We start from the raw sequence: 264,277 nt of genomic DNA on the forward strand, positions 1-264,277 counted from the left end.
CGCATACTCCCAGATATTTTACTGAAGTAACTGCTACCAGTGTTTGTTCCGCTATCATATAATCATACAATAAAGGATCCTTCTTTCTATGTATTCGCAATACCTAATTGTGTTTGTAGATCACGGCAGAGTATGTGGATGAGTGCTTGTAAGTTGCGAAATTATAGCCGCCTTACAACCTGTGTCACTTCACCGGCTTTCAAAATCGGTCAGTTTAAAAAGTTTTTGACAGCGAAAGTGTTCTATTATTACAGAGCAAGACACATTATAACCTTTTCTTTTTGAAATATATGCAAAATAAATTTTAAACATGAAAGGATGATAACTAGTGATCTTCACGATTCTGAGTAAATCAGGAACATTTACTTTACCCACCTGCTCAGCACCTACATGAAAACTGTTGAACAGTTTTGGAATAAATTACGACCCCTGGTTCACATCAATCCAGATCCGTCCGTAACTTAGTAATAGCGTTGAAGACAAGAAACGCATTTCTCCATCAGCCTGTCAGTATTTACCATAAAATTAAAATTTTGTGTTCGGCCTTCATTTCGGTGAGTGAACGAACGTGAGTGATTTAGTTACACGTTGAACCTTTCACGCCGTAATATGGACAGCGATTAGCGGCACAAGATGTCCCGTTCTTTTATCAATATTATGTTAGAATCAATGATTAAAAAGACAAGTTTAATTTTCCTCCGAACATGTTCGAAGTCATAAGCAGTCTTTTCATCATATTCGTGGCGCTAATATCAGTTGATATCGGACGCGTTTAAACTTGCGACTGTTAGGACGATCAAGGCCGGCGTTGGTCTGGCGCGGTCTGGCACAAGTAGCGGCGCCCCATCCGTTAGCCAGGCGTCAGTGTGAGCCAATAGCGCGAGGCGCGGCCAAACCGCTGCGGCCATTCTCCAAGGCGGGGGAGGCGGCGGTGTAGGCTGGTCTGTCTTACAGAATCAGGGCACCAGAAATTTTGAAGAGCTACGACAGGATCCGAGTGAACATAAAACGACATTAAGAGTTTTGTTTGCGACGTACGAAATTATGCGGAACAGACATCAGGTGTAAAAGTTCGTCTGGAACAGAATTCATGCTATAGTATAGGTAACGGGTCAGCGTCATTGCAACTGTTATAGTAACAAGTACCAGTTGGGTGTTTTTCTGTCTATACAGGGTGAATCACCTAACACTTGCGCCGCAAGTATTTCGGACAAAGAAGGTACAGAAAATACACAGATTTGGAGATACAGACGAAAGGGCAAGATTTCTTTACAACAGTTTCAAATTTTTACATGGAACAGTGCCTATTGAAAGTTGTGTTGTTGTGGTCTTCAGTCCTAAGACTGGTTTGATGCAGCTCCCCATGCTACTCTATCCTGTGCAAGATTCTCCATCTCCCAATAACTACTGCAACCTACATCCTTCTGAATCTGCTTAGTGTAATCATCTCTTGGTCTCCCTCTACGATTTTTACCCTCCCCGCTCCCCTCCAGTACTGAATTGGTGATCCCTTGATGCCTCAGAACATGTCCTACCAACCGATCCCTTCTTCTGGTTAAGTTGTGCCTCAAACTCCTCTTCTCCCCAATTCTATTCAATACCTCCTCATTAGGTATGTGATCTACCCATCTAATCTTCAGCATTCTTCTTTAGCACCACATTTCGAAAGCTTCTATTCTCTTCTTGTCCAAACTATTTATCGTCCACGTTTCACTTCCATACATGGCTACACTCCATACAAATACTTTAAGAAACGACTTCCTGACATTTAAATCTATACTCGATGTTAACAAATTTCTCTTCTTCAGAAACGCTTTCCTTGCCATTGCCAGTCAACAGTTTATATCCTCTCTACTTCGACCATCATCAGTTATTTTGCTCCCAAAATAGCAAAACTCCTTTACTACTTTAAGTGTCTCACTTCCTAATCTAATTCCCTCAGCATCACCCGACGCAGTTCGACTACATTCCATTATCCTTGTCTTGTTTTTGTTGATGTTCATCTTATACCCTCCTTTCAAGACACTGTCCATTCCGTTCAACTGCTCTTCCAAGTCCTTTGCTGTCTCTCACAGAATTACAATGCCATCGGCGAACCTCAAAGGTTTTGCTTCTTCTCCATGGATTTTAATACCTACTCCGAACTTTTCTGTTGTTTCCTTTACTGCCTGCTCAATGTACAGATTGAATAGCACCGGGGAGAGGCTACAACCCTGTCTCACTCCTTTCCCAACCACTGCTTCCCTTTCATAACCCTCGACTCTTATAACTGCCATCTGGTTTCTGTATAAATTGTAAATAGCCTTTCTCTCCCTGTATTTTACCCCTGCCACCTTCAGAATTTGAAACAGAGTATTCCAGTCAACATTGTCAAAAGCTTTTCTAAGTCTACAAATGCTAGAAACGTAGGTTTGCCATTCCTTAATCTTTCTTCTAAGGTAAGTCGTAGGGTCAGTATTCCCTCACGTGTTCCAACATTTCTACGTAATCCAAACTGATCTTCCCCGAGGTCGGCTTCTACCAGTTTTTCCACTCGTCTGTAAGGAATTCGCGTTATTGTTTTGCAGCTATGACTTATTAAACTGATAGTACGGTAATTTTCACATCTGTCAACATCTGCTCTCTTTGGGATTGGAATTATTATATTCTTCTTGATGTCTGAGGGAATTTTGCCTATCTAATACATCTTGCTCACCAGATTGTAGAGTATTGTCAGCACTGGCTCTCCTGAGGCTGTCCGTAGTTCTAACGGAATGTTGTCTACTCCCAGGGCCTTGTTTCGACTTAGGTCTTTCAGTGCTCTGCCTATTGAAAGTAGAACCCTAAAAATACCGTAAGTGAGAAAGTTGATGGTGTTTGTTGCAAGAAACTAGTGCAAAGTGCTTACGATTGGTGGGGGGGAGATTGTTTGGGGGAGGAGACCAAACAGCGAGGTCATCGGTCTCATCGGATTATGGAAGGATGGGGAAGGAAGTCGGCCGCGCCCTTTCAAAGGCCCCAGCCCAGCATTTGCCTGGAGTGATTTAGGGAAATCACGGAAAACGTAAAATAGGATGGCCGGACGCGTCGTCCTCCCGAATGCGAGTCCACTATGCTAACCACTGCGCGACCTCGCTCGATCAAGTGGCTTACTAGTTATCGAACTGCGAATTCTGCAAACATCGGCAGTTGTTTGTTTCATCCTATTGCTTAGACGCTAGGTGACGATGTTATGTTTGTTTACATTTTGTTGTGTGTACCCTGTGATTGCGTTGCGACGGTCTTGTCAATTATTGTGTGATAGTGGTGATGGTTGTCCCAGTTGAGATGACGTGCAACGGCGTCCGTCGATCACGACAACGCCATTCTGTAACTGTTAGCAAAACAAACTTCTCGTGCGGTTTGGTTATTTTCGAGATACTGTCTCTCAAAACTGATATCAACGTCTCGATGGAGCAGCACGTCGGAGTGTGTGCACCGCCCTTGCTTGTAACTAAAGCAGTGGTGTTCCATGTCTGCCGAACTTCTCCACTTATAAATATAGCGACACCACCACTCGATAACGCGATGACCCCCTTGATCTGCAATGATAACCAAAAGGCCTTTGGATGTTCGCGACAGACTTTTCAGTTTACGCGAACTTGCTGACTGTAGTTCTTATGCCCGGTTTGAGAATGGGTATTCAAACGTTGAAAATACAATGTCTTGAATCACCAACCCATCACCCAATCCGATGCCACATTATGATTTTGCGAGGATATTGAGTTGTTAATTATTATTCCCTCGTCAAGGCGTCACTACGTCGCGTATTCAACAACTACACGACGTAATTCCAGAGATAACGTACTCTTGAGCAATGTTCAGAATGCGTCGTATTTCGGTGTAAGCTTATTGCTGTTTACCGTTAAATTGTGACTAAATCACTTTACACTTTTATGTTATCCGAAGAATCAGTTAATTCCTCAAATACACTTTAAAAGTCCATTAAATGATGTATGCGACACGAAGAATTAAACTTGAATTAAAGTGTATTGTTCTTTGTAATTATTTGTCCCTACACTGAACACACACACAGATTTTTCATTCAGGGAATTCCGTCTGTTAGCATCAGCAATTCTGACTTTGACGATAGCTTCTGACAACACAGCGCAAGTTCTTCGTGATTGCGTTTATCTGTTGCCTACCCAAGTCTAATAATTGAGTTTATGTCGGCGATCAATCTCTTTCTGTGTCCTTTGATGTTCGTGACTATTAAGTATCACGAAGGCTAAGTCCCATCACAAATCAGCAATCACACTAGCTATTTTTGTGTCACATATATCAACTATCCAGTTATCTGTCTAAACGGTAAAGATGATTTTACTTCACTCCGACTTCTGACTAATACTTCCAACCGTAAAACTTTTAAACTTCAGATCGATTTGAAAACATTCTAGTAGCGTTTAACATGCGTACTACTATTGCAAGAGTACAAGAGAGAAGTTAACATCTCCATTGCCGAGTTACATTGTAGTCACAGCGAACGTACAGCTCGATGCGGCTACAGCTTTCTTCTAGGATAAATGTTATCTTTGGTCAGTTTATGGTCAGGGCTTTAACCTTCGTAAATAATAATTTTTTAAATTCTTTCTTTAAAGTTTGTGTTTCGTATCATATGTTATCCTTTCATTCGGTCTTTCTTTATGATAAGCTTTAGTATTTACATAGCATTCTTGTTAATCAAACTGTCAAGAGTGTAAATTTTGTTGTCAGTAGCTATCATGACTGTCAGGATGACTGATTTTTCTGTTTCTTTTTGCAACGAATCGGTATTCATTATGGATTCTATAGTTGGGGTATTACATAACGTAATAAGTCGTGCATGGAGGATGGCATTTCCAAATGCGAAAAAAACGGATGTGCTGATGGTTTATGGCGAATGTAGGAAGTACGTCTTTCTTTCGTGTACCGTGTACGCCGGAGGATATACCAATAGACGTCAACCTCTTCATCATCTTCAAACAATTACAGATGATGTGAAACGGCGTAACACTGTTGCTCGTGCTGCAGTTTCCTCTGGAATGCTAGAACGTGAGCAGAAATCGCAGCGTGGCAGACTGCAAGCTTGTACTGACGCTGGTGGCGGTCATTTTGAGCACAGACTTTGAAAGCAGATTGGCTCTTTACGTTTCAGATCACACAGAGGTACTGTATTCTACTTATGTCAGCACCTCCGTCTGTGTTTCATTTGTCCTAGGTAATGTCCCATTTAACAACACATACGCACCCATGTGAAATTCAAATTCGTTTGTGCTACAGTATGGAACAAACAACTGTCGGTGTTTACAATGTTCAAACTATAATATCTCGTAAACTACTTGCACTAGACTCTTACAAAAAACGCGGCTGACTTTTTAATTTAGTCTACTTTGATTGTGGTACTGTCAGGAGGTATTACTCCATTGAAATATTTGTAAATAAATATACGTTTGAAACTCATAACACTCTGTGCATGGGCTGCAAAGGCGAGCCCCAGTCTGCCATTTACAGTCTGTGAAATCCGCATATCAATGGCATCTTCCATTATCAAACACTTGCGGTGAAAGTCTTAGGTGATTCACCCTGTGCACCGGATACTTCCGAGATGATGTTAAAAATATTCAGGGACGGTGGAGAAGGCTAAATGGAACAATTGGAGGTAAGGAGAACTGCTCCAGAAACGACTTAGTCGAAAGCTAAGAACCTGCAAGCTTGTTGATTTCCATATTGTGAGATGATTTAGCACGGACAAAAAAAAAAAAAAAGTCCAGTAAACATGGGCTCTAAAATACATACCTTAAGGACTATGAGCAGTTGTTCAGTAGTTTGTTTCCAATATCAAGAAGGGCTGATAGCTCTTAAGATATGCAAATTAGTGTCCATCTTCACTGGACACTTTTTTCTTGTTTCGTCCAAACTGCTCCCTCCCAATATACGGAAAGAAAAAAGTTTGTAGTAGTAGAAGTCTACTGCCAGAACAATTTTCGCTTATAATTTTCTGCTCGTTCGTTTCTGGGTCAGTATCCCCTACTTCAGATTGGTACATTTACCCCTCTCCATCGTCCCTGATTGTTTGTAACCTCATCACGGAGTCACCCTGCATACATCTGTGCCGCTACTCCACAACAGCGTACGTGAAAGGCACATAGTGTTACCCTGTGGTATCTGCGAGAGGTTGAGTTATCATGAGAAGGGGTATCCGAGAATTCAGTTTTGTTTTTCGAGATGTGAACCACCGATTAGTTCATTTATACAATTCCAGACGTGAAGTGTTGAACATTTATTATTAGAGTCTGGTTCTCTCAATCCCCAGTAAGTTTTGTAAATAGTAGAAATTTCAATTCGGTTGTAATTTTCCATATTTGTATTTGAATCTCGTAAAGTGAATTGACTAATCTGATCTATAAAATTACATATTTAATTAAGGCATTTGTAATTAATGTATTATAGTTGAAACTATAGTAGGAACCACGTACCTCATCAGAACAATCTATAAATAAAACCCAGAAAATATCATTGTAGCAGGAGCACGATAATCCTTTGAAAATCTGTTCTATAAAAAGTTTTGCAGTGAACACATAGCGTGTAGTGGGGCGATCACTGTTGTAGAAATAATTCAAAAGCCAAGATCGCTTAAATGCTGTTTACTGGATAATCGGTTTCAACACACATAAGGTGCCATCATCGGATCTGTGAAGCCATATCATGACAGGTTTGAGGGAGGGCTTACATGATTTACACTCTATATATTACTATTAGTACAGTACCACATACCTGAATGTAGCTTACCATTTATAAACAATTTGGATATAACGATACATGAGGCAGGCCAGTTGATATAAAATCATTGTCACAAAAATAAAAAACTATTGCTCTTATGGTCACTCTTTTCCGTCAGATATGTAAAACCGAAGTCACAAGATAAAACTATTTGGTACACGTGTTTCGTAGTTCTTTCAGAGATGGCGAGAGAAGGATCTGTGTGAGATAACGTAGACATATACTCTGTATAATTGTCATTGTGGTGCACGTATGATGTTTTATTTTCATTAATGGAAATCAAAGTTTTATGAAAAATTTGTTTGAAGAAAGCTATTCTCGTAAATAGCAATCATATTTAATATTAGGCTCCAAGGATATGAGAAATACTTATAATGGGATTCTTAGAAGATAGTTCTGGATGATTACGAAACCAAATTGAAAAACGCTTCTTATCATAGAACAAACCAAAAAAAAGGCGAATTTGCTCTGGGCGGAGCTAGGGAAGGGAAGCAGAATTAATGCATTAAAACCTTCTACATGAGGTGCTTTATTCACATCAGTTGATAGTTCCACAATGGCAGCTCTGTCTCTAATTTCAGATTCTCACTAGTGGAACTTCGTCAGGACGTGTGCCTGTAGACATTTGCAAGTGCCAGAAATACGGCCGCGACTAGTGATAACGCGAGCGGTATTCCTGCCAGGAGAATGCTTTTGAGAGACAATTTGTATAAATGCGAAGATGATGTGGATAGCTGCATCTCAGATAAAGATGCTGAACACGTTCCTGAATGCAACTAAAATTCAAAAGATGTTGCTCATCAGGTAAACGTGAATAATTCTTTAAGCAAGTAAAGCCGGCCGGAGTGGCCGAGCGGTTCTAGGCGCTGCAGTATGGAACCGAGCGACCGATGCGGTCACAGGTTCGAATCCTGCATCGGGCATGGATATGTGTGATGTCCCTAGGTTAGTTAGGTTTAAGTAGTTATAAGTTATAGGGGACTGATGACCACAGAAGTTAAGTCCCATAGTGCTCAGAGCCTTAAGCAAGTAAATAATGTTAAAATGTGTGCCTTAGCATTGTTTACGGGGACTTACATGACAGTGTAGTACCAGAAATATTAAGGATCATGCTTAACATTTTATATGGTCTAGTAAAGCGATGATAAAATCAGTTCTGTATAGTGCTGATTTATAGATTAATTTTTAAGTTTGTTTTATTACATTGTTTCAAAAACCAATTTTATACAGTGCAGAATTTCAAGTTAAGTTTTAAGTTTGCTTTGTTACATTATTTCAAAAATTTTGAGTGCAAATGTTAGTATCATAAACAGAAACAATTCGGATGCTTTAATTCTGAGAGAGATTTCACAGTAATCTTTCGGTAACTCGCCCAGCAAGTAAACATTGTAACTCATGTTTAAGTGCTCTCAGTATCCGAGTAAACAATGTTAAGCGCCTATTGACGTAATTTTAAGAATGGAAGTTTGTACTGACTTGAAGATTTAAAAAATATGTCGTTACTCTAGAAATATTTGAAAACAAATCGCAATGGATTTCTTGTACTATCTCATTTATGACGTTTTATTGATACTTCCCTATTCCATTTCTCTAAAGAACCAACATGTCCGTGTATATATTGTTTTTAAATTATCTAATGCCAAAACCAATTGCAGTAGAAGTGCAGAGTCGTGCAGAGCACTTTTGAGACTGTGAAGCAGTGAACCGTGACTAAAACAGAACGAATGCTAGGATGATATCATTCAGAATAGTTGTAGAATTCAAGTTGAAATGGCAAGATCAAAGGCGCGGCCACTCTGATCTAGAGAAAAATGGAGAGGGATGGAGGAGGATGGGAGAGGGTGAGGGCAAAGGGTGGAATCTGGAGCCAAACAGCGAAAGTCATCACAGGAGTACGTCGAAGAACAACTTCCTGATCAAAGAGATAGCTGTGCGCAAAGACTGTGTATTGAATTGATATAAGCATACAGAGAATCTGAGATATGAAGACACTTTTTAAAAAGGAGCTGCTAAATGAACGCACCCACCAGATTGCAGATTATGCAGAAACTGGAAGATAACGATGGACTGCTTTCAGAGCAAATCCTTCTCAGCGAGTGAGAGTGCCTTTCTGTTGAGGACAATGAGGGTGGTGTAGAACATCAACTAAAACTACAGTTAAATAATTCGTTTAGTGATAATAATAACCTTAGCTGGCGAATCAGATGTATGGAAATGCTCATTGAATACTTAACAGAGAGTTTGGTTGGATGGTCTTAATAAAGGCGACTTCGATGCTAACCTTCTTGAGAGAATGATGAGCTGAGACGGCATTCAGTGAGTGTCCTTGCCACTAACTCTAGAGGTCCACCACACCCTGGACCACGAAGGTGGAACCGTAGCCACCTTCACACACTTATCACCGTCCAATGACACTACCTGTCAATTCCTGTGTTCAGTGAAACATGCCACTGAAAACTCATCACCTGCAAAGACATGAAGCTGAGCACTGCTGTCATAGACAGCAGTCCAATGTCCGTCTGCGAGCGATGATAAACTAACACTAGAAACCGAATCGGAGAAATTTTCGTTGATATAATGATCGTATTGTTGTTTCTTTGTTTTAATCATAACGATGGAAAGATTTTCTTTTGTTAAGGCGTTTTGTATTGAATAACTGGAGTTCACTTGCTGTGGTGAAACACATTTTGAGAAGTAAGTTGATTTTAAAGCACTCTGTTTACATTTCCGCAAACAAACAATTTAACCAATTTATTTACTATTAACGTTCAAGCACTGCTTCAAGTACATTTATGTTACTGTCAATAAATACAGTCATCACGGAGTTCATTCTAACCTGTCTAGAGGTGCAAGCAAGGAGATTAACAGCAGTCGCCAAGAGTGGCGTTGAATAGCTCCGTTATCTCGCTCAGTCCGAGAGGCTCTGCCCACGGAACATAACAGGCCAGTTGGCGTAGTGGTGGAATTACGTGCCTGGTGGAGGAATCAAAAATGGTTCAAATGGCTCTGAGCACTATGGGACTTAACTTCTGAGGTCAACAGTCCCGTAGAACGTAGAACTACTTAAACCTAACTAACCTAAGGACATCACACACTTCCATGCCCGAGGCAGGATGCGAACCTGTGACCGTAGCGGTCGCGCGGTTCCAGACTGTAGCGCTCGGCCATCCCGGCCGGCGTGTGGAGGAATCATTGCCGTTCTTGATAGATGTTTCATGGCACTAAACTGCGCTGGTTAAAGCAGCTGCCATCGCAGCATTTATCCATCACTGTAAACCTCAGTACATCTGTACCACCAACTGATCTGCAACCAGCCGTGCTATCAAATTCCCATACCCTTCTTCGGCATTTCGACAGAGGGGACTACCTCATGTCTGGAGCATTTTCTTGTCAGCACCCATGGCCATTACGCATATAAGTACTAGCCACGGAGCTGGTGTAGAGCATTCCGTCGGCCACCGTTGCGGAGCGGGCTTCCGCCTTGCAACCCAGAGGACCGTTGCCGCTGTACTTTAGACCGTTGGTTCAATCTGTAATGTCTGTCGTCGCAGAGGAACACCCGTCGTACAGCCCATACTCATCTCCTATGGGCCGAGGTTCGAGCTAGGAGCCTTCTGGCAACTGACCCATTTAGCGAAGACAGGCAGACGTCAGATGTCGATGCCGTTACAGATGGAGGTAGCAGCACAGTAACGCAGGGTGCCCTTCATTTCGATTCTTCCAGAACTGGCGGTGCATTTATCTCTTCAGTCTAAGATTCCAGCTGAGTGTATTTGTGAAGTAGGCTGGTGCAGTCCTGTCCATGATAACAAATGTTTCCTCAATAGTACCGATCGAAATCTACACTGCAAGCAAAACACTGATGTTACGATAAAGTTAGGCAAGCACGTTTAAGAACTAACACGAAACTTCAAGCCGCACGTGATTAGCCGAGCGCTCTAAGGCGCTGCAGTCAAGGACTGTGCGGCTGGTACCGGCAGAGCTTTGAGTCCTCCCTTGGGCATGGGTGTGTGTGTTTGTCCCTGGGATAATTTAGGTTAGGTAGTGTGTAAACTTAGGGGCTGATGGCCTTAGCAGTTAAGTCCCATAAGATTTCACACACATTTGAACATTTGATTTGAACGAATCTTCAGCTTGGTACTTTCTAACATGTATTTCTAATATGCCGAATTCAATCAAGCCGCGTACAGTAGGAGGTAGATCATGATCGTAAGTTCCCATCGCAGTAAGATAGCTTGTAAGCTGTTCAGTGACTTGTCAGGCTTAGTGCAGTTTCATTGTCTGGAACCGCAAGACCGCTACGGCAGCAGGTTCGAATCCTGCCTCAGGCACGGATGTTTGTGCTGTCCTTAGGTTAGTTAGGTTTAACTAGTTCTAAGTTCTAGGGGACTAATGACCTCAGATATTAAGTCCCATAGTGCTCAAAGCCATTTGAACCATTTTGCAGTTTCATTTTACGTACACATGCAGAGGACGCTAGTATCCTCAGAGTATGGATGTGTGTGGCCAATGAGAGGGTTTTTAGACGTCAAAGAACGAAGGAAGATTGAGCGCGTATTAAATGTTGCGTGTAATTACTGATCAGTGTTTAACAATCACCTGGGCCCTGATCATGGCAAATTTCGTACCCGAACAAGTTAGGAACTCGCTTTTGCCACTTGGAGGTTGAACGGGAAAGTCGTATGCGTCCTAACAGGATACCTATGTGTTAAGAATTACTCGTTCAATGTAGCTTAAATTGACACCCAGCCAATGGTCCCGTCAGATCCGCTGACAATAATGTCCTGTCGAAACTTCGTAGTACTTAAAACACAACGACTTGCAATATTAGAGTAAACGTTTTCGTAATCGCCCAGTAGCAGTGTTTTTCACAATGACAAACGTGATTTTCGCCACCGACTAAGGCAGGAAGCAAGTCTGGAGATTTTTGTTTGTGGCTATGACGATTTGTGGGTATGACGATTTGGAATTCGACATATCAGAATAAAGAGCTAAATTCGTCTTCCTTTAGGCTCCACCGCCTCGTTGGCTGGTTTTCGCAACATACTCAGCCTATAGGAGTACAGAAATGCCTTACAAAAGAGTGAGACCCTGCCAGCCAACAATGACATCACCTGTCACGCTGCCACCAGTATAAGATAGTTACAGGCAGGCAGAAACATCCAGTTATGATTATTTTTGGTCGTTGAACCACGACTTCTATAGAGAGGTGAACGCCCTCTGCAGTCATGCATATTTCACTGCAGTGTTGAACAATACCTAGTCAGAACCCTTTGGCTGAATTTCAAACATACCGTCCGTTTGCCATGTAACAAATGACCTTTAGTGCTGATCCGCTTAGCTACTAAGGCATGGAATCGCACTCCTACGTTCATTCAGCTTATCAGACGAGTTTCGGGAGACGTTAATTGCTTACGTTCAGTATAATTTGTCTCTGGCGGCGCTGTTTGCTTTACACGTGGGAATGAGTTGCAGGAGACTATGCTAGTTGTTTACGTTCAGTTTCACTTGTCTCTGGTGGTTGTATTTGCTTTAGACATCGGCGTAGGAATCAAATTACAACAGGGAATTATGTCTGAATAAGTCACATAATTGCTTTACACATGTGAGCAGCAACGAGGAAACTGAAAGGATTATCGTATGTCAGAGAGAGGGTTCGCATCCTAGGCTCGCTACACAGCATAGCACCCTTGAGAGAAACGGTAAAATAATGCAAAGTTAGCTCTGCGTTCGTTATCTACGTTATTTGTTTATGTTTGCGCTCATGCGAGCGTGCTGGCGTCTGTATGCGTGTTTGTGGGTAACCGGGAAGAAAAAGAGGGAGAGAAAGAGAGAGTTAATGTCTGTAATATTCTTTTCTATTAAATGACATGAACCGTTGACCCACAACGGGAAACAACCTACAGTCGTGCAGATCAGGACTACGTATTAGCCCAGTAGCGAAATTAAAAGAAGTTCTGGGCATGTTATCAGAGGCAGTCAAATAAATAAGCAAAGGGTTTCTGAACATGAACTTATCTATTTTTTTTCTCTTCGAGGCAAATCTTTTCGTAGCTACTGTGAACCAGCATCTATCGCTTCCTTTTAACTAGTGGGGCTTCTGGCCTAGTTCCTATAACTCACCCATTTCCTATCCCATCAGATTAATGTCCGAAAATACTCCATTTGATATTTCTTGATCTCGAAAAAAAGCTATTTTTGAAACTCTAGACCTATCCACTTCCAGCACTTCCCATTAACTATATCCACATTAATATACCTATTCTAACCAATCACCCACTGACAATACCTATCACCAAATCTTCCATCCAGCTGCAGGAATGTCTCAAGATTCCGTTCTCTATCCGCTCCTGTAAATTATTTACGCTAGAGACATGTCCTAGTAATCGCATTCGGTGCCCGCCCGGTTAGCCGTTCGGTCTAACGCACAGCTTTCCGGATTGGGAAGGAGCGCCTGGTCCCTGGCACGAATCGGCCCGGCAGACTTGTGTCGAGGTCCGATTAGCCGGCCAGTCTGTGGATGGCTTTTAGGCGGTTTTCCATTGGCCTATTGGCCTCGGGGAATGCGGGCTGGTTCCCTTTATTCCGCTTCAGCTACACTATGTCGGCGATTGCTGCTCAAACATGTTCACGTACGCATACACCACCATTACTCTCCCACTCAAACATAGTGGTTACACTCGTCTGATGAGAGACCGCACGATAACCCTGAAAGAATGGATCGGTGTTGGGAGGCGGAGGGGTGAAGTAGACTGCGGTAGTCGTCGCAGGGTTGGGACCACTGCGGCTGCGGCGAGAACGGAGCCTCTTTGCGGTTTCTAGGCCCCCAGTTCACATATGATACAATACAATACAATCGCATCTGGTCCATCTCCTCACATGCGCTTATGACAACGCCTCCCTAGCAATGTACCCTATCCTCCATAATACCCAAAGGTCCCTTCATCTCAGCACATTTATCTCCTGGTGTAACCAGTGAGTGCTCAAGAAAAACCTATCGATAAAACCAGGCACGATGAACTACTTGAAGTGTTGTTGTTGTTGTGGTCTTCAGTCTGGAGAATGCTTTGATGCAGCTCTCCATGCTACTATATTCTGTGCAAGCCTCTTCATCTCCAATAACTACTGCAGCCAACATCCTTCTGAATCTGATTAGTGTATTCATCTCTTGGTCTTCCTCTACGATTTTTACCTTCCAGTACTAAACTGGAGATTCTTTGATGTCTCAGAACATGTCCTACCAACCGATCCCTTCTTCTAGTCAAGTTGTGCCACAAATTCCTCTTCTACCCAATTATATTCAGTAGCTCCTGATTGGTTACATGATCTACCCTTCTAATATTCAGCATTCTTCTGTAACACCACATTTCGAAAGCTTCTATTCTCTTCTTTTCTAAACTATTTATCGTTCATATTTCACTTACATCCATGTCTACACTCCATACAAATACTTTCACAAAAGACTTCCTGAGACTTAAATCTATACTCGATGTTAACAAATTTCTGTTCTTTAGAAACGCTTTCCTTGCCACTGATAGTCTACATTTTATATCCTCTCTAGTTCGACCATCATCAGTTATTTTGGCCCCTAAATAGCAAAACTCATCTACAACTTTAAGTGTCTCATTTGGTAATCTAATTCCCTCAGCATCTCCTGATTTAATTCGACTACATTCTATTATCCTCGTTTTGATTTTGTTGATGTTCTTCTTATAGTTGTACTACTGTGGTAGGTGTGGGTTTAGCGTCTATCTTGGCTACAATAATTCGTTAACTATGCTGTTCGTAGTAGTTTACCTGCGCTCCTATTTTTCATTCATTATTAAAACTTCTCTTGCATTACCCCTATTTGATTTTGTATTTATAACTCTGTGTTCACCTGGCCGGAAGTCTAGTTCCTTCTTCCACCGAACTTCACTAATTCCCACTATATCTAACTTTAGCCTATCCATTTCCCTTTTTTAATTATCTAACCTACCTGCCCCATTAAGGGATCTGACATTCCACGCTCCGATCTGTAGAACGCCAGTTTTCTTTCTGCCTGTAACTGCTACTTGCAGTATCTGTCTCCATGACTTTTTTCTATAAACATTTATAACCCTATAATCCAAGGATTCACTAAAATACCTTGAACTAATCCGTATCCGTAAATTAACATGCAAACCACGCCCTCTCACCCTCCAAAAGAAATCCTAAGACAACTAAAATTAATAACTGGCTGAAGATAAGGATTGCATTCCTCGGCCAGCCAGCACGACTCCACATCCTTGATCCACGCCATTCTCGACAATGTCAATATAAACTGGATTTCCGCTCCACGAAGATTCTATTAATGCCTCCAAATCCTTGAACGGCACACAGACAGCCTTTCTTTTCGCATCCTTTTTCTCTCCACAACAGGAATTCTTTACCAGTCCAACACTCTCCCTTTCTTCCTCACACATACTGAACATCATACACGCTGCAAACTCCAACCCAACAATCCCATAATTACCCTCGAGTTTCCAATCCTGATAAGCTGCTGTATTTATAATAACAAACCCGCTGCGACATTTACCATCCGTTCCATACCTAATCCATTCTCTATCCACCTCCACATCAGGGTTCTCAGTTCCCGTAATGTTTTACTCTTTCCTCTTCATATCCGTGGTCTGGCGTCCATCCTAGTTACACCTGTTTAATAGAATTTCCATATTTTCTTACCACTCCCTCTCTCCCATTACGCCCATACGCCCATCAGAAATTATCATCCAGTCAGTTTCACTGCTCCCGCGTTACTCCCCATCATTGCGAGCCCTCCCCGTGTAGTGCAGTGAAAGGCTTCGTCAGTTTTAATCATATTTTTCAAACATGCTAATGTGTAATCGTAAATTTAATAATGCTTATAATTACTTTATATTTTGTAATATTTTAAAATAATTGGTATTGATAGAAATGTTTGTGAATGAGGAGAGGTAGGATGTAAAAAAGGGAAAAAGTAAGGTAGCAGTAACTTGAACAGGTAGGACACCGCACATGTCGAAACGTTCAGCATCGTAACTTTGTTACACACATGACTTTTTTGTCTGGGACATATTATCACAGAATCGAAATAAAAATAGAGCAGTTCTGACCAAGGTTTTCCGGCAGAGAGTTCCCTTATTGTGGACCAAATACTCCCTGTCTAAAGGTTCACGCTTTGAACATCTCGTGTTACGTCACATAACTGGCCTGAAGCATTCTACTTAATTCATGTGAACACAAATGTGGAAAGGACATTACATTTGGCTGACGTGGTGACGCCAAGTAAGTGTTCAAGGTGACTATTCACCTTCCAAGGCAGACGAAATGCACCCAATCTTTCAGCGACTACTGTAAATTCTGTGTGCAGCTATGAGAAAGTGTTCTAAAGATTTGCATAGATTATATCTGAGGCGGAACATGGGAACCACCAAGTGCGATGTGGGAAGCCGCCTAAAAACTGCATCCACCCTGAGCTGGCACATCTACCCCTCGTCGTTAATCCAATAGAAGGATTCGATCCGGGGCCGACGTACCTCATACCCCCCCCCCCCGATTCCCCCCCCCCCTGTTCCTATCCTACCGTCCTGGAAGCAGTCGCGTGAATTCGCGCAACTACCTGTGTAACTTGGCTGACATGGTAAAGCATCTTATTACCAAAGCAGCAAACAGTTCCATAGATTAAATATCAAAGTTATATGCAGCATCTTATTGGGAGAGTAATCGAGGCAGTTTCAACCGCGATTTCTCATTCCGAAAAACCTCTTGCGTAACTATAATTTTTTTGTTTATCCGAATTCCCCCGGGAGCGTCGTCTGCAACATACACACCACAATGCATTCCGCTCGTCCTCTCACTTAAGGTAGGCATACAGGATGATTCAGCTGTCCCTGCCCATTGGTTTTATGCAACCCGAAATGCCTTCAAATACCACATGAACGGTTCTTATATTGTCTTGCTCGCTATGCGCAAAACTATGAGTTCAACAGAAAAAATAAACAATATCTTTTTGTAGGAAATTTCATGTAGTTAAATTTTGTTCTGGTAAACATTTTAACTAGACTGTAGTTTTCTAATTATTCAAGAAATATGCACAGAAATTGCCTTCAAACACTTTTTTTTTTAATAACTCGAAAACTGTGGCCTCCTGTGAAAATGTATCCCAGTATAAAGTTTAAGTACATTTAATTTCCTAGGAAAATGTTGTGTTCATTTTCTCTGTAGGACTAATACATTGTGCGTAGCAAGCGAGAATAATGAAAATCTCACTTGTGGTTTTCGAATGCGTTGCAGGCTGCATGAAACCGATAGGTAGGGGCGGGTGAATCGCCGTTCATGCCCAGTTATAATACCTCTGATATGTTTCTCCTCATACATATTTGCTGATTTTTTCACTTTTTTAAGATAATGATATTATTACATTACATTTTGAATACAGATTCTGGTTTCAGTTGTTGGCACATTACACTGCTTATATTACAGGCAGATTTGATGTTTCATGATTTCACAATTTCTATAGTCAAGTAGAGACCGTAGTTTCTGAGGTATTCAAGAAAACTATACAAAAGTAACTATGAAATGCGTTTACCTAGAATAACTAGAAAACTGTAGCCTTTAGCAAAAACATATCCCAATACAAGATTTAACTACATTAAATTTCCTAAAAAATGGTCCTGTTCATTTTTTCAAACGCGTTTTCTTAAATAATTAGAAGAATAATAATTTGCCTGTAGCAAAAAAAAAAAAAAAAAAAAAAAAAGTCAACACAAGGTTTAACTACATAAATTTCCTAAAAAAAGCTATGTTCATTTTTTATGTAGGACTAATAGTATTTAATAGCAGTGACGCAGCAAGTGAGAGACTCAAAATATATTGCACATTGTTTTTGAGGTCGTTGCATGTTCCATAAATGCCACAAGTAGGGGCAACAGAATCACCCTGTACTTCCCATATGGCACCTCTGAAGTATGTCTCCTATTACATATTTGCAGTTTTTTTTTTACTTTTTTAAAGACATTGACATCAATATTTTATATTTAGGATATGTACTCTGCCTTCAGTTGTATGAATACAGTTTCGGCACACTACACTGGTAATATTACAGGCAGATTTGATGTTTCATGGTTTCACATTATTTATAGTAACTTACATATCAGAGAGTGGACGTTGAAATGCGGATGCATGTCTCATTTCCAGCAGAGAACCATTCGCAGTGTAAGTTAGTGAGGGGGGGCATCACAGACAGCGCCATCGTCGGCGGCTTGGAGACGCTTCGGAGCGCCGTTGTCGTGGAAACGGTTGCTAGCTATAAACGGCGCGGCCGTCCCGTGTAGCCGCAGTGGCCGCCAGCGTCCCCGCAGCTTAGCACAGCACAGCACTCGCACAGCCTGAGCTAGCGCTGCTACAGACGCGTGTGTGATGCGGTGCGGTAGGCCTCCTAGGGGCAGCAGGTGAGTAGCGCGCACCGAAAACTTGCGATGGACATGTGCAAGTACACTTGCGTGCAACGTGCTCGCCTGTGGCTCGTGAGCTGTTCGGGTGAGAAACTGACACGGAGAGCCTCGCTTGAGCATTCTATGAGCCACGTTGGTCGCGAACTCGTATACTCGTAAATGTACACGTACTTAAAAGGGGTTCATCCCTATCTCACATGTCAACCACGAACCTTTTTGTATATTAGTGCTGTTTTGACGGGTGATTTCTTGCTTGTAAGACAGAGCTATGGTTAAGGCTGACATGCACAACATTTTTGTTCTTCAGCACGAATAAATCTGCAACAGTTATCTTGACATGGGTAGTTTATTAATCCCGCACTATCTCTCGGAATTCCACTCATTTTCTTCATTTATACTTAACGAATCGATCGAGAGAATCACCCTAGCGATCCACAACTGTTCGGAGAATATTTGTTGTAATGTACTTCCACATTAAATTAATTATTATCGTGATGTTTGTGGCGTGCTCGTATAGCGTAAAGTGCAGCGCGCTAGCGTACGAGATTAATCGAGGCTTATGGAGATGTAACAAAGGACGCATGTACAACCACACCGTGATTCACGACACAACGTAGTTTTCTAGCCTAAAAAGGTAGGGTTTCATGGACGCGTTATTGACTATATCTACAGATGAAGTAATGTCATTAATGTGACATCACTGGACGCAACAGAGATTTAATCTGTGGGATGTGACTTAACCGTTTTCAGTGATTTGTGTAATTCTTCTGTTATGGTTACACGCACATGCTGTTACTGTTTAGAAACTCTAACACTTTAAAACCAATGAATCTGTCTTCACTACTTTGTCTATCTTTCCTGAAATGAATATTTGGTTTATAAGACCACGAACAATGCTGTTTTAAAAGCAACAGTTCTTTCTCTAATCAGTGAAAAATTGCACTAGAAGTATAACTAAACAGACAACGTTTTTGGCGTGTAGTTAGAGTGTCAAATAACTTGCGACGTTTCATTGATATATGCTTAGGTAGTATGAAGCAACATAAGTTCGTTACATAAGCGCATAATATTAACACCGAAACTTAAATCGTGAATGTATTTACATACTTTCTTCCACAAAGGAAGCAGTAATTAATCATAGCATTTGGATTTATAGAAGGCTGTCGTCATCTAAATTGTGTGGCTAAATACATATACGAGTATAGTCTATTGGAATTTTCGTGGTAGTTATTAAGAGAACTTTTCGCTAAAATAATTTGCAGCAACGTCCTGATTTATTTAACGTGTATGAAGCCTCAGGTAAGTGAAAATACCCTTTCTCAGTCATTACTTATTTTAGAAATGGCATTCTTTGAGTAAAATATCTTGTTTCTACACTTTATATCGAAGGTGTACATACACAGGGCGTTGAAGTACTTCAGAGGGAGAGGAACGTCGGGAACATGTCGGTAATATAAATGGGAAAAGGAGTGATAAGGAAAGTGAAAGTCAACTGGCGAAATTTCGACGCAAGTACTCTTAGGAACAACTAAAGATACATTATTTCTATCATCGTATATTTTACTACTTCGTAAATGTAAGAACAAGCATTTTGTAAGTCCACCATATACAAGAAGTGCTGTCAGTAATAACATCATTACGAAATTAAATAAAAACACTTTTAAAAGTAAAACGTTAGGAAAGATATGCCGCCAGAAATATTCCTCAGCTAACTCCACGAGACAGAATGAACTTCAGAGAGCGGATTTCTCAGTGTGATGTAGCAGTGTTTGATAAGGAGTATCAGTACACAGATGATTATAAAATGATATCTAAAAACTTCGAGGTACTGTCTAAGGTGCTGGGTTGGATTTACTGCAGACAACAAATCTCGATTGGGAACATGACAGAAGGGATTAATAGCATCAGCTTCTGTGCCCCACAGCCCAAACCCCACATTAATTGATCTGAACCCGCTAGACTTCTTTCTCTAGAGACAATTGAAGAGTGTTGGCTACAAAACTCGGCTAGAATCGGACAAGGATTTAGTTGTCAGTGTAAATGCTGCGAGTGAGAATTGTCCCTCTGAAAATGGTTCAAATGGCTCTGAGCACTATGGGACTTAACTTCTGAGGTCATCAGTCCCCTAGAACTTAGAACTATTTAAACCGAACTAACCTGAGGACATCACACACATCCATGCCCGAGGCAGGATTCGAACCTGCGACCGTAGTGGTCACACGGTTCCAGACTGTAGCGCCTAGAACCGCTGTCCCTCTGAGACTCGAATCCTTCAGTGAGAACGTCATCAGACGCTACATGGTCGTGGTGCCAATTTAGAAGCAGAGACTTTGATCTCTTTTTGTAATTGTGTTTGTTTCCTTTTGGCAGTAGCCCAGACAATCTTTAATACTTACTCTTGTCTTCCTCTATAAAACGTAGAAAAAAGTTTTTGAGCATCCTGTGCATTGTTGCATCCAGCTCTAAAGACACTGAGATATTCCAGTAACCGTAACCGTAACCCCAAGACAGAAAAAGAATGAAAAGGGCCCACCACGAAGGAATCATCAAAAGGGGACGGAAATCCGAAGAAGTGATGTACATGTACACACCAAAAAATGATCACAGTTTCAGAAAATGTTATGATTTATTCAAGACAAACAGTTTCACAAACTATGCAACTGAATAATACGTTGGTCCACCTCTGGCCCTTATGCAAGTAATAATTCGGCTTCGCACTTATTGACAGTGATGTTGGATCCAGAATGAAATTTTCACTCTGCAGCGGAGTCCCGAGTTCGAGTCTCGGTCCGGCACACAGTTTTAATCTGCCAGGAAGTTTCAGAGTTGTTGGATATCCTCATAAGGGATATCGTGCCAAATTCAGTCCAATTTGCGCCTTAGTTCGTCAAAATCCCTAGCTGGTTAGAGGGTCCTCTCTATAATGCTCCAAACGTTCTCAGTTGGGAATAGATCCGGTGACTCTGCTGGCAAGCCAGGGTCTGACTAGCACGAAGTCGAGCATTAGAAACTCTCGCCGTGTGTGGGCGGGCATTATCTTGCTGAAATGTTTCCCCAGGATGGCTTGCCATCAAGGGTAACGGAACGGGGCGTAGAATATCGTCGACGTATCGGTGTGCTGTTAAGTGTGCTGCAGACGACAGCCAAAGGCCTTCTGCTATAAAAGGAAATGGCACTCAAGAGCATCACTCTTGGTTGTCAGGCTGTATGGTGAGCGACAGTGAGGTTGGTGTCCCACCACTTTCTTGGTGTGAGGTTTTCGGGCACCAAGAAAGTGGTGGGACAGCAACCTCACTGTCGCCCACCATACAGCCCGACAACCAAGAGTGATGCTGTCTCTGGTCTTCGGGGCTCAGTTCGAAGCGGGACTCACCAGTAAGAGAATTCTACTCCACTGAGTGAGATTCAAGGCCGAAGACGTGTCTGGCGACGCTCCAGACACAGGTGGGATACCAGCGTGATTTTCGCCCGACAGCCAGGAGCGATAATGTGGGGTCAGCAGTGTCAAACGTTGTCCTGATGCTCATCGCACTGCGAAATATCGTTTTCGACCGCGAGATGTGTGGGAATCAAAGCCCCGAGGAAGGTGTGGTTTCAGTAACGGCGTTTACGCCTCCCATAAGGCCTTTCCGTGTCGATTCTGAACGTCGGTTTGTCTGCAATGTTTTTCTTGGCCACCCATAAGAAAACCGCGTCTTTTCAAGGCTGGACGTTGCGGTTCTGGCCTCCATAGCGGAGGTGTCAAAAAAAGAGGTAAGACGTGGATAACAGGGTGTGCGACGACTTTATCATAATGCGACACGTCCACGGAGACGATGGGCAGAATTGTGGTGAAATACCGTGCCACTGTAGCATCATTAACCCACCCTACGCCTCACGTGAGCTTCTGAAGTGGGCCCTTTTTTTCGCATATGTCAACACCTTGCTGTTTGAGGAATCGCCGAGCCCCAGGCTGACGTTGCAGGGTACCACGCTTTTGTACCATTCGTAGGTAGTTCGTAAGCACATTTGAGCCAAATTTCAAACTTCTACGTCGCAATGGGAAACATTTACGTGGATCTTTTGGTTGTGTTGCTCATTGTAGATCCTATGACAGATGGAATCTCCGTAATTCAGAATCCTCTCATGAGAGATGGATCACTTATAAACCTGATGTCGTAGTTGCCTGAGAACTCGTTCAGAAACTGTACCATACACAAATGGTTCAAATTGCTCTAAGCAGTATGGTACTTAGCATCTGAGGTCATCAGTCACCTAGACTTTGAACTACTTAAACCTAACTAACCTAAGGACACCTCACATCCACACCCGAGGCAGGATTCGAACCTGCGACCGTAGCAGCAGCGCGGTTCCGGACTGAAGCGCCTAGAACCGTTCGGTCACAGCGGCCGGCGTACCAAACACAGCCCTAAAACTATTATACATTGATCGTAACTTGATATTGTAATGAAACCTGACACGTTACGGCCAAATTTAAAAAACTACATCGTGTGTCAAAACATGGTCCATAAATAATGCAAAAAATACGAATTTGAAGATGCACACAAGAAATAAGGATTCTGTGCACCTCTAGGGATAGTCATTGCAGTTTGCCGGCCGCTGTGGCCGAGCGGTTCTAGGCGCTTCAGTCTGGAACCGCGCTGCTGCTACAGGTGCAGGTTCGAATCCTTCCTCGGTCATGCATGTGTGTGGTGTCCTTAGGTTAGTTAGGTTTAAGTAGTTCTACGTCTAGGGGACTGATGATCTCAGATGTTAAGTCCCATAGTCCTTAGAGCCGTTTGAATCATTTAGTCATTGCAGTTTAGTTTCTGTTGTAGGATATTCGAAAATCAGGCAGAAGTGCCTTCGTGCGGAGCTGTGCTGGCACTAGAATAACACTTCGTCACCAAAGTCGGAGTCACCTTTTATCCTTGCCGAAACTTAGGAGCCTTATGCAATATAGCCTAATAAAGAAATGGAACAAGTAGGCTGAAACTGACATCTGCCTCTTGAGTCTGTATACATTTTTACATTCGTAAATCCACTCGTCGCTGACGCTTGTGTTATAGCTGTGATGCTCTTGTACAGTCACAACGTTTTAATACGTATTTCCTTCAGTAATTTAGTGAGAAATATACTGATGAGAGCCGGCCGCGGTGGTCAAGCGGTTAATGCGCTCAGTCTGGACCCGCGCGACTGCTACGGTCGCAGGTTCGAATCCTGCATCGGGCATGGATGTGTGTGATGTCCTTAGGTTAGTTAGGTTTAAGTAGTTCTACGTTCTAGGGGACTGATGACCACAGATGTTAAGTCCCATAGTGCTCAGAGCCATACTGATGAGACAAAATACAATAATAATCACTCACCGTGAGTTTGAGCGACGCGTGGTGGTGTTGTCGACACATGACGCGTTTAGGAAAACATACGAGTGGATCAGAGACGAATAGGGACCCATTCTTGTAACGGTGCAGGGTGCAAATGAGAGGCACCACTGACAAGCAACTTTGAAAGGATTCCTATGGAGCTGAACCTGCAAACGAGTACCTTGCAAACTACAAAGTGGTCGGCTGTTAGCGAGCTACTGTCGTGAGCATCTGTGGAAAGTGGCCAAAGGACTGACATATCACGAGTAGGATGTTGGACGTCCACGCCTCATCAAGGAAGGTGGTGGTCGGAGGCTTGCCCACTCTGTAAAGTATGATAGGCAGCGACCTATTGCAAATCAGACCACAATGTACAATGCTGGGGCAAACACAAGTGTTTTGGAGCACACCGCTCAGCGCACATTGCTGAACCACAACAGACGACCCTTATGTTTTTCCACGAAACCCCAATGACATCGTCAATATCGATTGCAGTGGGTGCAGGATCATTGGGATTTGACCGTGGAGCAACGCAAACGTGGTGACAGGTAGAAAGAATCACGTTACACCACGTCGATCGTAGTGCCCGGGCACGCCGTCATCCATGTGGATGGATGCAACGGGAGACGAACGTAGGCCGGTGAGATCACTGTTATGCATGATGACTTCCCTGATGGCCATGGCATCTTCTAGAGGGATGATTTTCCGTATCTCAAGGTCCGAATCTTCTTACAGTGTTTTGAGGCGATTGATAGTGAACTCACATTGTTGTCTCGGCCACCAAATTCTCTTGATGTAATTCCGATAGAACATGTCAAGGGCGCCTGCTCCGCGCCCACAAACTATTGGTTTGAAATTTTCTAGAATTACCTGACCAGTCCGTAGATATCTGGTGTCACATACCTCCGGAAAGCAACCAAGGACTTTTCGAACCCACGTCATGCAGAATCACTATTGCATTGCGTTCCAAGAGAGAAACTAAACGCGGTTAAGTACATTTTACCTCAGTCATCTGTTGCTAACCTAACGGAGCTATGGAACTTAACATCTGAGATCATCAGTCCCATAGACGTAGAACTACTTAAACCTAACTAACCTAAGGACATCACACACATCCATACGCGAGGCAGGATTCAAACCTGCAACCGTAGCAGCAGCGCGGTTCCGGACTGCCCTAGAACCGCTGGGCCACAGCGGCCGGTCCTAACTGAGAAAATCGCATTTTCCATCTGCTTGTCAACAGAGTAAACTGTGTTCTGTGTGGGGACCGACTCGTCATTCGCCAAAATTAGCGTGATAAAAAACCTAAGAGCCCAACTCTGGTTGGCCAGTGTACAAGACCAGTCGTTGTCTATCCGACGTGCGGATTACACTTGTTCCGGCTAACCTGATGCCTTACAAACTAGCACTCTACTCGTTAAATAATAACACTTGTTCTTTCTTCTGGAGTTTCTGAACATATCAGGTGAAAAATCGAATATCCTCGGTAGACGTCACGCTAATACCGTGTAACACTGCCTTTAGACGTGGTAATCGCCACATTTCGAAGAAGAAAGTCTACAAGTTTCTTTGGGAATGCCACACCCAGCCGAGGCTATACCTTTACGCATAGATCCCGTCAAGCTATCAAAGAGTCTAGTCTTGATGATGGTTTTAATTCAGCGGTGAAGAGAGTCCACAAGCTTCTCAAGGTATTCTATAAACAGCTGAAGCTGATCATTGAAGATTAGAACACACAGAGCTACCAAACGGCGGCGACGTTGATCAGTACGTCAACCACGGTACCAAATAGTCGCGGACATTTCCTATGGGATAAATGGCGGTTGACTTGACGGGACACTGTAGGTGCGTTTGAGCGCCTCAGTATTCATCGAACAAGAAACGACTTCGTGCAGCACTACGATACGAGAGTATCCATGGCATACTTATGAAGAAGATGTGGGCTGGGAGAATGTGCACGGTGACCTCATTAAATAGTGCAATGTCATCATGGTATAAGAAATATTCCCAAAATATCACCGAAACATCTTCGGCCTGAACTTCTTCTCGCCCCCCCCCCCCCCCCCCCCCAACACACACACATTGGGCAGTAGGTGCTATCGAGGCATTGCATCATTTGAAAAAAGGCAAAACCGTTACTGGTCGCAACATAGTACTCGCTTCCTTTCCCCCATTGTTCGTTAATGAGCTTTTTGCCACAATAAAGGCATGCAGCTTCTCGTGCCGCTATGCGCAATGGCCTCTTGCAAGGTACGCTACTCCAGAAGCCCACCGAAATGATTTTCCTCCGCAGTGTTAGCTCGGAAGGAGCCTGATATGGACCTGCATTCACTGAGAACATCAACTACTTTCGGGCTTGAAACCGACTGCCATTGACAAACCGTGACACTTGTCTACGACCGTTATCGGTTAGATTATTTTTACGACCTCCTCCGTGTTGCATTTCTGTGGGTGGTGCGCCATTCCTTCTAGGCACGCTGATGTACGAACAACACAGACAACGTCCTTCAAAACGTCCAAACACGATAGCTCCTTTCTTCCATTCTGTCACTTCCATAAGCCCGGCTCATGTTACTGTGCTGATCCCACGGAACCGACACAACACTACACTGCCCTAACTTCTACATCAACATCTACATCTATACTCCGCAATCCACCATACGGTGCGTGGCGGAGTGTACCTCGTACCACAATTAGCCTCTTCTCTCCCTGTTCCACTCCCAAACAGAACTAGGGAAAAATGACCGCTTATATGCCTCTGTACGAGCCCTAATCTCTCTTATCTTTGTGGACTTCCCGCGAAATGTAAGTTGGTGGCAGTAAAATTGTACTGCAGTGAGCCTCAAATGCTGGTTCTCTAAATTTCCTCAGTAGCGATTCACGAAAAGAACGCCTCCTTTCCTCTAGAGACTCCCACCCGAGTTCCTGAAGCATTTCCGTAACACTCGCGTGATGATCAAACCTACCAGTAACAAATCTAGCAGCTCGCCTCTGAATTGCTTCTATGTCCTCCCTCAATCCGACCTGATAGGGATGCCAAACTCTCGAGCAGTACTCAAGAATAGGTCGCACCAGCGTTCTATAAGCGGTCTCCTTTACAGATGAACCACATCTTCCCAAAATTCTACCAATGAACCGAAGACGACCATTACATGCTTGTCCCACTTCATATCGCTCTGCAATGTTACGCCCAAATATTTAATCGACGTGACTGTGTCAAGCGCTACACTACTAATGGAGTATTCAAACATTATAGGATTCTTTTTCCTATTCATCTGCATTAATTTACATTTATCTATATTTAGAGTTAGCTGCCATTCTTTACACCAATCACAAATCCTGTCCAAGTCATCTTGTATCCTCGTACAGTCACTCAACGACGACGCCTTCCCGTACACCACAGCTTCATCAGCAAACAGCCGCACATTGCTATCCACACTATCCAAAAGATCATTTATGTAGATGGAAAACAACAGCGGACCTACCACACTTCCTTGGGGCACTCCAGATGATACCCTCACCTCCGATGAACACTCACCATCGAGGACAACGTACTGGGTTCTATTACATAGGAAGTAATAGCATTGCTGTGCTACACGACTGGATATTACCAGTTCTGCACCATGTACAGCGCTCCAAAGTGACCAATCTGCTCTTTTAGTGATGATTAATACCGGGTGGCGCAGGGAAACGGGAAATTTCGAAATAACGTCATTTCCATGAATAAATTCATAAAACTAGTAATTATTTAACGAACGTGAATTTATTCAGTATGCCATTATTCAGTATGTCTTTACAATCAAAATGTCCAAAAGTGTCTCTTTACTTTTTAAAGATGACATCGGAAAGATGTGCTCCCATTCGGCGTTCACACTCTAACAGCCTGTTATGAAAACTCTGGAATGCGCGGTGTAGCAAATATTGTGGAATTGCAGTGACTCCGTTTTCAATGTTCTCCTTCCGTTCATGGATTGTTGCAGGACGTGTACGATACACCTTGCCTTTAAGATATCCCCGCAGGAAGAAGTCGCACACGATAAGATCAGGGGATCTCGCAGGCCATGCAATGTCACCGTTAAGTGAAATAATGCGTCTTCCAAACAATTGACGAACTGCTGCCATCGATTGTCGAGCAGTGTGTGACGTGGCTCCGTCCTGCTGAAACCACATGTTTTCGACGTTAAGATTAAGCTCGTACAGTCTCGGCGTAAAGAATGTTTGAAGCATTTCAACATGTCGAGCGGATGTTACTGTCACTGCATTACCATTCTCACGTTCAAAAAAATAAGGGCCGATAACACCATGACATGATACAGTACACCATATTGTGACCTTGGCGCTATGTAGTGGTCGCTGGTGAAACTAACAAGGATTGTCCTGTGCCCAATGACGAAAATTCTGTCTGTTCAAGAATCCGTTCAGGTGGAAATGGGTTTCGTCTGATATCCGTAAGTTACCAAGGAAATTCGCGTCCTCGTTGATTTTAGGCAATATCTGGCTACTAAACTCCATACGTGACGCTGAGTCTTGTTTATGTAAGTGTTGCACAATCTGCAACTTATAGGGATGGAAGTCTAATTCGTGCAGTATTCTTTGTAAGCTTCGTCGCTTAATCCCTAGGGAAGATGCATGCTGTCGAACGGAGCGGCGAGGACTTCTCTCGATTGCAGCTCTAGCAGCTGCAATGTTCTCTGGGGTACGTACCGTTGGAATGCCACCTGGAGATTTCTTTTTCAAGGCAGATCCTGTTTCTTCAAAACTGCGCACCCACGTTGTAATCGCATGCGCAGATGGGACACGTCCATGACGTCCAAGCTGGTAATGCTGTCGAAATGTTCTCTGCGCGGCAGTCGCACTACCATTTTTGTAAAACGCTCTCACAGCTACTGCACGTTCCGCACCAGTCCAGTTCTCCATGGCAATGCGTTCACATCAATTGTGCAAAGTTTGGAACATCTGCCGGCGCTACAGTGTTGCCAACTGTAACGTTCAAAACTTCCCGTTCCCCTGCGCCACCCTGTATTTAGTGCAGTAATCATAGACAGATCAAAATTAGCTGTACTTGAAATCCTTTAATAATGTATTTGTTTACCGAAACAGTTTAACTACAAATTCGCACGAGTTCCGCCACAGCATGAGGAACGTTTAACACTCGGCGTGTTGACCACAACGTGTCTTTTAGTGAAATAGACGGTCGTCATTAAAAAGAACGGAATGTAAAATGTGACGCATAATGGGCCCTTATATTAGGTGGAAATACGCTCTTAGCAAAGCATATATCTTCACACGAATATACGAGTTTTTCATAGCGAACTGAGGAGCGGTAAATTTAGCAGAATTTTCGCGCACTTTCGCCGGTGGCATAATTTAGGGAGCGAAGGTCGGCGGCGCGGCAGACCCACGTGACGCCAGCAGGGCCCTGGCGGCTGCTCTACACGTGTGCGCGCGGCGCCGGCTGCCGACCGGCCGCCATTGCTGACAAACGGGATGTTTCCTCGCAGCCGGACTGCCGCACGTTCCTGACGCAAAGCGGTCCTCTTGCCTCGTACCTGCCACCGTCTGCGCCGATCTTCGTCATCCCGCCTCTCTGAACGAGTCTCGAGCAGAAACCGTGAGAGAGTCCATTCAGCAAGCTACTCCAGAACAACCAAGACTACAGGCCTGCGCGCACACTTGTGACGTCACATACTGATGGCCGGGTCTGTATCGGAACGCTCCTGTTAAGCACTCTGCAGCTATACGAACTTTTACGAGTTTTAGAGCTGAGACCGCATAGGGATTCTCGTGCTTTCCTCTTCTACATGGCGTTGTAATGAAAGTATGGAAATCCCTATCATTGCGTTAAGTAAGTGAACAAAACTGCCCTATGTTACTTCAAGATGTGAAATTATTTTGACGATTTGCCTTAAATACGCGTTTCTAGGCTTGCATACAAACTGTAATTTTAAATTTTACTTCAGGAGCTAGGTTTTCTTGCAGTAAAAAATCGGCAATACGCAACAACAAGCAGACGTTTTCGATTTTAAACAAAGCAGCTGGAACTCCTACAGAATTTAAGAATTTGTTTCCCCAGTTATTTTCGTAAATTTTTCTCTCCACTTCAAAATTTGCTGACCTCACACGAAACTGAAATCATTCGACGAAATGGAGCATATCCTGACATAATGTTTAATAAATCAAAAAACCCGAGAAAATATTCTATTTCCCTGTTCTCCAGAACTTTGGAACCTTAAACATGAAAAGATTATCAGTAAACTCTTCCGGGCTAAGTTGCCGTGGTCGATCTGTAGTACTTCTTCTCCCTGTCGTTTCGTTCTCAACTACCGAGAACATCTTCTGTGGTGAGTCGATGAAAAGATTGTTTCTCCTATATCCTTGACTGAAATTTGTGTCACAGTGTGCTGTTAATTTAATCACAATGCACTTACCTCGAAATTCTGCTTTCTGTACTGCTTAATCTGTCGAACACTGTGTGGTGTGTGTACTGTAAGACCTTCGGTACACACACTATCAAATTATTTGACTTGTCGCTCTAGCGAAATAGGCGAGTCTCAGCAATATGTCTCGTGGTCTTATCGTGGCGTGTTTATCTTCTGCCGTTAGGTCAGACGATAGAAATGCCACTTGCACGCTTATAGTAGCAGATTGACTGTGACCAACTTTAAACAGAACTTGATTAACTTTCACACACATTTATTAAAATAATAACAATCATAAACCTTACTTAACTTGATTCTGGATGTTATTTACAATTGACAATCTGAAGTTCCTTTGGTCTTGGTACGTTAATCTTATTCCCACATATCTCTGATACTTGATATAGTGTCTACGCATTTTTCTTCATGGCTATCTACAGGAATATAATAATCTTATTAGGCGCAGACTGAAACTTGACTACAGACTAATGCAGACTAATGGAGACTGGTACAGACTAGTGCAGACAAATGCAGACTAATGCAGACTGACTAATCTGAGGTCTGTACACTCGTTATAATACCTCGCGCGTTCATGTATCACTGCGCGAGTGTGATCCGTCAGGAGAAAAGGTTCTACGTTAGCAGCAATCTCATTGGCTGCGTTACATATTAATACGTGGATCGGCGGAAGCAGAATTTGGTCCGTCTCTAAGGCAGCGCCATCTCGTAATGCGGAGACGGACGAGCGCTGTGCCTGCGCTGTTGTGCTTAGCGGGGCGCGCTCTAGTGGGAAAGTTGTGTACGCGCTGACTACGCGGAACTATGTACACAAGAGTAAGTGAACAAAACTTCCCTATGTTATTTCAAGATGTAAAATTACTTTGACGATTTGCCTTAAATACGCGTTTCTTGGCTTGAATACAAACTGTAATTTTAAATTCTGTCTTTTACCTCAGGAGCTATGTTTTCTTGCAGTAATAAATCGGCAATATGCAACAACAAGCAGACGTTTTTGATTTTAAACAAAGCGGCTGGAGCTCCTACAGAATTTAAGAATTTGTTTCCCCGGTTATTTTCGTAAATTTTCCTCTCCACTTCAAAATTTGCTGACCTCACACGAAACTCGAATCATTCGACGAAATGGAGCACCCCCTGACATAACGTTTAATAAATCAAAAAACCCGAAAAAATATTATATTTCCCTGTTTCTCCAGAACTTTAGAACCTTAAACATGAAAAATTGTTTCCCTTGTATCCTTGACTGAAATTCGTGTCACAGAGTGCTGTTAATTTAATCACAATGCACTTACCTCGAAATTATGCTTTCTGTACTGCTTAATCTGTCGTACACTGAATTTAGTAAAACAATTTTCTAAGGTAGTATACTCAAATTGAAATTATTTCTGAGTAGCTGTATATGTATAACTGAACCAAATAATTCTGTAGAAAAGTATTGGAAACTCAATAATCTGGTAGGAATGATAAGGAATACTAAACATTTTCGAGCCGCACTCATTGATATAACTATTCTGTATGACAATAGTTGCAAATATGAGAGACATTTCACAGCCAGCTTCATATTAGCCTCGCAGCAATGGTCCAGAATTAAGAAACAAATTATACTGGTACATGATACATAACTGCTTTTAAAAATAATTGGAAAATGTGGTGCTATGGAAACAAATAACACGCTATAAATTTTTTGTCATTTACTTACCTTTGAATGATGCGTAGACACAAATTCCTGTCTGGGAATAGCTGCAGTCCAGCGATTTCTCAACTCCACACACTTGAAAAATCGAAACATGTGCACTATCATGCCTTTTTGGGATTTATAATTTCCCTGACAAAAAGGGAACGCAACACTTGTATCCCATACTTCGAAGAACTGTAGGCGAATACGGTATGAAATATATATCAGTTTCACGTGGCACACACTTTCAACACAACATACACGCCAACAGGACTGCCGACTAAAGATAAGATGACCAACAGTTTGTGACGTCACATGCCAATATGGCCGCTGGGCGTAGGCCTTGTATCTAGAAGGCTTTGTCTACTCCCACAACAGTACAGGCACTATTAGCTGCAAGTTCGGGTCGAGTTCTGGTCGTTTTGGAAGCCTTCCTTGACTGTTCAAGTGGGTTAACAGTGAAGTCGTAGGATTTTTCTTGTACAATATAAATAATTTTGTATTAAAGAAGACAACCCACCGAAAGCAGAAGCTATGTGTTGTCGATAGGCATACACAAAAGAAAGAAAACATGCCAGCTTTCAGACAGACACACACACATGCCCCTACATGGTGCCAGCTGAACTATCTCTGCATTTTACTCCAGATCGTCAAAGGAAAACTCCGAAAGGTCGCAACTTTTCTCTCTTTTGATTGTGCCTATCGACTACTCAATGCTTCTGCTTTTTCAGTGAGTGGTCACCTTGAATCCAAAGGTATTTACGAAAAACAGGAAAGCCATGAGTGGATGGGAGACACCGAAGGCAGGTTCAGATGCCTAATTGGAAAGTTTTCCCCTATTCTTCACACCTGCTGGCACGTGAGAGCTGTGTGCGTAAATGTACCGGGTGATCAAAAAGTCAGAATAAATTTGAAAACTTAATAAACCACTGAATAATGTAGGTAGAGAGGTAAAAATTGACACACATGCTTGGAATGACATGGGGTTTTATTAGAACAAAAAAAAGTTCACAAAATGTCTGACAGATGGCGCTGGAAACCAAAACGTCAGTGACTGCGCATGACAATCGTGTATAAAAGGAGCTGTAATGAGAGAGAGAATCAATCCTTCCAAAACCCAGGCGATCATTGTAGGCAAAACCACCCCTTCCTTCCGCCTCCTTGATTTCTATCTCACCATCTATGGCCGTCCCATTGCCCTCACTCCCACCCTTAAGTACCTTGGCGTCACCCTCGACCGTCGCCTCTCCTGGACTCCCCATCTCCAGACAATCCAAGCCAAGGCACGTTCCCGCCTCCGTCTCCTCAAGCTCCTTTCTGGCCGTACGTGGGGTCTGGACCCCTCCACCATCCTCCACACCTATAAATCCCTCATCCGCCCTATCCTTTGTTATGCCCATCCCGCATGGATCTCCGCTCCCCCTACCTTTTATAAATCCCTCCAAATCCTTGAACGCCATGCTCTCTGCCTCGCCTATCGCATCCGTCTCCCCTCCCCCACGCGGATCCTGTATGATCTCATCCCCTTCCCCCACCTCCTCCTTTTCCTTGAAAGGATACGGATCGTGTACACCTCCCGTAAACTTGATCCTCCTCACCCGCTCGTATCCCAGATCCTCTCCCGTCCCCGCCCGCTGCCGCGCCTGTATTCCCACGTCCCGCCCAGTCTCCATCTCTCCACCCTCCTTACCCTCTCCCAAGGTGGCTTTCGCCAGCTCCCTCTCCCTGATGATGTCCTCGTCCCCTCCATCTACCCCTCCTATCAACTTTGACCCAGCCCCGCCCCTCACTTCCGGTGTCCTTTCCTTTCGGCACCCTCCCTCCCCTCTCTTCTCTTCCCTTCTTTTTTCCCTTTCCCAGTCCCCTCCCTCCCCCTCTGCCCCCGGGCTTCCTCTCCCCCTTCCTCCCTCCCCCCCTCTCTCCCCTGCCTGTGGCATCTCTACTCTCCCCTCTTGCTCTCCCACTCCCCTTCCTCCTCCTCCTCTCTTGGCAGGTCCCTGGACTCGCACACGCAAAGTGAACATTCGTGCGCCGGAGATCATCGCCTTCTGTGTATCGTGTGTGTGACGTCGCTTAGTGTTTTTGGTGTCCGCCGTCCCACTACTACGTTCACTTGTGCCGTCGGATTCGTCAGTGTTCTGTGCGCCGTGCCAACGTGTTTTCAGTATTGTTATCGTCACGTGTGAACGACTCCGTGTTTTTTGTGTCTCTGTGACCTTTCTCTTTTGCCCGTCACTTTGTATCATTATCATGCTCCGTTTCCTCAACTATTGTAAACGCTATGGCTGAAGAGCGGCGTAGTGTGCCGCTGCCAGCCTACCTGATTTTGTACAGGCTTTAAAATAACAATAAAGTAAAAAAAAAAAAAGAGAGAGAATGAGATGCGCCAGCAGTCGCAGCATGTTGACGTTTCCTGAAAAGGCGATTTTAGTGAAGCTGTATTATCAGAATGGGGAATGCGCTAGTTCAGCGTTATGATGCTATCGCCATAGGAAGGGGATTCGATGGGTAAAGGTCCGTTGACAAATGCAGCTGTGGCGAGAATGATTTTGAAGTTCGAAGCCACGGGTTGTTTACACGATAGACCCCGTAGTGGCCGACCGAGCACAAGGCGTAATGCTGCTCAGACAGTTCAGGAAGAAATGGAGACTGTAGCGGGTTCGTCTATTCACGGGGAAGTCAGTGCTCGTCCAGTCGAACGTCGCACCTTCATTCCATACACTACTGTTTGGTTGGCACTGAGGCGTACCCTCCGATGCTAACCGTCTAAAATCCATCGGCATCATGAACTGTTACCTGGCGATTTAGTGAAGCGGAGGCCATTTGCGGTGTGGGCGTTTCAAAAGATGGAGGAAGATGACGATTGGTTGAGTAACGTGTTGTGGACCGACTAAGCTCATTTCACGCTCCGAGGGTCTGTCAACTCCTACAACTCCAGAATTTGGGCTACCGAAAATCCTAGAACTGTCATGGAAACTCCATGCATAACGAAAAAGTCACGGTATGGGTTGGATTTACCACATCTACCGTTATCGGGCCTTTTTTCATCGAGGAAATGTGTGATTCTGGTTTTTTAACTGCTACCGTGACGGGTGAGAGGTACGCCGATATGTTACAGAATCGCATCATCCACAGCCTGGCTGATAAACACGTGCTGGAACGTACGATGTTTATGCAGGATGGCGCTCCACCCCATTTTGCTAGATGCGTGAAAGATCTGTTGCGCGCGTCGTTTGGTGATGATCGTGTGCTGAGCCGCCACTTTCGTCATGCTTGGCCTCCCAGATCCCCAGAGCTCAGTCCGTGCGATTATTGGCTTTGGGGTTACCTGAAGTCGCAAGTGTATCGTGATCGACCGACATCGCTAGGGATGCTGAAAGACAACATCCGCCGCCAATGCCTCACCATATCTCTGGACATGCTTTACAGTGCCGTTCTCAACACTATTCCTTGAATACAGCTATTGTTGAGGAATGATGGTGGACATATTGAGCATTTCCTGTAAAGAACATTATCTTTGCTTTGTCTTACTTTGTTATGTTAATTATTGCTATTCTGATCAGGGGAAGCGCCATCTCTCGGCCATTTTTGGAACATTTGTATTTTTTGGTTCTAATAAAACCCAGTGTCATTCCAAGCATTTGTGTCAATTTGTACCTCTGTAACTACATTATTCCGTGATTTATTCAGGTTTCAAATTTGTACTGACTTTTTGATCACCCGGTAAAGTTTAGGCGATTGTAATGGGTGTCTGCGGTAGTGCAGTGTAGGAGATTAGAAGGGCAGGGAGAGTGTCTAACCGGCTGCAGGCACGTGGCCTGCTCATCTCGAATATCACCAAGGGGGCTGATGATCACTCTTGTGGGATCACACGTGGTCGGCTGGTACCTTTACGACGAGAACGCGTGCCCTCACGTGTCCACAGGGACCAACATCGAGAAACTGTTACATCCGAATGCTCCACAAGTGTGTATATTGGACGATTCGACCAGCCTATCAGGTGGAGACCCACAGTGTTGCCCTTTCAAACTCTGTCTGGTGTTCATAACTCTGTCTCACAGGAGTACTGGACATCTCCGTGTCCTTCACTGTAACCACTCCACCTCCGACGCTGTTCATGCCTACCAGTCCTGGTAACAAAACTAAACAGGAACAGCACTAGTGAACTCCGTTCTACTTACAACAGGGAACTGCAACTCTAACCGTTTGTTCAGGATGGTCCATTGATAGAGACCGGGCCAAATATCTCACGAAATAAGAATCAAACGAAAAAACTACAAAGAACGAAACTCGTCTAGCTTGAAGGAGGAAACCAGATGGCGCTATGGTTGGCCCGCTAGATGGCGCTGCCATAGGTCAAACGGATGTCACCTGCGTTTTTTTTTAATAGGAACCCCCATTTTTTATTACATATTCGCCTAGTACGTAAAGAAATATGAATTTTTTAGTTGGACCACCTTTTCCGCTTTGTGATAGATGGCGCTGTAATAGTCACAAATCTATAAGTACGTGGTATCACGTAACATTCCGCCAGTACGGACAGTATTTGCTTCGTGATACATTACGCGTGTTAAAATGGACAGTTTACCAATTGCGGAAAAGGCAGATATTTTGTTGATGTATGGCTATTGTGATCAAATTGCCCAACTGGAGTGTGCAGCGTATCCTGCTCGGTATCCTGGACGACATCATCCAAGTTGCCGGACCGTTCGCCGTATAGTTATTTAAGGAAACAGGAAGTGTTCAGCCACATGTGAAACGTCAACCACGACCTGCAACAAACGATCATGCCCAAGTAGGTGTTTTAGCTGCTGTCGTGGCTAATTCACATATCAATAGCAGACAAATTGGGCGAGAATCGTGAATCTCAAAAACGTCGATGTTGAGAATGCTACATCAACATTGATTGCACCCGTACCATATGTCTATGCACAAGGAATTGCATGGCGACGATTTTGAACGTCGTTTACAGTTCTGCCACTGGGCACAAGAAAAACTGCGGGACGATGACAGTCTTTTCGCACGCGTTCTATTAAGCGACGAAGCGTCATTCACCAACAGCGGTAACGTAAACCGGCATAATATGCACTATTGGGTCACGCGAAATACACGACGACTGCTTCAAGAGGAACATCAGCGACCTTGGCGGGTTAATGTATGGTGCGGCATTATGGGAGGAAGGATAATTGGCCCCCATTTTATCGATGGCAATCTAAATGGTGCAATGTATACTCATTTCCTACGTAATGTTCTACCGATGTTACCAATGCATGACAGAATGGCGATGTACTTCCAACATGATGGATGTCCGGCAAATAGCTCGCGTGTGGTTGAAGCGGTATTGAATACCATATTTCATGACGGGTGAACGGGTCATCGAAGCACCATCCCATGACCCACAAGTTCATCGGATCTGATGTCCTCGAATTTCTTTCTGTGGGCAAAGTTGAACGATATTTGCTATCGTGATCCACCGACAACGCCTGACAACATGCGTCAGCGCGTTGTCAATGCACGTGCAAACATTACGGATGGCGAACTACTCGCTGTTGAGAGGAATGTCGTTACTCTTATTGCCAAATGCATTGAGGTTGACGGACATCATTTTGAGCGTTTATTGCATTATTGTGGTATTTACAGGTAATTACGCTGTGACAGCATGCGTTCTCAGAAATGAAAAGTTCACGAAGGTACGTGTATCACATCGCAAAAAACCGAAATACAATGGTCAAACGTACCTACGTTCTGTATTTTAATTTAATAAACCTACCTGTTACCAACTGTCCGTCTAAAATTGTTGGCCATATGTTTGTGACTATTACAGCGCCATCTATCACAAAGCGAAAAAAGTGGTCCAACTAAAACATTCTTATTTTATACGTACTACACGAATATGTAATAAAAATGGGGGTTCCTATTTAAAAAACGCAGTTGATATCCGTTTGATCTATGACAGCGCCATCTAGCGGGCCAACCACTGCGCCATTTGGTTTCTCCCTTCAAGCTAGAGAAGTTTCGTCTTTGTAGTTTTTTCGTTTGACGCTTATTTCGTGAGATATTTGGCCCGGTCACGATCAATGGACCACCATGTATATCTACCGCTGAGGTGCCAGCCCATCATTTCTTCTGGGTGCTTTACCTTCAAAATACCACTAAATATATCGTTTTCAGGAAATTTATCAGCACTTATGGGTGCTACATGTTGTTTAATTTGACAAGACGGATAAACGTGCGAGGGAACTGATAATGCATTTTTTAAGAATAGTGTAGCAAATGCTTTGTCAATTTCCTTCGGGATGTATCAGTAAAGATACAAAGCACACTAAGTATTTGGAGCATTAATTTTTCTGACACTATTTTCGCGAAGGAATTAATTATTCTGGTTCGTAGGTGTCACCTAATAAAATATTGCTTTCGCGTGCTGATCAGATAATTCTCGGCTTCACTTATTCTTATAGTTCATGAAATAACGCTTACAATTTAAACATGGTGAATAATCCTAAGTCATTTACAGGTCGGGAAAATGTTTTGTCTGAGTGCCACATGGCGAATGATGCAGACTGCGTGAATATCCAGGCACGCTGCAATTTTGCACTTGGAGACCAAAATTCTACACTTGGGTAGCACAGAAATCGCTGGTACAGGTAGCTTCGCTGGCTTAGTGTTTGACTTCTGCGGAGTATGGCGTTGACTGCAGAATTGACATTTTGTCCTCTCTCAGTACTCTCGCGCAGTAGCTCATAATAATTTTATGAAATACCCTTTGCCATCCACTGTATAGTGGCTTGCAGAGTATATCCAGGGTGGTCGGAAAGTCTAAAAAACTTGTAATGGTGATGGAGAGTAGGTTGTGCTGAGAAATAATTGCTAAGAAAAAATTCCGTGTTAATTAGCATGTAAGTTAGCCAATTAAGCTGCTGCACGCGCGAACTCAAGCGGCCCGCCATAGAAGATGTTGTCAAACATGTTATTTGTCTGGTTTCCTAAAACCGAACTAAAGTGATGGTAAGATCGAACCCGAGCAGTCTCGTGCGCTATCATCTACGCTGTTAGACCGACTGACAGTAATTATTGTATCTGGCGGGGGCGCTTTAATTTGCGGTCGTAACGGCCTGATCGGCTAACTTCGGCGCTAACTAAATCAGAAGCGGTGCATTGTATGGAATTTTTTCTTAACAATTGTTTCTCAGCATATCCTACCCTGCGACACACAAGCTTTTCGGACTGTTTATGATTCCGTATGTGTAGGTGTAGATGTATGAACACTGAATAACTCAGGTTAATCATTCAACAGGATTTGCGCACTGCTAATAATGCAAGGTTTCTTCCCACGCTGCACTGTGTATAGCTGAAAGACGATTCTCTACTCAGGTACACCTTATTACCGTACCTACTGACGTCAGATAACAACTCATCGATACTCGATGTTTCTCACCACAACTTCGTCTTCGTTACAACTTTTCGAACTTCGTCGATCTGAATACTACGTTTTTGGTCTAGAGACAAAGCTAACCTCACCACACCCCGTTCATCGACTCTTTTCTGGAGCAATGTGTTTTACTATCGACGTGGTCATAATCGACTTCTTGTACTAGCACTAGCTTAGCACCCGCTGCTTCCCTCGCGGCGACTGAATGCTTCGCACAGACTTCATTTTCCTTTAATCGACTTTTTATGTTGTTCGCAAATTTCAACAACTTCTTAACTTTTCACGCTAATTACGGCCACAGAAGCAAGATCTTTTCCGAATGTACTTCTAACCGAAGGTTTTTGTTAGTCATGCCTTTTGTGTTCTTATGGTAATATTTTCATAGAAACTTTCATCCCCTAACACATATTTCTTTATATCTAACTGAGAAGTCGAATACCAACGTTTATAGAGTTAGCTTTAAATTTTCTTTAATGTAAGGCAATATTGTCTTAAAAATTTCCATCCCCTATTTCACTGTCTTAGCGGCTGAATTTCCTACAACAGTGAAAGACGTCTTTCTTTAATTTCTAACCGAGAAATCAAATACCAGTTTTCATAGATAGACTTTCACATAGTATTTTACCTCCTTAGTGATTGAATTTCCAAAAATGCTGAAACAGGTAGTTTTTTATTTGCGACTGAGAGACCAAATAACAGTTTTCATAGTTCTAGCTTCAAAACTGGCTTATTAGCTCATCCCATATTTCACACCGTTAGGAGTGGAATTTCGAACATTTCTTTCTTAAGCGATGCCTGAAATATAAGATCGACAACCTCTCCAAATTTCAAGTTTCTATCTTTGGCGGTTTGATTTTGGCGGTGATGACTCAGTGAATAACTCAGACCCTATTCCACGCCCTTAGGGGTTGAATTCCCAAAAGCAGTGAAACGCATATTTCATTTCTGAGAAGCCAAGTACCAATTTCAAAGGTTTAGCTCTAAAAAATGCTTTCACAACGAAATATTTTATAAAACATTTACCCCCCTACTTCTCCCCTTTTCGGGTTGAATTTCCGAGAACACTGAAATGCACATTTTTTTAAAATTTATTTCTAACGGAGTAGCCAAATACAAATTTTCGTAGATTTACTTTCAAAAATGTTTGCTTAATGAAGTATTTCCACAATAGCTTTCATCCCCTAATTCGCCCCCATAGCGACTGGACTTCCAAAGACAATGAGACATATTTCTGAGACATTATTTACGGTCATAATGCAGACATTGGTAGCCAAAATATTTCCTTGTGACGGTACTATGTTCTCTTCACTTTGAGCTCTGCATTCCCCGAAACATAAGGCTGTATCCATCAAGTACGAGCTACCACTCCGCGCTATAACCCCGCTTGTGTCACAGTACATCCGCCATAAAGCTATACCGCCAGTCACTGTACGATCACTACCCCATAAAAGAACGATCTGGTAACGTTGAGGCGATTTATATATACTACACGCGAGCCTTCCAAAGTGCAGTTTTTCCATGCTACTGTCCCTTAGGACACGAAACATTTCAGTGAATTATAAAGACACAGAGAGCCACCACGTAACGACTTCAATCAATAAACCGCCAACTTCAACAAAATACAGTTTCAATTTGCTTTCACTTTTACCCATGCATTTTTCTATATTATTGTACCACGATCAGTGTATTCCTTTACATAGTTTTACAATTGCTTCTATAGGAGCCCTACCTACCTTGGATGACACACTCACTTTTATCTGTTTGTCATCTTTATTCTTGTCCATTAAATTTGCACCTATGGTATTCAACTAAATTAAGGCGCATATTGGGAGTTTCAACTGCGCTTTTCTCTATAAATTGGCCTCAAATTAATTATCAAGTAAAGACTCGCATAATGTAACGAGTTACATAACAAATAAAAGTCTCATTTCTGTGAGTATTTGCATTAGATGCCGAGTATTAGCTTCAAGCATTCTTCTGAAAAATGCTTCTTGTTCCAGAACCCACCAGAATGAAGACTACTGAAGAGAAGAGTGCAAGCACACCTCGTGTGAGGTTAGCAGTCCTGGGGCAGACCAACGTCGGGAAGTCTGGTAAGTAGGCCGCACGGTGATTGTAATGTCTATGATAGAAACTTACTAACAGTGAGGCGTTCTGCACCCTTCTGACGACAGGAAGGTAAACTCTTACACGTTGCAGTCACCTTTTGCACCGCGGACGTGCAGGCAGAGTGTCAATAAAGTTCTGAAAGTTACTGACGGGGATGTGGAGCCATATCGGCTCCAGTGCTGGCCAGCTGCGCTAAGTTTCATGTTTGATGACCCATACCGCGAACAGCCCGATCTAGATGGTCCCACAGTTCCTCAATTGGGCTTAAATCTGGTGGGGCGGGGAAGGGGGGGGGAGGGGTGGTAGCCAGGGGAGTGCCATAAATTCATCGTGGTGCTCTTTTCGAATCACGCATGTATACTGTGAGCCGTGTGACACGTTGGATTGTTCTGCTGGTAGATGCCATCGTGGTGAGGAAAGTAAACTGCATATGGGAGAGGACGTTGTCTACAGATGGAGGATACTTGAGTTGATCCATTAAGCCTTCCAGAACGACGAAATCACCCAGGCAATGCTACGGAAAACATTGCCAGACCATAACGCTCCCTCCTCCGGCCTAGACCGTCCTCGCAATTGTTGCAGGGCCGTACACGCCAACGGCCTTCAGTCAGATGGAAGACAAAACATGATTCTCCCGAAAAGGCCACCTATCGCCACTGAATGTAAGAAATGAAAGTAAGCAAGCCATCATGTTCGTTACAGACAACGGAGATTATTTTTATAATGAAGACACTGGTATTGACGTAACTAATATGAGCTACATTATACTATTGGGAATTACGGTAGTTTTCTTGGGCACTGGGCTGGGCGTCGCCGACGAACAGTGGTCAGGACGGGTGCATGAACCAGGCGCCTGTTGCGGAGACCCATAGGCAGCAACGTTAGCTAAACGGTCGTTGAGGAGACAATGTTGGCAGCCCCCTGGTTCATCTGGGTCGTCAGCTGCTCAATAGTTGCACACCTATGAGCCCGTACACATCTCCAGAGCCGTCCTTCACCCCTTTGGATCACCACAGCTGCCTCAACGTCGGTATTGGATAGTTTTGTTTATTGGATTTCGATCCCCCCCCCCCCCCCCAGAGGGGGGGGGCAGCAACGTAATATTCTAGTCTACAGCCTACAGAAAAGTTAAAAAACATAATGAGAATAGAAACAAACTAGAAAAACTGGTGATAAAACGGTGACGTTGTAAAAACCTGAGAACATGGCGGAAAGCTGTGGAATTTAAAATATAAAAACACTGTGGTGACAATGCAAATGGAGACACACAAGAAGTAGACAGGCACAATTAAAAAACACGGCGACAGTCTGGTTTCCTGTCGCACGAGATAATAAACACAACTAGCGACAGTATGGCGGCTGTCCGCAACACTGACAAGGGACGCACAACACTGAACACTCACTTATAACAGCACTATACAGATGACACGGCGGCAGATGGGGAGGGGGGAGGACCCGGATCTATGAGAGGGAAAAGGGGGGGAGGAGAGGAAAACAAAAAAGGGGAAGCTGATGGAGGGAGGGGACATAGAAAAGGAGGGGCTGGGCGGACGCGAGAAGGAGTGGGAAAGGCAGTGGAGGGGAGAGCAGAAAGGACTCGGGGGTGAGAAGGGAGGCAGAGAGACAATAGGTGGGGAAAAACGGGAGGGAAGGGGGGAAGAGGGAGCCTGGGGAAAGGAGAGAGGAAAGGAGGGGCAGGTGAGGATCAGAGTTGATAGGAGGGATAAATGGAGGGAGAGAGGGCATCGTCTGGGAGGTGGAGTCGACGGAAGCCACTTTGGGAAAGTAGATGAAGGGTGTAGACTGTAGATATTGGACAGCGCCATTTTGCCATGAATGGTATACTTTTACCACCTCGGCACGCGAGCAGTTCACAAACTTAGCCGTTTCGGAAATGTTTCCACCCTTGGCCTGAAAGCCAATGATCATACCTTAGCAGGCCGGAGTGGCCAGTGGTTCTAGGCGCTACAGTCTGGAACCACGCAAACCGCTCCAGTCGTAGGTTCGAATCCTGCCTCGGGCATGGATGTGTGTGATGTCCTTAGGTTAGCTAGGTTTAAGTAGTTCTAAGTTCCAGGGGACTGATGACCTCAGAAGTTAAGTCCCATAGTGCTCAGAGCCATTTGCACCATTTGATCATACCTTTTGGAAGTCAGATAAATCGCTCCGTTTCTGCATTACGACAACGACTGTATTGTTTTCCGCTTCACTCTGACAGGCTTTATATACTCCCCACTTCAATCGCTGCCACCAGCCGTCTGTAGGTGGTATTGTAAGTTGACGTCCAATATAGGCGATGTTCGCATGAATGTGACTGGACAGAGTAGCAGGAGGCAAGAGACTAACTGCCTTTCTATTGTTGCTAGTGAAGTTCGCAGGTAGCAGTGTAAATTCTTGCAAATGCGATTTAGAAACATGTACATTATCAATGTAACCTGAAGTTCGTATGTCTGTATTAACGTCTTCCCTAAGTAATGTATTTCACATTATAGAAGTAAATGTATTCATGCCCCCAAGTATAACGCTGGTGCGACTGTAAGTGCGACACGCCATGGTAACATTTCGTTATTTTGGCAGCAAAAAATTAGCTACGAGAATGCTGCTGTCTTCAGCTCTCTGTGACAAACATGATGGCCTGCTTAATTTCGTTTCTTCCACTTTGTTGTCGACAGTCAAATTACATTCTGATGAAACTCCATGCATTCGCCAATAACGTTCCTAGCCTACAAAAGGGGGGTCGGACGTATCTACGGTGTCAAATCGAGAGCTTCTTGCAGGCCGTTGTTCACATGTCTCAGCACTCTACCTCGCATCCTTGTGTACTTGTGTTGACAATATGGTCGCATTCAGAAGAAACTGCGACATCCAACCAGTGGAAACTGGCCGGAAAACTATTTCCTCTTGGATAACACATCCTATGCAATTTACCAAAAAAGTGTGTATTATTCCCGCAGCTCGTGGTCGTGCGGTAGCGTTCTCGCTTCCCACGCCCGGGTTCCTGGGTTCGATTCCCGGCGGGGTCAGTGATTTTCTCTGCCTCGTGATGGGTGGGTGTTGTGTGATGTCCTTAGGTTAGTTAGGTTTAAGTAGTTCTAAGTTCTAGGGGACTGATGACCATAGATGTTAAGTCCCATAGTGCTCAGAGCCATTTGAACCATTTTTGTGTATTATTCAGCATGTTTCATTTTCAAGAGACTTCCAGAAGAACTGAAAAACTAAGTTACAAGCCTCAAATAATCAAATGTAATTTGAGTAATTTCCATGTGTCTTACTCTTCCTGTTCTTTTTATCTACGGTGTTCTGTAGCGTGTTTGGTTTAATATTTGTACATCTAAATGGCTAACTATGGTTCGCAAGGTGATTGGATCTACATATCTTCTGGAACGTGAGTTTTACGTTTCACCAAGATCTGTTTGAGAAAGACATTGTCAAACTGAGTGGTTTGATCTTAGAATTCTGTTCAACTGGGTCGTCCTCTTTCCAATATGGGTTTGATGGGGCTGGTGAGATTAGCAGTTTCTCATTATTTTTTAAAACTGGAAACTTCTCTGCGTGTCCGTGATTGCATGATAACAATATAGAATATTGAAGAAAACATCCCGCGCCCGGGTTCCCGGGTTCGATTCCCGGCAGAGTCAGGGATTTTCTCTGGCTCGTGATGACTGGGTGTTGCGTGATATCCTTAGGTTAGTTAGGTTCAAGTAGTTCTGAGTTCTAGGGGGCTGATGACCATAGATGTTAAGTCCCATAGTGCTTAGAGTCATTTGAACCATTTTTTTTTTTGTGAAGAAAACACTTTTGTTCACTTTCCTCTCCAGATTGGTTTCAGCGACAGTATCACCATCATTTGTGGTTTTTCTTTATTCTAAAACTTGCGAAATTAGCACCGTTACAAAACATTACAAAACGTTACTACATGTGGTCTGTTTGGTTCGAGATAATGTATTGTGTGAATAGTTTTATAATACCTTTTTATTTTTCAATCGCTGTATGGTTTCTATGTCTGATGCTGTTTGCTGAATATTTTCTACGTTTGCTGCCGTATTTTGGCCATACAGCATATCATCTGCGCGCGCACGTTTGTCGGCTAGCAGTAGCTCTAGTTTTTGAAAAGTTTCGCACCGCTTTGCCCTGGTTGTGTTTCCACCCATCATGAAGTTTCCCTAGTACTGTTTCTTTATCTACATCGACTTCTACGTACATATTCCGCAAGGCCCCATTAGGTGCGTTGGGGAGGGTACCTTGAACAATTATTAATAATTCTATTTCCTGATCGAACAGTCCACAGGTGTACTGCCAGTCCACTGTGTCCAACGGGCACAATATTTTGACGATCAGACAAGCAGCCATCGTCAAGTGCGTTGACGAACTGAACTCCTGAGGGGGACGGCCAAGTTATATCCCCTCATTCCACAACCCGTTCCCTCCGCTCTCTGCGTCCATAAGACACAGTGGATGGCAGTACACCTGTCGGCTGTTCGATCGGGAAATACGCTGGGAGAAACTGTTCCACTCGCAAATGGAACAACGGAATAACGATTGTCTACATGCCTCTAGTCGAGCCCTAATTTATTTTAACTCGTCTTCTCGATCGCTACGAGAAATGGACGTTGGCCTCTTTGGAATCGTTCCGGTGTCAGGCTCAAATGATTCTCTAAGTTTTCTAAACAGCGTTTGGCAAAGAACGTCGTATTCCCTCCAAGGACCCCACTTTGAATTCACAAAGTATCTGCGTAACACCCGCCTGTTGATCGAGCAAAGCTGCCTCTGAGTTGGTTCACTCTCTTCCTTTTAATCCGAACTGAGGGCGCCCAAACACTAGAGCAGTGCTCAAGAATATGTCGCCCTTGCGGCCTTCGTAGTCGAGGTCGCTAACACAGGGGTGTGCGGTGGCACTCGAGTCGGCAGGAAGCCGGTTCTAATCCCGGTGGTGAATGAAATTTTGATTGCCAGTATTTGGATGGCAAGGGGAGGAGAGGTGGTGGCTGTGAGCATACAAGCTGTGGCGGGAGTTTAGAGCGGCAGTTTCCCGCCGCAGAGCACGTGGCCGTCGGTTGTTATGGGGCCATGACGAGTGGCTAGCGCTTAGGGAAAAACCCCTCGGAGAAGCTTGGCAGGGGCGCGTATGGCCGTGTTTTCGTGCTTGGAGGAATTTATATGCCAGAGAAAAACTGATAAAAAAAGAACTAAGACTGACACAGAAGTGCGAGTTGGCACTCATAGACAGAAAAATATGTAAAGCTAAATTATCTAGACGTGCCACAAAAATATCTAATAGTTTATAAGTTACTGTTGTTTCAAAAATTGTAAATTTATGAAAATTCAAAAGCTGATATCTCGGCAATGCTTTGCCCGATTAATATGAACAAAGTGTTTACGGATGAGGCTAGTAGAGTTGCATCGAGTAAACACAGCCGATTTAGCAGGATATGTACCGTTTTTGAATGAGAGGTCGGCATATGGAATTCGATTGTGAGAAACTGTGTTTTTTGGTAGTGAATAAATTTAAAGAGACGAAACTAGCTGCAGCATTCTAAAGTTTAAAGAGGGAGGTGAGTAATTAAATATTTATTTTTATTTGTTTTTATTTTTATTTGTTTAGTATCAAAAACCCGGGAAAAGCGAAATCACGCCATAAGAACATTGTTTGTGAAGAAACGGTGGCAGATACAATAATTGGACTTTAGATTGTTAGCCGGACGATGTGGCCGAGCGGCTTTAGGCGCTTCAGTCTGGAACCGCGCGACCGCTACGGTCGCAGGTTCGAATCCTGCCTCGGGCATGGATGTGTGTGATGTCTTTACGTTAGTTAGGTTTAAGTAGTTCTAAGTTCTAGGGGACTATATATCATTTATGTATAGAGAGAACAAAGGCGAGCCTTATAAACTTCCTCAAATATTCTTGTCTCTGATGAGCACTCACCGTTCAAGACAACGCACTGGAATTTATCACTTAAGAAGGTTTCGAGCCCCTCACATACCTTGGAAGCTATTTCGCATATGCACGACCCATCTTTAACAACGTGTAGTGGGACACTGTGCCAAGTGCTTTCTGGAGACCTTAAGAAACTGGAATCCGCTTGCTGCTCTTCATACGTAGTTCGCAGGATATCGTTTGCATCTTCTCGCTTGATACACTGCCGGAATTGCAACACTCTCTGTGGCTCCAGGGTATAGTTTCTGCATACATAGAGTCTGTAGTGTTAATGATTCATTTGTCACTGTCATGGACGATCAGTCGTCTGCAGACAACTGCTGTGCTGAGTTCAAAAGTGAAAAGTGTCTGCCTAGGGAAACATCTATGGATGTATCGAGGAATGGCTGCCCATGTTGGGCATAAAGTATCGGTGGTGCGGTACAGCTTTCAACAGTGGTCTGTGGAAAATTCCCACACCTGTTGACTAGCTTCTGGGCGCCCGCGAAGCACAGACGCACTTTGTGAACAGCAGCGTCCAACCGAACACAATCCACGGACAAGATCAGAGCATTTATTCCACTTGCTGTGTCATCAGGAATCACTGGGAACCGTCTGCTTGAAGCAGGACAAGATCACATGTGTCTCAGGCCCGTTTACCACAGTATGTGACGCCATCAAAGCACAGTTACTGCGGTGTCATGAAAGAGTTGACTGCGAATTGGATTGGCACATTGTTCTGTTAAATGATAAGAATAGGTTCTGTTTGCATGCGAATGACGAACACGTTTATGAGGTAGACCTGTCGAGCTGCCTATTCCAGCATACCCGTTCTACTGCCATTTCTTCAGCAGGAAAGAAATGTGCTTTTTCAGCAGGACAACGCACGTCAACAGACGGTTGCTGTGACGCAAAGCGCTCTTCGTAGGAAGATCGCCAGATCTCTCGCCAATTGAACACGTAAGGGGCTTAAGGAAGAGGGAACTCAGTCGTTCTCCAGGCCCATCAAGAACCATGCCTCGGACAATCTACCGCAGTCACCTTTATGGTCGTTTGCATGCGAGAATAGACGTCTGCGTTACCTCCAGAGGAGGCACAATGTCTTTTGATGCGACTGTCTCCGCACCCTTTACTGTTCAAAAATGGCTCTGAGCACTATGGGACTCAACTTCTAAGGTCATTAGTCCCCTAGAACTTAGAACTAGTTAAACCTAACTAACCTAAGGACATCACAAACATCCATGCCCGAGGCAGGATTCGAACCTGCGACCGTAGCGGTCTTGCGGTTCTAGACTGCAGCGCCTTTAACCGCACGGCCACTTCGGCCGGCACCCTTTACTGTGACATGCCTGTTTCATTCGTTATCATATACTGCTACTGTCATGAACAACCAGTCACCACACTAAACAATAAAATGATCTTGTCCTTGAGGATGTTGCACCTTTTTTCCTCTACGTAACTGCCATTTTCAGAAGTAATAATAAATTACGTTCCAAATGGTAGCAGTGACATTGATATGAACGATCATTGTCAAGGACTTTGCTGCACGCCGGGAATTAGGCACGAGGCGGTTATTCGCGTGAATGGGAGACTATGCGGCGCGGCCCGCCCCAGAGCCACACTTGAGCCTCTGCCAAGCCGCCACCTGCCGCTTCCTGCCGACCGCCGTCCACAACACGGCGGACGCTTCCAGCAACGCTGGCCCGGGGGCCACCTCCTGGCACCTCGCCCAAGCCACATGTCTTCCGTAAACCTCTACAACTACGGTATACAAGCGCTCTGTGAACCTGGAGGTACTCTTCCCTAGAACACTACTCTCTCTTTGTTTGTCCAACATGTACAGGGTCGCTAGTTTTACTACGTGTTCAAAAAAATGGTTCAAAAGGCTCTAAACATTATGGGACTTAACATCTGATGTCATCAGTCCCCTAGAACTTAGAACTACCGGGTGATCAAAAAGTCAGTATAAATTTGAAAACTGAATAAATCACGGAATATTGTAGATAGAGCGGTACAAATTGAAACACATGCTTGGAATGACGTGGGGTTTTATTAGAACGAAAAAAATAGAAATGTTAAAAAATTTCCGACAGATGGCGCTTCATCTGATCAGAATAGCAATAATTAATATAACAAAGTAAGACAAAGCAAAGATGATGTTCTTTACAGAAATGCTCAATATGTCCACCATCATTCCTCAACAATAGCTGTAGTCGAGGGATAATGTTGTGATCAGCACTGTAAAGCATGTCCGGGGTCATGGTGAGGCATTGGCGTCGGATGTTGTCTTTCAGCATCTCTAGAGATGTCGGTCGATCACGATAGACTTGCGACTTCAGGTAACCCCAAGGCCAATAATCGCACGGACTGAGTTCTGGAGATCTGGGAGGCCAAGCATGACGAAAGTGGCTGTTGAGCACACGATCATCACCAAACGATGCGCGCAAGAGATCTTTCACGCGTCTAGCAGTATGGGGTGCAGCGGCATACTGCAGAAACATCGTACGTTCCAGCAGTTGTTTATCAGTTAGGCTGGGGATGATGCGATTCTGTAACATATCGGCGTGCCTCTCAACCGTCACGGTAGCAGTTACAAAACTAGAATCACGCATTTCCTCGAAGAAAAAAGGTCCGATAACGGTAGATGTGGTAAATCCAACCCATACCGTGACTTTCTCATCGTGCACTGGAGTTTCCACGACAGTTCTAGGATTTTTGGTACCCCAAATTCTGGAGTTGTGGGCGTTGACGGACCCTTAGAGCGTGAAATGAGCTTCGTCGGTCTACAACACGTTACTCAACCGACCGTCATCTTCCTCCATATTTTGAAACGCCCACACCGCAAATGCCCTCCGCTTCACTAAATCGCCAGATAACAGTTCATGATGCCGATGGATTTTGTACGGATAGCATCGGAGGGTACGCCTCCGTGCCAACAAACAGTAGTGTATGAATTGCCGGTGCGACGTGCGACTGCACGATCGCTGATTTCCCCGTCCATAGACGAATCCGCTACAGTCTCCATTTCTTCCTGAACTGTCTCAGCAGCATTACGCCTTGTGCTCGGTCGGCCACTACGGGGTCCATCGTCTAAACAACCCGTGGCTTCGAACTTCGAAATCATTCTCGCCACAGCGGCATTTGTCAACGGACCTTTACCCGTCGAATCCCCTTCCTATGGGGATAGCATCGTAACGCTGAACTAGCACATTCCCCATTCTGATAATACAGCCTCACTAAAAGCGCCTTTTCAGGAAACGTCAACATGCTGCGACTGCTGGCGCATCTGAATCTCTCTTTTTTTTTTTTTTTTTTCATTTATGGAATTTCAATTCCCCCCGAAGGGGGCGGGCTGGCAGCAGCTTAGTATGCCGCTCTTCAGCCGACAGATTTTGTGACAAAGATCAAGAGAACAAATAATAAAAAAAAAACAGGCGATAAAATCGGAGACTTAGAGAGTAACAAGGCGAAAAGAAATCGTGGAACTTAAAACAACACAGGGACTGAATCTCTCTCTCATTACACCTCCTTTTATACAAGATTGCCATGCGCAGTCACTGACGTTTTGCTGTCCAGCGCCATCTGTCGGACATTTTGTGAACCTTGTTTTTTTTTTTTTGTTCTAATAAAACCCCATGCCATTCCAAGCATGTGTATCAATTTTTACCTCTCTATCTACATTATTCCGTGGTTTATTAAGTTTTCAAAATTATACTGACTTTTCGATCACCCGGTACTTAAACCTAACTACCCTAAGGACATCACACACATTCATGCCCGAGGCAGGATTCGAACCTGCGATCGTAGCAGCAGCGGTGTTCCGGACTGAAGCGCTTAGAACCGCTCTCCCACAGCCACTACGATTATCATTCAATAACTAAACAAATAGCTGCAGTTTATTAAATCAAAACGATTTTTGTCTTTTTTCACGTAACTGATGTGCACTAAGTGCGGCTGAGCAGGAAACCTTGGATACAGGGATCTGTAGCTGACACGTCACTGGGTCTTTGCCTTAAGATTTCACTTATAACCATTTACTGAAAGTCAAATACTTGCGTACATTAGTACTTGAACAACATAGCTACAGGAGAGAACAAGTTAATTAGTCAGAAACCTTTAAGATGTAATTGTTAACTGTAGTCACAAAACTTTTTTATCCATTCAGAAATCTTTAAGATAATAACAAATAAAATAGTTAACATTTAAAGACGTGGAAATTGACCAACATTTTTGAACACAATTGACATTTACTAACATAAATTTTAAATTCAAATTATGTGGACTGGTTAAAATCTTTAACGCAACGGATAACCGCAATAAAGAATTTTAAATTAAAAAGACAAGTAAATTCGATTGAAATCATTAAAGCACAACTGACAGTTTAATTAAGGCGCTACCCAAAATGTTCAGGAATAACTTTAGTGATCTGGCCAGAGCAAGATACAGAACTTAAAGACAAGATGTTACAGTACACGTGTTCGCCCACTGCTTGAATACTGCTCACCGATGTGGGATCCGTGCCAGATAGGGTTGATAGAAGAGATAGAGAAGATCCAATGGAGAGCAGCACGCTTCGTTACAGAATCATTTAGTAATCGCGAAAGCGTTACGGAGATGATAGATTAATTCCAGTGGAAGACTCTGCAAGAGAGACGCTCAGTAGCTCGGTACGGGCTTTTGTTGAAGTTTCGTGAACATACTTACACTGAGGAATCAAGCAGTATATTGCTCCCCCCTACATATATTTCGCGAAGGGACCATGAGGATAAAATCAGAGAGATCAGAGCCCACACAGAGGCATAACGACAATGTTTCTTTCCACGAACAATACAAGACTGGAATAGAAGGGAGAAACGATAGAGGTACTCAAGGTACCCTCCGCCACACACCGATAGGTGGCTTGCGGAGTATGGATGTAAATGTAGATGTAGATGTAGATGTTACCGTAGTAATAACTAAGGAAAATGAAGCAGCGGCAGTTGCTCGTGAATGCGGCATACCAGGCCGAAGCCAAACTTCGTAACCAGCACACAAGTAAAACATGCCTGTGAACCACACCTTGCACTGGGACGCCTTACAATACACAGTAGACAATTTATCCTCCGTAACAGACAAAAAATACAGTAAGTTTACGTGCCATGAGAGATCATTCATATGCACCGAAATCTTCCTGTACCGTGCTTCACAAGAAATGCTCATAAATACCAAATATGACTTTGTTTTAGCAGACGCAAAAAATGTAGTAGTGTACAGATTAATACTGAAGAAAATAATGTACGTCAAGAATTTTCCTGTAACGTGCCTAGCAATAAATGGCTCGTAAATAGCAAAAGCATTCAATTCTAGCAAACGCAATAAGGTAACAGTGCACGGTTTAATAATGAAGCAAATCATGTACACTTGCTCTAGCGTGTCTCGCAAGAACTGGCGCGTACATATCAAAAGTGATTCAGTTTTAGGCAATATAAAACAATTATATTGGACAGTTTAATATTGTCCAAGATGCCACTGCAGGTGGGTGTAAAATGAATGTGCGCAACAGAAAATAATAAGCGCTGAAATGATGTTTTCGTCCTGTCTGACTACCCCCTGAAGCAGATCTTGGGATCTCTTAATTCTCTTATATATATATATAAATGAATGATGAAGGACGGAGTTCAAATAACGTCTCAACATAAGTATAGGCAGAAGAAATTCTCTCAGTAATGAATGCTGCGTGCTCAACGACGACTTCCAACCCGGAGGTGAAGTCCAGAATCATATAGTTTCGCAACAGTACAGTGCCTAACTGTTCTAACTATACACTCTCCTGAGAGCAAAGACAGCAAATCCGTCTGTACCAACAATGCTGATACCGAGCGACCGTCGCACACGGGTGCTCGGAACGGAACACCTCGTCTCTCCACCATGCCGGCACGGTAGCTCAGCGTGTTCGACCAGAGGGTTAGCTGCCCTCTGTAATAAAAAACTGAGTGAATGGATCAATAACGAACTTCAACGGGCGTCAGGTGAGGTCCGCCACGAACAATAGAAACGAACAATAACGAACAAAATGAGATAAAAAAAAGAAAAAAACCGCTGGCTTTCCAGCAAGGCTCGGCTCCCCACCCTCCTAACTCCGGGAACGAATCATATTCCCGAAACCACTGAAAATTCTCTTTCTTTACAGATTCTTCCGAACGCCGACCAGCCATATTTTAGTCTTTTGTCGTACAGCGTGGAAAGTTTGCGAGGAAGAACCTATACTCTTACAATGGTGCGCTTCTTAGTAAAAATCCTTGGAAACAACCCAGCCTGCGTGGTTTCCGATGTGCCGCTTCTTCGTTCCTCTCACCTGCGTCCAAGATTTACAGAGTTCCCGGTTATTCTTCTGGTCCTGCTACAATAGCGGCCGCCCGTCACCCTATTGTGCTCCAGAGCTCAGGTGCCACGACGTCCGTCAAGCTACTACATGTGTTTAAGCAGGACCACCACCTGTGCGGGCCTTCCACCCAGAACTTGAGTCCTTCATCTCCACTGGGGTTCCAACCTCTACTAGTACAGGCAATCATTCATTAAGCCTTTCTGTTAATGAAGACATTCCGGCTCCTTTCATGGAATAAGCGTTAACAATTATTTACAAGGCGTACGTGACAACGTCAGTCTCCTTTAAATATTCATACATACGATGTACAACTTATCAAATGATACCTAATTGTGGTTGTAGTTCACGGCAAAGTATGTGGATGAGTGCTTGTAAGGTGCGAAATTATAGCCACCTTACAACTGAATCGAATCACGGCCTCAATAACTGGCCTAACGACCACGAGACACGCACTCAGTCAATGGAACAGAACCGTTACGACGTAAGCTGAATTTTTACTTTTCTTTGGAGGATTTAAAGTTGAGTAGCACCACAGCCGACCGCGTATCCTACAAAAATGTTTTAGATACAGTCTGTACAAGGGCACTTGAACTTGTCTATGTTGACAGTCAAAGTAACAGCTGGAGGCAACTTTGTGTTTACAGGAAACAGGAAAATCCGGCAGATGCTCACCAACTTCTGATGAACAAGACGGTCATTAGGGCCACCGCCCTCGGCTTAATGCAGAGACCACGCCCGGCTCCACGCCCTTCCTCGTTCAGACGTCGGTCTCTTTGCTCTGCGGTGCTCGTCCTCGTTCACGCCGACAACAGCACTGCACCTCCTCCGCAGGTGCCTCTGTCTTGCACCGCGCTGCCTCAGGAAGGATCACGTCCGGCGTCCAAGATGGCTGACAGGCACCAGCATCGAGCGCGCTCCGTCCAGCCCGCAGCTGTCACAACCTTCACAATCCGGGCTTGCGCACGGCTTAAGAAGAGCATCCATTTTGCCCCGCGCGCCCTCTCGCGACGACAGACTGCTCAAAGAGTCTGAAGCGAAGCTGACAATAGATAGATCTAAACGGAACGTACCAATAATCACTGCGAAATTCTACGCACTTGTCCCACCTTCTTACTAGTCATATCCCCTCAGCGAAGTATTCATTACCTTGACATCGAAACTAGTTTCGTACTTTTTTCTTTACCTGTTCGTTGTCGTTGAACTTGATGCCACGCAACTCGTCTTTCATAGGATCAACCAGATAACAATCCGAAGGACAAAAAAAAAAAAAAAAAAAAAAAAAAAAAAAAAAAAAAAAAAAAAAAAAAAATGGTTCAAATGGCTCTGAGCACTACGGGACGTAATTTTTGAGGTCATCAGTGCCCTAGAACTTATAACTACTTAAACCTAACTAACCTAAGGATATCACACACATCCGTGCCCGAGGCAGGAGTCGAATGTGCCACTGTATCAGTCGCGTGGTTCCGGACTGAAGTTCCTAGAACCGCTCGGTCACAGCGGTCGGCCTTCCGAAGGTCTATAAGTAGCTCGCCACTATCCTCGCCGGCTGTTTGCAATGTCAGCCGTGATGTATAAGATCGAGCATTATTACATAGATACTTCGTAAGCCACCGTACGGTACGTGGCGGAGGGTACCCTGTTTTTTGACGTGCTTCCCAATCGTGCCCGAGCAGTATAAGCTGTAGACAGTCAGTGCGTTGGTCCTCCCAATTAAAAATATCGAACCGTGGCAATAGGCACTCACACGGTGAATGATTAACATGATTTTATAGGACAATTGACCCAAACATTCATCATCTTTGCTGTTGAAATTTTATTTTGTCTCAGGGTGATTGCGAAATTACTCTTCTTTACGATGAACGTTAAAATCTCTGGAACCTACCTTGCAGAAGTGTTACCGTATTTTAATTTCTTTGGAGTGATAGACCGAGTTGTGCCCACGCTCACTGGACATTTCCTACAATGTGTTCAATTTTAAGTCGTCAGTATTCTTCCATAAGTCAATAGAAACGAGCCCTCATCGGGGAGTTCGTCACCGCTACGGGACACCCGGAGCGGGTCTCTTCGGTTACGCGTTTGAGGCCACTTTTAAACTTTTTCAGCCATGCGTAAAAACTCGTTCGTTTCGTGCAACTACTGCTTATTGTTTGCTCACCCGAGAGCATATTTAATACTTCCGATGGTTGTACATTCTGAGGAAGTACGAAATGGACTACAGAACGCTCCCCTTCAGAAGTACTTTCTTCGCGTGGACTCGCCATCGCAATTACGACCTTAGACGGTATGTTTACGTAATGTTTATGCAAGGTTGCCAATTCTTAGACGGCATTTATACGAAGGGTTTGCGCAAGGTTTCTAATAACAAAAATTTTCAATTTCCAGAATTAGGATTTGCTTCCGTTATATATATATGTGTTTCATTATATGATGTATATAGCCAATCGGTTACATAAACTTTATTGTAATAAGCCTTGACCACGTTTCGATACCACTAACGGTATCTTCTTCAGTAAGAATAATGACCTTTCTAGACTCTGAGAAACTCATCTGCAGAAACCAGCACGGTTTTAGGAAACAGCGGTCATGCGAGACACAGCTGGCCCTCTTTGTGCATGAAATACAACAGGCTCTAGATATCGCTTCCAGGTTGATGCCATATTTCTCGACTTTCGAAACGTGTTCGACTCAGTTCCGCACTGTCGCTTGCTACAAAAAGTGCACGCTTACGGTCTATGCGATGACATATGCACGGTTAGATAGAAAGTTTTCTAACAGACAGGGAGCAGTATGTCGTCCTGAACGGGGTCACTTCAACAGAAACAAGCGTAACTTCAAGTGTGCCCCACTGCAGCGTAATAGGTCCTCTGCTTTTTACGATTTACATAAACGATCTGGTTGATGGTATTGACATCGGCCTTAAACTGTTTGCCGATGATGCTGTAGTCTACAGGAAAGTAGTATCACACGAAAGTTGTGTACACATCAATGAGGATTTGTAGAAAATAAATGCGTGGTGTAATGACTGGCAGTTGTCTCTCGATGTTAGTAAGTGTAACCTACTGCGTATAACAAGGCGAAAATCCCCACTAATGTACGAGTACAAAATAAATGCCCAGTCTTTGGAAGCGGTAACGTCCGTCAAGTATCTGGGTGTGACTATTCGAAATGATCTCAGATGCCGGCCGTAGTGGCCGAGCAGTTCTAGGCGCTACAATCTGGAACGTATTATCGCTCTGGCATTGTCAGGGTGTGCAGACCTCAATCGCCACTTGCACTCAGCTGCACCTATGTAGAGAAACTTCAGTAGATTTGATCAGTCAAAGTCTGCTCAGCGTCAGATCAATTAGATTGCGTCATCCACACTTTTAGGGCCAGAGTACTTGACTCACTCCACTACTTAAACTGTCTCTGCCACCCAGGACCCTTGTCCAGTGTTGTCTTAAATGACCTGTTAGTTGTATACGGTATTCAACCAATAACTTGTTAAGCATAATTTATGTCTGTTTTGAGAAAATAAACGTTGTAAAGAACAGTAAAATTATGGTAAGATTCCCAATCAATTAAATAGTCCCACCAGCCAACGTTATTTAGAATGGTCGTCTGGACATTGCAAAAGGCAGGTCAAGGTTCTCATTAGTGTTGCCGGCCGCTGTGGCCGAGCGGTTCTAGGTGATTCAGTCTGGAACCGCGCTACCGCTACGGTCGCAGGTTCGAATCCTGCCTCGGGCATGGATGTGTGTGATGTCCTAAGGTTAGTTAGGTTTAAGTAGTTCTAAGTTCTAGGGGACTGATGACCTTAGAAGTTAAGTCTCATAGTGCTCAGAGCCATTTGAACCATTTTTTGATCTCAGCTGGAATGACCAGATTACACAAGTAACTGATAAGGCGAACTCTAGATTGCGGTTTATTGGTAGAATCCTGAAGCGATGCAGTACTTCAACAAAGGAAATGGCTTACAATACGTTAGTTCGTCCAGTCTTGGAGTATTGTTCGTCTGTATGGGACCCTTACCAGTTGGGTCTGATTCAAGAGATTGAGAAGGTCCAAAGAAGAGCGGCAAGATTCGTGACTGGTACATTTATCCATCGCGAGAGCGTTACAAATCTCATAGAAAGTTTGGGGTGGGACACACTTGCAGATAGACGGCGCGCTAAACAGAAGGGGCTGCTCACTAAATTCCGAAATCCGATCTTCACCGAGGATGTAGAGCATATATTATTACTACCAACTTTAAAATTGCGCAGTGATCACCATTCAAAGATAAGGGAAATAAGAGTTCGCACTGAGGCGTTCAGACAGTCGTTTTTCCCTCGCGCGATCTGCGAGTGGAACTGAGGGGGGGAAATATGACATTGGCGCGAATTGTGCCCTCCGCCACACACCGCTTGGTGGCTAGCGGAGTATGTATGTAGATGTAGATGTAGATGTAGATGAAGAAATGTTTTAAAGGTATTACAAAATATACATCTAAAATACGCACTGCGAAGTATCATAGCTCAATGAAACTTGGGCCTCAGAAAGAACTGGTACGAACAGTACAGAAAGTTTTGAAAGAAAAACGCAATTATGCGAATAGAAATAACAATTTTATGCAATGGTAGTAACTACGTTACGGTATCCGCGATTTATGATGCCCCCGTGGACACTACAGAAGGCAGGACGCGGTTCTCAATAAGGTGTGTTTGTCACAGATGCTCTTCAACGTGCTCCCAAGCTGACCACATGATTAGTAGGCAGTTCTTGTGACAGGACGTTCCATTCCTCCACTAGCGCGTTTGACAACAGCTGGGTGGTCGATGGTGCATGAGGACGTGCTGAAGTGCATCGATACAACGAATCCCAAACGTGCTCGACGGGGTTCAAACGGAGTAATGGGCAACCCAGTCCATTCGCCGAATATCCCCTCGTTCCAAGAGGTCCTCTACCGACGCTGTCTGACGCGGTTGCGCATTATCATCCATAACAATGAAGTTATGGCCGAATGCACTTTTGAATAGCAGCGCATGGGAAGGAGTAAGGCGTCACAACAGTGTTAACCGGTTAGTGACGTGTCTCAAAGATTTGGATGTCAGTGCGCTCTTACAACAGTATGCCTCCCTAGCCACAACAGCTGGACCACCAAAACGTTCATGTTCGAGATTGTTTCCGGGTGAATTACATACCATCATACATAGAGGTGTGGACATGTACTCCAAGCAGACTGTCGAACATGATCGACTTCGTTGTCCAGGTGTTACGGTATGGTGGGGCATAACGTTGCATGGGCGCACTGACCTACGAATCTTTGAACATGGTAAATTCACCTGTCAACGTTATTGCAGCACTATACTCCTTCCGCCTGTGCTTCTTTGCAGGGGTGCATTCTGTTGTAACCGCGACCAGAATGGTTGCAGGGTGGCCATGAATGAAAGCGCAACGGGACTGAACAGGAGTGGCCCACGAACAAACAAGATGGACGAATGGGAAAAGATGGAGACACACAACGGCAGACGACTGAGCAAGACACCAAGAACAGCAACACGCATGAAGCAATGGGGTCACAAGCGAAAACCTCACGAAATCAAAAACGTCCACTCGGACACAGAAACTAGGAAATAAGCACGATATCTGTAAGTGAGATATCTAGAGACTCACGCGGATATCAGACTGCCTCGCTGAGGTTTTTTTTTTTTCCTTTATTGTAATTTTAAACACTCATACAGGCGGGCTGTCAGCAGCATAGTACGCTGCTCTTCAGCCTTAAGTGGAACAAAAAACATGACAGAGAGGTGATATATACAATACAAAAAACGGCGGGCAAAAAATGGAGATACAAAAAACAAACAAGAAGCCGTTCACGTTGGACGAAAAAAACACTAACACTTGGAGACACGGCGCACAAAACACGGCGACGGCACATGGGAACAGTTGAGTTGTAACTGCACGAAACACAAAACGATGCACACACACTAAACACTGATGGCGATGATCTCCGGCGCGCGAATGTTCACTGAGCGTGTACGAGTCCGGGGACCTGCCAAGAGAGACCTCGCTGAGTAAAAGGCAGGTGCTTAAATAGATGATACGCTACGTCGGTATTGGCCGCTGGGACCACGTGATCCACAGTGGCCCACGCAGCCACGGCTTACGGCGCGACGGCTGCAGAGACCTCTAGTGGTAATCGAGGTCCATGCTGTCTGGTGCGGATTCGAAACCCGCGGCGCTCGGCACCAGACATTCAGTCCTGACTTTACCTTACGGGTGACGGGGACGCACCGAACAGTGCAGATCGAGGAGCTCATGAACCGAGAGGATATTCGGCGTATGTACTGGCCCGTGCGGCCCTAAAAATGTGGATAATGCAATCTGAATTGATCTGACGCTGAGCAGACTTTGACTGATAAAATCTACTGAAGTTTCTCTACAGAGGTGCAGCTGAGAGCAAGTGGCGATTGAGGTCTGCACACCCTGACAATGAGAGTGCGGCAGTACGTTACCCTGTTTTCTTCGTGCGGTGATGTAACTTGCAGCTGGCGAGATGTGTACGGTGGAGGGGACATGTGAAGGCAGCAACTATGAATCCATAGCAGCCACGACAGCAATGCAAAAATCTCATGGCCTAGTGGTCGGGCAGAAGGATCGCAATCTACTCTCTACCAGAGCCCTGAAATCACGGTAGATTTCAGTGAGTGACACCCATTCGCTGATCGTACCAAGCACCATTTTGGCTCATTTATACGACAGAGCACACAAGGATACCAAACGTCAAGACTGGTAAACCAAAAACGAATAAGTGTGCCCTCGGCAAATGAGCAGTCCGAGACATTGGATGTCACACTGCCGGTACAGTAAGAACTTTACCATAGGCTCCTGAGTCCAAACCACTCGCAAGTGAAGTCAGCCTCAGGACAGGTCCCAAGAACCAACCACACATGCCAGAATTTCGACCAGAAGTGCTTACTAGACCAAAGTCCCGCAACCGAGTGACTCGCACCTCTCCAGAAAAAAAAAAAAAAAAAAAAAAAAAAAAAAAAAAAAAAAAAAAAAAAAAAAAAAAAAAAAAAAAAAAATCTGTTTTCCCTCAAAGTGCACGAACGGCACTGCTTTCACTCCATCTTGAGCCAATCACATGGCTCTAGAGGGATTAAATTTCCTCTCCCACACGACAGCACAAACTCATGCTGGACTAGGCCAAGAGTTAAGAAACCTGTGTCTCTGAAAAAAAGAAACCGCTAATTATTGGCTTTTTTTAAATTTTTGCAGAGGGTGAAGATGATTTTTCCTAAGTCATGTCTCCTCCCACAGCAACAAGCGAACAGATACAATCTCAAAGATCTTTATCTAAATCGCTTCTGCCTTGGAGCTTGTTAGTCCTAGCTATGAGGTGTAATAAAGATCTCCAAACGTTTCTCAGACACTGGATTTTTCTTATACAACCGAGGCGGCTGGGGGAAGTGGTTAACTGGCCAATTTGCATTTTGGAGATCTTTGGAGGCTTTTCCCCAATTTAACTCTCGTACCATTGAAAAGATGAATGAAATAAGTATTAGTGTCAATGGTGTTGCGAAACAGCTGAAATCATTAAAATTGAACATAGCTCCAGGGCCCGATGGAATCCCTGCGAATTCGCAGTTGAGTTAGCTCCTCTTCTAACTATAATCTATCGTAGATTTCTAGAACAGAAAACCGAGCCCAGTTCTTGGAGAAAAGGACAAATCACACCCGTCTTTATTTTACTAGCTTATGAGCTATATTACAACAGTGTGCTTGCTTAGGCTATGTTATCGAACGACTATCAGGATGATAGTCACGGACCACGCTTTGTTTGGCTATGATTCTGATTTGAGATCGGATGTAGCAGGCCGATACGACGTTTGTTTTCAGATCCACGTTATGGAACACGTGTTTGTATCTCTGTGCTGAGGATACCACGTGAATCATGCGACATTAATCTGACTGTTCTCTGTAGAATCCTTGTGCATTTTGAGACCTAATAATATTCCCGAAACTAAAAGTAAATCTTGTGTCTTCCTTGTTACTTCGTTACTTTCATCAATTTAAATGAAAAGTGATGACAGTACGGAGTAACCATAAGTCTTGCTCCAACGTCTTATGCAGAGGTAACTACAAGTATATTCTTTAATTCGGTTGATGGTTCAATTGAAGCCGCTTTTGCTCCGAGCAATTAATTCATATAACAAGTCTTTCTTAGTATTAGTAAATCATTTGCAGATTTAGGAAGGTGAGTTTGCTTCCAGAGTTTCTATGTAGCTCGTGTTTTGTCGCCTCATTATTATGTTCCGTGATAGCGCTATATTCCCGGGTCACCGTAGTGAATAGTAGACCATTTCAGATTACAAGAGAATTTCCATTGCGTTATGCATGAGTGTCTGTGATCAATTATTCCTGACGATAGTCAGATAGCGTAACATTATTTCTTTGGGTTTTGTTCATATGTAAAGAGAGCATCTTTAGTCAAGGCAGTTTCCATGGAACTTTGATGTCCACTGCAACTAGCGAAGTCGCATCCAAGCCGCATACAAATTTGATCATGTATTCTTCTTAGTGATCTTCACATGCATAATAAGCGAAGCTTCTTTATTTGCTATCCTGCCTGATACTGCAATTTAACGGTCAGAAATGTAATATACGTTGTCAGGAGAGTCTTTGCTCACATCTGTGTACAATTTATTCCTTTCACCTGAATTTTATTGCTCTAGACTATGGGTGATACTTTCTAATATTTCTGTCTCTAAGTGACTTTGGTCTGTTACACCCTTTCGCCGTTCTAGGAAATCTATCTGTTGCCTGATTGTAGCTCTTTATATTATATCACGTTTTGAAACGATACTTTATTATGTTTCAGCCTTGACTGTCCGCTACCTGACCAGGCGATATATAGGCGAATATCGGTCTGATACTGGTAAGTGACTAATACTTCACGTAAATAACATTCAGATTGTTTTATTCTTTTTCGAGGTAGATCACATGCTCATTTCAAGCTGTATATTTAGCTATTGTAAGGAAAATAATTTAACAAGGAAGTTAATACATTCCTGCACAGATACTTGAAAAAATACTCTTTGTTTTCCGTTGTAACTGAGCACCATTCCAGTAAATACAGAGTTACTAATTGGAAACATAACAGACGGATTACGCAGGTCTTACAACAGTATAGAGCTTTTAGGTCAATATTTTCGTTGAAAATTTTTGGTTTGTACTTCCCGCAGGTTCTGCCTACAACTTTCTTTTCTTTTAAAAAAATGAATGCATCTGCTGGTTTCCTGGAATTCAAGACTGTGGTGCCGAAATGTTGTTCGATTTCACTGATTTACCTTTGTTTTACTAGCATATGAATCGTTCATGTATGTGAGAAGATGTTTCATTCTTTTTTATTATTATTATTACCAAAACCACGAAACCTTCGACTGAAGAATATACACAGTGATGTCATATGAACAAGAGGTCACAAGCCGTTTCTGAATTTACACTATATGTGACAAAGGTAATCCTTCCCAATACGATTCGAAATGTACCGGTATCTTGTTGTTTATGGACATGGGTAAGAGGATGTCGCTATATAAACAAAATCTATCCATGCTAGCACTAATTACAATTTATTTCCGGAAATATTTTAATATATAGTTTCGTTCAAATTCTATGATTCCTCCTTAACCTTTCTCGAGGAGACCAAGAGGAGATTGAGAGTTGGCACAATAACAGCAGTTCGAGGAATTCCGCTATACAAGGGAGAGAAAGTCCGGTGTTAAGTCTCCCGCTGTTAAGAGACCAACGCTGCCGGAGGCAGTTCGTGGAATACTGGCGTAAATAATAACTCACCCGTTCGTCCTTCAAGCCTCATTCAGTTGTGGGATTACGTCTGCCTTGTTAGAGGCGGTAGGTACAGAAATCAGGATGGCGATACACCGAACGAAGCATCTACTCTTAACGAAGCTGTGGCGGCCGTAGGCAGAGATTTTATCCGCTTTACTTCGCTTTCTTTCACCGTAGATAATGAGAACCCTTCATCGTAGTTTATGGGTAATGTCGTACCTTATTTGTCACTTCTACTGTTGGCAAGCTGCAGTCAATATTCTAAACAGTTAAAGTAAAAAGCAGCGGGTACAGGAAAACACAAACGCTTCAGTGTGTTTATTATAATCGATTATGTTGTAAATAAATTCTGCACCTGAACAACTTAGACTTTAATTTTTGACAACTTGCTTGTCACTTGTTCGCAGTAAAGATTTACTTTTATATCACAGGCTGACAGCTTTGTTAATTAGTAGTAGGAGAAATTTAGTCCTTGAAGCACATCTGTTATAGCAAATATTCCGATATTCATTGAACTATTACATATTTGCGTATTCTGCTTCGTACTTTTTAGGTTCTTCGAGATCTTACGCATATTTTTGATTGCCACCTCACCGAAGCTATGAATGCTTTCGTGGAATAATTTGCTAGTCAAATATCGATTTATAGACACTTCAGTGACAATTTTTGCAGCGTTCACGTTAGCTGTTTGACTTTAGCCTTAAGCAGAAAAAAATCTATCTACATGTCTCTCTGGTCTTTTAGTAAAGAAAATGTTCGTATGGTTAATACTGACTTGAGAAATTAAATTTATGTTTCAGTAAAGATTCGATTAGTATCTGTAAAACAGTTATTGCTGAACACAGCTTCAACGAGAAAGAAGTATAAAGCAATAGATCCCTTGAGTATTGTCCTCGAAAGAACGTCAGAATTTACTTACTGTTCTGATTTTACGGATACTCCAAAAGATAGCAGGAAAAATATTTTAAAAATGCAGACTGGTTAACAGGTAGGAGGCGAAAAGAAAAAAATATTAGTTTCCTTTGACATTTTTGACACCGAGGCAGGGGCAGTGCCATCCAATTCGGACGAAGTTGGCAAGCTGCTGCAGCTCCGCAGACTTATGCTTGAAGTGACAATGTATTCAATGCTATGAATGAGATATACCTAACATTTTACAGAATCTGTACATTGAGCAAGCAGTAAGGGAAAATGAAGTTGAAATCTGGAAAGAAAATAGAAGCTGAAGCAGCGATTTTTTCATTTTTTTTATTTTTATTTTTTATTTTTTTTAGATTTGTCGGTCACTGTGTACTGTCACAGACGACAAATAACTTCGACGATTAGTTAAACAGAATGGTCAGTATCTTTCAAAGCCAAAAACAAAAGTAAAATAAATATTATTGAATTTAGTCGAATCAAAATAAGTGATGCTGACACTATTAGATTAGCAAATTAGCTACTAAAAGTAGTAGAAAGGTTTTGCTATTTAGGCAGCAAAATAACTGCCTATGGTCGAAGTAGGGACGATACAAAAAGCATACTTTGTAAAAATGGACATTTGTGAAACTCGAAGTGAAGTGTTTGGAACTGTTCTCTGAAGGTATCTGTGTGGACTGTAGCCTTGTGCGCAGTGCAGCGTTGATGATGAACAATACAGTCAGGAAAAGAATAGAAACTTTTTAAAAAGTGTGCTACAGAGAAGTACTAAAGATGACGGGGCGGTATTGGTAAACTAATGAAGAGTTATTGAAGCTAATCGGAGAGAAAAAAATTTATGGCGCAACTTGAATAAAGGCGACGATAGGATAACTGGTAATGAGGGGAAGAGTGTGTGTGCGGGTATGGGGTAAAAATTGTAAAGAGAGACCTGTACTTCAGTGTACTAAGCCGGTTTAAATGAATGTAGGTTGCAATAGCTATGCAGAGGATTCTGAAGGATGAAGTAGCAAGGAAAGCTGAATCAAACCAGCCTTCGGATGGAAGTCGTTGGTTTAGGTCCGCCGAATTGTGTGCAGTTTAATTAGCTCAGGAATTTCGAAGATTTAAAGTGGCACATGAAGTATATTCACCGCCAGAAATCAAAATGCTCCTGTCGTAGAACAAAAAAGGGACGAATATGTCCTGGCCTCATTTAAGGATGTAAAAACTGGGAACTAGCTTTTCAACTCATCTGGAAGCTCCAAACAAAGTCTTTTAAATCAAAACATCTTGAAAAAAAAATTGGAAATTTGTGGTAAGGTCTTATGGGACCAAACCGCTGCGGTCATCGGTCCCTTAGCATACCTACTACTTAATCTAACTAACTTACGCTAAGGGCAACAAACGCACCCATGCCCGAGGGAGGACTCGAACCTCCGACGGAGGGAGCCGCGCGGACCGTGACAAGGCGCCCCGTGATAAGGTGCTAACCCGCGCGGCAAAACATATTCGCGTTTCCCCCCAGGAAATTTTATCCCCCCAGAAAAACTTTTTTACCCGTTACGCTTATGCTCTTCAGTCATATGATATTATAGGCCAATTTTGCTTACTATGTGTGGTGAAGCTGCTGGGGAGCTAGGTTTAACTCGTACGAAAGCAAGAAAATGTCAAAATGTTTTGATTTAAATGTCTTTGAAAATAAATCGAAAAGTTAGTTTCCTTCTTTACATCACCAACTTTGGCTGGGGCACATTCGCCTTTTTGTGTGCTACGATAGGAGCATTTTTCATTCCGGTAGTGTACATAGTTCATGCACCACTTAAATCTTCGAGAAATGATAGGAGCTTTGGAACCATGTTGCATATATTGTGACAATGGATACGGCTTTCACTGCAAAACAGGAAAACCATTAATTACATGCATTTTTCCACATTTCTGCAAAATATGAACCGATGCGCACAAGTTTGAAACATATTAAGCGGCTCGCTTACATAAATTCACCAAAAACGTGTTGTTCGCACGTAAAATCCGAATAAACCTAGATTTTTGCGGGGGAGTTTTTAATTTTACCGTAAAAATGCACTTTCTATTTATCTGATTCATTTGAACCGTTTTCCGCGTGTTCTACGCACGTGTGAACGAATTTTACGCGTTACGTTTAACTCGACTACAAACCATCGTATCTCAATAAAGGATAAAGATTGTTGGGAGAAAAACTTAGTTTTGACTTCATCCATTTGTCTGCCTTAGCGCCAAGTTTGAGCCGACTGGTACAAGTTTAAAATATAGAAGTGGCACGCTTCAAAGAGCTCCCAGAAAATCTTGTTTTTTGCTCTTAAAATCCAAACGAAGCAACGTTTATTCAAACAGTTAAAACTTATCTTAGATCAAGGTCCGATGCACCGGTGGACCAAAAGTTTAAGATCAAGATCCAACACAGACGTGGACCAGATTTTAACCATCAGTCTCGCTTCAGTACGGAATTCTTTCAGGCAGACTGTCTTTGCACGTAAAATCCGAACGTGGGTAATTGTTTATGTCCTTAAAATCCGAACGGTGTACATGAAAATAGTGCCATTAGCTGAGTATTAATTTCAGTCCAATTAAAATCTTTTGCAAAAGAAATTAAATTCGTCAATTTGCCTGATCACTAGCTCCAGTTTGTCGTTCTAATCTTTCTTATTACAGTGTAACATGGCGGCAGTAAGGAAGATGTCCGAATGGCTATACAAATGGCAGCTGGTCCGGGCTAAACGAAAAACCTTTTACCAGGTTCCTAGCTAATATAGGAACTAAGCATTAACATCTTGGTCCCCCGCCCGCCCCCGAACCACATGGCCATTTCATACGCACCTGTTCTAGCGCTGTATAGATGCTTCGTAAGGTGAAGCAGTTGAGCAGGAATGCTGATGTGTGGAGACTTTGATACAGCGTGTACCATCTTGGTGTGGCGGTGCAGCTGATGACAGGGCGCGCCGTTAGACACGGAAACCTACCGTGATTCTTGCGCAGGAAGGCAACCCTCTGCATTGCTGCTCTTGCGAGGACGAATAGCGTCAATATGCCCACCAAGGCAGGGGTAGTTGAGCGGCTGCACAGCCCTGTCTCGACCAGCTGCCCTCCAGGTCAGAAGGCTGACTAAGGCTGAAGGGGTCCCAGTGTGGCCCTCCAGCTGGAAGGCGCTAATTCCACAGCGGCGGACTTTGCGCCAGCAGTAGGACTGCAGTTAGCGGATGACAGTTCTCAAGTTGGCTGCTTGCATGACCACGCGGATCCGACAATAAGCGTAGTCCTCCTTTCACACATAGTGTTGCCAGTTTTCACCCTCACCAGTGCCTCATAGTTGGGAAAGGAGACGTACGTTTGACAGGCACCGAAAGCGGCAGCGCGGATACCCAGCTGATCCAGTTACGGTCGCCTGCTAGGCAACGCCTTCAGTGGCTTCGACTACGAGCGCCCTCTTACGTTGCGATATAGGATGGCCATCAACAGCTACATGGCCCAGTCTCAGAGACAATCTTCCACAGTCTTCAGTCTTAGTCTTCGAGAGTTCGCTCGTGCATTAGTAGTGGGGGGAGGGGGGGGGGCTCATACTAAATGCTCGTTAGTTACTTCTTGTGATCGCTTGACTTTATTGTTGTTTGTTCTTTTGTAAAGTTTATTTACTGTGCTTGGCGAAAGTTATAATTAAAACTTCTGTTTACTGTATTTACGTGTTCGCTGATCATTTCTGCTCCTGAGCAGATTCCCCCCGATGACAGCTGCTGCACCACTCTGTATCCCACCTCCCCTTTTCGTTGTGTATGAAGCAGTACACAACAAGTATTTATACCGGTTCAGTATTACCTGTTGTGCCGAAGCATTTCTTCCAACTACGTACACCACGAAAGGCCCATATCTCTGAGGCCTGCCAATGCAGAAGACTGCTGTATAAACGTTATTGAGTAGCTGACCCCTACCTAGCTCGACTTGGTATGCGGAAATCGACTGGCGGCATTGCTCATCTGACATGTTTTGGTCCACTCTACGCTCACATACACTGATTAGCCAAACCAGTGAGACCACTGCCCACCACAACGTTGGATTCCGGCTGCTGGCGTTGCGGACACGTGACGCAGTAACAAAAATATGTAAGAAAAGTAGACCTGGACGTAGGATCACACGGTCGAAGTTATGGGCTGCCAATGCGGAAATCCATTGAGTAAGCGACCATCGCAAAGGGCAGATTATTATTACGCAGAGCCTGTGAACGAATATCTCGAAAACGGAGAAGCTGTCGAATGTTCACGTGCTACTGTCTTGGGCATCTACAGAAAGAGGAACAAGGACAGTGAAACTACCACTGGGTGCTAAATGGTTGCATGTCCACGACTCTTCCCAGAACGTGGGGTTCGGAGGTTTGCCTACTCCGTAAAGTAAGATAGATGGTGATCTGTGGCATCCCTGCCGAAAGAGCACAATTCTGCCGAACACACGAGTGTTTCGGAGCACATCGTTCAAATGTTCAAATGTGTGTGAATTTCTAAGCGACCAAATTGCATAGGTCATCGGCCCTAGACTTACACACTACTTAAACTAACTGATGCTAAGAACAACACACACACACCCATGCCCGAAGGAGGACTCTAACCTGCGCCGGGAGGGGCCCCGCAGTCAGTGACACGGCGCCTCTAACCGCGCGGCCACTCTGCGCGGCGCACATCGTTCATCGTACATTGTTGAAGATGGAGCTCCGCAGCAGACCACCCTTACGTGTTCACATGTTGACCCAACGGTACCGTCAATTACGATTACAGTGGGCACGGGACCACCAGGATTCGGCTGTCAGTAAATGGAAACGTGTCTGCTCTTCGGATGAAACATATTTTTGCTATGCTAGGTCGATGGTCATCTAAACAAACGCCGCCATGAGGTGAACGGCAGCTCGGAACGCGCAGCGCGCCATGGACGCATGCTGGTAGGAGCAGTATCATGCTATGGGAGACATACTCCTGCTCTTGCATGGTACCTGTGGTAGTAATTTAAGACATGCTGACAGCTGAAAACTACCTGCATCCCTTGATGTTTGATGTCTCCTCCGACGGTGATGTCATCTTTCGGCATTAGAATTGTCCGTGTGTCGGAGCCATAACCGTGCTACAGTGAATTGAGGAACATCATAGTGAACTCAAGTTGATGTCTCGGCGGCCAATTTCCTCTGATGTAAATACACTACTGGCCATTCAAATTGCTACACCACGAAGATGACGTGCTACAGACGCGAAATTTAACCGACAGGAAGAAGATGCTGTGATATTCAAATGATTAGCTTTTCAGAGCATTCACACAAGGTTGGCGCCGGTGGCGACACATACAACGTGCTGACATGAGGAAAGTTTCCAACCGATTTCTCATACACAAACAGCAGTTGACCAGCACTGCCTGGTGAAACATTGTTGTGATGCCTCGTGTAAGGAGGAGAAATGCGTACCATCACGTTTACGACTTTGTTAATGGTAGGATTGTAGCCTATCGCAATTGCGGTTTATCGTATCGCGACATTGCTGCTCGCGTTGGTCGAGATCCAATGACTGTTAGCAGAATATGGAATCTATGGGTTCAGGAGGGTAATACGGAACGCCGTGCTGGATCCCAACGGCCTCGTATCACTAGCAGTCGAGATGACAGGCATCTCATCCGAATGGCTGTAACCGATCGTGCAGCCACGTCTCGATCCCTGAGTCAACAGATGAGGACGTTTGCAAGACAACAACTATCTGCACGAACAGTTCGACGACGTTTGCAGCAGCATGGACTATCAGCTCGGAGACCATGGCTGCGGTTACCCTTGAAGCTGCATCACAGACAGGAGCGCCTGCTATGGTGTACTCAACGACGAACCTGGGTGCACGAATAACAAAACGTCATTTTTTCTGACGAATCCAGGTTCTGTTTACAGAATCATGATGGTCGCATCCATGCTTGGTGACATCGCGGTGAAAGCACATTCGAAGCGTGTATTCGTCATCGCCATACTGGCGTATCACCCGGCGTGATGGTATGGGGTGCCATTGGTTATACGTCTCGGTCGCCTCTCGTTCGCATTGATGGCACTATGGACAGTGGACGTTACATTTCAGATGTGTTACGACCCGTGGCTCTACCCTTCATTCGATCCCTGCGAAACCCTACATTTCAGCAGGATAATGCACGACCGCATGTTGCAGGTCCTGTACGGTCCTTTCTGGATACAGAAAATGTTCGACTGCTGCCCTGGCCAGCACATTTTCCATGTCTCTCACAAACTGAAAACGTCTGGTCTACGGTGGTCGAGTAACTGGCTTGTCACTATACGCCAGTCACTACTTTTGATGAACTGTGGTATCGTGTTGAAGCTGCATGGGCAGCTGTACCTGTACACGCCATCCAAGCTCTGTTTGACTCAATGCCCAGGCGTATGAAGGCCGTTATTAGGGCCAGAGGTAGTTGTTCTGGGTACTGATTTCTCAGGATCTATGTACCGAAATTGCGTGAAAATATAATCACATGTCAGTTCTAGTATAATGTATTTGTCCAATGAATACCTGCTTATCATCTGCATTTCTTCTTGGTGTAGCAATTGTAATGGCCAGTAGTGTACTATGGAACCCATCTTGGTCGCTACCGAGCACCATCACCGCCTACACAACTCAGCGGCTCGTTGTTTACATTAATTACATGACTTGTGTGTAGACATCCAGTGCTACATGTCTCCACAAATCTACCAACAAACTGTCGGAATCGGTGACGTATTTCGTTCCAATGATGGAAAAACAAATTATTAAGCAGGTAGTCATAATGTTTTAGCCCATCAGTGTATGCGCGTAGTCTTTTGTTACAGCCATCGCAGCGATGCTGTTTCGCCCAATACCACCTAAAAATATATGCGGCACTACAGCCGTGAGGACTGTAGCTATACACCAAACGTAACAGTTTCACTGAATGAACCGTAAGAGCTGTACAACGTCGATGTGCTTACATCGCTAAATCAATTCCTTTACCATAATCTAATCATTACACGAGCCTCACAAATGGCTTAACGAAATCTGCTGATCGCATTGTAAGTAACTGACATACTACATAAATCCATAGCTTCCAACAAGACAAACCTGCAAAAAGTCTGTTCCTTCCATCTCTGAAACAAAGCAACTACACTGAAACTCAAAGTAAATTCTAAGTATTTCCCTTTATAACTAAATACACATTAGTTACCTTTAAAGAGGTGTTGTGTTGACGATTCATAAACTACCTTAATATCATAGGGCAACAGAATGACGTGTAACATCATTCCAAAAAGCACAGGGCGTGGTTGGAGGGCCAGCCGACTACACTCAGAGTATCAGCCAGAATACTTCATTGCACCGTTGGACGTTATACTTGTCTGCGTGCTGCAAATCTGCTCTTGCCAAGCAAGTAGGCGGGACTTTTATTGATACCGTAAGACACCGACTGACAATGTCTACGTTTTGGCTGGCATTACTCTTCGTGATATTCATCGAAAAGGTCAGCAACAATTTCTGGAAGGTTTAAGTTAGTGAAATGCGTTTTCTGAATCGTGAAAATCTGGCAATTAATTGACTGAATTCCAAATACACTTTCTTCGTATCACCTACAGCAGTAGAAATGGTTCAAATGGCTCTGAGCACTACGGGACTTATCTTCTGAGATCATCAGTCTCCTAGAACTTAGAACTACTTAAACCTAACTAACCTAAGGACTTCACACACATCCATGCCCGAGGCAGGATTTGAACCTGCGGCCGTAGCGGTCGCGCGGTTCCAGACTGTAGCGCCTAGAACCAATCGGCCACCCAGGCCGGCACAGCAGTAGAAAGCCAGAGAAAAATTATGTGGTGCAAATGCTGAGCATTCCGAGTACTGTCCAAAACCGTCGGAATTTTTACCGGAAGGGATGGTGTCGATTCGTTAAAGTGGAGGTTGTCGAACGGGTGGCGAGTGAGAACACTCACTACCCTACCCACAGTCAACTCAGTTGATGGTGCTGTCTGAAGATGGCCTAAGCCTATGCCGAAACCAGTCGTTTCAGTAAGATAACATCGTGATATAGACTGTTTTTTTTCAATGATTTTATATAGTTTACGAGATCGCTGCTTCTAGAAAATGTTACCAAAACTTTTGAATACTCAAAACAATGCCTGGGAATGTGGCTACAGAGAAGACCACCAAGCGATAGCAGGAGGACTTACTGAAAGCTAAGTACAGCACGGTTGACGCTGCCGTTTATAGGCAAAGATCATTTGACAACCCCTCCTGTGTACGTGGTTCCTAAGTCATATAATTCACTTCATAAATTTTTCAAGCAAGAGTTAAGCGTTATCTATATATGAAATAGCGACAGTCCGATTCATGGTTTGTACAGTAGAAATGTCCACTCACCAGGCAGTGTTCTTCTCGTCTTCTGCAGGTCGAACACACGCCTTTCCTGCCGTAAACAAATCAATGTTGCTGGACTGGACAAGCTGTAACAGAACCAGCCGCACTAATTGTATCTACAGGTTGCGTTAAGGATTTTAGTGTCCATGGTAACTGAGCTATTGAGGAATTGACAGTTTGTGAGTTGTCACTTCATTACAGTGTTACGTGTTTGGTGCAAAAGACTGCCAGGCCCGTGTTAATCTGAAACAGTTTCATGTAGAATCACAGTCACTCGTAATAGCCAGCTTATCGTATACAAGAAACCTGTCCCAAGAAAGATTACAGAAACATTGTCTGTGACAGAATGGTCGCTCAAACATTTCACAGCTCGATCTCTTTGAACGTTTACTTCTCGGTCCCGACTTGCACAAAGCGCCACGCGGGTTTTGGCTATTCAAAGGTCACAGCGTCAACACAAAAAACCGAAATTTTGCGTTCACGTCTTTCACACACACTCGCGTTAACTTTTCGGCTTTCTACAGTTAAGTTTAACCAATAATTCTGAAAAATTATCACATCTATCACAGCTCCTAATACATGCATCCGAACATGGTAAAACCTAGAAAGTACACGCGAATGTACTGTCGGCTGACTGAGGGACATCATAGCCAATCCCATATCAGAATCAAATCGCGAAATCCTGCGTCTTTTACATTTGACTCATCAAAGTTTAATAGCTTTTACGAGCAACATGTTAAAAGGGTACACTCATGAATTCCACAAATATCGAAATAACTCCCTCTTTAAGCAGCTGTATAGCTAACAACAAGACTCTTGTATGAAGCTATTTGCTCGCAACCATCAGATTTACACAGGATCGACACAAAGCGCTACGCCTTAATGTTGTTCGTGGTGGTGGTTGTTAGTGTTTAACGTCCCGTCGACAACGAGGTCATTAGAGACGGAGCGCAAGCTCGGGTTAGGGAAGGAATGGGAAGGAAATCGGCCGTGCCCTTTCAAAGGAACCATCCCGGCATTTGCCTGAAACGATTTAGGGAAATCACGGAAAACCTAAATCAGGATGGCCGGAGACGGGATTGAACCGTCGTCCTCCCGAATGCGAGTCCAGTGTGCTAACCACTGCGCCACCTCGCTCGGTGTTGTTCGTGACCACACTGTATGTTATACAGGGTGTTACAAAAAGGTACGGCCAAACTTTCAGGAAACATTCCTCACACACAAATAAAGAAAAGATGTTATGTGGACATGTGTCCGGAAACGCTTACTTTCCATGTTAGAGCTCATTTTAGTTTCTTCCACCTACGCTCAATGGAGCACGTTATCATGATTTCATACGGGATACTCTACCTGTGCTGCTAGAACATGTGCCTTTACAAGTACGACACAACATGTGGTTCATGCACGATGGAGCTCCTGCACATTTCAGTCGAAGTGTTCGTACGCTTCTCAACAACAGATTCGGTGACCTATGGATTGGTAGAGGCGGACCAATTCCGTGGCCTCCACAATCTCCTGACCTCAACCCTCTTGACTCTCATTTATGGGGGCATTTGAAAGCTCTTGTCTACGCAACCCCGGTACCAAATGTAGAGACTCTTCGTGATCGTATTGTGGACGGCAGTGATACAATACGCCATTCTCCAGGGCTGCATCAGCGCATCAGGAATTCCATGCGACGGAGGGTGGATGCATGTATCCTCGCTAACGGAGGACATTTTGAACATTTCCTGTAACAAAGTGTTTTAAGTCACGCTGGTACGTTCTGTTGCTGTGTGTTTCCATTCCATGATTAATGTGATTTGAAGAGAAGTAATAAAATGAGCTCTAACATGGAAAGTGGGGGTTTCGTCGATGCCAGCTGTAGCAGTTGGCTCATTACTGAAAATTCGGAGCTTCGTGGAAGATACATATCTGTGATTACTCCCGAATGTTCCGATCAGTCCCCTATTTAGCTTAGAGATGAACGTCAAAATGTTGTGGCACGTCATTCGCATTTATCCATTTACAAGAACTGATTTCTTATTACACCAGTTGTTCAGTGTGAAGTACTGCAGTCTTGTAGCCTACTTTTCAGGCAGAAGTGGACCAGATTCTGCGTCTTAGTGAAATAGTTTCATCCTAGCTTTCCCTCTGGGGTATTAATTCGGAAACAGATCGGACAAGGGCCAACGAAGACTCCTACTTGCATTCGCACCCTGTCGTGTTGCAGTTTTTAGCCATGTCCCGTGATGCATCTCATCGGTCCCATTCGTTGTATTAATCAGGCACTGCCGTGTTAACATTGAAATTCTGACCCAAATATCCATTAAAATCATAGAGATTCAACTGCCGCTACCGGTAAAAAAAAAAGTACACTGGATGGCTTCGAATATGTCCGAAGTAAATTACTACTTCCACTGTTAAACACACTAAAGAAGATAGATATTACACAATACCGAGTGAACAATGATCGGTAGTCTACCCAGTTGTCGTCTAGTCTATATCGCTAAACGCTATATACACTGACGGAAAAAAATCGCAACACCAAGAAGGATTTGTGCGACATAAACGAAAGCTTTTAGGCGCGTTTCTGTATCTGAAATATTACATTTCGCCCCTGTCACACAAGGGTGGCTCCAGTAGCGCCACTATCAGGTCGCAGAACAGGTTTCTTTTAAACACACACTGTGCGGTCGTGCTCGTTGTATGCCTTTTATATTGGACGTGGTGAGATGATGTTAGTTAAGAATGCCTTTAAGGCGCCCATTAGCACTATCTCGTTCATTTTGAACAAGGTCGTGTAATAGGGCTACGAGAAAATGGATGTTCCTTCTGCGATACTGCAGAGAGACTTGACAGGGAAACGATGGTCACGTGAATGTGCCTTCGCAAGAAAATTGGCGAGGTATAGGATTGGTAAGCAGGGCACATTGGCTGCTGGAGTGGAATCCTGACCCCATTTGAAGATACCAAAATTTACACACATCAAAAAAAGTTTTGCAATACCCCGGTTCCCAGAACTGAAGATAGACGTTGACTGTGGATATGGTTTCACAGACACTGTCACTTTGACTGTTCATAGATGTCACTAAACCCGCCCAGGAAGGAGGTACACGGCTCGTGTTGTCTGAAGTTCAACCTTGCCTAGACGGTCAATACCGCGGTTCGACCGCGTCCGCATTGTTCCTTTGTGTCAGGAAGAGCTCTCAACAATGGAAGTGTTCAGACGTCTCGGATTGAACCAAAGCAATGTTCTTCGGACATGGAGAAGACACAGAGAGACAGGAACTGTTGATGACATGCCTCGCTCAGGCCGCCGTGGATGACCACTACCTACCTATTATGGCTCGGAGGAACCCTGACAGCAACACCACCATGCTTAATTATGCTTGTCGTGCAGCCACAGGACATCGTGTTACGAATGAAACTGTGTGCAATAGGCTGCATGATGCGTAACTTCACTCCCGACGTCCATGGCGACGTCCATCCTTGCTACCACGACACTATGATGCGCGGTACACGTGGGTTGAGCATGCCGAATGGATCGCTCAGGAATGGCATCACATTCTCTTCACCGATGAGTGTCACACATTCCTTCATCCAGATACTCGTCGGACACGTGTTTGGAGGCAACGTGGTCAGGCTGAACGCCTCAGACACACTGTTTAGCGAGTGCAGCAAGGTCGAGGTTGCCTGATGTTTTGGGGAGGCATTATATGGGGCCGACGTACGCCGCTGGTGGTCATGGGAGGCGCCGTAACGGCTGTTCGATACATGAATGCCATCCCCCGACCTATAGTGCAACCATATCGGCAGCTTATTGGCGAGGCATTCGTGCTCATGGACAAAAATTATCACCGCCATCGTGCACATCTCGTGAATGACTTCCTTCAGGATAGCGACATCGCTCGACTAGAGTGTCCAGCATGTTCTCCAGACATGAACCCTATCGGATACGCCTGGGATAGATTGAAAAGGGCTGTTTATGGACGACGTGAACCACCAACCACTCTGAGAGATCTACGCCGAATCACCGTTGAGAAGTGGGACAATCTGGACCAACAGTGCCTTCACGAACTTGTGGATAGTATGCCACGACGAATACAAGCATGCATCAACGCAAGAGGATGTGCTAATGGGTATTAGAGATACCGGTCTGTACAGAAATTTGGACAACCATCTCTGAAGGTCTCGCTGTATGGTGGTACAACATACAATGTGCTGTTTACATGAGCAATAAAATAAAAAGGGTGGAAATGATGTTTATGTTGACCTCTATTCCAATTTTCTGTACAGGTTCCGGAACTCTCGGAACCAAGGCGATGCAAAACTCTTTTTGGTGTGTGTATTTCCACCACGTCAATTCAAACAGAGCACAATTAGCGTCTGCAAATTGCGATGATCTACACCGATTATTCAGTTGTATAAAAGCAATGAGAACAATTCACAAAATTTTTAAAGAAAAACAGTTTTATGGCATCAAATCTAAATTGATAAAAAATCGCTTTACACAAACATAAATTTAACATAACTGCAGATCTGAGTTCACTAGTTGTGAAACTAAGTCAATTATCAGGCCTTGTGAATATGAAAAATAGCAATTTGTAGAATCTGTTAGGTTTCAAAAATACTCAAATAGGAAGATCTCATAAATACGTGAAGTAACTATTACGGGAAACATTCGGCAATATGATGATATGATTGCCTGAAAGCTCTACGTAGCAATCAGCGCAATCTCACCGTTTGGCGTTCACATCGGCCGCGCGTCTGAATTCCGTGCTCCAGAGCTCAAGTGACAACAACAGGCAGGAGGGCCTGCGCACACCAATAACGGTTTCTTGAACACACAAACCTAGTATTAACACACAGTTCACTAAAATACTAAAACCAACAGCTAAGCCCTGTGTAGCGCCAAATGCAGGGCGAGATGTTAAACGTTGTAGGCTGACAACCGCACTGTTAAAGCAGTAGTTCATTAAACAATCTCCAAGGGCATAAAATTTCACTTGATAAATTTATAAACCACAAGTACGTCAAGCTAATAATGACCAGACAATCCGCACACAACCTTAAATACCAAAGCACCGTCTGACGGCGCAAAATTGTTACTATTATAGTTGCCAACAAGTAACAAGTTTGCAATTCCAATTTAAATTGTTTTATACAGAGAATAAACTTTGATTCATAAAATTAACAACTCAACATATTAACAATAGTAATAAAAAAGGAATCTCCGAATATCGGCCGCACTTCTAATTCAAAGCCGGCCGGAGTGGCCGAGCGGTTAAAAGGCGCTACAGTCTGGAACCGCACGACCGCTGCGGTCGCAGGTTCGAATCCTGCCTCGGGCATGGATGTGTGTGATGTCCTTAGGTTAGTTAGGTTTAAGTAGTTCTAAGTTCTAGGGGACTTATGACCACAGCAGTTGAGTCCCATAGTGCTCAGAGCCATTTGAACCATTTTGAATCTAATTCAAATGATTGGAAAAGAGCACAGGTAGTCCCAGTCTCCAATAAGGGTCGTCGAGCAGATGCGCAAAACTATAGACCTATATCTCTGACGTCGATCTGTTGTAGAATTTTAGAACATGTTTTCTGCTCGCGTATCATGTCGTTTTTGGAAAATCAGAATCTACTTTTGTAGGAATCAACATGGATTGCGGAAACAGCGATCGTGTGAGACCCAACTTGCTTTATTTGTTCATGAGACCCAGAAAATATTAGATACAGGCTCCCAGGTAGATGCTATTTTCCTTGACATCCGGAAGGCGTTCGATACAGTTCCGCACTGTCGCCTGATAAACAAAGTAAGAACCTACGGAATATCAGACCAGCTGTGTGGCTGGATTGAAGAGGTTTTAGCAAACAGAACACAGCATGTTGTTATCAATGGAGAGACGTCTACAGACGTTAAAGTAACCTCTGGCGTGCCACAGGGGAGTGTTATGAGACCATTGCTTTTCAAAAAAAAAAATGGCTCTGAGCACTATGGGACTCAACTGCTGAGGTCATTAGTCCCCTAGAACTTAGAACTAGTTAAACCTAACTAACCTAAGGACATCACACACATCCATGCCCGAGGCAGGATTCGAACCTGCGACCGTAGCGGTCTCGCGGTTCCAGACTGCAGCGCCAGAACCGCGCGGCCACTTCGGCCGGCCATTGCTTTTCACAATATATATAAATGACCTAGTAGATAGTGTAGGAAGTTCCATGCGGCTTTTCGCGGATGATGCTGTAGTATACAGAGAAGTTGCAGCATTAGAAAATTGTAGCGAAATGCAGGAAGATCTGCAGCGGATAGCCACTTGGTGCAGGGAGTGGCAACTGACCCTTAACATAGACCAATGTAATGTATTGCGAATACATAGAAAGAAGGATCCTTTATTGTATGATTAGAAAACACTGGTAGCAGTTACTTCTGTAAAATATCTGGGAGTATGCGTGCGGAACGATTTGAAGTGGAATGATCATATAAAATTAATTGTTGGTAAGGCGGGTACCAGGTTGAGATTCATTGGGAGAGTCCTTAGAAAATGTAGTCCATCAACAAAGGAGGTGGCTTGCAAAACACTCGTTCGACCTATACCTGAGTATTGCTCATCAGTGTGGGATCCGTACCAGATCGGGTTGACGGAGGAGATAGAGAAGATCCAAAGAAGAGCGGCGCGTTTCGTCACAGGGTTATTTGGTAACCGTGATAGCGTTACGGAGATGTTTAGCAAACTCAAGTGGCAGACTCTGCAAGAGAGGCGCTCTGCATCGCGGTGTAGCTTGCTGTCCAGGTTTAGAGAGGGTGCGTTTCTGTATGAGGTATCGAATATGTTGCTTCCCCCTACTTATACCTCCCGAGGAGATCACGAATGTAAAATTAGAGAGATTCGAGCGCGCACGGAGTCTTTCAGACAGTCGTTCTTCCCGAGAACCATACGCTACTGGAACAGAAAAGGGAGGTAATGACAGTGGCACGTAAAGTGCCCTCCGTGAAACACCGTTGGGTGGCTTGCGGAGTATAAATGTAGATGTAGATTTAGATGAAAATAAATGCAACGGAACCAGGACACAGCGTAGTTACATGGACTTGCTATACCAAAAGTTAAAGTAACCTCTGGCGTGCCACATGGGAGTGTTATGGGACCATTGCTTTTCACAATATATATAAATGACCTAGTAGATAGTGTCGGAAGTTCCATGCGGCTTTTCGCGGATGATGCTGTAGTATACAGAGAAGTTGCAGCATTAGAAAATTGCAGCGAAATGCAGGAAGATCAAAGTGGCTACAGGGAGCAATCACATCCAAAAGTTCCACCACAAAATAGTTCACCATTTAAAGTTGGTCCAGGGGGTCGCTGTTAACATGTACGCCAGAGTAAACTCCCGCGCCCTCTTCAGGATTCGAGATAGACACGACTCTTAAACAGAGCCTATGTTGACTGCTCTTCCGCACTCCAGTTCCGCTCGCCGCCAGACCCAAGCGCCGGAATGTCAACACCGTGCGTCCGCGCAGTACGCCAAGCGCAGACATTACCCGCGATGCGGCGTGCGCTGTCTTCCCTCTGTCACTGCCACCGACCAAGTCTCCGTCACCTCGCGAGCCGCGGCCATCCAAAGAAAGAGCGCTAGCCAACCAGGACGCCGCAAAGTGCGTAATTTCGACAGAGAAACTATCCTCCCAAGGTCGTCACATGTGGTCACGGCTCAAAGATCTGTCTCGGGACGGCGGCGTGGTACTACCGAGCGGGAAGACCATCGTGTTCAGTGTACGGCTCTGACGCATCGCTCTGTATCTGCAGCAGCAATTTGAGCAAGCGTTGGCACCACAATGACACAACGAACTCTTACAAACCGGTTACTTCAAGGACAGCTCCGAGCCAGACGTCCTGTTTTGTGCCTTCTACTGACCCCATACCACCGCCTTTGGTGACTTCATTCTGTCAAGTGAGACCGCTTTGGAGGACAGGGTGGATGTCTATTTTGTTCTTTGATGAAAGCTAGTCCTGCCTTGGTGCCAGTGATAGCTGTGTGTTAGTTAGATTGAGGCCAATTGATGGCGTGCAACCAATCTACCTGCGGGCTAGATACCGTGGACCTATAAGCCCACTTATCGTCTCAAGTGCGATTTCGTATGACAGCAGGAGTGCTCGTGGTTATCCCACACCCCCTGAGCACAAATTATAACAGAAACCGGTGATTCCATTTGTTACGCTGCCATTGATTAACATCATTCCAAGAGATGTTTTCCAGCAGAAAACGCTCACACACATAATGCTGTTGTAATTCAGCATACTCTACATAATGGCGACATGTTGCCTTGGCCTACTCCATCACCAAATCTGTCTCCAATCGAGCAAGTATAGGACATCATCGGACGAGAACTCCAGCGTCATCCACAAACCGCCGTCCATGTATTGACCGAAGAAGTGCAAAAGTCATGGAGCCTCATCCCACAAGCTGACTTCCGGCATCTGTAAAACACAATGCATTCACGTTAGCATGCTGGCACTAAACGTAGTGGCGGTTACATCGGTTATTAAGGTACCAGCATTTCACATTTGCAGCGACTTACCTTGTGCTAACATTGACCTGTGATCTTCCAAAGATAGCCGAGGTAGGTTAGATACTATTGTTATAGTGGAAGCTTTCTCAGGACGCAACTTCACTACCCACCACTGCACCTCACCCTTGAATTTTCCGACTGATTTACATAATGTTCTATGCTGTACATATACATATTGGGCCGTGGTGCCACTGAGTTAGTAGACCGTTCTGTCTGGCGCCACAGGCGCAGGTGCAGTATCGACTGTCCCTCTTGCGGCCCCATTGCCGATATCTATGAGGAAGAGTTGGTATTTGTGGGTTGTGTCCTTAGAAGGTCTTAGCTTGCCGATATATAGGGTGGTCCATTGATCGTGACCGGGTCAAATAACTCACGAAGTAAGCGTCAAACGAAAAAACTACAAAGAACGAAACTTGTCTAGCTTTAAGGCGGAAACCAGATGGCGCTATGGTTGGCCCGCTAGATGGCGCTGCCATAGGTCAAACGGATATCAACTCCGTTTTTTAAATAGGAACCCCTATTTTTATTACATATTCGTGTAGTACGTAAATAAATATGATTTTTTTAGTTGGACCACTTTTTACGCTTTGTGATAGATGGCGCTGTAATGGTCACAAACATATGGCTCACAATTATAGACGAACAGTTGGTAACTGGTAGGTTTTTTAAATTAAAATACAGAACATAGGTACGTTTGAACATTTTATTTCGGTTGTTTCAATGTGATACATCTACCTTTGTGAACTTTTCATTTCTGTGAACGCATGCTGTTACATCGAGATTACCTGTAAATACCACATTAATGCATTAAATGTTCAAAATGATGTCCGTCAACCTCAATGCATTTGGCAATACGTGTAACGACATTACTCTCAACAGCGAGTAGTTCGCCTTCCGTAATGTTCGCACATGCATTGACAATGCGCTGACGCATGTTGTCAGGCGTTGTCGGTGAATCACGATAGCATATATCCTTCAACTTTCCCCACAGAAAGAAATCCGGGGACCTCAGATCCGGTGGACGTGCGGACCATGGTATGGTGCTTCGACGACCAATCCACCTGTCATGAAATATGCTATTCAACACCGCTTCAACCGCACGCGAGCTGTGTGTCGGACATCCATCATGTTGGAAGTACATTGCAATTCTGTCATGCAGTGAAACATCTTGTAGTAACATCGGTAGAACATTACGTAGGAAATCAGCATACATTGCACCATTTAGATTGCCATCGATAAAATGGGGGCCAATTATCCTTCCTCCCATAATGCCGCACCATACATTAACACGCCAAGGTCGCTGATGTTCCACTTGTCACAGCCGTCGTAGATTTTCCTTTTCCCAATAGAGCATATTATGCCGGTTTACGTCACCGCTGTTGGTGAATGACGCTTCGTCGCTTAATAGAACGCGTGCAAAAAATCTGTAATCGTCCCATAATTTCTCTTGCGCCCAGTGGAAGAACTGTACACGACGTTCAAAGTCGTCGCCATGCAATTCCTGGTGCATAGAAATATGGGACGGGTGCAATCGATGTTGATGTAGCATTCTCAACACCAACGTTTTTGAGATTCCCGATTCTCGCGCAATTTGTCTGCTACTGATGTGCGGATTAGCAGCGACAGCAGCTAAAACACCTGCTTGGGCATCATCATTTGTTACAGGTCGTGACTGAACGTTTCACATGTGGCTGAACACTTCCTGTTTCCTTAAATGACGGTCCGGACACTTGGATGATGTCTTCCAGGATACCGACCAGCATACATAGCACACACCCGTTGGGCATTTTGATCACAATAGCCATACATCAACACGATATCGACGTTTCCGCAATTGGTAAACGGTCCATTTTAACACGGGTGATGTATCATGAAGCAAATACCGTCCGCACTGGCGGAATGTCACATGATACCATGTACGAGGGTTGTTTTTTAAGTAAGGGCCGTTTTTATTTTTTTAAAAAAAGATACAAATACTTCTGTAAAAAAACTTTTATTTTCTGATTCTACACACTTTTACCTATTTTTCTACATAGTTGCCTTGTTTATTTAAGCACTTGTCATACCATACAACTAAGTTTTTAATTCTCTCTTCAAATAATTCGGCCGCCTGCTCCGACAGCCAAGAGTTCACGGCCGCTTTCACTTCATCGTCGTCATTGAAGCGCTGCCCGCCAAGATGGCGTTTCAGGTACCGGAAAAGTTGAAAATCGCTAGGAGCAAGGTCGGGGCTGTGTGGTGCATGGTCCAAAACTTCCCAACCAAAAGAATCAATCAAATCCCGAGTCTTTAGAGAGGTGTGAGGCCTAGCGTTATCGTGCAGGAGCAAAACTCCTTTTGTCAGCATGCCGCGCCTTTTGATTTGAATTGCTCTGCGGAGCTTCTTTAGAGTTGCACAGTAGGCATCTGAGTTGATTGTCGTTGCTCGTGGCACAAAGTCCACTAGCAAAGCACCGCACCGGTCCCAGAACACAGTTGTCATAATCTTGCGCTTTGACAGCGTCTGTTTGGCTTTGACCTTGACGGGTGAGGCTGTGTGTCGCCATTCCATCGATTGTCGCTTGCTTTCGGGAGTGATATGGGATACCCATGTTTCATGTCCAGTGACAATTTGACTCAACATGTCATCCCCTTCTTCCTCGTAACGAATCAAAAAGTCCAAAGAAGTGGCAAATCTCTTCCCTTTGTGGTCCTCTGTGAAGAGTCTGGGTACCCACCGAGAACACAGTTTCTTAAAGTTTAGGTTTTCAGACGCAATTTTGTACAAAACCGATCTGAAACTTGTGGAAATTCCAAAGAAAGAGTGGAAATTGTGAATCTTCTGTCCTCACGAATCTTTGTTTCGACTGCAGCCACCAAATCATCAGTGATCACAGAGGGCCGGCCTGAGCGTTCTTCGTCATGGACGTTTTGACGGCCATTTTTAAACTCTCTAACCCATTGACGCACTTTACCTTCACTCACTGCATTCAAGCTATAAACTTCTTTTAACTGACGATGAATTTCTGCAGCTGATAGGCTTCTCGCGGTCAAAAAACGTATCACTGACCGTATCTCACACGCGGCGGGCGATTCAGTAATCGTAAACATTATAAAGTAGCACAGCGATGCGTACACGTCAGCTACAGAGCTGCATCTTGCATCAGTGTGAACGGGAAGGATGCTGGCAAGTGGCACGGTGGCTTGTTGCGGCGTCCGCGTGAACTACGGGACTATATGCGCGAACGGCCCGTACTTAAAAAACAACCCTCGTACTTATACGTTATCACAAAGCGAAAAAAGTGCTCCAACTAAAACACTCATATTTCTTTACGTACTACACGAATATGAAATAAAAAATGGTGGTTCCTATTTAAAAAACGCAGTTGATTGTTTGACCTACGGCAGCGCCATCTAGCTGGCCAACCATAGCGCCATCTGTTTTCTCCCTTCAGGCTAGACGAGTTTCGTTCTTTGTAGTTTTTTCGTTTGATGCTTATTTCGTGAGATATTTGGCCCGTTCACTATCAATTTTTTTTCCTTTATTGTCATTTTACACCTTACACAAGGTGGGCTGGCAGCGGCAATTTTACGCCGCTCTTCAGCCACAGGCAGTACAAAGAGAGAAAAACAATGAAGACACAGAAGTAACATAACATAACGGTGGACAAAAAACAGCAGACACAGTAATTAAAAAACACGAAGCCGTTCACATGCGAAGAAAAACAAAAGACTGTCAGCACTGTGCACAAACACTTATGATTCAGACGACACACGTGAACGATGGAGCGTGGGCGGCGAGAAACACTGAAGCACAAACACGACAGCACACACACAAAAGTGATGGCGATGACCTCCGGCGCGCTGATGTTCACGTGACGTGTGCGAGTCCGGGGACCTGCCAAAAGGGGGAAAAAAAGGTGGAGGAGAAGGGAGAGTGGAGATGCCAGGGGAAGAGGACATGGGGGAAGGATAGAAGGTATCCTGATCACTATAAATGGACCACCCGGTGGTTATAATTAAACTTTCCCTTGGTTATAATTAAACACGAATTTCCTATATATATATATATATATATATATATATATATATATATATATATATATAGGAAATTCGTGTATATATATATATATATATATATATATATATATATATATATATATGCATCTTGCATCAGTGTGAACGGGAAGGATATATATATATATATATATATTGGGTGGTTATAATTAAAATTTCCCGATTTAACACGTTATAAGTTAAAGACTAATTAACGAACGAGTAACAAACTTGGTAGCATTAATGTCCAGAGTATGGGCTATATGATTTCCATGCGTCACAGCGCCTCCGTCCACTTCCAACTATGGCCACCAGGTGCCTTGATCAGTCATTGTGATTCATAGTCTCACACACCTGACCAGTCGCAGTGCATTGGTTGACGTGTCAACACGAGCTTGGACAAAAGGAGCAGGGCATTATTGGTGAATATTATTCAACTGCACTTCGAGAATTTCGCCGGATGAAAGGATTACGGAAGGGTCCTCTTTCTCCACCTGCTGTGAGGAGCATGATGAAGAGGTTCGAATCAGCTGGAGAATCGGACGTCTCTCCGGGAAGAGGACAACGACCGGTTGAGGACAACGACCGGTTGCACTACAGGTGGTTGATGAAATCGCTACTGCTGTGGTAGACAACGCTCCGCGCAATTCCCAATCGTGAGACAGTGCGGGTGCTGTATCATGACAGTTGAACATCACGTGGTCCACTGTACGGAAGGTACCTTGAGCTATTCTCAAATAGTATCCGTGCAAGATCCATATCGTACTGCAGCTTGCACCACTGGACGCACAATGGCGTCTCGACTTCGCTCTCCGCTTTCTCAAAAGGATTGAAGTTGGTGAGTACTGGTCCTGGACCGCCCTATGGACAGACAAAGCTCATTTTTCTCTGATGGATGGAGTGGGCACACAGAATTTCCGAGTGTGGGGATCTTCACCTCGATTCACTATGCATGAGGTTCCTCTATATGGTGAAGGTGTGGCTTTGCGGCTACGTTCATCGTTGGCTCATTCGTTTTTGAACAGGTTGGCGCTAAAGGATCCAAAACTTGCAGTGTGACTGGCCAGTGCTACTGCGATATGCTTCTCCAGCATGCCATACCCGCCCTACAGGAGAGAGGCGCATTGAACTCAACAGTTTTCTTGGCCATCGCACATCGTTCGTGAAGTTCACATGTTTCTTCGTATCACATTTGGAAACGATCAGATTATCAGCCGATCGTTTCCAGATGCTTGACTGACACGATCACCTGATCTCACTCCCAAAGATTTCTGTTTGTGCGGCTACCTGAAAGAAAGCGTTTACCAGGTGAACTTTGATACATGTGCTGATCTGAAGCGCCGCATGTGAAGAGAGGTTAGCCAGCATACCTACAGACATGCCTCTTTCTGGTGTGCAGAATGCAATTCTGCACATTCAGACTCTTTTGGAGACTGATGGACGCCATATTGAGTCCCTATTGTAGCAGTAATGGTACCGGTATGTGATGGTATGATGTGCTGTAGCAGCACATTAAAAGTATTTCGATTGAATGGATTCTGCAATACTTCTCCATGTCCTTGAAATTAATGCTGTCAGATTTGGTCCTCGTACACAAACACACATACACACACACACACACACACACACACACACAGAGAGAGAGAGAGAGAGAGAGAGAGAGCAGCGAAATATGTAATGTGTGTATACGACAGCAGTGAGTGGTCAGATAGATGTTCGAAAACGGTTAGTCTTATTAAGCACCACAGTGATCATTAAAGAGATGGTTTTTGTTATTTTCATTTAACAAACAATTAGATTATCTGGAATGATAAAGTGGACGGTTGCGCGATACTAGTGCAGCTGTGTAAGCACTTTCGCGCGCTACTTACGGCGTAACTCCTCCGTTACAAAACACATTGGCTCTCTCAAGAAGTGCTCAATTTAAACTTCTGACGCAACTGGGACTCAGGGTTTCGTTACAGACAACAAGCCGTGGAAACAGGCTCACTGCAGGAATGAAACGGCGTCATAGAAAAAGTCGGAGTATATAAATAGCACTGTAAAAGTTCATGCAGTCTTTATGATTTCATGTAAACTCCGAGATTTTGGTGTTATTGATGGATTGTGAGCTCCAGCCAGTCACAAAGCTAGAACTGTTACGCCCGTTGGTCATTACAATTGTAACTAAATGAAGGTGGCGTGGAAAAAATATGTCTAAATACCATTAAGTATTCATGGACTATTCAACTTTTTTTTTTTTTTCAACCTCCGATAGGTTACGAAAGGTAGTTACGATAAAAATCAAAAATGTCGTACTTGCAGAATTTAACTCCATGTTCCAGCTACTTCTCTACATAGTCGCTGCTCAGTTTGTAGTGTGGTACGAGGTTTCTAAATAGCACCGCCGTAGAGGGAAAATCTCTCAGCAGGACTCCACTCACTATTTTCTAGGTATATTTATGTGCTCATTGCGCACTGGGAACCGAAAAGTCCGACTAGAGGCTGCAGACTGGAGTGCAAAAGACACCGCGCAACACATCTGCCTAAAGCTTCGCCGAATTTTCACTCTGGTTTTAATTTCGTGAGCGACCGGAGGTTGAGATAACATAGCTATCATATTACACTACCGGCCATTAAAATTGCTACACCACGACGTTGACGTGCTACAGACGCGAAATATAACCGACGGGAAGAAGATGCTGTGATATGCAGATGATTAGCTTTTCCGAGCATCCACACAAGGTTGGCGCCGGTGGCGACACCTACAACGTGCTGACAAGAGGAAAGTTTCCAACCGATTTCTCATACACGAACAGCAGTTGACCAGCGCTGCCTGGTGAAATGTTGTTGCGATGCATCGTGTAAGGAGGAGAAATGCATACCAACACGTTTCCGACTTTGATAAAGGTCGGATTGTAGCCTATCGCGATTGCGGTTTATCGTATTGCGATATTGCTGCTCGAGTTGGTAGACATCCAATGACTGTTAGCAGAATATGGAATCGGTGGGTTCAGAAGGGTAATACGGAACGCCGTGCTGGATGTCAACAGCCGCGTATCACTAGCAGTCGAGATGACAGGCATCTTATCCGTATGGCTGTAACGGATCGTGCAGCCACGTTTCGATCCCTGAGTCAACAGATGGAGACGTTTGCAAGACAACAACCATCTGCACGAACAGTTCGACGACGTTTACAGCAGCATGGACTATCAGCTCGGATACCGTGGCTGTGGTTACCCTTGACGCTGCATCACAGACAGGAGCGCCTGCGATGGTGTACTCAACGACGAACCTGGGTGCACGAACGGCAAAACGTCATTTTTTCGGATGAATCCAGGTTCTGTTTACAGCATCATGATGGTCGCATCCGTGTTTGGCGACATCGCGGTGAACGCACATTGGAAGCATGTATTGGTCATCGCCATACTGGCGTATCACCCGGCGTGATGATATGGGGTGCCATTGGTTACACGTCTCGGTCACCTCTCATTTGCGTTGACTGCACTTTGAACAGTGGACGTTACATTTCAGATGTGTTACTACCTGTGGCTCTACCCTTCATTCGATCCCTGCGAAACCCTACATTTCAGCTGGATAATGCACGACCGCATGTTGCAGGTTGTGTAAGGGCCTTTCTGGATACAGAAATTGATCGACTGTTGTCCTGGCCAGCACATTCTCCAGATCTCTCACCCATTGAAAACGTCTTGTCAATGGTGGCCGAGCAACTGGCTCGCCACAATTCGCCAGTCACTACTCTTGATGAACTGTGGTATCGTGTTGAAGCTGCATGGGCAGCTGTACCTGTACACGCCATCCAAGCTCTGACTCAATGCCCAGGCGTATCAAGACCGTTATTACGGCCAGAGGTGGTTGTTCTGGGTACTGATTTCTCAGGATCTATGCACCCAAATTGCGTGAAAATGTAATCACATGTCAGTTCTAGTATAATATATTTGTCCAGTGAATACCCGTTTATCATCTGCATTTCTTCTTGGTGTAGCAATTTTAATGGCCAGTAGTGTAGAAAGTGAAATGCTTTATGAAAATATTTCATTATGGAAACATTTTTAAATTTTTGAAGACTGGTATTTGGCTTCTCGGTCAGAAACGAAGAAATACGTGTTTTACTCTTTTTGGAAATGGGATAAATATCAGATTGGTATGAAGAGAGCACGGGATATTGCTTATTCAACTTCGATTGCTCGTGAAGAGGAAACCACTGTGAAAAACTAAAAAATTCTATTTGCAGTATTTAGCTACACCTTCCAACTACTTGTCTACATACTCGACCCTCCGATTTAGACATTTCTCATACTGTGTGTAGCAGCTCCACCATTTAAGACGGGAAATAGTCAGTTTCGGTCCAACTTTACTGAGCGCTCAAGTTACAGCCAGGCACGGGCCTGTTGACAGTAAGTTGCGCTACTAAGTGGCGCTACCAGAGGTTGCGAAGTTGAATGGCGGCCACTGTGCCATAGACCTGCTGAAAAGAGGAAGCACAGTGGTTTGCATGGTGCAAGTTGCAGGCAGAAGGGGCCACTGGCGCAACCCAGATGTTATGAGTACATGACTAGGAGCAGCGCGTTAGCAAAACAGGGGTGCACAGCCGCTTAAAAATAGGTGCCGATTCACTGACAAGACATTCAAGTCTGACAGCTCTCCTGGACAGCAGGAGCTACAGGGAGCAGCAGATGGGGCACCAGCATTCCAGTCCACGATAGGTCACTGGTTCAACCCTCTGTGGCCAATGGGTGGGTCTGCAGACAGCCACTGGTGGGTCAGGCCATGGCTTGCTACTGTGGGCAGTCTTGTGGCTCCAAACACATGCCGGAGGCATCCTGAGGCGAGGGCCACAGATTTGGACGCCTGATCACGAGCGCTTGTTGTCGCCGTGATCCTAACCACGATGGCGAAGAAGCATGCAGTAGGCCACACTGCGGCTTCCTGCAAGCATGCTGAGACAATGGGGATGAAGACTGCTGAGTCGACCGCAGATGCATACTGACATCGTTACAACTCCGCGGTCGTACGAGGCCGACATGCAGCAGGGCGTTGCACAGGTCACTGAGGCAGCCTTTCTGCGCCAAGCCGTTTTGCAGACAGTGAAGTGGTGCCCTCAGCATTGTGGGACCTGGTGACGCAGACTGAGAGGAACGGGGGCACTGTAACTGGAAATAATAAATCACTTGGGAAACTCGGACGAGTTTTAATATGGCGCAGCCTGACAGTTTCCATCCCCATCCAACATTTCCCTCTACATGTGGTACCAACATTCCAAATATCTTCTTCGTAGAAGACGAAACCTCCCAGTAGAACTTCTCACTTACTATTTTCTAGGAATATTTAGGTGCTCAGAACTGAAAAGTGCTATGTGACACGACACATGGCCCTACTAGAGATAATGCACAATACGTCTGTGAAAGTCTTCACCGAATTTTCACTGTGGTTTTAATTTCGCGACGATCGTATGTAGAAAAACACATAACCTTCATAGTCTGTGTTTATTTATTCAAATGATCAGCATTTCATTACAACGGCACAATGTAGGTAGGAGTGCCGTCTACCTTATGAGTACAAGGAAAGGTAGCTCATATGGTTTCTCAATCAGAAATCGCACTTCATTTTTGTTTGTGAAAATATTGTGTTATACCTCGTGTAAGGAAATGGAACATCTATCAGCATGACTGTCGAAATTCGACAGTGACAGGATCGTATCCCCTTGAGACTACAATTTATCATTGTATGATGTTTCTGTTCCCATTAGTCGTGATTCCATGAGTGTTTCGCAAATGAGGAATCAATGGGTAAGGGCAATACTGAACGCTATGCAGGAATTCTACTCTACGTGACTAGCGCCCGAGAGAACAGAAGCAGTGTTTTCTCGACCGTGCAGGATCGTATAGCCTCGTCACATACCAAGTCAGCTTGTTTTCAGCAATCAGATTATCCATAGGACAGTGGAAGGACATCCTAAAAATCGTATGCGACCATTGTTGTGGCTACTCCCGACACGGTAACAGAGAGGCCCGCCGACGAAGGTACGCCAGACGACTACACTGGACACAGTAGCCTCTGTTCTGACGAGCCCCGTTCCTCCAAATGGAAAGACGAGGGACGTATTAGTGTTAAGGCTCTGGGCAGAATGAACGTTGCCTGAATGCTTTCGTCATCGTGGTATGGGACCAGCACCTCCCTTGATAGTATGGGATGCCACTGGGCACACAACACTATCACCTATAGGTCTCATGACCGGCAATTTGGATAGTAGCTGTCACATTTTTAATGTGTTAACACCGGTGGCTTTCTGTGGTGTATAAATCAGAGAGACAATAATCAGGCAGATATGGGAATATCACACGTAAGTTTTTTCACATTGTTTGCACAGAAATGAGATGAAATCTAATGACGGAACAGTGGAAAAAGAGAGAAAAAATTTACTATGGTCTACAAATGAAAGAGATGCTGATCAGGAGGGAGATTTGGAAATCTTGTGTGCACACTTGTGAGAGAAAATTTAATGACGAGACAGTAAAGTATTTACAGAGCTGCAAAATTATACTGTTTGTGTGTGTGTGTGTGTGTGTGTGTGTGTGTGTGTGTGTGTGTGTGTGTGTGTGCATGCGCATGAAGAAAAGGCTTTCATAGAAAGCACACAATTCTACATCACTTTGTAATTAAGAAATGGCACATGTGAGGAGTATAATATTTATCATAGTAAATACAAAATGTGTGTGCGAATTTAGTCAAATATTTTTAAGCATGTCTCGAATTCATGTGAAGGTTACGTAGTTTTTCTGAAATACTGTATATTTTTTTAACTTGGCGCCATTTTACGCAATTATAAAGAAGGTTGCATAATTTGACAGCCTCATTATGACTGGCTTCCTCATTTAATGCCTTCTAAAACACTATGCTGTGATTGGTTGCTTATTTTAATACTACTCTAACATTGACTGGAGATGGGTAAGTTGCTGAAGAAGGGAGGGAGAAGGAGTACAAAGCACAATTGGGCTATCAGTTATTATTGGTTTTCCGTCTTGAGCTTGCTGCACGGAAAACCAGTAAGAACAGCTGCTGCGGAAGACGGCCATGCAGACAAACATATTATAAAGTTGGGCTAGTTCTGCCGTCTTGTATTTTTTTAAACTTCGCACCACCACGCCATCTTAATTTTTTTATTTCCCACCACGTCTTGGTTTTTTAAATTTCCCATCATTGCCATTTTACGTTTTTTTTTAAATTTCCTGCACCGAAATTCTTCATTTTTTAATCTTCTCCCACACACACCAATTTTTCGTCGATTGCAGTGCCAATTAGCAGCAAAAATTTGAACTGTGAATCAAAGACTTGGTAGCCATACTCTCAATTACCTGAACGTTTCGTCTTTCTTTAGTATTTGGTCTCTAATATTTATATCCATTGCAACTCTTAACAAAATTCCCATCCGTAACTGCGATGAAAAATATCGGCGATAGTGCACTCCCTTGCTTGGGATGATTTTTTTGTTCTAACCAGCCTGTTTTCACTCCTCACAAATCCTCAATACTTTAGTTTTATTCTTCTCACTGTTCGAATACAAACAATATGTAAAATGTCAGTATTTACTATCCTCCCAGGTGCTGAAATTTTAATGGCTAGCTGTCTAGAAGGTAGCGTCTCATTAGTCTGAACAAACTGTATATATGGTATTTCCAATTCACCTACAAGCGATGAATTGCGTTATAAAAATCCCAATTTTGCCTGTGATACTATTACGTTAGTAAGATAGAAAAATGCACGTAAATGATAATTAAAACGATTGCGTGGTGAACTGTGTGGCTGGTTTTTGATTTGAGATTTCGTGTCGTGGCCACTACCATTGGTGCGTATTACATTCTAATAAAAGGCGAAGGCTAGTTTACCAGCTGATAGATCTCAAATGAAAATGAAAAAGTAATTGCTATAACTGGTAATACATTTACCACACGGTGTCATAAGACGGTCAATGTCTTCATGGGAAAATGTTTAAATTTGGCTACTGAGCCACGATTGCAGCAAGGAGTAGGCCTACACCCCTTCGCTCGAAGCAAGTCGACGGCCACGGGGATGTCTTTCTTGAGGACTCCAAAAATATGGAAATCGCTTGGGGAGGGATTCAGACTGTAGGGAAGATATGTAAGGGCTTTCCAGCGAAACTTCTGCAGCGTAGTCGAAACAATCTTGACAACATAATAAACAGTTCACTTACTCCACTGTCTAGTTCTTGTTTGACTGCCGCGTATATTCTAGAGGTTGAAGAGTTTATAGTATGTAGAAGTTGGCTTCTAGATCATTAGGGATACGATTCTGATGAGTTAGCTCTGTGGCTGGCTCATCATGGTTTTTTGTACATCATTATCGAGCCATAGTTTTTTCCTTTTATCCTTTTAGGCCCGCCGTCCGGAGTGGCCGAGCGGTTCTAGGCGCTCCAGTCTGGAGCCGCGCGACCGCTACGGTCGCAGGTTCGAATCCTGCCTCGGGCATGGATGTGTGTGATGTCCTTAGGTTAGTTAGGTTTAAATAGTTCTACGTTCTAGGGGACTGATGACCTCAGATGTTAAGTCCCATAGTATTCAGAGCCATTTGCACCTTTTAGGCCAACTACGACGTCAAGAGACTCTTTTACCACTGAATAAGTTGCCATTTTTGATGCTTTCGAGGTCTGATAGGTGTATGTGCATGACAATTGGAGAGATAGGTTGTGATTTGAAGTGAATTTGTGTTTCATACGTGTTTATTTTTACCTACTTTGAATTTCATTCATGTTTAGGTTACTTTTCTTAACCACATTCGCTGTTAAGCGCCCTGGGTACACACATATAAACACACAAACACACACACAGATAAATACAAACACACTCGCGAAACCATAATGAGATTTTCACTCTGCAGCGGAGTGTGCGCTGATATGAAACTTCCTGGCAGATTAAAACTGTGTGCCGGAGCGAGACTCGAAATCGGGAACTTTGCCTTTCGCGGGCAAGTGCTCTACCAGCTGAGCTACCCAAGCACTGCCAGGAAGTTTCTCACTTGTGGAAGTCTGACAAAATTGAGATAGTGAGATAGGTATAGAAGTGAAACAACTAGAGAAATCTTACCTGTAGCTTCCCTCGCTTGAAACAGAAACGGTCGCTTTTTAGGTTTTTGGCGAGCAGGCGGCAGCCGGTTTGGGCGCGTAGCGACCCTGAAGTCTGACATGGGGAGCGGTGCCAGCTGCGGGCAGCCGCTGCCAGTCGCATTCTTCGCTGCCAGAACAGGGAAGCCGGCTGCAGCGCGAGTCACCCGCTGGCGTCTGGTACACCTTGCTGACGTAAACAGACCGCGTCTGGGCGCTGCTCATAAAAGTCGTGACTCTGGCCCTTCCTGTGAAGCACAACACACACCGGGCCAACCAGTTGAGGAAACTTCGTCAGTGTAATTTCGCTGAAGGGAATGCAGGGTTCGAGGGGAGTTGGAAAATAAGTTTCCCCTGTCGACTGTGCGCGGGGTTGTGTGATATGGGCGAAAGACGACACGGCAGGTGAACGCGCACGTGCAAGACACCGCTCGGTAGCACCGTTTCTATTCACAATATACATAAATGACCTGGTGGATGACATCGGAAGTTCACTGAGGATTTTTGCGGATGATGCTGTGGTATATCGAGAGGTTGTAACAATGGAAAATTGTACTAAAATGCAGGAGGATCTGCAGCGAAGTGACGCATGGTGCAGGGAATGGCAATTGAATCTCAATGTAGACAAGTCTAATGTCCTGCGAATACATAGAAAGAAAGATCCCTTATCATTTAACTACAAAATAGCAGGTCAGCAACTGGAAGGAGTTAATTCCATAAATTATCTGGGAGTACGCATTAGGAGTGATTTAAAATGGAATGATCATATAAAGTTGATCGTTGGTAAAGCAGATGCCAGACTGAGATTAATTGGAAGAATCTTAAGGAAATGCAATCCGAAAACAAGGAAGTAGGTTACAGAACGCTTGTTCGCCCACTGCTTGAATACTGCTCAGCAGTGTGGGATCCGTACCAGATAGGGTTCATAGAAGAGATACAGAAGATCCAACGGAGAGCAGCGCGCTTCGTTACAGGATCATTTAGTAATCGCGAAATCGTTACCGAGATGATAGATAAACTCCAGTGGAAGACTGTGAAGGAGAGACGCTCAGTAGCTCGGTACGGGCTTTTGTTGGAGTTTCGAGAACATACCTTCACCGAAGAGTCAAGCAGTATATTGCTCCCTCCTACGTATATCTCGCGAAGAGACCATGAGTATAAAATCAGAGAGATTAGAGCCCACACAGAAGCATACCGACAATCCTTCTTTCCACGAACAATACGTCCGTCCGCCACACACCGTCAGGTGGCTTGCGGAGTATGGATGTAGATGTAAATATGCTCATACGACGTTTATTGCGAGGGGGAGTTGGAAAATGAGTTTCCCCTGTCGACTGTGGGCAGAGTAGTGTGATGTGGGCGAAAGACGACACGACAGGTGAACGTGCAAGTGTATGACACCGATACACCGTTGGGTAGAGTTTGACCGCGATCAAGGAGATGGCGCTGTCGCAGTGCCTGCGCAAATCGGAGGCCAGCCGCGCGGTCTTTTTCTGGAGCTATGGAGAGAAGGTGCGTTTTGGAGTCGTGGTCAAATGCGGAAGTGAGAGCTGTTATCCGCTATGAATGGGCACGTGGAGTAATCAGGTACAGGAATTCACAACCGCTTTGTTGAGGTGTATGGGTCATGTGTGATGTCGAGGAAAATGGTGCGGAGATGGTGCCAGAAATTCAGTGATGGACTACAGCAAGTGCCGGACATACCGAGACCTGGACGGACGCGCACGGCCACTAGAGAAGCAAATGTCAGGCAGGTGGATGACATGATTAAAGCGAACCGGCGTAGCGTCAGAACTTGGAATCGGACATGAACGAGCTCACAAGAACATCTACGACATTCTTCGATACAGGAAGGTGTCAGCACGATGGGTGATCCGCCAACTGACCCCGACACACATGGAACAACGCATGGCGTTCAGCCTGGAACAGCTCGTGCGTTACCGCGAATCTGGCAATGACCTCCTGTTTCGGATTGTGACGGAGGATGAAAAGTGGGTCCACCATTAAACGCCCGAATCGAAGGCATGGAGTGGAAAAATCCGTCATCACCTGTCCGAAAGACGTTCAAAAGCACTCCGTCTGCAGGTAAAGTGCTACTGACCGTATTCTGGGACGCCACAGGAGTTTGCTGCTGGACTTTCTGGAGGATGCAACAATCATTGCTGCGCTGTACTGTGCCACACTGTCGAAGTTGAAAGAGGTGATTCGGAAAAAGCGGCCTGGCCTTCTCAGATCTGGCGTTCTGCTGTTGGATGACATTGCGAGACCAGACACGGCGACGGCAACGCAAAACCATATTGCAACTCTTGGTTGGGAGCGCCTACACCATCCGCCTTACAGTCCGGATCTCGCACCAAGTGACTTCCATCTGTTCCTTGCTTTGAAGAAGACTCGGCGGAAGGCGCTTTGGCAGCAGTGCTGACGACAAACAAGCCGTTCAACACTTCTTCCGTATGCACCACCCTGATTTTTTCTTGGAAGGCTTTCTGAAGCTTATAAAGCGTTATGACAAATGTCTCAATGTACTTGGAAATTATGTAGAAAAATAAAGATATGTCTTATGTCTCATGCCCTTTTTTATCCTTTCACATACAACTCTGATCACAGTCAACAGGGGAAACTTATTTTCTAACTCCCCCACGTATGTCGTATATAAGTAATGATTAACAGTGAGGAATAATGTCGTGTGACTAGGGCCTCCCGTCGGGTAGACCGTTCCACCGGGTGCAAGTCTTTCGATTTGACGCCACGTCGGCGACTTGTGCGTCGATGGGGATGAAATGATAATGGTGAGGACAACACAACACCCAGTCTCTGAGAGGAGAAAATCTCCGACCCAGCCGGGAGTCGAGCACGGACCCTTAGGATTGACATTCTGTCGCGCTCACCACTCAGCTACGCGGGGCGGACAGTTGTAAAGCATATTTCGTTACTCACGTATTCGTTGGTGGGAACTGTATGATAAGACATGCATTTAATGCACTGGTTTGAAAATGGACGTAATTGTCCGGAACTAGTCACAACAAATAAATATCATCGGAACTGTGACAGATATTGAAAGAAAACAGAGTTTAATAACTCAGTTTCCTGGTACTATCCTCCATCGATATGTCGGCACATTATTTGTAAGGCGTATTTAATATACATCTATTTTTGAAAATACGTCAACCGTCTATGGTATGGACACGTGGAATGAACTACTGGCCATTGAAATTGCTACACCAAGAACAAATGCAGATGATAAACGGGTATTCATTGGACAAATATACTATATTAGAACTGACACGTGATTACATTTCCACGCAATTTGGGTGCATACATCCTGAGAAATCAGTATCCAGAACAACCACCTCTGGCCGTAATAAAGGCCTTGATACACCTGGGCATTGAGTCAAACAGAGCTTGGATGGCGTGTACAGGTACAGCTGCCCATGCAGCTTCAACACGATACCACAGTTCATCAAGAGTAGTGACTGGCGTATTGTGAAGAGCCAGTTGCTCCGCCACCACTGACAAGACGTTTTCAATTGGTGAGAGATCTGGAGAATGTGCTGGCCAGGGCAGCAGTCGAACAATTTCTGTATCCAGAAAGGCCCGTACGGAACCTGCAACATGCGGTCGTGCATTATCCTGCTGAAATGTAGGGTTTCGAAGGGATCGAATGAAAGGTAGAGCCACGGGTCTTAACACATCTGAAATGTAACGACCACTGTTCAAAGTGCCGTCAATGCGAACAAGAGGTGACCGAGACGTGTAACCAATGGCACCCCATACCATCACGCCGGGTGATACGCCAGTCTGGCGATGACGAATACACGCTTCCAAAGTGCGTTCACCGCAATGTCGCCAAACACGGATGCGACCATCATGACGCTGTAAACAGAACTTGGATTCATCCGAAAAAATGACGTTTTGCCATTCGTGCACCTAGGTTCGTCGTTGAGTTCACCATCGCAGGCGCTCCGTCTGTGATGCAGCGTCAAGTGTAACTGCAGCCATGGTCTCCGAGCTGATAGTCCGTGCTGCTGCAAACGTCGTCGAACTGTTCGTGCAGATGGATGTTGTCTTGCAAACGTCCCCACTGTTGACTCAGGGATCGAGACGTGGCTGCACGTTCCGTTACAGCCATGCGGATAAGATGCCTGTCATCTCGACTGCTAGTGATACGAGGCCTTTGGGATCCAGCTCGGCGTTCCGTATTACCCTCCTGAACCCACCGATTCCATATTCTGCTAACAGTCATTGGATCTCTAACAACGCTAGCAGCAATGTCGCGATACGACAATCCGACCTTTATCAAATTCGTTGTCGTGATGGCACGCATCTCTGATCCTTCCACGAGGCATCACAACAACGTTTCACCAGGCAACGCCGGTCAACTGCTGTTTGAGTATGAGAAATCAGTGGGAAACTTTCCTCATGTCAGCACGTTGTAGGTGTCGCCAACCTTGTGTGAATGTTCTGAAAAGCTAATCATTTACATATCACAGCATCTTCTTCCTGTCGGTTAAATTTCGCGTCTGTTTCACGTCATCTTCGTGGTGTAGCAATTTTAATGGCCAGTAGTGTATATGCTCTCAACCGTTTCCTGGATAATTTCAGTTGTCTTCATCCCAGCATCAAGTTGATGATGGAGGTCGAAAGACATGGAAGGATTAGATTTCTAGACATACTGGTCTACAGAAAGGACTGTTTATCGGAAACGCCCACGGACGAGTATCTATCTGCATGCTGCTATCCACTATACCAACACTCGGAGGTCCTCCGGACGTTCACAAAGATTGTTCACTCGCTCTCAGAGTTTGACATAATAATTGGATAACCTTAGGTTCGTATTTAAGAAGAATGTGTACATAGACAAATGGGTCCGCCATTCATTCGAGTTTCGACCGGCATCGGAACCACAAGAAGGTGCATGTACACTCCTGGAAATGGAAAAAAGAACACATTGACACCGGTGTGTCAGACCCACCATACTTGCTCCTGACACTGCGAGAGGGCTGTACAAGCAATGATCACACGCACGGCACAGCGGACACACCAGGAACCGCGGTGTTGGCCGTCGAATGGCGCTAGCTGCGCAGCATTTTTGCACCGCCGCCGTCAGTGTCAGCCAGTTTGCCGTGGCATACGGAGCTCCATCGCAGTCTTTAACACTGGTAGCATGCCGCGACAGCGTGGACGTGAACCGTATGTGCAGTTGACGGACTTTGAGCGAGGGCGTATAGTGGGCATGCGGGAGGCCGGGTGGACGTACCGCCGAATTGCTCAACACGTGGGGCGTGAGGTCTCCACAGTACATCGATGTTGTCGCCAGTGGTCGGCGGAAGGTGCACGTGCCCGTCGACCTGGGACCGGACCGCAGCGACGCACGGATGCACACCAAGACCGTAGGATCCTACGCAGTGCCGTAGGGGACCGCACCGCCACTTCCCAGCAAATTAGGGACACTGTTGCTCCTGGGGTATCGGCGGGGACCATTCGCAACCGTCTCCATGAAGCTGGGCTACGGTCCCGCACACCGTTAGGCCGTCTTCCTCTCACGCCCCAACATCGTGCAGCCCGCCTCCAGTGGTGTCGCGACAGGCGTGAATGGAGGGACGAATGGAGACGTGTCGTCTTCAGCGATGAGAGTCGCTTCTGCCTTGGTGCCAATGATGGTCGTATGCGTGTTTGGCGCCGTGCAGGTGAGCGCCACAATCAGGACTGCATACGACCGAGGCACACAGGGCCAACACCCGGCATCATGGTGTGGGGAGCGATCTCCTACACTGGCCGTACACCACTGGTGATCGTCGAGGGGACACTGAATAGTGCACGGTACATCCAAACCGTCATCGAACCCATCGTTCTACCATTCCTAGACCGGCAAGGGAACTTGCTGTTCCAACAGGACAATGCACGTCCGCATGTATCCCGTGCCACCCAACGTGCTCTAGAAGGTGTAAGTCAACTACCCTGGCCAGCAAGATCTCCGGATCTGTCCCCCATTGAGCATGTTTGGGACTGGATGAAGCGCCGTCTCACGCGGTCTGCACGCCCAGCACGAACGCTGGTCCAACTGAGGCGCCAGGTGGAAATGGCATGGCAAGCCGTTCCACAGGACTACATCCAGCATCTCTACGATCGTCTCCATGGGAGAATAGCAGCCTGCATTGCTGCGAAAGGTGGATATACACTGTACTAGTGCCGACATTGTGCATGCTCTGTTGCCTGTGTCTATGTGCCTGTGGTTCTGTCAGTGTGATCATGTGATGTATCTGACCCCAGGAATGTGTCAATAAAGTTTCCCCTTCCTGGGACAATGTATTCACGGTGTTCTTATTTCAATTTCCAGGAGTGTATATGTGTGCCGTTTCTACCGTATGCCGGGGGCATATCGTCAAACGTAAAAAAAATTTTAGGAAGATATAATGTCGAAAGTGTATTTCGCCCGCCATCCCAGATTAGCGCTCTCCTTAGCTCCATAAAAGATGACCTGGGATTGGGAAGCCTGGTTTTTATATAATTGGTTGCCACTGTGGCAAATCGTGTATTGGCCAGACAGTTCAATTTAATATGAACACCGGTGACGTCGACAAGTTTCTGTACAGCGACAGATTTGCACCTGGTGGCCAAAATTGGAACTAATTTTTTTTCCAGCGTACGCCGGTTCCAGATTAACGCATTAGCATATGTTCCAAGATCCGCTGCATACAATAATTACAGCCCACACTGGACCTGCGCTTTAATTGCAACAACCAGTTATGATAAGATTTAAACAGTTTCCCCTGCGTCCTACTATTGGCGCTGTGATTTAAAGGAATATGTCGAAATTAGACTGAAAGACAATATTACAAACAGAGAAAATGATTACTTTTGAAGCAAGTTTTGGAATACAATTTTATCTGGCATTAAGAAAACAATCATCTTTGAATCGGCCGGCACGCTATATTGACAACCCTACTCGACAAAGATGCATCGTTTTTTGCCAGTTTTCAAGCTGTACGTTGACTGGCTCTAGGAGGCAGCATCGACGATTGACGGTGCATGCGCTGTTGGCATTCCGCTCCATATAAGAGGGCCGTCGTTCACCGTGTCAATCAGTTACAACAAGATCAGCATTATCACTAAACTGGAAAAAAGTTTTCCATTCACCGGGACGAGAACCACAAATGCCACGGATGACTAGGCATTTCCCAAGTAAATTATCTAAGGACTTCCTTTTACTGAGGTCTCTACCACTTCAATACAGGAATGGCTTGTAACTCCAATAGAATCATTGACGACCTTTTCAATGGAAGTGTGGTGTACCCAATGATTCTGAGGCCTTGCAAAGAACAATTTTACGGCTACCGACTAGCTTACAAACAGAAGTTATGCGAAGAGGAACACGGTAGCAGTCTCCGAGCAGCTGTATTGGGAGATGATTACTGCCTGTTGTTCACAGACAACCAGAAAATCGAGGAACAGAATAATAGTGTGACAGAACAAGAAATGGGAATTGATATGCAAGACATGGGGGAACAATACTGAAGTCAGACCTCAACAGAACTTTGGAAGACTTGTGATCAAATTTGGTGAAAGGCAAAGGTAACATCCCTTCGGAATTTCTAAAAGCATTGGAGGAAGTGGCAACCGAACGATTATTCAGTTTGATTGTTTTTAGACTCTATGAGACTTTCGCAATAAATATCATCTGCACAATCCCTAAGATAGGAACCGCAATTAAGTGCGATAACTATCGTACAATCAGCTTAATATCTCATGCAACCAAGTTTCTGACAAGAATAATACAACACAGAAGAATGTAAAAGGAAACTGAAGGTGTGTTAAAAGGCGATGAGTTCCACTTAAGTAAGCTAAAGGCATCGGAGAGCAAGAGGCCGTTGTGACATTGAACTTGATAATAGAAGTAAGAAAAAACCTGACACCATAGGGTTAATCGACCGAGAAGAATCGTTTGACAATGTAAAATGGCGCAAGATGTTCGAAATTCTCATAAAAATAGGTAGAAGCTATAGGGAAAGATTGGTAATATATAATACTAATGAACCTGGCAATGGTTCGCAATTGCTACATATGTATGGGAATTAGATGTATGTCCTAACTTCCCACTCCCCCTCTGCTGTCGATCTTCTCCTACCTCCTCCTCTTTGGCCATCTACTCCTAGTCCCCAGTTTCTCTGTACATAATTTCCTCCTCCCTCCCTCTCTCTCTCCCTCTCTCTCTCTCTCTTTCTCTCTCTTTCTCTTCCTCCCTCCTTTCTCTGTCGACCTCCTCCTCACCCTCACTCTGCCAATCTCCTCCTTCTTCTCTATACTCATTACCTGTCCTCTCTCTGGCCATCTCTTTGTCCCCCACCCCACCCCCTCTTACAGGCTTTGAGCATTGATTATAGATGTTGCAAAAGAAAGCTTGATAAGGAATCGAAGTCGCTTAAAATGAATGGGTAAACATGTTGGGATCATCGGTATACAGAGCATGAGAGAGACTACCGCAGCTGCTGTATCTGTGAGAGCAGTAGCTTCAATGACAATATTTCGCATGGTTTTAATCTGCGAACGGGTGGGATTACGAAATTTTGTACAAATCAGATTCCATAACAACATTATAATTACAGTCCGATAAGCCATAAATAGAACTTCCCTGTGTTCTGTTACAACCGTTTGCGAGGAATAAAACGAAACGGCACATTGTTGTGTGTACACATTTTGCTTAAAATTATGTATAAGGAGAAAGAATATACATAGGAGAAACAACTTGTCTGAAGCTCCCCACACATGCTTGCCAATCACGCTTGCGCAAGCATGCTTGTGCAAGCTTTCTTGACCGTGTCTAGAGTAAATTAGCGCAAGCATCAGGCTTGCACAAGCAGCTTTACGATTGACCGAATTTCGATTATGCGTGCTTGTGCAAGCCTCCAAGCGTGTCCATGCTTGCTCGTGTGTGCCTAGAGTAGGGAGGCTTGAACAAGCACACATCTGTCATTCGGACACAGACTGTGGAGAGGGTTCGTTTATTTAGATTTTGTGTCGTTTCCTTCTTCATTCTGATGTCGGACCGGGAAGTGCTGGAGGAATTTATTAGGTGCTACGAAAGACACCCATGTTTATGGAATATTAAAAGTAAATAATATCACGATGAAATGAAAAGAGACGCGGCATAATGAGGTGCTTCTCACAAAGTACAAAGAAATAGAGCCATCAGCAACTAAAGATACTTTTATGAAGAAAATTAATACATTACAAACGAATTACACACGAGAAAAAAGGAAAAGTGACAGCACTTACAAATCAGGGGCTGCAACAGATGAAGTTTACAGACCTGTTCTGTGGTACTTTGAAAAATGGCTCTGAGCACTATCGGACTTAACATCTGAGGTCATCAGTCCCCTAGAACTTAGAACTAGTTAAACCTAACTAACCTAAGGACATCACACACATCCATGCCCGAGGCAGGATTCGAACCTGCGACCGTAGCGGTCGCGCGGTTCCAGACTGACGCGCCTAGAACCGCTCGACCTCAACGGCCGGCTGTGGTACTTTGATCTTTTCAGCTTTTTAAATGAACAAGAGACACCAAGATGCTCTTCGAGTAATTTACAAGGAATAGAGGTAAGTGAGATAGGTTGGTAGTGGTATTTAGTTACAGTAGCACTGTTACAATTATTATATGCCTATGCTTTTATTCGTTTATACTATACTTCAACACACATTGTTTTCTTTTACATTTTTCTTTTAATGCACAAAATTATGTTGCCGAGGAACGTGTCCTCCATTAACAAAGTGGTTCATAAATTCCTCTCTCACATGTTTAGCTTCAAATGGAATGTTTCCTGCAGTAGACCTTTGGAATGGTAGCATATTAGAATCTTCTGTTGTTAAGCCATAGGACGTCACGAGGGACAAAAGATTCAAATACCTTTCCTGATTCATCCTGAGGTAATTATGCCAATCACGAGGATATATCTTCAATTCACTCCGTAAATTTGTATGAATATACGATTTTCGTTTTTTAAGCCAATCTTTACTCCACATATCGCGTTTTCCCCTTTTTTGCCATAAAATAAGCAAAAAGGCTGCAACAGCATGCGCATCGTCGTCTGTGCTCGACATTTTCCAATGCAAACAAACTGATGCTTGTACGTGCGTGCTTCAGTCGTGTGGAGGCGCGAGGAATTTGTGCACGCTTGAGCAAGCACGCTTGTCAAGCATGCAGTAGCGTGTGTGGGGGGCATTAATGGTTTACGTACCCTGCCATTGTAGTTAAGACTGAATGCGAGAAAGAAAAGTAAACAGCATATTTTCAAAGTACGGCACAGCATTTCTTTCCTTGTAGTCAGTTCTAGCAGAAACCTGTACATTGTTGTTCAAAAAAATTCATACCCTATGTCCGTCCGAATGTTAATTAGAATATTGTGGAAAAATTTGAAGTAAAACGGCCAAGAGGTTTCCGAGATTTGTGGTAATAATGTGTCAGTACAGATATACCAGAACAAAGAAGGAACCTTAAAAAGAGATTAAGAACGAAGTGTTCGAATTTGTGCCGTGTTGGACGCCACGGTTGATTTCCCTGCCATCAGAGATTCTTTTCGAGTCGAATGTCGCGCTCCTGCTGAGCGATGTGCTGGATGAAAGCACAGTGGAGCTGCGGACAAGCATGGGGGTCGGTTTGTAGCGGCGGCCGAGGGGTCAGCAAGGGCGGATTGGTCCTAAGTTGTTCGAGTTGAGCAGTTCCTGGAGTGACACAAAGAAGACAGTTCTGGGAGGAGCCTCAGAAAAGAGACGACGGTCACAACGGGAAGGACTACCGTGGACAACAATCTGGCGGAACGGGTGCTGTCTGTGCCGAGTGGACGCACAGCAACTCCAGTGGAGTCGAAGGAACGGCTTAGGCATATTATAAACTTTACTAGCTGATTGTTTCCGCAGTTAATCACCATTGTGCCTGAAATACTTCAGCTGGGGTGCTAAGGTGCCAGGTTCCAAAAATTTAACATTTTAGCCAGACAAGACAATTTAATCAAGAAAAAGTACTGCAAATATTTATGCATTGCTTCAGCACATCTTCGGTAAGTCGAAGAAACTTCAATAAAAACAAGGACAATACATTTTTAGAAATAGAAACTGAACAATTTACACTACTGGCCATTAAAATTGCTACACACGAAGATGACTTGCTATAGACACGACAGGAAGAAGGTGCTGTGATATGTAAATGATTAGCTTTTCAGAGCATTTACACAAGGTTGGCGCCGGTGGCGACAACTACAACGTGCTGACATGCGGAAAGTTTCCAACCGATTTCTCATACACAAACAGCAGTTGACCGGCTTTTCCTGGTGGACCGTTGTTGAGATGCCTCGTGTAAGGAGGAGAAATGCGTACCATCACGTTTCCGACTTTGATAAGGGTCGGATTGTAGCCTAACGCGATTGCGGTTTATCGTATCGCGACACTGCTGCTCGCATTGGTCGAGATCCAATGACTGTTAGCAGAATATGGAGTCGGTGGGTTCAGGAGGGTAATACGGAACGCCGTGCTAGATCCCAACGGCCTCGTATCACTAGCAGTCGAGATGACAGGCATCTTATCCGCATGGCTGTAACGGATCGTGCAGACACATCTCGATCCCTGAGTCAACAGATGGCATCACAGACAGGAGCGTCTGCGATGGTGTACTCAATGACGAACCTGGGTGCACGAATGGCAAAACGTCATTGCCTCGGATGAATCCAGGTTCTATTTACAGCATCATAATATTCGCATCCGTGTTTGGCGACATCGCGGTGAACGCACATTGGAATCGTGTATTCTTCATCGCCAAACTGGCGTATGACCCGGCGTGATGGTATGGGGTGCCATTGGTTACACGTCTCGGTCATCTCTTGTTCGCACTGACGGCACTTTGAACACTTGACGTTTCATTTCAGATGTATTACGACCCGTGGCTCCACCCTTCATTCGATCCCTGCGAAACCCTACATTTCAGCAGGATAATACAAGATCGCATGTTGCAGGTCCTTTCTGGATACAGAAAAGGTTTGACTGCTGCCCTGGCCAGCACAGTCTCCAGATCTCTCACCAATTGAAAACGTCTGGTCAATGGTGGCCGAGCAACTGGCTCATCACAATACGCCAGTCTTTACTCTTGATGAACTGTGGTATCGTGTTGAAGCGGCATGGGCAGCTGTACCTGTACACGCCATCCAAGCTCTGTTTGACTCAGTGCCCAGGCGTATCAAGGCCATTATTACGGCCAGAGGTGGTTGTTCTGGGTACTGATTTCTCAGGATCTATGCACCCAAATTACGTGAAAATGAAATCACATGTCAGTTCTAGTATAATATATTTATCCAATGAACACCCATTTATCATCATCATTTCTTCTTGGTGTAGCAATTTTAATGGCCAGTAGCGTAACTTCGAATACCCAAATGTTGAGTCTACCTTTTCTGTAGTTCCGTTCCAACACAGATTTAAAAAAGTACATTTGAACAAACAGGTCTCTGTGTCTCAGCCAGTCCACGCTGCCTGTAATTTCTCTAGATACGACACAGGAGATACGATACTAAAATCGTCTTGTTTCAAATTCGAGCGCGGGATTCCTCAGACATGTAAGTTACAGATGGGCGGTGCATGCTTCCTCTCAAAGTGCTACTTGATTCCAAAAGCTGTTTGTAGTGTCCACGTCCCACAAAACCACCAGGAGCTGCTGTTGGTTGGCCATCCTCACGTCAAGGGTGAGTAACAACTTTCACCGTCATAGAAGCTAAATCACACTTTCCATACATATCGGAAGGTGCAGGGTTCAGCGGCCTTTGACTGAGACCCTGCTCCGTGTGACATGCGAACCGTGCATTGAGTTTAGCTACTTTTAAGCAGCTTCCTGCATGGAAATGTGAGGGCGCCGTGCAAGGGGCCTACTTGTTTGTTATTTACGGGACGCCGGGCGTGCAGCTGTATGTGCTGGGAGGTAGAGCAGGCGTAATTTTGATTATTTATCGCTGTGAGGATAAATCAGTGGGTTACTCCACTAGCTTTAAGAGTTCATTGTGTTATTGATTTTACAGGACTGAAACTAACGCTCACTCTGGTTGCATTATGATTTTGTTGTTATGGCTTTCATGTGAAGAGGTGGTATTAAATGAGTAGTTATTGATACGTAATCGTGGATAGATTGTTAGTGTTGCGGGTAGCTGCTATTTTAGTTGTGTGCTATCGATAGTGATACTCGAAGTACAGTTAAAGGTTATATTTACCGTTCCTAGATAAGGTTAAGTTTTATTTGGCATCGTAAGTTTTACAACTATTGTTCTGGTTCTGACCAATTGGCAGATATTGTAAATTGTTACGTTGTGGTTTTTGTCCTTGTAGAGAAACTCTGAATTTTTTGTGGTTCAAATGGGTCCAAGCACTATGCGACTTAACTTCTGAGGTCATCAGTCGCCTAGAACTTAGAACTAATTAAACCTAACTAACCTAAAGACATCACATACATCCATGCCCGAAGCAGGATTCGAACCTGCGACCGTAGGAATTTATTGTGGATTTGAATTTATTTTGTTATTGTTATAAGAATAATTCTGCTGTTGGTTAATTTAGTTCTACTTAAACTTCTTCGTATTATAAAAATATACATTTTTTTTAATTGGTTTACTATTTTGTTAATTGAAGTTTGGATGATAAATGAAATAACTGTTAACCTGAGACCTGATCCTGCACATTCCCCAGTCAGGACACCATTCCAGCTAAATCCCACGCTACGCACTGAAATGGGAGTCAGACAGGAATGCAGTCTTCCTCCGCCACATTCTGCACACCAAAGAAGCAATGAGTGAACTTCAAAAAGTTCAGGATTGGGATTAATATTCAGGGTGTTAGGATATTAACGATAAGATTCGGTGATGAGATTGCTATCCTCAGTGAAAGCAAGGAATAATTACAGGACAGACTGAATGGAATGAACAAAAAAATGGCTCTGAGCACTATGCGACTTAACTTCTGAGGTCATCAGTCGCCTAGAACTTAGAACTAATTAAACCTACTTAACCTAAGGACATCACACACATCCATGCCCGAGGCAGGATTCGAACCTGCGACCGTAGCGGTCGCTCGACTCCAGACTGCAGCGCCTAGAACCGCTCGGCCACTACGGCCGGCTGGAATGAACAGTCTAATGAGTACAAAATATGGATTTAGTGAACCGAAATAGATCGAACTAATGAGAAGTAGCAGAAATAAGTTGAGGGTTAAATTTAACATCCAAATTTATGACCACGAAGAAAACAAAGTTCTCGAATTCTGCTACCCTGGAAGCAAAATAACACTTGGATGAAGCTAGGAGGACATAAAAAACAGTCTAGCACAGGTAAAAAGGGCATTCCTGGCCAAAATAAGTCTGGTAGCGAAAATTAGGTAGACTGATAAGTAAAAAGGAAGATCTCTTTAGAATCGGTGAAGAAAGGAATGTATGGAAAACGTTGATAAGAAGAGAGGACAGAATGATAGGACATATGGTAAGACATTAGAGGATAACCTCCAGTGCATTAGAGCAAGCTGTAAATTGTAGAATCTATCAGGGAAGACAGGGATTGGAATAACTTCAACAAATAATTGAGGGACGTAGGGTGCACGTGCTACTGTAAGACGAAGAGGCTGGCCCAAAAGAGGTGGTGCGACACACGAAACCAGATAGAAGACCATAGCCCTCCCCCCCCCCCCCCCCCCTCCTCATCCTCAAAGACAAGGAGTGAGATACCGGTATTTCTTTCCTGTTTTTAGTTGTCTTTGAGTACTGGAAGCAAGAAGGCCACAAAAATCAGACTAGCATAGGCAGAAAGTGTATTCCTAGCCAAAAGCCTGCTGGTATGAGGCGGAATGTATCTCGTACTTGCTATCTAATGCGTTAACCGTATCATAATAATGAGCACTACAGCCAACCAATAATTTGACTGATATCTTACCGTATCACACGGCATTTTCTAAGTATACCTTCTCCTCTTGTGATTCTTGAACAGATTATTCGCTATTACTCGCTGATATTTATTGCAGAACTCAGTTAGTCTTTCTCCACTTTTTGTGAACTCTCTCGCCAATTTTGCAAGGCATCGCCGTTACTGCTGTGCAAGCCGAGTTGCCACTGTTGTTACGGTAGGCCGAGTTTGTGAGTTCATGAAGCAGCTTCTGGTGCAGACACCGCTAAGACAATTTCTCACTGTCACTATTACACAACTATACGCCAGCATCAGTTACCAGGATAGGAAAACAAAGGCTCTACAACACTCCAACAAATTGGTAACAAAGTCACCTCTCACGTTCCTAGCACCAAGGACACATTCTCCCGCATCCCTTTCTTCTTCTCCTTCGCCTAGAACAACATCCAGTTCACCGTGATTATTAGGTTTTCATCTCCCTTAACGTACTGAATTATCCGTTCACTATCCTCATATATGCTTTCTATCCCATCATCTTCATCTTGCAACGTCGGCATGTATTCCTGAACTATTGTTGTCGATGTTGGTTTGCTGACGATTCTGATGAGAACAACCCTATCGCTGCACTGATCACAGTAAGGAAGTGTCTTTCCTACCTTTCTGTACTCAGCTGACTTGAAATTCTTGTCTTTTTTCCGTTTCACTTCACTGACTCCCAAGATATCTCGATTGAGCCTTGAATTTTCCTTTTCATGTTTTCTAGCTTCCCTACCACGTCCAAACTTCTCCTTGACAACTCCCTCTACACCATAGAACTATTCTTGAATAGGAATAAATAAATCTATAAATATAATATACGCATTTTGTGCCATTTAAGGGAATTGGGGTAAATAATAGAAATATTAATCTATTAATCTTGAACTCTGTATTGTAATATACAGGGTGTTTCAAAAATGACCGGTATATTTGAAACGGCAATAAAAACTAAACGAGCAGCGATAGAAATACACCGTTTGTTGCAATATGCTTGGGACAACAGTACATTTTCAGGCGGACAAACTTTCGAAATTACAGTAGTTACAATTTTCAACAACAGACGGCGCTGCAAGTGATGTGAAAGATATAGAAGACAACGCAGTCTGTGGGTGCGCCATTCTGTACGTCGTCTTTCTGCTGTAAGCGTGTGCTGTTCACAACGTGCAAGTGTGCTGTAGACAACATGGTTTATTCCTTAGAACAGAGGATTTTTCTGGTGTTGGAATTCCACCGCCTTGAACACAGTGTTGTTGCAACAAGACGAAGTTTTCAACGGAGGTTTAATGTAACCAAAGGACCGAAAAGCGATACAATAAAGAATCTGTTTGAAAAATTTCAACGGACTGGGAACGTGACGGATGAACGTGCTGGAAAGGTAGGGCGACCGCGTACGGCAACCACAGAGGGCAACGCGCAGCTAGTGCAGCAGGTGATCCAACAGCGGCCTCGGGTTTCCGTTCGCCGTGTTGCAGCTGCAGCCCAAATGACGCCAACGTCCACATATCGTCTCATGCGCCAGAGTTTACACCTCTATCCATACAAAATTCAAATGCGGCAACCCCTCAGCGCCGCTACCATTGCTGCACGAGAGACATTCGCTAACGATATAGTGCACAGAATTGATGACGGCGATATGCATGTGGGCAGCATTTGGTTTACTGACGAAGCTTATTTTTACCTGGACGGCTTCGTCAATAAACAGAACTGGCGCATATGGGGAACCGAAAAGCCCCATGTTGCAGTCCCATCGTCCCATCTGGGCCGCCATTTCTTCCAAAGTAATCATTGGCCTATTTTTCAGATCCGAAACGATTACTGCATCACGCTATCTGGACATTCTTCGTGAATTTGTGGCGGTACAAACTGCCTTAGACGACACTGCGAACACCTCGTGCTTTATGCAAGATGGTGCCCGGCCACATCGCACGGCCGACGTCTTTAATTTCCTGAATGAATATTTCGATGATCGTGTGATTGCTTTGGGCTATGCGAAACATACAGGAGGCGGCGTGGATTGGCCTCCCTATTCGCCAGACATGAACCCCTGTGACTTCTTTCTGTGGGGACACTTGAAAGACCAGGTGTACCGCCAGAATCCAGAAACAATTGAACAGCTGAAGCAGTACATCTCATCTGTCATCTGCATGTGAAGCCATTCCGCCAGACACGTTGTCAAAGGTTTCGGGTAATTTCATTCAGAGACTACGCCATATTATTGCTACGCATGGTGGATATGTGGAAAATATCGTACTATAGAGTTTCCCAGACCGCAGCGCCGTCTGTTGTTGGAAATTGTAACTACCGTAATTTCGAAAGTTTGTCTGCCTGAAAATGTACTGTTGTCCCAAGCATATTGCAACAAACGGTGTATTTCTATCGCTGCTCGTTTAGTTTTTATTGCCGTTTCAAATAACCCGGTCATTTTTGAAACACCCTGTATATATATATATATATATATATATATATATATATATATATATATATATATATATATATAAAAAAATCTTGTTTCATATGTGCATTTCTTGTGCATTTGACACTTTCCACGTTCCACATCATAACGGCTACCGAACCGTGCGATTGATCTATGGAACACGCAACCAACTAACTAACTTCTGACATTCTACGTCCCGACTCGTGAAACATTTTCCTTTCGTTGGCTACTCAGTCTTTTTGTCGTGTTCGTCTCCCCGTTGGCAGTCCCCTCCTGGAGATGCGAATGGGGCGGTGTTGCGGAGTCTTTTGGCAATGGGACTCTTTCAGTGACAGGACACATGTCCTGCGGATACACATTATGCGTCTTTAATGCAGTGGTTTCCATTGCCTTGTACATATTCATACCGTTGATCTTTGCCCATTCTTCCCCCTTTAGGTACAGTTTGCCACCTCAAGGGCAAGAGAGTGCCCTGAACCTCTGTCCGCTCCTCCGCCCTCGTTGACAAGGCCGTTGGCAGAATGAGGGTGACTTCTTTTCCTGGAAGTATTCGGCCGCCAGAGCTGAGGACTTCTATTAAAAATTTAAGTGGTTGCGCGGGGACCGAGGACGTTTTGATTATTAATCAAAGAAGCTACCTGTAGACCACGGGATCAATAGCGCAAATGTATTATAAAAATAATATATAACATATAGCGTTCATATAACAAATACAATTATTGCAGTCATTTGACATAAAACAGCTATGCTTGATAAACAACCATTTGCTTTCATGTTCAGATTTTCACATTATCATTCAGAAATTCTCCTAATGAATACTAGCATTTTTGTACTAACAACTTTGATTGCTTTTGATTCAGTTAATGAAGGTCACTCGACACACTCTTTCGTCCGTGTTTCTTTTTATCGGATGCTGTTTTTCAGCTTTATCTGATTTCGGTATAGATCTTCGATTGCTTGCCTCCTGAAACACCAAGAGTTCACCTGCGATAGTTACGAAAGCACCCACCATACGAGCAACAATTTGCTTACGTTCTAGTTGACTTAGCTCCAACATACAACGAGGTGAGAAGACTCTTCGGATACCTCGTGACATCGTGTCGGACATCCTTGTGCCCGGCGTAGTGCACCAAGTAGTTGGGAGTCCCCTGCAGCAATACTGAGGCATGCTGCCTCTGTAGCCGTCCATAATTGGAAAAGTGTTGTCAGTGCAGGATTCTGTGCACCAACTGACCTCTCGATTATGTCCCAAAAATGTTCGATGTGATTCACGTTGGTTTATCTGGGTGGCCAAAACATTCGCTCGAATGGACCCGAAAGTTCTTTAAGGGGCTCCGGAAAGGCTCAAAATCATGAAAAGTTCAATTTGTACTTTTTTGCGTTTTCTGAATCTGCAGACTATTACCTTTTAATAGATACATAATTTATTCAATTCCGAAGACTACAACTATTATTAATTTTTTTTTTGAAATGTGTTCTACATGGGCGTGACCCACTGTGGTGCTGTTAAACTGCTGTCAAATGGTGTTATTATTAACGTCCGTGTTCACCAGGTACATTTTAGTGATGTGAGATAAAGTATGTGTTGTGGCTAACCTGTGATGCTTCAATATATATCGGTGGTGTGATTGTCGATTGTTTCATGTTTATTTACTTGTCGTTATCTCGAAAATATTCGTAATTAATTCTGTTTCTTGAGTCTCTGTTTTGTTGAAGTATAATAATGAGTAAAAGTAAAGTTATTAGAAATCCTCTGAAGGCTTTTAAGAAAAGGAGAAATGTTGGAAAGCCAAAGGTATGTGTTATTACTGTAAACAATAAAGACGATAACCAAGTGAGTGAACCTAACCTCTCAATTACACCTGCCCATAGCAGTCAAAGTGGGAAAGAAAATACTTCACAGAAGAAGCTTGGTTCAATGAGTGAAAACTATGAACGTTTTATGGGCGAATCGGATGTGAATGAAATATTTGATATGTCGGTTCTCAAAGGAATTTTTTCAAACTGTGTAAGATGTATTCATTGTAGTGAAGTTGGTCTGGAACTCTCCATAATAAAGCACGTAGGACTTGCTAGTGAAATACAACTGAAATGTGATAAGTGTTCATACATGACCACCTTTTGGAACAGTGTTGCAGTAACTGCAACTGAAGAAAATGGTAGCAAAATCTACGAACACAACAACGAGCGATGCTTGCTTTAGACAAGGAACGCCTTCGGGCTGCAGACAGGGCTGTAAAGAGTCTAGAAATACAAGCAAGAGTAAACAGGAGGAGGAACAAGCGGAAGCTGGAGGAGGAGTTTGCAGAGGATGAAGATAATCCATCCTATGGACCTGGAATGCACTAAAAAGTTAATCCAATCTTTGTCGCTCGATTCCCAAAACTTTTATTTTCTCATACTAATTACATGTTTTCTAAGGATCTTCCAAACATATTTGTTTCAAACTTTCAGTAAATGTTACACAGTACCTTCTGCATAATTTAAAACATCCTTTTTCCAAAAAGCTGTATATTTTTGAATATATAAATAAAAAATTGCAAAAAAATGTTGTGAATTTTCATTACAATTGAAAAAAATCATCTTTAATAACTGAACTAAAATTTTGTAAAATCCCTGTGTTAAGTTGTAGCCCATATTCCAATAAATAATCTGCAAAAAGTTCAACTTCCTACCTCAAATACTTTGTGAGGAAAGATGTAATTTATAAGCGTTATTTTAACATTGCAAGTATAGGGCGTTCCGGAGCCCCTTAAACCAGTCGCTTACAATTGTGGCTCCATGATATGGTGCATTGTCATGCACAAAAATTACATCGTTGTTTGGGAAAATAAAGGCCATGAATGGCCACAAATGGTTTCCAAGTAGCCGAACATTATTATTTGCAGTCTATGATTTGTTTAGTTGGAGCAAAGAACCTAGTCCATTCTATGGAAACACAAGCCACGCAATCATGGAGCCACCACTAGCTTGCATTGTGCATCGTTAACAACTTGGGTCCATGGCTTCCTGGGGTCTGTGCCACACTTGTACCCTATCACCATCTGCAGTCGGGACTCGTCTGATCAGGCCATGGTTTTCCAGTCGTCCCGGACCAACCGATACGGTCACAAGCAGAGGAGAGCACTGGAGACAATGCCGTGATGTTAGCAAAGGCATTCGCGTCGGTCGTCTGCTACCATAGCCCATTAACGCCAAAATTCGCCGCACTGTCCAAACGGATACGTTCGTCGTAGTCCCACACTGAATTCTGCGGTTATTTCACACAGTGTTGCTTGTCTGTTAGCACTGACAACTCTACGCAAATGCCGCTGCTCTCAAACGTTAAGTGAAGGTCGTTGGCAGCTGCGTTGTGAGTGGCGAGAGGTAACGCCTGAAGTTTGGTGCTCTCGGCAGACACTTGACTCTGGGGTCACGGAAGATTTCCGCAGTGGAATGTCCCATGCATGTAGCTCCAACTATCATTATGCGCTCAAAGTCTGTTAATTCCCGTCGTGTGAGCGTAATAATGTCGGAAACCTCGTCCCATCAACCACCTACTTGCAAATGAAAGATCCGCCAAAGCACTGCCCATTTTACGTTGTGTACGCGAAACAAGGCCCCGGGAGTAGGCAACATTCCATTAGAACTACTGACAGCCTTGGGAGAGCCAGTCCTGGCAAAACTATACCATCTGGTGAGCAAGATGTATGAGACAGGTGAAATTCCCTCACACTTGAAGAAGAATATAATAATTCCAATGCCAAAGAAAACAGATGTTGACAGATGTGAAAATTACCGAACTATCAGTATAATAAGTCACAGATGCAAAGCTGCAAAATACTAACGCGAATTCTCTACAGACGAATGGAAAAACTGGTAGAAGCCGACCTCGGGGAATATCAGTTTGGATTCCGTAGAAATGTTGGAACACGTGAGGCAATACTGACCCTACGACTTATATAAGAAGAAAGATTAAGGAAAGGCAAACCTACGTTTCTAGCATTTGTAGATTTAGAGAAAGCTTTTGACAATGTTGACTGGAACACTCTGTTTCAAATTCTGAAGGTGACAGGGATAAAATACAGGGAGCGAAAGGCTATTTACAGTTTGTACAGAAAGCAGATGACAGTTATAAGAGTCCAGGGGCATGAAAGGGAAGCAGTGGTTGGGAAAGGTGTGAGACAGTGTTGTAGCCTCTCCCCGATGTTATTCAATCTGTATATTGAGCAAGCAGTAAAGGAAACAAAAGAAAAATTCGGAGTAGGTATTAAAATCCATGGAGAAGAAATAAAAACTTTGAGGTTCGCCGATGACATTGTAATCCTATCAGAGACAGCAAAGGACTTGGAAGAGCATTTGAACGGAATGGACAGTGCGTTGAAAGAAGGATAAAAGATGAACATCAACAAAAACAAAACGAGGATTATGGAATGTAGTCGAATCAAGACGGGTGATGCTGAGGGAATTAGATTAGGAAATGAGACACTGAAAGTAGTAAAGGAGTTTTGCTATTTGGGGAGCAAAATAACTGATTATGGTCGAAGTAGAGAGGATACAAAGTGTAGACTGGCAATGGCAAGGGAAGCGTTTCTGAAGAAGAGAAATTTGTTAACATCGAGTATAGATGTAAGGGTGAAGAAGTCGTTTCTAAAAGTATTGGTTTGGAATGTAGCCATGTATGGAAGTGAAACATGGACTATAAATAGTTTGGACAAGAAGAGAATAGAAGCTTTTGAAATGTGGTGCTACAGAGGAATGCTGAAGATTAGATGGGTAGATCACATAACTAATGAGGAGGTATTGAATAGGATTGGGGAGAAGAGAAGTTTGTGGCACAACTTGACTAGAAGAAGGGACCGGTTGGTAGGACATGTTCTGAGGCATCAAGGGATCACAAATTTAGTATTATAGGGCAGCGTGGAGGGTAAAAATCGTAGCGAGAGACCAAAAGATGAATTCACTAAGCAGATTCAGAAGGATGTAGGCTACAGTAGGTACTGGGAGATGAAGAAGCTTGCACAGGATAGAGTAGCATGGAGAGCTCCATCGAACCAGTCTCAGGACTGAAGACCACAACAACAAACGCGATACTACCACCATCTGTATATTTCGCTACCCGATGACTTTTGTTAGCTCAGTGTGACAGCGACGGACACTTGTAGCGTATAGAGAACACTGTACAGGTGTCGTTTGTGGGCATATATAGCAGATCAGTCTGTAGACTTGGGCTTGCATCTTCATTTATGTTAAAGCGTGCATTCCTCGCATTTCTATATTTTTGCCCAACTCTTGTACGTAGCTGTGGGGACGCCACAAGTGGTCGCTGAGACTTTTTCTGGAAGAGATGCGGCTGTTAAGCGCGGTTGCTGCTCCCGCCCCTGCCACAGACAGAATCGATGCGGCCACCCCGCGGCCACCAGACGCGTCCAGAGAGCCTCGTTAGACATAATTACGCACCGGCCAGCCGGTGCTGGTGGGCCCACAGTGGGCTGAGGCGGGCAGGGCCCAGGTGTGCTGCGGTCGCCGCTATTCCTGTCCTCTGTGCGCCGCCTCCCGTCTCCCGCCCCTCAGCTTGGAGGCCGGCCTGCCGGCGTTTACCTTGGCGTGGCCACCGCCTGCCACAGAGTCAACGACACTGCGCTTGACCGCCGCACTCACCGGCAGTGCTTCACGCTCTTACATGCACGGCCCCGTCCCGCCCACTTCTTTGGTTCTAATCCCGGCGTTCAGGACTTTTGCAGAGGTGTCGTCGACAGATATGGACAAACTACACTTATGAAACATCCTGGCAGATTAAAACTGTGTGCCGGACCGAGACTCGAACTCGGGACCTTTGCCTTTCGCGGGCAAGTGCTCTACCAAGTGAGCTACCCAAGCACGACTCACGCCCCGTCACGTTTCAATCTAGAAACAACCCACAGGCTGTGGCTAAGCCATGTCACCGCAATATCCTTTCTTCCAGGAGTGATAGTTCTGCAAGGTTTGCAGGAGACCTTCTGTGAAGTTTGGAAGGGTGGAGACGAGGTACTGGTGGACTTAAAGCAGTGAGGACGGGGCGTGAGTCGTGCTTGGGTAGCACCGGCGCGGTAGCTCAGCGTGTTCGGTCAGAGGGTTAGCTGCCCTCAGTAATAAAAAAACTGAGTTAAAGGATCAATAACGAACTACTGAAACGGATGTCTTACGACTTCCGCACCGAGCAGATGCAACGAACGAAAGCGAACAAAATGACAGAAAAAAAATGTAGCTCAGTTGGTAGAGCACTTGTCCGCGAAAGGCAAAGGTCCCGAGTTCGAGTCTCGGTCCGGCGCACAGTTTTAATCTGCCAGGAAGTTTCATATCAGCGCACACTACGTTGTAGAGTGAAAATTTCATTCTAGAAACTACACTTATGCTCATGAATTAAGGATAATTGCAGAATGCGGTGCCACACAAAGTGGCACTACACAAAACTGGCGCTAATAGCATAGGCACATAGGGAACACACACGACACAGATCTGTAAGTCCACAGTATTGGTGATGAATTGAGAAAACCGTCCCGAAACACATGTGCTACAAAAAAAAAAAAAAAAAAAAAAAAAAAAAAGAAAGGTTCAAATGGTTCTGAGCACTATGGTACTTAACATCTGAGGTCATCAGTCCCCTAGAACTTACAAGGGAACCTCCCCATCGCACCGCCCTCAGATTTAGTTATAGGTTGGCACAGTGGATAGGCCTTGAAAAACTGAACACAGATCAATCGAGAAAACGCGAAGAAGTTGTGTGGAACTATGAAAAAAATAAGCAAAATATACAAACTGAGTGGTCCATGAGCACGATAGTCAAAATCAATGAGTGTATGAGCTTAGGAGCGCCGTGGTCCCGTGGTTAGCGTGAGCAGCTGCGGAACGTAAGGTCCTTGGTTCAAGTTTTCCCTCGAGTGAAAAGTTTGCTTTCTTTATTTTCGCAAAGTTATGATCTGTCCGTTCGTTCGTTGACGTCTCTGTTCACTGTAATAAGTTTAGTGTCTGTGTTTTGCGACCGCACCGGAAAACCGTGCGATTAATAGACGAAAGGACGTGTCTCTCCAATGGGAACCGAAAACATTTGATCGCAATGTCATAGGTCAACCGATTCCTCCACAGGAAACCACGTCTGATATATTGTATACGACACTGGTGACGGCATGTGCGTCACATGACAGGAATATGTTGACCCACCTAACTTATACACTTGGCGAACGGGTAAAAAGATTCTTCTACCTTGCCCGATTTAGGTTTTCTGGTGGATGTAATAATTACTCCCAAAAAAGTGATGAAAACATAAGAGTTTGTCACATAAACTGAAAATAAGAAATTAAACTTTTCACTCGAAGGAAGACTTGAACCAAGGACCTCTCCTCTCGTAGCTGCTCACGCTGACCCCGAGACCACTGCGCACCTTCGTTCTCACTCTCTTGGATGTTGCCTATCTTGCGCATGGACTACTCAGTTTGTACATTTTGCTTATTTTTTTCATAGTTCCACACAACTTCTTCCTGTTTTCACGATTGATCTGTGTTCAGTTTTTCAAGGCGTATCCACTGTGCCAACTTATAACTAAATCTGCGGGGGGTGCGATGGGGAGGTTCCCTTGTTAAAACTGCTTAAACCTAGCGGTCGCCCGGTCACAGACTGAAGCGCCAAGAACCGCTCGACCACACCGGCCGGCCATGTGCTACAAAACGCTACTGTTTCCTGCGCATGTACCCCGACATCAATATGGGATACGACCACCATGAACACGTACACAGGCCGCACAACGGGTTGGTATACTGTGGATCACGTGGTCGAGCAGCTGCTGGGGTAGAGCCTCCCATTCTTGCACCAGTGCCCGTCGGAGCTCCTGGAGTAGGGGTTTGAAGACGTGCAGCGATACGTCGACCGAGAGAATCCCAGACGTGCTCGATGGGGTTTAGGTCTGGAAAACAGGCAGGCCACTCCATTCGCCTGATATCTTGTTTCAAGGTACTCCTCCACGATAACAGCTCGGTGGGGCCGTACGTTATCATATATCAGGAGGAAGGTGGGACCCTTTGCCCACCTGAAAAGGCGGACATACTGGTGCATAATGACGTCACGATACACCTGACCTGTTACAGTTCCTCTGTCAAAGACATACAGGGGTGTACTTGCACCAATCATAATCCCACCCCACACCATCAAACCACGACCTCCATACAGGTCCCTTTCAAAGACATTAAGGGATTGTTATCTGGTACCTGGTTCACGCCAGATGAAAACGCGGCGAGAATAACTGTTCAGACTATAACTGGACTCGTCCGTGAACATAGCCTGGGACCACTGTTCCGATGACCATGTACCGTGTTCTTGGCAACAGGCTTTAAGGGCTCTCCTGTGACCAGGGGTCAGTGGAATGCACCTTGCAGGTCTCTGGGCGACTAAACCATGTCTGTTCAGTCGTCTGTAGAATGTGTGTCTGGAGACAACTGTTCCAGTGGCTGCAGTAAGCTCCCGAGAAAGGCTACCTGCAGTACTTCGTGGCCCTCTGCAGGCAATGATGGTGAGACATCGGTCTTCTGGTGGTGTTGTACACTGTGAAAGTCCCGTACTGTAGCGCCTGGACACATTTCCTATCTGCTGGAATCGTTGCCATAATCTTGAGATCACACTTTGTGGCACACGGAGGGCCCGTGCTACGACCTGCTGTGTTTGACCAGCCTCCAGTCGCCCTACTATTCTACCCCTCATAATGTCATCAATATGTGTTCTTTGAGCCATTTTCAACACACATTCACTATTATAACGTCTTAAAAGGTCTGCAAACTTATTCGCTGCACCGTACTCTGACATGCACGAACACACCTCTGCATATGTGGACTGCTGCAAGCGCCATCGTAAGACGACTTCAGTTCAAATGCACCGCATGGTCATACCTCGAGGTGATTTAAACCCGCAAACCGCCCACCAGAGTGTTGTTTCACCATGTATCAGCATTATCCTTAATTTATGAGCATCAGTGTAATTCATCTGTTGGAACTACACTATCGGAAAAAAATTATTACAGCTAGAAATACGACATCGATTTTGACCAGATTACGTCATATGCCACCTGGGGGACAGTAAAGGCAAAAACACTCTATCTTCAGGCCACAAGTGGCCCATCGGGACATCCGACCACCGTGTCATCCTCAGATGAGAGTGCAGATAGAAGTGGCGTTTGGTCAGCACACCGCTCTCCCGGTCGTCACGATGGTTTTCTGTGACCGGAGCCGCTACTATTCGGTAGAATATCTGCTCAATTGGCATCACGAGGCTGAGTTCACTCCGAAAAACGGCAACAGCGCATGGTGGCCCGGATGGTCACCCATCCAAGTGCCGGCCACACCCGACAGCGGTTAACTTCGGTGATCTGACGGGAACCGGTGTATCCACTGCGGCAAGGCCGTTGTGGGGGACAGTAGACGTGCTAATAATGGTTTCAACTTTGTCCGCCAGCAGATAGTGTAGTGGTACAGCTTACCAGAGCGCATTTGTGTCTACCGTTTAATAGGGTATACTCACAGCCATAAGGCTCAGTTTGGTGCAAACGTTTGGAGCAAGCAGCCAACCATGCAATGGAGACGCACTCGTGCTGCCTACAGCCAATAGAGCGAGTTCGAAAGGGGTCAAATTGTGGGCTGACGCGTGATACGATGGTCCTCTCGGAAAACTGCCACACAAGCTGGATGTCCTGCGCCAGCTATGATACTATACTGGTATCAGTGGTCAAGTGAACACCCCACACTCGTTGACGAGATTCTGGACTTTCACGCAGCACAGACGCTGCCAGGATCGTCGTATTGTACGGGTAGGAGTGGAAGATCATACAGCTACCACAGCTGAGAGGAGATGGGTTATGAACCCGGACGTGTCAGAAAGAAATGTTGCGAACTGGTTATTACCGGTGGCATTAAGGGCACACACACCTCTTGCTCGTCTTCCACTCAACCTACAGCGTCGATGTACTAGGCTCGACTGGTACCGTCATCGGGTTATTTGGAAGATGGACTGGAGCGACGTGGTCTTCAGCGATGATGGTCGTTTGCGAGTACGACGTAGTCCTGGCGAGCGCTGTCTCATAGAGTGCATTCCTCTCCGACACACTGGCCTCACCCCAGGCCTTATGGTCTAGGTGGACAAGCTACAACTCTCGTTCACCTTTGCAGTTTCTAGAGGGGACGCTAACAAGCTCTCGGTCGTGCAGAGTGCTCTTAAACGAGTCCTTTTGCCGTTTCTGAAATTGGAAGCTGGTATGTTGTTCCAACAGGATAATGCTCATCCACCCCGTTACACTCAACGTGATCTGGAAGACGTACAGTTAACTTCCCTGGCCAGCGCAATCTCCGTACCTGTCTCCAATCGAGTGCGTGTGGGAAATGATGGGACGGGAAGACACTCGTGCAACTCGACCTTCAACAACTCTTACAGAAGTATGCGAAAAGGTCGAGCAGAACAGTTTTTACTATTTGTACGATCAACTGATACCAGTCATCGCCTGCACTGTCGCCCGTGGAAGCTACACCACATACGAATCCGGATCGACACCTGGTACCTCGGAACCGCCTAATGATCTGTAAATGTAAACATTTAATGTTCTCTGTATGCAAAGTTGCAATTATATAGCTTCCCGCGCCCGGGTTCCCGGGTTCGATTCCCGGCGGGGTCAGCGATTTTCTCTGCTTCGTGATGACTGGGTGTTGTGTGATGTCCTTAGGTTAGTTAGGTTTAAGTTGTTCTAAGTTCTAGGGGACTGATGATCATAGAAGTTAAGTCCCATTGTGCTCAGAGCCATTTGCAATAATAAATCTGGAGTGAATGGGGAAACAAGTAGGATGTACTAAACTACTGGCCTTTAAAATTGCTACACCAAGAAGAAATGCAGATGATAAACGGCTATTCAATGGACAAATACGTTATACTAGAACTGACCTGTGATAACATTTTCGCGCAATTTGTGTGCATACATTCGGGGAAATCAGTACCCAGAACAGCCATCTCTGCCCATAATAACGCCCTTGATACGATTGGGCATTGAGTCAAACAGAGCTTGGATGGCGTTTACAGGTACAGCTGCCCATGCAGCTTCAACACGATACCACAGTTCATCAAGAGTAGTGACTGGCGTATTGTGACGAGCCAGTTGCTCGGCCACCATTGACCAGACGTTTACAGTTGGTGACAGATATGGACAATGTGCTGGCCAGGGCAGCAGTCGAACATTTTCCATATCCAGAAGGGACCGTACAGGATCTGCAACATGAAGGCGTGCATTATCGTGCTGAAATGTAGGGTTTCGCAGGGATCGACTGAACGATAGTGCCGCGGGTCGTAACACATCTGAAATGTAACGTCCACTGTTCAAAGAGCCGTCAACGCGAACAAGAGGTGACCCAGACGTGTAACCAATGACACCCCATACCATCACGCTGGGTGATACGCCAGTATGGCGATGACGAATACACGCTTCCAATGACCGTTCACCGCGATGTCGCCAAACACGGATGCGACCATCATGATGCTGTAAACAGAACCTGGATTCATCCGAAAAAATGACGTTTTGCCTTTCGTCCACCCAGGTTCGCCGTTGAGTACACCATCGCAGGCGCTTCTATCTGTGATGCAGCGTCAAGGGTAACCGCAGCCATGGTCTCCGAGCTGATAGTCCATGCTGCTGCAAACGTCGTCGAACTGTTCGTGCAGGTCGTTGTTGTCTTTCAAATGTCCCCATCTGGTGACTCAGTAATCGAGACGTGGCTGCACGATCCGATATAGCCATGCGGATAAGATGCCTGCCATCTCGAGTGTTAGTGACACGAGGCCGTTGGGATCCAGCACGGCGTTCCGTATTACCCTCCTGAACCCACCGATTCCATATTCTGCTAACAGTCATTGGATCTCGACCAACGCGAGCAGCAATGTCGCGATACGATAAACCGCAATCGCGATAGGCTACAATCCGACTTTTTTCAAAGTCGGAAACGTGATTGTACGCATTTCGCCTCCTTACACGAGGCATCACAAAAACGTTTCATCAGGCAACGCCGGTCAACTGCTGTTTGTGTATGAGAAATCGGTTGGAAACTGTCCTCACGTCAGCACGTTGTAGGTGCCGCCACCGGCGCCACCCATGTGTGAATGCTCTGAAAAGCTAATCATTTACATATCACAGCATCTTCTTCCTGTCGGTTAAATTTCGCGTCTGTAGCACGTCATCTTCGTGGTGTAGCAATTTTAATGGCCAGTAGTATAATTTTTTACCACAGTGTAGTTCACTGATGACTGGATTTTAATGGATCACGTTCATTTTTAACCATTCACCATTCCTTTTTTATCTAATTGTCAAATTCTGAATAGGTTTTATAAAAGTGATGGGTGGGCAGGGGGGGAGTGGGAACGGGGTTGAGGAGAGGGAGAGGAGTTTGGTCTGCTGCGACTTAAACTACTTTCGCGGTGAATGACGAAATGGTTTTGCGATTTCATGACAAACTATTCTGCTACTACTCAGTATGTGGTGCATGTTACGTCTTATTCGCCTTACTACAAACGGAGATTGATCTAATACGTCTGTGGTGTGGCTGTGTATAATGCGAGATCGGGTTGGAAGCATGAGTTCCTTTTAGAGGAAGGGATATAACAGCTGTGCCCCTTTCCGCCCCACTAGGTGTGCTTACGCCCGACAATAACGAGGTTTTACAGTATTGCATTAAATTTACAATTTTTCTAAATGAAAATTCATGAATTGTTTATAATGGAAACGCTTTCTCTCGCCACAAGGAGTTCATTCTAATAAAAAAGAAGTATGTATAGGTGACAGTAAGTTCTCCTTTTAAAAATTCAACAATTTGGACCAGAAATTTTTGAAATTGTAACTAAAATAGTTAGTGACATGAGCGAACGAAACTGAGATTACAGTGGACCCTTGGTAGTCCGACTAATCGCTTTACAGTATTAACAGGTAAGTCTTAGTAGCTGGAAAATGAATTATAAAGGGAATTGTTTTGATGCTTTCATTAAATTCCAAAATAAAATTGTGTTTTTTAACAAAACGCAGAGCATAACCCTATGTATACAAACTTAAACATTGCCATTCCAAAATATTGTTTGTGAAAGCTAGGGTATAAACTCAGGAGCACAATCTTTTTCAGGAACACGTACTATCATGTAGAAATGCGAGATACAACGAACCGAGACATCTTGTTTTAATTTTAATCTATATATATATATATATATATATATATATATATATATGTCCCGATCGATAGATTCACTCACTGTTTCATCATCGCCCAGCCCAAACCACTGAGGACAGAACCTTGAAATTTGCATAGGGTGTTGACGTTATGCTATAGGCGTCGTTTAAATAGAGATTTTTTGAAATGGTATCCCTAAGTGAGTGAAATAGCCTCTTCGAAAATGTCGCTAGTAATGAAATTTTGAAGCTAGAACATCGAAAATTGGTGTTTGGTTTCTCGGTCAGAAATAAAGAAATACTTGTTTCAGCATTTTTGAAAATTTTACCCCTCTAGGGGTAAAACAGTGTGTGTAAGTTGTTTTTGAAAATAAATCATTACTAAAGAAATACTGAAGTATTTTTAAAGCTACGTCTATAAAAAATTTTATTTGACTTGACGGTTACAAATAAAAAATATTTATTTCAGTGTTTTCGGGAATTCAACGAGGGTGAAACAGGGAATGAAACGTTTTATGAATATATTTCCTCATGAAAGTGTTTTTAAGGCTAAACCTATTAATATTTGAATTTGGCCTCTTGGTTAGAAATTTAAAAAATCGGGAACTAACGGGGTATGAAAGTTTTTGCGGAAAAATTTCATCATGCAAGCATTCTTGAAGCTAAATCTATGAAAATCTGTGGTTAACTTTTCTCTTAGAAATAAGCCCCTAAGGAAGTGAAATAGAAGGTGAAATGCTTTATGAAAATATTTCATTGTGAAAACATTTTTAAAGTTAAATTTTTGAGGATTGGTATATGGCTTCTCGGTTGGAAACGAAGAAATACGAGTTTTACTCTTTTTGTAAATTCAACCCAAAAGGAGGTGCAACAGGGTCATCATCACCCAGCCCAAACAGTTAAGGACTGAAACTTGAAACTAGAGATGATACTGATCTTATATTGTAGGCAAATTTTAAGAAGGGATTGTTCGGAATTCCAATGCTAAGAGGGAGAAATAGGGGATGAAAAGTTTTATGAAATTATTTCACTATGAAATCATTTTCAAAGCTCAATCTATGAAAATTTTTATTTGGCTTCTTTTTTAGGTATAAAAATAAAGTTTTTCACTATTTTTAGCATTTCAACCCCCAAGAAGGTTAAACAATGGATGAAAATTTTTAATAAAATATTTCGTTTTAATAAAAAAAGCTTAATCTAGCAAAACTGGTATTTCACTTCTCACTTAGATATAATTATATATGTGATAGGAGACGAAAGTTTCTACGGAAATATCCCGAGAAGAGCGCAAAAGGCATGATTAACAGAAACCTAGAAATCCAGCTAGCAGACTCGCTTATTGGTCAGAAGCACATTCGGAAAAGACATTCCTTTTATGGCCTTAATTAGCGTGGAAAGTGTAGAAGGCGTTGCGATTTGTGAACAACGTAAAAATTAGACTGTAGAAAAATAAAAAAATTATCTGTACAGATCATACATTATACGCTAGTGAGGCAGCGGGCGCTAAGATACGATATAAATATAACACGGTTATAAAGCATCGGTCGTGGACCCTGAAAGGCACACTAGTAACTAGAAGTCGAGACAACGAGAACGGGCGAATGGAATGAACAGAAGGGACTACAGCCCGATAGTAAACGACCAACACTGGAACCGCAGCGAGAAACGAGTGACCATCAGAAAAAAAACGATACTGACCCCCCTTCTAGTCCTAGATGTCTCCAGAATGGCTCTGAGAACTATGGGACTTAACATCTGAGGTCATCAGTCCCCTAGAACTTAGAACTACTTAAACCTAACCAACCTAAGGACATCACATACGTCCATGCCCGAGGCAGGATTCGAACCTGCGACCGTAGCAGTCCCGCGGCTCCGGACTGAAGTTTGGCCACCGCGGCCGGCATGTCTCCAGACCCACACAGTTGGTTCCTAGCACACTTTCATACCAACATGTGACTTGAGTGTGTGTGTTTTACCTACTCCAGAATCCAAACATGGACAGATTAGGTTCATTGTGTATTATGCGACCCTGGTGAATGGAGTATCTGCCTATGGTTGTGCTAAATGAATTTCGGACTTCAGCGGAATCATTCAGCATGCTGTCTTCCACCGGTCAAACTTAAGATATTTGAAAATTTGATTTCATTTCATCAACGATAGCACGGGAAATTCTGGAATTATTTCTGTATTAACGATGCCGAGAGTACGTATTTGTGTAATAGAATTAATAGAATTTGTGTATTCCCCTTCACATGCATCAAGCGACCTGATCATTTTATGTATAAATTGGTACAATTTTCAAGCATTTTGTTTAAAAAAGTCTTCATTGGCTTTAAATAAGACCACTGTTAAAATACACAAGTAACGCGATATTTTATATATACCGACATTTTATTTTTAGGTTATAGTGAGATTAGATGCTTTCTCGCTGAATATGTGTTTTCGTGATATGTTAAACGTTCAATTGACGTGGACTTGGCTTGGCTTAGCGATACACTTGTGCAATATATTTTGTGGCGTCTGCGGTCCAGGAATTAATTTGTGTATTTTATTATGTGTGTGTGTGTGTGTGTGTGTGTGTGTGTGTGTGTGTGTGTGTGTGTGTGTAATTTTTGTTATTTATTAGCTTTAATTACGTCTATTAGTGCAATGTAGACATGATACCATTCCTGAATTCGAGTAACACATTTGCTATGCTTATTTATTCGTGTCCCTTTCCCCTTATTTGTGAAATCATGGCTATGCTGTTTCCGAGGGTGCTTTTGTTTTATATACAACTTAGAGTTCTTATTTATTTATTCTATTCACAACTGTGTGTTAGACACTGAGTATCAATAATTTCCTTCTGTGTGGTGTTATCATTGTGTTTTATGTATTGTCTTCCTCTGGAAATCTGTTAGTATTGACTAGTCTCAGCAATATTGGCGACTCCATTCTGCGACCAAAAAAATATTGTTCCAGAATTTGTAAGTAAAACTAAATATTTTTCGAGCTACTGAAGTTTATAAAATGAGAGGAAATGAATGTGACAAAAATATGTAACTGACAATTATTCAGTTGCAGACATAGGAAAAAAGCTTTAACAATGTTATTGGTAACTGAGAATTATCAGTTAAAACCATTAAACACTTCTGTGATTGTTCATTCTTCAGAAAATATTGAGTACACATTTTATTCATTAATATATCAATTAAAACGAATGCGTTCACTTTGATGTGATACCTGATAGCTTACAAGATAATAGACTGAAACTGAATTCAGTGCCTTTGTCGTCTCTGAAACTAATTACTTTGACAAGAAGTCTCTTTAAGTGTTCATTCGCTGCAAATCGGACGATTCCCTCTAGAAACGGGACAATGTCCGTTACATCCCTTCTCCAAGGGGTGTCAGACTGTAGGAAAACGTATTCTTAAGGTAGGAGGAAAGTAATTTCAGGTTATTGAAATTATCTCGCTATGAGGCCTGTCTGGGTAGCTCACTTAGTAAGAATGCTATCCGTGAATCAAACGTAAATAATTCTTCATTAATATCTCGTAAACCGTGGCATTATAGGTATGAATGTTGCTACAGCAGCAAAAATAATGTACTCATATGATTGGAAGACATGTTCCGCCTCGACAGCACGTGTTCCTTCGTCAAACAAAACGCATATTTCTACAACCAAGTTCTCCGCCAAGTCATCCGTTTTTGTAAGAAATATGTCTCACAGAAGGGTGAGTATGACTATATAGAGCAGAACGAACTCCGTCACCAATTTTCATCCTCGCAGATTGATTTTGTCGAGGACATAATTAAAACTTTATGACTACCTGTTGCATATACAAAATATATAGGACCGCTCTCAGTAAATGCACATGTGATTATGTCAGGACATAAAAGCATGTGGTGATTCAGTGCAGTGTTAATAGGGTAAGTCTTGAAAAGGAATAGAGTCTCATCGCAAGTTAAAGCCTGTCATGTCAGTTGAGTTCTGTGGCAACAAACAGACCTTGCAAAGTCGTTTGTATGCGATCTCAGCAAAGAAGGAATTACGAAAATATTTTAGTTTAAACAGTGTCGAATGTCGGACTGATTCAATAGCGAATCGTGGTTTCAAAGCAAACAAAAACACCCTTTACATCCGTGAAAGAGAGAACTGTCCCTAGATTTTCTTAATAATATTACTTTTCTTAAACATCTCTCTCTCTCTCTCTCTCTCTCTCTCTCTCTCGTTCTCTCTCTCTCTCTCTCTCTCTCTCTCTCTCTCTCTCTCTCTCTCTCGATCTCATTAAATATGTGAACGCAAAATATTTCTTTTAGAATTAACTGGATTGGTTTAAAATTTTATGACCTTGAATCATCAAAATTATAATGTCATCAATTGCTGTTCGTGCTGATGGAACGGACTTCGTTAAGATAAAACATGCAGGTTATATGTGATAAAAGTAACTAGTAATTACCTCAGTAAGGTGGCCGCAATGACGGCTGTGCAAAACGCGACCAAGCCGGCTAATTCTTGTCACAAAAACTCAAAAAAATAATGAGCAATCAGTATTTAGTAAGCATGTTATACATCTTACCACTGAGACATTCCTTATTACTGAGGAACACGTGCATGGACCTTCCTTCCCAAAAGTTACAAGAAGGAGAAAAAACTGAAGGATACGAAATTGACAGTCTTTTTTACATATGGAAACAAACAATTAATCAGCCTTACAAAGAGACTACATAAACCTTTGATATACATATACTTCAACATTATGTGATATCCTCGCCAGGTGGAAAGGTAAAATTTTAAGTTTTATTAAACGTCATCATTCACTCGAGATGAGTTACACTGTTCAAGAGTGAAAAAAACATTGTGACATTTCAAGATTCACACAAAGAGCTACAACCATACCTGCACTCTGGTCCACATTGGGGAGGTGAAGGTCGGATGGCACAGGTGCTCGCACAAAAGTTCACTGTAGAACTGACAGCTACAAGCAGATTTCGTACATGATTTCAGCAACAGACGCATACAGTCAATAAAAAAAAGACTCTTGCAAGAAAGTGAAGTGTCAAAACTGCTGCAAGACATATCTGCTTTCATTAGACCAAACTAATTCTAGCTTTAATGTTAAGTTTAATATTAGTGTTAAATTAAGGCTAAAAGAAAGATGGGTAATACCAGGAGCAACTATGTACCTAACCAATTCTAGGATTAATGGTAAATTTAATATCACTGTTAAATTAAGGGTAATCTTAGAGAAGATGAGTAATACCGAGAGAGACTATGTACCTAATTTTTTCCTTATTTGTTTTATTTTTCACCACACCCCTTTTACTAATTCTGAACATGTCAGTAAAGCAAAAGAGTATTCTAGACGGGAGTAATTTTAAGTCTGGTACTCTTTGGTTACCTGTTTCGACACGAAGTCATCAGATTCAAAATTCCCAGCTCCAGGCAAATCAAATTGTCTAAGCTTACCACCTGTGCCACCTTGAAGTTTCCGCAGTCGAACCAAGGACCACTGTCTGGAACACCGGTCCACCCAAAGCTTCCAAGCGCCGCAGCAGATGGCATGAGAGGTGAGCTGCAACAGCACCCAGCATCTCAGGTTGTAGATGACGCACTGCCGCTGACTGCACCACTCGCGCTCTGTCAATCGAAGCCTTTCTGATATTACTCCGCTGCCAGTAAATCCTGCATGGTTGCCAGCGTGGAGTTTTTCTGTTATGGGTGTTGGAGTAACGGGCAACTTGCATCTAACTGTTCTAGACTCCCATTTCTGAGCCCCCGAATAGTAATAAAGTTTTGCGCCAAGTGAAACGTCCATCAGTAGGGGCCTAATACACAAATACTGGCATATACGCAGTGGATAGTGGTTAACATTCTCTATTTGTGATCCTAAATATACAAGTGACTTCATTTTAAATTAACTTCTCTCCTATGTACCAAAATCTAAAATCTGAATTTCAGAGGGTATTTGTATGTTCCAACAAACGAATATTCTTTTCTAATTTCACATAATATTCTTCATATTAAATAAAAAATCTTACACTGAGTGTAATAAACTAAAATTTCACTTTGCCACTCATACTTTCTCTAAATACCTAGAAATACAACGTACTTCTTGAAAAACGTGACTTTGACTATTTTCTTGAAAATAGGTATTAAAAGCACTGTACCTTCTAAATCTGTCCTTTTAATGTTCCAATCAGTATTAACAATAGATTCATTCAAATAATCTGGTCTGGGCAATATACATTAAATCCGTCCGCTATTTATACAGGTTCAACACTAATAAAAGCGACAAAATACAGGGACGGATTCTTGACTGAAAATAGAGGAAAAAATGTCCTATGGTCATGAGTCCGGAAATGCAACCGTTGCCACGGTAGCACTAAGGGATGAAAGTTCCTTTGACCACTTGCGGTGTAGCGTTGGTTTCAAATTACGAGTACTGTGCAGGCTGCAAATTAGAAATTCACCTACCTCAGAACGGCGTCTGCTCGATGTCCCTTCACTCGGCATTGTAGATACTTAGAAGATTACGTAAAAGCAGCGTTGATAAGAAACACCATCTGATATCTACAATTACTGAGGCCGCGCAACTCTAGTAATGAAGTAAAGTTCTGTAGAAAAACTGTCAATAAAAACTTATCGGCCGGTAAGATAATGTATTGGCTTCTGGAAAATACTGTCCGAAATTTCCACACAAAAATGTTTATTTGTTATTATAACCAAAGAAACGGTACTATTCAGTTCACATTTAAACTAATGGTTATTTTCGTCAAGTTCACAATTCATACACTCATTTTGCATGCACAGCAGCCAGAAACCTGTCGAAATCCGATCCGAGTTAAACAACGTATCCACTGTCAATGATTCCACCACTAACATGAGTTATTACATTCGGTCCTTCTGGTGGATTTCAAAAAAGAAATGGCTCGCCAAAAATGCTCAGAGGTTGATTACTGAAACATGTCACGTGGATACTACGAAGGCCAAAGTTTCACACGCGAATATCAAACCTCACAAAACTGTCCGTAACTACATCGGCATTAGTCACGACACGTATCAAACGCAAGGAACTCAGTATTCCTCCGTTTTATACATTATTTTAACTCATACTAGTAACATGACCGTCCGCGTTCGAAGCTAGCAAGAGACTGCCTTTTGTGGCCTCACTCCCAATATAAATATCAGGTAACGAGCGGGAACCGTCTCAGTTCTTATTGACTAACCGTACTCGCTGCCAATCAGAATGCTCGCTCATGATCATGCTCGCGCCAAAACTGGCCTGCACCAATCCTTACATACATATGCATCTACATCATTCTGATAAACAACTATTAAAGAAATGTTTAATAAACGAAAACAAAAAGGCAATAAATCTGGAAATATCCTTTAGATATAGATAATACTCCAGCTGACTTTCTGGCTGCTCTGTTACAATAGCAATCACACCTAGACATACGTCGTCATCAAAGTGGGTAAATGCTCCATGAACGTTTTCCCACGACAGGCTTGCGTAACTCTTGCAGGTTACTTAAGATGGTATATAATTCAACATTAAAATTTGACGAATGTCCCATGTACACACTCTCATTCACTCACATATACTCCCACAACAATTTTAGACATCAATAATAATTTTGTCTGATTTCTATATTACAAAAACGAAAAATAATTAAAGTTTCAATATGAAAATGTGAGTTCCTAACTGAATGTAGGTTCCTAAGTGTCGGTTTTGACTTTTTTTAGCAATTCTTGTTTATCTCTGAAACTATGATAGTTATAAAACTGAAATTTGGATATAATCTTCTCCTGAATGTCAAAAGGTCAAAAGGTAGGGTACCGATTTTGAAAATGATTGAATAATATTTAATATCATTTATTTAGGTTCTTATAGGTGGTGAATCTACGCGTCCAATAAGAGACGTTGGACCCACGGCAGGTAGTGACAGATGCGCGTGTCTCCCAGTTAGGCCGACGGATGTCAGCGCCCGAAGTTACATGCAGCTAGCTATCCTTAAACAAACGTTCGCTCGGAACAAACTTGCGACGCTACGCACTTGCCGTGTATTCCACGTGTGTCGCAGGCTGTTTAATTGATCAGCGTACTGTAAGCAGCAGAATGATCCGGTGTTCACATAGGTAACAAGCCTATATAGTGTTTGTGTATGACGAAGCTGATGGAAGTGGTCGAGAGGCAGCACGGCTATACCAAATCAAGTACCCTCATAGACACCAACCACATCACATAACATTTCAAGCCGTTTTTGGGCGTTTATGTGATAATGGGTCCTTTCAGACTACCGTGCAAGGAGGCGGCAGACTTCGAGTACACCAGATGTGGAGGACCATAAAATGTTCAAATGTGTGTGAAATCTTATGGGACTTAACTGCTAAGGTCATCAGTCCCTAAGCTCACACACTACGTAACCTAAACTACCCTAAGGACAAACACACACACCCATGCCCGAGGGAGGACTCGAATCTCCGCCGGGACCAGCCGGAGAACCAGGTTCTGAAGAGTTGTGATAGTAACCCGAGTACAAGCTCCAGGCAAATGGTCCGCCGACATGGTGTAAGTCGAAGTACAATTATGTATATCCTGCATGACAACCGCGTGCACTGCATCTTATGAGGGCACTTCGAACATCTGTTGTGACGTGGATCTGATGTAGTCAAGAATCTGCCACTGCAGTTTGTCGGTTTTATTAATGTTCACTCTGTATAAAACAAATACTGATTAGTACAGAGTTAAATTGAAAATTTCGATAGATGACATTGGCCTTCAGACGTTCCTTGCTGGTAGACCAATTATAATATTGCCGTCGCCACACACTTTGGAAAGGCTAGGTACTGCATTCCCCAGCGAGACGAATTGCTGTGCGGTGGCATATAATTTTTATTACAGCTGTTTTAAAAAAAATTAATATATGCTCTATCACCCACGTAGAGTTTAATTCTGACGCCTAGCGGCAGTTCCTTCACGTCGACCTAGCCTTATTACTCAGACGAGGGGACCGTCACTAATGATAGCAGTAAGTACTGTGCTCATTGGGAAATGGACTGTGCCCTCTTGGGACCTGTGCTTGTTTGATGGCTCTGTAAATTTATAGAACATGTTTCAGTTAGTGTCGTTCACTACCATCGTTTAAAGCAGTTGTCTTCCTCACTGCTCATGGTATTTTCCAGTAGAACAATTTCCAAATGGGCTCCACTGTTCTCCAGAGCATGAGGATGAACTGAAGAGATTATTTTCAACGTGATGTGTCTAAAGCTCAGACTAATATTACGTCATGTATCTTTAGCTCAGACTAATATTACGTTTAAAATTACAAAACGTTGTTAAGACGTTTTTCCATCTTGCTACTTCTTCCTTTTTTTTTCTTTTTGTCGGGGCGGAGATTATCCTGTTCAAAGCTGTATCAGACAGTCAGTGTTGTGTGTAAAGTGAAGTATCTCTTTTTTGCGTTGTATTTCTAAACTGTCGCGTTTCTAAACAGCCAATAGAAACACTTCATGCTGATACGTGAGATCTCGAGCTCTCGCAAAGAATATTATTCTGATTTACTTGCAATATATAACCACACAACGTTAAAAAGTGGTAAAAGATAATAATTCCTTGCAGCTACTGTGTAGCCACGTGGAAGAAACCTTAAGCAGAAAAGACTTGATGCTGTAAATCAACTTTTAAATAACTGATCCACACTGTGCTAACTCGTTTATGAAATTTAAAAGCTTTTCTCCGTATTTTCAGCCTATTTTAAATACTATTTTTCCTAAATTCAATAATTTAATTAATGTTTGGGGTGATGTAAATGATATTTGACTTTTTACGGTAAAAACATAAAAATTGTACTTATTTCTGTAGATAATGTCAGTGATTTTGCTGCAAACTCAGTTATTTTCAGTCCCAAAGTGCATTATCGATCACAGTCTAACGACCAGAAGTTTTCTGTTTGTTAAGTCTACATTTAGAACGTAAAAATGGAGTTATGTGACAAAAATTTCACTTCAAGAAGGAAAACTAAGTACGTTATGTAAAATTTGCATTTCATGCGTTTTTGTTTCTTGGGAAAAAGCTCTCTGGAAACACACTTTTCAGATATAGTTAATGCCTCACGTCTAGGAGGATTGTCTGACGAGAATTCAGAACTCATTACTGATTTCCTTTTGTTTACAGGAACAGATGACTGCGCATTTTCTTGTACCATCCATCTCAAGAAGCTACTCTGCTTCTATTTAGTTGTCTTTGAGAAGGAACAGCTCTGACTTGTGTGTAATACTTCTTTCCAGATCTACTCTACCGGCAGACCGTGAACGTGAACAATGGGCCAGTAGACGTAGAAATAGTGGACGTGTCTGGAGAGTCGGTACGTAAAGCGTTGCCTCAGCATGCAGTACACACACGTTGCCAGACGCACGTGTACGGTGATTTCATGTTGCATTCATTATTTGACATTGTGCTGTACATATAAATTTTTGTTTTTTACCTCTCCATATCCGCAAGCTTAGATCAACAGTGCCTCAGTAACACAGCCGTATACATTCTTCCATTGCTTCAGATTGAAGAGTGGTCAGTAGGACCCGTTTCATATTTTTTCAGCGCAACTTGTTCCTTAACGTGCTGACAGCGATGGCTTTCTTGTATGTATCTTCGCTGCCACATCCAAATATAGCTTCTGGCAAAGGAGAGTGCGTCTGAATTCATATATATATTTTCCCTTTTTTTGGGGCGGGGGGAGAAGAGACCAAACTACGACGCTATCGGTCTCATCGGATTAGGGAAGGACGGGGAAGGAAGTCGTCCGTGCCCTTTCATAGGAACCATCCAGGCATTTGCCTGGAGCGATTTAGGGAAATCACGGAAAACCTAAATCAGGATGGCCGGACGCGGGATTGAACCGTCGTCCTCCCGAATCCGAGTCCACTGTGCGAACCACTGCGCCACCTCGCTCGGTTCTATTTTCCCCGCGTGTGTATGTGTGTGTTTGCATGCATGTGTATGTGTTGTTTGTGTGTGTGTGTGTGTGTGTGTGTGTGTGTGTGTGTGTGTATGTGTGCTGTATGTGAGTATGTGTTTGAGAAAGAGAGTAGATGGGAGGATATGAGTAATTTGAAATCTGCTCTAGCCTTTTCAGAGACCTTGACAGAGTCGTAGCTTTGTAGTGCCAACCTAACCTTTAGATAGCTTGTGCCAAAACCAAAGCTGCTGTTCAGTAGAAGGGGGGTCGGTAGTCTCGTTTCACGAGGCACAAGTGCCTAGTTGGCAACGTGTCTTCTCCCCCGCCACTGGCGCGAGGCGAACGCATTATCGCACAAATATGTCATGCATTGTTCGTCGGGGCTTTGTCATTCGAACGCTTCTGTGCGCATTACCCTACCATCATGGACAAAGCACTTGGTTACATTAGTTCGACTTTAGTGTGCGGTTAATTTGGTACAGTTCCTTTTTAAGAATAACGCAAAGATTTTGGGAGGTCTGTTTATTCTAAATTTTCCTCGGGTATACTCATACGTTTCAAGAATTTCAGTCTGTGTTACTCCCTCTTGAGAGCACGACCGCTATGCTTGCAGGAGTGTGCTGTTTTTGGTCGGATGAAAGCGCTCGATATTACTTGCAAAGCCTTTTCATGTTCTTAGTATTCGCGTATTGCTTTCTATTTGTTAGATTTTCCTATTTTCAATGTGGTTTCCTTCGTGAATATTTGACTGAGTACTAACCATAAGCTAACAACATCCTGCAGCATGGATAACCCTTTAGCTCATGTCTGAGTAAGTCAGATGGATATGTACATCTGTCCAAAATTTCTGCTTGTTAATATTTATTTCTTTGTGCAGTTGATAATTAAAAGAAGTAAGTACAAAAATGTTCAACGAGAGACAGAAATACAGCAATATAAATCCCGTAGGAGTGAAACAAATAAGAAGTGCAGTGCGGCCAAGGCGAAATCAGTGCAGCAAAGATGTGAAGGAATCAAAAGAGAAACGAGCGTCGGGAGGACTGACTCAGCATATCGAAAAGGAAGTTAAAAGCAAGGGTGGTAACATTAAGAGTGCAATGGAAATCCCACCGTTAAACGCAGAGAAGTGAGAGCGGGTAGGGGGAAACAGTACATTAAGGCCTCTATGAGGGTCAGTACTTCCTTGATGGCGTGATGCAAGCAGAAACAGGAGTCGACTGGGAAGAGATAGGGGATCCAGTATTAGTCAGAATTTACAAGAGCTTTAGACGGCTTAACATCAACTAAGGCAGAGGGGTGGATGACATTCGATGAGAATTTCTAAAATCATTGGGTGAAGTGGCAACAAAACGATTATTCGCGTTGGTGTGTTGAATGTATGAGATTGGCGATGTACCATGTGACTTTCGGTTAAGCATCATCCATACAATTCCGAAGATAGCAAGGGAAGGTAAGTGCGAAACCCATCCCACAATCAACTAAACGGCTCATGCATCCAAGCTGCAGACAAGAATAATATGCAGAAGAAAGCAAAAGAAATTTGAGGCTCAGTCTGCCATTAGGAAAGTTGAAGGTACCACAGAGGCAGTTCTGACTTTGCGCTTGATAATGGGAGCAATTGATAGTCGGAGCGGACAACTACTTTGCGGGCCTGGAGGAAACTCATTTTCGAGATGGCATCAAGGCACTGGAACATCGTTGGGACAAGTGTAGGAATCTACAAGGAGACTACATTAAAATATAAAAAAAAGTTTCAGTGAAGTAAGTACATTTTTTTCTATTCCGTTCCGAGAACTTTTTAAACCGCCCTCTTAATATCAAAACTGGAGTCCAACAAGTAGATGAATTTAAGGAATTCTGTTACCTTGGAAGCAAAATAACCGATGACGCACAAAGCAAGGAAGACATAACAAGCAGATCAACTTAGGAAAAGAGAGAATTTGCGGCCAAGAGACTTCTGCTGATATCAAACGTAGGACTTAATTTGACGAAGAAATTTCTGAAAATGTATATTCCGGGCACGCATTGTATGGTAGTGAATCACTGATAGTGGGAAAGCCAGAAGAGAGTCGACGGGTTTGCGATCTGGTGTTACAGAAGGATGTTGAAAATTACGTGAACTAATAAAACAAGGAATTACGGGGTTCTTCGCATAATTGACGAAGAAAGGAACGTATGGAAAACACTGATAAGACTAAGGGATAGAATAATAGATGTTTTAAATCATCAGGAAATAATCTCTATTGCACTAGAGGCCGCTGTAGAGAGTAGAAACTGTAGGGGAAGACAGAGATTGGAATATATCCAACAAATAATTGACGACGGAGGGTGTAAGGTTTTTTTCTTCTTTTTTTTTAATTTCGAGTTGAGCCTCTATGGACTGAGTGGTAACAGTTATTTTACTCCCTAGGTCTTGTTCTTGTTCCAGCTTTCACTTCCTGCCAATATCTTCTGAGCCCACCAAGAAGTGCCTGTTTATGTTCTTCGGACAAAGGTCCTCTCGGTCTTTTGGACGTTTATGTCATTTTAAAACCTTGGTAGTTGTTCACCAATCTTCTTAATTTGTTCCTGTCAAAAATTTCTCTCTCTGAGATACCAATCTGCCTAAGATCTTTTTCACATTCTTCGAACCATCTCGGTCTTGTTTTCTTAGATTGGATGAAAAATCCATATTCTTTATCTTAGTCAGTCACCGTCCATCCTCATGAGACGGCCGTAAAATAACAATCGTCTCTTCTTAATGGATGCTGTGATAGGTTCTATCTTGCTGTACAAGTCCTCATTTGCTCTCATTCGCCATTGTCCCGCAACCCATCTATTACCTAGGATTTTACTTAATGTCCTACGCTCTCGCTTTTCTAGCCGCTCAGCTTGACCTTGTCTACGCATGGTCAAAGCCTTGGACGCATATAAGCCCTCAGGTTTTACAACTGTATTATAATGTCGGAACTTGGACCCTACAGTCATAGACTTTTTGCTATAGGTATTCTTTGTCAGTTGGTATGCCTGGTCTAACTTCCTCATCCTGACATTAACTGCTTCTTCTTCTAATCCATTCTCTTGTATGACTTCACCGAGATACCTGAAATACTTAACTCGTCCGATTTTCCCCAGATTGCTGATCATCCATTCAGTTCCATCACAGATGCTCGTCAGATATTTTGTCTTTTGATTAGAGACCTAGAGTCCAACTTTTTCAGCAATTTCTGACAGCCTATTGATATTGTTGACCGCTGACTCTATGTTGTTAGCGAAAATGGCCAGGTCATCCGCAAAGGCCAAGCAGTCAATGTACACCCCTTTGTTCTTAGGAACAAGTGCGAACCGCTCTTCATTTGTTTCTTCTTGGGCTAACAACTTTCTCCACTTTCGAATGAATGACGTTTTCCAAGACGCAGTTGAAAAGGAGCGGGGATAGTCCATCTCCTTGTCTTACACCCATTCTAATTGTAAAGGGTTCTGAAATCTCACCCATAATTTTTATTTTTGACGCTGTGTTGGTGATAGTTTTTTTGTTCATCTTTCTTGATGTATCATCTACCCCAAATTCTTCCGAAATATTCATTAATGCCTCTGGAAAAAAATCCTTTGCGGGTCGAGTCAGACGAGTGAGAAGAATGATAACTCCAATGGTCGACTCCATTAGTTCAATCTCTCCTGTCATTCTCCAGCACGCTCTAAGGCTTGGCGAGTATTTAGTCAGCTAGATTAGAACGGTTACGGCCTTGCATGTATTATTATACGAATTATTTGCACTTGCACGTCCACAGAACGGGCTGTGTTTAATTATTTTTCATATCTTTATTTTATACGAGCGATCACGATATAATAGTATTTTTACAAGTTTTTGCGTATGACTACACCTTGTGAAATGTTTCCATTTTCAATGTTAATCAATAAATTAATTTAATGATCAGCAGACTTTGAGATGCGTAATTGTAGCCCAGCATTACATAACCGCTTGCCCATCAAGTCAGTCTGAAACTTCTAGGATGGTGGACATGGTGCACTTGAGTGAAATATGACAATGAGATACGGACGTAAAAGGTCAAAATAAATTCAAAGAGCACAGGGTCAACTTCCAAACTGATACTGCTTTTTTGTTTAGGTCACTGATTATTTCATGTCATGTCGCAGGTGTATTTATAAACAGATGCGAATTACTTAGATGCATCAGATACTGAAAGTGTTTATTAATATAATCCTAATTCCCTTCTATAAGATTCTACTAACTTGTATTTCATATTTTATAATCTTTTGTGTAATCTTTATTCGTATGCTCCCAGCTGCCTACATTCTATATCGCAATGGAATTTAAGCATTGCTCCCATGGTTGCAGAAAGTAATAATAAATTGAATTAGTCAGCCTTCTTACAAGAATTTTTAAATACATTGGAAAACGAGGCCCACACTTCACATTTATAGGCCGGCTCATTGAAATCACTACTCTAATGGCGTATAAATATACCTCCGATACCTCCGGAGCCTAGGGCACAAGAAGCTAAAGTGCAACTGTTGACTACAAAACATAATTTCCACATTCAAATATTATGCATTTCAAAACACTAGACAGTGACCAAACAACTCTGCAACAGAACATTATTCAGCAGTTTAAGCAACACGCAATAAACGCGTAAACATGCACATACACATACATACATACACACACGTGCGCACGCATACACACACACACACACACACACACACACACACACACGCACACACAAAATGAAAATACAACTGAATAAATTCAAACTTCTAGGCCAGCAACTGTAAACAAAACAGACAAATGAATGCTAATTGTCCCTCTGCAACGTAGAATGTATAATAAAATATGCATATGAGCTTGCAGTGAAATTACAGTCACAGTTCACCAATGAGTACAAGGAAACAAAAGCAAAAGCTTTTACAAATATACAAGGTATAGACTCGACCCGAACGTCTCTCGAAGTGCTTCGTTTGCCTTTTCAGTACGCAATTGTTTATTATTGTGCTGGTAACCAACACTTTTGAAATAATGGAATGCTAGCCTGGTATTGACAGGTACTCTTTTATCAAATTCAAGTAAATTTCCTGTTTAGTTTTTCTAATATTAGTAACAGAATTCTATCATTTTGGCGCACTGCTTCCGAAAACAGCAGCCAATCGCGGAGAAGACAGACCGCCTTTCTCGCGATACATACACCGAATAAAACATCTGTCACCGGTATCTCACACCGCATTACGTCATCTTTCCACTGCTGCCTTCTCAACTGCTCTAAGAAGAGCTTCGTCCAGCTGAATATGACGGCTGCAAAGGCAGAAATATTACAACAGATATTGCCTTAACATGCCTGTATTACGAATAACAGTCTGTATTAATGTGTACTTGTCTCTGATTTCGTTAGACAGCGACAGAACACACACAATGAACGAAAAGATAAGGTTTACCTCACATGCGTAATCTAAACAGAAAATCTGAAGTCAACATATTCCAATCTACATAAAATTTTATAAGTATACGAGGGTTGGAACTTTAATGGTGACAACTATTTGTTTACAGCTCGTACAAAATAGATACGTGTTTCAAAGTTTTCCTGGCCTTCAAAGTAGTCACCAGCATTGTGTATAACCCGTTATTAGCGACGTGGAAGTAGTAGGATACTCTTAGCAGTGCCAGTTGTGTTGACAGTTCGAGAGGCAAGGTCTATCTCCCGACGAATTTGTAGCAGTTCTGAAGCGAATGCCGTGAAGTGGTTCCTTCAGTTTAGAAATCGAGTTGAACTCATGAGGGCTTAATTCAGGGGAGTGAAAACTTTGAAACACGTATCTATTTTTTACGAGCTGTAAATAAATAGTTGCCACTATGAAAGCTCCAACCCTGGTATATTTCACAATCTGTAAAAGGAAAATCGAGTGAAGATGCCACAAATGTAATGAAACCTGTTCGGGCAATAAAACAAAACTGTGTTCTTAGAAGAAGGCGGACACGTATAATTCATTATTTTTCTGTGAATATTTCTGCTGTTTGTCTCTGTTTTGTACTGTATTCCAGTACTTACCCAAGTAGAAAAGATGCTCCATGGGGCAAATGATATGATTGATTCTTTATTAATTCATGGTTATTTTACAGTCTGTTAAGTAAGAGTGTGATCGACATTACACACAGATGGTAAAAGATAGCGCCTTAGTTCTTGTACAGTCCAACAGAGGGAACCTTTGCCCTTCATGCTATATCCATGAAGCACGAGCTTACTTTGAATTTTTGAATGAGATACACACGAAAATGCATGAGTTTATTGTAAGTGCAGCATTTGTCAAAGATGTTTGATGCCGACTGCCAAACGTTGGGTCATCCACAAAAATGAAGATGGGTACTGCAGGAGGGCAATGATCTGAAGCACCGCAACAGGCTTTGCAGCTACTGGAGAAAGGAGAATGGTGGCACAATAAAGGCTCCTTTGAAGAAAAAAAATTGTTTACTACCACTACTAGGCTAATTACTGTTTAGCTCTACAGGACCTTTATACAGAAATGTTTCCCACACCACCTTGTATTGTCTTTCTTTGTGTGTGAGTAACACTATGTTCACTGTTGTGGGTAAGTACATACAGCGTACACAGGGAGATGTGTGAAACTGATAGCGATTACACGCTTCCACTGTTGTAGAAATCTGCTCCAGATGCTGCAGATACCGTGTTGAAAGTGGTAACCAAAGTACGGAGAAATATTCTTCGGGGCTCTGTTGCATAACAATCAGAAATGTCCAGGTACAATTGTGGATTTGAATGATCCATGAAGTGACTTCTTTTCCGAAGAAAGCATCGAACTATTTCACTAGAACTGAACGCTCCAGTCGGAACTGTTCTCAAGCTGGTATTTATTATTAAATCACAATATAAGTATACGCTGGTTGTAGAATAATACGTACCTTCTTGAAATGAACAATATTTTATTGTTCTATTAACTGATTTCCTTCCATATACACATATATTTCACAATGTGAATCAAAATCTCGCAATGGCGTCGATTTTTTACATCACAAGAATGACTCTCTCTTGTAAAATTACTCTTAACAAGAACAAAAGCTCTATAAGTCTATATCCTAAGAATAATTATGTAAGCGCTGACCGCCACAGAGTAATAAACGATATCTTTGTCTCTCTCTCTCTCACACTGTCACAGCAAGTTACACTGCATGATACATCATAGCACGTACTGGTTTGGAAGTCACAATCGCCTGACGTTAGTTCTATTGCAAATGTACGGCCTTACATCAAAAAGAAATTTCAAGGAAAAAAGGTATTCACTTTGAAATAGCTGTCAACGCAAATTCGGCACATGAATACGCGGGTAGCCGCGTGGTCTCAGGCGCCTTGTCGCGGTTCGTGCGGCTTCCCCCGACGGATGTTTGAGTCCTCCCTCGGGCATGGGTCTGTGTCTTGTCCATAGTGTAAGTTATTTTTAGTTCTATTATGTAGTGTGTAGGCTTAGGGACCGATGACCTCAGCATTTTGGTCCCATAAGACCTTACCGCAAATTTCCAATTTTCCATGAATATCTACATCTACATCTACATCTACATGCATACTCTGCAATCCACCATACGGTGCGTGTTGGAGGGTACCTCGTACCACAACTAGCATCTTCTCTCCCTGTTCCCCTCCCAAACAGAACGAGGGAGAAATGACTGCCTTTATGCCTCTGTACGAGCCGAAATCTCTGTTATCTTATCTCTGTGGTCTTTCCGCGAAATATAAGTTGGCGGTAGTAAAATTGTGCTGCAGTCAGCCTCAAATGCTAGTTCTCTAAATTTCCTCAGCAGCGATTCACGAAAAGAACGCCTCTTTTCCTCTAGAGACTCCCACCCGAGTTCCTGAAGCATTTCCGTAACACTCGCGTGATGATCAAACCTACCAGTAACAAATCTAGCAGCCCGCCTGTGAATTGCTTCTATGTCCTCCCTCAATCCGACCTAATGGGGATCCCAAACGCTCGAGCAGTACTCGTCGTATTAGTGTTTTATAAGCGGTCTTCTTTACAGATGAACCACATCTTCCCAAAATTATACCAACGAACCGAAGACGACTATCTGCCTTCCCCACAACTGCCATTACATGCTTGTCCCTCTTCATATCGCTCTGCAATGTTACGCCCAAATATTTAATCGTCGTGACTGTGTCAAGCGCTACACTACTAATGGAGAATTCAAACATTACGGGATTCTTTTTCCTATTCATCTGCATTAATTTACATTTATCTATATTTAGAGTTAGCTACCATTCTTTACACCAATCGCCGGCCGAAGTGGCCGTGCGGTTAAAGGCGCTGTAGTCTGGAACCGCAAGACCGCTACGGTCGCAGGTTCGAATCCTGCCTCGGGCATGGATGTTTGTGATGTCCTTAGGTTAGTTAGGTTTAACTAGTTCTAAGTTCTAGGGGACTAATGACCTCAGCAGTTGAGTCCCATAGTGCTCAGAGCCGTTTGAACCAACCATTTACACCAATCACAAATCCTGTCCAAGTCATCTTGTATCCTCCTACAGTCACTCAACGACGACACCTTCCCGTACACCACAGCATCATCTGCAAACAGCCGCACATTGCTATCCACCCAATCCAAAAGACCATTTATGTAGATAGAAAACAACAGCGGACCTACCACACTTCCCTGGGGCACTCCAGATGATACCCTCACCTCCGATGAACACGCGTAAAACTTGGTTTCAAGCATTCCCCGGAGTTATCAAACAGCTATCGAAGCTGCAGGTGACTGGATGTAATTGCACCTTCCTTTTGTTAATGTATGAGGTTTGTATATGTTTTAGTTTCTTGTCGAATACTTTTTTTTTACTGATTAACCTGACAACGATCTTACTTAACAGACTATGTGTATCACTTTCTTTCGCAATGTTGTCGTGAGTTCAAGGACAAGGTACATTCTCTTACCCGTTGTCACCGTTGCGTCCCGGGTTGCCTACACTACTAATGGCCACGTGTTGCTCCAGAACGAGAGGCCGCTGCCCGCGGAGCAGGTGGAGTGGTCGGACGCGTGCGTGCTCGTCTACTCCATCACGGACCGACGCTCCTTCGACTACAGCCAGCAGGTGCTGCAGCAGCTGAGCCAGGCGGCCAAGCCCACCGCCCTGCTCGCCAACAAGGCAGACCTCGACCACCTCAGGCAGGTGAGCCGCTTTCACTTTGCCCACTTTGGGTGGACAAAACGCTGAAACAACCGCACCATCGATGTTTCTACCGTCTTTGTAGCAGTCCTCTTCAGGATAACTCTCCGCTAGATCCGCGGTTGATCTGCAATATATGCAGATTTATTTCAGTTGTTATGTGGCTACTGACATCAAATTATGGGCTTCCAGCCATCTTTTCATAGGAATCTTCATTTCAAACTGTGCAGTGACATCCGGGAATTTTACTTTAGTAGTCACCTGGCAACCGAAATAAGACAGTATGAAGACGACCACTGCTAAGGCGGTCGAAATGTCATTGGCAAAGGTGTTTTAGTGTTTTATGGTGATGCAGCCTTACACCGAATATAGTGTTATTCGAACTGACACAGTCCTTGAAATCCTATGAACTTGTATCACCATAATTCCTTCATATACACTCCTGGAAACTGAACTAAGAACACCGTGAATTTATTGTCCCAGGAAGGTGAAACTTTATTGACACATTCCTGGGGTCAGATACATCACATGATCACACTGACAGAACCACAGGCACATAGACACAGGCAACAGAGCATGCACAATGTCGGCACTAGTACAGTGTATATCCACCTTTCGCAGCAATGCCGGCTGCTATTCTCCCATGGAGACGATCGTAGAGATGCTGGATGTAGTCCTGTGGAACGGCTTGCCATGCCATTTCCACCTGGCGCCTCAGTTGGACCAGCGTTCGTGCTGGACGTGCAGACCGCGTGAGACGACGCTTCATCCAGTCCCAAACATGCTCAACGGGGGACAGATCCGGGGATCTTGCTGGCCAGGGTAGTTGACTTACACCTTCTAGAGCACGTTGGGTGGCACGGGATACATGCGGACGTGCATTGTCCTGTTGGAACAGCAAGTTCCCTTGCCGGTCTAGGAATGGTAGAACGATGGGTTCGATGACGGTTTGGATGTACCGTGCACTATTCAGTGTCCCCTCGACGATCACCAGTGGTGTACGGCCAGTGTAGGAGATCGCTCCCCACACCATGATGCCGGGTGTTGGCCCTGCGTGCCTCGGTCGTATGCAGTCCTGATTGTGGCGCTCACCTGCACGGCGCCAAACACGCATACGACCATCATTGGCACCAAGGCAGAAGCGACTCTCATCGCTGAAGACGACACGTCTCCATTCGTCCCTCCATTCACGCCTGTCGCGACACCACTGGAGGCGGGCTGCACGATGTTGGGGCGTGAGCGGAAGACGGCCTAACGGTGTGCGGGACCGTAGCCCAGCTTCATGGAGACGGTTGCGAATGGTCCTCGCCGATACCCCAGGAGCAACAGTGTCCCTAATTTGCTGGGAAGTGGCGGTGCGGTCCCCTACGGCACTGCGTAGGATCCTACGGTCTTGGCGTGCATCCGTGCGTCGCTGCGGTCCGGTCCCAGGTCGACGGGCACGTGCACCTTCCGCCGGCCACTGGCGACAACATCGATGTACTGTGGAGACCTCACGCCCCACGTGTTGAGCAGTTCGGCGGTACGTCCACCCGGCCTCCCGCATGCCCACTATACGCCCTCGCTCAAAGTCCGTCAACTGCACATACGGTTCACGTCCACGATGTCGCGGCATGCTACCAGTGTTAAAGACTGCGATGGAGCTCCGTATGCCACGGCAAACTGGCTGACACTGACGGCGGCGGTGCACAAATGCTGCGCAGCTAGCGCCATTCGACGGCCAACACCGCGGTTCCTGGTGTGTCCGCTGTGCCGTGCGTGTGATCATTGCTTGTACAGCCCTCTCGCAGTGTCCGGAGCAAGTATGGTGGGTCTGACACACCGGTGTCAATGTGTTCTTTTTTCCATTTCCAGGAGTGTAGTTATTAAACATGGATGTGTGCACATTCTTGAATATGAGAGTGTGGGTGGGTGCTTGAGTGGAATCCATGAAATTTGCAGCAGAAAATTGCAGCGAAATGCAGGAAGATCTGCAGCGGATAGGCACTTGGTGCATGGAGTGGCAACTGACCCTTAACATAGACAAATGTAATGTACTGCGAATACATAGAAAGAATGATCCTTTATTGTATGATTATATGATAGCGGCACAAACACTGGTAGCAGTTACTTCTGTAAAATATCTGGGAGTATGCGTGCGGAACGATTTGAAGTGGAATGATCATATAAAAATAATTGTTGGTAAGGCGGGTGCCTGGTTGAGATTCATTGGGAGAGTCCTTAGAATATGTAGTCCATCAACAAAGGAGGTGGCTCACAAAACACTCGTTTGACCTATACTTGAGTATTGCTCATCAGTACGGGATCCGTACAGGGTCGGGTTGACAGAGGAGATCCAAAGAAGAGCGGCGCGTTTCGTGACAGGGTTATCTGGTAAGCGTGATAGCGTTACGGAGATGTTTAGCAAACTCAAGTGGCAGACTCTGCAAGAGAGGCGCTCTGCATCGCGGTTTAGCATGCTGTCCAGGTTTCGAGAGGTACGTTTCTGGATGAGGTATCGAATATATTGCTTCCTCTTACTTATACCTCCAGAGGAGATCAAGAATGTAAAATTAGAGAGATTCGAGCGCGCACGGAGGCTTTCTGGCAGTCGTTCTTCCTGTGAACCATACGCGATTGGAACAGGAAAGGGAGGTAATGACAGTGGCACGTAAAGTGCTCTCCACCACACACCGTTGGGTGGTTTGCGGAGTATAAATGTATATGTAGAAATACTTCTGACAGAGACATGGCTCAAACCAAGTATTACCACAAGTTTGACAAATCTTGACAGCTACGTCATTTTAACACGTGACAGATGTAGTAGTGGTGGAGGGAGTGCACATGTCTGTTTTCTCACTTGAGACAATTACTGAAGGGTAAGACACACCTATGAGTTCTTTTTGCGCGGAAAGGAAAACTAGTGACATGTAAGCGAGCTCTGGAGAAACAGGAGCAATCCTGACAAATACAGGCTGATTCAACTGCCGCAACCAGTCGGTTTTACACAACCCGCAATAACTTCGAAAACCATGCACAAGATTTCCAAATTCTCACGCTCGCAATGTGTAAACTATAATGGAACGCCAAAGAAACTGGTATAGGCATGCATATTAAAATACAGAGATATGTAAACAGGCAGAATACGGCGCTGCGGCCCGCATCTCGTGGTCGTGCGGTAGCGTTCTCGCTTCCCACGCCTGGGTTCCCGGGTTCGATTCCCGGCGGGGTCAGGGATTTTCTCTGCCTCGTGATGGCTGGGTGTTGTGTGGTGTCCTTAGGTTAGTTAGGTTTAAGTAGTTCTAAGTTCTAGGGGACTGATGACCTAAGATGTTAAGTCCTATAGTGCTCAGAGCCATTTTTGAACGGCGCTGCGGTCGGCAACGTCTGTATAAGACAAGATGTGTCTGGTGCATTTATTAGATCAGTTACTGGTGCTACAATGGCAGATTATCAAGATTTAAATGACTTTGAATGTGGTTTTATATACGGCGCACGAGCGATGGGACACAGCATCCCCGAGGTAGCGATCAAGCGGAGATTTTCCCATGCGACCATTTCACGAGTGCACCGTGAATATCAGGAATCCGGTAAAACATCAAATCTCTGACATTGCTGCAGCCGGAAAAAGATCCTGGAAGAACGAGACCAACGACGACTGAAGAGAATCGTTCAACGTGACAGAAGTGCGTGAATTGCTGGGCCATCGACAAGTGTCAGCGTGCGAACCATTCAACGAAACATCATCGATTTTGACTTTCGGAACCGAAGGCCCACTCGTGTACCCTTGATGACTGCACGACACAAAGCTTTACGTCCCGTCTGGACCCGTTAACACCGATATTGGACTGTTCATGACCAGAAACATGTTGCCTGGCCCGACGAGTCTCATTTCAAATAGTACCGAGGGGATGGACGTGTACAGGTGTGGAGACAACCTCATGGGGAAATGCTCAAGCTGGTGGAGGCTCTGTAACGGTGTGGGGCGTGTTCAGTTAGAGTGATATGGGACCCCTGATACGTCTAGATACGACTCTGACAGGTAACACGTACGTAAGCATCCAGTCTGATCACCTGCATCCGTTGATGTCCATTGTGCTTTCCGACGGACTTCAGCAATTACAGCAGGACAATGCGACACCCCACACGTTCAGAATTACTACAGGGTGGCTCCAGGAACACTCTTCTTAGATTGAACACTTCCGCTGGCCACCTAACTCCCCAGACATGAACATTATTGAGCATACCTGGGATGCCTTGCAACGTGCTGTTTAGAAGAGATCTCCACTCCATCGTGAAGATCCTACGGATCTGTGGACAGCCATTAAGGATTCTTGGCGTCACTTCCCTCTAGCACTACTTCAGACATAAGTCGAGTCCATGCCACGTCGTATTGTGGTACTTCCGCGTCCTGGCGGGCGCCCTATACGATATTAGGCAAGTGTATCAGTTTCTTTGGCTCTTCAGTGTATAAGTCCTACATAAAAAATGAGCAGGACATTTTTGTAGAAAATTTAATGTAGTTAAATTTTGTATCGGGATACGTTTTCGCTGGAGTCCACAGTTCGATAGTTATCCAAGAAAAACACATTTGAAGGTCACTTTAGTACGTTTTTCATGAATAATTCGAAAACTACGGCCTCTAACGTAAACGTATCCCACATCTAAAATGTTCTGTTCACTTTTTTTTCTATAGGACTAATAGTTTGCGTGTAGCGAGCGAAACAATATGCAAATCTTGCATGTGATATTTGAAGGTGTTGTGGATTGCATAAAACCCATCGGTAGGACAGCTAAAGCATCCTGTATTCAACTTTATATCTCTCCCATAACGTTGGGGCTGGAATGCACGAAGGGGTGATTCTTGAATGCTTTTTATAACTTCAAAGTGCAGCATGAAAAACTTCAATGAACAGCATAGTTCTATACAGCACAAATGAAACACCGGGTGGAGTCCTTAAAGTAATGCCTATCAGGAGATTTGAAATCGGTTGGCAATTCATTGTTCGTGATGGAAGATGAAGAACGTAAAGCTGAGATACATAAGTCTCAATGAAAATGTTTTTCCTGTATTGTTAATGGTTGTTCTAGTAGACTAGCTCGTTCGGCAAGTCCCGGCAGAGGTTCGAGTCCTCCCTCGGGCATGGGTGTGTGTGTTTGTCCTTAGGATAATTTAGGTTAAGTAGTGTGTAGGCTTAGGGACTGATGACCATAGCAGTTAGGTCCCATAAGATTTCACAAACACTTGAACATTTGAACTAGCTAGTTGCTGTTTGCCATACAACACACAGGTTGAACTGGTAGCATTGTCGTATTCTTTTATCATGAGGGCTGTGCTACATAATTTGTAAATTACTTACGAATTGATTGTCAATACGATGTTCTCCGGCTATTTCTACGTTCACTAGTCGATTACTGGTATATTTTCAAAATTTAGTTTTATTAGCTTCTGACGAAAAATGGCCTTTATGGTCGAAAGCTTGTCGTTTGCAATCAATTCGGCTTAACAGGGGAATCAAGAATATTTTATCTACGAATTCTATCGATATCTGCTTAACATTTTTATTGAAGAAACAGAGGGTGTTCCAGTCCGATTTCACGATATTGTGTCTTGTATATGCATGAAAATAGACGATTGCGACGGATTTTAATTTATGCATCGAAACTAAAAGCTTGTCTTGGCATTAGTTGTTGTCTGCAGATTGTTGTTGCTTTGACGGAGGCTTCGTCTGGAGCTAGTTCGCCTAATTTTGTTGTGGATATTATCTCTTCCATAATGTAGGACATTAGAGAGTTTTTACCTTTGAATTACATCGCCGCATTGGGATTTTTCATTTCGTTAAGGTACTGTTTATAAAGTGATTTGTCGGAGAAATTCTAAGTAAGTTTTGATAATAAATATACCAAACTACACGTTTTTACAGAAGCTCCATAAATTCACTTATTTTTTTACTTCAAGTTTTCTTCTGTTAGCTTTAAATGAGAGTCTTCAACAGACATACAGTTTAAATAGCGGCAACATCTTCTGCTATACATTTTGAAAAAGATGGACGTCGCTGTTCAGTGTTATAGCCATACAGTACGAGGGACGTTCAGTAAGTAATGTAACACATTTTTTTCCTGAAAGCAGGTTGGTTTTATTCAGGATTCCAATACCCCATATTATTTTCCTCTCTTTTGGTTACAAAACCTCGTTTTCAACATCTCCGTTCAATGCGACCGCCTTACGCCGCCTTACGTAGAGAACCTCTATTCCCTCATGGTACCGCTCTATTGGTCAAAGTCGGAGCCAACGACTTTCTGCAACAATAACCTCCCCATCGTCCACTTTCTGATTCCCGCGGAATGCGTCCTTCATTGGGGCAAACGGATATCGGAAGAAGCGATATCTGGGCTATAGTGGGGGTGGGGGGGTGGGGGGCTGGGGGGTGGAGGGGGTGGGTTAGGAAGAACAGTAAAAAGAAATTCTGCAAGCTTCTCTCAGGCTGCAGACTTGTCAAAGGCATTGCACTGCCATTGAGAAAGAGAAGTTCGTTTCAATTTTTGTGTCTACGAACACGCTAAAGTCGTTTATTCAACATCCTGCGGATAGTTCAGTGGACTTCAGAGTTCACTGTGGCACCATGATCGAGGACATCAAACAGATTAACCCATTTCGAATCCCAGAAGACCGTTGCTATAACTTTACTGGCTGAAGGTGTGACTCTGAATTTTTTCTTCGGAAGAGAGATGGTGTGATGCCACTCCAAGGATTGCCGTTTTGTTTCCGGTTCGAAGTGATGAACTCACGTTTCATCGCCTGTGACGATGTTCGACAAGAACTTGTCACGATCAGCCTCGTAAAGCGCCAGCAATTTCGCACAGATGGTTCTTCACGGCTGTTTATGATCCTCTGTTAGGCGGTGAGGAAACCACCTGGCACACAACTGTGAGTAACCCAATTAGTGGACGATTGTGTCAGCACTTCCAACAGACATCCAATTGTACAGCGAGATCTTTGATTGTGGTCACTTCGAATAAGAGTGTCCGCACGTTCCAACATTGCAGGAGTCATAGCTACGTGTGAACGGTCGGCACATGGGTGATAAGTTTGTTGCGACCTTGTAGCAGTGATGACATACGCCTCGTCCAACGACTTACCGTTCCTTTGCTCACTGCCTGGTTTCCATTGACAATCTGCAAGCGCGTATGAATAACCGGAGTGCTCTGGTTTTCCGCCAAAAGAAAGTCAATGACTGCTCTTTTTTGCTTGGAACGCACCTCAGTTACAACAGCCCTTTTGAAAGCTACGATACTGCCGCCACCCATCCTTCAGGGCTGAAACGGGGATATTCCACGATGACCCCACAACAAATTCCACATATGTCAAGCGAAATTGGTGAAAAAGACATAAAGACATGTTGCATTACTTATTGTACGCTCCTCGTAATAAAATTCACTGTTGCTGTTCTGGCTGTTATCCATTTGCGAGTAGAGTACAGGGAAAATTTTGTGCTTCAGAGTATGTCACTAATTTTCAAAAATATTTGAAGTTGTTGGCATCATTCGCATAAATAATTTTGTGGCGGCGTTCGTAGCGACAAACAATTCGCTGTAGAAACGGCTTACGAAGTCACCGCCACACTTTTAATAGCGGGCCGACCGGTCCGCTGGAACAGTGAACAGAAAGATGAAAACCCAAACACTCTGATTAAATAAAAGTCGGTACTTATCTTTATTAACGAAGATACAGAAACACAGTAGTGAACTCCGTGTCTACAGAAATCTGTCTAGTTCGAGTCGGAGCGGCTAGGTCAGCGTCGGCTGACGACAAACAACAACTCTGCTGCGATGAACACACAACTGACTAGCAAGTACACAATTCGGTGGCGAGTATACAACTGAGCGGCGAATACAGAACTGTCCTAGCGCTCGCGACTCCAGCGCTTAAGAACCCAGAAGCCAGCGGTGGCGCGCGCAGACTTGCGGCGATTTCCTGTCTCGCTGGCGCTGCTTATGCGGACGGCGTCCGGACTTTGATGCTGCCAACCTTTTGGCAGCGGGCTCGGGTGGCATTACTGGCTAGGATATAACAAATAACATGGGACTACTACACACGTTCACTGTTTGATGGCATGCATAAATAGTTTTAACAGTCACAGAAGAGAATGTTATCTTTCAAAACGTTTTATACGACTACAAACCGCAGCTACGAACAATTTTTTAATTATTACTTCACGTTAACGCTGTTCCTTAGAGTTCCAGATCTGAATTGGAAGGTTTCTTTTGGCACACTAACGTGGCTGTTAATAATAGTTGCAGCACTTTGTACTTTAGTACACGTACATTTATGCGGCCACATATATCTTGTATTGATTTCTCTGTTGCATTTCCTGTGAGCGTTTTAGTTAGCGACTCACTCTGAAGCCAAGACTAAAGTGCTGAGAGAGAAATAGAGACTGAATTTCTAGAATTACTGTTCTCCATTGTATTCCACAATGGAGCTGTATGCTCTAATTCAGGTAAAAAATGAAATACAAACGTCTCCGTTATTGGTTATGCGATAGATGCACATATCTTAACGATGGACAAAAGTATTTACATACCTTGCGAATGTTGTTTTTCGTTTTAAGCTGATATATGAGATTACAGATACTGTCGTACTGCAAGAGCACATTTGAAATGAGTGCCACGAAATGCCATGTGGTGTCACTGTTATCGTGCTATCAGGTATAGTGGCCACACTTCTCGCGAATTCTGCGTGATTGCCGATAAAAATATACACAAATTCGTAGGAGGCTGGCAGATGGTGTGATAAGAGCCACAATCCCATCCGAGTGCATTGCACTGATTTCGTGACGGGACGATCCCTATCTCTTTGTTGTTACCCAGCAACACCGCAATCGTGATTCAAACTAACCACACTGGACAGTTCTGTGTTTCAAGTTGCACCTGATGGTGACGACAAGACATATGACCGAAACATTGCGTCATATGGGGGCTTAGTACGCATTAACGTCGACTCCAAGGTAACCTGAGGTAGTCAATATATGCTGCATCATTTCATTATATTTATTCACCGGTAATTTCAATGTATTACTCCTGTGCTACTAACAGTATTCGCTATAAATTTCGCAGGCAGCATCCACGTATGCCACTAAGTGCACCGTAATATCATAAACATTGAGATGTGTGAAAAGCTGCTGCATTGTGCACGACGTTTAAATTTATTACTTCTTTGGCACAAACTATATTCAGGATTTATTTCGGTGACAGTATCCACATATTCTGCTGAATGTATCTACAAAATCATTGAGACACAGGGATATCTTAATAGACCCAAAGCCAGCAGACCTCTTAAGATGTACTCTTGCACTTCATCCGCCGGAGCCCTCCATATGCAATTTGACAGAGCGCATAACTTCTGGGTTCAAAATGGTTCAAATGGCTCTGAGCACTATGGGACTTAACATCTGAGGTCATCAGTCCCATAGAACTTAGAACTACTTAAACCTAACTAACCTAAGGACATCTCACACATCCATGCCCGAGGCAGGATTCGAACCTGCGACCGTAGCAGTCGCGCGGTTCCAGACTGAAGCGCCTAGAACCGCTCGGCCACCGCGGCCGGCTTAACTTCTGGGGTTAGCGCGGTTAACGCGGTAAGATCTTGCGGCATGAACTTCGCTTGCAATGAGAATTACTAAGGAATACGATGCTTTATGATTAAGACACTGGTTCCTTAATCGGGAGGATAAGGATTCAAATCTTCGGTTGGTTATCGTGATTTAGCTTTGCTTTACTTTCGCTAAAATCGTTTAAGATGAATGTCCACATGGTTGCATTATAAATGACACCATCGATTTTCATACCCATTGTTTTTCACTCAAGGTTGATTCTATCGGGAGAGTTGTGCGCAGCAACTGTGGTGTATTTCAAAAACGGAAAAGAAATTCAGCAATCAGTCGCAAATTCTGTCTGTGCTTCTGTTGAACATGTAGATTGCAGCTGTTGAATAGCTATCCTCAGTGCTAAAAATACAAGAAAATATCCACGAATCAGTAACTGAAAAATGAACGCTAAAACGACATTTTACAATAGTAGTGACAACGTAGATTTATATAGACTTCTTAAGCGTGTGACAAGACATGTTACTATATGACTTTAACTTGTACATAGCCTGACTCCAACGGAGATTGTTCCTTTCAAAGCAGTACCAGCAGCCACAGCTTACCTTATACGGGTAGAGCAACCACTAGCATCGATGAAAAACTGCCAGTTCACTTCTTTTAAATTTTAATAACAATTTTGTACAATAAACTGAACTGTTAATTTTACGTTCATGTTAGTGTTAATAGAAGGCATGGTTGTACTCGTATGACGTAAGCTTTGCCTACTTGTGCTGCCCTGTAAACAACAGCCTCAGTTAGAACCTGACTATGTACATGTTAAAGTCGAATAGTAACATGTGTTGTGACAAGCTTGATAAGTCTATGTGACTCGATTTAAACGGTACGTTACCTAATATGTTGTCATTACTCTTATAAAACATGGATTTAGCATACATTGTCCAGTTAATGGTTCATGTATATCTCCTTGTATTTTTAGCACTGGATAGATGAAATATAGATCTGCAATAAAAATACGAATTGGATTAAAGTGTGATTGATGATTTCTTTTTTGAGGCATTGGTTTCCAATTCGAGCTCATGCTCCATCGCTAGTGACTGGATGCCCGTGGTTGTTTCGGTCACCAACACTAAGCTTGGTTCTCCATCCCTGTCGCTTACCAGCTGCCCACGTCAGCTGAACTGAATATGACTGCCGTATATCACGTCATCGACAGTCTACTTCACGTACTCACATATAGGCCTACTGTAAACTCTTCACAATAAACTGTCATCACATTTTAAGTAATTTTCGGCAATCGGCCTCTGTAATTAGTTGCTCGTATTCGCTTCTACAATGACCGTGTGCCCTGTCCAGTCCGACTACTTGATAGGATTGGAAAATAATAGCCTACCAGTAGCAGAAGTAAAGTTTTATTTACCGTTTACAATAATTTCTAGAAATATAAATTTGTCGTCCTTGGAAGGAAAATGGACATATGAACAAATTATTATAATATAGTTACGAATCTCAATCTGAGAAGGAAGCAAATTCGACAAACAACAAATAAAAATTCTTTTAGGAAGCATACACACTGGTAGAATCGCATATAACAAAAATGGACTTTAGAACCATAAGGTTCTTGTCTAGTATAATGTGCATGTCACCTACAAATATCCACAGTTAAAATGTACAGTTAAGGTAGCAGCCTAATACTATAGGGTTTATTCGTAAAACTTTAAAATAAAACACACCTGATATTGGATCCAACAGATATTTAGTATGGCACATACAAGGTTAGTGATATAAGCCGACTGACCAAAATGTGCAGGCACTGGCAATCAGTAAACTACGGTAGGTGGCGCTTACTGGGCGAACGAGAGTTCACATAGCCGCACCAAGCAACCAATTCCTGATTCAGCCAATAAAATGGTTAATAGCTGCGATTAAAAAAGAATAAGACTAATGAAATGGGAAGAAGGGGGGAGAGGGGTAGAAGGGGGGAGGGGGCGTTAAAGTCATACAGCACGTAAAGAGCAAGCAGGCTCGGGTAAACAGTGCTAATTGTTTGCATATCAGTGCATAAAGCAGTATGAGAAGAAATTGTAAATAAATACGGGAATGTGCTAAGTAACAGTACATAAGTCCAGTACACTTCGTAGAAAATGTTAACATAATGTAGTAAAGGCATAAATACATAGAGCCGTATCAATCAGTACGTAACAAACCTGAAAGAAAAGATACTCATAAAAACAATAAAGTAAATTAAAATATAAGCAAAAAGGCGTGACGGGATTGAGGTAATTATAACCTATGAAGTAATGTACTAGGGAAAGTAGTCGTGAATGATAAAGCATATCATGTAAAAAAACTGAAAAGCAAACTAAATAAATAGTAAATTGTTATAATAGTGAATAAAACTAAAGTTCGCATAACCGCACTAAACAGAACGTTAAAAAAAGTAGTTATTCATTATAATGTACGCCATATGAAATTATAGAATTGAAAGTAGGCTTCATAAATGGAAATAGAATTCTGAGGAAATCAAGCAGCACGCGATGGTTTCTTCAGAATTACCTTGTAGTGGAATTGAAAGATATATTGATTTTCAATCATATGACAAAAAAGGAATACGTATTATCGATAGAAAGGCCAACGATGTATTTAAAGTATCTATACATTCATAGAGCTAGTACTATATATTCTCTGACATCCCTCTTTCCTTGGACGGAAATCAGCGATAAGACAAGACGGCGCTGCTGTTGACAGATTTGTATGTCACTGTTTGTTTACGGGTATAAACTTTACAGTTATGAAATAGTTTCAGAATTAAAGCTAGTAATGGGGTAGAATGTTATCAGTTCCGAGAAATAACTCATTTGTAATGAACCACACAAGAAAGAAAGAAATGGTTATCTGATCAAGTGTAAAAAGTTTCTTAACGTAAAAAAAATCAGCTTTTTTGACGAGTGAAGTATTTGATTGACAGTTTGGCACATAATTCGACAATTTATTCAAACTGAGTACAATTGCTGTTTCCTACACTTTTCCATACACATAGCTAAAACAGAGCAGAGAACAGTTAATGTTGATCAGGTAATTTTGAAATGCCAGGTAGTCAAATTACCTATTCCTATTGTACCCAAGACCAATTATTGGCCATCTTTGAGCCCAGCTGTTGTTTTGTTTGTTAGTGCAATTCTTATTTGCAGTTGAATCTAATGTGTTGCCGTTTATTGTTTTGGTGCTGTGTGCAGTTGTGATGGTTTCTAACTATGGATAATTTTGCAACATGAAAGAAGAGGAAAACCGATTTTGATTCGTCCGCTAGCTTTATGGTAACTTGAAGATATGTACGCTCTGCTATAAAAGTCTAGTTACCTATCTATAGCTGTGTGATGTTAGCAGTGGAGTCGTTATTTGGAGGCTGCTAGAACTTTGGGGTTTGCAATAATTCAGTATTTCACAAGGCAGCGGAGCCGTAAATGTCATTACAAATAACGTTAAATGAAAATCACTGCATTAAAATGCACTTGGATTTGTGTGTGTAGCCCAAACACGGCGTTGATCAACAAAATATCACCCAAATGCTGATGGTAGTATATCCTTAAAAAGTTGTTCAATATTCTATCATTAGCAGCCTAAATGGCAAAATGTCGCCCAGTGTTGTCACACCGATTGGTACTCAATTACGAAAACCAGTTCCGATACGGAATGATGCGGAGGCGTTTGTGAAGAGCGGGATGGATATGTGATGACAGTACATTCTATAGTTCGTTCGTTTCTAAAAACATTTCGCAGCGGGCTGTTTGAATTCGTCCGAGCCAACTACGCATTACATCCTTCTGTCCCCCTTTCGTCCAAACTGTATTTACACTCTTATAATAGCCTACTATAATAGCTAATGGAGGCCCAAGATTCCACGTACAAGTAAATCCTAAACTATGCGTGCATTCATGTACTATCAAATGACTGAACATGCACAGTTAAGGAAAAAAACATGCACGGTTAGAATTTAATCTTCTGTTGTCATGCATTTTATTTTGTTTTAGAGCGGTGTACCACAGCCAGTTTTTTTCCGATTCTCCACCGCCTTGGGGTAGCTCTGCGTGCTGAGCCTATGAGCTAGCAATCACTGGATTCGGGAGGCGAGTTGGTTTGAATCCATCCACCAGCAATCTTGAAAATGATTTCCGTGGTTTCACATTTTCAATTTAGAAATATGCCGGAGAGGTCCCTTACTATAGGCCACAGCCAATTTCTTGACAGGTTCCAATTTCCTTAAAGCTCTTCTGTTTAAATGAAAATATCTGCAGCAATGGCGAGTCGAGCACCTCTTCGGAGACTCCCAGTAGTAAAATCCATATGATAAATCAGTAATACTCGAATTTCTTCTCATTCAGGCTGATGCATTTGTCTGCCGGGGCATTCTTTAATGCAGAAAGTGATGTTTCTTACATGGCAGGAAGTGACAGATGCATACTTAAATGACAAAATTTGGGAAATACCCTTTACATTTTAACCATCAAAAATTATTCTAGCTTCTCTGTCGAACAGATACATCATTTTATTCCAGAATCACTGTCAGTAATAATCACGGTGACCCAAAAAATTTGCGCTTTTGCACTCCTGATCACTTCCTCAGGTCAAATTCAGACTGAAAGAAGAGGAGTATAAAATGACATTGGAGTGTGAAGGCATAAAGGAGCTTGATTGCTTCTTAGTGGTTTATCACAATGCAGCTCTTGTAAGTAATGAAATTATATCTGCGCTTGGTGAAAACCATAGATCATATTCAAATAAAATGGTTCATCGTTCTTTCTGGAAATTTTCAGAATAAACGAAAACCATGAATCTTTTTGAGGTCCTCTTTAACAAATCTGATCCCTCTTTTGTCGTAATCCTGGTTACGTCATTGGTCCCTACAGTGTGCTACTACCTAACCTTGTTGTTTCTGTCGTAATTTATACCGTAACTGCTGATCGCCAGGAGGTGCCCTAACCTTTGAGTTGCAGCACTGGTTGGAAGTAAGTACATATTCCCCTTTTCCAGTCCCCTCAGCACGCGGCAGCAACGTCATTGTTCCTCGACTCCGTACCCCTCAACTCCCCCCCCCCCCCCCCCACATCCCGCCCTCTCCCCGTGCCCATAACAAGGTCCGTAACTAAGCCTTATTGGTGTTCCACTTGTCAAGTTAATATGTGTAGATAGGCGCTAAGTTAAAATCATGGCAACAAATATATCAAGTGTAGTATGGAAATACGAGGGCAGTTCAATAAGTAATGCAACACATTTTTTTTCTGAAACAGGGGTTGTTTTATTCAGCATTGAAATACACCAGGTTATTCCCCAATCTTTTAGCTACACAACACTATTTTTCAACGTAATCTCCACTCAATGCTACGGCCTTACGCCACCTTGAAATGAGGGCCTGTATGCCTGCACGGTACCATTCCACTGGTCGATGTCGGAGCCAACGTCGTACTGCATCAATAACTTCTTCATCATCCGCGTAGTGCGTCCCACGGATTGCGTCCTTCATTGGGCCAAACATATGGAAATCCGACGGTGCGAGATCGGGGCTGTAGGGTGCATGAGGAAGAACAGTCCACTGAAGTTTTGTGAGCTCCTCTCGGGTGCGAAGACTTGTGTGAGGTCTTGCGTTGTCATGAAGAAGAAGTTCGTTCCGATTTTTGTGCCTACGAACACGCTGAAGTCGTTTCTTCAATTTCTGAAGAGCAGCACAATACACTTCAGAGTTGATCGTTTGACCATGGGGAAGGACATCGAACAGAATAACCCCTTCAGCGTCCCAGAAGACTGTAACCATGACTTTACCGGCTTTGGCTTTAAACTTTTTCTTGGTAGGGGAGTGGATGTGACGCCATTCCATTGATTGCCGTTTTGTTTCAGGTTCGAAGTGATGAACCCATGTTTCATCGCCTGTAACAATCTTTGACAAGAAATTGTCACCCTCAGCCACATGACGAGCAAGCAATTCCGCACAGATGGTTCTCCTTTGCTCTTTATGGTGTTCGGTTAGACAACGAGGGACCCAGCGGGAACAAACCTTTGAATATCCCAACTGGTGAACAATTGTGACAGCACTACCAAAAGAGATGTCAAGTTGAGCACTGAGTTGTTTGATGGTGATCCGTCGATCATCTCGAACGAGTGTGTTCACACGCTCCGCCATTGCAGGAGTCACAGCTGTGCACGGCCGGCCCGCACGCGGGAGATCAGACAGTCTTGCTTGACCTTGCGGCGATGATGACACACGCTTTGTCCAACGACTCACTGTGCTTTTGTCCACTGCCAGATCACCGTAGACATTCTGCAAGCGCCTATGAATATCTGAGATGTCCTGGTTTTCCGCCAAAAGAAACTCGATCACTGCCCGTTGTTTGCAACGCACATCCGTTACAGACGCCATTTTAACAGCTCCGTACAGCGCTGCCACCTGTCGGAAGTCAATGAAACTATAAGAGACGAAGCGGGCATGTTTGAAAATATTCCAGAAGAAATTTCCGGTTTTTTCAACCAAAATTGGCCGAGAAAAAAATGTGTTGCATTACTTATTGAACTGCCCTCGTATTTTGAGAAAGGTGACAAGGATTTATGTAAATAAGCTCTGTTTCAAGACTGTGAAATCACTTGACAATAAGTACCGTCGATAGCACGTTAGGTACCATTGCTTAAGAAGAGGAAGATACACAACGTAATCAAAGCCGTTAACGGCTACTGCAGAACATGATTAGTGGGGCATTCATGATGTATTACTTTCAATAAAGTAGAAATAAAGCTCTACCACAGTAAGACAGTAAGCCCAAATAACCAGGATTTACACTATGTGATAAAAAGTATCCGGACACCTCGCTGAAAATGACTTACAAGTTCATGGCGCCATCCATCGGTAATGCTGGAATTCAGTATGGCGTTGGCCCATTCTTAGCCTTGAGACAGCCTCCACTGTCGCAGGAATACGTTCAAGCAGGTGCTGGACGGTTTCCTAGGGAATGGCAACCCATTCTTCACGGAGTGCTGCACTGAGGAGAGGTGTCGATGTCGGTGGGTGAGGCCTGGCACGAAGTCGGCATTCCAAAACATCCCAAAGGTCTTCTATAGGAGTCAGATCAGGACTCTGTGCAGGCCAGTCCATTGCAGGGACGTTATGTCGTGTAACCAGTCCGCCACAGGCTGTGCATTATGAACAGGTGCTCGATAGTGTTGTAAGATGCAAGCACCATCCCCGAATTGCTCTTCAATAGTGGAAAGGAAGAAGGTGCTTAAAACAACAATGAAGGCCTGTGCTGTGATAGTGCCACGCAAAACAATAAGGGGTGCAAGCCCGCTCCAAGAGATACACGACCACACCGTAACACCACCGCCTCAGAATTTTACTGTTGGTACTACACACGTTGACAGATGAGGTTCACCGGGGATTCACCATACCCACACCTTGCTAACGGATCGCCAGATTGCGTACCGTTATTAGTCACTCCACACAACGTGTTTCCGCTGTTCAATTGTCCAATGTTTACGCTCTTACTCCAAGCGAGGCGTCGTTTGGCATTTGCGGGCGTGGGCGTGATGTGTGGCTTATGGGCAGCCGCTCGCCCATGAAATTAAAGTTTTCTAGCCTCCCGCCTATCTGTCATAGTACTTGCAGTGGATCCTGATCAAGTTTGCAATTCCTGTATGATGGTCCGAATAGATGTCTGCCTATTACACAGTACGGCTCTCTTCAACTGCCGGCGGTCCCTATCAGTCAACTCAACAGACGAGGTCGGCCTGTACGCTTTTGTGTTGTACGTGTCCCTTCACGTTTCCACTTCACTGTCACATCGGAAACAATGGACCTGGGGATGTTCAGGAGTGTGGAAATCTCGCGTACACACGTATGATGCAAGTGACACCCAATCACCTGACCACGTTCGAAGTCCGTGATTTCCGAGGAGCTGTCTTACAATGTCTAATGACTACTGAGGTCGCTGACATGGCGTACCTGGCAGTAGGTGGCAGCACAACGCACCTAATACGAAAAACGTATGTTTTTGAGAGTGTCCGGATACTTTTGATCTCGTAGTGTATCTCTGAAGACCGACTTTACTTACATCAACCTGTAATCAACCAAAATCCTTCTCCTTTGCAATTCTTTAACGACAATGAGGCTGTGCATTCTGTAAGATAACTACTAATCGAATAACAGTTTATTAGTGTACAGTTGATCGATAAAGTTAAACGATTCATTTAAATAATCGATAAGGCACATTAATCGTCTCTTACTCATCATCACCATCTCTACTGTAATGACTATCAGCTGCGCTAGCGGTGTTGTAATTCAAAGAGAACCAACTACTGAGGAAAGGTTACGTCCCACCTTGATAAGCAGAACGGGACGCCTACACTGACGCTGCGATTATTTCCCTCTAACTTCCCTTTCATTACTATTTTCAGCAACGACGTTTTTCTCCACCATCCTACGTCTTTGTTCCATTAGGTTCCTTATTAGGTATTTTCTTTCGATGACCCGTTCTTTCTTCGTTCCATGAACGACAAATCTAATGGAATTACAACAGTCTCCTGTAACACCACATCGTTTCTTTTCCGTTTTCCCCATAGTCGAAATTCCACAGCCAACAGAGCTAGGTTCCAAACATAGCTTTTCGTGAATATTTTTCTGCTGTCAAGTTTTATATTTTAGAATGTTGGTAGCTATTCCTTTACGTAGAAAGCCGTTTTGCCTTGTGAACGTCTTGCTACTAGCTCTTTCTTGAATATTTCTTATTTACCTGTTCTACGTCCAAGTCATCAAAATATGTCCATCTATTCAAGTGTCTCTTGTCCTATTTTTACCATAAGCCGTCGAGCATGTACGCTTGCTCCACCCACCAGTTTGTTTATGTTCTACTGAAGGTGACAGCTAGCACATGTTCTGCTTCGTTCAGCAACCGTCTTAGTTCCTGTTCACTTTCGACCGCCACTACTGCGTCGTCAGTGAAACGAAACTGCTGACCTTAATTGCCTCTTCAATATAGAAATTACACAAAAATTTTACAATGAACAGTCCTGCGTTACACCTTGACTGATTTTGGCCCCTTGTACCATCATGTCAAGTACTCCAGTTTCCACTTTTTCTCCAGTCTGACTGGTTTGGTCCAACTAGCCACGGACTCCTCTCTTTTCAGACCTTTATATATCTCAGAAGCAGCATTTTCACCCAACCTCCCCAATCATTTCTTGGATGTATTCCAATCTCTAGCGCGCAGTCCGGAACCGTGCGACTGCTACGGTCGCAGGTTCGAATCCTGTCTCGGGCATGGATGTGTGTGATGTCCTTAGGTTAGTTAGGTTTAATTAGTTCTAAGTTCTAGGGGACTGATGACCACAGCTGTTAAGTCTCATAGTGCTCAGAGCCATTTGAACCATTCCAATCTCTACCTTCCCCTACACTTTTTGCCCTCTGCAGCTCGATCTAGACCCGAGCAACATACTCCCTAATGTCTTAAAGTATGTCCTACCATCCTGTCCCTTCTTTTTGTCAATGTTTTCCGCACATTCGACTCCTCACCATTCTATGGAGAACGACCTCATTTCTTATCAGTCCCCCTAATTTTCAACTGCCTTCTGTAGCAATTCATCTCAGACACACCGATTCTCTTCTTTTCTGGTTTCCCCACTGTCCGCAATTCACTTCCAATCAATGTTGTGCTCTAAATATACATCCTCAGGAATTTCTTCCTCAAATTAAGACTGATTTTGGATGCTAGTACACTTCTTTCGGCCAGGAATGATCTTTTTGTCTATAATACCCTGCTTATTATGTCCTCCTTGTTTCATCCACCACATATTACTTCGCACGCAGTGTAGCAGAATCTCTTCACTTCATGGTCACCAATTTAGAAGTCAACTTAATCGGTAATCTCTTTCTGGCACTCCTCATTAGTTTCGTCTTTCACTGATTTACTCTCAGTATACCGTGTGTACACAGCAGACTGTTCATTCCATTCAACATATCCTGTAGTTTCTCCTTTCTTATCACTGTTATCCTTTCACCCTAAATTTTAATTACATTCCTGAACTGTTCTTTTATTTCCGTCGTTCCTCCTTTTATGTGCAGATTGAACAGTCGCAGACAAAGACTACATCCATGTCTCACATCCCTTTTAATCTGTGTACTTCGTTCTTGGTCCTCCAATCTTACTTTCTCCTCTTGGTTTTCGTACACGCTGTATATTACAAATTTTCCAGTAGGGCCAGGCACTTTATTGTGAATAGTAGAGTAATCACGTAGATGTCGATGTATAGCGTCCACCTATTTTTCTGATAGTTTCGAACATCTTATACCATTTACGACGTCGAATGTTGAACGCTTTTTCTACATCCACAGATCTTTTCCAGTCTTGCTTCCCTTATCAAGCGCATAGTCGCAATTGCCTCTCTGATTTCTTTACATTTCGTAAAGTCGTCATCTGACAGATCGTCAATTTTCTTTTCCATGCTATGTATTGTTCTTGTCAGTAACTTGGATGCAGCTGATGTTAAGTTGACTGTGCGATAGTTCTCGCACATTGCTGTCCATGCTGTCTTCGGGAATGTGTGGATGATATTTTCTTCCGAAAGTGTTACAAGCTCTACACATTAACTTCAATAGTCATTTAGGTAATGTTTTTTTATTTGAATTTCATACAGACTGACATGGAAACTAGAACATACATATTTTTATTCAGAGTAGCTAGCACACTGGGCTCGCATTCTGGAAGACGCGTCAGGCCATCCTGATTCAGGGTTTTCGTGATTTCCCTAAATCGCTTGAAGCATATACCGATATGGTTCCTTAGAAAGGGCACGGCAGCTTTCTTTCTCCATCCTTCCCTAATCTGACTTGCGCTCCGTCTCTAGTGACCTCGTTGTCGTCGCGACGTTAAACGCTAATCTCCTCCTCCTCCTCCCATTTTTATTCATTCGCCGAATGTACTTGCTTTGTTATCTAATTTGATATAACAACTAAATGAAAGCCTACTCCAACTAGCCTGTTCTCGCTAAAACGAATCCCGTCATTTTTCTACCGCAGTGCTGTATTCACTTGCTGTCTGTTAGAGGTAAGCGTTACTTGTTCAAACACATGGCGTAATCTCTCTGAATCCCACTAACCAACAATAAATTCATTTTACATGCCACTGATTCGAAATAAATAGAAAGATAGAAAGAAGGATCCTTTATTGTATGATTATATGATAGCGGAACAAACACTGGCAGCAGTTACTTCTGTAAAATATCTGGGAGTATGCGTGCGGAACGATTTGAAGTGGAATGATCATATAAAATTAATTGTTGGTAAGGCGGGTACCAGGTTGAGATTCATTGGGAGAGTGCTTAGAAAATGTAGTCCATCAACAAAGGAGGTGGCTTACAAAACACTCGTTCGACCTATACTTGAGTATTGCTCATCAGTGTGGGATCCGTACCAGATCGGTCTGACGGAGGAGATAGAGAAGATCCAAAGAAGAGCGGCGCGTTTCGTCACAGGGTTATTTGGTAACCGTGATAGCGTTACGGAGATGTTTAATAAGCTCAAGTGGCAGACTCTGCAAGAGAGGCGCTCTGCATCGCGGTGTAGCTTGCTCGCCAGGTTTCGAGAGGGTGCGCTTCTGGATGAGGTATCGAATATATTGCTTCCCCCTACTTATACCTCCCGAGGAAATCACGAATGTAAAATTAGAGAGATTAGAGCGCGCACGGAGGCTTTCAGACAGTCGCTCTTCCCGCGAACCATACGCGACTGGAACAGGAAAGGGAGGTAATGACAGTGGCACGTAAAGTGCCCTCCGCCACACACCGTTGGGTGGCTTGCGGAGTATCAATGTAGATGTAGATGTAGAACCGATAAATCAAGATTAATGATATACATTATACTGTAGAAATCAATTACGCTGTACTGCAAGTACTAGACTGATTGAAATCAATTACGCTGTACTGCAAGTTCTAGTCTGATTTATGCTGTGTGAGCAACCACAACGTAATGGATGTAAAGTTTGGTTGGAAATATAATGATTAATGAGAACAGACGTCTGTGAGACGTATTTCCATCAGACATTCAATATCTGGCATTTCAAAACTCCTTGAATAACATCAACTGTTTTCTGTTCTGTTTTAGTTATCTGTATGAAATAGCAAATAAAACTACAATTGAATTCAATTGGAGTAATTTTTCGAATTCTGTTGCCAAATTGTCAATCAAGTACTCACCCGTCAAAAAAGCTGATTGGTTACATTATGAAACCCTCTACAGTTGATCAGATAACCATTTTTCTTCCTTCTTCTTTTTTGTTTAGATTCAAATGAGTTTTTTCTCGGAAATGATAACATTTTACCGCTTTACTAACTTTAATACTGATTCTAGTTTCGTACCCGTAAAGTTTATACCCATAAATAAACATTGAGTTACAAATCTATGAAATGCCGCACCGTCTTTCCTTGTCATTTCTGCCCAAGACGAAAGGGATGTCAGAGAATATTTGCCTTGGAACGACGTATCCTCGCTGATGACAATGAAACAATAGCGTAACTCGAAGGTTTAATATCAGTGGACATCAAATTAAAATTCAAGATGTTGAAATTGTATGCTGTAAGTCCGCCGTTCTACATTTTGCGACGTGCTGAAACTCTCAGCATTCGCAAAAGTTTGATGTCCAGTTATGGTAAAACGCGGTTAATATTACAGGCAGTACAAGTCTGTTGCAAGCGTATTTTGTGTAGTTTGCATGTTTTTTTTTTTTAGTGTACACACCTAACACATGAAATGAGCGGAGTACCCATTTAAAGGTCAGCTTCTGTGTGTTTAAACTTCACTTGCAGTGCACATCAAAGTCGATTGCTTAAAATTTTGGTTTCTACTTAATACAACCGAGAAGAACAATATCATAGTCCTATACACTTCGAGAGCTAAGTAACGCAGTTATCACATCATATCAGGAGTTCTCACTTGTTAACCTTCCACCTCCAACATACTTCACATCCACGAGCGTAATATTTTAGTAATTTTCAAATTTAGTAGATCAGTAACCTCCATTTGCATAATAATATAGCGTACAAAATTACTATTCCACGATGTCCCCGTCGCTTTCACTTAGCCTAGTAAAACAAACATTCTCTGAGGAATTACTTCTGCAACAATTCAAAACGCTTACCAAAATGTCTCATAATCAAGTTAGTATTCCCACATTGCGAGTCTGCATCCATTCATGCGTCCTCCTCCCAACACAACATTCTCTCGTCCCAGCAAAAATATCTTCTCTCTCTTGACAAAATTTAACATAGATAAAATATATCCTTAACTTTGTCACCGCATTACGTTATGTACGGAGTAATACGGGGGGCGTTCAATAAGAGGCTCCATGTCACTGACTGCGCGGCCCCTCCCGCCGGAGGTTCGAGTCCTCCCTCGGGCATGGGTGTGTGTGTTGTTCTTAGTATCAGTTTAAGTTAGTGTAAGTGGCAGCAGGCGAGGCTACAGGGGCGCAGGCAGCGCGGGCGCCCGGTCTCCGGCGGCAGGTGAGGCCTCGCTTCCCGACATCGGGGAGCTCGTCCGGTCCCAGGTGAGTGCGGCGCTGCACAGTAAAGACACGCTAGACGTAATCGTGCAATCCATCACGGACTCTGTGACGGCCGCGGTCATGGACAAACTGCAAGAGTCTGTCGGGCGCAACAGCACCGAAATCCAGTCTCTTAAAAAGTCCCTGGTCGCACAAGAAAAAAAAGCCGCCGACCTAGAAGCTAAACTGTCTGCGGCCACCGATGAAATTGAGCAGTATCAGCGAAGGAACAGCTTGCGCTTGTTCGGGGTAGCTGAAAACGATCGAGAAAACACCGACGACCTGGCCATTAGCCTCGTGCGTGAGAAACTTGGCGTGCAGATCGACGTGGCCGATATTGACAGAAGCCACCGTGTTGGGCGCAGGATACCAGGTGCGATGAAACCCAGGCCCATAATAATTAAATTTGTGTCATACCGGAAAAGAGCTGAAGTGTTTGCTCAGAAAAGAAAACTTGCCAAGAGTGGGGTTACCCTGAGGGAAGATCTGACGCGCGAAAGACTAAAAGTTTTGAACACTGCGATCACACAGTTCGGCCTTCAAAATGTATGGACCCAGGATGGCAGGATCGTAGTCAAGACGGAAGGAGGGAGGAAAACGGTGACGAACATGTCCGAACTGAAAGACTGAGCGAAATCTCGCGAGACACAAAGTCTCATATTTTACTCTGTCTAATATAAGTTAATTTTTATTCTTTCTTTTCATTTTTTTTTACGTAAATATTGCTTCGTTATTTCTATATGTACCATAAGTACTCTATTTAAAATCAGTCAATTGTTTCACATAAATATTGTTTCTTTAGTTGCCTATCATAAGTGCTCATTTATATTCATATTGTCAGTCAAATGGGAATTAACATTCTCCATTAACAGGAATCTCCTTAAAACCGCCTTTCTATATCTGTTATTTTCATCCTCGTCACTACCACTACTACTACTATTATCTTTATCGTAACCACTACTGCCACTTTCCATCTTTCTTTTCGCTCCCTTCTCTGATACCACCAGCCTGTCTTTCACCTTTAACCCACAGACGCTTGAGTCAGTCACGACCTTGGACACACCTGTAAATATGTCTTCCCCCGCGAAATCCAGCTTTTGTCCCTCTTCCGGCCAGCAGGTAGACGGAGCGCGCTCGGTCCTACAGGCGGCCACAATGGGACGGACCGGTTCCGGCGGTGGGCTCTTTGTGGCCCACGCGAACGCTCAGTCGCTAACGGCTCACTTCGACGAGTTCCGTGACCTGTTCTGCCAATCGCTGTTCCATATTATCCTCGTCTCTGAAACTTGGTTGAAACCAAACATTTCTTCCGACGCTATCCGAATCACTGGTTACTCTCTCCTAAGGGCAGATCGTGAAACACGACGCGGGGGTGGTGTGGGTGCCTATATTCGCTCTGATCTGAGACCTACTATACTATGCACATCGGATGCAAAGGGCGAAGGAGAAGCAGAGTTCTTGTTTTTCGAAATAAATACATCAAATCAGAAACTGCTAATTGGAGTAATCTATAAACCTCCAAACGTCGGTGCTATGTCCTCCTTTCAGTCTGCCCTGTCCTCGCTCGTGACACTGTATGAACACATAATCATTATGGGCGACACAAACATCGACTTACAGTTAAAATCTCCCTCTGCAGAAAAACTTAGGAGACTGTTCCACTCCAATGATATGAGTTTAGCACCGCTGGACCCAACTCATCACACGCCACACAGCCATACACTCATAGATATAATAGCAACAAAGCGACCAGATAAAATAATTCGCGCCAATCAGACATCCGCTCCAGGACTCTCTGCTCATGACGTGATTTTCTTAAATTACTCAGTACATACTACCAAAGAAAAATCTTACCTGGTAACCTACAGAAACCTAAAAAATGTTAACCATGACGCTCTTCAAAAGGATTGCTCAGACATCCCTTGGCATGATATAAGCAATGAACCGACTTTAGACGGAAAAATTCGGGAATTATGTCGCAAAATTATTGCACTGTATGATAAACATGCTCCTCAACGCACTGTCAAGGTAAAGAGAGCTCCCGCTCCGTGGCTCACCACTGCATTACGCCAGTTAATGAATGAACGTGATGCTGCACATAGGGCCTTCAAGCGTAACCCAACTCCCGAGGCGTACGAAGCTTATAGGAAACTCCGAAATAGAACCAAGCAAAGCGTGAGGAATGCCAAAATCAGACATGCCCGCTCTGTCGTATGCGGCATATCAAAACCTGCCGCACTGTGGAAAAAGCTGCGCAGTTTCGGTATAGGGAAGCGAAGATCTGACGCTGTTTATCAAGCGTCTGCAGAAGAATTAAACGATTTCTTCTCAACAGCCGTAAACTGCCACGCAGCGACAAATTACCAGCCCCAAGATATCAATCTCTCGAGAGACAAGTTTTTCCTAAAACATGTCACTACCGGCACAGTACACAAGGCAATTATGAGAATCTCTTCCGAGGCAGTAGGAAATGATGGAGTGAGCATTGGCATGATTAAGAACGTCGTAAACACTATTACTCCAGTTATCACAGACATCTTCAACCTGTCTCTTGTCAGTAGTACATATCCTACTGAGTGGAAGCAAAGCTTAATTCAACCTATACCCAAGACTGACAACCCTAAGTCGCCAGGTGACTACAGGCCGATCAGCATACTTCCTGCAATATCTAAAGCCCTAGAACACATAGTCCATGAACAGCTGACAGATTACCTCAAAACTCATAACATCCACGACAAATATCAGTCAGGTTTTCGAAAGCACCATAGTACAGCAACTGCATTAATCAAAGTAACTGATGACATTAAACATGCTATGGACAGACGTGAAGCTACCATCCTAACACTGCTTGACTTTAGCAAGGCTTTTGATACAGTTGACTTTGATATATTACTAATTAAAATGAAGCAGTTGAATTTCTCAAACAGCGCAATACACTGGTTCGACAGCTACCTCAAAAACAGAAGTCAACAAGTCATTTGTGGATCGGAAAAGTCATCATGGAAAAACGTGCGCTCTGGAGTTCCCCAAGGCTCCGTCCTTGGTCCATTACTCTTCTCACTGTACATCAATGATATTTCTTCAGTGATTCACTCCTGCAACTACCATCTATATGCCGACGACATCCAACTGTACATAAGTGCAAGCCCCAAGAACATTGCTGACGCAGTAGCGAGTATGAACGCAGATCTTTGCTCTGTTTCTCGATGGGCACAGAACCTAGGTCTGAAACTAAACCCCAAGAAATCCCAGGTCATACTTATATCTCATCCAAAGTTAATCAGTCGGTACTTTCGCGAAACAGTCCCTCAAATACTCCTCAATGGTACCCAACTACCATACCAAAAAACAGTAAAAGACCTTGGAATAATCTTGGATGAACACTTAAACTGGGAAGAACAAACAGTCACAGCTTGCCGGAAATCGCTCTCCTCCCTACATGCAATTCAAAAGTTTAGAAAAATATTTCCATCCCATGTTAAACAAAAATTAGTCCAAACACTAGTCTTGCCTAATCTTTACTACTGTGATGTAGTTCAACATGGCACAAATAATGAAAATTCGAGATGCCTCGAGCTAGTGATGAATGCTTGTGTTAGATACGTATGCAACATACGGTTGTATGATCATATCAGTCCTTCATACTCCCAGCTAGGTTGGATACGCCCACATAAGGCACGCGATCTCCACACGATGTGCTTACTTCATCGATTTCTTAGCCACTGGTGCCCCCAATACTTATCTTCTCACATTAAACACCTATCATCATTCCACAACCGCAATACCAGATCGGATACGTCTAGCATCTTGGCTGTACCTTTACATAACACAAAATCTTTCTCCGTGTCATTCTCCATCTCAGCCATACGACTATGGAACGCGCTCCCCTGTGATCTGCGTCTTATCCAAAACCATTCAACATTCAAGAGGGAACTTAAGACTTACATATTAGGGACGGTATAGCCACCATTGTTGTGCCCCCCCCCCTCATCTTTTTCTTTCTCCTCTCCATCATAGCTTCGAATTTTACCATTCTATTTCTCTTCCTCTAACCTATCTACCTCTTCTATATCTCTTTCACCCCATTCCATTGTCTTATGTCTCTGCTTGATGAGAATAACTTACAAGCTGCAAGAATATAACGAGAAAATTCCCAACTAGCAATAGGACTGACACTCATATAAGAAAAATATGTTTACTTTCATATACATAGTCATTATTATTATTATTATTATCATTATTATTATTATTTTTATTATTCTTGATTGTTATAATTATTTTTTGATTGTTATAATTATCATTGTACTACTTTTATAATCTCTATTTTTTCTGTAACATTAATACTGTATAACATGTTATATGTCCTAATTTTCTGTAGACACTGAAATTTGTTGAATCTGAGTATGCCTGGTTAGGTGTAAGAGAGGGCCTGAAGGCCCTAATCTTGCCAGGTAAAATAAATGCATAAATAAATAAATAAATAAATAAGTAGTGCGTAAGTCTAGGGACCGATGACCTCAGCAGTTTGGTCCCTTAGCAATTGACACACATTTTAACATTTTAACGTTTAATAAGTGAGGCAACATTTTTTTCCGAAAGCAGATTGGCTTCATTCAGGATTACAATACTCCGTATTATTTCCCACTCGTTTGACTACAATCCCCGTTTTTCACATAATCTCCGTTCAATGCGTTCAATGCTACAGCCTGACACCACCTTACTGTGTGTTTGTGGGGGGGCGGACGCCTGTATGCCCACATTGTAACACTGTAATGTACATTCTGTTGGTCGACATTGGAATGAACGTCTTGTTGCATGATTAAGCCTCACGTACTGCTTCCCTTGGAGTGCATCATTTATTGGAACAAGTTGATGGAAGTTGTTCTTTGTGCTCTACTTTTAAAAGAGGGAAAACCCAGCGAAGACGCCCCTTTGAGTGCCCCAACTGGTGGGTTAGTGGACTTCCAACAGAAACGTCCAACTGAGTAACGAGGTGTTTGGATGTGACCCGCTGATCACCTCGAATGAGAGGTTCCGCGCATTCCAGTACTGCAGAAGTCACAGTTGTGTGCGCGACCTCGTTGTGATGACGCTAGACGCCTCGCCCAACGACTCACCCAACTTTTGTTCGCTGACAGGTCTCCGTAGACATTCTGCAGACGGCTGTGAATATCTGCGATGCTCTGATTTTCGTCAAAAGAAACTCAATGACAGCTGACTGCTTGAAACAACCTCCGTTACATACGCCATTTTGAAGGCTATTACAGTACCACCACGTGTAGGAACTTCACTAAACGTTAGTAACTGAATCGAAAATATTCCACGATGTCCCACAACAAATACTGCATTTTTCAACTGAAACTGTTCGACAAAAAAATGCATTTCATTACTTGTTGAAATTCCCTCATATTTTGAGATCACATTTTAATTAAAACTTAGACAGTAATTAAACACGTGAAAAACAGGTTACATTATCAACATTTTAGACAGTAAAATTGGAGAATGAACAAATTATTTCATATACAGATCGACACGTAAAAGTTAATAAAAAACTCCATTTCAAAATATTGATGAAATCTTCTCACGTTATCAGCCAAGTCGTCTCATCTTCGTGTCGTAACATTTAGACGAGCTTCCTACTGGTCGTCTTTAGGCGATGTATCAAGTTCATGACCAGTCCCACCACTGGCCAGAACATCTCTTCCGGAGACACGCCACTGGCCGGCCCGCTGCGCGCACGGGTGAGGGGTTCGCAGTCCAGTGTCTACAAAGGAACGAGTTGTACATGAACCCGACAGTTTGCCTGAATGTTTACCCTGATGACGACTGACAGCCGTTTGAAATTAGATCAAAATAAATTCGCTGAATTCGAATGACTTGGCGTCAGCTGTAATAGGTACACATGTTCCACCCGTTGGTGACGTATGAAAATTTGTGCCAGACTGGGACTCGATTCCCCGCTTATCCCAAGCGGTCGTTTTTCCGTTAGACTAGCCGTACACTCCTCCTGGACTGACCCAGGCACCCCGAGACTTTTGATACCGTTCCTCACAAGCGACTATTAATCGAATTGCGTGGATATGCAATATCGTCTCAGTTGTGTGACGGGATTCGTTATTTCCTCTCAGAGCGGTCAGAGTTAGTAGTGATAGACGCTAAATCATCGAATAGAACCGAAGTGGTATCTGGCGTTCCGCAGGGTAGGGTAATAGGCTCTCTGCTGTTCCTGATTTACATAAATGATCTAGGTGATAATCTGAGCAGCAACCTTAGATTGTTTGCAGATGATGCTGTAATTCACCGTCTAGTAAAATCATCAGGCGATCAATTCCATTTACAAAATGATCTAGAGAGAATTTCTGTAAGGTGCGAAAAGTGGCAATTGACACTAAACAAAAAAAAAAAAAAAATGCGAGGTCATCCACATGGATACTAAAAGAAAGCTGGCCGGTGTGGCCGAGCGGTTCTAGGCGCTTCAGTCTCGAACCGCGCGACCGCTACGGTCGCAGGTTCGAATCCTGCCTCGGGCATGGATGTGTGTGATGTCCTTAGGTTAGTTAGGTTTAAGTAGTTCTAAGTTCTAGGGGACTGATGACCTCAGATGTTAAGTCCCATAGTGCTCAGAGCCATTTGAACCACTAAAAGAAATCCGATAAATTTTGGGTATATTATAAATTGCACAAATCTAAGAGCTTTCAATTCGACTAAATACCTAGGAATTACAGTTACGAGCAACTTAAATAGGAAAGACCACGCGAAACAAAGACTGCGCTTTGTTGGTAGAACACTTAGAAGATGCGACACTTGTCCGTCCGCTGCTGGAATACTGCTGTGTGATTTGGAATCCTTACCAGGCAGGATTGACGAAGGACATGGAAAAAGTGCAAAGAAGGGCAGCCTGTTTCGTGTTATCGTGCAATAGGGGTGAGAGTGTTACTGATATGATACGCGAATTCGGGTGGCAGTCACTGAAACAAAGGCTGTTTTCTTTGCGGGGATATCTATTTACGAAATTTCAATCACCAACTATCTCTTTCGAATGCGAAAATATTTTGCTGACACCAACCTATGCAGGGAGAAATGATCATCGTTCTAAAATAAGAGAAATCAGAAATCGAACGGAAAGATTCAGGTGTTCCTTTTTCCTACGCGCCATTCGGGAGTGGAATGGTAGAATGAAAATGGTTCGATGAACCCTCTGGAGGCACTTAAGTGTGAATTGCAGAGTAACCACGTAGATGCAGACGTATATCTCTGTACCATAGTCTCTTATCTCCATTATTGAACGGTGGCAACTTAATTCTGTATTCTCACATTGGGGAGAATAAGACCCTGAGAATAGAGACCTGTGGGTTATTATCTGGTACTGGCCACAGCACATAATATTTACGTTCATAATTACTGACATCCATTCGAAATTAGATCGAAAAAAATTCGCTAAATGGGAATAAGTGGCGTCAGTTGTATTAGGTACAGATGTTACACCTGTTTTTGACATACTTAAGTTTGTGGCGGACCGGATAGAACACTTGTAACTCCTACAGACGACGCCAAGTTAATCGTATTCAGCGAATTTATTTCGGTCTACTAGGCGAAAGATGACGAATGGGAAACTCGTCGAAACTTTGCGACAAGACATCTACATCTACATCCACACTACGCAAGCCACCTGACGGTGTGTGGCGGAGGGTACCTTGAGTACCTCTATCGTTTCTCCCTTTGTTCCAGTCTCATATTGTTCGTGGAAAGAAAGATTGTTGGTCTGCCTCTGTGTGGGCTCTAATCTCTCTGATTTTATACGCATGGTCTCTTCACAAGATATACGTAGGAGGGAGCAATATACTGCCTGACTGCCCGGTGAAGGTATGTTCTCGAAACTTCAACAAAAGCCCGCACCGAGGTACTAAGCGTCTCTTTTTCACAGTCTTCCACTGGAGTTTATCTATCATCTACGTAACGCTTTCGCGATTGCTAAATGATCCCGTAACGAAGCGCGCTGCTTTCCGTTTGATCTTCTCTATCTCTTCTATCAACCTCATCTAGTACGGATCCCACACCGGTGAGCAGTATTCAGGCAGTGAGCGAACAAGTATAGTGTAACCTACTTCCCCTGCATTTTCTTAGGATTGTTCCAATGAATCACAGTGTGACATCTGCTTTACCGACGATGAACTTTATATGGTCATTCCATTTTAAATCACTCCTAATATCTACTCCCAGATAATTTATGGAATTAGCTGCTTCCAGTTGCTGACCTGCTATATTGTCGCTAAATGATAAAGGATCTTTCTTTCTATGTATTCACAGCACATTGCACTTGTCTACACTGAGATTCAATTGCCATTCCCTGCACCACGCGTCAATTCGTTGCAGATCCTCCTGCATTTCAGTACAATTTTCCATTGTTACAACCTCTCGATATACTACAGCATCACCCGCAAAAAGTCTCAGTTAACTTCTGATGTTGTTCACAAGGTCATTTATATATATTATGAATAGCAACGGTCCCTCCACACTCCTGTGCGGCACACCTGAATCACTCTTACTTCGAAAGACTTCTCTCCATTGAGAATGACATGCTAGGAACTCTTCAATCCAATCACACAATTGGTCTGATAGTCCATATGCTCTTACTCTGTTCATTAAACGACTGCGGGGAACTGTATCAGACGCCTTGCGGAAGTCAAGAAACACGTCATCTACATAGGAACCAGTGTCTATGGCCCTCTGAGTCTCGTGGACGAATAGCGCGAGCTGGGTTTCACACGATCGTCTTTTTCGAAACCCATGCTGATTCCTACAGAGTGGATTTCTAGTCTGCAGAAAAGTCATTATACTAGAACATAATACGTGTTCCAAAATTCTGCAACTGATCGACGTTAGAGATATATGTCTTTAGTTCTGCACATCTGTTCGACGTCCCTTCCTAAAAACGGGAATGGCCTGTGCCCTTTTCCAATCTTTTGGAACGCTACGCTCTTCTAGAGATCTTCGGTACACCGCTGCAAGAAGGGGGGCAAGTTCCTTCGCGTACTCTGTGTAAAATCGAAGTGGTATCCCATCAGGTCCAGCGGCCTTTCCTCTATTGAGCGATTTTAATTGTTTTTGTACCCCCTCTGTCATCTATTTCGATATCTACCATTTTGTCATCTGTGCGAGAATCTAGAGAAGGAACTACAGTGCAGTCTTCCTCTGTGAAACAGCTTTGGAGAAAGGCATTTAGTATTTCGACCTTTAGTCTGTCATCCTCTGTTTCAGTACCATTTTGGTGACAGAGTGTCTGGACATTTTGTTTTGATCCACCTACCGCTTTGACATCAGACCAAAATTTGTTAGGATTTTCTGCCAAGTCAGTACACAGAACTTTACTCTAGAATTCATTGAACGCCTCTCGCATAGCCCTCTTCATACTACATTTAGCTTCGTGTAATTTTTGTTTGTCTGCAAGGCAATTGGCTAACTGCGAATAAGTGGCGCGATCTTTATTAGGTACCGATGTTCTTCCTGTTGGTGACATACTTAAGTTTGTGGCGGACCGGATAGAACGCTTGTAACTCCTACAGACGACGCCAAGTTATTCGCATTCAGCGAATTTATTTCGATCTGGTGAGTAAGATGTATGAGACAGGCGAAATACCCTCAGACTTCAAGAAGAATATAATAATTCCAATCCCAAAGAAAGCAGGTGTTGATAGATGCGAAAATTACCGAACTATCAGTTTAATAAGTCACGACTGCAAAATACTAATGCGCGTTCTTTACTGACGAATAGATAAACTAGCAGAAACCGACCTCGGGGAAGATCAGTTTGGATTCCGTAGAAATATTAGAACACGTGAGGCAATACTGACCCTACTACTTATCTTAGAAGCGAGATTAAGGAAAGGCAAACCTACGTTTCTAGCATTTGTAGACTTAGAGAAAGCTTTTGACAATGTTGACTGGAATACTCTCTTTCAAATTCTGAAGGTGGCAGAGGTAAAATACAGGGAGCGAAAGGCTATTTACAATTTGTACAGAAACCAGATGGCAGTTATAAGAGTCGAGGGACACGAAAGGGAAGCAGTGGTTGGGAACTGAGTGAGACAGGGTTGTAGCCTCTCCCCGATATTATTCAATCTGTATATTGCGCAAACAGTGAAGGAAACAAAAGAAAATTTCGGAGTAGGTATTAAAATCCATGGAGAAGAAATAAAAACTTTGAGGTTCGCCGATGACATTGTAATTCTGTCAGAAACAGCAAAGGACTTGGAAGAGCAGTTGAACGGAATGGATAGTGTCTTGAAAGGAGGACACAAGATGAGCATCAACAAAAGCCAAACGAGGATAATGGAATGTAGTCGAATTAAGTCGGGTGATGCTGAGGGAATTAGATTAGGAATTGAGACACTTAAAGCAGTAAAGGAGTTTTGCTATTTGGGGAGCAAAATAACTGATGATGGTCGAAGTAGAGAGGATATAAAATGTAGACTGGCAATGGCAAGGAAAGCGTTTCTGAAGAAGAGAAATTTGTTAACATCGAGTATAGATTTAAGTGTCAAGAAATCGATTCTAAAAGTATTGGTTTGGAATGTAGCCATGTACGGAAGTGAAACATGGACTATAAATAGTTTGGACAAGAAGAGAATAGCAGCTTTTGAAATGTGGTGCTACAGAAGAATGCTGAAGATTAGATGGGTAGATAACGGTAACTAATAACGAGGTACTGAAGAGAATTGGGGAGAAGAGGAGTTTGTGGCACAACTTGAGTAGGAGAAGGGACCGGTTGGTAGGACATGTTCTGAGGCATCAAGGGATCACCAATTTAGTATTGGAGGGCAGCGTGGAGGGTAAAAATCGTAGAAGGAGACCATGAGATGAATACACTAAGCAGATTCAGAAGTATGTAGGTTGCAGTAGTTACTAGGAGATGAAGAAGCTTGCAGCGGATAGAGTAGCACGGAGAGCTGCATCAAACCAGTCTCAGGACTGAAGACCACCACAACAACAACAACATTTCGGTCTACCAGCGCGAAGATGACGAGTGGGAAACTTGTCGAAACTGTGCGACAAGACGATGCCATTACTCGGGCGATACGTAGAGGTGATTTCATGAATGAGATTTGCCGAGAAGGCCTGCATTGTCACGTCCCAAACAGTGTATCAAGTATGTGTATGTGTAAAAAAATATTGCTCTATGGCAGCTTGAATAGTGACACCTCGTGACGTATGCTGCAGGTGACAGAAGAGGAGGGGCGGCGGGCGGCTGCTGAGGGTGGTTGCGCCTTCTACGAGGTGTCTGCCGTGGACGATTCGGCCGGCCTCTACCAGGCATTCGACTCGCTGCTGGCCGAGTCCCGCGCGTCGCAGCAGCACCAGCCCAAGGCGCGCAAGTTCTCCGTCTCCAAGATGCTGGGCACGCTCATCGGCAAGCCGCAGACGCAGCCGCCCCCGCCGCCCGCGAGCGCCGCCCCCGGAGGCGGCACCGTCGTCGAGTTTCACATCGCGGAGGCGCACGGGTCGCGCCGCCACAGCCGCAGGATCAACCTGGTGGCGGCCGCTTCTTCGTGACGTCATCCACCGCACTGCAACCTCTCCTCACGGGCTGCACGCAATCCCTCGCTGGCCGGCTGGCGGTGTTCCGTCGCAGGGCGGGTACTTTACATCTCAACACTCAAGTCTTAAATCCCGTCGGCTCATAGAATGAGCGCTGTCTCAGGTCGGCGACCTTAGCAAGTAGCGACTTCACTGAAGGCACAGGTGCTTCTTGGAGGCTACGAAACCTAAAACCGAAGTGTCAGTGTATAAATCCGATGATTTTCTTCGCAGAGTCATGTCTCACAGCAGTGATTACCACTTCATCCAATGCTGTGGCTTACGTGCACAGTTCTGAGATGGAAATGTATTGCCAAGAACATTACTGGGCACCGTGGCTGACAGTATTGCCTAACATGTGGCTCCAATATTTCCGGCCAACATTGCCGGCCTATACAAAAGCTAATATGAAATGTCTATGACCTGTAGTATTAGGATAATATTCTCATATGGCACTATACGACAACTCAATCCAGAAACAAGTCTCTCTAGTGTCTGGCTGAATGTGAGACGCTTCGCACTCAAGTTACGTGTGTAGACTATTAATCTCCGCGTGTCTTTCTGAATAACACGTTTTTTTCCATTATGATCGTCTGTTTTCAGATTTACAAAGGAGAACTCCTCCATGTGTTTAGTCGTATAAATAATAATCACATTTTAATCTATTTGTCGATGTTGGCGATTGCATGTCATAAGCCGGTAGTCTAATGTATTTTACTATGTCAAAGAGTATAGCCTTCCTCAAGCTACACTGATTTTTATTACAGCGAAAAAGCAGAAGTTGCGAATTTCACTTTTATTTACTTGATTATTAAGGCTCTGAGCACTATGGGACTTAACATCTGAGGTCATCAGTCGCCTAGAACTTAGAACTACTTAAACCTAACTAACATAAGGACATCACACACATCCATGCCCGAGGCAGGATTCGAACCTGCGACCGGTAAGGTCGCGCGGCTCCAGACTGAAGCGCCTAGAACCGCTCAGCCACGCTGGCCGGCACTTTATTATTAGTTTCCGGCTGTGACCCATTTTCGGGTCATCCAGATAGTCAAGAATGATATTCCCAAAACATAGTAACCATGTCGAGATAACAAACATATACGCACAACGAAGTGGAGACGAATAGTTACAGAGCATATAGAAAACTATAGATAAGCTTATCGCTATGTTCTCTAACCGTTCATCTGCACTTTGTTGTACGTATATGTTTGTTTCCAGAGTGAGATTTTCACTCTGAAGCGGAGTGTGTGCTGATATGAAACTTCCTGGCAGATTAAAACTGTGTGCCGGACCGAGACTCGGACTCGGGACCTTTGCCTTTCGCGGGCAAGTGCTCTGCCAACTGAGCTACCCACGCACGACTCACGCCCCGTCCTCAGAGTACTTGCCCGCGATAGGCAAAGGTCCCGAGACCGAGTCTTGCTCCGCCACACAGTTTTAATCTACCAGGAAGTTTTACATGTTTTTTATCTCGACATAGTTGCTATATTTTGGGAAACAGCGTTTTCCACCAATTGTGTGATATGAAAACGTGACCCTGCGCGAAACTGTTCATTAAGTAGATAAAAGCAAAATTTGCAGCTTTGGCTGTTTTTCCACCGTATTGGGTAACAAAAGTTGCTGCCCAGCAATTACTCCACAATGCTGGAAGTTCGTACACTGATTTCTCATCAAAAGTTTGGTTGGTACGCTCCATTGTCGGTTTCGGCTTCACATGTGTTACAAAAAAGTAAAAAAAGGCAGATTTTCGCATAAATTCATGTTATCTTACCTACGTAGTAAAGTGTCAGTGCAATATACCGATGGTTCTGTCGGCTATCCATGCATCGACGTATTTCATTGAATCGATGTAAATGTGTCATAGATGTGACTGGTTTCAAAGATATATCAGATGACGCAATGTGCATTCGAAAATCGATCACGTATGTTGATTAATTATCAATAGTAATAATGTGCAGCCTGGAAGTCTGTTATCTTCGCACATAACATAGTAATCATGGTCGGTTTGAGATAAGAGCGTCTCAAGTTACCAACTGAGAGGGGCGCCAGGAACTACACAACATAGAGCGACATTTTATGTCGCTGCTGGACGTTAGAAAAGTATCCTGGTTTCCAAAAAATATATGGTAACACAGATGACGATGTCAGTAATCGATATTAAAGACACACCTTTCAATTGTTCACAAGCTACTTACTATTCCAACACTGTACACGACTGGCCCATCATAGGACGACTCCCATTAATCACGTCGAAGTTGGCTTCACGTATACTGCTCAGCAAGAGCCAACGTTTCTTTACTGAAGGAGGAAGTTTGCAAAAATATGACGACGTAAGTACGTGGTATCTCTTTGGAATCAAATAACAGCATCAATCACAATTACATTTTCAAGCACCACGAGTGGTCTCAGCCACCTAAACCATTTTCAAGAGGTTATGAGCCTAGTGCCGAGTCTATCTGTAAAGCTCTACTACGCAGTACCCTTAATCTCTCGTAAATGGCCTTGGCAGCTGAAACTGGTAGTAGTCTCCGGCAATAAAACTGATACTGCAACTACCACACTGGCGGCCCATGAACCAAATGTTCAAATTGCTGAAAAAAAATGTTTTCGTATTAAAAGCGTGAGGTAGAAGCAACAGCTCATGCTAGCTACGATAGAAAACCGATTCTTGTGTTCTGATATTCAACGTAGGACGTTGCTATGCTTCTCGCTTCAAGGTGTTATTTAAAAAACATTCGTCAGTATATGAGAACTATAGACTACCAACCATCCTCAATGTTCAGATCTCAATGTATTTTACAACAGAGTAAATTACCATGTCTTTTATGGGTAATGCAGTACAATGTTTCCTCGACAAAATAATTTTTCAGTATTTTAATGCTTTAAGCATTCTGGCATCGTTAATGCAGGGTCAATACCGCACACCCACTAATGGAAACCAAAAGTGGCTGCACCTTGACACAAAGTAATTTCGTATTTGTAATCTCAGTTATGTAAAGAATTTTTAGTGGCTAAATTTCCTTCCTCTAAATGTTATTGATCGGTACATAAAATTAGCGTTAGCTGTTCTCTTACAATAACATCGATGGGCTCCACTAGAACAGCTTACTTTCATGTAGCTGCCATGATACTCTGATAAACGTCTTGATGTAAACACAGCCATATTATACAACTTTTGCAAGACGATTCATTGAGTGTTGAGGCACCGCTTTCCTGTCGGAAAGACAGCTTCGTGTATAAGGTGTCTTTCAGATAACTGTATAAGGGATACTTAATCCTCCTGATCTCCATGTTTTGCAGCTATTAAGCTGATTACAAGTTTTCTTAACTAATACCGTACCAGTGGCAAACAATTATTGAAATTTGTAAAAGAATATTATAAACCTTACCAAAGATTATTGCAGTTAGAGAATTAATGTGAGATGTATGGAAGAAATCACATATTCATAATCATAAAATTTTTGCTTATAAATTGGCGAATGTTACAAAATAATGGATGAAGAACATTATTAGAAGTATGCAACAGTTTATTAAACTAAAAACGTCTGTGATACCTAGCTTTAAGATTTTTATATTTGCGTACAAACAACTGAAATAAATAACTTTGTGTTTTACTTTGGATTTTAATGAAATACCCCATACCTAACCTCAGAGCACATTCACGTATGATAAAATTTGTGTGAAAATGATTTGATCTTCCAAGATTTTCAAAACATTTTTGGTGAGTGGTATAAAAAGTAAAAAGATATTGTTGGAACAAAATACCTCAATTTGTCTTCAGAGTAACCTGAGTCGGTCATAACACAGTTTTATCATCAGTGGTACACTTTAGACAGAATTATTAGCGTGGACTTGCTTAGGAATCGCTAAAAACATTGATTTTCCACAATTTTCTAAATCCTCCGAAATGTGATGCAGACATTTGTACACGGCGAGCGTTATGGATCGCTACTCACAGCTGAACTGGTAGCACTCAAGTTTCATGCTTATCTGTGACAATGGCTTGCAGAAAAGGTAGGTCTTTGTCCACCTTTGAACGATGTCTTATCACCCGTGCTTGCTTTCTGCTTGTCATTGAAACTAGGAACTCTCTTCCGCTACCCTAAACATTGTGAACGATGGTGTAACAACTGTCCTCACAACCTATCAGTTCCTGGAACATTCAGTCGCTGATTTTGTCAGCTACCTCGCTCAGTGCTGTCTGTTATTAGACGTATTGAGCAAGTTAACGTATGTAAGCTTCTAACGAAGAAAAATAAAACCAGGTATATGAGTCAAAAGATACAACTAAAATGCCGTAAATTAGCTCTAGAGAATATAATGACCTGTAAAAAAGTTAAACAAAAGCTTATGACTCGTAAAACTGAAAAATAACAGTTGAGAATGCATAAAAAATAATGAAGATGTTCTGGAGTACACAAGGAATTTCTGCAGCTGACTACAGTATATGAATGAACTCATGAACCACTGAAAATGCCTTATGCAAATGAAAATGACGAACACTCAGATATCGTCCCAAAAGAAATAAGAAAAATGATAAATGAAAAGCAGAATGGTAAAGCATGGGGTCACCCGATTGAAATATTTGAAGCTAAAATCTTACGTGCTTGTTTACAAAAAGGCAGCATCCCCGCTTCCTGGGGCAAGGCGAAGATAATCCTTCTACACAAACAAGGAATTACTAGCCCATCAGTTTACACCCTGTTATCTACAATTTTTTTTTATTAAAGCCTTGTTAAGCAGCGTCTGCGCCAATGTGGGAAACGCACAACCTATCGAGCAGCTGGATTCCGCAGTGATTATAGCAAAATAAACAATACACACATCCTGCTTGAAATAATTGGTCGAACCCACGAATATGAAATGACAGTATGCACTGTTATTTCTATCAGCCACACTGCAGTTGTGGAGGCAGTGAACGAAAAAGATGTGGAAACATTATGCATAAAAATTTAGTTATCGTATATGACAACTCTATGGCTTCTATAAGCATAGGAAAACATATGAGGGAATTTTTCATTGAAAGAATAATAATGCTGAGTAATCCTGTGTACCCGAGACTATTTATAGCAGTTCTTGAGATAGCGGCGTCGAAAATTATTTGAAAATGCAGAAGAATTAGAATGTTGTTGTTGTTGTGGTCTTCAGTCCAGAAAATGGATTGATGCAGCTCTCCATGTTACTCTATCCTGTGCAAGCTTTATCATCTCCCAATACCTACTGCAACCTACATCTTTCTGAATCTGTTTAGTGTATTCATCTCTTGGTCTCTCTCTACGATTTTTACCCTCCACGCTGTCGCCCAATACTAAATTGGTGATCCCTTGATGCCTCAGAACATGTCCTACCAACCGATTCCTTCTTCTAGTCAAGTTGTGCCACAAACTCTTCTTCTCCCCAATTCTGTTCAATACCTCCTCATAAGTTATGTGATCTACCCATCTAATCTTCAGCATTCTTCTGTAGCCGGTCGATGTGGCCGTGCGGTTCTAGGCGCTTCAGTCTGGAACCGCGTGACCGCTACGGTCGCAGGTTCGAATCCTGCCTCGGGCATGGATGTGTGTGATGTCCTTAGGTTAGTTAGGCTTAAGTAGTTCTAAGTTCTAGGGGACTGATGACCACAGCAGTTAAGTCCCATAGTGCTCAGAGCCATTTGAATCATTCTTCTGTAGCACCACATTTCGAAATCTTCTATTCTCTTCTTGTCCATACTATTTATCGTCCATGTTTCACTTCCATACATCGCTACACTCCATACAAATACTTTCAGAAACGACTTCCTGACACTTAAATCCATACTCGATGTTAACAAATTTCTCTTCTTCAGAAACGCCTTATGAATTAGAATAAAGGGAAAAAAACTCAACAACTTCAGATCTGCAGGCGATATATCGATGTAGCGAATAATATTGGGGAAGTGCAATCTTCTATAAAGGGTAGTTGCGAAGAAGTGGGCCCTGTGATAAATCTGTTCAGAACAAATATTATGCACAACAAGCGCGTAACGGCAAATAATACAGAACATCAACTTCAATGTTAACGAATATGTTTATGTCTGTCAGTTAACTGATATCAAAGGAGTTTTACTACCTGAAATTTTCTTCCATATCAACCTAGGCTGAAGAGCTTACGAAAGTAACGCTACCACTTTTTAAATTTAATTTTTACTTAAAAAAAGTTGACTTTCGAACAGTGTATTGTTTCTGTACTCATATACGACTGCGAAACTTGGATTTTGAAAGAGTTTTTCAAAAGAAAACTTCGAACAGCTCGGAGAGCTATGGAAAAGTCACTCCTAGATCTCACTACGGAAGATGGGAAAAGAAGGGAACGCATAACAGCAATAACGGAGCAGCCACGCGGGGTAGCCGCACTGTCTAGGGTGCCATGCTACGGTTTGCGCGGTTCCCCCCGTCAGAGGTTCGAGTCCTCCCTTGGGCACGGGTGTGTGTGTGTGTGTTGTCCTTAGCGTAAGTTAGTTTAAGTTAGATTAAGTAGTGTGTGGAATTTGACATACCCACTACCTTTGACTGATCGCAGAAGTTGGAGCTTCATCGGCATTGTCGATTCAGAGATATGTGATGCGCCTCTGTAATATGCCTCTACGTGCACCTGCAGATACATGAACTGTTTTTCATACTCGTTGTCACTCATATTTTGATGCAATCAATGAACTCATTTTGTGCAGTTACCACACAGACAACAGCTCCAAATTTTACGATACACTCCACCAGCACTAATAATATGTTGTCAAAGAGCATACTTCTCACAGACAAAATAGTTTAAAATGTGATTCTTTGACATAGAACAACACTGAATCTTTATAATACGTTTAAAATTACCCTAGCACAACATAGCATATGAATTGTAAGATTCCTCAATACGCTTACGTAAGAACTTAAAAGTTCTCGCTTCAATTAAGGGCTGACGCAGGTTATTACAGACGTTTTCTGGTTACCATTGTTTGTAGACTTCTTAGTGTCTCCTTATAAAGCTGCGGGGTCCACAGCACACTATTTAGTTAGTTACATGCTCCATAGATCAGTTGAACGGTTCTTTAATAAAAATGGTGTAGAACGAGTTAGTTTACAGAATTTATAAACACATTATTATTTTAGTAGTACTCTTGCATTTACACTTACAAACAAGGTTTACTTTTCTTCTGGCTTCCAGTTTCTGAGTAGATATTCATCAGTGGAATAGGGGGAGTTGTCCATGTGAAATGATTTTAAGTTAGATTTAAAACTTGCTTTGCTACTTGTCAGATATTTTACGTTATTGGTCAAAATCAGAGTTTCTTGTTGCTGGATACTAAATTCCTTTCTAAGCCGTTGAAAGTGTCAGTAATGGGTAACGAAGGTCTTTTCATAACTAGTGCTGCAGGTATGGATATCACTGTTCTCAAATTGTGGTGGATTATTCATGAGGAATTTCATTAGCGAAAGTATCTATTGTGATGGCACAATTAAAATGTGTAGTTCCTTCAAGAGGCGCTACGTGACATCCGTCGGTGAGCACCACATGTTGTTGTTGTTGTTATTGTTCGTTTTTGTGCAGTCAATACTCTCTTTTCAAGTAATGAGATACCCCAGAAATTTATTTCATAGGAGATTATTGAGTGTACATATGCAAACTACGTGAGGAGGTTGATCCATTTGTTTCCAAGATTATTAATTATACGAAGAGCAAAACTAGCTGAACTTAAAATTGTTTACGAAGCCCTCTACTTTGTTTCTTCCAGTTCAAGTTTTCATCAATATGTACATCCAAAAATTTGGAGCATTCTGCACTATTTACTGACTTCTGCTCATATTCTACACCTGCTGTTGATATGACGCTTTTTATTGTACAGAACCGAATGCAGTGCATCTTTCAATATTTAGGGAGAGTCCATTTTCCGTGAACCACATTTCAGTTCTCTGAAAAATATCATTTACCATCTCTTCTCTTGCTTCCTTTCTAATGGTATTTGTTATAACCCTAGTATCGTTTGTAAGAAGAACCAGTTGTGCCTGTTGAATGTTAAGTGGACGATCATTATCATATGGAAAGAGTAGAAGTGGACCCAAAATTGAACCCCATGGACTCCCTTTGTGATTTCTCCCCAGTCACAAAAATTTTCTACCATCCGACATTGTTGGGATTATTCAGCACAATATTTTGCATTCTGTTTGTTAAGTATGATTCAAACCAGCTGTGCAAAAAGCCATCACTTCCATAAAACTTGAGTTATTCTGAGTGAATGACCTAATCTGCACAATCAAATGCCTTGAAAAGATCACAAGAAATACCAACTGGATATATTTTATTATTTAAAGCATTTCCTATTTGATGAGTGAATGTATAAATAACATTCCCAGTTGAGCAACCGTTCTGGAATCCTAAATGATATACTAAGTAAATTGTTTCCACTTAAGCGTGAGTCTACTCTTAAGTCCATTACTGTTTTGAATACTTTCGGAAAAAAATGATGTCAGTGAGAAATTGGACTAGTGTAGTGAAACATGACCCGCTTTGTGAGATCAGCCACGACCATATAAAACAATCATGCGAACGACTACCACAACAACCTACGTGAGACAGTTTTATGAACATGTAGAGACCTTCACATAATATTGTGTCACTGTTTGAATACATAATCCTCCATTTGTTCATTAGAGCCTCCACGAGTTTATCTGAACGCGAGGCCCTCCTAGTATCTGTTTGCACAAACAGTCGAATCAGTGCAAAGTCCCACAAAGCTGATTGTCTATTATTTAGACATTCTGGTACGCATTTGCGTTAGACTGCTGTACGGCCACTAGAGCCCAATAGTACTACACTCCTGGAAATTGAAATAAGAACACCGTGAATTTATTGTCCCAGGAAGGGGAAACTTTATTGACACATTCCTGGGGTCAGATACATCACATGATCACACTGACAGAACCACAGGCACATAGACACAGGCAACAGAACATGCACAATGTCGGCACTAGTACAGTGTATATCCACCTTTCGCAGCAATGCAGGCTGCTATTCTCCCATGGAGACGATCGTAGAGATGCTGGATGTAGTCCTGTGGAACGGCTTGCCATGCCATTTCCACCTGGCGCCTCAGTTGGACCAGCGTTCGTGCTGGACGTGCAGACCGCGTGAGACGACGCTTCATCCAGTCCCAAACATGCTCAATGGGGGACAGAGCCGGAGATCTTGCTGGCCAGGGTAGTTGACTTACACCTTCTAGAGCACGTTGGGTGGCACGGGTTACATGCGGACGTGCATTGTCCTGTTGGAACAGAAAGTTCCCTTGCCGGTCTAGGAATGGTAGAACGATGGGTTCGATGACGGTTTGGATGTACCGTGCACTATTCAGTGTCCCCTCGACGATCACCAGTGGTGTACGGCCAGTGTAGGAGATCGCTCCCCACACCATGATGCTGGGTGTTGGCCCTGTGTGCCTCGGTCGTATGCAGTCCTGATTGTGGCGCTCACCTGCACGGCGCCAAACACCCATACGAACATCATTGGCACCAAGGCAGAAGCGACTCTCATCGCTGAAGACGACACGTCTCCATTCGTCCCTCCATTCACGCCTGTCGCGGCACCACTGGAGGCGGGCTGCACGATGTTGGGGCGTGAGCGGAAGACGGCCTTACGGTGTGCGGGACCGTAGCCCAGCTTCATGGAGACGGTTGCGAATGGTCCTCGCCGATACCCCAGGAGCAACAGTGTCCCTAATTTGGTGGGAAGTGGCGGTGCGGTCCCCTACGGCACTGCGTAGGATCCTACGGTCTTGGCGTGCATCCGTGCGTCGCTGCGGTCCGGTCCCAGGTCGACGGGCACGTGCACCTTCCGCCGACCACTGGCGACAACATCGATGTACTGTGGAGACCTCACGCCCCACGTGTTGAGCAATTTGGCGGTACGTCCACCCGGCCTCCCGCATGCCCACTGTACGCCCTCGCTCTAAGTCCGTCAACTGCACATACGGTTCACGTCCACGCTGTCGCGGCATGCTACCAGTGTTAAAGACTGCGATGGAGCTCCGTATGCCACGGCAAACTGGCTGACACTGACGGCGGCGGTGCACAAATGCTGCGCAGCTAGCGCCATTCGACGGCCAACACCGCGGTTCCTGGTGTGTCCGCTGTGCCGTGCGTGTGATCATTGCTTGTACAGCCCTCTCGCAGTGTCCGGAGCAAGTATGGTGGGTCTGACACACCGGTGTCAGTGTGTTCTTTTTTCCATTTCCAGGAACCTCGCAGTTCCGGCCGAGTGTACGTGACTAACAACAAATTCTGAAAATATATCCGTTACTGTGCAGCACAAAGACTGCAAAGACAGGGGCAATCTTCTTCAAAAAACCCCTGTATAAAATCGCGTCCATTGGCTTTAGTAAGCTGGCTGCACGTCAACCCGTCCCTAGTTTTTCGGTCACCATCGTCACAATACCATCCCAACATAATGACTTAAGTTAACGTCGGCTCTGTCGCCATTCAAATAATGGAGGATAAAATTGGTACGTTGCTGTCATTTCAGTAGACTGCACCTGTCGAGCAAGTCACCGGCCTTCATCTTCTATACACACTCACAGATACACAAACATGTCTTCATATTTTTATCAGGAACACATTATCCGAGGAGCAAGCAGATTTAGCTCCAGTCTCCTGGTTCTGACAAAGATTTTAGAGGGATTTCTCTTTACCGTAAGGGAAATGCTGTAATCACGAAACCCCTCTCAAAGTTTCGCAGCTGGGACTCGCTCTCCCCCCGACCAGATCGCCTGATATTTCGCTACAAAAAACCGAACTTTACGGTGGGTCAGATGAAGCAACAATCAATCCAATCAACGCCTCACCAGTTCCATTTGCGAATTCTATTACAACTAAGCGAAACATGTGTCAATGTCAAGACTTCTCAGTGCAGAGGACTAGACGAACTTATGCATGACGAAATGTGGAGACTGGCATTCTCCCAGTGATGAAGCGGAACTTTCGTGAAACATATCTTAAGGTTAAATTTTTTTTTTTATTCCAGTCTTTGATCACAATATAAAGTTCTTCGGCTATGACTGGTTTCTGTCTGTAATGACCATCTTCAGATCTGTTCTACACCATGTCCTAATGTAATAAAGCCATAATGGCATCGTCAAAACATATAAATATACTCAGCAAAATGACTCTGAGCACTATGCGACTTAACTTCTGAGGTCATCAATCGCCTAGAACTTAGAACTAATTAAACCTAACTAGCCTAAGCACATCACACACATCCAAGCCCGAGGCAGGATTCGAACCTGCGACCGTAGCGGTCGCTCGGCTCCAGACTGTAGTGCCTAGAACCGTACGGCCACTCCGGCCGGCTGTATTCAGCACAGATTCGTCAGTTGGCAGGTAACAGCACGCTATTTACAACAGCGAAATCATTCAGTCATTTAATTCAGTCTGTTCAGTTTGTCAACACATAGAAGCCGTTTCCTTCCTAGTTATTGATCTACTAAAACTATTTTCTGATTAATTCTAGTACGTCAGAATGTAGATCCCAAGTTTGGTGATTGGATCTCCCATCAGCCCAATTCTCGTAGCATAATTTTTGCAGGTTACACCTTACCTAACCTGTCTGCGTCAGGGTTCAGGTCAGAGTAAGGCAAAAACTGCACATTGCTCTAGCCTAACATCGTGTTCGTTCAAAATGGCTCTGAGCACTATGGGACTTAACTGCTGTGGTCATCAGTCCCCTAGAACTTAGAACTAGTTAAACCTAACTAACCTAAGGACATCACAAACATCCATGCCCGAGGCAGGATTCGAACCTGCGACCGTAGCGGTCTTGCGGTTCCAGACTGCAGCGCCTTTAACCGCACGGCCACTTCGGCCGGCTCGTGTTCGTAGCTGTTTTACTTAGATAATGTATATGAATATATAATAATAATATATGATATTAGTATATAGCACTACAATTTAAAGCCCCACCCCCAACACATTTTTTTGTCTGTGGATGAACACTAATCTCTAGAACTGCTGTAGTGAATTTTATGTGGTTTCCTCTAATAGATAGACTGATTCACGGCCGCGCGGAGTCGCCGCGCGGTTTGAGGCACCATGTCACGGATTGCGCGGCTCCTCCAGTCGGAGGTTCGAGTCCTCCCTCGGGCATGGGTGTGTGTGTATTTTTCTAAGCGTAAAGTAATGTGTAAGTCTAGGGACCGATGACAGCAGTTTGTTCACACACACACGCGCACACACACACACCGAGCGACCGCTACGGTCGCAGGTTCGAATCCTGCCTCGGGCATGGATGTGTGTGATGTCCTTAGGTTAGGTTTAATTCGTTCTAAGTTCTAGGAGACTGATGACCTCAGAAGTTAAGTCGCATAGTGCTCAGAGCCATTTGAACCATTTGAACACACACACACACACACACACACACACACACTGATTCAGGAGGAAGGTTTGTGTGTATAACTAATATTTGTGGTAGTGAGGAGTCAGATATACTAGGTGAGGCGTTTAAAACTGTTTGTCAGAATATTTGGCGAAATAAACATCGGATTAAAAACCAAATTGGTAATAAACGTTGTTCATCTCGAAGATGACATTCATTAACATAATGCACGACCCCCCTCCCCCTCCCACTGCATCGCCCACCGGGGGCAGGAGGCGTGGGGGGGGGGGGGGGGGAGCGGACTTTGACTTTGAAATCTTAAATAGGAATCCCTGTATTTTATTGCAGATTTGGATTCTCCGTGAAATATTTCTTTCGTTTTATGATAGATGGAGCTGTAATCGGCAAACATGGAAATGAGGTGACAATTTTTGCAAAATGGTACCGTCTCAAGCAAATACACATCCGATGAAGATAATCGAAGTATTTTTTGATAGTTTTGATAATGCTATCATGTGACAGCTCCCATGATCGAATAAAGCACAGACCATGATTATGCGCTCAGTCCGCGGTCAGACTGTGCATGTTACTTCAATGATTCGGACTCTAGATATCTCGTCGCAATTGTTCCACGATGTTAACGACTGCAGAGAGGCTCGACATTATTGCCACGTACTTCGAGGCTTGTTAAGGTTATGCTACTCTGTTCTTCAACAGGAATGTTCAGTCTGAAACGACGATTCTCAGTATTGTTCACCTGTCAACTGAGAGTCCGACGACGGCCTGTGACAAACGAAAATAACACAGTGAATATTTTAGCTGCGGTTACTGCAAATCCTCACTTAGTTCTCGGCAAACTGCGCGACGTTCAGGAATTTCGCAAAGAAGTGTTCTATGCATACTGCATGCACACAAGTGGTATACATCTCATTTATCGCTGCATCAAGAATTGCATGTTGACGAGTTTCTTAATCGCCTGAATTTCTGACAGTGACAGTTAATGATAATTTCATTTCACAGATACTTTTTTACGATGAATCAAATTTTACGAATCGTGGCCAAGTGAATCGATATAATAAGCGTTATTGGTCAGTGGAGAACCTCCAGTGGGTAAGGCAAGTTGAACATCAACGCCCATCGAGTGTCAATGTTTGGTGCGATATTTTAGGTATGCAGGTAATTGGCGCACACTTCATAGAAGTTAATCTGAAGGTCAAATATACAGCGACATTGTGGATAATGTTTTACCCGTACTAATGGACGATGTTCCGTTTAAAACGGGGCTAGATATGTGGTCTCAACACGATGTATGCCCAGCGCGTTATTCACGACTAGCTTGAGAAGCTTTGAATAGAAACTATCCAGGTCAATTGATTGGACGAGGAGGTCCTCAAACGCGGCTCGCACGCTCACCCGATTTGACTTCTACCGACCTTTTCCTGTCGGGATGGCTAAAATAGAGACTTTACATGGATGTACCAACAACACCCGAAGATACGCGGCAGCGAATTCGCAATGAATGTGCAAACATCAAAGTAGAGACACTAACACAGTCTGATTGTCATTCAGACACAGTTGCAATGTCCATTGGAAACAACGGACAACATTTCGAACATCTGGTCCACTGAAATACTAGTGAGAGGCTAGGGGACTCACAGTTATCAAGCACTCCGAGATAGTGAGAGGCAAGGGGACTCAGTAATCAAGTATCCCGAGATAGTGAAAGGCAAGGGGACTCACAGTAATCAAGCACTCCGAGATAGCGAGAGGCAAGGGGACTCACTAAAATCAGGCACCCCGAAGGGAACGCACTACTACTATATCCATGTAGTTGTTCCTGGGTAACGCTAAATTTAGTCTAAGAATAAACTGCGGGAGAGTAGATGGTGTCACATAATATCATTTTCCCAAATGTCAAATAATGTACCTTGATTTTCCTAACTGGATGTGTATTTTTGTGAGATATTACAGTTTTGAAACAATTGTCACCTCATATTCGTTTGTGCCAATAACAGCGCCATCTATCTTGAAACGAAATAAAAGTTTCATAGAAAAGTTACATATTTTTTAACGCAAAATGCAAATCTCCAATAAAAATAGGGGGATGGTGCCGGGGGTCGAGCGTTATGTTAATGGATGTCCTTCTTAGAGGCGAACAACGTTTATTACCACTTGTTTTTAATCCGATGAGTATTTCGCCAAATATTCCGACAACCAGTTTTGAATGTCTCATACCGTATATGTATTGTTATCTGTTCCGTATTTGATTGGCGTTAGGAGTGACATCTGTGGCAGTGGTGAGAGCCATAATCTGATCTGGCCACCTAGCGAGGAGACGGTATCTGGTGGTAAACAGCCACCGAAATTCCAGACAGCATCGCTGTCTGGGTAAAAACGTAACGCTTGTAGGATAACTTTGTTGTCTGACTGTTTGTTTGTCTGTCAGATTGCTGAAAACCCTTTTCTCCAGGGACAGATAGACGTATCAAGTTAAGCCTTATGTCGCATACTAACGTCTACGATTCCATGACGATGTAAAACGCTGAAGCTTCTAAATCAGTGCAATCAAAATATACGGTCATTTATGTCACACTTTTTGACACTCCCAAAGTCACCCATTAAAACCTATAGGATGCTTCCCGTTGACCTAGAACCATAAATATTGGCAAGAAACAAAGTTACACTATACAAGTAAGTGAAAACAATCATAAAATTGTTAATTTGTAATTACAACACAAGAACAGAATTTGTATATTTTTTTGTCATTTGTTAGCCGAATTCCAAATTCAAATGAAAACATTCTCAAAAGCCTTGGAATTCCGGGGACCGATATATTGCCAGTATCAGTGTCAATAACAGGCAAAAACTGTCGAGATTCTACATTCTTGGGATGTCTATATACAAAATTAATTTTTACGGAACCCTCAGAGCGCGAGGCGTACGTGCACTTGACCATTTTTTCTGTCTATCTGAACACTAATTTCAGGAACTACTGCACAGACTTTGATAAGATTCTCATTAATAGACTGATTTGCGAGGCAGCTGTGCGTACATAATTTACCACCGCTACGCCAGGCAAGTCATCTCGCTGTAGGTTCTACACTGAAGGGCCAAAGAAACAGGTACAACTGCCTAATATCGTGTAGGGCCTCCGCGACACGCAGAAGTGTCGCAACATGACGTGGCATGGACTCGACTAATGTCTGAAGTAGTGCTGAAGGGAACTGACACCATGAAATCTGCAGGGCTGTCCATAAATCCGTAGGAGTACGAGGGGGTCTGAAATCTTGACACGTTGGGTGTCGCTTTGCCCTGCTGGAACTGCCCAAGTCCGTCGGAATGCGCAATGGACGTGAATAGACGCAGGTGATCAGACAGGATGCTTACGTACGAGTCACCCGTCAGAGTCGTATCTAGACGTATGAGGGGTCCCATGTCACTCCAACTGCACACGTCCCACAGCTTTACACAGCCTCCACCAGTTTCAACAGTTCCCTGCTGACATACAGGGTCCATGGATTCATGAGGCTGTCTCCATTCCCGTACACGTCCATCCGCTCAATACAATTTGAAACGAGACTCGTCCCGCTCAAACACACTTAAATCTTGCTAAAATGGCATTGTAGCTGTGTTGGGAAGGTACCAGAGCTACAAGCGCTAGTACAAAGCACTGATGCTCAAATCGTTATAGGCACTGAAAGCTGCCTAATGCCGGACATAAGCTCAGCCGAAATTTTTGCGAAGAACCTAACCATGTACCGAAAGTATAGGCTAAACACGGTTGGCGGAGGTGTGTTTGTTGTTGTCAGAAGTAGTTTAACTTGTCGCGAAATTGAAATAGATACTTTCTGTGAGTTAGTATGGGCAGAAGTCATTGTTCGCAACCGGAATAAAATAATAATTGGATCCTGTTATCGACCTCCCAATTCAGAAGATACAGTTACTGAAAGTTTCAAAGAAAACTTGAATTTGATTTCAAACACGTACCCGACTCATACGATAATAGTTGGTGGTGACTTTAATTTACCCTCCATTGTTGTTGTTGTTGTGGTCTTCAGTCCTGAGACTGGTTTGATACAGCTCTCCATGCTACTCTATCCTGTGCAAGCTTCTTCATCTCCCAGTACCTACTGCAATCTACATCCTTCTGAATCTGCTTAGTGTATTCATCTCTTGGTCTTCCTCTACGATTTTTACCCTCCACGCTGCCCTCCAATACTAAATTGGTGATCCCTTGATGGCTCAGAACATGTCCTACCAACCGATCCCGTCTTCTGGTCAAGTTGTGCCACAAACTTCTCTTCTCCCCTATCCTGTTCAATACTTCCTCATTAGTTATGTGATCTACCCATCTAATCTTCAGCATTCTTCTGTAGCACCACATTTCGAATGCTTCTATTCTCTTCTTGTCCAAACTACACTCCTGGAAATGGAAAAAAGAACACATTGACACCGGTGTGTCAGACCCACCATACTTGCTCCGGACACTGCGAGAGGGCTGTACAAGCAATGATCACACGCACGGCACAGCGGACACACCAGGAACCGCGGTGTTGGCCGTCGAATGGCGCTAGATGCGCAGCATTTGTGCACCGCCGCCGTCAGTGTCAGCCAGTTTGCCGTGGCATACGGAGCTCCATCGCAGTCTTTAACACTGGTAGCATGCCGCGACAGCGTGGACGTGAACCGTATGTGCAGTTGACGGACTTTGAGCGACGGCGTATAGTGGGCATGCGGGAGGCCGGGTGGACGTACCGCCGAATTGCTCAACACGTGGGGCGTGAGGTCTCCACAGTACATGGATGTTGTCGCCAGTGGTCGGCGGAAGGTGCACGTGCCCGTCGACCTGGGACCGGACTGCAGCGACGCACGGGTGCACGCCAAGACCGTAGGATCCTACGCAGTGCCGTAGGGGACCGCACCGCCACTTCCCAGCAAATTAGGGACACTGTTGCTCCTGGGGTATCGGCGAGGACCATTCGCAACCGTCTCCATGAAGCTGGGCTACGGTCCCGCACGCCGTTAGGCCGTCTTCCGCTCACGCCCCAACATCGTGCAGCCCGCCTCCAGTGGTGTCGCGACAGGCGTGAATGGAGGGACGAATGGAGACGTGTCGTCTTCAGCGATGAGAGTCGCTTCTGCCTTGGTGCCAATGATGGTCGTATGCGTGTTTGACACCGTGCAGGTGAGCGCCACAATCAGGACTGCATACGACCGAGGCACACAGGGCCAACACCCGGCATCATGGTGTGGGGAGCGATCTCCTACACTGGCCGTACACCACTGGTGATCGTCGAGGGGACACTGAATAGTGCACGGTACATCCAAACCGTCATCGAACCCATCGTTCTACCATTCCTAGACCGGCAAGGGAACTTTCTGTTCCAACAGGACAATGCACGTCCGCATGTATCCCGTGCCACCCAACGTGCTCTAGAAGGTGTACGTCAACTACCCTGGCCAGCGAGATCTACGGATCTGTGCCCCATTGAGCATGTTTGGGACTGGATGAAGCGTCGTCTCACGCGGTCTGCACGTCCAGCACGAACGCTGGTCCAACTGAGGCGCCAGGTGGAAATGGCATGGCAAGCCGTTCCACAGGACTACATTCAGCATCTCTACGATAGTCTCCATGGGAGAATAGCAGCCTGCATTGCTGCGAAAGGTGGATATACACTGTACTAGTGCCGACATTGTGCATGCTCTGTTGCCTGTGTCTATGTGCCTGTGGTTCTGTCAGTGTGATCATGTGATGTATCTGACCCCAGGAATGTGTCAATAAAGTTTCCCCTTCCTGGGACAATGAATTCACGGTGTTCTTATTTCAATTTCCAGGAGTGTATTTATCGTCCATGTTTCACTTCCATACATGGCTACACTCCATACAAATACTTTCAGAAATGACTTCCTGACACTTAAATCTATACTCGATGTTAACAAATGTCTCTTCTTCAGAAAAGCTTTCCTTGCCATTGCCAGTCTACATTTTATATCCTCTCTACTTCGACCATCATCAGTTATTTTGCTCCCCAAATAGCAAAACTTCTTTACTACTTTAAGTGTTTCATTTCCTAATCTAATTCCGTCAGCATCACCCGACTTAATTCGCCTACATTCCATTATCCTCGTTTTGCTTTTGTTGATGTTCATCTTATATCCTCCTTTCAAGACACTGTCCATTCCATTCAACTGCTCTTCCAAGTCCTTTGCTGTCTCTGACAGAATTACAATGTCATCGGCGAACCTCAAAGTTTTTATTTCTTCTCCATGGATTTTAATACCTACTCCGAATTTTTCTTTTGTTTCCTTTACTGCTTGCTCAATATACAGATTGAACAACATCGGGGAGAGGCTACAACTTGTCTTACTCCCTTGCCAACTACTGCTTCCCTTTCATGTCCCTCGACTCTTATAACTGCCATCTGGTTTCTGTACAAATTGTAAATAGCCTTTCGCTCCCTGTATTTTACCCCTGCCACCTTTAGAATTTGAAAGTTTGAATTTGAAAAAAAAAAATAGAATTTGAAAAAACTTACCCTCCATATGTTGGCGGAAATACATGGTTAATTCCGGAGGTACGCATAAAATATCATACGAAATCGTGCTAAAGGCATTCTCTGAAAATTATTTCGAGCAGTTAGTTCATGAGCCAACGCGAATAGTGAGCGGTTGTGAAAACACACTTGATCTCTTAGCAACAAATAATTCTGAGTTAATAACGAGCAACAAAGCCGATTCACGGATTAGTGAAGACAGAGTTGTCGTAGCGAGACTGAATATTGTAATCCGCAAATTCACAGAAAATAAGTGAAAAATGTACCTATTCCAAAAAGCAGATAAAAATTCACTTGACGCCTTCCTGAGAGACAATCTCCACTCATTCCAAATTAATAGTATAAGTGTAGACCAGATGTGGCTTGAATTCAAAGAAATAGTATCGGCAGCAATTGAGAGATTTATACCAAATAAATTAATAAACGACGGAGCTGATCCTCCTTGGTACACAAAACGGATTAGAACACTGATGCAGAAACAACGAAACAAACATGTCAAATTTAAACAGACGCAGAATACCCAAGATTGGCGATCTTTTACAGAAGCTCGAAATTTACCGCAGACTTCAATGCGAGATGCCTATAATAGTTTCCACAACGAAGCGTTGTCTCGAAACCTAGCAGAAAATCCAAAGATATTCTGGTCGTATGTGAAATATGTTAGCGGCGAGAAACAATCAATACCTTCTCTGCACGATAGCAATGGAGATACTACCGAAGACAGTGCTGCCAAAGCAGCCTTTCTAAATGCCTTCAAAAAAGAAGACGAAGTAAATATTCCAGAATTCGAATCAAGAACAGCTGCCAACATGAGTAACGTAGAAGTAAATATCCTCGGAGTAGTTCAAATGGTTCAAATGGGTCTGAGCACTATGGGACTTAACATCTGTGGTCATCAGTCCGCTAGAACTTAGAACTACTTAAACCTAACTAACCTAAGGACATCACACACATCCATTCCCGAGGCAGGATTCGAACCTGCGACCGTAGCGGTCACGCGGTTCCAGACTGAAGCGCCTAGATCCGCACGACCACACCGGCCGGCTCCTCGGAGTGGTGTAGCAACGTTAATCACGTAATAAAAGCAAGTCTTCTGGTCCAGACTGTATAGAAATTAGGTTCCTTTCGAAGTAATATGATGCATTAGCTCCACACTTAACAATCATATACAACCGTTCGCTCCACGAAAGATTCGTACCCAAAGGCTGGAAAGTTGCACAGGTCACACCAATATTCAAAAAAGGTAGTATGAGTAATCCACTAAATTACAGGCTCATACCGTTAACGTCGATATTTAGCAGGATTTTAGAACATATATTGTGTTCGAACATCATGAATTACCTCGAAGAAAACTGTCTATTGACACACAGTCTACATGGGATTAGAAAACATCGTTCCTGTAAAACACAACTAGCTCGTTATTCACGTGAAGTGTTGAGAGCTATTGACAAGGGATTTCTGATCGATTCCGTATTTCTGGATTTCCGGAAGGCTTTTGACACTGTACCGCACAAGCGGCTCGTATTGAAATTGCGTTCTTGTGGAATATCGTCTCAATTAAGTGACTGGATTTGTGATTTCCTGTCAGAGAGGTCACAGCTCGGAATAACTGACGGAAAGTCATCGAGTAAAACAGAAGTGATTTCTGACTTTCCCCAAGGTAGTGTTATAGGCGCTTTGCTGTTCTTTATCTATATAAACGATTTTGGAGACAATCTGAGCAGCCGTCTTCGGTTGTTTGCAGATGACGCTGTCGTTTATCGACTAATGAAGTCATCAGAAGATCAAAACAAACTGCAAAAATATCTTCATGGTGCGTAATGTGGCAGTTGACTCTGAATAACGGAAAGTGTGAGGTCATCCACATGAGTTCTAAAAGGAACTCGTTAAACTTCGGTTACACGATAAATCAGTCTATTGTAAAAGCTGTAAATTCAGCTAAATACCTAGGTATTACAATTACGAACAACTTAAACTGGAACACATAGAAAATGTTGTGGAGAAGGCTAACCAAAGACTGCGTTTTATTAGCAGGACACTTAGAAAATGTAACAGACCCACTAAGGAGACTGCCTACACTATGCTTGTCCGTCCTCTTTTAGAATAGTGCTGCGCGGTGTGGGATCGTTCCCTGGTGGGACTGACGGAGTACATCGGAAAAGTTCAAAGAAAGGCAGCACGTTTTGTATTCTCGAGAAATATGGGAGAGAGTGTCACAGAAATGATACAGGTTTTGGGCTGGAAATCGTTAAAAGAAGGACGTTTTTCGTTGCGATGGAATCTTCTCACGAAATTCGAGCCACCAACTTTCTCCTCCGAATGCGAAAATATTTTGTTGACACTGACCTACAAAGGGAGGAACGATGACCACGGTAAAATAAGGGAAAACAGAGCGCGTACGGAATGATATAAGTGTTCATTCTTTCCGCGCGCTATACGAGATTGGAATAATAGAGAGGTAGTTCGATGAACCCTCTGCCAGGCACTTAAATGTGATTTACAGAGTATCCATGTAGATATAGATGTAGATGTAGCACTAGTAACCGATCTAACAACAGCGCCAGAATTTGCGTAGGCATTGCCATTCGCAGCACGTATTGTGCCATTTTACATATCTCTGTACTTGAATGCGCATGCCTATACTACCAGTTTCTTTGGCGCTTCAGTTTAGAGCTACCCGTGTGGAACCGGGCCGTGTAGCTATTTGCAAACGAGAGAAGTGTTGCAAAAGTGCTTGACAAAACAGTTATAATATCCAGACTGAATGTTTCACTCCGCTGTGTCTGCTGTTCTGCGATTTCCTCGAGATTCCAACTGTGAGAAGGACGGAAAATGAGTCCAGAACCTAACGCTTAGCGGCAAACACTCCTACCGACTGAGCCACTCACTCTCGACCGACAATCGCCATCACTGCTTCACTTCTGGAGAGAGGCGGCAGGGGCAGTGGAGCTGTGGAGACAGGTGCTGACACGTGCTTTGGTAGCTCAGTGGGAGAGAGTCTTGTCCGCAAAAGGGAACGCCCCTATTCGGTACACAGTTTTAATGTGCTATCATGTTCCAAATGTTGTTGTTGTTGTTGTTGTGGTCGTCAGTCCTGATACTGGTTTGATGCAGCTCTCCATGCTACTCAATCCTGTGCAAGCTTCTTCATCTCCCAGTACTTACTGCAACCTACATCCTTCTGAATCTGATTTGTGTATTCATCTCTTGGCCTCCCTCTTCGATTTTTACCCTCCACACTGCCATCCAATGCTAAATTTGTGATCCCCTGATGCCTCAGAACATGTCCTACCAACCGGTCCCTTCTTCTTGTCAACATGTGTCACAAATTCCTCTTTTCCCCAATTCTATTCAATAACTCCTCATTAGTTATGTGATCTACCCATCTAATCTTCAGCATTCTTCTGTAGCACCACATTTCGAAAGCTTCTATTCTCTTCTTGTCCAAACTATTTATCGTCCACGTTTCACTTCTATACATGGCTACACTCCATACAAATACTTTCAGAAACGATTCCTGAGACTTAAATCTATGCTCGATGTTAACAAATTTCTCTTCTTCAGAAACGCTTTCCTTGCCATTGCCAGTCTACATTTTATGTCCTCTCTACTTCAACCATCATCAGTTATTTTGTTCCCCAAATACCAAAATTCCTTTACTACTTTAAGTGTCTCATTTCCTAATCTAATTCCCTCAGCATCACCCGACTTAATTCGACTACATTCCATTATCCTCGTTTTGCTTCTGTTGATGTTCATCTTATATCATCCTTTCAAGACACTGTCCATTCCGTTCAACTGCTCTTCCAAGTCCTGTGCTGTCTCTGACAGAATTACAATGTCATCGGCGAACCTCAAAGTTTTTATTTCTTCTCCATGGATTTTATTACCTACTCCGAATTTTTCTTTTGTTTTTCTTACTGCTTGCTCAATATACAGATTGAATAACATCGGGGAGATGCTGTAATCCTGTCTCACTCCCTTCCCAACCACTGCTTCCCTTTCATGTCCTTCGACTCTTATAACTGCCATCTGGTTTCTGTACAAATTAAATAGCCTTTCGATCCCTGTATTTTACCGCTGCCACCTTCAGAATTTGAAAGAGAGTACTCCAATCAACATTTTCAAAAGCTTTCTCTAAGTCTACAAATGCTAGAAACGTAGGTTTGCCTTTCCTTAAACTTTCTTCTAAGATAAGTCGTAAGGTCAGTATGGCCTCACGTGTTCCAACATTTCTACGGAATCCAAACTGATCTTCCCCGAGGTCGGCTTCTACCAGTTTGAAATATTAAACAAATAAAAATACCTGGGCAGTTCTGTTTTGTCGAAGGTGGCTATCGTTTTAGATAATTTCCGAATTAAGAGCAGTAAGTATATGTGAACCTAGGTTCTACCGATGTATACTGTTGGCAAAATGTTCTGGGAGGTTCCAGCCGTGTGTGTTGAAAAATACGAACTGCCGATGTTTGGTGATGTGGTATTTATACTAGTGGAGTGCGAACTTCCACCTAGCTACGGGCGGCCGTGTACTGTCTTGCCGCTGGACTGGGGGGTGGGGGGGGGGTGCGGGGAGGGGAGGGGGGGGCGATGCGCGGAGTGGTTGGAAGAGGGGGGGGGAGGGGTGACGCTGCAGTGGTCGAGTAGCAGGTGCTCTGTTCGCCTGCTTCTCTGTGTGGGCCTTGATAGTTGGGCGGCGCTGGTCGCGCTCTCGTCGTATTGTCACTAACGCCGGATTCCATGCCGCACACTTACTTGGTATCCATCGTCTGTGTTGACAAGATTGTCGCTGACTCGCATTTCAATGGACTCCTTCATGCTCGGCGAGGCAACTTGGTGTTTTGGAAGTCAAAAAGTGTGGTCTTCCTCGTGGCTGTGCTCTGCTATGGCTGATTTTCCTCTCTGCCCCAGTCGAACATGTCTGATGTGCTTCTCGCTGCGTTTCGAAATATAGCACTTCGTTTTCCCAACGTACTATTGGCCACATTCGCAGGTGATGCTGTATATTCCGAGAACGTTCATTTTTAGTTGGTCTTCCGCAGATACGAGCCACTCTTTCGTCTTCGGCGGTGGTCGGAAGACAGTTTTTTATTGAATTTTTCGAGTAGCCTAGCAATTTTGGTTGAGAGCCGTCCCATGTACGGAACGAAAGAGCGTCTCTTGTCTTTCTTCTTCCTCTTCCCGGTTTCCAGCATCTTGTCTCTTCTTGAATGCCCTACTAATCTATGCTTTCTGTACCCATTTTTGTGGAGTACTTCGTTCAGAGATTGCAGCTCGTCTGGGAGGCTTTCCTTACCGCAGATGACGTGCACCTTATGTATCAGGGTGATCAGCACTTACTGCTGTTGCACTGGATAATGGCAGCTCGTTGCATGCTGGTGTACCTTGTAACCTCCCAACAGAAAAAAAATAGTTATAACCTTCACATTCAGTGTAACCTCCCAACAGAAAAAATATATAATTATATATTCAGTGTAACCTCCCAACAGTTTATCATTCCATAACCTCGCAATAATAATGTGACTAACCTCCCAATACTGTGAATCTAAACTGGTAAATCTGGACGTCAGCAGTGCTGCGTCATGGCCCTGAAAGATCATCCTGAATAAATTGAAAATTCTTACCTCAATGAAGTGGCTGGATAACGCGTATAGTATATCTGCTCCCATAAGAAATTTTTCTGGCACAGCCCAGTGCAATGCTGGCCGCTAGATTTATCACGTATAAAAAGAAACAACTGATTTTTCTTTACGATAATCGGGATGACCATGGACTGCAGAAATTAGTAAATTCTTTAAATTCAGATGATGATTACCAAAAAGTTAATTTTATAAAAAAGATCATTATTAAAAGATTTTTTTAAGACATTTACATGGGACTCGATATAACAACAGTACAAAGTGTGGTGTCACCGCCAGACACCACACTTGCTAGGTGGTAGCCTTTAAATCGGCCGCGGTCCATTAGTATACGCCGGACCCGCGTGTCGCCACTGTCAGTGATTGCAGACCGAGCGCCACCACACGGCAGGTCTAGAGAGACGTACTAGCACTCGCCCCAGTTGTACAGCCGACTTAGCCAGAGATGGATCACTGGCAACTACGATCTCATTTGCCGAGACGATAGTTAGCATAGCCTTCAGCTACGTCATTTGCTACGTCCTAGCAAGGCGCCATAGCATTTGATATTTATCTTAAGAAGCATGTACAATCAAGAGCGATGTTCACCAATTATGGATTAAAATTAAGTATTACATCAACTACGTACTTTATTTGCTACTATAATTTCCCTTAACTGTTCCAGACCTCACGCCAGTCTGCGTGAGCTTAAAAGCGTGCATTTCGGCCTCCTCTAGCAACACGGTGTTGGCTCTTCTGCCAACACTTCACAAAGTTAGTTCTAACAAATTACACTCCTGGAAATGGAAAAAAGAACACATTGACACCGGTGTGTCAGACCCACCATACTTGCTCCGGACACTGCGAGAGGGCTGTACAAGCAATGATCACACGCACGGCACAGCGGACACACCAGGAACCGCGGTGTTGGCCGTCGAATGGCGCTAGCTGCGCAGCATTTGTGCACCGCCGCCGTCAGTGTCAGCCAGTTTGCCGTGGCATACGGAGCTCCATCGCAGTCTTTAACACTGGTAGCATGCCGCGACAGCGTGGACGTGAACCGTATGTGCAGTTGACGGACTTTGAGCGAGGGCGTATAGTGGGCATGCGGGAGGCCGGGTGGACGTACCGCCGAATTGCTCAACACGTGGGGCGTGAGGTCTCCACAGTACATCGATGTTGTCGCAGTGGTCGGCGGAAGATGCACGTGCCCGTCGACCTGGGACCGGACCGCAGCGACGCACGGATGCACGCCAAGACCGTAGGATCCTACGCAGTGCCGTAGGGGACCGCACCGCCACTTCCCAGCAAATTAGGGACACTGTTGCTCCTGGGGTATCGGCGAGGACCATTCGCAACCGTCTCCATGAAGCTGGGCTACGGTCCCGCACACCGTTAGGCCGTCTTCCGCTCACGCCCCAACATCGTGCAGCCCACCTCCAGTGGTGTCGCGACAAGCGTGAATGGAGGGACGAATGGAGACGTGTCGTCTTCAGCGATGAGAGTCGCTTCTGCCTTGGTGCCAATGATGGTCGTATGCGTGTTTGACACCGTGCAGGTGAGCGCCACAATCAGGACTGCATACGACCGAGGCACACAGGGCCAACACCCGGCATCATGGTGTGGGGAGCGATCTCCTACACTGGCCGTACACCACTGGTGATCGTCGAGGGGACACTGAATAGTGCACGGTACATCCGAACCCTCATCGAACCCATCGTTCTACCATTCCTAGACCGGCAAGGGAACTTGCTGTTCCAACAGGACAATGCACGTCCGCATGTATCCCGTGCCACCCAACGTGCTCTAGAAGGTGTAAGTCAACTACCCTGGCCAGCAAGATCTCCGGATCTGTCCCCCATTGAGCATGTTTGGGACTGGATGAAGCGTCGTCTCACGCGGTCTGCACGTCCAGCACGAACGCTGGTCCAACTGAGGCGCCAGGTGGAAATGGCATGGCAAGCCGTTCCACAGGACTACATCCAGCATCTCTACGATCGTCTCCATGGGAGAATAGCAGCCTGCATTGCTGCGAAATGCGGATATACACTGTACTAGTGCCGACATTGTGCATGCTCTGTTGCCTGTGTCTATGTGCCTGTGGGTCTGTCAGTGTGATCATGTGATGTATCTGACCCCAGGAATGTGTCAATAAAGTTTCCCCTTCCTGGGACAATGAATTCACGGTGTTCTTATTTCAATTTCCAGGAGTGTAGATACGCGCGCGGCTGTTTATACCTGATACTACATCGCTCAGGCACGACAGGCCCAACCGCCCGACTGCGGGCTACCACCACTACCGCCGACACAGCTCCTACTGCAGCCGACACTGCTCTCTGGTCTGCCATTCTATCGTAGCTTACATATCGCAGGCAGCGCGTGAGCAGTCCAAGGAAATTGCATGTGCTCGAGTGCGCTAGCAATAAATTCCTTAGTCATGGACCTCTTACAACGTTTTTCCTATATTGAAAGGCATAGCTTACAATCTGTCTTCTTCCTTATTAGTATGTCCAAGTGAAAGAGATAACCAGCCTCCTCTTTTTCCATAGTGAAAGCAATGTTATGATGGATGTTGTTAAGTGATCCAAAAACCCTTTCAGTGCTGTTTTCCATGCACCAATACCACGTAAGTGTTGTCCATTTAGAGGAAGAAGTGCTTTGGTTTCTGGTGAGTAGTTTGGACAGCCAACGCTCCAAAGGGCTCCATGTAGCTGCGATCCCTGTAGCTTGTAGCCCATGGCCACACCATCCGTCTGTTCGTAAGACTCTCCGTTACACTTTAAGTAGTTTAACTACTTGAAGCTCGAAATTTTGAGACAGCAGTGTCAAGCAGTACCTCAACAACTATGATACTCGTCGAAAATTTGCAGTATTTTAATATTTCCACCCGGCTGGAAAGCCGAGAGCTTTTCACCAAAAAGAAGTGTAATTTCACATTAAGCGATGTGTTCTATGTGGCAGTACATACAACACACGTGAAGAAGCTAAAGGGCCAGTTTCAAATGACAAGAGAGTGAAATAACTCGATTTCAACCACTGTCACTTAATTTTCACATCTTGTCGGTCACTGAGTACTGTACTAGTAATGAGCACGTGAAATTTGAAAAAAAAAAAATGCACGAACTTCTTGTGAGGATTGACGCTCCTAATATCACAGCCGACGTCTCAAAAGAATCATGATGCGACGACTCCCACAATGAGAATGTCTTACTGAAGGGTCGGCCGGTGTGGCCGTGCGGTCTAGGCGCTTCAGTCTGGAACCGCGTGACCGCTCCGGTCGCAGGTTCGAATCCTGCCTCGGGCATGGATGTGTGTGATGTCCTTAGGTTAGTTAGGTTTAAGTAGTTCTAAGTTCTATGGGACTGATGACCACAGATGTTAAGTCCCATAGTGCTCAGAGCCATTTGAACCATCTTACTGAAGGAAGAATCAGACTTCAGTACGCTTTGAGACCGAGCTCATAGCCGACCGAACACTACTTCTGTTACTCGATGATGTAAGAGGATATCTGCCGCCATTATCCCAGCATTCGGCTGAAGAACTTAAAAAAAGCAAGTGAACACTCAGTGAGGACTATTGGTTGAATTAACCTCGTTCCATCAGATGCCGACTTTTATAGACTGTAGTTTTGCAGTCAGAAATGAGTGGCAAGTTCTTCATAGTAACATCACAGTATTTCATTTACTGAAAATTTCTGCATTACACAGGTTTCCACACATCAGTTTTTAAGTTCTACTAGAAAGACCCGAGGACGTATTGAGCGTTTATGCTTGGAAATTGAGAGTATACACTGTCTTCTTTCGCCATTTTAGAAAATCTTGAGATGTCATGACCAATGTGTTTCTTTATAGTGGTCTTCTCGAAATTTGGCTGCAACCACCGTTCTAATCAGCCAACAGGCAACAAAGCAAGTTAATGATCCACTAAGAATTTCAGGATGTTCTTTACTTTCCCACGACGAATTCCTAAGGGTAGATATTTCAGAAGACACTAAAGTAATCGTATGTCTTAGAGGGATGATGAAAAGATTAAGAAATATGTTTTTTATTCAGTAATAGCATCACTTGCCGTTCATGACCAACTGAAATTCAAGCTTTTCGAAACTTGTAAAGTAGCTTGACTTCTAAGTGCACATCCCAGCTACAGATATCAAAGAAATGGGGACTAGTCAGTCTTTTAAGGCATCCTCGTTGCTCATACTAGTGAGCTAAAATAATCAAACCGTATTTTTTTTTCAGGCAAAAACATCCTTCGATAATTGATTGATAACATCTTCAGTTATTATAATGTTCTTTTTCTGTGTATTACCTGCTATTATTCGACTCTGGACCTCGGCTTACGTCTGTTTGACTATTTTCATGCCGTTTCACCAGCATGAGTGGCTGGCATTGTCAAAGGTCCACCATCCATTTCAGGTGGCAGACTGGAGTCAAGCACGCGGCCTCAGATATCTGTCTTGTCTTGTAGAGTTAAACGAGGGTGTTTGTGTATGTAGGTCTGTGATGGAAGTGACTCACAGCCAATAATTAAACTTTTAACATTTGAAGTCACTTTTTCCTCGGTTGCTACTTCAAGTTTATCATGTAGATAAGAACGAATGTTACCTGTTCCAGGGAACGTAACCTCTGCAACGCCAATTATATTTTTTTGTGTGGATCGTCATATATTACCATCCCCTCTCCCCCTTAAAATGATGGTTGGTGGAGTGCATCATATGTGAGAAACCTGTAAAAGTTCTTAGGTGATTAAAGCTCTTTTCTTATACACATCATTATTTCAACATCATTTGCAATGATAAATGGTGTTACACATCTCAGACAAGACTATCATAAGTTCAGTGCCAATTACGTGGCAAATAGTAACTTAATAGCGCAAAGTTATCGTACACAGTAAGTAAACAAATCGTTTTACGTTACACTCACAAATACCTAATATTCACTTTTAAAAACTGCACTTCACTTCTAATAAAAAAAATGTACATAATTGAGTTAACTGTATAAAAGACTGTAGGCTGAAATCTTTTTCCTCATAAAACGTAGGAATACGAAGTGGAGCCAAGAAGAGGAATATATCGTAGGGGACACAGATTTCGTCACTTTAGTAGGTTAGGACATGGATAAACCCTAATAGGCTAAAAACTGGAATATCTATGTCTGGATTTATTCTCCACTCGTAGGTAAATTAAAGTTAGTTGTTACAACATACTATACTACACTATAGGTTAACATAAAAATTAATATTGCCGAAACAGAAATGTAATAAAAATGTTGATAATTTCTTCTCACATAAAAATTCTCAAAAGTACTTCTTCTCTTCTTCTTCTTCTTCTTCTTCATTTTCCATTTCAACTAGTGGGTGATGGGCCTTGCTATACAAAATGAATTTACTGGCATCCATTTGATGTTGTCATACCATTTTTTGGTATTGTTTAATCTCTTCTGTCATTGTTGTTTTGCCGGCCGGAGTGGCCGTGCGGTTCTAGGCGCTACAGTCTGGAACCGAGCGGCCGCTACGGTTCCAGGTACGAATCCTGCCTCGGGCATGGATGTGTGTGATGTCCTTAGGTTAGTTAGGTTTAATTTGTTCTAAGTTCTAGGCGACTGATGACCTCAGAAGTTAAGTCGCATAGTGCTCAGAGCCATTTGAACCATTTGAACCATTCTTGTTTTACACATCCATAAGGGGTGTTAAAAAATAAACGAGCCCGAGTCTGGAATGCGCAAACTGGGGACATGAGGCTAATATCGTGGCATGTATAACGAGGTGTGGTTCCGACCAGAGCGTGGTAATTCACTGGCCGTCGCTAAGGACACGCGTGCACGTCACGTGACTATACAGAGCTAGCAGCAGCATGCATCACTCGTCCAACGCTGCCAGTCGCAAACAGTGACATGGAGGTGTCAAAAGAAGAGCAAAGAGGTGTTCGTTTTCTAACAGCGGAAGGAGTAGGAGGAACGGACATTCATCGACGAATGTCACAAGTGTACGGCGAACACTGCATGTCCCTTACAAGGGTCAGGGCGTGGCACAAGCACTTCAGGGAAGGACGGGTGTCGTTAGCCGATGATGCACGGTCTGGAGCACCACACCGCCTTACCGATGACATCGTCCAGCTGGTGGGTGCTCTCGTTATCCAGGACCGCAGAGTGACAGCGAAAGCCACAGCCGCTGTGGTCGGACTGAGCGTGGGAAGTGTTCACACCATCATGAAGGAACGACTGCACATGCGTGAAGTGTGTGTCCAATAGGTGCCCCACAGTCTTCAATCACACCAGGAAGCATGTCGAATGACCAACTGTCATGTTCATCTGCAGCGCTATTCTAGGGAAGGGAATGCGTTCCTAGCACGAGTGGTAGCTGGAGATGAGTCATGGTGTCATCACTTCGAACCAGTATCAAAAAGACAAAGTCTCTAGTGCAAGCATCCAGGGTCGCCACCACCAAAAACGCCAAGGCCATCCACACAAGTGCAGGAAAGGTTATGCTTACGTTCTTCTTTGACCAAGATGGCCCCCTTGTGATTCACTTCCTGTAGCACGGGACAACAGTGAATGCCCAGCGTTACTCGCAAACCTTGACCACCCTTCGCCAAGCGATCAAATCAAAACGATCAGGCAATCTCACCTGTGGGGTCATTTTGCTCCACGACAATGCTAAACCTCATACGGCCAAACCGGTCGTGGCAATCCTGAAGAAATGCAAATGGGAGGTTCTCGGCCACCCTCTATACAGTCCGGACCTCTCTCCCTGTGATTACGCCGTTTTTGGTCCCCTTAAAAAGGCTCTTAGGGGCAAACGATTCAGCTCGGACGACGACGTCCAGCTGTACGTGCGCAAAAGGTTAACATCGCAGCCCGAGAAATTTATGAGACACCCATTCACCACCTTGTGTCATAGTGGGACAAGTGTTTCACCAGCCATGGTCAATACTTCTAAAATGCAGGTACTGGTTTCTGCAATTATGCCTCTGGCTCGTTTTGAACACCCTTTATAGTTTTGTCATACATCACTGGTCGTCAAACTGTGGCCCTCGGGCAAATTGTCCATGCACTTCCGGTACTCAGAAGTATTTTATAATGGTATGCTTCTATAAACTAACTGCAGAATCCAAAAACGTCAACTAACGATAAGGGCTCCTTAAGAATGAATTTTTCTTTTTCGGTAACAAACAAATATATTTACAGAGGCAGTAATATTTTAAAATGGGCTTAATTTTAGTTGACGTTGGTGAATTCGGCCGAGAGCCAAGTTTAGTTTGCCGCTTGCATCAGGGGTAGAGTGGTACGCAGCACGCCCACTGCGGAGTTAATAGAAGTAAGAAGGGGAGTATTTAATACTTTATCTTCCAATACTGACAACTCACGAGCGTGCACAACTAGGACTGGTCAGCTGCTTGGTATAAATTTCAAGTGAGAATAACATGTACTCATGAACGCGCATTATAGAGATGGCCATCTTTAAAAGTTGTACATGTCTGTAGTAAGGAAGAGTATATGAAATTAAGGCCTTTGTAATGCGATGGACGGACTGGACAGTGTCTTCAAAGAAGGATATAAGATAAACATCAACAAAAGCAAAACGAGGATCATGGAATTTTGTTGTGGTGGTCTTCAATCCACAGACTGCTTTGATGCAGCTCTCCATTACAGAAGAATGCTGAAGATTAGATGGGTACATCACGTAACTAATGAGGAGGTACTAAATAGAACTGGTGTGAAGAGGAATTTGTGGCACAACTCGACAAGAAGAAGGGATCGGTTGGTAGCACATGTTCTGATGCATCAAGGGATCACCAACTTACGAGGGTCACTCCAAAAGAAATGCACACTATTTTTTTTTAAAATTCCATCTCTTATTGCACATGTCTGAAAGTTTTACAGTGTGTAGATACATCCTTTAGGAACAATATTTTCATTTCTCCACATAATTTCCATCCCTCTCAACTGCCTTACGCCATCTTGGAACCAGCGCCTGTATACCCGCACGGTAAAATTCTGGACCAGCCTGTTGGGGCCACTGTTCGGCAGTGTGCACAAGGGAGTCATCACCTTCAAACCTTGTTCCACAGAGAGAGCCTTTCAGTTTCCCAAAGAGATGATAGTCACATGGAGCCAGGTCAGGACCGTAAGGCGGGTGTTTCAGTCTTGTCAATCCGAGTTTTGTGATCGCTTCCATGGTTTTTTGACTGGCATGTGTCCGTGCATTGTCGTGCAACAGTAAAACATCCTGCTTTTGCCGATGTGGTTGAGCACGACTCAGTCGAGCTTGAAGTTTCTTCAGTGTCGTCACATACGCACCAAAATTTATGGTTCTTCCACTTGGCATGATGTCCACAAGCAAGAGTCCTTCCGAATCGAAAAACAACATAGCCATAACTTTTCCAGCAGAAGGTGTGGATTTGAATTTTTTTCTTGGGTGAATTTGCATGATGCCACTCCATTGATTGCCTCTTCGTCTCTGGTGAAAAATGATGGAGCCATGTTTCATCATCTGTCACAATTCTTCCAAAAAATTCATCTCCACCATTCTCGTACCGTTCCAAAAGTTCGTAGCATACAGTTTTTCTTGTTTCTAAGTGAGTCACTGTCAACATCCTGGGAACCCACCTGGCACAAACCTTTTTTAACGCCAACACTTTCAGTCTTCTGCAAACACTTCCTTCCCCTATCCCAACGTAGCGTCACAATTCGTTCACTGTGATGCGTCTGTCAGCAGTCACCAATTCGTTAACTCCCTGCACATTCTCTGGAGTGTGTGCAGTACGAGGCTGCGAGGACAATCCTCAATACTGACGTGCCCGCTTTCATCACGTAACGTGCTTGCCCACCAACTAACTGTGCTGCGATCGACAGTAGCATTTCCATACAAATTTTAAAACCTCTTGTAGACGTTTCCCACTGTCTCGTTTTCACAGCACAGGAATTCTAAGACAGCACGTTGCTTCTGACGAACGTCAAGTGTAGCAGCCATCTTGAAGACATCCTGTGACGGCGCCACTCACGGGAACAGGTTGAACTAAGTTTGAAAACAAGCGAGAAGGATGTATCTACACACTGTAAAACTTTCACACATGCAGAATGAAAACTATATTTTTACAAAAATAGTGTGCATTTCTTTTGGAGTGACCCTCGTAGTGTTGGAGGGCAGCGTGGAAAATAAAAATCGTGGAGGGAGACCAAGGGATGAATACACTAAGCAGCTTCATAAAGATGTAGAGTGCAGTAGTTACTTGGAGATGAAGACGCTTGCACAGGATAGAGTAGCATGGAGAGCTGCATCAAACCAGTCTCTGGACTGACGACCACAACAACAACAATGCAATGCAATGAGTAAAAGAAATAAATTACATTCGAAACCTTTAGTAAATATTCGCGACTGTGTCTCATATTTCTGTTACTAATTAAGATGAAATATTAACCTATGTAGATTACAAATTAATAATAAGATCGGCAGAGGACGGTGTGGTGAAGTGGTCATGACGATAAAAGTGGCCGCTGCGTATTTTTTGCCCTAAACAGCACTGCTGCCTGCCGAAAAGTGGTGAGACTAGTTTTGCCATCGCCATTGCTGTCAGTGAGATTGACAAAGAAAGCTTGTTCCGTTATTTTTTAGTAAAAACGCTGTAATATCTCTTTATATTCTACTAATTATCCCTGCACAATTCTATGAGTGAATTACGTTTCCTACTTGACCATCTATATACTCGTAGAATCGATGTGCAAAGTAGTACAGTAGTATTACTATTCCATGAATGCATAATTACTCTTTGTAATATTCTCTCTGGTGTGTTGAGAGGACTTCTAGGATCTTCTCCGTGTCGAATAGCCGCATTGAATAATTTTAATTTTGCTATCGAGATTCCTGTAAGAAAGAGACTGAAAATATATTGTATGCTACTCAACAAAATATATACTGAGCATTTACATCAAAGGTGTGTAAGGAATTTCATTATATATATATATATATATATATATATATATATATATATATATATATATATATATATATATATATTCTTTAGTTGGAAATTTGCACGGAGGTGTCGTTTCGTTGGTAATTAGAAGGGAACTTCCGATGAATTGGAAACGAACCTTCAATTATTAGATCCAAGGGCTCCATTATTTCTTCGGAAAATTAAACTCTATCAAAGCAAACTTTCCGCTTGATCCGAGGTTTCCCGACTGACTACGCAACGCAAGAAAACCAAGACATTTTATTTACACAGGATTGCAAATCGCTTCCAATCATTGAGACTGTGGACAAGGATAGTCATCGTCCGATTCTGATTAAACAAGTAAAGCTTAATACAACTTTCTTGAGCGACTGTGATGACTGTGATATGGCTGCTTATGAATGAGATCATTAATAAAATACTAATAACTAACTTTCCTCCTCACCAGCGACCAGTATAAAGACAATATTAATTAAACTTATAACACTTTTGCTTTTGAGTCGTCAGATGTAAAATGTTTTTGTTGCCTCACTCATGTGGAGAGTAACAAGTTTGTACAATATCAATGTTTGGCCTACAAACGTAGTTCCTCGTTATTTATTTCAGCTAGATAGTTTCTTCTGTGAACCACTATTGCCGACATGGCGTCCTACCGGGAAATGTGGCCGCAATGCTTGTCGGCAAAAATGGCCAAGGTGGTCACCCTCGTAAGAGTTAGTTGCGTCCAAAATCACATTTAATACAACAGATAAAACTGGCTTCTAGACACTTGTATGCATAAAGCTATCATCCACTATTCTGTCCCTTTGTGATAATTTTGAATTAATTAAGCTAAATTATTTAAAAGCGTCTGTGCTGTGTTATATTTGGCCTCATACAAAAGTCGGACTGAAACCGGTCTGCTAGAGCCGCTTGGCTTTCTTTCAAATACTAGGGCATGAAGATGCCTAGAAAATGTGCCTCGAAATCAGAAAAACAAACATGGGATCCTGTTACGATGGCAGTGACAAAGGTACCCTCTTAGGTACGGTACGAAAAACTGGTCACTATGTAAGCGTTCATAAAAATGCGTGTAGTTCCAATATATTGTTTTCCCCTTAACTTTAAAATATTTTGTGTGCTCCTTTTCTTAGAATCCAATTACCACTACCGTACATTAGAGCCGGCTTAGTCACCGCATTGTGTAGTCTTAGCGCCGTCTCCTTACTTCCAAGACACCTACTTATTCAACAATTTGTTGTTGTTGTGCTGGTCTTCAGTCCAGAGACTGGTTTGATGCAACTCTCCATTCTGCTCTACCCTGTGGAAGCCTCTTCGTCTCCGAATAACTACTCCAACCTACATCCCTCTGAATCTGCTTACTGTATTCATCTCTTGCTCTCCCTTTACGTTTTTTACCTTGCACGCTTCCCTGCAGTACTAATTTGGTGATCCCTTGATGTCTCAGAATGTGTCAATTTACAGCATTATATTTCTGTACATCTTGAACGGCACCTGAGTTGAGTTTACATATTGATATTTTAGTGCCGAGATATTTAAACTAATTTACCTGTTGTTTTATTTTTTTATCACTGTTTTTTCTCTTCTTATGTGTGTCTATCTTCGGCTGAGATCACTTTTGTTTTCTTTACAAGTATAACCTTTTGATAACTTCGCCAAACGTTATTGAATTTAACCACATCTTCTTGGAAAGGTCCTTCACTGTCTTCTATGAGAACTTAGTCATCTACGAACAAAATCTTGTTAGTAAATTTGTTCCTTTCTAGATCCAGCTTCTTGGAAATTTTAGAATTCGATTCTTCAAGAACTTATAGACCACAAACAGGTTTTAGTCCCTAGCGGACTGTCAATACATCTTCACTTATGCTAATTTTAGTGTTATCAAAATGGGTCAAATGGCTCTGAGCACTATGGGACTCAACTGCTGAGGTCATTAGTCCCCTAGAACGTAGAACTAGTTAAACCTAACTAACCTAAGGACATCACAAACATCCATGCCCCAGGCAGGATTCGATTCTGCGACCGTAGCGGTCTTGCAGTTCCAGACTACAGCGCCTTTAACCGCACGGCCACTTCGGCCGGCTTAGTGTTATCGTACAGTGATTTAACGCCATTCAACAAATTTATGGGTACATTGTACTCAGTGAGTATTTCCCATAATTTCATCCTATCTAACTTATCACAGACCTTATCATAATCTAGGAAGAGCAGAAATTGTATAATCAATTTAAATTTGTTTTCTTATTCTAATAATGCCGAACACTTTCATTTTTAACCGTATATAGCTGATGTTCCTGAAACATATTGAGGCTCACCTTTATTTACGATAACGATGTAGGCTGAAGTAACGAATTAAAATTTGTACCACGGCCAGGATTTGAACCTGGACGTTCCGCTTTTTAGCCAGCTGCAACAACTGTTATGCCACACTGACACTATCGATACCACAGCTACATGGATTTTCCTAGTACATCTCCCTCCCTGATACAAATTCCATCTCACAGCTCAGCGCATTGTTATTCCACTACTAAACTCGCATCAGTATTCCCAAGGCTCTCCAGCATGGGAATGGCACCTTAGGAATGAGCGGAATGGGTTTAACCCTGCCTGTATCTTAGGTGTAGGTGATATACTAATCATATGAAGTCGATGCTCTTGAGACACATTGAGTCTTATCTTTATCTGCGATAGTAATATAGGCTGAAGCAACAAAAAAAAAAAAAATGGTTCAAATGGCTCTAAGCACTATGGGACTTAACATCGGAGGTCATCAGTCCCCCAGAACTTAGAACTACTTAAACCTAACTAACCTAAGGACATCACACATTCATGCCCGAGTCAAGATTCGAACCTGCGACCGTAGCAGCAGCGCGGTTCCGGACTGAAGTGCCTGATTTTGTATCCCGCCTGGAAGGCGGCACGTGGGTCTGCTCCTGAAAGCTTTACTTTAGCAAGAAGATGAATACATAACTTTGCACTGAGGTGCAAAGCCTTAGACTCGTTGTAATTAGTGCAAAGTCTCTATATGAAGCAAATTGCCCCGGCCGTCTGCTCTTGATCAAATGGGCAGAATCTACAGCGGCGCTCGCAGAGCTGAAAGCGCTGTCGTCGGTGTCGATGTCGTAGTGCCAACGTATGAACTTGCACCTACCCCGTGGCATCGTAGCTATCAATGCAATACCAGAAGCAACGAATTCAAGTATGCACCAGCGCCATGATTGGAACCAAAGGCTCCTCCGTATTAGATGGAAGCACTAACAATTACACCACACTGGCACTGCACCTACCACTACTGTATGAATTATGCTAGTACGTCTCCCTCCCCGATACAATTCCAACTCATGGCTCAGCACATTGCCAATCCCCATCTAAATCACCTAAAGGCCAGGAAGTAACAATGTTTTCTCTTTTTTTTTCAGACTCATAGACAAGTGTCTCATGTTAATTTGTATTTCTGTATAGATAAAGAGAATGTCTCGTAGGTCAACTGAAGCAAGGGATACAATTTTTACAGGTGTTCCTTTTTTCGCCTTTGCTATTACTAGCATCCTATTCTTCAGCTGATACTTATTCATTTCACCTATGTAGGTCAATTCAAGAATAGAATACTAAAGTTAGCGAAGACGAAAAAGATCTACGTACGTAAAATTGGCATCCTGTACCTCAGCTGATCTATGCAGGGCGTAAAAAATGAGCGACGTACATAAAATTTGTATCCCGTACTTCAGTTGACGTATGTAGGTCAACTGAAGAATAGGAAACTACTGTTAGCGAAGGCGAAAAACTTGACATAGGTAACATTTGTATCCCATACTTCAGATGACCTATACAGGTCAACTGAGGAACAGTTCAACTGTTACGTATGTCGCTTTTTTCTTCTTTGGTTGCCCTAGTATTCTATTGCCCAGTTGAACTATAAGGTCGACTGAAAAACATCGTAGTAATACTAGTGCTAGCGATATAACTCTAGTATCCTATTCTTCAGCTAACCTACATAGGTCAATTTTACTCTTGTAGGTTTTTTGCCGTCGCTACTAACGTTATGATAATTTTCAGTCGATACTACTAGTATCTAATGCGAATAAAAGGTTTCTATCCCGTAATTCAGTTGACCTATACAGGTATACTTCAGTTGACCTATATAGTTGATACAAATTTTATGTACGTCTTTTTTCCTTTTTTTGCCTTGCGTACTTCAGCTAAGGTATAGGATGCCAATGTTAAGTATGTAGATTTTTTTCGTCTTCGTTACCATTATTGACCTACATAGGTCAAATGAAGTACGGGATACAAATTTTACGAATGTCGGTCTTTCGACTTCGCTAGTAGCAGTATCAGTTGAAGACTAGGTTGCTAGTAGTAGTGCAGGCGGAAAAAGCAACACCTGTAAAGATTGTATCCCATTCTTCAGTTGACCTACGTAGGTCAACAGAAGAATAGGATACCAGTGCTAGCGAAGGCGAAAAAGTCGACATACGTTACATTTGTACACCGTACTGCAGCTAACCTATACAGATTATTTGAATTTCGGAATACAGTTCACATACATACACCACACCAAACAAAGGTTTGCTTCACCTCGGTTCAGAAAATTTCGGAACCTGTACAGAAAATTGGAACAGAGATCAACATAAACACCATTGCCGCCATTTTTATTGCTCATGAAAATCACACTTTGTATTTTGTACCACCATACAGCGAGACCTTCAGAGGTGGTGGTCCAGACTGCTGTACACACCGGTACCTCTAATACCCAATAGCATGTCCTCTTGCATTTATGTAACCCTGTATTTGTCGTGGCATCCTATCCACAAGTTCATCAAGGTACTGTTCGTCCAGTTTGGCCCAGTCTTCAACGGTGATTCGGCGTGGATCCCTAGAGTGGTTGGTGGGTCACGTTGTCCGTTAACAGCCCTTTTCAATCTATCCCAGACATATTCGATGGGATTGATGTCTGGAGAACATGCTGACCACTATGTTGAGAGATTTCGATATCCTGAAGGAAGTCATTCACAAGATACGCACGATGGGGGTGCGAATTGTCGTCTATGCAGACGAATGCTCCGCCAATATGCTGTCCATATGGTTGCACTATCGGTCGGAGGATGGCATTCACGTATCGTAAAGCCGTTACAGCGCCTTCCATGACCACCAGCGGTGTACGTCGTCCCCGCATAATACCACCCCGAAACAGCAGGGAACCACCACCTTGCTGCACTCGCTGGACGGTATGTCTTAGGCGTTCAGCTTGACCGGGTTGCCTCCAAACACGCCTCAATCGATTGCCTGGTTGAATGCATATGCGACACTCATCGCTGGATAGCACGTTATGCCAATCCTGAGCGGAATATTCGGCATGTTGTTGGGCCCATCTGTACCGCGCTGCATGGTGTCGTGGTTGCAAAGGTAGACCTCGCCATGGACGTCGGAAGTAAAGTTGTGCATCATGCAGCCTACTGTGCACAGTTTCAGTCGTAACACGACATCCTGTAGCTGCACGAAAAGCATTATTCAACATGGTGGCTTTGGTGTCAGGGTTCCTCTGAACCATAATCCCTAGGTAGCGGTCATCCACTGCAGTTGTAGTCCTTGGGCGGCCTGAGCGATGCATGTCATCGACAGTTCCTGTCTCTCTCTGTATCTCCTCCAAGTCAGAACAACATCGCTTTGCTTCACTCCGAGACGCCTGGACACTTCCCTTGTTGAGAGCCCTTCCTGGCACAAAGTAACAATGCGGACGCGATCGAACTGCGGTATTGACCTTCTGGGCATGGCTGAACTACAGACAACACGAGCCGTGTACATCCTTCCTGGTGGAATGACTGGAGCTGATCGGCTGTCGGACCCCCTCCTTCTAATAGGCGCTGCTCATGCATGGTTGTTTACGTCTTTGGGCGGGTTTAGTGACATCTCTGGACAGTCAAAGGGACTGTGTTTGTGATACAGTACCCACACTCAACGTCTATCTTCAGGAGTTCTGGGAACCGAGGTGATGCAAAACTTTTTTTTTTTATGTGTGTATCAACTGAGGGATTCCATGCTAACGTCACTTCTGTCTCTTTTCTTTTTCTTTCTGCAGTATTCCGTTCATTAGTTTAGCTATATAGGTCAACTGAAGAGTAGGATACTACAACTCAAATAAGCGATATACTTAACATTACGTTCTAAATATGAATGTACATGACATATGTCTACCATCTGATTTCTCTGTCTACATTCCCTTGTTTCTCATCATTGGTCTTTGCTGTTATATCTGTGCAAAACATCAACTCTGGTAACTTCTGACATCATTGGTCAAAGCCGACGAGCTGTACCCCATCCTTCAGTAATCCAGAGTTCTTCAAAGATTCCTGCTAGAAAATATTGACAGCTCAGAATATACACGAGTACTCCAGTAGCTACATTGTCAAAATGGTTCTGAGCACTATGGGACTTAACAGCTATGGTCATCAGTCCCCTAGAACTTAGAACTACTTAAACCTAACTAACCTAAAGACATCACACAACACCCAGTAGTTACATTGTCTCTTACATAGGTTTCACATTGTATACACTATTAAATAAATTCCTTCCAATGCGCAAATTATCACTACAGTAATTATAGTTACGTAGCGTAATCACGACTTTCGGACGTAAAATTTTAACAGTAGCTGACACTAAAAATCGAAATATTTTGCGCAATGCAGCAAATTCTTGTAATAAACCCTCCAGCGTTTCTTATTATTCAAAACATCGCCAACGATATGACACTGTAGGTGCCAAATTGTTTGCATTCTTCCCGTGTTCACTACGTTATAACATTATTCAACGCCGACGGCTAGTATCTCAGTTTCGTCTATACCCGAGCACTATTCTAGCGTCACTTTCGTAGTTCCTACTGGCTTCGCAGAGGGGTTTCACATTGTGATGGTGTGGGTACGTTGTTAAATCTACAAGTTTAATTACTAGGACAGAAGATAATGTGCGTACGCTGATGACCAGTCAGAGATGAAACATTGTCTTTGGTTGTCCTAGCAACGAGGAAAAACAAGGTTACAATTTATATTAACTTGGCATTTATTGTGAATATATTTTCCTTTCGAATATAAAACTGTTTCTCGGTGCGGTTTGCTTTCTTTGAGAGATCAAAACTCAGTTTTTTTATGTTATAGTGACTTTAACCTTTTTTTTCTTTGATATCACTTTTTTACTTCATATATTAATTTTAGACCTTGGATTTCTGTAAGTGTATCGGCCTCTTCAATTGAGCTACGGTGGTCAAGCAAATTTCAAATTCAGTTTTTAGTTAGTTCTTGCCATTTTTGGTTTTCTGTGTTGATATCTGTCGTTACTAAAGTACACGAATGGTGTCCCCGCTTCTTTCGTTGCGCGTTACAGTTGGCAACAGGATATCATTGATCGAAGCCAATCAGATGACAGTATACGGTAGCCAATGAGAATCACTTACGAAATTTGTAATCATGGGTATCACAAATATTTGGATGTTTCTTCCGAATGTCACGGTTGCCGAGGTTATCGTTAGTCTGGACTTGATACCACAGTTTTAGTTGCTGCGAGTGAAACGAGAACCAAAGAAGTTTTTCATCTTGATTGTCATAGATATTTCATTGTTTTTTTGTAAAATATCGCGAATTTGGAGATCGTGTTTTTTGGTGACACCGAGTAGCTAACTTCATTTAGGAAGCACAGGAAATTACGGACGAACAAAGTGTCAAGTTGACCACATGCAAATCATGATTTTTCGTGTTTTCTTCCCATCCTTCCTCATATTAGCCGTTACAAGCAGCAGCAGGCAACGGAACAGCAACGGATACCGTAAGTGAACTTTTTGCAGTTGTTTGTCTTATATATTCGTATCGGTCTATTATATAGGTCAAGAGATAATTTCGATATCCCGTTTCGTAAATAGACATGTGTTTTTGGCTCTCTGTATTGGTATCGGTTTCCATATTTCTCTTTTGGTATCTGTTTGGGCTTTTTGTGTTGATATTAGTTTTTCTCGATGTTTTCGATACATCGATGTAGTTGGTTGAAACCAAAGGTTGTGTCGTTTATCTCTGGTTGTTTTGTTTTGTATATTTTAGATTTTGTAGTCGTCATTTTATATGTTAGTTTATACCCACTCAAAAACTCTTATTTCCCGTGATTATCCAGTTTGCCTTAATGTATACTATTATTATTAATTTTTACGATGCTGTGTCTGTTGTCTCTATTTTAGTGCCATGGGGACGAGCGATGTCGTTGGTTACCACTTTGAACTCATGTTTGTTTTGCATTGCGGGGCTTGCTATGACGTCATTCGATAAAGTCGACAGATGGTATCTGGTTTATCCCTCAGTCTTTTTAGTCACAATCTTTTTCAACTACAAGTAAGTATTCGAAAACTTTAATCGAAATAAATCATTTTTACAACCTACTGCTACGAAGAACTGACTATACGTCTGTCCTTGGGAAACAAACATCTGTCGCAGGTTTATTCTCGTTCTTCAAGGACTCCAAGGCTGTCTAACAAGTGATTCCACAGAGATCTGCGTTCATGGCCCAACGAAAAACTTTAAAATCGTCAAATGGTAAGTAGTGGAAACTTTTGCTGCCACTAATAACTTCTAGTTTTGTTAGAGTTTAAACTGATGTATCAGTAGTTCAGAATGGTGAGTGCAAAAGGCAAACTCAGAAAAATGTTTTGAGAAATGTCTCTCTTGTCGGAAGTGCATTACTTAATTTGCTATTTCTTGAAGTTAATATTGTGACATTTATAATTTCCCTCTGAGTTTATGAAGGATCGACTGGGGTAATATTATCAACACCACTTTCACAACTGAGATTAAGAATAAAAATTACCAAAAATAATTAAATTAGTCGTTTTGTAGACAATATACGCAGTAGGACATTTGAGAAAAGCTGCGCAAACATACTCAGGACGATAAAATGTATCGAGGTGCCTCATTCGCTAAGTTATAGTAGAGAAAGTGACGAATTTTCTGACGTACGCAAGTAATTATTAGCTGCCGAATTATGGCACTGCATTTTTAAATTGAGTTATACATACATTTTTTTCCTCTTTCGCATTGAAAAAGCATTCTAAGAGCACTTCAGTGACATAGCATGTGTGGAACGTGGTCAAAAACACCAAAGCCGTTCCACGAACCACTGTACCATCGTTAGGAAAAGAGGTCAACCAAACGTCTGCCCTACTATACTAAATGTAAGCCAACAGATAACTCAGGCTCAAAATGTTGGCCTCGATTGTTGATAAATTCTTTATAGTGACTCGGAGTAGATAGACGAACTATAAGTTGAAATTCAAGTACACTTAACGCAGGACGAGGCCATGCAGTAGGGTATTTCATTTCTTCGGGAGTCATCGGTCTTTATTTTCAGTGTCATTTGTTTTAATGTACCCCACAGACAATAGTTCATAGGTCTTACGTCTGGTGAGCGTTCAGGCCATCTTGTTTCCCGAACAACAGATCCAACGACCACCAAATGTTCTGTTAAGGAGGGCTGTAAAAATATCTGTGCGGAATGGGCAGAACATTCATCACGTTCTTATCACATGGACTGTCTGATGTCAAGTGGGGTGTCTTCCAGTAACGGTACGGACGTATCAAGTACCTAACTATCGATCCTTGCCGCTGCTTATAATCTCGTCGATAAACCAAGGAATAACGTCACGGTTCTTGGACAGTCCTGACCATGACCAACACCATGTTCGCGGTTTATCCACTTGTCATAGAAGGAGCTGATTTTCGACAGTCCAATAGTGCATATTGCAAAGATCTGTTTTCTCGTAGCCTGTAAACGGCGCTCCATCTGTAAACAAAATCTTATGTAGAGACGCGGCATCCGTTGCAGTTTTCGTACTCACCCATAGGACCACTGTAACTGATTTTGAGAGTCGTTGCCATGAAGCTGTTGTTGAATGAAAATATGGAAAGGATTAAATGCCTTGGAATATAGTGTTTATAGAACACGGCTTTCGCTGATCCAATTCGCAGGGAAATGTGTTTTACCTCAGCTAAAATATTCAGCACCTACTGATCCTTTTCTTTATCGTATTTCATTCTTTACACACCTATCCCTTGAACTTCTTTTTTTCTAATTTTATTTTATCCATTAGAAATGGTCAGTGAAAAGCTGCAACTGAATAAACGATGTCCTTGTTTCTTGAGAAATACCTTCTGTCTTTCGCGAAATTCTTTTACAAAATTTATTTTGAAGGCGTTTCGAGAAATAATTTCAGTGCATTTTTCCTTTATTATGGTATTTATGTCTGTTGTTTTCGATGTGTCAGCTGCTGTATTATTCTGTGATCTTCAGTGTTTTCTAAAAACGTGCGCAGTTTTGTAATCAATGTTATACTTCCCACTGTAGTTATCAGCAAATTTAGAAAAAAATATCTCATCATTTCCTTGCAGAAATTATGTTAGATGGTATCCACAGATGTGTGATATTACAGATCGCTCGTACATAATTTGTAGTATTCTTTTCAGATGTAACCTGAATCATAATTTGCTTATATGTTAGTTGCAAAAACCTTTATTTCTGTGTATCACTACCTGATTTGCGTATTTAAGGATTCTATCCAGGGGCATGAAGAAATTCAATGATTCGTTTTTCTGTTTTTCATTCAGTATTTTGTTTCACATTTTATGTGATACGAATACATCCTCAGTTCTTACAATAAATTCATTTTACACCCCTTCTTTGGTCGGTGTAGTACATTGTCATTTTGCACTATCAATCCAAATGGCTGTCCTATATTGTGTACCTGGTGCGCGTGTTGCTATTGTTGATGTTGTGTGTCTGTTGTGTGACTAGTCTCTAATGTACTCTTTATAACATGTGAGGAAATTTTGGACTGTTTGTCGTAGGTAGGACATCGGGGATTCCTGACTTGTTATTTTATGTTTCAGAATATGAGTATGGCTTATGATCACACTTCACTTTATCTTTCAGCTTTGCTGTAGCTTATTAGATGTGGAGAATCAAATTTTTAACTTTTGTGTTTGAAGCATTAAAATCTTTTGTCATTTTTTATAAATGTATTTGTTTGTGAATATAAATCTTCTTTTATGTTTCTGTTCCGTGGTGTAGTTTTTATCTAAACTTTTCTTTACTTTGTCCATAATTGCGTCAACTATGGAAACAGTGTAGCCAGCGGTAACCGCAATCTGTTTCCTGTTGCATGCCTTCTTGTTTCAAAGATATTTTGTTTGCGCTGTGCACCACTGATCCATATTCTTGTGATTTTTGGGCTCAGGTGCGTGATGTTTTTGTCATGTGCATCTTCCACTGCAAATATAATTTTCTTATGTAGACTATTGAAGCAGTTTAGAACGACCAGAACTTCCTTCCTATCCCCTTTTATTAGAAGTAGTGTGTCACCAACACATCTGCAGTAAAAACTAATTGCCCTTAGGTTGTTAAATTTTTGTTTCAAATCACTTATGCATATGTTGTCTGCGGTACCAGATATACAAGATCCAGTTTCTAGATCATCTGGCTCCTTGCCATGAACTGCAAAATGATTGTAACTTAAAATTAGCTAGAGGAGTTCCGTGAAGACACTCTGTGCGTATGCAAGTCCTTGGTTTTATTATTTTCTTTCGGATTACTGCTACAGCTTCTTGTATAGATGAGTAAAGGCTGAAAATTTTAAGTGATGGAAACCAAGCACATTGCTTTTACACAAGGAAAAAAAATTAATTTATCCTTGCCTAAGAAGTACGTAATAGAAAGTGCGATCATGACTATATCCAGATTCTAGAATGTCTCAAGGAATAAATCACGAGTGATCCATGTCGTACACAGGACAAACCAGGCGGGATTTCCACATTAGGTACAAAGGGGACTTTAGAGCCTATACACAAAATAGACACACTATAGGAAAAGCCATACACATATACTATACAGGACACTCATTTGCAAATGTGGAGCAATATGTCGAAGTAATCCACCAAATATATACAGATCATAAAATGGATCTGTTGTAAAAACTAGGAGATGTATTCACATCGCAAGAAATACCGAGACAAAACATTGAATAAAAACTGGGAAGTGACTCAGTGAACTTCTTCTGATGCTCCTATGGTTTTCTTAAATAAGTAAGTAGATTAGTGATACTAATACACAAGCAAATAATGAGTGATATTACATTCGAAAAGAATGCTACATATTCTGTATATAGTCTGTAGCATTATATCTCTGTTGACAATATGTTACGTATCATTCTGTTTATTACTATATATTCTGTCTTCAAAGTGTACTTTGTGCAGTAAATGACGTGAATGACGTCAGATATGTGTGTGTTTTTGTATATGAGTGTTGCAAGAAGACTGCAAGAAAAATGTTTTCCACATCTGTTATTATCTACATAGAAAGATCCATGACTTACTACAAACTATACTAAATGAGTATTTTACATAGTAAAATTAGGCAACCGAACAATAAAGTAATTCATCATCTTACGAAAACATCGTAGTACGTGGAAAACGCTCTTGAAATGGGAATTATTCCCCGAACAGCTTCAGCAAGAAAGAAATGAGTGAGAGCAGCAAAAGTCATAATATATCATATGAACTCGTCATTTAAAAAGAAAAAATAGCATTTGGAAAGACAGATCACGAGGCATTTGCACCGACAGGAAACGTTTTAGCATAAAAACGCGTTGTCGCTCAAGAAGTTTAGCGACATTCGCCATAAAAGAAAACCATAAACACATTTTCAAATAGTAGGTCACTGTAAAAGTCTTAACAGCTTCACGACCAAGTTGTTTGATCGCTTCAACAGCAGCGCATAGACTAATTATTTCATGTGCACACGTAGATACACGCACAGTACTTGAGTTACGAGCATGCTTACATTTGGTGTACTAGGGCAGATGTAGGTGGAACGTCTTATTCTGACAGCCGAACAGTGGTTTGGCCGCTGTTACCTTGTTTGTATTTGATCAAATTTCTTACGTGTTATGTCGTTATGGTCCTTTTCATGTACTCTTCCAGTGCCACAGAAAAATGTACACAGCTCCTATAAAAACAAAAAGTCGACTGATGTCCAAATTCGGAATATAGATATAAAAATTAAATTATACTTGCGTACATCTGAAACTTCGCCACATTGTTCGTTATAGCTTAACGCAAACCACACTTCTATGTATTTGCTCGCTTTGCAAATCTTTAGCATGGGCTGCTTAGATGTCTCACCTTGTATGTAGAAAAATGGACTATTCAAGGTCTTGCTGTTATGATCACGACGAACGAGTCGTCGCCAATGTTGACTGGTGGCCAACGCTAAATAGAAACATATAAACCGCAGTAGGTTTGTCAGTAACGTCGATAAGGTGCTGGCCCGCATGGTCTGGATCTGCAAAAACTAAAATAATTAGAAGTGGTTGGTAAAAAATAATATATATTGTACTTAACTGGTTGTACAGGATTCTTCTTGGCTGCATACATATAATTATAAACAGATAGCAATTGAGGTCTCTATTATGCTATTCGTTACCAAGCGCCTCGTTATAGGTTGCTTCCTATCATCTGAAGGTTATGCTACTTTACTACTTGACTTCCGAGCAAGAGTGTACGAGAGCTCGCTAGAAACTTGATACAAGCCGCGGAGCGGCGCTAGCAGCATTGGGCGCGACTCACGGGTCCAACGATACTAATACAAACCGCGGGCGATAAATACAACCCCTGACAAGTGTGGTAAAGAATGTTGATAACACACTTGTAGCCTACGGTTTTCGAGGCAAAGTTTTGTGAAACGCTCTTGAGTGGTAACAGAGGAGATGGCAGTAAATCTGGACTGCTGTGCATTCCTTTGTAAGTTATATTTTCAAATGCACCACTTACTTCAAAGCATTTGGCAGCTCACGTCAACAATTACACTTTTGCCTATCAGAACTGCTATCTACATATTACTTTTAGTTGAACAAAAGTACATCAACAGTTGTGAAATCTGCAAAAACAATGAAGATACATGGGGCCGAAATGAACTTTATGTCACTGATCAATTTCAAGATGATACGACGGTGGTCTGAAAGGTTGTCGGCGTGATACTGAAAGTGAGAACTTTCAAAGGCTTTTTATTTTGCAACAACATCGCCTTTAAAATTAACACTCTTCATCCACCTGTGTTCCAGTGATAATATTGCATCTGTATTTTACTCATCTGGAATTGATGCAAAATACACTACTGGCCATGAAAATTGCTACACCACGAAGATGACGTGCTACAAACGCGAAATTTAACCGAGAGGAAGAAGATGCTGTGATGTGCAAATGATTAGCTTTTCAGAGCATTCACCTGCGACACCTGCAACGTGCTGTCATGAGGAAAGTTTCCAACCGATTTCTCACACACAAACAGCAGTTGACCGGCGTTGCCTGGTGAAACGTTGTTGTGATGCCTCGTGTAAGGAGGAGAAATGCGTACTACCACGTTTCCGACATTGATAAAGATCGGATTGTAGATTATTGCGATTGCGGTTTATCGTATCACGACATTGCTGCTCGCGTTGGTCGAGATCCAATGACTGTAAGCAGAATATGGAATAGGTGGCTTCAGGACGGTAATACGGAACGCCGTGCTGGATCCCAAAGGCCTCGTATTACTAGCAGTCGAGATGACAGGCGTCTTATCCGCATGGCTGTAACGGATAGTGCAGCCACGTCTCGATCTCTGAGTCAACAGATAGGGACGTTTGCAAGACAATAACCATCTGCACGAACAGTTCAACGACGTTTGCAGCAGCATGGACTATCAGCTCGGAGACCATGGCTGCGGTTACCCTTGACGCTGCATCACAGACAGGAGCGCCTGCGATGGAGTACTCAACGACGAACCTGGGTGCACGAACGGCAAAACGTCACTTTTTCGGATGAATCCAGGTTCTGTTTACAGCATCAAGATGGTCGCATCCGTGTTTGGCGAAATCGCGGTGAACGCATATTGGAAGCGTGTATTCGTCATCGCCATACTGGCGTATCACCTGGCGTGATGGTATGGGGTGCCATTGGTTACACGTCTCGGTCACCTCTTGTTCGCACTGACGCATTATGAACAGTGGACGTTACATTTCAGATGTGTTACGACCCGTGGCTCCACCCTTCATTCGATCCCTGCGAAACCCTACCTTTCTGCAGGATAATGAACGACCGTATGTTGCAGGCCCTCTACGGGCCTTTCTGGATACAGGAAATGTTCGACCGCCAGCAAATTCTCGAGATCTCTCACAAATTGAAAATGTCTGGTCAATGGTGGCCGAGCAACTGGCTCGTCACAATAAGCCAGTCACTACTCTTGATGAACTGTGGTATCGTGATGAAGTCGCATGGGCAGCTGTATCTGTAAATGCCATCCAAGCTCTGTTTGACTCAGTGTCCAGGCGTATCAAGGCCGTTATTACGGCCAGAAGTGGTTGTTCTGGGTTCTAATTTCTCAGGATCTATGCATCCAAATTGCGTGAAAATGTCATCACATGTCAGTTCTAGTATAATACGAGGCCTGTTCAGAAAGTAAGCTCCGATTGATTGCCAAATTGAAACCACAGTGAACATCAGAAATGTTTCACTTCTAACAATTAGCTACACCTTTCAGCTACTTCTCTACGTAGTCGCCGTTCTGACTTAGACTTTTGTCATAGCGTTGTACCAACTTTTCAATAGCCTCATCATAGAAGGCAGCCGCCAGTGCTTTCCGCCAATTCTCCACGCTGGCCTACACCTCGTTGTCTGTGTCAAAATGTTGTCTTCAAAGACAGCGGTTCATGTGACCAGAGATGAAACTCAGGGGGAGACAATTGCGGACTGTATTGTGGGTAATCTAACATTTCCATTTGAAAACGATGCAGGAGCATCTTCATTGCCCCTGTAGAATGCGGCTGAGAATTGTCTTGAAGAAGAAACAGCACGACAGTTATGTAATGTTAGCTGCATAGCTTCAGGCGAAATTTCTCACCAGGCCCTCGTACTTGGCGGCAGACACTATTTTCTAGACATCTTTACGCACTCACTGCGAGCTCAGAAATGAGAAGAGCGACGTGATGCTAACTGGGGTTATACTAGAGACACTACCCAACACATCTGTGCAAAGCGTTATCGGATTTTCATAGTCGTTTCCATTTCGCGACCGATCGGAGCTTACTTTCTGAACGCCCCTCGTATATTTGTCCAATGAATACCCGTTTATCATCTGCATTTCTTCTTGGTGTAGCAATTTTAATGGCCAGTAGTGTATTTGTCTACAGCTGCAGTAGTTTCTTAGTTGGACGATATTGGCTTGCTAAAAAATGGTTCAAATGGCTCTGAGCACTATGGGACTCAACTTCTGAGGTCATTAGTCCCCTAGAACTTAGAACTAGTTAAACCTAACTAACCTAAGGACATCACACACATCCATGCCCGAGGCAGGATTCGAACCTGCGACCGTAGCGGTCTCGCGGTTCCAGACTGCAGCGCCAGAACCGCGCGGCCACTTCGGCCGGCCTTGGCTTGCTAACAAATGAGTTTTTGGATGAGATGGAAATTCGAGGAAGCCAAATGTGGAGAACAAGGCCAATGTTTCAACACGTTGTGACGTTACGTGTATTTAGGCGAGCTAATCGTCCGGCCAGAATACGAGGTAAGAAATTTACATGTACGGCTGAGGCATAAGGTACGACAAAATGCTGCGGCCTGTTCAAAGGCAGCGAACGTTGCTACTGAGTCGAGGTGCGGGCAAAAAGGCTTGACCGGAAACGGGTAAATCCCAGAGCTGGGAATTTGGAAGGCTGATGCCCGCATTGCCTTTGTGCAGAATATGCTTCAGCAAATGGCTGATTTTCAGACACTCCTAGAGATGGCCACGTTACAGCGCTTTGAGATTCGACAATAACTCACATTAAAGTATTCATGCAAATCTGAATACATCAACGATCTCAAGTAAATGAGGCGCATCCAGTGACGTAACAATATTTCAATATCTTTAAAACCGAAGAAGGTAATATTTGACAGCGAATGAACATTTACACAATGAACCTCTGAATTAAAAACTTTTAATTTTTTTCATGAGATTTCAACAAACTATATCTTAGATGATATCATTGCACTATAGCTCTCATCCCTGAATGCTGCGTTTCTGTATCTATTTTATTTAGTGACTTACGACTTTCATACCTGTTTCATTATGCAGATGTTTGTCAGAATACGGGTTCCCGGGTTCGATTTCCGGCGGGGTCAGGGATTTTCTCTGCCTCGTGATGACTGGGTGTTGTGTGATGTCCTTAGGTTGGTTAGGTTTAAGTAGTTCTAAGTTCTAGGGGACTGATGACCATAGATGTTAAGTCCCATAGTGCTCAGAGCCATTTGAACCATTTTTGTCAGAATATCGTATCCGCCATAGTTACACAGCTAATGAGCACAGCGTCATTACCTCACATATTGTTATACTTGTATTTTTATTTAATGAACTATTTACAGTTTCGCCAGTAACTTTTGAAACGTCCCCTTAGAACAGTTAGTGAATTACTGTGCTGGTAAACCCCTTACGTTATTTGATTTTCAAACAGCTGATCAAAACTGAACGTACTCAAGACATTTCTCTCTTTACTTATTCTGATCATCACTAAACTGACACACACAATATTTTTAGCGCAACGCAATCTGACTTTCAATAATCCCTACAAAAATGGCCCTGACTAACAATAACCTATACCTTTCATCAATCACTTACCTCACAAAAATCTTCGTTACTCGAACTACTGCAGTACATCGAGCGCCAATACTGCCAGCTAAATAAAGGATTCTAACTACTGAAGGCACTAACTACTGATAGGCGTAGTTAGCAAATGAGAGACTTTGATAGAGTACAAACAATGTATTTACCTTAATAGTGTTCAAAAGTCATAATATATATATCAGTTCATGACATCCAGTCTTACAAATTCACTCTCTCTGATGGACACACGTCCACATCATCCGCTCTCAAAACTCCGCCATATCTCTCCACACATCCACCACTGCTGGCGGCTCACCTCCAACTACGCAACGCTACGCGCTGTTAACAGCCAACTGCCTAACACTACAATAGCAAATTCCAACAATGCAAAACCAGCCATGGACTGCACACATCACAGTCAGTGATTTTCATATAGAGCGCTACATGGCGTTACCAACATAATAACCTGAACAGCCTACTTACACTTTATTTAAATGTTTGAGTGCAAGTGCTATTGAAAAACTGTGCTAATTTGGAAGTGGTCAATCGCATGTTTTAGCGGATACCGCAATTGAAAAGAGCGCCAGAAGACGCTTCTGTCAGGGAGGCATAAATAATTGCTTAAGCAATTTTTAGCGACATTCTGTTGTCATTTAAGGCAAGCGCACTTGTGAAAGAAGGACGGCTTTCTTATTAACGAACAAATATTTATTCGTAAGTGTTGCGAATAATCTGAGTGTAACCGAGTGTTTATTATATTTCTTTATTTAATTATGGTTCTAACATACTAGTTTAGTCGAGGAAGTGGTCATTTTGAGTCAAATCACGTCTTTAGAGTTTAAGAACAATGTATTTTTGGTAGGAACAACTTTCAGCCAATGGAGAAGCAGATTGTAGCGGAGCACTGCGGGAGTCAAGTGAAGACTGAAGCTTTTCGACTGAAGAGTTCAAGGGAGCGATTGTCGGCACTTTATGTGGAGTCCTTGAAGAGGGCAGCGCTTTCTGACGTAACGTGATTGATTCTATCATGGAAGTGTTTGGTTCTGGGCAGTGGTCGGCCGCTGTCATACTTCTGGAGGGACTTTAGACTTCTGGAGGGCTGAATGTGCTCCACGATAGGACTCCAACTTTTGGAGCTTGATTTGCGGAATTGCGAATAGACGGAGTATGAGTTACTATTCTTTACATCGCGCGTGTTCATCAGTGAATCGTCATGTTGAACTGTGAACTGTTTTGAGCTGGTGAATATTTCGTGTATTGTGAGCACGAAATTGACTTACTTTCTACGTATCTTCGATGACCACTTATTCTGGGGATTTTGCTACTATTCTCGTAACGCTCACAACGTAACTTTACTGCGTTTGATAAGGGTATTTTCTGTCTACATATTAACTGAATATCGTACCACCACTTCTCGTTTATTTGAGACATCCTTAATCGAATAAACGTGATTCAACGTAATTCTCTGTCTTCTACATCTATTATAGACGTTACAATAGAATCCGTTATTAAAGTATTCATTTAACTTTTACTTTTTTATTTCTTTGTATTTTGTTAACTAGCAATTCTGGCCATGCATAGACAATTTGACTACAGGATCACAACTACTGATTATTATTTGCAGAGAATTAGCTGCTGGGAGTGAAAGCGACCCTCCGACTGCATAGAGCTATTCTTTTTAAAACAGAGCCGTGCACAGTCAAAGTACCCAAACTATGAGTAACCACAGGTAAAGACGCATCTGGTTTGCTCTTATAGGATGCTATTTGAAACACTATCTACTCAGCAATAACCGTTAGGTACGTCACAATTTGATACTGCATGTCTCCTAATTTGCCCATTGCCGAGACGATTCTGTGAAAAGGAGCATTGTCTTCCACGAATTTAGTTTTCAAAGCGGAATTCTTTTCTCGATTTTTACACCCAGAACCGTTATAGGATTATCGTAATATACTACTGCTTTTTTACCTTTCTAAGACAGCTCATCAATATAGTTCCTTTCGCATTTCATAACAACGATGCCGTGCTGATGTCATCGTCTTCGCTTTCATTTCGGTTGAAGTATTGGCTTGTGCCCACCGTTTATAGTCTTATTTTTTTTTTTTTTTTTTTTTTTGGTGTGTAGTGGTGAATCTGCGTTTCATCCTTTGTCACATACTGATGAAAGGAATTTCTTTTCCTCTTACGAAGTAGCATCACACACTGTTTGAAAATAGTCATGCGAATTCGTTTGCAGTCTGCTGTGAACAGGTGCAGCACCCATTTTCCACAAATCTACTCCATGCGTATATCTTCATGCAAAATTCAGACGATACGTTCCGAAAGCCTTAAAACCGTAGCAGTTTCACGCAACTACATACGTAGATCTTTCAGTGAAGTTTTTACTCAATGTCTGCTGTGAGTACAAGTTTTGGACGGTGATCACAAGGGCCACTTTAAACAGTATCACAGCATTGTTTAAACATCGCTGCCACTTCAATAAAGGGGGAAATTAAATTGATCGATAAAAGACACCGTACACATTAACGAGCATCGAATGAATTCCAATTGGCGTGAATATCACTAAACGACATTCGGTTTCTTCATTTCCTAGAATCCGCTCACCGTGACTTGTTCAGACTGTGCCTGCAGCCGACTATTGGACTGAATGATTTGTAATTTCACACGAAGCCTCTTGAAAGTTGTACCACTCTCTGACGAAAAACGTCACACACTTATTGCAGCGATCTACATACGAGACCAAGAACTTTTCAGATCACCCTCGTACGCAAACAGGCAGGACTGCATAACCGTACAATAACTCTGACATTCAGAAATGAACGTAATATACCTTTTATAGTGGAGAATAGCGTACATAGCAACATGTGAAATTTCCTGTTCGCTGGTTTAATATAGTTGCTGGTTTTGGAATGATATGAAGGAATTCGCATTAAAAACCGCCATTTTTTACTGTTTTTGTTGATTTGAGGCATGAAGCTGTGCTTTGTGTGAGTATGTTTAAGTGTTGTATAACATATCAAAACTTCACTTACAGAGTTTTATGGTGTGTAAAATGCTGTACATTATTAAAATCGTTCAGCACCTTGTACATAGAAACGGAAAAAGATCTTCTGCGTGTTATTTGCAAGTGAACTAAGATTCATCAATGTCTTAACAATTTTCCTGGTGCTGAAAATGAAATTTGTGCTAGTTACCAATAGTTTCTATTTCAAAACATTATCAAATTCCAACCGGTTTTTGATTATACTTCTTCTTAATTGGATTTCAGTAACAGACAATTGGCGTGAAGTAGAGTAGTAATGTACCACATAGACTATTAAATGGAATATTAACAAGATTTACTCGATTTCAATACTGCTAAAATTGAACAGAATATTTCTTCTTTGGTACATGAGCATCTTGATCTTAGAACTGTTTTCCACATGTGGGAAAAACTGACTTTTCTGGACTAATCTTTGTGATTTTAGGTAAAGATTACAGCACTAAAGCGAATGCTACTATTTCGTAATGAAATAAGGTAATACAACACGCTCCCTTGCTTAAGACCTATATCAAGATTAAACAGAAATAAGATGACTGAAGTCATAAAAATATTATTGCCTTGCTACTTTCCTCTGACATATTTATGTCTTCAGTTACAGTTAGTTATTAATGCAGTAGTCAGAGCACCGTGCACGTTTATTTTATCTAGCTCAATGGTCCTTGTAACAGTTATAGTCTTTTCTTACTACATATTTTTGTATTCTTATATCTTCATCATATTATGTACGGATGATGAAGCTGTTTGCACATGTCACATGATGTGAACATTCACTTTGTAGTCGGCCAGCACACGGGTTTTTAGAGGTGGGCTAGGATGTAGGATTAACTTGCTCCTTTTTTTTATGGAAAAGTGCCGGAGTGCAGTTGCCGACGGGGGCGCTTACAGAATGTTCAAAAGAATTACTGTTGTTTCTTCCGCATTTAACATGCTACAGGCAAAATGAAACTGTCACATGCATTTCTTTTCGAAAGTAAGTCTCATACGCTAGTCCACAGCGTTTACAAAGGTCTCATTTATCGAATTCGGTAGGAGGAGGGAAATGTCAACTCCCTCTCTCCAGTAGCAAAGAGAATAAAAATTTCGCACAGAAAGCACTTTGTAGTCACAAGCAGCTACTGCAAAAAATACCTCGCATCATAACTGCGCACTACAAAATTTATACAGTACAATTGTTTGATATATAAGTCACAAGAATCCGTTAAAATAAAATACAATACAATAACATAACATAAAAAGAAAACTGGAAGAGGAGAAAATAAAGATGCGGAAGAAAGACATTTCAAATTACATACTCCACCAGCCTCCTTATGTCGTAATAATGACAGTGATTATCTATCTCGCTCCGGATCTCAAATCGAATGAAGAAAAAAACTGAGCCGTGATTAGTCTTGTCTTATTCTCATGATCCATACATGATATGTACGAGAGTAGTAGCAGAATTCTCACATAATTGTTCTCAAATATCGGTTCACTAAATGTACCAAATCGTGTTATGCGATATCAAGACACCTTACTTACAATTTAAGTTCCCGGCACTTTCCATTTCAGAGTGGGGTACATCGACCTCATCCGATGATTCTGTTACGTTTTCCCAAACCCTTCCAACAAATTCTCCATACTGCTGATTTTACATGTTCTCCAATTTCACATCAGTTCGCATATTCAAACGATACGATGAGCTTAAGATGTTCACCACTAATCTTTTAAACTGATATTGTTGGGATCTATCCGTTTGCTATAGACATTATCCTACATGTATTCCATTTAAAGGGGTCCAAAAACATACTTCGGAAGCCATCATACGGTGCATGGCGGAGGGTACCTTGTTCAACTGTTAGTCGTTCTGTGGGGCTGTGGGTTTGTTATTTATTATGTAACTTCTTTACATGCGAATGTTAACTCGATACGTTGTTATCGACGCTTGTATCGACCCTCGTATCGTACAGGCTTTTGTTTTTTTTTGGCTAGTATAGCTCAGTGTCGGTTAGATCATTAGTGAGAGAGCACCTCGAGTTCCTGCTGCTTATAAGCCGAGTACACCATTCGTTTGTTACATACCCGCCGATCGATCCACTGCTGTGGCCGCCCCGGGTACTGCGTGCACTGCAGTTGACCTCTCACCCTTGGTCGAGTGGGAGATCATTCCAAAGAGTGGCAGGCAGCGAAAGACTTTCCGAGGGCCAATCGTAGGGTCTCTGCAGTTTATTTGACGAACAGGTTTCGGGTGTTATCTGTGGCCGATGAAGTGACTAAGCCGCAAGCAGTCGTCCTCCCTGTTCCAGAGGAAGCTTCTCTGCCCGCAAGGTATGGGCATTCCCTGAGGGTAGGTTTACTGGTAGTTGGAAGCTTCATTCTTAGGCGCATAATGGAGCCCCTTAGCAACATGGCTGCCAAGGAGGGGAAGGAAGCCAGTGGGCACTCTGTGTGCATACAGGGGGGAGTCATTCCGGATGTGGAAAGGGTGCTTCCGGATGCCATGGATAGTACAGGGTGCAGCAACAGCAGGTGGTAGCCCATATCAGTACCAATGACGTGTCGCTCTGGATCGGAGGAGAGTTCTCTGGTTTCGGGCGGCTAGCGGAAATGGTAAAGACTGCCAGTCTTGATTCCGAAATTAATGCGGAGCTCACCATCTGCAGCATCGTTGACAGAACCGACTGTGGTCCTTTGGTGCAGAGTCGAGTGGCTGAATCAGAGGCTCAGGCGGTTCTGTGAGCGTGTAGTCTGCAGATTCCTTGACTTGCGCCATCGGGTGGTGGACTTCCGGGTTCCGTTTAATAGGCCAGGAGTCCACAACACACAGGAAGCAACTACACGTGCAGCAGGGGCAGTGTGGAAGGGACTGGGCGGATTTTTAGGTTAGAGGGTCTCAGGAAACTACAGAAAGGGCGTCCGTCTAAAAGGGGGCAGGTAAAACACAGTAAGGTAGCTGTAGAAACGACCGGTATTGTAGTTGTAAATTGTCGTAGCTGTGCTGGGAAAGAACCAGAGTTCCAAACCCTTGTACAAAGCACTGAAGTCCTAATAGTTATAAGTACGAAACGCTGGCTAAAGCCGGAAGTACGTTTAGCCGATTTCTTTTTTTAAAAAACTTAACAGTGTTCAGAAAGGATAGATTAAATACAAATGGTTGTGGAGTATTTATTGCTGTCAGAAGTAGTTTACCTTGTAGTGAAACTGAAGTATGTAGTTCCTGCGAAGTAGTATGGGTAGACGCTATACTTGACAGTAGGACTAAACTATTAAGTGGATCGTTTTACCGAATCCCGTCCCCCCCCCCCCCCCGCCCCCCCTACTCAAAAGATACAGTTGCTGAACAGTTCAAAGGAAATTCGAGTCTTATTTCAAACATGTACCCCACTCATACTCATACAATTATAGGCTGTGTTGACGTTAATCTACCCTCGATATCCTGGAAAAATTAAACGTTTAAAGCAGGCGGCAGACATAAAACGTCATCCGAAATTGTACTGATTGCTTTCTCAGAAAACTATTTTGAACAATTAGTTCATGAGCCTACTCGAAGCGTAAATGTTTGCGATAACATACTTGACCTTTTAGCAACAAATAACCCTCGAGAAATAGGGAGTATCGTGACGAATACAGGGGTTAGTGACCACAAGACAGTTGCTGCTAGGCTAAATACCGTAACACCTACAACCGTCAGAAAGAAACGCAAAGTATATCTATTTTAAAAATCTAATAACAATGCTATTAACGCCTTTTTAAGAGACAGTCTTCACTCCTTCCGATCTGATCATGTAAGTGTAGAAAAGTTGTGGAATGTTTTCAAAGAGATCGTATCGACACCAGTTGAGAGACATATACCATATAAATTAATAAGTGATGGTACTGATACCCCATGGTACACAAAACGGGTCAGATCGCTGTTGCGAAAGCAACGAAAAAGCATACCAAATTGAAAAGAACGAAAAATCCTCAAGAATGGTCAGGTTTCGCAGAATTTCGAAATATAGTGCCTACTTCAATGAGAAAGCTTTTAATAATTTCCACAACGAAACTCTGCCTCGGAATCTGGCAGAAAACTAAAAGAATTTCTGTCGTACATAAAGCACACCAGTGGCAAGACGCAATCAGTACCTTCATAGCGCGATAACAACGGTGGAGTCACTGATGACAGTGCCACTAAAGCAGAGTTATTGAACAAGATTTCCCGAAACTCCTTCACAAAATAAGACGAAGTAAATATTCCTGAATTCCAATCAAGAAGAACTGTGGAGATGAGAGAAATAGGAGTAGATATCCCCGGTGTAGCAAAGCAGCTTAAATCACTTAATAAAGGCAAGGCCTCCGGTCCAGATTGTACACCATTCAGGCTCCTTTCAGAGTATCCTGATACAATAGCTCCATATGTAGCGATTATATACAACAACACGCTCACAGAAAGATCCGTGCCTAAGGACTGGCAAATTGCTCAAGTCACACCAATACCCAAAAGGGGAAGCAGGAGTAATCCGCTGAATTACAGGCCTATATCACTAACATCGATTTGCAATAGGGTTTTGGAACATATACTGTATTCGAACATTACGAATTACCCCGAAGAAACCGATTTACTGACACATAGTCAGCACGGATTCAGAAAATATCGTTCTTGCGGAACACAGCTAGCTCTTTGTACTCATGAAGTAATGAGTGCTATCGACAGGGGATGTCAAATTGAATCCATATTTTTAGATTTACAGAAGGCTTTCTACAACGTTCCTCACAAGCGTATCTATGGAATATCGCCTCAGTTGTGCGACTGGATTCGTGATTTCCTGTCAGAAAGGTCATTTACCGTCTTGTAAAGTCATCAGATGACCAAAGCGCATCTCAAAGTGATTTAGATAAGAGATCTGTATGGTGCGCAAAGTGGCAATTGACCCTGAACCAAGAATAGTGTGAAGCTATTCAGATGAGCACTACAAGAAATCCGCTAAATTTCGATTACGCGATACGTCACACAAACCTGAAGGCTGTAAATTCAAATAAATACTTAGGGACTACAGTTGCAAATAACCTAAAATTGAACGATCACATAGATAATGCTATGGGCAGAGAAAACCAAAGACTGCGCTTCCTTGGCAGAACACTTAGAAGATCTACTAAACAGATTGCTTACACTAAACTTGTAGCCCTATTCTAGAGTTCCGCTGTGCGTTGTGGGATCCGCATCAGGTAGGACTGACGGACGATATCGACGACGTTCAAAGAAGGGCAGCTCGTTTTTTAATATCTCGCAATAGAGAAGATAGTGCGACAGACATGATACGCGAATTGCATTGGCAATCATTAAAACAAATACGTTTTTCGTTGTGACGGGATTTTCTCATGAAATTTCAGCCACTGATTTTCTCCTCCGATTGCGTAAACGTTCTGTTGGCACCCACCTACTTAGGGAGAACTGATAATCACGATGGAATAAGAGAAATCAGGGCTCGCACAGAAAAATTTAAGTGCTCGTTTTTCCCGCGCGCCGTTCGAGAGTGCAACGGTAGAGAGACAGCTTACATGTGGTTCATTCAACCCTCTGCCAGACACGTTACTGTGAATAGCAGAGTAATCACGTAATGTAGATGTAGATGCCGCAATAACTTGTAAGTTGCGTCGATGAGCACCCAGGAGTACTCTGAAACTTGATATTCGTAAGTTACATTGCCTTGTAAATACACTCCTGGAAATTGAAATAAGAACACCGTGAATTCATTGTCCCAGGAAGGGGAAACTTTATTGACACATTCCTGGGGTCAGATACATCACATTATCACACTGACAGAACCACAGGCACATAGACACAGGCAACAGAGCATGCACAATGTCGGCACTAGTACAGTGTATATCCACCTTTCGCAGCAATGCAGGCTGCTATTCTCCCATGGAGACGATCGTAGAGATGCTGGATGTAGTCCTGTGGAACGGCTTGCCATGCCATTTCCACCTGGCGCCTCAGTTGGACCAGCGTTCGTGCTGGACGTGCAGACAGCGTGAGACGACGCTTCATCCAGTCCCAAACATGCTCAATGGGGGACAGATCCGGAGATCTTGCTGGCCAGGGTAGTTGACTTACACCTTCTAGAGCACGTTGGGTGGCACGGGATACATGCGGACGTGCATTGTCCTGTTGAAACAGCAAGTTCCCTTGCCGGTCTAGGAATGGTAGAACGATGGGTTCGATGACGGTTTGGATGTACCGTGCACTATTCAGTGTCCCCTCGACGATCACCAGTGGTGTACGGCCAGTGTAGGAGATCGCTCCCCACACCATGATGCCGGGTGTTGGCCCTGTGTGCCTCGGTCGTATGCAGTCCTGATTGTGGCGCTCACCTGCACGGCGCCAAACACGCATACGACCATCATTGGCACCAAGGCAGAAGCGACTCTCATCGCTGAAGACGACACGTCTCCATTCGTCCCTCCATTCACGCCTGTCGCGACACCACTGGAGGCGGGCTGCACGATGTTGGGGCGTGAGCGGAAGACGGCCTAACGGTGTGCGGGACCGTAGCCCAGCTTCATGGAGACGGTTGCGAATGGTCCTCGCCGATACCCCAGGAGCAACAGTGTCCCTAATTTGCTGGGAAGTGGCGGTGTGGTCCCCTACGGCACTGCGTAGGATCCTACGGTCTTGGCGTGCATCCGTGCGTCGCTGCGGTCCGGTCCCAGGTCGACGGGCACGTGCACCTACCGCCGACCACTGGTGACAACATCGATGTACTGTGGAGACCTCACGCCCCACGTGTTGAGCAATTCGGCGGTACGTCCACCCGGCCTCCCGCATGCCCACTATACGCCGTCGCTCAAAGTCCGTCAACTGCACATACGGTTCACGTCCACGCTGTCGCGGCATGCTACCAGTGTTAAAGACTGCGATGGAGCTCCGTATGTCACGGCAAACTGGCTGACACTGACGGCGGCGGTGCACAAATGCTGCGCAGCTAGCGCCATTCGACGGCCAACACCGCGGTTCCTGGTGTGTCCGCTGTGCCGTGCGTGTGATCATTGCTTGTACAGCCCTCTCGCAGTGTCCGGAGCAAGTATGGTGGGTCTGACACACCGGTGTCAATGTGTTCTTTTTTCCATTTCCAGGAGTGTATTTCAGCTCGCCTGAACTGTAAAATAGTCATTTCTCGACCTCGAAAAGGATTAAGGAAAGAATGCGGATAACTTACTAAAAAGTCTATTGTTTCACATGCAAAAAAATCTTTTATAAAATATGTCAGTTGTTACTACTGTAACTAACACTTCGCACACTCCAGAGCCTAAATCTCCTGAAAATTCCGTTTCTTGTTAGTTACAATTCTGAAACTAATAGTTCTAAAATTCCCTAGCAATATTATATTGTTCCTTATCTAAAAGTGGCAACGATTACTCCACACGAATTGAGAACACGACGGGCAGCGTACAAATAATATTTGGCAACTTGGCGAAAGTCTTTCAGCGAATCAACCATGAGGCAGCTTCATGGTTCCTTATATACCCTCCATGTCTTCCGGAAATGACCGCTAAAGGGGATACTCACGTCTAAAAAGTTAGCGCACCTGCTTCATTGCTTAGAAAGCAATCTTTGTATACTTAATCATTAATAACTTCTTTACTTGCGATCTATCCCCTCAGTAACTTTCCCTATTCTGGATAGGTATTACAAGATCATCTCATCACAATTTTACATTCGTATCCTACAAGTTATGACGTTATGATGCTTTCATTGGCACCATGAGTGGGCTCTGTCAAATGGTTCAAATGGCTCTGAGCACTATGGGACTCAACTGCTGTGGTCATCAGTCCCCTAGAACTTAGAACTACTTAAACCTAACTAACGTAAGGACATCACACACATCCATGCCCGAGGCAGGATTCGAACCTGCGACCGTAGCAGCAGCGCGGCTCCGGACTGGAGCGCCTAGAACCGCACGGCCACCGCGGCCGGCGTGGGCTCTGTCCTCTGAACATTACCATCCCTGTAATTTGTTATATAGCCATTAATTATTATATTGATCATAGTGCTGCATGTTCTATAGTCTGCATTATTTTTATCTTTAGGGTAATATAAGTATTCTGACTTTTTTATATGGCGAATTTTCTTAAAAATCTGTAAAAGTATTGAAGATTATTTCGCCAAACCAACATCTTTTTTTACGTCAAAACACATATACTGTCAAAATTTCAACTTTGCATCTCTTTGCTCTCGCCAAATGATACACTACGAAAATAGCGATTTTTATGAAAAGTACTTATTGGATGTAACTGAATAATAGTATTTCTTACATCTGCGTCATTCTAAACTATTCTACACAAAATTATAACATTCTAACAATAGTTACTTCCTGTGTTACAAAATGGTGCTGTTCCTGATGATGAAAACCTTTCGGATTTCCAGCCGGGAGGCGGGAAGCGGTGTTCAAAATACTGAAACGTTGCAAAGAGTGTCATTCGTCACTTTCTGGCGGCTTCGGAGGGGAAAGTCCACATTCAGACATACCCTTTCACAAATGGAGTGAGGGAAAAATGACTATCTGTATGCTCCCACACAATCCCTGATTTCTCTTTTCTTCTCTTCGCGATCCTCATACGACATGTTTTTTGGTGGCAGTAGAATTGTTCCTTACCGACGCAAACGCCGATTCTCTCAAGTTCGTTAATAGTGCTTCGCGAAACTAACGTCTTCTTCCCTCGAGGGATCCCCATTTGCCTTCATGCACCAATTGCACAGCACTCGCATAGTGATGAACCTACCGGTAACAGATGTACCAGTATGCCTCCGGATTGCTTCGATGTCTTCCTTTAATCCGACTTGGTGGAGATCCCAAACACATGACCAGTATTCAAGAATGGATAGCACAAGGCTTCTGCATGCCGTCTCATTTATAGATAAGCTAAACGTTCCTAGAATTCTACCAATAAACCGAAGTCGAATCGTCTTACCTACAACCTTCCGTAAATGCTAGTTCCATTTCACGTTGCTTTAATACGCCTAGATATTTAATCGATGTGATTGTGTCAGTCAGCACACCATCAATACCTGTAAGTAGGCTGTTTATGTTTTCTCTATGTAAGTAGGCTGTTTATGTTTTCTTATTGGCAACGTTACGTAGCGCTCAATATGAAAATCACTGGCTGTGCTGTGTGCAGTCTGTGGCTGCTTTGCATTGTTGTAATACTCGCCATTGTAGTGTTAGGCAGCTGGCTGTGAACAGCGCGTAGCGTTGCGCAGTTGGAGGTGAGCCGCCAGCAGTGGTGGATGTGGGGAGAGAGATGGCGGAGTTTTGAAATTTGTCATGAACTGCTATATTTATATATGATGATATCAAGGTAAATACATTGTTTGTTCTCTATTAAAATCTTTCATTTGCTAACTATCCCTATCAGTAGTTAGTGCCTTCAGTAGTTTGAATCTTTTATTTAGCTGGCAGTAGTGGCGCTCGCTGTATTGCAGTAGCTTGAGTAGCGAAGATTTTTGTGAGGTAAGTGATTTGTGAAAGGTATAGTTTAATGTTAGTCAGGGCCCATTCTTTTGTAGGGATTACTGAAAGTCAGATTGCGTTGCGCTAACAAAATATTGTGTGTCAGGTTAAGCACAGTCTTGTATCATTGTTCAAAGGGGAAGTTTCATATGTCGACCCTTAGCCAAGGATACCTCACTGGAATCTTCTGATTTTTTCGTGTAGTTTGTGTAGTTAGTGTAGATTTTGTTTATTGCTAGCGCGTAATTGTAGAGAGAATCTCCTTTGTAGTTGCAGTCTTTCATTGTTGTACAGTAAAACAGTTGTGGCATGCATGTAGATTTGCACCAAGTATTTCACAGCTGCAATTAACTAGATATTATTGTAGTTTGAATCTTTTATTTAGCTGCCAGTAGTGGCGCTCGCTGTATTGCAGTAGCTTGAGTAGCGAAGATTTTTGTGAGGTAAGTGATTTGTGAAAGGTATAGTTTAATGTTAGTCAGGGCCCATTCTTTTGTAGGGATTACTGAAAGTCAGATTGCGTTGCGCTAACAAAATATTGTGTCTCAGGTTAAGCACAGTCTTGTATCATTGTTCAAAGGGGAAGTTTCATATGTCGACCCTTAGCCAAGGATACCTCACTGGAATCTTCTGATTTTTTCGTGTAGTTTGTGTAGTTAGTGTAGATTTTGTTAATTGCTAGCGCGTAATTGTAGAGAGAATCTCCTTTGTAGTTGCAGTCTTTCATTGTTGTACAGTAAATCAGTTGTGGCATGCATGTAGATTTGCACCAAGTATTTCACAGCTGCAATTAACTAGATATTATTTTCAGTGCTATGTTAATGTGTTCTCTTATTTTTGATCTTCAAATTGTGTTTTTCTGTGTTGTCGTGTGAAATACTGTGACAATAATGGCGTGTGAAAAACGTAATACTAGGCTCCAAAGTAAACTGAGAAATGACAGTGAAAATGAAAGCAGTGTGTTAGCGCCACCGAGTAATGAATTAACTGATGTTCAAAGTAGTAATTTGGTAACTGTGCATAGGGAAATGGAGCGGGCAGAAAACAATGGCGTGGACAGTGAAACAATTAGTGAAGAGGGAAGCATTATCGATCGATCGGTCGGCAACAGCTCGCCTCAGGAATCCAAAATGACAGGACACAATTTTGCAAATACTGTAGATTCAGGTTTTGCGTCCTCACCGTTTTCTCAAATGAGTCAAGACACATTTTCCGCTTGTCAAAATGTGAATGTTGCCAGTGCAAATTCACTGCCGAAAAGCACTGAGGAACATGTTTCAGACACCAGTGCATTGTTATTACAATTAATGCAACAAATGGGACAAAAGCTTGAAAAGTTAGACACAATGGAACAAAATCTTCAAAAGTTAGACACAATGGAACAACACCAGAGACAAACACAGCAACAGTTAGACGCAATGGGACAAAATCTTCAAAAGTTAGACACCACACTTGAACAAACACGTGAAGATTTAACCACTGAGTTACATAACATCGAATCGAAATGTCAAAAGGTCTGTAATGACGTAAAAACACAAATTTGTGAGCATTTTCAACCCATTTTTTCGCGGCATGGAAATGTATTACAGAATCACGAAGCAGCCATAAAAGAACTGCAAACCATTGTTCATGAAAATCACACCTTGCAAGCTAAAATTGACTCAGTTGCATCTACCGATTCGGTTACGCAACTTGCAAAAACTCAGGAAAACTTTAAGGACACAGTAGATTCGATTTCAACACAAATGGACACTCTGAAACTTGGTTCAGAAAAACACACTGAGGAAATATGTTCACTATCGGAGAAAGTAGCCGAACTTTCGGATCAGGTCACTAACTTATCTACAAAGGTAGATGATGATCTGAATGACACAAGACCCGTAGCCTTCACTGACACAGAAGAGTATGAACAAATTAAGAAATTCAAACAAAATCAGAATCAAATTAATACGCAATACAAAATAGAAATCCGGGAAGTACAAGATCAGCTGACACAGCTGATACAAGAATTACATATTTCAGAGGACACTCGCGCTCCAACACGGGAAGAGGAACTTAGAAATACGGAAAAGCCACAAAATAATAACACAGGGCATTTCGGTAATTATGAAAGGAATTGGCAAGGTGGACCGAATTTTCAGATGGAACCGCCGACACGACGTAACAATGACCGATATGCTACTCGCCGACACGATGACTTTGACTATAAGCTGTTCATTACTACACGTAGATTCAAAACATTTAAGAATTCTGCCAACGACATTCATCCACAAGCGTGGCTCCATCAATTCTATCATTGTTTTCCTCCCAACTGGTCATTAGAACACAGATTAGAACTTATGTGCGGCTACTTGGAGAATGAACCAGCTGTAAGAATGCGATCGGTCATTCACGATTGCCACAGTGAAGGAGAGTTTTACCATGCCTTCCTCTCAGCATATTGGTCTCAAGCCACACAAGACCGAGTAAAACATAGCATCATAATGATGAAACGTTTCGAACAATCTGAATTTTCCAGTCTTATGAAATATTTTGAAGACATGTTGCATAAGAATCAGTATCTTTCAAACCCATACAGCCCCTCAGAACTTATCCGCATTTGCTTAATCAAATTGCCTGAACATTAACGACACATTATTTTGGCAGGACGTTGCAAAGACGACATTGAAGCTTTTCAGGGCCTGTTACAAGAATTGGAAATTGACACTGACAATCGCGGAATGCGGAAACAGGAACACAACAATTACAGGTCACATCCGTCACAATTCCTCGATAATAATTGGACGCGACAAGGCTATTCTCACAACACAAATCGTGACCAAAACAGACACCACCCATATGACAACCGTTGGCAGAGTAGTAATAATTACAGGGAAAGATCACCTCTCCGCAGTAATGACTATCACAGAGACAATCAGAGAAACAGACAATATGGGAACCAAAACAATTATTATCAAGGGAGGCAGAATAACTTCAGACGCAACAGTTCGGCGCACAGTTACGATTCTGGGAGAAACTCTCCACCACGTGACGGACAAGGAAGAAACTACGGAATATACCGACATGACGACAGACGATATATTCGTAACGACAGACCTGAATTGCATCAGAACTGGCGGGATTCAAACAGAGCAGGGCACTTTCGACAACGTGAATTTGTAGAAGTTAGGTCTCCTAATCCCAATAACAACGCGCGCCAACAAAGAGACAGACAATGACTCGCACCGCAGGCAGCCGCGTGCGCCGGCTGACTCAGAGAAAAATAACATAGAGAAAAATTCCAGTATTCTTTATCGACGTATACGACATGATAATTCCGTTGAAGCTCGAGCTTTGCATAGTAGGAAGAGTAAAGGCTTGCACCACATTTCACATGTAAAACCGTTTATTGAAAGATAATCTGCTTTTTAACTTAGTCTTTGCCATAAAATTTTTCGCTTCACATTTCTAGTATCCTTTGTCAGACTTAAGAAACTGTTACCATGCAACAATGTTTGAAGTTAAATATCCAGTCAAGAACCAAGAGAACTTATTTAAACAGAAATTACGAATGCATTGTTATTGCGAACAGACGACACAGTGTAATTGTGTGTGTACATTCTTGCTTGTTAGTTGCACGATTAGAACATTTACCAGTACTGCTAATGAGATTTTAATGCAACATTTTGGTTTACTTGAAAATACATTTGAGATTTAAAGTACTTTCTGTGAGATTAAAGATGACTTAGTATTTGGTTTCTTTGACAGCTACACGGTTATATTACGACACTACTAATGTGTGACATAATTTACATTGTTGCTTTTGCGGTGTATCTGTTTTATATCTGCACAGTTTTTCTGAATTCTTCTGGAAAGCAAAACATGTTTTATTAGTAAGTTTTGTGGTATAGCTACAAGGAGACAGCCTTTTCCATAGCACAACAATACGTTACAGCACAGTACTTTCATCATCACAACAATAAGCGTAATAACTAAGATATCTCTACGCAAAGCATTTCACTTTTGTTTATCATGAGGTAAGTACATTGGCTTCTGCAGAACTTAGCTTTCGGAGGAAAATAACTACGACACTTCCACAGAGATTATCTTACAACAAGATGCACATTTAGCGCTACAGGACACGCATTTCAGTGATTAATTTTGTACTTAAAACATTTATTTTTAAAGATTTTTGAATTACAAAGAAAGTTTTCTGTGATACATTTCATTCCATTGCTGTAATCTGTAACACCTCAGGGTATAATTACATTAATCCTCAGGGGGGTACACAGTTACTTTGTGTACCATGTGTTTGGCAAGCACAAGGAGCCCTAGCTAATATGGTATTTGCTTATACAACTTTACACCACGGTACCATATTTCTCTAGCACATAAATTACACGGCTATCTGATCATTTAACTGAGAGACAAACACTTTTTTTTACTACATCAGTGACAGATGTTTACGTAATTACACAGTTGGATAACTTCACATTTATGAAATTGTATTTTGTCTGTACTTTGTGAAATGCTCATATTTTTCGGAACCATTGTGATACTATGAGAGCTTTGAATGATGTATTTGGTATGAGATCATGATTTTTAAAGTACGTTTGAGGTAGATGACATTATTGAAATGAGCAGAGAATTTTTTTAGGTTTTGAAATTATTGGAGGAAGCTACGACGATTTTGAGAGTTGACTGAGATGTTATGATATTATTACGACGACGATGTGTATTATGCTGTTGAGGTATGTTTATGATCAATAAGATGATGATACTCTATATGAGGAGTTTGATTATGCTACGTATTTCTTATGATGAAATACCGAAGAAGTGTCGACGAATAAGGTAAGGAATAATGAGTAGTGATTAGGGACTCTGATTTGTGAAAAAGGTTGTTGGAAACCAAGAATCGTACTTTAAGAGTTAAGAAATGTGTGTATATGCGTCAATGTATCACAATGCTGTCGAAAATTTTTTGGACGCTGTTATATTTATAGGATTTTGTTTCTACACATTTGTAATGCAAATTCTCGACCTGTGAAACTTTTTATATGAGACTGTCACTGTAGCGAAAATTGCTGTCGTAAATATTTCCGTAAGAAAGTTAAGTGACCACCTGCACGTAATGCGTCGTGGGCACGCAGCTGTGTCAGACGCCGGGAAAACAAGTCATTAGTGAGTGCCTCATCAGAAGCACAGGTAGAAAAAAGAAAGGGGAGGCCATTGTCCTCGCTATTGACATTTCCTTGTTGAAAGCATACTGTGGAGCTCGTAATTTATGATATTTACTAAATTGCCTAATGAAATGATGAGAAATATTTTTATGTCTATACACCTGATTATGACTACTGTCTCTCTAGTTGAGAGATTTTTCTAACTAACTTATGAAATGCCTAATGACTACTGAATGATGTTCTTATGCTTTACTTTGTACATAGTTGCTTATTTCATTTGATATCTAGTTTCTAGCTGCACTGCAGCATTGGTTAAAATAAAATTTTATAGATGTACTAATATAAATATTTTCTGTCTACAGATCGAGTAAATAATAATTTTTTCAAAAAAATGAGGGAGCACAAAATGACATTTACCTTCACAAGAACTGCATTCATAATTTTCTTTTCAAGTTATTGGTAACTTTTTGGTAGAATAACTTCTTGTGGTGCACCACTTTAATTACATAGACATTAAGATGTGAATATACATTTCCCTTATCTGCATTGTTGTTTTTACTGTAATATTTTTTCTGCTTGAGCTATGTCATGTTTAGGTATAAGTTACTGCTGTTTGCCAGGCATAGTGTTACTGAATTTGACTTTGTGTTACTCTGCTAAGCCAGTTTTACTACTCATTTATTTTTCTTGTTGCTGCACATTGGCTCATATTAGTTGTAATGTTGCATTGCTTGGTAATTTAGATTTACTGTAGCTTGCTTTGCAATTTTCCATTTTTTTGGTCATTGCTGTTTGTGTTACTTATTTTGTGCTGCTGCATTGCCTCGTCCCTTAGTTTAGCATCTGAGCTCAGTAGATTTAAGTTAGTTTAAGAGGGGGTAGCCTCTAAGAGAATGAGTTGCGATGAATTGGAAGAAATGCATTGAGAAGTTATACGAAAAAAAGTACAGAAAACAGGTTTAGGTAGGATTTTCTTGGAAATAAATGTTGAGGTAAGAAATGTGTGAACATATAAATACACAAAGCATGCTTAGATAGAATTTTTTTGGTGGAAACAAAGGATGAAATAAGAGGAAAGATATATGAAGTTTTGGGTTGAACTGCAGTACCAAATGTTACACTGAAAACGAACCCTGTCCTTTCCTATTGGTGTTATCCCATTACGTGTTTGTGTTCCCTTGTGTATTTGTTTTCTTCCTGTCTCTGTGTAGTTTCATAGAATTTTTTTTCTTTTAATATTAAGCTACATTCACTATGATGAGGAATACTGTTATCCTCGAATATAATTGGCATTAATAATATGTTATTTACTTTGTAAAGATGTTAGACATTATTAATTCTGTTCTGTTTAATGCTCATGTGTGAAGTTGATGTTTCAAAAGTTATTGTGATCTTTTATGTATGTACTCATGTCATAATTCCACTGATGTATATGTTAGTTCGATTCTTTTGTAAAGCCTGTACTACAAATGTTATCTGTATTGTTATGTTTTTAATGATGTATTTTGTACCTTTGTTATTGTATTCTTATGTTATAAAATTGTAATTGTCACCAGTTCATTATATTATTAACTTGTTAGTTACATTTCACTGCACACGTTTCTGTTGGTCATAGTATATGGACAATATGTGAGAAGTTGGGACTGTTAGTGTTTGCACGTGTGTTACTAATTCAGCAAGGGACTGGATAACAGCATTGCTGGTTCTAAGGACAATTCCAAAAACTTTGTGAGTGCACAAGTGGTGGTTTATGGACTTGCTATATTCTCCGCAAGACTCTTCAATGGTGATTGTCCACCTGCACAATCGCAACAGATGGCTGCTGGCCATCTCTACAAGGACTACAGTCGGTCTGCACCTCTGGTGGCCCACCAATACCATTATCTCTACAAGGACTACAGTGGGTCTGCATCTATGATGACCCACCATGCCATTATTTCTACAAGGACTGCAGTGGGTCTGCACCTCTGGTGGCCCACCAATACCACAATCTCTACCAGGACTCCAGTGGGTCTGCTCTGTGATGACCTACCTACCAATATTCTTCAAAACTTCGAATGACTCTGCTGTGGGTTTGCTCCATTGTGGCCCATTACCTGTCAGCATGTCAAGAGTCAGCACTGTCTTTCCGTTGGAAGGACAACACTACTTCTTCAAGACTGCATGGAAATCCATTACTTCTGTGTGCAATTTCTTTTACTAATGAGACTTTGTGAAAAAAAAACCTGTAATTACTATTATGATGAATGATCAGGACTATCTTTATGGACTGTGAGAAAATTTTAGCTTTTGACCAACATTGTATCAATAAGTGTGTGCATTTGATTTCTTTGTTATTGTAATTATGAAAAATTTTATCAAATCATTATTGGCCACTGCCCAAAAAAAATTTGTAAAATTTTTTGTGGGGAGCATGGGGGCTATGTAAGTAGGCTGTTTATGTTTTCTCTATGTGAGTAGGCTGTTTATGTTTTCTTATTGGCAACGTTACGTAGCGCTCAATATGAAAATCACTGGCTGTGCTGTGTGCAGTCTGTGGCTGCTTTGCATTGTTGTAATACTCGCCATTGTAGTGTTAGGCAGCTGGCTGTGAACAGCGCGTAGCGTTGCGCAGTTGGAGGTGAGCCGCCAGCAGTGGTGGATGTGGGGAGAGAGATGGCGGAGTTTTGAAATTTGTCATGAACTGCTATATTTATATATGATGATATCAAGGTAAATACATTGTTTGTTCTCTATTAAAATCTTTCATTTGCTAACTATCCCTATCAGTAGTTAGTGCCTTCAGTAGTTTGAATCTTTTATTTAGCTGGCAGTAGTGGCGCTCGCTGTATTGCAGTAGCTTGAGTAGCGAAGATTTTTGTGAGGTAAGTGATTTGTGAAAGGTATAGTTTAATGTTAGTCAGGCCCATTCTTTTGTAGGGATTACTGAAAGTCAGATTGCGTTGCGCTAACAAAATATTGTGTGTCAGTTTAAGCACAGTCCTGTATAAATTCTTCAAAGGGGACGTTTCATACTGCGTTCAAACATTTCAGGGTTGTAAACTTAAATTTGTCCACATTTAGAGTAAGCTGACGTTCAGCACACCAAATCATCGAGCAGTTTCTTACGATCTTCCAAAGAATAACAGCAGAAGTAGATAACAGCTTCTTCGGCGGACTATTTGATACTGCTACTCGCCCTATATGATACTCGCCCTGTATACCTGGTTCAAATAACAGGAGAGTAAAACACGAGTGATAAGGGCGCGTATAGATGTTATGCTTCTTCTTCGCTCCACTTGTTTGTGTGTGTGTGTGTGTGTGTGTGTGTGTTTGTGTGTGTGTGCGCGCGCGCGCGCGCGCGCGCTGCAAAGAAAGAAAGAGAGAGAGAGAGACCTCAGTCTCTGTATCACGCTTCGGAGAGTTCCTCAGACGTGACAGTTTTGACATAGAAAAACTAGACGAATCAGAAGCCCAGGAAAATAAATACGCCGTGTGGCACCGCGTGAGTAGCATCTCCTCAGTGCCGTGAGCATAAACACCAAATGAAGCCTTACAAAGTAAATTCATATATTGCTCCGTCTCTTGCGTGCCAGAGTTGGAGAAATTGGAGCAGTTGTTACAGAAACACACATTTATGTGGTGGTATATTGCTGCATTTGTCGTCTTATGAGAACTCGCTTATCAATCGATTATTTTAGTTCAGAAAATCCCCACTAGTTTTGTCAAGAGATTATGCAGGATGTGAAAGCAGGAACGTAGTGCACAATCAGTCAAAGAAAAATTACAGTACCTTTGTCAATAATACATCACACAATTTTTTTTTTCTAGAACTCAGCCGGCCGATGTGACCGAGCGATTCTAGCCGCTTCAGTCCGGAACCGCGAGACCGCTGCGGTGACAGGTTCGAATCCTGCCTCGGGCATGGATGTCCTTAGGTTACCTAGGTTTAAGTAGTTTTAAGTTCTAGGGGACTGATGATAGGTGTTGAGTCCCATAGTGCTCAGAGCCATTTTCTAGAACTCACCTAACGAAAAGATTTGCAATTATCTCGTGTAGGCTACTGTTAGACCACAAACTGTTAATAATTTTTGATAGAAAGTATTCTGTCATGAACAAAATCTCGTAATAATGTTATACAGGGTACAAACTCTAAGGATTGATTCGTGAGAGGATAAATGTTGGTTCCCTATCTGTCAGACTTTTAATACTATTTGTCAAACGACCAAAGATTTTTGTGGTAGCATAATTTACCCATTTCTGTGCCAAAGTAAGATTTAATCCAGAATAGTGAAGATCGTCCTTTCTTCTAGTGTAGCTATGCACTTCGCTGTTATTTTGGATTGGGATGGGTTATTAATGACAAATTTCATAAGTGAGTATATGTACTGCGAAAGTACTGTGAATATCCCGAATTCCTTAAATAAATGTCTGCAAGTTGATCTTGGGTGGGCTCCAGCTATGATTCTGATTACACGCTTTTGTGCAATGAATACTTTCTCTCTTAAAGATGAATTGCCCCAAAATATGCCATATGAAAGCAGTCTTAATATAAATAGGCACAGTAGGCTAATTTACTGATATGTTTATCACCAAAATTTGCAATAACCCTAATAGCATAAGTAACTGAACCTAACCGTTTCAGCAGATCATCGATGTGTTTCTTCCAATTCAATTTCTCGTCAATGCACACACCAACAAATTTTGACAATTCTGCCTTAGCAACAGACTTCTGCTCATAGTCTATATTTATCAATGGTGTATGCCATTTACTCTACAGAATTGTATAAACTGTGTTTTCTCAAAATTTAGTGAGAGTCCATTTGCAGAGCACAGTATTCAGTGTTTTCAACAGCGTTTCACCGTTTGTCTGACGCAGGGTCGTTTTAGGAAGCAGGAAATCATGAAGTACGTATCCGAAATGTTCGGACACCAGACTCGAAGCGAAAATGATTAACACTGTGGAAGGTGACCGTCATGTCAGTACCAGGCAGCTGGCCCGCCAGTACAGGGTAAGCCGGAAGACCGTGTGGAACATTCTCCATGACAATTGTTTGCACCTTTACCAATTAGAGCGTGTGCAGGGCCTACTAACGACAGAATTTCCACATCTGGAGCAGTTTTTTCGCTGGTTTCTTCCCCACGCAACCACGATTCCTGGATCTGTGTCACCATCCTGTTCAAAGATGAGGCCACCTTTAAGCGGAGGTGGTATCTTCGACTACTACAACAGTCATCTGTGGAATAGTACGCAGAGCTCCCATGGTTGACAGCGAATCATCACCATCGGAGCAGCCAGAATGTGTGCACCAAGACAATTGGCAACTGTATTTTGTTACCAGTCTTCCTTCGACGTCACCTAACAGCCCGGAACCATCGTCGTTTCTTGCGTATGACTTTGCATCCCCTGCTGGAAGAACTGCCATTGACAATTCGAGCAGTTATGTGACTGCTACATGATGGTGCTCCAGCCCACTTCGCCGTTAACGTCCGGACGCATCTCAGTCGTGTTCTCCCTGGTCGATGGATCGGACGAGGGGGTCCAGTTGCATGGCCTGATCGTTCACCGGATCTCAACACGCGCGATTTCCGGTTATGGGGCCATCTCAAAAGCATCGTGTATGCAGAGCCCATTCCAGGTGTGGAGACACTGGAGCAGCGTATTCATGCTGGCTTTGAGACTCTTCGGATGCAGCCTGGCCGATGTGAACGTGTGACACAGATCACGTTACGGCGCGTACACACATGCGTCGAGGTGCATGGAAACCATTTTCAACACATACTGTAATTGTGGCGCATGGTACAGCGCGGATTAGACCGCTGTCTCTGTAACAATGTGTGACTGAATAAGTAGTCTGTAGTATGAAAAACATGCATTTCCGGAGATAAGTTCATTAGACCTTTTTGTTCCGTATCCTCTCATCGATCAATCCCTAGAGTTTGTACACGGTGAAAAATATTACCCTGTAGACTGACTGGCAGTTTTTTGGAGTACAATACACGCTGGAATACTTATCTTATAATTGAGGTAGTGGCTCTCATCATCGTCAAGCGAAGGATGTCAAACACAAATGACAAATCTCTAGATAGCTATACAACTAAATAGCCTGATAATTTTAATCGTGTATTTAATTTCCAAACCTCATGATACTATCATATTTGTAAGAAGTAACTGATATTTGGCACTCATCGGGTATGTCGAAGGAGATAAAGAAGGGAGAACAACGCTTTGCGCCGGAAATACGGGGATTTTCATCTTCAGTTCCTCAGTGACATCGTCACGCACTCTTCATCTTGAAATATCCTTAGCAGAAAACTACACTGCTGTACATTATAACTGCGACATTAGGAATGATGGCAAACAACAAAAGTTTTACTTGTTGTGGGTATACAATACAGCAGGAAGAATACACGGCTACAGTTAGTAGGGGATTAGGGGAGGGGGTATACAAGGTGCCAAGTAAACAGAGTTATCACCTTTGGCATCAACTACGGCTCTAGCCCGGCTGAATATCTAGTCGGACTGCACTTAGATGGTACAGATCCGCAACTCACTCTATGTTGCTTAAACGCCCCGACAAAGTTCATCAGGCGTAGTGGTTGGCAGGTCGTGGTCTGCCAGATTCTTGGCAACCCGTAACCAGATGTTGCCAGTGGGTGAGAGACCTAGTGATCATGCTGGACAGGGCAACAGCTGTGCACCCTCGGTATCGAGGTACATCGTCACAGCACGGGCAACATTTATCTTGCATTATCTTGTTGAAACATAACGTGACTCGCTCATTGATTTCAATTACGAAATTAGGTCTTAACGCATAAGAAATGCAGCTGCACATCTCCAAATTAATAGCCATGAGAACCAGTGGTGATCGCGTCGAGCACTCACTAGTCGCTTTACTATCAAACCAGGCGCTGGACCTATATACCAATGACAGCATTCGATCCCATTGCATTCTTCACGCTCGATTACGCCCATCGTGATGCTGAACAGAGAGTTCTCTGAAAAGACGCCATGGGGCCAGTCGTTTGCCAAGTATTATCACTGGGGTACCACGGTTGGTGCACTTCTCTCTGTTGGCGCGTCAAGGGAAGCCGCAATAATGGTCGCGTGTCGAAAATGCGTGGGACTCCAGAAGACATGGCAGTGGATACTGCCACTCTTGTTGCAATAGCGTCACATGGATATTTCAAGTCTGAGCGAGTCCTCGGTCACAGAGGTGAGTTCATTGTATTAAATAATTCATAAATGTCAATAAGAATCTCAACTGTTTTGTGTATTCGAAAACACTCGGCGTTACATAGGCTATATATGATATGGTGAATTTGAAAAAGAATCGTTTGAAAATTGATTATTATAAAATAATGAATATGTGATGTTTTGCTTTGTTTCTTGATGTTTTGCTTTGTTTCTCGCAGTTGTAACAGATGACCTGTAAACAGCAGCGGCAAATGTCTGAACTTTGGTTCTTTCTAAAAGAAATGTCACGGGTTGTGCTTTGCATATTTGCTGTGAAAGTTGCATTTTAGTATATACACAGCCAATGGCGTTACATGTGTAATGTGCAGACTATTCACAACTGATTTTAGATTTTGCAATAGGATCAGAACATATTATAAATTTTTCTTTTGAATATGATTAATAAATAGGTACTGTAAAATGTGGTTACTTGAAACAGTGGGCTAACTTGAAACGACTTGCAGTTATCCTGTTCTTTACGTTGGCGTCATTTTGAGCATAACATAACTAAAAACTGTCCTCGAGTGATTATCTATAGCAGATAAATATTTTGAAAAAATCGTTTTAACTGGCTACCATCTTCACAGGAGATAACAGCATACGTCAGCTGGTATGTATTTTTGATCAACTGATATGCACTATTATCTCTTAAGATGGTAGCCAGTACCGAAATCGTTACAGAATAAATAAGATCCTACAGTCATACTATAAATGTTGGTTTCGTGCGTGATTCTGAATAACCATATGATGAACGTAGCTCTAGCAAGAAATTGAAATAATTAAATGAAGGGCTACTATCCTCTAATATCGTTTATGTTTTTATGATTTTAGATATGAAAATCTACCTTTGAAAACTTCTTTTCTACAAATCAACATATGAAATCACTGGGAGTTTCATGAGATATGCACTCAAAAACCAAGATGATCACTGTTGCGTTGATGACTACAGCAGTATAGTAATAATCTAGAGTTGACTTTAAAGACTACCGAGGAACAAATGTCAGGAATTATAATTTCTCATAACTTCACGGTCTAAAAGTGAACTGTTTTACTGTAGAGTCGCTAAAGTGCGATGATCGTGAAAGAAAGAAATTTCAAAGAGTTTTGTTGCTCGTATTAAAAAAAGAAGAAGAAAACGCTTGGTGGTTAGTGGCTTTCTTTAGTCGTCAACGGTATGAAGTAATCTAAAGCGCCACAACAGCCACCGCATGTGTCAGAATTACTAAACTCTGCAATCGCTACATTCTTAGATTCCTAAAACTTTCGAGTAAAGTAATTAATAATTTTACAGCTAAATTATTTTCGTAGGCTTTTAAAAACGTTTCTAAAATCTTACTATTTACACCTGATGGTTTTACCATTCGAGCTAACGTCACAAACAGAAATGCGTCAAGAATCCCCACCAAGGTGTCATTTCAAACAAATATATTTTCCTCTTTGTTAATAGTAGATATTTCCCCATAATTTTATTACATATTGGAAAGCTCAGTTGTGAACATGTCTTAAAGATTGGAATACATTTTACTGTGTTTTCATTGATTGTTGTGGAGCAGAATGCCTTCAAAGTTCAACAGTGTTTCAAATACACCAGAAGGCGATAGCTTTTTACTATACAACGTTAAATATGAATGGGGTCTATGACACATACGCACGATCACACTCGCTCATGGTTGTACGACAGGTATCCAGCATCATCACTTTTGAAATAATGGAGACAAAGACAGATTTGGTGGGATAGCTTGAACTTCCGGCACTTCACATCAGTTTCACGTTTTTCAGCACCGTGGAACTTCCTATGGTCCCCAGTTGGTGCTAGTGATCAGTGCTGCAGCCCATGCATGCCATTTTTAAGATACAAGTACAAGACGGCGATACATCTATATTGTTGTCTGAGGAGTTCTTGAGCCACATCCTGATCCTGCCCCGATTCTGTAATCAGCAGTGCACTTTATTTCTGTATGTTATATTCCTTATCCTTTTCAGCATTAAAAAAGGGTGAAAAAAGTTCCATCGATATTAACTAGAATCTTGCGGTAATGGAGAGTCACTAGAATCTTGCGGTAATAGTTAATTTCTTGCCTCAGGTTAGTGTCAAACGTGGAGGATGCGAAATCCGTAACTTCATGATTAACAACAGGCTGTACACTGTATCAAACGTCCTGCCATATTCATTTTGATACCTAGTTGCAGGAAAAGTATCTGCATTCGCACCATAGCACAGCCATTTACAGGTTTTCTGTTAAAACTGACTGCTAGAAACAAGGCAAAACATTTCATTTTTACAATTTTAAAATTATTGTTTCCCAAATTTTTGTTTTTTGTTTTGAAAAATCGCCACATCATCCGGAGTTTGCTTAGTAACGAGTGTTTTTGAACACACAAAACAGTTTAGTTTCGCTATGATTATTTCTGAATTGTTTATAAGGAGCCCACCTCCGTGGCCGAGGATACGCACTGAGTGGAAATATGTGTGGGACGCTATTGCTGCTCGATTGGCGACATCCACTGCCCAACGACATCGCACTGTGCTATTGGATGTTGCTCTTGCTACCAACAAACCCATTTCTCGCTCAAATTACGTGACGTGCCTGTATGATCGTGCACGCCCGGGTACAGAATATGCCCGTCGTCCTGGGCGCTAGTTGTGATGTCCCATTAAGTTCCTGCCTGGTGTTGAGTGTGGGCCTCTTGAACCCATTGATTCCATATCTGGATCAAAGTCATGCGGTTCCGACCAGCACAAGTAGAAATGTCACGGAACGATAAACTGCATTTTCTTAAGTTTACGACCTTGCCACAGTCGAATTCCGGGAGGTTCAAAAATGGTTCAAATGGCTCTAAGCACTATGGGACTTAACATCTGAGGTCATCAGCCCCCTAAACTTAGAACTACTTAAACCTAACTAACCTAGGGACGCCACACACAACCATGCCCGAGGTAGGATTCGAACCTGCGACAGTAGCTGCTAGCTGCGTGCGGTTCCGGAGTGAAGCACCTAGAACTGCTCGGCCACAACGGCCGGCTCCGGGAGGTGCTGGTAGTTCTTTCTTCTTTTTCATAAGGCCTAACACAGTCTTCCCACACATAACCAACATTCAAATGCAACTTCGGAATGAGAATCGGCTGCTTATACCATTGTTCCACAACCTGTAGTTAATGAACCCCCAGTGGGTTCGCCAAATATTTCGAGTGATTTGCCAAAACCCTTTTCCGTAATAGCTGGTTTCAACGTTAGGTCTCTTATTGTTCCCTTAGTTTCAGCAGCATTGTCATTATTATTTTTATTTTCCTTCAGCGTTCGTCTCGCGTGCCTGCGGGGTCCGCTACATCGGTAAGTTGTCTCCATTTCGCTCTATCACGGGCTGCATCTGGGTGGATGTTCACGCATTTAAGGTCTTTATGAACTGTATCAGCCCAAGGTTGCTTAGGTCATCCTTTGGGTCTACTGCCGACGGCTTCAAGTGTGTAACCCGCCTTGGCAATAGAGTCATCACCGGTCCGTAAAACATGCCCAAACCATCGAAGTCGACTCTCACGCATCTTGCCTTGGATCGGGGCAACACCAAACTGCTGTCATTAGAAACGTGATCTAACTGAGTGAGGCCCGCTGTTCACCTTAGCATCTTCGTTTCCATTACACCTAGGCGGCGTTCTGTCTCAACTGTAGTTGGCCAGCACTCACAACCAAACAAGGCGACTGGTCGGATGACAGTGCGATAGATTTTTTATTTTAAATGATCTTTCATCATGCAGTCACAAGTGGCTCCGGTTGTTGTTCGCCACTTCATCCAGGCTGCCTGAGTTCTGGTGTTGACCTCTTCGGTGTGTCAGCCCTTAAAGGTGATCTTGGAACCGAGGTACTTAAACTTACTCACACCAGTCAGGTCTCCACTATTAATCGTGATGGTTCCCATTTCATGTCTGTCTAATGTCATGTACTCGGTTTTCTCCAAATTAAGGCGCAAACCGTGTTGCGCCAACCGGTCACTCCATTCTTGAGTTGGGCTTTGCAAATCAAGCTTGTTTTCTGCTGCCAGCATCACGTCGTCAGCATAACGTAGTGTCTACGGTAATGGCCGGTGCAGGTAGCTGTCACAATGTCCATTACGAGAATGAACAGAAGTGGTGATAATGTAGAATCTTGATGGACGCCCACTGTGATGGAGAAGTCCTTGGACAGTCCTGAGGTTGTACGGACATAACTTCTCGGCTGTGCAGAAAGTAACTGCACACAGTTAATAAGCTGCTCTGGCACATCATCCTGTCGAAGTGCCAGCCAGATGAGACTGTTTGGCACCCGACCAAAGGCCTTTTCGAGATCCAGGAATGCTAGACGCAGCGGCTTGGTTTTCTCGTGCTGTTTCTCGACTAAGAGTCTTGCAGCATGAATCGCATCAGTTGTGCCGCAGTTCTTCACAAATCCAGCTTGGTTACTGGAAATCTGTGTGATCTCACGGATCTTTTGGTCCAGAACACGCTCAAAGATTTTCATGGTGATGCAGAGAAGTCGAATTCGACGGTAGTTGGTGCACTTAGCGAAATTTCCCTTCTTCTGAAAGATAGGCACAGTGATGCTCTGCTGCCAATCTTACCGCGAATGACTGATTTATAGTGTTGTGTAGCGACGTTAGGAATGCATTCGATTTCGCTGCAATGGAAATTTAGTCTGCCAGCTTCTTTGTGTTCTAACAATACCAACAACAGTACCGTGACCCCACTATGGAACGGTTACATGGCAGTCAGGTCTTCGAGTTTCAACAATAGCCTATTTCTTCATTCCTTGTGGAAAATGCAATAAGTTGTCGCCTGTGTATCAGAATGGTTACCGTTCGCATTAAAATGGATAACTGGCTGAAACGTTTAAGCTCGAAAGGGAAACAGGGTTCAACAAAATCGCAAGCAAAGTGTTGTGGGAACAGGTAATTCATATTCTAGTGGTGAATGTCAGTCTGAAAAAAGTGACACGTGTATAAAGAAAAGGGAGTACGAAGATAATTATATAAGGTTTCGAGTTCATGTATAGGAGTCCAGGACTGACGAAGACCACAGAGTGTTGTTTGTGGCGACATTCCTGCTAATAGTAGTCTGAAACCCTCTTTACTTAAATGCCATTTAGAAACTAAGCACCCCACCCACGTAAACAAACCTGCCGATATTTTTACATAAAAAGCTAACGAGTGGAAAAATGATTTAACTGCTTTTGTATCCACCGTAAACAGTGACAGTGAGAATGCCCTTGAAGCGTCTTATTGCGTCAGACACGGTATTGGTAAAACTGCAAAATCTCATTCGATAGCTCAATATTTAGTCCGGCCATTCATAAATGATGGAGTATAGTGCACCTCTGGAGAATCTTTCACAAAAAAGTCAGTATTGTACTATTATCCTACAATGCGATTAACCGCCGGATTAAGGACGTATCAAATCATGTCGAAAATAAAATTTTGGAAAAGTTCGTACCAGTCCTACTTTTGCGATTCACCTTGACGAATCCATTCATGTTGCCTGTTTAGCCATTTTATTACTTTTCGTCTGTTATATTAATGGGAGTGGGGGCTGTAAACGAGGAGCTATTGTTCTGTAGACCCTTAAAAGAGAGAGCTACGGGAGGAGATGTATTTAAGTTAACCGACGAATACATTCGCGAAAAGTGAATGGGCTGGATTCGCTGTTTGTTCAGATGGTGCGATATCTATGACAGGATGTTATGCTAGGTTTGCAAAATGAAACTGTTAGAGCTGAACGCTTCCTGGGTATATTGTTGCATTCATAGACAAGCTCTTGATCCTAACCGCATGCCCGATGGAACGAAATCTGTGCTGGACGATGCAGTGAAAATAATTAACTTTATTAAGGCTCACCCTACAAATTCCCACATCTGTGCACTGCTTTTTGAGGAAGTAGAAAGCATTTATGAGTACTTATTGTCTCACACTGAGGTTATGCGGCTATCTCGAGGTAGAACTATTTTCAGACTGTATGAGCTTAAGGATGAAGTTTACGTTTTTGTCACCACCCGTGCGTTTCACAAAGCAAAGTGCATGAAAGATGAAATCTGGCTTCAGACTTTAGCTTATCTGGCAGACATTTTCTAAAGAATGAACAATTTAAACTTATCTCAGCAGGGGTCAGACATAAACGTTTATATTGTTCAAAATAGTATCAAATCATTCATTAAAAACATAGTTTTTGGGAAACGTATTTTAACAGGAATCAAAGAGAGTGTTTTGAGGCCTTTCATGACTTCCTGATGGAAAATCATCTATCTTTGGACGAAAATGTCAAGAACGTGGTTAATGAACATTTGAAGGAACTTGGAAAACCCTTCAGAGTATATTTCTCTGGTATGCCCAATAATAACAATTGTATTCGCTATCCCTCGAAGAGTCAACTACTTTAAAATCCACACTAAGCGTAAATGACAAAGAACAGCTTCTTGAAATTTCCACTAGTTTTTAGCTACAGGAAAGTTACAAATCTTTCTCCTTTATTGGTTTTCGGTTAAGCTTAAAGGAGTTACCAGCGTTAGCGCATAAAACCATAGCTGCTTTATTACCCTTTCTTCCCACATATTTTTGTGAATACAGATACAGATACAGACTTTGTGCTGAAAGTGATTTGAGACTTTATTCAACTTGTGTGGTTCCTGATGTCAAAGCTCTGAGCCGTGGAAAGCAGCCGCAACCTTCTCGCTGAATTCCAAGGAAGAAATCAGTAATTACAATAAAAACTTGTACTTATTACTGCAACTTGGCTTAGACGTTGTGCAACTTCTAAGCCGTAAGTGGAGTCGCTTAGTCTTCAAACGTTAAAGGTTAAGTTAATGTAAGTTTATTATATCTTGTGCTTGGAATTAAATTTTTGCACGTCTGCCGTGTGTACATTTAAAAGCCAGTGGTTCTCCCTACTCAGGTCGTTGTAGATCGTTGTAGAATGGGTTCGCGAGTCGAAAGAGGTTGGAAACTGCTGCCTTACAAAAATAAATTCACTCCCGTTTATTATGAGGGTTTTTGCTGAAATGTTAGTCATTTGCAAATCTTGTGATGTAGTTATTCATTCATTTATCACACCATGAAAACAAATACACATAAACAACATATGTGGGTAAACGTGCACAATTACAAGCTCGTATGATCTTACATTTTCAGATCAGTAGCAAGACTAGCAGGTTCTGGTGCAGTCTTGATTGATACAACATTCCCCTCCATTCTCCTTCACTTATGTCGTCATCGATGACGTTATTATGCATCGTTGCTTTATTTATCCCATTCCCCCACCCCTCTGACATATACCAGTTGTCCCATACATACTGGTTGGATTGTAATATGGAAACACCCTGAGAAATACATGCTGGAATTTATATGTAGACCCTACCTAAGCACGTTGTATTTAACCACAAACAGCGCCTGTGCAGTGTCTTCAACACACTGCAAGTGACAGTCATGGTCAGACTGTGTTCTGTGTAGTTGTTGAACGCGTTAT

At 43.1% G+C, this 264,277-nt stretch overlaps 1 protein-coding gene across 1 annotated transcript; it reads left to right on the forward strand.

Annotated features, from left to right (window-relative positions):
• Window positions 1–18,123: 18,123 nt before the first annotated feature.
• LOC126456623 (ras-related and estrogen-regulated growth inhibitor-like) lies at window positions 18,124–183,261 on the forward strand. Its single transcript, XM_050092367.1, has 6 exons — window positions 18,124–18,227; window positions 41,111–41,203; window positions 62,342–62,398; window positions 135,162–135,238; window positions 144,817–144,993; window positions 179,369–183,261. The coding sequence occupies exons 2-6, from the start codon at window positions 41,122–41,124 to the stop codon at window positions 179,699–179,701; spliced, it is 726 nt and encodes a 241-aa protein (XP_049948324.1). The 5' UTR covers window positions 18,124–18,227; window positions 41,111–41,121; the 3' UTR covers window positions 179,702–183,261.
• Window positions 183,262–264,277: the final 81,016 nt, after the last annotated feature.

The sequence above is a fragment of the Schistocerca serialis genome, chromosome 2, assembly GCF_023864345.2.
Source record: "Schistocerca serialis cubense isolate TAMUIC-IGC-003099 chromosome 2, iqSchSeri2.2, whole genome shotgun sequence".
Lineage (NCBI taxonomy): Eukaryota > Metazoa > Arthropoda > Insecta > Orthoptera > Acrididae > Schistocerca > Schistocerca serialis.

Bases quoted from the DNA above. Each gene is read 5' to 3' on its own strand.
- LOC126456623 (XM_050092367.1), top strand. From the start codon at position 41,122: ATGAAGACTACTGAAGAGAAGAGTGCAAGCACACCTCGTGTGAGGTTA. The intron at 41,204-62,341 runs GTAAGTAGGCCG...ATTATGTTTCAG, and splicing joins GACCAACGTCGGGAAGTCTG to CCTTGACTGTCCGCTACCTG. The intron at 144,994-179,368 runs GTGAGCCGCTTT...CGTATGCTGCAG, and splicing joins ACCTCGACCACCTCAGGCAG to GTGACAGAAGAGGAGGGGCG.